Genomic DNA, 288,358 nt, shown 5'->3' with positions numbered 1-288,358 from the left:
GTGCAATTCCTGGGTTGTAGGGTAGCTCTATTTTTAACATCCTAAGGAAACTCCATACTATTTTTCAGATTGGCTTGGATGGCAGCAGTAATATTTTGAAAGAAACCTTTTTTTTTTTCTTTCTGAGCAGTAGATCTCAACAATAGGCTTAAAATATTCAGTAAACCATATTGTAAACAGATGTGCTACCATTCAGGCTTTGTTGCTCCATTTACAAAGCACAAGTAGAGTAGAGTTAGCACAACTTTTGAGGGCATTTTTAATTTCCTTTAAGAATTCTTCCTTTGCACTCACAGCTCAGCTAACTGCTTGGCGCAAAAGGCCTAGCTTTTGGTCTGTCTAGTCTTTTGACATGCCTCCCTCACAGAGCTATGTGACTCTTCTTTTCACTTGAACACTTAAAGATCCTTGTAGGGTTGTTAACTGGCCTCATTTCAGTAGGTTGTGTCTCAGGGAATAAGGAGGCTTGAGGAGGAGATAGATGGAACAGCCAGTAGGTGGAGCAGTCAGAACACATAGAACATTGACCATCAAATTCTCTGTCTTACACAGGTGCAATTTGTGGTACCCCAAAACAATTGCAAATAGTAATAGTAAAGATTACTGATGAAAGAGCACCATAATAAGTATAATAATAATAATGAAAAAGCTTGAAATATTGTGAGAATTACCAAAATATGACACAAAGACACAAAGTGAGCCAATGCTCTTAGAAAATGATGCTGATAGACTTGCTCAATGCAGGGTTGCTACAAACTTCCAATTTGTAAAAAATGCAAAATATGCAAAGCACAATCAAGTGAAGCAAAATAAAACAAGGCATGCCTATACAAAAATCAATTCCAATAGCCAAAAATCATTTTTAAAAAATCTTAAATGAAATTCGGACAGATAATTCCAAATAATGAAATATTTAGTAATAAATATAAAAAAGAAGTGTAAGAATCTTCACTGAAAATTAGAAAACAATGCTGAGAAAAATGAAAGAAAATCTAAAGAAATGGAGAAAAATATTGTGTTGTGGATTAGAAGGCAGTACTCTTGAGAAATTAATTCCCCTGAAGCACCCAGGTGATGCAGTCAGTTAAGTGTCCTAACTCTTGGTTTTGGCTTGGTTGTGATCTTGGGGTCATGAGGTCGAGTTTGGCTTTGGGATCAGGGCTCAGTGTGGAGTCACCTTGAGGTTCTCTCTCCCTTTCCCTCTGCCTCTGCCACTCATGTGGGCTCTCTCCCTCTCCCTCTCTTTCAGATAAATAAGTATTAAAAAAAGAAATATATTACCTCTAAATTTATCCATCACTGCAATATAATTCCAGTCAAAAGCTCCACAACCAACTTTTTAGCATTTGACAAATTGAATCTTACATTTGTTTGGAAAAGCAAGGGACACAGAATAGCCAAACGATTTTGAAAAAGAAGAATCAAGGTGTAGGATTCATATTACTAGCATTAAGAATCATTTTCAATCTACAGTAGTTAAAACAGTGTTGTTCCAGCATAACACTAGATAGAATAATGAAACAGAATATAGAACTGCCTATATATCTTTTTGATATAAATACCAAAAAGATTCAAAGAAAGTCTTCAGCAGTCATTAAATATTGTTGGTAATTCTATACAGTTATGGGAAATAATGAACCTTGACCCTACATTAGACTAGAGACAAAAAATTAATATAAGATGGATCATAAGTATAATTATAAAAGATAAAAATTTGGAGGGTATGTGCTATGGTGAGTGCTGTGAAGTGTGTAAACCTGGCGATTCGCAGACCTGTACCCCTGGGGATAAAAATATATGTTTATAAAAAATAAAATTAAAAAAAATAAATAAATAAAATAAAATTAAATTAAATTTAAAAAAAGTAAAAATAAATAAATAAATAAATAAAAGATAAAAATTTGAAGTTTCTAAAAGAAAAAATGTATAATATGTTTATGACCAGAAGTTAAGCAAATATTTCTCTCATGGAAAACAAAATTCCCTAGAAATAAAGAAAAAAAATCACAAATTCAAATTTATGTAAATTGAAAACCTACATTCATCAAAGATGCATTTTATATGATTTTCTTTTCTTTCCTTTCATAGCATATTGGTGGTGGTTACTATTGTTGTTACCGTTGTTGTCCTTCTTTTATTTTCTTTAGTGTTTGTCTTAGCTTATAATATGCATTTACAGCTAATCCAATCCACTTTCCAATAACTGTATACCCACACATCATGGATCATGTAATAATTGCAAAATAATCCTGATTATTTCTTCCTGTCCCTTGTATAATTACTGTCATTCATTTCAATTAGGTATAAGTATACATAGCCATATTTATCCGTAAGATATATACCTAAGCATATATAATTAAATACATTCTTGGTGTTATTATTTTGAACAAATGGTTGTCTGTTAATCAAGAATAAGAAAAATTTATTTTATCTTCCTACTCCTTCTTTGATATTTTTTCTTTGTGTAGATCTGCATTTCTAATCTGTATTATTTTCCTTTTCACTAAAGGAGTTCGTTTATATCATGGGGGCAAGATGGTGGAAAAGTAGGAGACCCTGTTTCAGTTTGTCCCCTAAGTGAGCTAATTATCTACCAGAACACTCTGAACACCCATGAAATCAGCCTGAGATGTAGGATTATACACTTCTGGATCTCCATGGGGGCAGAAGACTCCACTGAAGAGGTTAAGCATACTGGAAATGATTGGACTGATATCTCAGGATAAACAGTTGATATCTCAGGATAAACAGAAGAGGAAGGGAGCCACCAGAAGTAACTCATTGGAAAGGAATACCCCAATATGAGAGTGTCCTATGATTGGGGACGAGGATTAACTTGGAGTATGGTTAAAAGCACTCAAAAAGAGCCAAAGATCTTAAGGGGCAACTGGCAGAATAGGGCAATCATGCACATAGGCCTAAGCCCATGGACCCAGGATGGCCATGGCCAGCAACCACTGCTTGCACCAGCACTGGGCTAGGCACACTCCTGGCACACATGAGGGAGTCTGGTGTGGATGCCAGGCAGTGCTCTCTAGAACCAAAGCCTTTTGCACTCTGCACACACACTATGTGACCAGGGCCTCCCCTGAGAGAGGTCCATGGGAGCGCTAGCCAATGGTCTCTAGAACTGGCCCAGAGTCTGAACACTCCCAGCCCAGGCTTGAAAATCTCAGTGCACCATCTCTGGTTGGGATCTCTTGGGCGGTCTGGACCCCAGACAGCAGTTCCAGCAAAGGCAGCCATGGGAAGTGGGCTCCCTGGACCAATATAGCTCATGGTTTTAATGGTACCGGGGTGCAGAGACAAGCAGGCACGTTGGGCAACCCCTGAGATGGTGGCTGTGGGCGTGCACTGTCTGTGGGAGGTTGCATGGCTCAGTGGAGTTTGCAGAAGGGGAGTCTGTGTGCTCTGGACTACCCAGAGGGGAGCAAACTGAGGCTGCTCTCTGAGATGGAGGTCTTGGCACAGTTTGCTCTCCACTAAACCTCTGAAAAGCTGCAAAAAGCCATCAAAGAACAAAAACCTCCAGAGAACAAAAGCGTGAAAAACCTGTTTCCACAGAGCCCAGCCCCTTGATACAAAGCAGGAGGACTCAACCCAAGCGAGACTGACTGAAAAACAACACAGCAGTCCCCTACCCCAGAAAGCCAGCTGAATTAACAAGAGAACAACCACCACAGGGTCGCCATAAAACCTTAAAACCCCAATATCAGGGGAAAACGAGATATTAAGCTCCTGGTATTGCCCCAAAACCTGTGTATTTCATAGATACAACTTTTATTTTTAATTCTTTCTCACTATTCTTGTTCTTTTAAAAATTTTTAACCTATTTACCATTACAACGAGAGGTTCAATACAATATATTCCATAATAACCTTTTAACTTGAACTTTTTTCATACATATACCTGGGTTTTTCTTTTGCTTTACTATTTTTTTAATATACATATAGATATAAGCTTCAAGGTAATCCTCTTTTCCTAATCAATACTACCTCTATATATAAACCAGTTTTAATCTCCCTTTATCTCTGGAAACTTGAGTCCTTTAACAAAGATATCAAGATACACCCAGGAAGAATCAAAATAACATTCTCCACCCACACTGAAGATTTATAACCATCCTCCCATCTTTTCCTTCTGTCAGTGTTTCTGTGTATTTGTTTTGGTTCTGGTATTATATAAATCTTAAACTTGGAGTTCATTTTGGCTGGGTTCTTTTTTTTTCTTTATCATTTATTTTGTCGGTTTTTTTGTTTTTCTGTTTTTATTTGTATATCTTATAGATCTTACCTTGGGGGCCTATTCTGCCTGGGTCTTCTCTCTCTATCTATCTATCTCTATCTCTCTCTTTCTCTCTCACATTTTTTCTCTTTTCATTTGTCTTGCTGGTGACTTCTGATTGCTCAGAAGTGTTCCAGGGTGCACCTTGCCTGGATCATGGCTGATATATTCAGCTACATATCCCCTCAACCACCTCTCACCAAAATGACTAGGAGGAGGAATGCCCAATGGAGGAAAAATTCAGAGACCGTGCCCTCTCCATGAGAGCTATTTGATATGGACATAAACAGTATGTTGGAAAGGGAATTTAGGGTAACAATTATCTGGGCAATTGCTAGGTTGGAGAAAAGCATTAATGACAACATTAAGGTAGAGTAGGGTAGAAGTGAAAGCCACCCAGGAAGAAATTAAAAATGCTATCAATTAGATCCAATCTAATCTAAATTCCTTAACAGATAGGGTAACTGAGGCAGAAGATAGAATTAGTGTTCTAGAGGACAAACTGATAGAGAAGGAGGATCAGGAGGAGGCCTAGAACAAACAGCTTAGAAGCCATGTAAACAGAAATAGGGGGAAAAATGATGCCATGAAATGTTCCAACATCAGAATTATTGGGTTCCCTGAGGGGGAGGAAAAAGAGAGAAGACAAGAAGACATAGTTGAACAAATTCTCCATGAAAATTTTCCCAATCTGGGGAATGGAACCAGCATTCATGTCCTAGAGGCAGAAAGGTCTCTCCCCAAGATCAATGAATCTAGAAAGACCTTGAGACACTTTTATTGTGAAACTGATGAATCATAATTTTAGACAAGAGCTCTTGAAAGCAGCTAGGGGAAAGAGATTCCTTAGATACAAAGGAAGGTCCATCAGAATAATGTCAGACCTGTCCATAGAAACATGGCAAGCCAGAAAGAGCTGGAAAGACATATTAAAGGCACTAAATGAGAAGAACATGCAACCAAGAATACTTTACACAGCAAGGCTGACATTCAAAATGGATGGAGAGATAAAGAGCTTCCAAGACTGGCAAGGTTTAAAAGAATATGTGTCCACCAAGGTGGCACCAAAAGAAATATTAAGGGGGGTTCTATAAAAGAAGAAAGAACCCAAGAGTGTCATAGAACAGAAATTTACATAGACAATCTATAGAAATAAGGACTTCACAGGCAACATGATGTCAATAAAAACACCTTTCAATAAGCACTCTCAATGTGAATGGCCTAAATGCTCCCATAAAAGGGCAACAGGGTTGCAGATTGGACAAAAAGACAAGACCTGTCCATATGTTGTCTATAAGAGACCCATTTGAAATCTAAGGATACACAAAGCCTGAGAGAGAAGGGATGCAGAAAATTCTTCCATGCCAATGGGCCTCAAAAGAAAGCTGGGGTAGTGATTCTCATATCAGATTTTAAACTAAAGACTGTAGTCAGAGATAAAGAATAACACTACATCATTCTTAAAGGGTCTATCCACCAAGAAGATCTAACAATTGTAAATATTTATGCTCCCAATATGGGAGCAGCCAACTATATAAGACAACCGTTAATCAAGATAAGGAGTCATACTGATATGAATACATTAATATTAGGGGATATTAACATGTCACTCTCAATAATAGACAGATCACCAAGCAGAAAATCAATAAAGAAACAAGAGCATTGAATGACACATTGGACCAGATGGACCTCATAAATATATACAGAACATTCCACCCTAAAACAACAGAGTACTCATTCTTCTCGAGTGCACATGGAACTTTCTTAAGAATAGACCACATACTGGGTCAGAAATCAGGGCTCAACTGATATCAAAAGATTGAGATTATTCCCTGCATATTCTTAGACCACAATGCTTTGAAACTGGAACTCATTGACATTGTATCCTGCCACGTTGCTGAATTGTTGTATGAGTTCTAGTAGTTTGGGGGTGGAGTCTTTTGGGTTTTCCATATAAAGAATCATGTCATCTGCGAAGAGAGAGAGTTTGACTTCTTCATTGCCAATTTGGATACCTTTTATTTCTCTTTATTGTCTGATTGCTGTTGCTAGGACTTCTAATACTATGTTGAACAAGGGTGGTGAGAGTGGGCATCCTTGTAGTGTTCCTGATCTCAACGGGAAGGCTGCAAGCTTTTTCCCATTGAGGATGATATTTGCTGTGGGTTTTCATAGATAGATTTTATGAAGTTCAGGAATGTGCCCTCTATCCCTATACTTTGAAGTGTTTTAATCAGGAACGGATGCTGGATTTTGTCAAATGCTTTTTCTGCATCGATAGAGAGGACCATGTGGTTCTTCTCTCTTATTAATTTGTTCTATCACATTGATTGATTTGCGAATGTTGAACCATCCTTGTAGCCCAGGAATTAATCTCACCTGGTCATAGTGGATAATCTTTTTAATGTGCTGTTGGATCCTGTTTGCTAGGATCTTGTTGAAAATCTTAGCATCCATATTCATCAGTGATATTGGTCTGAAATTCTCCTTTTTGGTAGGGTCTTTGCCTGGTTTGGGGATCAAGGTAATGCTGGCTTCATAGAAAGAGTCTGGAAATTTTCCTTCTGCTTCAATTTTTTGAAACAGCTTCAGGAGAATAGGTGTTATTTCTTCTTTGAAAGTTTGGTAGAATTCCCCAGGGAATCCATCAGGTCCTGGGCTCTTGTTTTTTGGGAGGATTTTGATCACTGCTTCAATCTCTTTACTAGATATCAGTCTATTCAGGTTGTCAATTTCTTCCTGGTTCAATTTTGGGAGTTTATAGTTTTCCAGGAATGCATCCATTTCATCTAGGTTGCTTAGCTTATTGGCGTATAACTGTTGATAATAACTTCTGATGATTGTTTCTACTTCCTTGGTGTTAATTGTGATCTCTCCCTTTTCATTCATAATTTTATGAATTTGGGCTTTCTCTCTTTTCTTTTGGATTAGTGTGGCCAATGGTTTATCGATCTTATTGATTCTTTCAAAGAACCAGCTTCTAGTTTCATTGATACGTTCTACTGTATCTCTGGTTTCTACCTCATTGATCTCAGCTCTAATCTTGATTATTTCCCTTCTTATGTGTGAAGTTGGTTTGATTTGTTGTTGATTCTCCAGTTCTTTAAGGTGTAGAGACAGCTGGTGTGTTCTGGATTTTTCAATTTTTTTGAGGGAGGCTTGGATGGCTATGTATTTACCCCCTAGGACTGCCTTTGCTGTATCCCATAGGTGTTGGACCAAAGTGTCTTCATTCTCATTGGTTTCCATGAATTGTTTCAGTTCTTCTTTGATCTCCTGGTTGATCCAAGCATTCTTAAGCAAGGTGGTCTTTAGCTTCCAGGTGTTTGTGTTCCTTCTGAACTTTTCCTTGTGATTGAGCTCCAGTTTCAAAGCATTGTGATCTGAGAATGTGCAGGGAATAATCTCAGTCTTTTGGTATCGGTTGAGTCCTGATTTGTGACCCAGTATGTGGTCTATTCTTGAGAAGCTTCCATGTGCACTTGAGAAGAATGAGTATTCTATTGTTTTAGGGTGGAATGTTCTGTATGTATCTATGAGGTCCATCTGGTCCAATGTGTCATTCAATGCTCTTGTTTCTTTATTAATTTTCTTCTTCGATGATTTGTCTATTTCTGAGAGAGGCATGTTAAGATCTCCTACTATTAATGTATTCATACCAATATGACTGTTTATCTTGATTAACAGTTTTCTTATGTAATTGGCTGCTCCCATATTGTGTGCATAGATATTTAGAATTGTTAGATCATCTTGGTGGATAGTCCCTTTAAGAATTATGTAGTGTCCTTCTGTATCTCTGACTACAGTCTTTAGTTTAAAATCTAATTTGTCTGATATTAGAATTGCTACCCCAGCCTTCTTTTGAGGCCCATTGGCATGAAAGATGCTTCTCCATCCCTTCACTTTCAGACTGGAACTCAAACTCAAGAAAATGTTTGTAAGGAATTCAAACACTTGCGACCTAAGACCACCTTGCTTAAGAATGTCTGGATCAGGGGCACCTGGGTGGCTCAGTGAGTTAAAGCCTCTGCCTTTGGCTCAGGCCATGATCCCAGGTTCCTGGGATCAAGCACCGCCTTAGGATCTCTGCTCAGCAGGGGGCCTGCTCCCCCCCCCCACCGCCTGCTTCTCTGCTTACTTGTGATTTCTGTCTGTCAAATAAATAAATAAAATCTTAGAAAAAAAAAAGGAATGTCTGGATCAACCAGGAAATCAAAGAAGAACTTAAACAATTCATGGAAACAAATAAGAATGAAGACACTTTGGTCCAAAACCTATGATACTGGTGTAACAGCCTTTAGCAAATTGGTTGTAAGGTGTGAGGGAATGGGAAGCATTCCACAGTCCTACTATTATGTCTCAGTCTACTTGTGCACCTATATCTCTGGACTATGAACTTTGTAAGAGTTTCTCAGTTTTTTTTCTCTCCACCCTTAGGTGTGATAGGATGACTCCAGTTGGCTGGAATTGGATATTTCCCTCCTACCAGATCAGTTAGGCCATGATAATACTCCAGCAAGTGAAGCTTTGTTAACTAGTTTCCCTTGAAATCAGGACTTGTCAAGAAGAACAGAATGCTCTGGCATATTTCAAAAGCCTTCCTTCCTCCAAAGCACTGCCAGAGTAGGAGGGACTATTTCTCTGATAATTTGTGTGGGCACCTACTCAAGCTCCTGAAGATGAATTTCACAATATTGTGGGTCTCCTTTAGGACTGGTGCCCCTAGAATTTTACATTCCCAGAATTATCTACACTGAACTTTTAGCAATTTGTCAGTTAAGTTTTTCTAACCCCGCAGTGGTCCCCATGGTGGCTTCTACTTGACAGTCTCAGCTCTGGTAAGCTATGACTCCCTCTATTTGCCTCTTCTCTGTCTCTTCTTTGTTGGGGGCAGTAATTTGCCTTATGTCTTCCCATCTTTTATGGATCTAAGAGTTGTTAATTTTTCAGTCCATTCAGTTTTTACCTATAGTTAAGATGGAGTAGTGACTTCCAAGATGTTTACAGGTGGAAGAGGAAATCCTCCCCCTCTGTTTATGTAAGTCTAAAAGATAGAGAGGGGAAAGCATAACTCTTTTTTTTTTAAGATTTATTTACTTACTTGAGAAAGAGAGAGACAGAGAAAGATTGGGGGGAGGGCTGGAGGAGAGAGAGAATCCTCAAGCAGAGTCCTCACTGAGCATAGAGCCCAACACAGGGCTCCATCACAGGTCCCTGAGATCAACACCTGTGTGGAAATCAAGAATTCAATACTCGACTGACTGAGAGCCATTGGCACATCCCAAGGGAAAAGCATAACTCTTTATGGCTAAAATATGGTAGTAGAAATTATTTCCTATGTATGCTCAAGTGGTACAACCCTTTTAGTTATAACCTACATTGAGGTGGGAGAATGTTTAAAAATAAAATATTTAATAGTTACTTAGAGTCTTATTTCAAATCTTTTTCCTTTTTTAAAATATTTTATTTATTTATTTGAGAGAGAGTGTGAGAGAGAGAGAGTGAAGGAGCAGGGGGATGGGCAGAGGGAGAGGGAGAAGTAGACACCCCATTAAGAAGGAAGTTTGAGGGCGCCTGGGTGGCTCAGTTGGTTAAGCGACTGCCTTCGGCTCAGGTCATGATCCTGGAGTCCCAGGATCGAGTCCCACATCAGGCTCCCAGCTCCATGGGGAGTCTGCTTCTCCCTCTGACCTTCTCCTCGCTCATGCTCTCTCTCACTGCCTCTCTCTCAAATAAATAAATAAAATGTTTAAAAAAAAAAAAAAAGAAGGAAGCTTGACCTGGGGCTCCATCTGGAGACCCTGGGATGGCAACCTAGCTGAAGAAAGACAACCTACTGAGCCACCTAGGCTTGCCTTACATCTGCTTCTTTCTTAACAATAACAATATTTCATATTACATTAACAAATAATGTTCACTTAAATATTAACCACCTCTAATTATAATGGACTTCAACAGATACCAATACTAAATAATAATGGCAAAATAAACTAAATAAGTTTGGATTAGTTTCATTATCTAAATGAAAGAAAGCATCAAACTCAGAATTTATGTTTTGTCAAATCAAATTGAAACTAGACTAGAAGGGGGTCTGTTGCCTGTGCTCCATTCTATGCTCATCAGTAGCTGTTGAGAAGACAGAGGGCCATGGTCCGCCTCTTGGGGAATGCAGCACTACTGAGACTGCTTGCATGCCCCAAGTCCAGAGGGTTCTTCTGGACCAGGGAGTGGACCCTGGTTGCAGTGAAAGCAGATAGAGTGCAGCAGCAGATTGTTGGGGATGTCATCCTGTACTTGGAGTGGAGGGGGCTTCAAGCTAGTGGGAAGGAAGATGTTGAAGGCACCAGCAAGAGTCCTTGCTGAGCACTACCATGATCTGAAAAGGAAGCCCTTTTATCTAGCCCTCAGCAGTTACATGAGCTATGGCCCTATGGGGGCCATGGTCTGGGAAAGCCCCAAAGTGGTCTACTCCTCAAGGGCCATGACAAGACACACCAACTCTGCTGAGGCTGCTCCCAACAACATGAGGGAGGGGTTTTTGGGGGGGTACTTCAGCATCCACATCAGTGACTATGTCAAGGGGACCCGGAGGGAGATCCAGCTTTGGTTCCAGATCAGTGAGTTAGTGGACTCATTACTAGCAGAAGATGGCCACTAGAGCAGCATCCACCCAGTCTGAGCACTCAGGCTGCCCTCAGCCACCCTAGCAGCCACCCAGGATCACTTACCTCTGTCAACAAGTACTTGAGCCCAGACCCATGCTCTGTCCTTCTGTTCCAGACCACCATTCTGTACACCTTCTGTCCTACCTCAGCCCAGAGGGTTTGAGCAACCAACTTTATGTGGCTTTTAGTATCATAAGCCAGCAAAAATAGGACCAAATCCTTTCTATACCAAAGTGCCAGCCTTGGGGTGTCTCTAAAATTTTGTAGTGTGACCTCTCTTCCCCAAAGTAGGGGGAGGAAACAGTAACATTCACTGTGTTGTGCATGAGGGTGGATCACTTCTATTTTTTGCCATCTCTGAGGTAGGGATGAGGATATTATGCAAAGTTGTAAGAGTTTGAGAATAGAAATAAAGTTTATCCACACACACACACACACACACACACACACACACACACACACACACAACTAGACTCTATGGGTTTGGGTACTGTAGTAAGTACATTAATCTACAATTTCACTGTCCGTACTGTGGTTTACACTAAGTTTAGATGTTCTTTGAGTTCTGTTATTTTAAAAAGTGGAAAAACTCAAAGATCTCAAACCCTTGGTACAGCCTGAGTTGAAGAGTACAGAATTTTTCCTTAGACATTACATCTCTAAGCATTAGGTAGCAACAACTTTTCTTTTTGTATCACAAGAACTTCTTGAACTGGAATTTTCAGAGAAGTCATGCAAATATACTGTTCCAGAGAAGCTATGGAAGGGGATTACTCTGAAGAACTGTTTCATACTATATTGTTTAACATGGGTTGCACATTAGACTCATCATCTTTTCTTTCCCTTTCCTTTCTTCAGGAAGGAGGAAAAAATGGACCATATTTTTTGAGATCTTCTTTTTTTTGATGACTTCAAAAAATGCTAAAGCTAGGCTAGCATTTTGAGGATCAACTGTCTTTGAAGTTCAATTATTTAAGCAGACTTATGTTTTCTGTCACTAAGAGAACAATCTAAAGTGAGCCATTTGACTAGCTATCATTAACATAATCATTCTGGAAAACTAATTGGCACATGCTCAGATTCAAGGAAAAACTGCACTTGAAGGGTTTCTGTGACTTTTATTTTCTTCTTTTTTTTTTCCTTCTGTTCAGATGATTCACAGAAAGCGCCTTTGAAATTTAGATTGTGGAAACATAGCTGCATAACATAGCCTTCTTCACTCACCAGTACTTGAAGAGTAACATTCATTTTTACTGAAACTATAATATGTTGAAATAAGATTCATTTCAGATATTATTTTTCAAAATACCTGTTCAAGTTATTGAATGTTTTTCTAAAACTAGTGTAATTCCTTACTATACCTACTTTTCAACTATAGGTTTCTGACATGACTAGGCACAAACCTTGAAGGATATTACCCCTTAATAAGCATTGTAAAAATGAGATAAAATTACTTTTGTTATAGAGAAAAACAAATTTTTTCCAGTGAGTGTCTATTAACACACACATACAAAAACTACTTTCCTTGACAGATTTAGCAACTGATAATGTATTATTATTTAGTATCTAATTCTGGTAGACAAATTAAGAAAACAAAAAAGCCTTTGTCTTGTTCTATATCAATATAAATAAGGGTCCCTAATTTAAATGTAGATAGAATATTAGTCAAGTAAGTTAAGCTGTATCTGGAAGACAAATATAGTCAGATATGTAATTTGTAGGCACCTTGGTGGCTCAGTCGTTAAGCATCTGCCTTCAGCTCCGGTCATGGCCCCAGTGTCCTGGGATTAAGGCCCACACTGCTCGGCAGGAAGCCTGCATCTAGCTCTCCTATTCCCCCTGCTTGTGTTCCCTCTCTCTGTGTGTCTATCTCTGTCAAACAAATTTTAAAAAATCTTAAAAAAATAAAATATATAGTTTGACACTTATTAGTGTCCTATCTTCAGAAAGAGTTACTTTTACCTTTTTAAAACAAAACTGGTTTCTCAGAACAAATAATATTATATCTAAACCTGAAAATGTCAAATTCTGTTGGCTTCCATACCCACTCTGTGTACATACATAAACAAACACTCACATACTACTTATTTTTATCAAAAGCATTTTTTTCCAACTTATAAATAGGGAGAATTTTTCAAAAGGAAAGTAAAAACCTGAGCTGAGAACTTTAGATTTTTCCCCCTCATGCCCCAACCTACCCCCACAGCCAAACACCCACATTAACCTAACTGTGGTTGTAAACACTAGATAAACTGATTTCATATAAAAAATCAATAGCATATCAACCACCCTGATCAACACAAGTAGATCATTTTCTAAGCATTTACTTATCTCCTCAAATCATGTGATAAATAAAGCTTCTGAATTCCCACTTAGCAATTTAAGAAAAGCAGAGGGAGAATATCTGGCATCCTTTTATCTCCCTGTAGTAATCAGGCAGAATAACCCTCTCTAATAAAAAAAAGTCCATACCCTAACCCCAGAACATATAAATATGTAATCTTAATTGGCAAAAAAGATTTTAAAGACTTCAAGGACCCCAAGAGGGGGAGATCATTCTAGATTAATCAAATGGGCCCAATGTAATCACATGAGTCCTTAAAAGTAAAAGAGGAAGTTTGAATTCCCATTGTGGAAAATGGCAGAGGAGTAGCACACTGAAATGACATGAGATCCCAGGAGTTCAGCTAGATGGGTATCAAACCATTCCAAACACCTACAAACTCAACAGGAGATACAAGAGAAGAGCAGCAGTTCTAGGAACAGAAAGTCAACCACTTTCTGAAAGGCAGGACCTGTGGAGAAGTGCATCCAAAGCAACAGAAAGATAGACTGCCGGGGTAGGGCCAACTCCCAACAAGCAGCAAAGGAGTGGAGCACAAAATCAGAACTTTTAGAAGACTGTTCCACTGAAGGACATTACTCCAGGGGCTAAGCAGGGGTGGAGCCCTCATGGGGACAGTGTGGTCTCAGGTCCCGCAGGGTCACAGAAAGAGTGGGGGTGTCTCAGTGTGGCAGAACTGCCAAGTATTGGAGTGGGGATGTTGACTACAGAGACAGAGCTGAGAAGTGAGCTTTCAGATTGGGGTTACCTTAAACCATGATCCAAGGCCAGTGGGGCCACTGCTGTTCGAAAAGGGACCCCACAAGTGGCAGATCCAGGGAGACTCACCTTTCTCCTCTGGGAGGAGCAGTGCAGAAGGAATCTTCTCAGTTTTGAGACTCCAAATGGGGCCATGCACTAGAGATAGAAATGCTCGGTCACAGCCTGGGTGAGGTCAGAGTGTGGCCGGAGACCAGAGAGATGGGAGGGATTTACTGCTTTTCTCTGAGGGTGCATTGAGGAGTGGGGCCTCCAGCTCATGGCTCCTCTGGGCCAGAGATTGGGAGGCTGCCATTTTCATTCCTGTCCTCCAAAGCGGTACAGGGAACAAAAGCTCTGAGAGTGAACCAAAGCAGATTATGTAGCCTGGCCCCGGCAAGGCTGGGGCAATTCTGTCTTGGGCAAAGACATTTGAGAATCACAGCAACAGGCCCCTCCCGCAGAAGATCAGCAAGAACATCCAGCCAAGACCAAGCTCAATGATCAAGGAGAACAGTGCAACTCCAGAGCTAGGGGAAAGCAATGTATAGAATTCATGGCTTTTTCCCCATGATCCTTTAGTCTTGAAAAGTTAATTTTTTAAATTTTATTTTATTTCTTATTGTATTTTTTAACTTTCCTCTTTCCTCTTTTAAGGTTTTTTAACTAGTTTATCTTAACGATAACTTTCTTTAAAAAAAAATCTTTTTAAACCTTCATTCTTATAGTCAAATTTTATCCCTTATTTGTATTTAACATTATATTTTGTATACATATAGGTTCTTTTTCCTAAAAAAATTATGGGATAAAATTTCATATAACAGATCAAAATATACCCTAATCAAGCACATGGCTTTGTTCTGGTCTCCAGCCTGAGCATATTCCCTCCTTTTTTTTTTTTTTTCTTTTTCCAACCAACTTATCTTATCAATACTTTTTAAGAATTTTTTTTAATTTTTCATTTTTACAGTCATATTCCATCCCTTCATCATGTTTACCCTCATTTGTGTGTGTGTGTGTGTGTGTGTATGGTTGTCTTTCTTTAAAATTTTAGGAGGTAGTTTCTTCTAAGAGACCAAAATGCACACAAAATCAAGTGGGTGGCTCTGTTATATTCAACTATATATATAATTTTTATTTCTTTTTTTCCCCTTCTCTTCTCCCCCTTCTTTTGGATCTCTTCTGATTTGGTTAGTGTATACTTTTATGGGGTCTTTACCACCCTTTTAGGATTTTATTCTCACTCATATATTCTTATCTAAATAAAATTACAAGGCAGAAAACTCACCACAAAAAAAAAAAATAAAGAACAAGAGACAGTACCAATGGCTAAGGACCTAATCAATATGGACATTGGTAATATATCAGAACTAGAGTTCAGAATGACGATTCTCAAGGTGCTAGCCAGGCTTGAAAAAGGCATGGAAGATATTAGAGAAACCATCTGGAGAAATAAAAGCCCTTTCTGGAGAAATAAAAGCCCTTTCTGGAGAAATAAAAGAACTAAAATGTAAACAAGTTGAAATAAAAAAACTATTAATGAGGTACAATAAAAAATGGAGGCTCGTACTGCTAGGATAAATGAGGCAGAAGAGAGAATTAGTGATATAAAAGACCAAATGACAGAGAATAAAGAAGTTGGGCAAAAGAGACAAACAAGTACTGCACCATGAGGGGAGAATTCAAGAGATAAGTGATACCATAAGATGAAATAATATTAGAATAATTGGGATTCCAGAAGAAGAAAGAGAAAGGGGGGGCAGAAAGTATATTGGAGTGAATTATAGTAGGGAATTTCCCTAATATGGCAAAGGGAATAAGCATCAAAATCCAGGAGACACAGAGAACCTTGTCAAAATCAATAAGAAAATCTCCACACCCCGTCATCTAATAAAAAGGGTATTAGCCTTAATGACAAAGAAAAATCCTGAAAGTAGCTCAGGACAAGAAGTTTATAACATACAATGGTAGAAATATTAGATTGGCAGCAGACTTATCCACAGAGACCTGGCAGGCCAGAAAGAACTGGCATGATATATTCAGAGCATGAAATGAGAAAAATATGCAGCCAAGATAACTATATCCAGCTAGGCTATCATTGAAAGTAGAAGGAGAGATAAAAAAAAAAAGTCTCCAGGATAAACAAAAACTAAAAGAATTTGTAAATACCAAACCAGCCCTACAGGAAATATTGAATGAGGTACTCTAAGCAAAGAGAGCCTAAAAGTAGTAGATCAGAAAGGAACAGAGACAATATACAGTAAGAGTCACCTTACAGGCAATACAATGGCATTAAATTCATATCTCTCAAGAGTTACCCTGAATGTTAATGGGCTAAATGCCCCAATCAAAAGACACAGGGTATCAGAATGGATTAAAAACAATCAATACGCTGTCTACAAGAAACTCATTTTATAAACAAAGCCACCTCTGGATTTCAGGTGAGGGGGTGGAAAACAATTTACCATGCTAATGGACATCAAAAGAAAGCTGGGGTGGCAATCCTTGTATCAGACAAATTAGATTTTAAGCCAAAGACTAAAATAAGAGATGAGGAAGGACACTATATAATATTCAAAGGGTCTGTCCAACAAGAAGATCTAACAATTTTAAATATCTTGCCCCTCACATGGGAGAAGCCAAATATATAAACCAATGAATAACAAAATCAAAGAAACACATTGATAATAATACAATAGTAGCAGGGGACTTCAACACCCCCCTCACTGAAATGGAGAGATCATCCAAACAAAAGATCAACAAGGAAATAAAGGCCTTAAATGACACAATGGACCAGTTGGACATCACAGATATATTCAGAACATTCCATCCCAAAGCAACAGAATACACCTTCTTCTCTAGTACACATGGAACATTCTCCAGAATAGATCACATCCTGGGTCACAAATCAGGTCTGAACCAGTACCAAAAGACTGGGATCATTCCCTGCATATTGTCAGACCACAAAGTTCTGAAGCTAGAACTCAATCACAAGAGGAAAGTTGGAAAGAACCCAAATACATGGAGGCTAAAGAGCATCCTATTAAAGAATGAATGGATCAACCAGGAAATTAAAGAAGAAAAAATTCATGGAGACAAATGATAATGAAAACACAATTATTCAAAATCTGTGGGACACAGTAAAGGCGATCCTGAAAGGAAAGTATATAGTGATATAAGCATTTTGCAAGAAACAAGAATGGACTCAAGTACACAACCTAACCCCACACCTAAAGGAGCTGGAGATAGAACAGCAAGGAAAGCCTAAACCTAGCAGGAGAAGAGAAATCATAAAGATCAGAGCAGAAATCAATGAAATAGAAACCAAAAGAACAGTAGAACAAATCAATGAAACCAGGAGCTGGTTCCTTGAAAGAATTAATAAGATTGATAAACCCCAGGTGAGACTTATCAAAAAGAAAAGAGAAAGGACCCCCAAAAATAAAATCATGAATGATAGAGGAGAGATGACAACCAACAACAAAGAAATATAAGAACATATTATGAGCAACTACACACCAGCAAATTTGACAATCTGGAAGAAATGGATGCATTCCTAGAGACATATAAACTACCAAAACTGAACCAGGAAGAAATAGAAAACCTGAACAGACCTATAACCAGTAAGGAGATTGAAGCAGTCATCAAAAATCCCCCAAAAAGCAAGAGCCCAGGGCCACACGGCTTCCCAGGGGTATTCTACCAAACATTTGAAGAATTAATACCTATTCTCCTGAAACTCTTCCAAAATATAGAAATAGGATGAAAATTTCCAAACTAATTTTATGAGGCCAGCATTATCTTGATCCCCAAACCAGAGAAAGACTCCACCAAAAAAGAAAATTACAGACCAATATCCTTGATGAAAATGGATGCAAAAATTCTCACCAAAATACTAGCCAATAGGATCCAATAGTACACTAAAAGGATTATTCAGCACGACTAAGTGGGATTTATTCCTGGGCTGCAAGGTTGGTTCAACATCTGCAAATCAATCAATGTGATACAATACATTAATAAGAGAAAGAATAAGAACCATATGATACTCTTAATAGATGCTGAAAAAGCTTTCAACAAAGTACAGCATCCTTTCTTGATCAAAACTCTTCAAAGTGTAGGGAAAGAGGGTACTATACCTCAACATCATCAAAGCCATCTATGAAAAACTCACAGCAAATATCATTCTTTTTATTTTTTTAAAGATTTTATTTATTTATTTGACAGAGAGAGATCACAAGTAGACAGAGAGGCAGGCAGAGAGAGAGAGGGAAGCAGGCTTCTTGCTGAGCAGAGAGCCTGATGCGGGACTCGATCCCAGGACCCTGAGATCATGACCTGAGCCGAAGGCAGCGGCTTAACCCACTGAGCCACCCAGGCTCCCGCAAATATCATTCTTAATGGGGAAAAAAACTGAGAGCTTTTCTCCTAAGGTCAGGAACATGGCAGGGATGTCCACTATCACCACTGCTATTCAACATAATACTAGAAGTCCTAGCCTTAGCAATCAGACAATGAAAAGAAATAAAAGGCAACCAAATCGGCAAAGAAGTCAAACTCTCACTCCTTACAGATGATATGATACTTTATGTGGAAACCCCAAAAGACTCCACTCCAAAATTGCTAGAATTCATACAGGAATTCAGTAGAGTGTCAGAATATTAAATCAATGCACAGAAGTCAGTTGCATTTCTATACACCAACAAAAAGACAGAAGAAAAAGAAATTAAGGAGTCCATCCCATTTACAATTGCACCCAAAACTCATAAGATACCTAGGAATAAACCTAAACAAAGAGGCAAAGAATCTGTACTGAGAAAACTGTAAGTACTCATGAAAGAAACTGAGGAAGTCACAAAGAAATGGAAAAGTGTTCCATGCTCATGGATTGGAAGAAATAATATTTGTGAACATGTGTATGCTATCTAAAGCAATCTACACATTTAATCCAATCCCTATCAAAATACCATCATTTTTTTCAAGGAAATAGAACAAATAATCCTCAAATGCTCATGGAACCAGAAAAGATCTCGAATAGCCAGAGGAATGTTGAAAAAGAAAGCCAAAGTTAGTGGCATCACAATTCCAGACTTCAAGTTTTATTACAAAGCTGTCATCATCAGGACAGTATGGTACTGGCATAAAAACAGACACATAGGGGCGCCTGGGTGGCTCAGTGGGTTAAGCCGCTGCCTTCGGCTCAGGTCATGATCTCAGGGTACTGGGATCGAGTCCCGCATCGGGCTCTCTGCTCAGCGGGGAGCCTGCTTCCCTCTCTCTCTGCCTGCCTCTCTGTCTACTTGTGATCTCTCTCTGTCAAATAAATAAATAAAATCTTAAAAAAAAAAAAAACAGACACATAGATCAATGGAACAGAAGAGAGAGCCCAGAAATAGACCCTCAAATCTATGGTCAACTCATCTTCGACAAAGCAGGAAAGAATGTCCAATGGAAAAATGACAGTGTCTTCAACAAATGGTGTTGGGAAAATTGGACAGCCACATGCAGACAAATGAAACTGGATCATTTCCTTACACCATACACAAAAATAGACTCAGAATTGATGATAGACCTCAATGTGAGACAGGAATCCATCCAAATCCTTGAGGAAAACACAGGCAGCAACCTCTTTGACCTCAGTGCAACAACTTCTTCCTAGGAACATTGCCCAAGGCAAGGGAAGCAAGGGCAAAAATGAACTATTGGGACTTCATCAAGACAGAAGCTTTTGCACAACAAAGGAAACAGTCAAGACCATAAGACAACTGACAGAATGGGAGAAGATATTTGCAAATGACATATCAGGGCTAGTATCCAAAATCTATAAGGAACTTACCAATCTCAACACCCAGAGAACGAATAATCCAATCAAGAAATGGGAGGAAGACATGAACAGACATTTCTGCAAAGAAGACATTCAGATGGCCAACAGACACATGAAAAATTGCTCCACATCACTTGGCATCAGGGAAGTACAAATCAAAACTACAATGAGATACCACCTCATACCAGTCAGAATGGCTAAAATAAACAAGTCAAGAAACGACAGATACTGGTGAGGATGAGGAGAAAGGGGAACCCTCCTACATTGTTGGTGGGAATGCAAGCTGGTGCAGCCACTCTGGGAAACAGAATGGAGGTTTCTCAAAAAGTTGAAAATAGAGGTACCCTATGACCCAGCAATCACACTACTGGGTATTTACCCTAAAGATACAAATGTAGTGATCTGAAGGGCACGTGCACCCAAGTGTTTATAGCAGCAATGTCCACAAGAGCCAAACTATGGAAAGAACCTAGATGTCCAATGTCCATCGACAGATGAATGGATAAAGAAGTGAGATACACACACACACACACACACACACACACACACACACACATATATATATATATATATATATATATATATATATATATATATATATATAATGGAATACTATGCAGCCATCCAAAGAAATGAAATCTTGCCATTTGCAATGACATGGATGGAACTAGAGGGTATTATGCTGAGCGAAATAAGTCCATCAGAGAAAGACAATTTTCATAGGATCTCACTGATATGAGGAATTTGAGAGGCAGAGTGCGGGGTTTGGGTGGTAGGGAAGGAAGAAATGAAACAAGATGGGATGGGGAGGGAGACAAACAGTAGGAGACTCTTAATCTTACAAAATATACTGAAGGTTGCTGGGGGAGGGGGGTGTGGAGAGGGTGGTTTGGTTATGGACATATGGGAGGGTATGTGATATGGTGAGTGCTGTGCAGTGTATAATCCTGATCATTCACAGACCTTACCCCTGGGGTAAATAATACATTATATGTTAATAAAAATAATCAATAAAAAATTAAAGGAGGAAGTTTGAAGACTGGGTCAGAGAAATGAGACAATGAAAGCAGGGGAAGAAGAGATGTGAAATGTGATGGACTTTTACTATTATTAGTATGCTGAAAATGAAGGAAGAGGGTCATATGTCAAGGAATATGGGCAGTCTCCAGAATCTTGGAACAACCTTTATCAGATAATGAACAAGGACAAGAGGGTCTCAGTTCTAACAATTGCATGGAATTGAATTCTGCCAACAACCTTTATAAACAGGAAAATTGATTCCCCCTTAGAGTCACCAATAAGGAATGCAGCCCCATTGACATAGATTTCAGCCTGAAGAGACCTGTGTGAGACTTAGGGGCTACAGAACTGTAAGGTTATAAATCGTGTTGTTTTTAGTCTATAAGTTTGTGGCAGCAAGAGAAAGCTAATACATTCTCTTTACAAACATTTTCTGCAGAAGACTTTCATTGGAGTGAATTTATTTTAAAATAAAAAAAGAACTGAGTTTCTACTAAAAATACTTAAATATTCCTATGATTTTGGAATGTTCTGGAATGATACATCTCTTTAGAAAATGATTTATTTCTTTTTTCAACAAATGAAATTCAGTTTATCCTATAGCCTACATCATCCTAGATTTGAAATATGGTTTCACCTCTCACCCTTGTTTATTGGGATACCCTGCAATTCCAAAAAGTAGACAAAATGAACTAACTACTCCTGTTTCTGTGTCACTTTAACTAGATGCTCTATGTGCAAGACCAAACAGTAATCCTTTAGATTTATTTTTATATTCAGACTTTCCTTTCACAATCTTTGCCAAATTACAGTGGTAACAGCAGTTACTTTTTCAAAAGTAACAGGGTGCCTGAAACATTGATTATGAAGTGATTCTCAAATTCCCAGTGCTCACACATTGTTCTCATAAGACTTCAAGCATTGTAAAATAACTATAATATTCATTCATCATCAAGGGAAGGTTCTATTTTTTCCCTTTAAAAAAAATGACAGCCTACCATTTCTTTGTTTCAGCAACAATGACTCAGGGTGTAAAGCAATATGATTTTGAGTCAGTCTAAGCAGTCACTTTCTTTTTTTTTTGGAAAAAAAAATCTAAGAAGAAACCCAAGTTAAGAAAAGATGTAAAAGGATTTCAGTTAGCTGTTTTATGCTGCATCACTGATTGAGAACTTGTTCCAGCTGAGAATGGACCTTTTAATATCTTGACTTAAGTCAAATGAAAACACGAAGTATCAGTATAATTTTTCTTTTTTTGAATGTTCACATTTCTTTTTTAACTCATATTATTTATATTAACTTTATAACTAAACTTTTGGTTATCTGACCTTCTAACTTGAATTAATTTGCTTTTCTGTCTCCTAAAGCAGAGAGCTTACTGAATAACAAGGAAAATGTCCTCAATAGAAATGCTTGTTAAATTGAATACTGCCCTCAAAGAGTTATAATCCAGGAGAAGAAAACCTTGGATTAAAAGACAGCACTTCACGATGATAAAACTCAGAGAGAGGTGTTGAACAAACTTAAAATACAGATACAACTAATCCAGGGTACTGTTAATTTGAGAGGGTTTCTTGATAAATCTGGATTGACAGACCATCACTCTAAGCAGAAGAAAAAAGAAAAGAAAAGAAAAAAAGAAGCATGTCAAAAGATCCAGGAGACAATCCAGTACTTTGTTGAAGACTATCATAGTATAGTTTTATACATCTGGAGGGCAAAGACAGCAACCAGGTAGAAAATCTTGGAATACTAAATTGTTTGCATTATATCTGAAAAATAAAATTGGTCTTTCTAAACAGTGGAAGAGAGGTAGAAAGGGGATCTAACATTTATTCAGCAGTTATTATAAGCCAGACACTGATATTTATATATGTTATCCTTTTAAATTCTAACAGCAGCCCAGGAAATAATATTATCCCTATTTTATTGCAAAATAAAACAAGATTCACAGAAATTGAAGTCATGTGAGCAGTAAGCAGCAGGATTTAAACCTGGGACAACCTGATTACAATGTATCTATACATTTTCTTCAATTTTGGGAGATTGGAACTTCCCTTTACACTTAACAATATTGTTTGTAAAATAGCATGAAAGATGACTTAACTTATTTTCCACATAAACTTATATAACACTGAAATTCTTAATTCCCTTTTAGCAGTCTCTCTTAAAACCAAGTAACAAGATTTTGTTTTATATTCACCTTGATGCAATTTTTAAATGTAACTATTTTAATATCCTATTTTTAAGAGACATTGAAACTGCACATGGAAAGACATAGGCAGGCATTGCATTGAGATATTCTGTATAATTGATACTAATCTTCCATTTTGGGAAAGTTCCTTTTTACTAAGTATGTTTTCATCAGTGGTAGAGTTTTCTTAATTGGATAGAACTCCAGATCTAATTATTTCATTTAATTATCTTATGAAAGGAAGTAATGAGCTCCACAAATTTGTTTTCAGATTTGAACTGCATATATAGTTATATTAGAGGCTGGACAAAATAACCACTAACGCTCTAAGATTCTGATCTATACATCATTACACATGAACATGTTTAAAATTCCTAACTAGTTAAAAACTTGAAAATGAAAAAGGGAAAATAGTTTTGATCATTCTAAGCTATCAGAGTACTAAAATAAAAACAAAATATTTAATAGTCATTACTATTGAAACTATGATAATTTAGACATTTGTGCACTCTGCAGCAGAGAGTTTACAATGTGAACTTTCCTGGAAATCTACAGTCTGTACCTTAGAAAACATTCTCAGCCATTGATGCATGAAATCAAAGTCTAGACCTAAAGAGATAAAGAGCTACATAGGCAAAATGTATATATTATGATGTTGATAGCAGCATAACGTGTAATAATTTTTTAAAACTGCAGATACAAGTGACCAAAATAAAGGAATGGTCAATATATTTTATCCACACAATATATATTATATTTTACAGTCGTAAAAATTGCATTTAAAAATATTTATATTACTTGAGATGAGTATATTAGAAAAAATACATAATAAATTTAAGACAAACCATAAAAATGAGTTGAAAATTTTCTTAAAATATTAATATGAATTCACTCAGAAATGATGGCTTATGGTGATTTTTAAAGTTTTTTTAATAATTTTTGGAGTATTCTGAGATGAACAGACATTACTTTTACCCAAGCAAAAAATTTATTGTCATTTAAGCAAACCACTTTTCCTGTAAGACTTATAGACACAAAGAATTTAGTTTATTGATTTTCTTCCTTCTCTCCTATATAGCATCCCTATGATTTCTATTAGGCCTCTGAAATTACTACTTGTTATTCTCAATCAATGAAATAATTCAAGTTGGGTTTGGAAGCATTCCTTTCCAATTTGGTATGATGGTTAATTTTATGAGTCAACTTGACAGGCCATGGGGCAAGGGAATAGAAAACGAGAAGTGGAAAAAATTAGTTACAAAAATCATGTGACCAGTTACAGACAGAACTGTAATTATTACGAGTATTTCCTAATTACTTTGTTATAAATACATTTGGGTGTATTTGTATTCTTTTTGCTTTTTGATTTTTTTCTCTTAATCCTTTATTATGTAACTTAAGATTTATTGATTTTTATATCATAACATTTAAATATTGTTACTTTTTCATAATAGTATTTAAGTTATGGGACGTCAAGAAAAGTAAACATCCCTCAAGGACTTTACCTCCTCCTCTGAGGAAGGGTAAGTAAGTTTTCAGTTGTATACGGGAAAATTGTATCATGTTAGGTAGAACTGTGACCTTGTTATTGTCTTTGTTTGGAGATTAGGTATAGCTTAAGGAGATGAATATGGGTGTTAAATTGACAAGGAGTGGACTTCTAATGGGTAATTTTATTTGTCATCTTCACTTGTCATGTAATGTTCAGATTAAATATTATTTCTGGGTGCATCTGAGGGCATTTCGGGATTAGATTAGTATATGAATTAGTGGGCTCTGTAAATTGTCATCTCTAATGTGGTTGGGCATCATCCAATCCCTAGAGGTTCTGAATAGAACAAAAGGCAGAAGAAAAAGGAATTCTTCCCATTTTTTTCTGCCTCATTGAGCTGGAGCATTTCATCTCTTATCCCCAACTTCCCCTGGCCCCTACTAGGAATTTATACCATTGGCTTGCCTTGTTTTCAGGCCTTTTGACTAAGGCTGAACATTATCAGCTTCCTTGGGTATCCAGGCTGCCTACAGTGGACTGCGTGGTTTCTCAGCTTCCATAGTCACATGAGCAAATTCCTTAAATCCTATTGGCTCTGTTTTCTCTGGATTCAATATGACTAATATGTTTAGCTTTGAGGTAATACAATTTTTTTTTGCATGTCACTTTAAAAATCATCTCTCAAAGTTTAATTTACATACAACAAATTTTACAAATTATAAGTGTCCAATTTGATGTTTTGTCAAAATGTATGTCATTTTATTTGTGCTTGCTCTTTTTTATGTGCCAAGTTTAAAGTTAGCGTGTAGATAACAAACTCCCCCATCATCACACATATAACATTGCAGTCCTCAAAATCCCATATTAGAAATAATTTCTGTTTCTCTCTCTCTTCTATTCACTTCTCAACTTCCTTGAAATGGTTAAGAATCCCACTGGTGTTCCCAATATTGTTAAAAAGTGCAAATCCTGTTTTTTCCTTAGTCATGACTACAGATGTAACTTGATAAACCCACTCTCCATGTTGAAGCTGAAAATCTCCAGATGCCATCACAAGTTAGTTACTTTGAACAGAACCAATGTTGGGTAGCAACCTGAAAACCTGGGAGCCTATTGTAAGTCTAAGTGGCATAGATAGCCAGTGATATTTCCCCAGAGGTAGCATAGCCACATTATAATTAATAAAACAGATCTGTTATATTCAGTTGTTTTGAGGTTCTATGATGTCAGCCCCCATCTAAATGGTATCCTCATAACCAGTCTCCAACTCTCACAAAATGTGTCTGAGTGGTCAAGCATGGAGGGGTGGTAAGACAAACTGGAAAGTGAGAAGCCAAAGTTAGAAACCAGAAGTCATTATGAAAATAGATGTTTCTTTGGAATTTCAGAAATATTTAGGAAAGGCTGGGGCTTACACAGAGTACTGAATGGGAATTGAAGCAATTTTACTGAGATAGCAAGAGGGAGACTTGAAAAATGGGCCCTTTACAGCCTGACAATTTGTGAAAAGGCCTGGAGCAGAGGTTATATAAGTATTTTGCTGAGACTTTCAAAAATAAAACCAGGGAGATTGAAAGTATAACATACAATAAGATTGAACAACAATAACAAAAATAAACTGGTTAGAAACTTTAAAGAGAAATATAGTTTGCATAGAAAAATCTCTAAAAAGAATTGGATTCAGCACAACAGGACAAAGTTATAAGGTTTCCTGAGTATACAAGGTATATCAGGAGGAAAAAAAGAATGTTTGGGGGGTGCATTATGACCAATAAAACATAATTATTTTTGAAGCTGAAGCCTTAAAGAACTTTTATTTAGAAAGATTTTTATTATAAAATATGGTTAAATGTAATATTTTTGAGAGTCCCTTTAACTCCTATTTTCTGAAACCTTGAACCTCTTTAGGCATCACCTTGTAATCTATGCTATTGTTCAGGAATAAGCCTAAATTACTTCTTCTATTAACTAGGAATAATAATGTTTGTCACATAGGAATTTAATGAGGATTAAGAGTTTTAATGCATATAAAATCCTTAACACAGTGCCTGAGAGATGAAGTGCTACAGAAATGTGATCCTTTGCTGTTGTTAATCTTTTTGTGATTATTATTAGTGCTCTCCTTTACCAGCAAAAGTCTCCTTAGAAATTTATATTAGGATATTCATTATCTATGGGTGGTGTCAGGGAAGAAGACCTTTCTCTGCCCTTTGAGGTTCTTCTAGTGGGATTTAGCATCAAATTGACATGAGAGAGATTAATAGAAGAAAATCAAATTTAATAGAAGTAAATATGGGGAATCCACACAGACATGAAAATTCCAAATATAATGAGGCAACATGAAGATCATATGTGCTAAGGAGTGAAGTAGGGGACTGAGAACACAAAGGGGAGGGAAAGTGAAAGGAGATGTTTGTAGAACAAAGATTGCCCTGTTGAACAGATAAGCCACTTGGGTAACAGGGAGCTTCTTTTTTTTAACTCTGTTAATAGCTCTCTTCCTGATACAAGGAGGGAGTTGAGAGGGAGGTAAAGAGCTTTTCCTGAATCTGTTGAGTTTTGATTGCTTTTAACTCAAAAATAATGTTCATGCCAAAGTGGCCCATCTTGGAGCAGTCAGCCCTAGGCTCCTATGGTGGCAAAGAGTCAAATTAAAGGACAAAGCAAAGCATTGCCTGGTGCAATAAATGGAAATCCCCTCTCTCCCTCCCTCCTTTGTCTTCTATTCTTTTATCAAGATAAGATCTCTGGATGGAGAGGAGAAGGGAGTTGAGGGAAACTGGAAGGGAGGTGAACCATGAGAGACTATGGACTCTGAAAAACAATCTTAGGGTTCTGAAAGGGCGGGGGGTGGGAGGTTGGGGGAACCAGGTGGTGGGTATTAGAGAGGGCATGGATTGCATGGAGCACTGGGTGTGGTGCAAAAACAATGAATACAGTTACGCTGAAAATAAAAAAAAAAAAAAGATAAGATCTCTGGATCTTATGGTGGTATCCTAGAATGTTAGATCTGGGATGACATTTAAAAAGAATCTAGGACAAGGGCAATGCCTTAATAATCAGGTTTGGCTCCAGAGTGTCTGAGTGGCTGGTCTAAAGTCAGTTAATAACAGATTTGCAAGAGAGGAAAAACAAATCCCAATGTTATGAGTGGACTATGAAACTGTTTAACCAAATGACAAGATAAAAGTACTAGAATTCAAGGACACCTATAGGTTTGAGAAAATATTGGTGCCTACAAATAAAATTGTAGCCTCTAGGTGCCTTACTTTCTTGACACAAGAAATTCTCATTCCCACACCTGAAGCTACAAAGAATAGGAAATCCTACATATAAAATCAATCTTGCCAACATTTTATAAATCATCGCCCTTCTTCTCTCTACTCTGTTTTTTTCCAAGTCGTCAGGCATATATTGATATCAGTACTTAAATAAGTACTTAAATAAGTACATCAGTACTTAAATAAGCCCCATTATATATAAAGAATATTTTTATCTCAATTTTCAGGAGGCTGATTACTATAACACTTTTTGTTAAAATATTGGAATGCATGTCCATCTCAGTCTTACTCTACTGATGATCAACTAAATTATTTGAATCAGATGAGTTTTTAAAGTATTTTAAAGTAAGTATTGACATTTAAAAAACTCAATATACTATTGGTTAATAAGAATTACAAATGTATATTGGGGTGCCTGGGTGACTCAGTTGGTTAAGTGTCTGCCTTCAGCTCAGGTCATGATCCCAGAGCCCTGGGATCAAGTCCCACATGAGGCTCCCTGCTCATTGGGAAATATGCTTCTCTCGTTCTTCCTCTGCGCCTCCCCCCACATGTGTGCATGCTCTCTCTCATGCTCTCTCTCCCCTCCGCATGCACACACATGCAAAAATAAATAAAATCTTTAAAAAAAAGAATTACAAATGTATAAATTATTTGATGTTTTAAAATAATTCAGTTTCTTCCTGCATTGCATGTTCTTGATGTTAATTTTTATGAGGTCACAGAGTGATCTCTCATGACATTTTGACTTGATTTAGCAGGGAGGAAGTGACAAAGAGGCTTTTTGAAAGCTTTGTTTCTATAGAAACAGTTTCTCCCACTTCAGACCCAAGATAAATGGAGAATATAAGAGGTATTAATATTTATATTCATAAATCCCAAGTTGAATGTTTCTCCTTCCACTCACTCTTCTTCCAATGATTTTAGGGCATATGTTCTACAAAATGAGCTTGCCTCAAACCGAAGCCTGAAGGCTTAAGAGGAAAATAATTCACTGCATGGAGAAAAGAGCCCGATGAAAATATGGCATATGAATAAATGACATTTTAAAATATATCTAAACTTTATATTGTATTGGTATAGAGTATTTTTTAATACTGACAACTAACTACTGAAAATGATACCTTAGAATGTGATTTGGCTTACCAAGTTCTTAAAAGAGACTTTGGAACAGTGTTCCTGAAAAGCCCCTTCCCAAATAATGCTGCAGATAACAAAGGTGACTGGATGAGTCATCATATGTAGTAAGTGGCTATAAGGGTTTTTGGAAATAGTGGTAATTGCTTGGTGGTGGCAGTGAACCAGAGCCCAGATCATTAAAATTTTTCATGTATTTTACACTCAAAATATTGAAAAGGACAGAGTAAAAATACAAATCATCGAGGTATGCATGAACCAATGCTCACATGCACACATGCAGACATGCATGTGCACATGCACACACACACACACACACACACATAACCATAAAACTAAAACCTTTTTCAGATCTTCCACACCTTAGTATCAGGAACCAAAATCAATATATACAGAGATATCAATAAATGAATAATATGGAATCTTAATATAATAACTTTTATCTACAGTTTTCTAAGACAGATACATGTTTTCGTTAAGGAGAGAATGTAGGGGTGGGAAAACTTCCCTTCTTCCATTCTGGGTTCTTTGGTCAGATAATTAAATTGACATAAGAGAGATTAACAAGAGAAAAGCCAATGTCATATATGTGCATGAAAGACATGAACCCCAAAGGCAGACAGGTAATTGAGGTTTATATGTCAGCCTGAATTAAGGAGCAGGATAGGGACCTGGGACTTTAAAGGGGAGAAGGGCAACTTACAGATGTTTGTTAATCAAATGCTTGCCATGATATATAGGTAAGTCTTTCAGATAAAAAATTATCTTTGGTAGTAGCTCTTGTAGAGGTATAAGCCCTCTATCTACCTTCTTATAGGCAGCTAAGGGAGAGGCAAAAGGCTTTTCCTGAGTCTGCTGGGTCTTAATTGCCTTCAGCTCAAAACAATATCCATGCCCAAGTGGCACATTTTGGGACAGCATATGCTGCTCTACCTCAAGAGTGTAGTATTTACTTTTTACCTTCAACCAGATCTTTCTTAGCAAATGAAACAGAACAAAGATTATATCCTCACTGCATTTTCAAGGTAGCCTAACTGCCGTAAAGAAGGAAAAGTCAATAACTTAGCAAAACCGCAATTTATTGTTCACTGAAACAATAGCCCAATACATGTAATTATGAATGCTCATGAAAGTAGCAAACATATTTTATATTCAGATCAATGTGACAATTTAAACAAAGTGTTACAAAGAGAAAGGGTGGTTGTCAGACACAACAGTATTTTCCTGTATAATACTTGCATGGCAAGATATGAAGCTCAACTTCTGAAATTATGAAATCCTACTTATATGGCAATCATAAGACTTGTCAGAGTATAAGCCTGGACATTTGGAACTGAATTAAGTAATTGGTCTTTGATTTAGTTTCAAAAATTCAAAACAAAACAACATATGAAATCGTGTTTGGAGATATTGGCTCTCTTGTCAAACAGATCCAGCTCCCTACTGCTGCCCTTTATATATTACATAGCATGTCACACATGCTTGTCCAGCTTCATTCAGCTCATATTATTTCACACAAAATATTATAAGAATTTCCTTCTTTTCTGACTACATGACACCTTCCCATTCTCCTGAATACTTTCTTCTTCTTTTGTAGCAGCATTATCTAGCAATGAGGCCTTCTGAACATGTTTAATGGCTCAAACAATGCTGCTTTAGAACTAAAGGTTGTGTGTGGAGGGATGCTACCTCTTCATTGTCCTCTGAGCTGATAAGGTTACCTCCACTTGGGTGAGACTATTGACATTAACACATTATTTCTTACTTTTCATCAAAGATTCAGGGGAAGTCTGTGACTCTGACAAATACCAACATACAGGATGAAAAACAAGTGGTGCTTTTTTCTGTTAGGCTTTATGCATGAACACTATCTGCATGTTTCATACTGGTTCCATGACATCTTTTCAACTTCACAGGTTCACTGGTATATTCAAGAAGGTCCTACTGGAGGCTTTCTGTTTAGGACCAGCTTTAGGAATAACAATAATAATTTAAGCTTTTTGAATTCTTAAAAGAAGGATCATTTCTCATTATTGTCTCTAAATTTTCCCTTAAACTCACAAAATACATTCAGCATTTTCTTGGACCCACATTAATCTTGTGTTCAACCCAATTCTCCAAAGCCAAAAGTATGCATGGTCCTCAGAAGTGTGAAGTAGACACGTGAGGTAAAACCATAACAACAAAAACAACACAATTGTTTGCCTGGCACCTTTGATGAGTACAGAACTACCTGGTGTAGCACTCACTTGATTCATACTCCTGTTTCGTATACTTCAAACAATTATCTTGACATTGACAGAGTTCTCAATGTCCCTGCTTGGAAGAACTTCTCTCCTCTGACTCCCTCCAGCTACTGTGGGTTTTTTCGTTGAGTTCTCCTCTACTTTCCCCACAGATGAGGTAGAAGCTGAGTCATGGCAACATTGCTTGGCACTGAATTTACTGTATTGAGTCTAAACTTGAAAAGGTTCACTTTGAAGACATCCTCTGAACTAATCAGTAGGATTCCGATTCAGCATGTAAAACTTAGTTTGTAAATAAGTTACATCTTTCTTTCAGACAGATGATCTATGGAAAATTCAGTAATCGCTGTTTTTCCCCTGTGAATCCCTGTGGTAAAGAGCAGCTACTCATCCTCAAGGATCTTATCAATATATAGGGTAAATGCTAAGCTGTAATACCAAGTCCAGCAGAACTCTCAAAGGCCCTTATGCAGACTTTGTTTCAAGGATTTCAAAAAGGCTTAAGAATATTTGTTGCTTGGGGCACCTGGGTGGCTCAGTGGGTTAAGCCTCTGCCTTTGGCTCGGGTCATGATCCCAGGGTCCTGGGATCGAGCCCCAAATCAGGCTCTCTGCTCAGCGGGGAGCCTGCTTCCTCCTCTCTCTCTCTCTCTCTGCCTGCCTTTCTGCCTACTTGTGATCTCTCTCTGTCAAATAAATAAATAAAATCTTTTAAAAAAAAGAATATTTGTTGCTTGTGTTTCCTTTCATTTTTTTTCACTTGAGATGTTAATACCAGGCTGGTATATTAATTTCAGCTCATGAAGAAGGTTCAAAAGGTAGAAGATATGTTTGGCAACAATTTTGCAATATCCACTCAAGTATAAAAACCAGCAAAAAGGGGCGCCTGGGTGGCTCAGTGGGTTAAAGCCTCTGCCTTCGGCTCGGGTCATGATCCCAGGATCCTCGGATCGAGCCCCACATCGGGCTCTCTGCTCGACAGGGAGCCTGCTTCCCCCTCTCTCTGTGCCTGCCTCTCTGCCTACTTGTGATCTCTGTCTGTCAAATAAATAAATAAATCTTTAAAAAAAAACAGCAAAAAATTATATGTTGTAGTAAGTGAAAAGAAGGCAGGACACTGTATGTTTTTTATAGATATTGCATGCATGTGCAGATAAATAAGGTAGTCAGGGTAGTCTTATCTGAAGAGGTTGTTGTGATCTGATGTTTGACTTAGAAGGAACAACACATGCATAGTGCTGGGCAAGCTGTATATTTCAAACAGAGGGAACAGTAAATATAAGAATATTGATATGGAAAAGGACTTGCCCTGTTCGGGAATAAATGTGAGTAATGTGCTTGAAGCATATTGAACAAGAAGAAATGTTTTGGGAGATGTATGCTGGAACCAGGTAAATTATGAAATATTTTATACTTCATTCTGAGTTAAATGAGAAGCCATTCAATGTTTTATTAAGGGAATGGCATATCCAATATTTATTTCAAACATCACTATATGAGAGAATTAATGGAGTGTGAGCAAATGTAGAAACAGGAATATTATTTTAGTATTCCAAGTATTAGACAATGGCATCCAGAACAAGGGAGTTTTCAGTGAAGATGGAGATAAGTGGATGGATTTGAAATACATTTTGGAGATAAAATTCATAAGACTTGGTGATAAATGTGGGAGGCAAGAAGTAAGGGATGAGGACAAATGAAGGATAATACCTTTTTTTTTGGTTTGGTTTGGTTCTTGTATCTTGCATTGAGTTAAATTTTGGTGCAGATTAATATTATTTTGGAAAATAAGAAAGATGTTTGGGGAGAAGTGGGTATCTAACATTCTATTTAAGCAACTTTGGTATCACTGGTATCTCTCCGTGTGTCCAAATGTCCTCCTTTTAAGGACACCAGTCAAATTGGATTGGGGCCACCCCAATGGCCGCATTTTACCTGAATCATTCTTTGGAGGCCCTTCTCCAAATACAGTCACATACTGAGGTACTGGGGCTTAGGGCTTTAACATATAAATTTGGCAGGACATAATTAAGCCCATAATATGTAAGAACCATGTTTTTATAATTTATAATATATTATATTATATATATGTTAAAATTATATACTTATATATACAAATATAAATATATATTTATAATATTTTATAATTTCCAAATTATAGCGTGATAGTTTTACTGGCGCCACAAATAAATATTTGACATGTTCATTCTCCATTTTCTATTTTAAAAATATGCTTCAATAGACCAACTATTTCAAACTTCACATGGCACGTTTTTTTCAGATATATGCAAAGAGAAATTTGATGTTAGTTTCAGGTGGAGCTCTCTGGGAAGTAGATGCTAGGATGGAGTTAAGAGCAAAAACATTTATTGTAGAGTAACAGATAGAGTAAGAAAAGGGAGGAAGTAGGATTAGACACAAGGAGCTGTCAGAACATGATTGTGAAGGGAATATAATTTGTCACCCCAAAATATGCCTCTTTGGCATAAGGATTATTTTAAGCTGGTTATTTTTAAGACAGCATACATGGGAGAAGCTCTGAGAACCAAGTCAAAGTTACTCTTTTGTAAGGAATATTTACATTTATAAGGGAAATCTTCATTTGTAAGGGTATCTCCTTCTCTGTACCAAGAAGGGGAGGCTGACTCTAAATCTAGAAACTCTTATCAATGCAGAAGGCAATGGCTTAAATCTGCATGATAACCTTACCCTTGATTAGTATGCTTTTCCTGATAACCTCCCATCACTGGTCTCCCTTCTTTCCCCCAACATCTTTTGTCCTTAGCTGGAGATGTTATTTAAGGTGGTAGCTTGGGTCATTTGGGGGAGTTACTCAGTTTTCCTGGGTCTCTTCCATGTATACAGGAGGTAACCATGTTATTAAACTTCCACTTGTTTTCCTCTTATTAATCTTTTATTATGGAGGGGGTGGTCTCAGCCAATAATCTACAAGGCTAGAGAGAAAATTATTTTTCTTCCCCCACAATTCTGACCTGACAGAATTTCTAACAAGCCAACTGGGAGCTCCAGACATAGATTACTCAATAAGGAGATCCTCACTGGGAGGCTGTATAGGCCCTTGGACCACCACCCCTCCATTACTGCCCTAGGAGATCATAACTTTGGTTACAAGTTAACATGGATGTTGGTGAAGCTAATTAGCTGGGGGGGGTGTCAACTAACCACAATCCTTGGAGCTAGGCAGTAAATTCCTATCTGATGAAGAATATGAATGGTATATATCCAGATCTGTCACAGAGTTTAAGTCACAAACATTTAGCAGACACATAAAAAAGGAAGGAAAGATAAATCAATTCAAATATCTATTATATTTGTATAATATACAAATAGTATATTCAAATATACCATTAATAATAGTAATAACTATCATTTTTGACCATCACTGGTATGTGCCAGACACTATTTAGCACTTCATAGCATTTTCTAATTTTTCCCCATCTTCCTCAACACAAAGAAGATAAAAAATTATAAATATATTAAATGAATTGTTTTACTTTTGATGATTTTAGTTTTCATATTTGGGCACCAAGAAACATTAATTACAAACTGCATTGTTCAGAAAGGAATACCAAATTTTTATTACAGCATATGCTGATGTAAAAAGATTCAATTACTATGAGAGTCATTTGTTTAGAATAATATTCTAACATAAAAGTAGTATAAAATTCCAAATAGAAATTAAGTCTTGCCATTTAATAATCTTCCCAAACCAAATTTTTTAAAAGATAAGCATGCCTAGATGCATATGCAAGTCTTTGTGTTAGGTTATAAACATTTTCCTTTTGCATCTATTGATCATTGAGCTTTTACAGATTTTCAAATAAACTAAAAATAAAACTTTACAGTTTGTAAGGAGAGTGGGTATTTGCAACTCATATAGAGGTTAAGTTTCCATTTTTAACTTTTTCATTTTCAGTTCAAGTCACTTTATTTCTTGAGGTAAATATACAATAAAAAGAGCAATTATGTGAAAAAAATGTATTCACAGGCTAAGGAATTAGATCCATGTCCATTAAACTGAGAGCTATCTGTAAAAGTCATTGAATTAACAGTGCAAAACATATATACTGAAAAGGATACCATCTATAAAGCTGATCATCAACTTAAGCAGTTATATTTTGAAACTTCATAGGCCTGTTTTGTATCCTTAAAAATAACTCAAAGTTAAAAAAAAAACTCAAAGTTAGATAATTTAGATCTAGATTCCATCTCAATAAAAAAAATTAAAAATGGTAAACTTTGTTAAATATGATTATGCAACGAAAAAAACAAAAGTGGGAAAAAGTAGATTTCTGCCAAAATTTAAATTTACATCCAACATTGATTAGTATTTCCAAAATATTTTATCTTGGTTTAGAAACTTAACTTCCCCTTTTATCAAATGATTACTTTAAAGAAATTAATTTAACAATGGATAATTGTTAAAATAAGTCCTTCATTTTTAGAAAAATTTGCTTTATATGGTATAGTATCTCCCTTTTATTTCCCTCTCTTTCATTAAGTTGTAGCTGTGGTAAGTCTTGTCAGTTAAAGAGCAGTATATTCCCTGGCAATTTATCTTCAGCTATCTTTTTAATTAGTCTCTAGAGTAAAATTTCCAGAATGTTCATATGCCTCTCCAAACACAACAAATATTAAGCACAACTCTGTTCCATATATAGTATTTTTTAGCATATTAGTTCTGTGCTATGAAATTTTCTCGAAACACAAATTAAATATATTTTGCAGCTCCAATCTTTGAAAACAGTATTTTGTCTTAACTCTGCTAGTTCCCAAAGCATCTTTAAACAGGAAATATTTAAAGCCTTTTTTATCTGCTTTCCATATTATAATCTAGGTAATATATCTCAAATTAAAACTTTTCAAATACAAAAACCTCCAACCTCCTCAAGAGCCCCCTCCACAACATAAACACTTATATATTACACTGGACCCTGGTAACCTACAATACAGTAAAATGTATATTCCTTAGCATGGCATGCATGGTCTCCAAAGAATGGTCCCTCCTTTTCTTTTCAGACTTAATCTCTCAACACTTCTATCTCATAATTTAATGACTAGCAAAAATAATGTTAACTCCTCTTTTCAAGTTTGCCATCTCTACTCACCTTCCTTACTATTTTCTATGGACAAGTGTCCTTTTTCTCTCTGTTGCATTCTATGCATGTCTCTATAATTTCACTCATCTCATTTTATTGTGATTATTGATCCCTGCATAAGAGTTTTCTTCAATAGGGCCTATGTTGTAGACATCTTTGCATCACAAATTTCAAGCTCTGACAATTCACTTATGTGATATTTTCCTCCAAATTCACAGTAACCACAATAATATTGTGAAGTGCTCATGTATATTTTTCTACATATACACAGCCTGGTACACAGATAATCATAACAGAGTACTCAGAATTTACAATGAGTGAGAGCATAGTGAATATATCAAGTTGAGTCACTTTCTCTTTTATATTTCCTTCACATAAGGCAATTTTCTCCTAATATGGGGGGGCAGTAGTGAGGGAAATGGGGAGTAGACAGAGAGAGAGAGAGAGAGAGAGAGAGAACTGACTTTAATGAAAAGGAATAGAAAAATTTGTACCTTTCCCCCTCATTAACATCTTTCTGGTGGCTGACGTTGTACGTACAATGTATTTACTCCTGTTTTTCTAATGCTGGCCCTTGCCTATCAGAGCTTCTTAGAATTTCTATTAAAGAGCAATTCTATTTACTTTCTGTAGTAGCAACCTAATATATCTTATCTTGTCAGGTGCTGGGCATGGAATAGGTTGTATTTCCAAACACATAACTGTTGAATTCTGACTTCTTAGAAATCTTCCTCTAATGTGTTAAATCTTCCCTGTTGTATTTTTGCTTACACCTTTGTATTCTAGCTAGACCCTCATTTAGATTTCTTCTAGTAGGCTTGTTTTTTCTGTGCTAAAGCTTCTCTTGATTTTGGTAACTTAGAGAAAATACCATAAAGCTATATTTATATTTTTTTTCATTTATAAAATTTCCTATTTGCATTATAACTGTTTGAGTCTATTACTTTGTGACTGATGATAATAGATTGGTGAGAAACACTGAATCAGTTAGTTTTGCTACATGAATAACTAACTCAAAGCCAGTGGTTTAAAATAACTTTATTATTAGAATTCCCTGGGATCACCTGGTTTATGTTAGACTCAGCTGGTTGGCTCTATAGTTGGACTCTGTTATGTATCTGTAGTTAACTAGTACTCTCTATTTTGAGAGCCAAGAAGCTTAGTTGCAAAACTCAGTTCCATATACCTTGAATCCACGAACTTTGAGCAACCCTGTCTAATTCAACCTTACCCCATCTAATTGAAGATTCTATCAGTTTGGGTCCTCTGAGAAGCAGACAATTCAATGGTATTGGACACATAAAAGATTTATTAAGAGAAATACTTCTGAAAGATAGTAAAGAATGGGAACAGGACTACATGGGGAAAAACTTGCAACTGCAGTGCAGGTCTGCCCCTGTGAAAGAGGAGAAAGAAGGAAGGAGAATGTGGTAGAAAGACCCTCAGACTGCAAGGCTGCTTTGAGAAAGTCTTGTCCAGATGGATGAGCAGTCCCAGAACATAGATGCCCATTAGAAAATTTCCATGTTGGGCAGGGATAATTTGGCTCTTGTATACTTACTGTGTTCAGTCTCTCACTGGGACTGGCCTGAAAACAGTATACCATTGAAAGAATGCAAAGGTATATCCAAAAGGTGTGTTAGCTGGAGGCTCTCACCCAATTACTCTTCCCCTTACAAGTCCTCTTTCAAAGGGAAATTTGAGTGGCATGTTAATGCTACTCATGCTACTATAACCCTTTCCAGAAAATGGATATTAGAATTTCTTGATTTATAAATCAAAACTAGACTAATGGATTCATTGTATATTATCTAGAGTGTAAACTTATACTTCTTGATTAATAGAACCATAAGAGAATGAGAATAACATATTTTTTCTTGGGGAATTACTTAATGCATTTCTTTATTATATGTGTCCTTGATTGGTAACTTAAAAATCAACCATCTATAATAGCCAACATGATACTGAAGAATAACAATGTTAGAAGACTGGCAATACCAACTTTAAGACCTACTATAAAGCTGCAGTAATCAAGATAATGTGGTATTAGAAGAATAGACAAATAAATCAATGAAACAGAACAGAGATCCCAAAACTAGACCCACAGATACAGTCAACTGATCTCTGACAAAAGAGCAAAAGCAATTCTATGGAGAGAGGATGATCTTTTCAACAAATAGTACTGAAGTAACTGGACATACACATGCAAAAATTAAATATAGACAAAGACCTTATACCTTTCAGAAGAATTAACTCAGGTTGTATCACAGACCTCAATGTAAAGTGCAAAAAAATTATAGAACTTTTAGATATAGCATAAGAGATAATCTAGGTGATCTTGGGTTTGGTGAGTAGTTTTTAGAAACAACACTGAAAGCATGGTCCATAGAAGAAAAAAATTGACAAACTGAACCTCACTGAAATTAAAATGTTCTGCTCTGTGAGACACTGTTAAGAGAATGAAAAGACCAGCTACTGACTTGGAGAAACTGTTTGCAAAGCATATATCTGATAAAGGATTTGTATCCAAACTAAGTAGTGAACTCTTAAAACTCAGCAATAAGCAGACAAACAATCCAGTTATAAATAAAAGGTATGGACAGACACTTCAGCAAAGAAGTTAAACAGAAAATATACACATGCAAATATACTCAACATTATATATTAGGGAATCACAAATTAAAAATGAGATAACACTTCACACCTATTAGAATGGCTAAAATTAAAAAAAAAAAAACACCTGATGATACTAAATGCTGGTGAAGATGTGGAGCAACAGAAACTCTCATCCACTGTTGGTAGAAATGCAAAATGGTATAGCCACTTTAGAAGTCAGTTTGGCAATTTCTTTATAAAACTAAAAAAAAAGATTACAAGTCAATCCAATAACCATACTCCTAGGTATTTATAAAAATGTGTTCTAAGCTTATATCCACACAAAACCTCCTACATGGATGTGTACTATAGCCTTATTCATAATTACCACAAACTGGAAGCAATAAAGATGTCCCTCAATAGGTGCATTAATAAAACTGTGGTATATCCATATAGTGAAATATTATTAAGCACAAAAAAGAGAGGAGCTATCAAGCCATAAAAAGACATAGAGGAAACTTAAAGGTTATTCCTAAGTACAAGATGTCAGTGTAAAAAGGATACATACTGAATGATTTCAACTATATATTTTCAAAACGATAATACTGTAGAGTAAAAAAATAAAAAATCAGTGGTTTCCAGGGGAAGGGATAAATAGGTGAAGCATTGGTGTTATAATGAAACTATTCTATGATGGAACTTTACTGTGAGATACTGTAATGGTGGACACATGACATTATACACTTGTTGAAATCTATAGACTTGTATAATGCAAGGGGTGAACCCTAATGTAAACTATGTTTCTTTAATTTAATAATATATCAATATTGATTCATCAGTTTTAACAAATGCACCACACTAATTCAAGAGACGTCAATAATAGTGGAAAATGGGAGAGAGGGGTTTTTTTTTAATTCTTCTTACTAACTGTTCAATCTTTCTGTGAACACAAAACTGCTGAAAAAAAACCTTAAAGTCCATTCATTTAAAAAAGATCATCATGTTGTAGTGATCTTTGTTTCTCCTTTGACAGATTTTAGAAAGACATAAACTGCCTACCTACTTCTGCCTCTTGGTAGTTCCATATTTTGGCCATTTCTCTGAACCTTAGTTTTCTCATAAGTGAAATAGTGTTAACAATATCAAATGAATAATACAGTGAGGATACCTGGCTGGAGGAGCACATTCATGGGATCTTCAATATATGTCACTTTCTTCCTTGTTTTCCAAATACTCTTTCTCCTATTACTAAATGGGAGCAGCCTGACCCAAACATCCTTTGCTTGTTTTCTCCATGCACCATGTTTATTCAAACACTCACTCCCCTTCCCCATCATCACTTAAATTTTTCTATTTATTTTACTGTTTCCTGTTTCTTCAGATCCCAGATGGTTCACAATAAGGAAGGGTGATTTGTTCCGCATTTAAAAAAAAAATTGTTTTGTTGAATTGTTGAGGTAGTGACTGTATCCTAACTTCAGCACCATGAGAAGTCCTAAAAATAATCATGAATAAAACATAACTCCTGCCTTTAAGTAACTCACAGAAAGAGGAGATGCATGTGAAGAAATGATACTTGACACAGTTATCAACAACTCCGTTCATTTTAGATACTTATTTCAGGCTATACTGAAGAAGGAGATGTGGTCCCAGCATAAGAATGCTGACAATTAGGCTGGGAGAAGTTGTCCTTTAAAGGGAGGTAGGGGATTGAAGAAATTGGGGCTTAGTAGCACTACATAATACTCCACTTAGTTTTAAATCATATTATTTGAAAGCAAATACCATTCCTCTCTAAAATCCTATTTTCTGGTGGCACTGCAAAGTGTAATTATCAAACATTTCCATCAGTGGATATCAGGAGGAAGAAATTATTCAAGTACATTAAACACTAAAGAAAATTTGGGTTTTTAATCATTTCATGTTGTTTCTAAGAACCGCATTTTGGTCATACTGCTCTACAAAATTAATATTCCTAGAGGTTATTTGAGTTTTATCTTTCTCTTGTATGGATACATTTGGAATATAGACTCCAAAGAAAAGTTAATGATTTTGTTTTGTTTCACCTTTCCCAAATTAAGATGTTACTTATAATCAAACTGTATGACATTACAACTTGTGAGGCTAAAATTCCCTTTAATCTAGCTCTCCTTTTTACTAATATTACCAGTGAATTGTTTGTTTCCACCATTATTTTAATTCCTTTTATCCATGAAAGTGGAAAGTCACAGAACATTTCATACATTAATGATACTTGTAGAGTTTGGAAGTAAAATGACCTTCGGGAGCAATTAATTTATTTACCTGCATTTTAAATATTCTAAATATAATTTTTATAACACTTATGTTCATTAATTTCATTAATTAATTAACAGAATACATATCATAAGGTAATAACAATTCTAGGTAGTCCCAAGTTCCTGAAGTCCTCCTCAGAAAAGTCATGGGTAGAATTGGATATGTGTGACATTAGCACTTCTTCTGGGTAATACAATATAAAATTAGATTATACACATGTAGATCTTACACCCCTAATTATTCCAGTCCTCATTTTTAATATAATAAAATGTTTTCATGTTGTTTTGTATTATTCCAAAGTCAAAGAGGCCAGAAAAAAATCCACAAATTCCATGTAATTAAATCTCCCTTCCAGAGGTACTTATTAAACATCAACTTGGCATTCATGACTTTAAAACTCCTAAAAGATATCCCAGAATTAAAATCACCATGACAATATTTCCAGCTGCATACTTTTTTCCAAAGCAATACTTTTGGTCATCTTTATGTTCATTGAATTTTTGTTTCTCACTATTTCTTAAATCCTTTGTGGTTTAAATAGTAGTTTTATATACAGTAACTTATTTCAATATAGAGACTCTTAAAAAGAACAATACAGTAAATGCCATTATTAGGTATTAGGCCAGAATTTGGACAAATATTACTCTTACACTAAATATGGGTATGCTTATAAAACAACTGCACTGCAAAGACTAAAATTTTTACAATAACAATGGATACTCACTAGTTGGTACAAAGAAGAATGATCTATTGTAACGAATAAAATGAACGATTTTACAGTGGAATTTGGATTTCCTGCAACGAGTATATCCACAATAAAATATGGAAATTACTTGGGGCACCTGGGTGGCTCAGTGGTTAAGCCTCTGCCTTCAGCTCAGGTCATGATCTCAGGGTCCTGGGATCGAGTCCCACATCGGGCTCTCCGCTCTGCAGGGAGCCTGCTTCCTCCTCTCTCTCTCTCTCTCTGCTTGCCTGTCTGCCCACTTGTGATCTCTGTCAGATAAATAAAAAATCTTTAAAAAAAATATGGAAATTACTTTATCAGTAATAGTAGTAAATGTTGGTTGGAGAAGAAAGCAACTGTGTCCCAAATGCCTCAGGAGAACATTAGTAGCATCATTAAAAATGCCAGATATTCACTCTTCTATTAGTACCATATATTTGAAATTCACTGTGATCTCGAAGTTTCCAAATATTTAAATTATACCTAGTAATTACCATAATAAGACTTGTCTTGGCCCTGGGGATAGTCCCATTTTCATTATCAAAGCATAATCATTCTATTAATAATAATTGACTAAAATACAAATAGTCAACAGGGGAAGATATTGGCCTAATTGATTTTGAGGATCAACAAACTGAACTTGGCAATTTGATAAAAAAAACACACAAACAAAAAAGTAATTTCCAGCTGGGAAGGCCTTGTGACATCAGGTAATAAACTCCATTTCAGGGTACAGAACACTGTTGGGTGACCTGATGTTTAAGACTGTCAGTATATATAGTCCATCTAACTGCCTTTTATTTTTATTTATTTATTTATTTAGTTAGTTAGTTAGTTAGTTAGTTGACAGAGAGATAGCACAAGTAGAGAAAGTGGCAGGCAGAGGGAGAGAGAGAAGCAGGCTCTCCGCTATGCAGGGAGCCCGACCCGACCTGGGGCTCCATCGCAGGACCCTGGGAGCATGACCTGAGCTGAAGGCAGCCGCCCAACCAACTGAGCCACCCAGGCTCCCCTAACTGCCTTTAAAAAATAACATCTCCTTTAGTGAAAATGATGTTTGCTACTGAATTGAAAGCCATTAAACATGCAAGTGTCATACTATGTAAGAGTGGTGTTTTAAAAGTTTTCCATTGGGTTTGTTTTGTTTTCTCTCACTGTTTTCCGTGAGAAAACACGGAAAACAGTTATTTAATTATTGGTCACCGATTTTCAAAATCTATCATTCCTGCTTTCTTTGTTCTCAGGTTCCTTTCCCTTTATTTTCCTACATTATCTCTGGTTTTATATATTTTTTTAAAGATTTTATTTATTCATTTGACAGAGATCTCAAGTAGGTGGAGAGGCAGGCAGAGGCGGGGGTGGGGGAGGAAGCAGGCTCCCCACCAAGCAGAGAGCCCTATGTGGGGCTCGTTCCCAGGACCCTGGGATCATGACCTGAGCAGAAGGCAGAGGCTTTACCCCACTGAACCACCCAGGTGCCCCTCTCTGGTTTTATATTTAAATCCATTATATTTCAAGGAACTAACTGAAGTCAAACAAGAAATTTTAAAACAAAAACAAAAAACACTTCATCAAGTAGTAACTCCTGGGCTGGGCAGTTCTCACTCTCAGAATGAAGCAGAGGTGCCATGAGAGAGAAAGCAATCCAAGGGCTGTCAGGTTTCTTGATTAACCAGCCCAGTTCTAGTTTTAGCTTAATGGGCATCCCCACAGTAATTCTTTCTGCTGACCTAAACTGAGTCAATTCCTGTTGTTTGCATGAGTCATCATTAATTCTTCTCCTTCTTACTCCACATCTAGTTTATATACTTCAAATTATTTATAAATTCTGAAATGATCTTACAGCATCAAAGTGACCACCGTGGTCCAAGCACCATCATCTCTCTGGATTATAACATAGCCTCCTTGTTGCCCTGCTTTTGCCTTTGCTCCATTGAAGTCTATTCTCCAGCAGCAGCCAGAGAAATCTTTATAAATGCATGACAAATGATGTCATTTCTCTGTTCAAGAGTCTACTTAGAGTAAAAGTAAAAATGCTTTAAAAGGCTTACACAGGATGACCTGCCTCACCCTGCCTCTTGGCTTCTGTGATCTTATCCACCATCTGTCGATGCCTATCCAACTCCATTCCAGTGCTCTAGCCTTGCTCTTCCTGGAATCTCACCATACATGTTTCTCCCTCAGTTGTTTGCACCTGTTTCCTTTGCCTAGCAATCTCTTTCCCTAGATACCTAAGTGGCTCCCTCTCTCACTTCCTAACATTTTGAGAGGTTTCCTTCCCCAGTACTTCCTGTTCTTTTCATCCTGTCATTTTTATAGCAATTATGACAATCTGTTTTAGCACATGTGAATTATTATGCTTATGGTCTGTCATTTCCCACTAGACTAGAAGCTCCATGATGGACAGTGATATTTTTCTTACCGGATCCCCAGTAAAATAGTAATGGGTACACTCAATAAATACTTGTTGGATTAACTGATTAATACATAACAATTAGATATCATAATTTTATAATTAGAATCATAGAATTTCATACAGAAGGAATGCATGATAATTGGAAAGGGATAGGAAAAGATAATATACACCAACTGGGAATATGAATAAACAGGTGGGGAAAATTAATTAAAAATAAAGTATGCATTTACATTTTCACAATGACAACTAAACTTTGCCATCATTTGTCTAGAGATCCAGTGCAAATATCCGGAATAAAGAGCAAAATATGTGAGAATTAAAAGGAAATGACATTTCATAATGATGATTAACTTAATATGTGATAGGTTATTTTTTGTTTTTATGAGTTTTTTAATATAAATGTAGGAAATAAAAAATATGAAATGGAGGGAGCAATGGAAATATACAATAGATAAAATGTTCATTATTAATCAAATTTTTGTCTTAATTTTACCACCCACTACTTTTTAATTCTTAATTTAATTTCAACTCTTTAATGTATATTTTAAGTTGTAAGTAAGTTTCACAGAAATAATGACTAAGGAAATATACACCACAATGTTAGTACATTGTTGACAGAAAATAAGTATTTGGACAAAAAAGATAGTGCTTTTCAAAGAATTTTCTTAGAACAAGCACCGTCTTACCACTGAAAATTAAAACCTGATCTAGGTGAACTGATATACTCTTTCTGTGTCTGATTTCTAAGACCCTAATGTTTTTAGTACTTTTATGCTTTTGTTGTAAAACAGTTGATCCACAGGAGTGTATATTAAGAGACTTAATCTCAGGAAACAGACTGAGGGTTGCTGGAGGGGAGGGGGTGAGAGGGATAGGGTGGCTGGGTGATGGACACTGGGGAGGGTATGTGCTATGGTGAGTGCTGTGAATTGTGTAAGATTGATGATTCACCGACCTGTACCCCTGAAACAAATAATATATTATATATGAATTTAAAAAACACATTCTACCATATAGCTTAAGATAAATACAGTGATCACAAGAGATATCATCACACTGTTATTTGTATATTTTCCAGGTATTGAGAAGAAATCACAGAAATCCATTCTACCCTCCCTCCTTCCTTCTTTATTTAACAAGTACTTTTTAGGTGATTTTAATGTATCAGTATCAGTACAGTGGGAACAAAAATTCAAAATCCCTGCCCTTTAAGACAGACCAACCAGACTTCTTTCCTTTTTTATTCCTTCTCTCCCTTCTTTTCTGTCTTTCTCCTTAAATTATGTAAGTAATACAGGAGTGCACCATTCCTCCTCCTTCCTTCCCCCCTCCCTCCCTTCCTTCTTTCTAGAGATAATACAGCAATATACATGTAAAAGATCCAAATGTGATACAAAGTGCAAAGAGTGAAATATAAGTATCTCTTTGTCCTCCTTCTTGTATTCTACTATTTAGAGAAACATATTTGTCCTGAGATGGGTGACCATTTGTCCATTTAAATTTCCTTTACTTAAACATGGATACACAGACACCCATCTATATTTTGTTCCTTACACGAGGATTTATAAACTTTTTATTCCCCTAACAATATATACTTCATTTTCTTAAAAATAACTACAAAGCATTACATAGAGAAGGTGTAACCCAATTTATTTAACCACTCTCTTATGATGACTGTTTTAAATTTACTTGTTTATTTAGGCTATACAGTCAATGCTCCAAGGAATATCTTGCATACTAATTACTGGACACATGTGTAGGGTTTCCATAAAATAATTTCTGAGAACTGGAATTTGTTTTTTTAAAAAAAAGTATTGGCTTTTCACATTTTGATAGATACCAATAAATTACCTTCCAAAAATGGTTAACAAATTTAGTCCAATGAGAATGTATTCATGTACCCATTTTCTCACATTCACACTAACATCTGTTATTGATCTTATTATGATTAAGAAAAAATTATACTTTGCAGTTTTCTAATTTGCTCTCTGACAATTTTTTTATAACTTTGTGCATATTTTCATATGTTCACTGGTCATTTATATTTTGTACTTTCCGACTTGCCCTCATATGTTTTGTTAACAATTGACTTCTGCCACTTTTTATAGAATATGTAGAAACTCCAGTTTTTAAAATATTTGTCTTCATTTACAAAATGAGTTACAATTTTTTCCTACATTGTAACTCTCAATTTGACATGATATATACTAAAAGATCTAAATATTTTTATTTATGACTCCTCTGGTATTTAAGGAGGCCTTTCTCAAAGTGACATTTAGTGTTTTCAACTATTATATTTTTTTTATCATGTAGCTCACTATTCCATCTAGAATTTATTTCTGTGTTGAACTGAAATAGGTGTAAATTAATTGTATTTACTAATGGACAGCTAATTGCACTAGCAAGCATTTATTGATTTAGAAGACAGTTTATTCTTCACCACTGCTTAGAAATATACCATTTTGTTCCAGACCACAGGCACTTCCATGATTAGAGGTTGCTACTTTTTAGCCTTGGAAATTTATATTTGTAGAGCTCTAAAATGTGATTTTCATCATTATCTAAACTTGTTTTTCTAGATTTATTTCACAATTTGCATGATGACCACTTTACCTAATTTAAGTTTAATCTGGACAAATCTAGTTAATACAGAGATGCACATTTTTTTCCATTTAGAATATGTCTGGTTTAAAAATCACAACACTGTTTATTTTAGGCACTATTTATTTTAGTTAAATCTGCATGGCAATATGTTGGTTTGATGATTCTTTTTATAGAGCACTAAATATTTCAGGATCAAAAACAGCTTCACACTTAACTCTGAAACATTACTCTGCAAATAGTGCAAAGGCTTTTGCCCGAAACATGTAACGTCTACCTTGAAAATGACTGTTTTTCAAATTAACCCTGCTTTAGTTGTTTTAGAATGAACTAAAATTAACTTTTTTCTTCAAGAAAGATTAAATTTATATTGACTAAGGCAATTATGACTGAACATCTGACTATTAACATATGGAAATATTCTCCACATATGTGAATTTTGTAGGTTTTTAGTATTTTTTCAAATATTAATAGACACTTAAGATACTTTTTCTACATGATTTTAACTATTTCCTTTACTTCTACTAGTAAAATCTGAAAACAAGTGTTCCCAAAGTACATAAATATCCTTATGTGTATGAGGAAAACTTACATAGTTGATATGGTAAGACAATTATAAATGTAGAAACAGGGTCTTTAGTTGTATTATCACTTTTTTTTTCTTATTCTAAAACATAAGATTCTCTTGGTATCTACCAAGAATTAGTAGGGATTTACTCTACAAGGAGATTATAGTGTATTATATGTTATGATACTACATGTTTTATAAAATAGTACATATCGTGTAATTCTAATTCTCACTCCTTAGCAACAAGAAGATATAAGGAGTGCATTGGATTAGGTATTATAATCTCACATATTAAACAGTCAACCTCTCTGTTTCTAATTTATCACAAAAAGGAAACAGGGTAACACTTATTTTTCCAAATATGGAATTTAAATGTCAGTCAACTGGAAATTTAAAATAAAACATTTTTCGTCTTCCTGTGCTTCCTTATTTTAAAATAATATTTCTTTCTAAAACTGCAAATAAAATGTGTTTATTCTGGTAAATTCAGATAATAGAGATATACATAGAATATAACTTTCATACTACTTCTATGCATGTCATACATATACATGTGCATATAGTTGTTTTTTTTTTTTAACCAGGAGACTATTAAATTTATATTATCTGTAAGCCAATATAGTTCATTCTTTTATCCCTCACATTTGTGACCATGTTATCTTACAATGACAAAAGGAACTTCGAACATACTAGTAATATTATAGATTTTAAAATAGGGAGATTATCCTAGATTATTCATGTGGGCCTAATATAATAACATGAGCCTTTAAAAGCAGAGACATTCCTCTGGCTTGGAGGCAGAAGAGAGATGAGAATGACAGGAAAGTTAAAGAGATTCCAAGTATGAGAAGAAATTAACATGTCTTTGCAATCTTTGATAAGAGTCCAGCCAGCTAACACCTTGATTTCAGCCTTGAGTAATTTGGAGCCAAGAAACCAGTGGAACTAACCTAGACTTCTGAACCACAGAATTGTGAGATAATAAATTTGCATTGTCACAATATTATTCATAGTTATTTTAATACTATTATATCATTCTATTCATATATTATATTATGAAATTATACTAAGCTCTCTATTTTATACTTATATTTAAATAATTTAATGTAAAGCACTTATCTATAGAATAAGATAAACCAAAAAAACCCATTAAACTTAAGCCTTTAATTCAACATGCATGTTCTGAAGGAACGTTCTGTCTCAGAGGAAGAAGGACAGATTTTTATTTTTACTATAACTTTAACAAGAGGGTTAGTCAAATATCAGCTAGTTTGGGAATAATTACTTCAAATTGGTTCTCGGAAGAGGAAGGAATCAATCTCGTGAATTGCAGATGAAGGCTGGGAAATTTAAATTTTATCAATAAGTATGGGGAGGAATAGGTATAAAAGTATGTGAGGGCCACAGAGGAAAATTTTCAATCCTTTGTGGGTGGGTCTCTTATTTACATTCCACTGTCAAACAATACGAAGTTCTGAGACCATTTTGTACATGTTTAAAGCTTATCTCTATGAAGAGCAAACTTTTTGTATTTAAATATTTGTGATAGAAAGCTTCCAAAATGGTAACACCAACTTCCTAAAGGATTTTTTTTTCTTTTTTTTTGAACTCTTTTAAAATTTTTTAATTTTTTATTTCTTTTCAGTGTAACAGTATTCATTGTTTTTGCACTGCACCAAGTGCTCCATGCAATCCGTGCCCTAATATCCACCACCTGGCTCCCCCAACCTCCCACCCCCCGCCCCTTCAAAACCCTCAGATTGTTTAAATCAAATTTATTGACTGAATTTCAATAATGACCTACAACAATATTCTCTAAGGGACAGGACTATTTATTTATGGGTTAAAATGGAAATAAAGATCTATGTTTCAGGAATTTGTGTAGATGGATTTTATTTTTTTTAATTTTTAAAAGATTTTATTTATATGAGAGGGAGAGAGCACATGCACACAAGTGGCAGAGGGGCAGAGGGAGAGGGAAAAGCCCACTCTTGGCAGAGCAGGGAGCCCAATGCAGGCCCTCTATCCTAGGACCCTAGGATCATGTCCCGAGCCAAAAGTAGACACTCAACCAAGTGAGCCACCCAGGCACCCCATTTTAAATTATTTTTAATGTTTATTTTTTTTGAAATTTAAATTATTTTATTTTTAATCCTAATTCAATTTTTTTCATCTTTTAAAACTTTAATTTTTGTGCTTTGTATTTCTGTCTACCTGTACTATCTACCACCACCTGTTTCTTATTTGTCTACTTCTCCTTTCTTATAATTATTGTATATAACATTGTAAACATTATGTACCACATACAACATTATAAATATACTATCAAAATTGGAGGGCATAAGTTATCGCTGAGCAAAATCCTCTTACCACTTTCTCCCCATTCTCCCACTTTGAAGGTAATTCTTCATAACATTCTCCTAAAACATTCTCTTATGAATAAAAGGGGCTGAGCTTTTGAAATTTATCTCAAATAACTCCTCCTCGGAGCAACCTTCACTGACCATTGTCTATAAAGTTGCACTTCCCAACACACACGCCTACCTCTATCACATTCTGTATATTTCCTTTACAGTAACTGGCATAATATGAAATCATCATATTTTTGCTTTACAGTCACTAATCACTAATCATTAGTCAAAATGCTTGTCTGTCTGTCCTCTTTACTCTGCTTCCCAGTATTCAGACACCTCCCTGATGCATAGTGGATATTCATTAAACACTGACTGAATGATTAGATGCATGGATGGATGGATGAGTCCTTGTTGTATGACTTTTACTTACAGACTTTTCCTTCATTATTTACCTGTTTTCTCACATTGTGGAAAATGAGAATGCCAGATTAGTGAACCCTAAGAAAATGACCAATGATGAATACAAACTAGAGGATCTGAACTCCTTAGAGTAATTTCATGAAAGAACTAACTAAAATTGTGCTAAAACTTGAAAAAAAAATATTAAGAATAACATACAAGATTTTACAATCATTTTCAGAGCAAGACTCACAACAATAAAAATCACAGTTTAATTTATTGGGAGTGCATAAGGCAATGTTATGAAGTGACAAAAAAATAGAAAGTCCCAGCTTCTACTTTGTTTCATTTTTTAAAATATTTTATTTATTTAGTCGAGAGAGAGAGAGAGGGAGAGAGAGAACACAAGCAGGGTGAGGGTTAGAGGGAGAAGAGGCTCTCCGTTGAGCAGGGAGCCTGATGTGGGGGCTCTATCCCAGGACTTCAGGGTCATGAACAGAGCCAAAGGCAGACACTTAACTGACTGAGCCACCAAGGCACTCCTCAATTTTTTTTTCTTTCTGTCAGACTGAAAGCATTAGACTGGAAGGAATAGAGCAAATGCTGACATGAAAAAAAATTGAACCTTGAAAAAAGAGGAAACAGGAAAAGAACATCATATCAGATGAGTTGTGGTACAAAGCTGAAGGTGGGGTCTTGGCATGGGATCCCCTAAAAGTCAACTTTAACACAAGGATATGGGTGCAGGTAATTGATTTGAAAGATTAGGGAAGCACAGAAGGGATGGGTAAGGTGGGGAAGGGAGAAAGGCAATCAAAAGCATATCAATGAGTGGTTTATACCATACTGTCTACATGTCTGTCAGACCATCTGGGGTCAGGATCAAAGCATCAGCAACTTTTAAAGTTTCCCAGGTCATTCCAATATGCAGCCAAGTTTGAGAGCCAGTGTTAAAATCCTTATTATGTAAAGTGTGTTTCTTAGAGCAGCAGCAGCAACAGCAGCAGATGGGAAATACTGAGACTGTAGAATCTTGGGTCCAGCCCAGACCTGCATAATCAGAATCTGATTTTTTTTAAAGATTTTATTTATTCATTTGACAGAGAGAGATCACAAGTAGACAGAGAGGCAGGCAGAGAGAGAGAGGGAAGCAGGCTTCTTGCTGAGCAGAGAGCCCGATGCGGGACTCGATCCCAGGACCCTGAGATCATGACCTGAGCCGAAGGCAGCGGCTTAACCCACTGAGCCACCCAGGAGCCCCAGAATCTGATTTTTAACAGGATCCCCAGTTATTCATATGAACATTGAAATTTGAGAAACATTCATTATTGCGCACTGGAATCACTTGCGGAGCTTTAAAAGTACCAATATCCCAAGCCAAAAGGCACCAACTCCAATACTGATTTATATGGTCTGGGGTGCAACTTAGGCATCTGGTTTTTACAGTCTCACCCAGCTGATTCAATTAAGCAACAAGGTTTGCTAATCACTGCTGTAGATAATTTCTGCTGGAGTTATATTTTAAATATGTTTATAGATTTTCCCTGTAGTACCTCACTGCCTAGCTCCTATTAAACTTATTATGCTAATGTCACAGGTTATAATTTTATGTTTTACTTTCTTGGTCATCTCTGGATGTTGTTCCTTTCTATTTTATTCACTCTACTTCCTCATTTGATACTTCTGAGACTACATTTACAACTGATTCAGAGTTTTCCATCTTAGCTGCTATTAGAAAAATGTGGAAAGCTTTTTAAAAAAAGTATTTATGTCCAGATGGTACACTAGAGATTCTGATTTAATGATTTCTGGTTGCCTCTGTTATGTTTTTTTTACTTGAAAACTCTGCTGAAGATTTCAATGTGCACTTAGGTTTGAGGCCCTCTGAGCTTATGTATATTATCTGGAACTTTGAAAGACAAGCAGAAAAAAGAAAATAATCATGGAACATCTATTAAATGCCTTCCTGTGGAAGTTTCTTAATAGTTTGGTCAGTGCATTTTCATTTTATTGTTTAGCACTGTAAGGTTAAATTGTTATAGTGCTCAACAGATAATTGGTAGAAAACTGGGGAATAAAAAAAAAAAAAACCTCAAAAATCTATTAATTGTTACAAAACCCCTGAGTTAGATATTTTTCTATATGGCTGAGTGAAAATCACTGGGAATTTATGGTGATTAAAATAAAATGGATCAACTTATCATTAGTAATGGTTTCCTAGTTAAGGACCAAAGCCATTCACACTTGCCCCATACTGCTCCATCATGTGTGTCCTACCAAAACATATATAACCCAAAGGTATCAAATGCTACAGTAGTTCTAAATTTAAGCACTATTGAATTTCCTGGATTTTCATGAAGACACTTCTCATCGTGGGACAAAAGGCAGATTCCTTGCTCTGGAAAGTTCCACTTTATTAATTTTTTCAATTTTCTAAATAAAAAGTGATTTTTATTTTCTGGTATTCAAAGAAATTTCACTTATTTTCACTTATTATTTTATTATATTTTATATTTATATATTTATATTTATATAATAAAATTATATTTTATTATTATTTATTCACTTATTATTTATTATATCATTAATAATTTTCACTATATTTCACTATATATTATTCATTATATATTTTCACTATATTTCACTATATATTATTCATTTATTAAATAGGCACAATGGCTACTTAATTGGTTGTGATGAGATAAATTATTCATAGGCCATACTTTCTTGATCTATAGGAGATGCTCAACATTATCAGTACTTAATAGCTTCTAAGTAGCATCTAATAAGGGTCAGTGCTTTGTTTACTATTAATGATAATAGTGAACATGGTATTCATATAATGCTTATTATACACATCCAAAATTTATTTGTGTGATGAAATGAGTCTAGAATTCCCCAAAGTGAGAAGTGTGAAAACCTGGTCCCCCAAAATATTAACTAACTTCAGTCTCAAATAGATTCTGTGATCAAAAGTGTTTGGAAAACATTAGGCTGAACAACTTTCAATAGATTTCTCTTTGAAAGACTACTCAGATCTTTGGTATGGTCTTATTAAATTAGAATATCCCAGAGGGTTATAGTACATGATACAGCATTTCACAAACTTAAGTGGGCATTTTGAACATCTTTTATATTATGGAGTTTGTACTCTCTGGAGCACATTATGGACATGGCTATTAATGAAACCATTAATGTTTACTACATCAAGTTAGTCAAGCTCTTGAACAACTGACTTCTCTGAAATATGGTTTAATGTTATATGTTCAGATTCTCTCATACTTGATAGTATGAAAGATTCCTATGGCATATAATGTTCACCTTTGCTATAAAATGTTATTATAGTCAGTGTATACTTTATCATACAATGTTTTTAGATACATTTCTATTGAGAATTTCTAGGACTATATGTCTGGAAATACTTATAATTCCCCTGAATAAATGGTATACTTTCCCACACTAATTGTGAGAACTAGGTCAGTATGTCACATTTGGCTTTCCTTGCCCAAAAGTCAAAAGTCAAATTTCATGTACATTCACAGCAAACTTAAAAAGCTGTAATTTGGGGGGATATTTTAATTACTCCTTTCCTTGGACCAAATATTCAGAGACTATTCTGTATTCTTATTGCATATGGGTTTTGCTTGAAGCCCCCTCAAACAACTTCAGAGAAATGTGGCGTAGAAGTAAACTTTATAAATGAAATTCACTGTCTCTTATCCATTTTTCATGCTTCTTCTAGGCTATCTGTAATTATGCCCAAGCTTCAGTCACTCTGTGGTTTTCATTCTGATACTCAGCAGGAACCATTTATTTTCTCCTCAGGAAACCTTGCCATTTGAGTAGGAAAATGCCTCCTTTCCAGGCAAAGCTATCAGAAAAACATCCCTTTCTTTCTCTCTCAACCGTCTTTGCATGAAAGAAATTTCTAGTGGCAGAAAGTCCTCCATATCAAAATGATTAAAAAGCAAATTATAATTACAAGCTTCTGCCTTTATTACTTTGATAAACATTTATAGAATTTATATGATCTTTTCTCAGGTTAACTGTAGTTTCCATCTATGATCTCTTGAGATTTCCTGTTGCACATCACCCCTGCCTTGGTTTTTAAGGATTGGATCAGTCATCTCTTTGCCCTCAGATCTATTCTTGTCCTACCTCTGCTTTATCCTGCCTAATCAGATATCAACCATTGAAGACTACATTTCCCAGGTTCCTTTGCCAAAAGAATTCCTGTTAGATTCGACCCATAAGAGGTACCCGCAGGAGATTGGCAGGAAGGAGAAAGAAGACCAAGTATATCCACCCCCTCCCTCTGAATAAGCAGTATTTCCATGAGGTTGCTGCTTCTGCAACATGTTTCTTCTGTGATTCCTGCTTTCAAAGACAGGTTCTTCATTCATGGTCTCCATTTATACCTCTCTGCCCCAGTTATGTTACTTTAACACCACTTCTTACCTTACCTTCTTTCTTATTTAATTTTTCCCAGCTTTATTGAGATATAATTAACATTATATTGTATAAGTTTAAGTTATACAAAACAATGATTTTATGTATCTATATATTACAAAATTATTATCTTGATAAGGTTAGTTAAGAAATCCATTACCTCAGTTACTTCCTTTTCTTCTTTTTTGTGGTGAGAACTTTTAAGATCTACTCTCTTAGTAACTTTCAAGTACACACTAGCATACTGTTAACTATGGTCAACATGCTGTACAGTACATCCTCAGGACTAACTCACCTTATAAATGAAAGTTTGCACCCTGTGCCTATTTTCACCCATTTCCCTCATCCCAACCCCAAGGCAGCAACCACAAATCTATTCCTTTTCTATGAGTTTTCTCTTACATTCTACTCATAAGATAGCGTACAGTATTTGTCTTTTTCTTTTTCTTCTCTTTCATTTAGCATAATGTCTTTAAATTTTATTCATGTCATCACAATGGCAAGATTTCCTTCCTTGTAGGGCAGAATAATATTCTATTACATATCTGTATCTATATCTATCTATATCTATATTGGTATCTATATCTATAGATAGATATATCTATATCTATCCCACATTTTCTTTATATTTCATCTCTTTACATGTAGATTATTTCCATGTCTGGGCTATTGTAAATATTTCTATAATAAACATGTTGGTGATGTGGGTGCAGATATCTTTTCAAGGCAGTGATTTCATTTTCTTTGGGTATATACCCAGAAGTGGAATTGTGGGATCAAATGGTAGTTCTATTTTTTTTTAATTTTGTGAGGATCCTTCATACTGTTTTCCATAGTAGCTGCACGAATTTACAGATCCACCAACAGTGTACCAGGGTTCCTTTTTTCCTCATCCTCACCAGCACTTCTTATCTCTTGCCTTTTTGATAATAGTCATTCTAACAGTTGTCAAGTGAGATCTCACTGAAATTTTGGCTTGCATTTCCCCGATGATTAATAGTGATGTTGACCACTTTCTCAAGTACCTGCTAGCCATTTATGTCTTCTTTGGGGGGGGGTCTATTTAGGTCTTTAGCACATGTTTTAATTGACTTATTTCATGTTTTTGCTCTACAGTTGTATGATCTCTTTCTTTCATTTATATACATGTTTTAAGTTTTTATTTAAATTCCAGTTAGTTAACATATGGTGTAATATCAGTTTCAGATGTGCAAGATAGTGATTCAGGGGCACCTGGTTGGCTCAAATGGTTAAGCATCTGCCTTTGGCTCAGGTCATGATCCCAGGGTCCTGGGATTGAGCCCTGAATCAGGCTCCCTGCTCAGTGGGGAGTCTGCTTCTCCCTCTCCCTCTGTCTGCCGCTCTGCCTACTTGTGCTCTCCCTCTCTCTGTCAAATAAATAAATAAAATCTAAAAAAGAGAGAGAGAGAGTCTGTTTCTTGGCTTGCCTCTCTCTCTCTCTTTTGTCCCCTTTGCTCATTTGTTTGTTTCTTAAATTCCACATATGAGAGAAATCATACGCTGTTTTTCTCTGAGTTATTTCACTTAGCATGGTACTCTATAGCTCCATCTATATCATTGCAAATGGCAAGTTTTCTTTTTATGGCTGAGTAATATTCCATTGTATATATATACCACTTCTTCTTTATCCCTTCATCAGTTGATGGGCACTAGGGATATGGAAATTTCCATAATTAGGCTATTGTAGACAATGCTGCTATAAACATCAGGGTGCATGTATCCCTTTGAATTAGTATTTTTGAACTCTTTGGGATGAATACCAAATAGTTCAATTGCTGGATCAGAAGGTAGTTCTAGTTTTAACTCTGAGGAACCTTCATATTGTTTTCCACAGTGGCTGCCCCATTGTGCATTCCCACCAACAGTGTAGGGGCGTTCCCCTTTCCCCACATCCTTGTGAATACCTGCTCTTTCTTGTGTTATTGATTTTAGCCATCCTGACAGGTGTGAAGTGATATCTCATTGCAGTTTTCATTTTTATTTCCTTATATATTTTAGAGAACAGCTCCTTATCAAATATGTGGTTTACAAATACTTTTTCCCTTTCTGTACATTGCCTTTGCATTTTGTTGATCATTTCTTTTGCTGTGAAGAAACTGTTTAGCTTGGTAAGTCCCCTTTGTTGTTTTTTGCTTTTTGTCGCTTGTGCTTTTGGTGTCATATCCAAAAAATCATTTCCAAGACCAATGTCAAGGAGATTTTCCCCTATGTTTACTTGTGGTTTTATGGTTTCAGGTTTGACATTTAAGTCCTTAATCAATTCTGAATTATTTTCTAAGGGACTTGTTTCAATTATCTTCCAACCCTAGGAAGGGAAAGAACTTCCCAATACTGGAAATCTCTGGGTTACTTCAGGTTCTTGGCTTACAGTTTCATTTTTTCCAACATGTTTAAATATTTTCTACTGAACGATTTGGTGAGGGCTTTATTTTCCTTCCTGAAATCTGACTGATACGAGGATTTAAATATTATTTTAATTATTCTGAGTTTTACTATATCCTTAAGAAACAATATATTCAGATTTTTGGATAAAAATTTTAAGCACTATATATTTTTAAAGGTTCTCATGAAGTGGTGACATACTTATATTGATCTATTATTCTATTTATCTATACATCTATAAACATTAACACATTGCAACTTTGGAGTTTGGTTGTACTAGTATCTGTACACACAAGACGTATTTAGTAACAAATTCTAACAACTCCTTTTGCACATACTTAAGATTTGTGCTAATTTTATATTCAGTATGGAAGGAACATATGTTCAATACAAATTCTATATCAAAATAGTGGGTGTGTCTTTTGCATTGCATTGTTTTCCAGAATTAATAAGAGTAGAAAGATGCAAATATTGCATGCAGTAACAGCTAAGTATGGCCAGTAATAGTTTGGCATTATGGTTAAGAATTATTGCTGAAATATACCATTTATAATGTTTGCTGCTGATGTATAAATAATTTTGTTGTACCGGTGCTGGGAATTAGTTTTATTTCCCATGCTACATGCACGTTTTCCATTTCATTTGAATAAACACTGAAGTATGCAATGCTCTCACCAGTTATAATTTTCATTTATCTTATGCAAGAATGAACGTCACTACTTGGCTATGAAGCTGGTTTGACTTGCAAGGTTTTACTTCTTTTTCCTTCTGAACTAACATGTTCACAATAGAATAGGGCAGATCAGGGAGAGTATAGGCTTAAAATTTAGTTTCACTGGAAGAATGAAAAGGGATCCTCTGAGTAGTTAGAGAGTATCTTTGATTTTTCTCAGCATGATGATTGGTACAGAATCTATTTTGGAGTTTCTTTTTAATCAAAAAGGACTTAAGGTAGATATAGATAAAATTATAGTATTAAGAGAAACTTCCATAGAGAGGAAAGCATTAGAACATAGGTTTTCACAATGTTATTAAATGTACTTATGCCATGTAAGTAGTGGGACCCATCCATATTAGCCAGAGGAATTTTTATCTTCTTAATTTCGAGTTTCAATCAATGGCTTTATTTTTATTTGTTTTCAAAATATTAGCTATAGTTAGTAAAAAAGGTGTGGGGAAGCAAAAATGTGTCTCTTTGTCAGGTGGATTATTCAAGGCTGATTATTTTTAAGAAACAGAAGCCTTGGGACTAATCTTTGACCTTTCTCCCAAATTCCTAAAATAATTTAGATAGAGGACCTGCTTCAGGAAGGAAGCTGCTATCACCATAGGTAAATGCAGTATAATATAAAACAGGTGGTAGACATGGAGGAATTTAGCAAAGTCTACTTATTAAAATTCATCTCTGTGTCCTATCATTTCTGTATGGCCCAGCACGTATTGTTTGCCAAATATTTACTCTCTTCATCTTCCTGTGAATTGCCTTCTGTCCTTCTGAAACTCCAGACCTCTACGCCCATATCCTTAGCTCTGGATGGCATACAAGCTTCAGCTGCTTGGCTGCCTGTAGGCCTCGTATTCTTAAGAAGCCACCATCCATACATAATTATAATTGATTTCCTTCTGTTAATCTGTCTTATGTCAGTTTGATTCTTAGGCCAGCTAAAAGAATCTTGAAAGAGAGAGAAAAATGTTTCTTTCCCAACAAAGGCTATAAATAACACTGGTAACCCTTGGGAAAATAGGGACAAGAGTGAGAAGTAAGGCAGATGACTTTTAAACTCTACTCAATGCAAATTTATTGGGTTTTCTTAATTTACTTGTTAGTATGGAAATAAGTCACCATCTCTCACCTGTCCTCAAGATTTTACAGTCTACCTTGGGAAGAAATTCTCAAAATAACTTTTTAGGGTATAAATAAACAAAGTATACTGCAATAAGGACATTTCCAGTTTTGTAAAATATTACCTTTAGAAAATGAACTTATTTTTTCTTAAATAAAGTGATGTTTGTCTTGGTCTTGGTACAAAAATAAAATCACTGGGGGATGCAGATTATTTCCAGAACCCTGAAATACTGAAGACTATTCAATTAGCATACATCTGGCTGTCCCTGACTTGCTTGCTTATACTTTTGACTAAAATAGTTACAAGAATACAGGAAAAAAGAGAGAGAGAGAGAAAGGAATTAGGTGGTTAATTACATGAATCTAGAAAAAATACTAACATCAAAGGCTGTGAAGCAAATATACCAGTGGTTTTTTTTTTAAGATTTTATTTATTTATTTGACAGACAGAAATCACAAGTAGGCAGAGAAGTAGGCAGAGAGAGAGAAGAGGAAGCAGGCTCCCTGCTGAGCAGAGAGCCCGATGTAGGGCTCGATCCCAGGACCCTGGGATCATGATCTGAGCCAGGGGCAGAGGTTTTAACCCACTGATCCACCCAGGCGCCCCTATACCAGTGTTAAAAAGAAGACATTACAGAGCTACATCAGTTTCTTCCCATCCACTGTTTTCTTTGGCATCAGTGAAAATCAGAACACTATGTAGTTATTTATCTAACAAAAGCTAATATTTGAGGCATCATGAGCTGGTTCATTTTGGTGCACCTATATTCATCATCAGTTCAGGAAACTGGATCATGGACATGAACTGGTGATGACTGAAGAGGAGCGAAATTTGTCACCCCAAAATATGCCTCTTAGTATAAGGTTTATCTTGGGCTGGTTGAAGATTTTATTTATTTTTTTGACAGACAGAGATCACAAGTAGGCAGAGAGGCAGGCAGAGAGAGAGGGGGAAGCGGGCTCCCTGCTGAGCAGAGAGCCCTATGTAGGCCCAGGACCCTGGGATCATGACCTGAGGCAAAGGCAGAGGCTTTAACCCACTAAGCCACCCAGGCGCCCCTGGGCTGGTTATTTTTAAGAAAGAGCAGACACAGGACAAGCTCTGAAAAACAAGTAGAAGTTATGCTTTTGTAGGAGACATTTATATGTATAAGGGAAACCTCCACTTGTAAGGTGTCTCCTTCTCTGTATCAGGAAGACTAGGATGACTCTAAATCTCTAGAAACTCTAGTCAATGAAGAAAGCATGGACGTAAATCTTCATAACAACCTCACCTTTGTTTACTGTGATCTGATAACCTCCTATAAGTGGTCTCTCCATCAACACCTTCTTTTGTCTTGCTGAAGATTGTATTTAAGGTGGTACTAAAGCCCATTTGAGGGATTTAGTTTTCATGGGTATCTCCCATATACTCAGGAGGTATATATGTTATTAAGCTACTGTTTGCTTTTATCCTGTTAATCTTTTATTCCAGGGTTCTCAGCCAAGAACCTAGAAGGGTAGAGAAAAAATTATTCTTCCTTCCTATATACGATAAACATTCTGGGAAGTGTCATTTTTCACAGATGAAGTACTAATGGAGGAGTATAATTAGGAAAAATTCTAGTAGTAGTAGTATTCTGCAAGACTCTGGAGTATCCAGAATTTGGAAAGAATTAAACTTCAAATCTTTGCTCCCCATTCTCAATGAATAACTGCTAGGTATTTTTAACTGAAAGGTTAATTTGTCTTTAAATTTGTATCTGAAATGAAGGTGCTTTCAGTTCCTCAACTGAAAAAAAAAAAATGAAGGTTCAGTCCTATGGAGAAGACACCTTTTTCTGCTGCCTTGAAGAAAGAATATATCTTTGCTATGCTTTGGGGGTTGTTTTGCTTTGTTTTGATTTATAAACGACAGGGGAAAAATTTAAAAACAACTGCTGGATGTTTTTAAAAAATTGTAAAGGAACATGACCTCTAAAAATCTAAAACTAAATATCATTAAGCATTAACAAAATTAGATGAAACCACATGACTTGTATATAAGGGGAAAATATAACATCACAACATGCTTATGTTTAATCCTTTAAGTTTTTCTACCTTGAAGAAACCATTTTTTCCTCCACATAACTAATGTTTTTTCCATTTTAATTATATTCAACATTGGTACACGGTAGCCTTTTTGACATTTAGTGATAATGAAAAAAGTCTTCTAATCATTAAGAAAACATTCTTCTATTTTCCTCTACAATAATCTGGTTTTAGGCTTCTTTTCTTCTTCTTTTTTAAATTTCTTTTCAGCATAACAGTATTCATTGTTTTTGCACCACACCCAGTGCTCCATGCAATATGTGCCCTCTATAATACCCACCACCTGGTTCCCCCAACCTCCCACCCCCCACCCCTTCAAAACCCTCAGGTTGTTTTTCAGTGTCCATAGTCTCTCATGGTTCACCTCCCCTTCCAATTTCCCTCAACTCCCTTCTCCTCTCCATCTCCCCATGTCCTCCATGTCATTTGTTATGCTCCACAAATAAGTGAAACCATATGATGATTGGCTCTCTCTGCTTGACTTATTTCACTCAGCATAATCTCTTCCAGTCCCGTTCACGTTGCTACAAAAGTTGGGTATTCATCCTTTCTGATGGAGGCATAATACTCCATTGTGTATATGGACCACATCTTCCTTATCCATTCATCCGTTGAAGGGCATCTTGGTTCTTTCCATAGTTTGGCGACCGTGGCCATTGCTGCTATGAACATTGGGGTCCAGATGGCCCTTCTTTTCACTACATCTGTATCTTTGGGGTAAATACCCAGTAGTGCAATTGCAGGGTCATAGGGAAGCTCTATTTTTAATTTCTTGAGGAATCTCCACACTGTTTTCCAGAGTGGCTGCACCAACTTGCATTCCCACCAACAGTGTAAGAGGGTTGCCCTTTCTCCACATCCTCTCCAACACCCGTTGTTTCCTGTCTTGCTAATTTTGGCCATTCTAACTGGTGTAAGGTGGTATCTCAATGTGGTTTTAATTTGAATCTCCCTGATGGCTAGTGGTGATGAACATTTTTTCATGTGTCTGATAGCCAGTTGTATGTCTTCATTGGAGAAGTGTCTGCTCATGTCTTTTGCCCTTTTTTGGACATGATTATCTGTTTTGTGTGTGTTGAGTTTGAGGAGTTCTTTATAGATCCTGGATATCAGCCTTTTGTCTGTACTGTCATTTGAGAATATCTTCTCCCATTCCGTGAGTTGCCTCTTTGTTTCGTTGACTGTTTCCTTTGCTGTGCAGAAGCTTTTGATCTTGATGAAGTCCCAAAAAATCATTTTTGCTTTTGTTTCCTTTGCCTTTGGAAACATATCTTGAAAGAAGTTGCTGTGGCTGATACAGAAGAGGATACTGCCTATGTTCTCCTCCAGGATTCTGATGGATTCCTGTCTCACATTGAGGTCTTTTATCCATTTTGAGTTTATCTTTGTGTACAGTGTAAGAGAATGGTCAAGTTTCATTCTTCTACATATAGCTGTCCAATTTTCCCAGAACCATTTATTGAAGAGACTGTCTTATTTTTAGGATTCTTAATCTTAATCTCTATATCTGAAGAAAAAGAAAAACAATCCCCTGTATTCTGTGGTTTAAAAAATTAAATTTGTACTTATATACCTAGTGTTGGGGAGGAAATTTTTCTTTTTTTCTTTTTAAACATTTATTTATTAATTTTAGAGAGAAAGAGAGGTGGGGGAGTGCAGAAGAGGGAGAAAGAGAATCTTAAGCAGACTACCTGCTGAGCTCTTTGCTAAGTAGCTTTCATTTAAAATAATCAATATGCCAAAGTGGTATATTTTGGGGCAGCCTATTCTTGGTCCCTAAAATAGTTAACCCATTAAATTGACAGGGTCATAAAAACACATTCTGAAATGGATGTTAACACAAAATATCACATCTGAAACTTCCTCCATGGACAAATAGGTCAAAAACGAAACCTCAAAAATTACAGGTGAGTAGTGATAGCAGTTTTGGATATAAATACATGGAATAAATATGGTTAGAGAATCAAGTATAAAAGGGATGCTTGGGTAGCTCAGGTCATGATCTCAGGGTCATGAGATCAAGCCCCATGTCAGGCTCTACAGTGGGTGTGCAGCCTGCTTATTATGGAACACTACATCAAAAACTAATGATGTACTCTATGGTGACTAACACAACCCAATAATAATAAAAAAAGATTCACTCTCTATCTCTCCCTCTTCTCCTCCCTTCTCATTCACATGCACACTCTCTCTTCTTTCTTTCAAAAAAAAAAACCTGATTACAAACGAGCAAAAACAAAAATCTTAGAAGGAAAAAGTTGAACAGTGATAAAGGTATATTATAGTGAACTGGTTAAGGTTGAAAGTTAAATTATTGAAGAATGGACTTTGGTTAGGTGTAGCAGAGAAACAGATGTATTGAATTTCTATCATGTGTTAGGGGAAGACAGATTTTCAAATAACATTTGAACACATGTCTTACCATTTAAGTTCCTTAATATATATTTTGGATTAAATAAGCACATAACCAAAAAAGAAAGACAAAAAATGGCAAGGAATGACTGAACCAAAGAGTATAAATAATTATTGAAATAAGGCTAATAAATTATAAGGAATAAAAATATGACAAATTGAATTCCTCTATCCAAATTAAAAGTACTATTAGTCATTTAAAGAACAAAATCATAATACATTGTAACAAGAAAACACATATATACATACACAGAGATATTTCAAAATAAAAGGATAGATGGGAGTTATGCACTTGAAAAAGCAAAAAGCAAACAGTCATAGCAGTATCAAAATCAAAACACAATAAATTTTGGTCAGCATTTAAGAAGAAAACAGTGATATTTTTCTATCATTTAACAGCCTGCTTCAGAATGATGGCATTACATTAACAAATTCTTGAGCACAGATTAATGTTTAAAAAATTAAAAACAACAAAAAAAAGGAACCATGGGAATCAGTCTCAGATACACATTTTAAGGGATGTATAACATATCTCTGAGCATTTAACATATTGAGAATTTTTTTTATTTTGTTCAGTTAGCCAACATATAGTACATCATTAGTTTTTGATGTAGCATTCAACGATTTATTAGTTGTCTATAACACCCAGTGCTCATCACCACATGTGCCCTCCTTAATATTCACTACCTAGCTACCTCATCCCCTTGCCCCTTTCCTTCTGAAATCAATAACATTTTTTAAAATGACACTAAGATTTCTTGGGATTATAATAAGTCTATTTAGAAAATTGAAACTGAAGAAAATAAAGCATTTTAAGCTTTGTTCAAACATTTACAAAAATACGTCATATAAATTATAAATTGTAGAAGCCATAATCCCTACATACAATACTTATTTTTAAAGATTTATTTATTTGTTTGAAAGAGAGTGAGCACAGGAGGGAGGGAGAGAGAGAGAGAGTCCTAAGCAGACTGCAGTGAGCACAGAGCCTGATGTAGGGTTCAATCTCTTGACACTGAGATCATGACCTAAGATGAAATCAAGACTGGGACACTTAACTGACTATGCCACCCAAGCACCCTAAACACAATTCTTTAAAATTTAAGATTAATAACAGCTTAAAATAGCAATTCATGATAAAAATATGGAAAATTGGAAAACAGAGCACTTTTCTGCATTTAGTAAAAAAGTAATGAGAATACAAAATTCTACAAAATAATTTTTTTTCATTTCCAAACTTTTTTTTAAAGATTTTACTTATTCACTTGAGAGAGAGAGAGAACAAGTTGGGGGGAGAAGCAGAAGGAGAAGGAGAAGCAGACCTACTGCTTAGCAGCTAACCTGACACGGGGCTTGATCCTAAGACCTGAAGATCATGACCTGATACAAAGGCAGATGCTTAACCATCTGATCCACCTAGGCACTCCTCATTTGTAAACCTTTAATAAGAATAGTAATAAACAACTAAATGAGCAAAACAAAATTACACCTAAATTAAACAAATAAACAAATATACGACATTCCAAAAGAAAGGAAAGCAAAGATGCAGGAACTTACTGCTCTTGTTTCTTATTATAGAAACTAATAAGCCATAAAATATGAGGTTGTATCTACTCAATTAAAATTCTCAAATATGGTTGCTTTGAATGGTTAATTGAATTAATCTAAAATCTAAATAAAAAATAAAAGAAATCAATCACAAATACATTTAGAAATCAGAAAGCAGTATAAACATGTTTACAATTATATTATTGTGAACAGATTTTAACATTCATAAAAATTGATCATTTTCTAGAAATCATGGAATTAGTTAAAAGAAGAGGTAGAAAACTTGAAGAAGATCACCTCAGAAGAGATGGACAAATGATTAACTATCATTTCTAAAACTAATTGTTGAATGGATTTTGGGGTGAATATTTTGAAGTTTCATAGAAAAAAATAATTGCCTTACTTTAATAATAGTTAAGAAACAAAGAGAAAGATGAAATATATCTAATTTTGTATTTTATAAAATTGAGAAATCTGAGAATCATAAAACATATTAAAAGAACTACTGACCAAACATATTTATAAACATAGATTTTTTAATAGTCTTAGTAAATTACTCTAAGTGTAAAAGAAATCATCATCTAATATGATGAAGATAGTACTTTAGGAATAAAAAATATTGTCTAATACAGTTTAAAATTTTAATGTGATAATAGATTTCCTAGAAATATTCCCACTAGATATAAAAAACTTCATTTGAGGAAATCCATCCCCTAATATCTATTTTTTGGTCATGCAAAAATATTTTACTAGGCATTCTGGAAAAATGTTTCATGTTAAAACAAGTTTGTAAATATACATACAGTGGAGTAATATGGAGGGCATATCTTGATCCCTTGTTTACATCTGGCGTCTGCCTTTCTTTCTTCTTTAACCAACTATGTAACCCTTGGTAGACTAATTGTAATAGTGCTGGCATCAGTGAACGTTTCAATATGAAGCACAAAACGCAAGTGGGTCTACTTAAAACTCTTTTCTGTACGTATATCCAGATTCAGCAATCAAATAATGCAAATCTACATATGTCAGTGGTCCTTTTCATACTGCACAGAAATATTGAATCCAACTAAATAGAAATAAATTGAAAAAGAAATAAGAAAATGATAGCCCTTGATGATATAAATTTTGCTCATGGATGCAGACAAGCTACAAGCTACAGACAATTTCTCCTATAAACTAACTGATAACAGAAATCCATTCTCTAGAAAATTTGAGTACAATTTGTAATTATTTAAAACATTTTAAAGCTCTAGGTATTAATGAGAACATATTTCTCTGTCACATAACATCACAGACACTTTTAAAGTTTAATTTGCATCATGAATCTCCAGGAAGGCTGACCAAATTTATTTAATGGATGGAATGTACTTTTCTTTCTTTTTTTTTTTTTGTGAACACATGCTAGATAACACTACCTCATACCCTAAAACAGGCAAACATTTTGCTTGATCTGTTTCTCTTTACACTTATTTTTCTATTTCTTTGCTCAGAATAGCTAGTCTCATCCATAATGTATGAGTATCTGTATTATTGCATTCTGAAACTGTGTCTTTGTTGAAGATATGGTGAAGAAGAAAAAATTGAACCTAAATGTCAATTTTACAAGCGGTTACTAACCTTCTTGCCTTATTGATTTTTATTTAGCATACTCCAGGGTTTTAGTTGCCGAGCTATGAGGCAGTATAATCTACTACTTTGGACCTTAAAAGGTAAAAATACTTCTAAACATAATCATGGATATCCATGTTAAAGCACTGGTTGATATTATACTGAAAATCAAAAAAGATGGCAAAGATGAATGCTATTACCAATTTTAGAAAATGTTAAGGAAAAGTTTTGATCTAAATATTTAAGTAGTAATGAAAAAACATGAACAATGTACTAAAAATAACATAATTTTCCTTTTTGGAAAATTTTGGCTTGAAATTCTAAAATAATCTCTGGAAATAACTGGTAAATAATGAGAATGCCATAAAGTGAATAGGTATTAGATAAACAGAAAATACTAGAAGTGATATATGTTTACAGTTATTAAAATTATTTCCTAAATGTTTTTGGTTAGAGTAGCAACAAATCCAGAACTATAATGAATATTTAATAATATGTGAAATAATACTTGAAGACAAAAAATGTTTAAAAATGTTTTAGAACCAATAAAAATGATATATGTGGAAAGCAATACCATATTTCTGAGTATGATTATATTTACATATATGCATATATACTCTTATAAATTATATGTATAATCTACAGTTGTGACTGGAAAGTAAACTTCAATAGATTTTTATTATTGTCATTAATTTGAAATTTGGCCACATGATTCTGAAGCTCACCTTCATGGGAATACATGGGGGAAGAGAGGTAACACTTTGCAAATGAAGACTTTGTTCCCTTTTCTGGTATAAATCTGATGAATTATAATATTCAAATGTGTGATAATCTGTAGGCTGTTTGGAAAAGAGAAGTACAGATATAATTATTTCAAAAATGTTAAGGTCTGATGAAGATAATATAAAGAAGTAATGAAGAAGAAATGGACTAGACCACAACTATCACATGTTAGTTTTTCCTGAAATAGATGCTGGAAGTGTTTAAGGTGAAAGATGTTTGTCACAGATAAGTATCTGTGAAGGAAAGGGGGAGGAAACGAGATAGGACACAGCATCAAGTCAGATTGCAGTGGAGGCCTGACCATCCTCAGCCATCCCAGAAGGAAGCTCTGGAGTGAAGACTGCTGACAGTTTTCCTCAGTTGGGCCTAAAGGGACAGGACTTTACACCAGACTTGGGCTGCCCAGTTAAAAGCAGTGCTTTAGTTAAGGCAGCTCTCAGTGACAAAAACAGACACTGATGCGTGGCTGCTGACCAAACTCCCAGAAGCTGGGCAACAAGTGCTTTTTTCTTTCTTTTTTTTTAAATTTAATTTTATTTTTTTAGTGTTCCAAGATTCATTGTTTATGCACCACACCAGAGAAGCAAGTACTTTCTTTAAAACGGGGCTGGGTGGTGCCTCGACAATGTTGCTGACTCCACTCCTTTCATTCATAACTAAAACCTTTCTCTCTGATTTTATTTATTTTGTTTTAAAGATGTTATTTATTTCTTTGACAAAGAAAGAGAGCTAGAGCACAATCAAGGGAAGCTGAAGAGGGAGAGGGAGAAGCAGGCTCCCCACCAAGCAGGGAGAGTTCATGCAGATGCTTAATTGACTGAGCTACCCAGACACCACTTTCTCCTTGATTTTAGAGATATCTAGTAATATCTATAACATCAAAAGAAATGACAAGGAAAAGGATTAACAGATAAATATAACTAGGAATATCTTCTAATTTCATTGTCAGCAATATGGAAATAGTCTCTGTTCCAAAACATTCAGAAATTCTGCATTTCTGAAAGGACTGAGACCTAGTTAGAATATTAGAGGGTACCATGCATTCAACATGTGGATTTGCTGAGTTTTTTTGTAATCCCTAAAGAAAGGAAATCATCTTGGGGTCCATAGGAATTGCAACTGAAAGCGGTAAATAAAACCAGGATTTTCAGACAACACATTCAGTAAGAAATAGATCAAAAATGTCTTTGCTCTGTCACAAGGAAATGGCAAGAAGCTTGTCTGCCTTTGCTTGTCTCAGAATGCAGGTAGATGAGGGGCTAGTTATTTTCCCATTAGAATTAAAATCATAAGCCTACCCACAACAAAGTTCATAATTCAATTTTTCACTATTTAAATGAATAAAGAACCCCCAATCCAACCATAAATTTAAAAAAGAAAGAAAGAAAATAAAGTGATTCCAGGCTGATGATACTGCTGAGGCACCAGGAAAAAGCAAACACAAATCTTTTCAGAGCAACCCACTCTCAGCTCAAGTATCTAAAATTAAAAAGCAAGTATTAATTTTTTTAACATAGGTAAAACTCAAGAACACAGTATTACATGAAAAACACATTGTAGAAAATTGTAGAAATAATTTGCATACAGATTGAAGAGAAGCAAATCAATTGTTCAGGGATAAAACTCAGTCATGCCTAGGATTCTGTGTTACAAATTCTGAATGGTGGTTTACTTCAAGGAGGGAAGAAGGAGAGAGAAATAAATAAGGTTGGAGAAGAATATTCAGGAGTTTCAAGTCTAACATATTTTATTTCTTTAAAAAAATCTGTAGCAAATATGGTAAAGTAAGGCTGTGCTTTGGTTTGAATCTTATTCCTTTTATTGTTTTGACTAGTTGATAGAAAATATACCTCTCAGTGATAGAAAAATTCTTGTCTAATTTTCTTCAAAATTGTCTCTGCTTCCCTTTTCTGGAGTTTCAATTAAGTGGATAGAAAGGATTGATAGGTAAATGATGAAAAGTCCTTTGAGTGGTGCATGAAAATTTTAAGTGCTATAATTGTAGTAGTTATTATTATACTTATTACTTTTTAATTTCATTAACTATTCTGTCCTATCAATAGGTTTCTTTTTTTTAATTTTTCTTTTTAAATTTATTTGACAGACAGAGAACACAAGTAGACAGAGAGGCAGGCAGAGAGAGAAGAAGGAAAGCAGGCTCCCTGCTGAGCAGAGAGCCCGATATGGGGCTTGATCCCAGGACCCTGGGATCATGACCCGAGCCTAAAGCAGAGGCTTTAACCCACTGAGCCACCCAGGCACCCCAAAAGGTTTCTTTAATTTACTTTCCAACACTTAGACTGAACTGACTGCTCCAAATAAATTCTAGTTTTATATAAGGATTTTATTATTTTTTCACACAAAAGTTTACATTTTTACTGTTATTATTCAAATATGTCAGTCAGTCTTTTTCTCTGGCTTTTTGTTTGTTTTTAGGCTTGTAAAAACCTTCTCCATCAAAATGTGATAAACACCTTTATTCTGTTAGTGATTCAAGGAATACAGGCACTATCATTCTTTTAATGCCACCCATTCCCATTCTTGAATTCTTCACTTAAATCCTATTTTGGCTAGGTGGAATATACCTTTGAGTAATGATGCTATAAGAGTCATCACATTCTGAACCACAACATGTTTGAAAATTTGTCTTTCTCATTTGCAGAACAATCTAAATAATTGTAGAATGTTTGGATCACAATGTTTGCCTTCAAGTCTGTATGCATGGCCATTATTATTATATCTGTATCAGTGCATATATGTCAAATATGAAATATTAATATAATAGAGAGAAATGCCCCTGAACTGGAGAAAAATTAAGCTTTCCAGTTGAAACTACTCTGCAAGTTCTAAGTTGAAAGAAAATCTTACAAACTTTCATATAGTGAGTAGATAACTTACAAAGATGTATCAGGAGCATAGTTATAACAAATTCAATATCAAAAAGTAAAATTAAAAGCCAAATGCATCAAATATGACAAAAATATATTTTGATATAAAAAAGATGATATGCAAATCAAATATAAGAGCCATAGGCTTTTATGTGACAAAGGACACAATTGTAAAGTATACAGGAAAACATTCTTCTAGAAATAAAAGGAAAACTTGACAAATCTGTTATGGTTATGGTCCTTGTTTACACTCCTTATAAAACTTGATCTATCAAGTATACAAAATGTAAGCAAAGACATAAAGATATGAATGCAATAAACAAAGTCAACTGAAGATTTATTCATTTAGTAAAAATATATTGAGCACCTACTCTGAGAAATGGGGAAAAAAGTTCAGTAACTAAAACTGAAAAGGTTGGTACCCTCATTATGCCTATATTCAAAATGCAGAGACAGAAAATAAAATTTAAAAAAAGACATTTAAAGTTTGTCATAATATCTGTGATAAAACTATTAAAGATGAGTCCATGGAGAGTAACACAACCCCATCTGGCATGGGGGGAAACAAGGAATTAGGGGGAGGATAGCCTTTAGTTCTCAGCGTCTTCAGAGATCACCTCAGCTACAGAAAGCTGCCTTGCCCAATGCACACCCTTCTCAAGGGGCTCCCACTTCCTAAGACAGACCAAGATAGGATGTAAAGCCCAACCACTTCACCTCAGCGGAAGATAACTCTGAGGAGTGGTTATATTCTCCCAAGCACCACATAGGACTAGCTAAGCTGTCAGACTTTTATCAGAGCACCATATCTCCCCCTGCTTGAGCCTGCTTTTTTCTGCTTCCTACAGGTGATAATCCCAAGGACGTCCCATAATAAAGACACTGTACAGTAAACTCTGTTCAGAGTCTGTATTCAAGAGACACAACCTGTGGGGTAGACAGGAAATAGAGAGTATATATAGACCTTACTAGGCTACTGTAACAAGTTTGGTTTTACTGAAATTTCATTACAATTCAAAGGAGACTGGGGCACCTGGATGGCTCAGTTGGTTAAGCATCTGCCTTTGGCTCAGGTTATGATCCCAGGGTCTTGGGAATAAGCCCACATTGGGCTACCTGCTCAAAGAGGAGTCTGCTTCTCCCTCTCCTACTGCCCCTCACCTGTTTGTGTGCTTTCTAAGAAATAAATAAATAAATAAATAAAATCTTAGAAAGAATTTAAATGAGATCTTTAAGCATAGTGTTCACATATCCAAGAAATAGTTACTAATATTGACATACACATGGCTATAAACTTTAATAATTTCCAAAAATTATATATAATGCATACCACATTCTCTTACTTTAATCAAATCATCTGCTGGTGCTTGGGTGAATGGCAAACCACCACTAGAATACAACCAAGGACCCCATGGCATCCAATGATCTCTACCTGCCTCCACAGTATTTTTTAATTTCTTAAACTTTTCACACTCATGAAGTTACTCCTGATCTACAAGCGCTCTTAACTTTGGATGAGTGAGTGCAAACTTCGTGAAATTTGTTGATTCTTATTTAGGCACCTATTCAAGAAGAATTTGTTTTGTGCTTTGTCATGTTTCAGATACCTTCATAGAGGCTGGGGATCCAGTGAAGAAAATGACTGTCTTGACCTGACTGTCTAGGAAAGTGAATGAGAATTTTTTTTTAATTTAATTTTTTTTTTTTAGTGTAACAGTATTCATTGTTTTTGCACCACACCCAGTGCTCCATGCAGTATGTGCCCTCCCCAATACCCGCCACCTGGTTCCCCCAACCTCCCACCCCCGCCCCTTCAAAACCCTCAGGTTGTTTTTCAGTGTCCATAGTCTCTCATGGTTCACCTCCCCTTCCAATTTCCCTCAACTCCCTTCTCTCCATCTCCCCTTGTCCTCCATGTTATTTGTTATGCTCCACAAATAAGTGAAACCATATGATGATTGGCTCTCTCTGCTTGACTTATTTCACTCAGCATAATCCCTTCCAGTCCCGTTCATGTTGCTACAAAAGTTGGGTATTCATCCTTTCTGGTGGAGGCATAATACTCCATACTGTATATGGACCACATCTTCCTTATCCATTCATCCATTGAAGGGCATCTTGGTTCTTTCCACAGTTTGGCGTGACCATGGCTATTGCTGCTATGAACTTTGGGGTCCAGATGGCCCTTCTTTTCACTACATCTGTATCTTTGGGGTAAATACCCAGTAGTGCAATTGCAGGGTCATAGGGAAGTTCTATTTTTAATTTCTTGAGGAATCTCCACACTGTTTTCCAAAGTGGCTGCACCAACTTGCATTCCCACCAACAGTGTAAGAGGGTTGCCCTTTCTCCACACCCCTCCAACACATGTTGTTTCCTGTCTTGCTAATTTTGGCCATTCTAACTGGTGAAAGGTGATATCTCAATGTCGTTTTAATTTGAATCTCCCTGATGGCTAGTGGTGATGAACATTTTTTCATGTGTCTGATAGCCATTTGTATGTCTTCATTGGAGAAGTGTCTGTTCATATCTTCTGCCCATTTTTTGATATGATTATCTGTTTTGTGTGTGTTGAGTTTGAGAAGTTCTTTATAGATCCTGGATATCAACCTTTTGTCTGTACTGTCATTTGCAAATATCTTCTCCCATTCCGTGGGTTGCCTCTTTGTTTTGTTGACTGTTTCCTTTGCTGTACAGAAGCTTTTGATCTTGATGAAGTCCCAAAAGTTTATTTTTGCTTTTGTTTCCTTTGCCTTTGGAGACATATCTTGAAAGAAGTTGCTGTGGCTGATATCGAAGATGTTACTGCCTATGTTCTCCTCCAGGATTCTGATGGATTCCTGTCTCACATTGAGGTCTTTTATCCATTTCGAGTTTATCTTTGTGTACAGTGTAAGAGAATGGTCGAGTTTCATTCTTCTACATATAGCTGTCCAATTTTCCCAGCACCATTTATTGAAGAGACTGTCTTTTATCCACTGTATATTTTTTCCTGCTTTGTCGAAGATTATTTGACCATAGAGTTGAGGGTCCATATCTGGGCTCTCTACTCTGTTCCATTCATCTATGTGTCTGTTTTTATGCCAGTACCATGCTGTCTTGGTGATCACAGCTTTATAGTAAAGCTTGAAATCAGGTAACATGATGCCGCCAGTTTTTTTGTTTGTTTTTTGTTTTGTTTTGTTTTTCAACATTTCCTTAGTGATTCGGGATGTGAATGAGAAATATTATCTAAAATTATCTCTCTCTGTCCCTGCCTCCTTCCCTACTCCTCCCTTCAATCTTCTCTCCTTTCCTCTCTTGCAGCAAATCTGTATCTGAAATTCCATTCAATTCAACAAATATTTATTGACCACATCTGAAGTACTAGGAGGGAATGACCTGTATGTTGAAAATAGAACAGTGGTGGTGTGCCTTCAGAAAGAGGTATTTACTCTGAAAATTCCATAAGGTTTCTTACAGCTGACCTGTAGAATCTTTCCATAGGTCCAGTGGATTTTCTGTTTGCTGTTTCTAGAGGAAGCTGAGCTATGTTGATTTTGCTCTTGTTATGACTGCTTCACTGGGAGGAAATACCTCTGACCCTGATGTGACCACATGCTTTCAGAGGAATACCTAAAGCAGACACTTTTTTTTTTTTTTAATGCTGGCTTGCTGAGAACCTGTGTGTGTGTGTGTGTGTGTGTGTGTGTGTGTGTGCCCATCAACTTTATGGTAAGCCCTTAGACTTCTGAAAAATGGGATATTCATAGGTTCTGTTAGAATCTCCTGCACTAATTCTCAGGCTTTGAAATCAGAAATAAAATGTTTATATAACCATTAGGATATAAAGAAAAAGCAAGCAAAACCCAATAAGTTGCTCTAGGGTGATTCAAAATAGAAATCCTAGTTATTTTCAAATATCTTTTCAATGGTTTCCCTCCTTAGGAAGTCTTTGATGATTCCATAAATACACTGAAATGTCCTTCTTTAGAATCTTCATGGTTCTTTATGAATTAGATGGGATATTCTCACAAATCTAGAAACTTTGATCATGTTAATTGTTGAAATTAGGTAATATCCTATGCATGGCATAGATGATAGATATGAATTTTAGTCCTTGATGCCATAAGATAGTCAACATTTGCACCCACAAATTTACATAGGCATAGTCTAATTTTCTTAAGAAAAGAGGGATAAGGACCATGGTTGCTAAGTTTTTCTATGCAATGGCATTACCTGGACATCTTTAAAAATACTGACAATTGGCTCCCACCTCCAGACCTTCTGATTTAACTTACCTGGGGTGTGACCTGGGCATACCTCATGAAAATCACTGAATTAAGATCATAACCCTCCTTCTGAAAATCAATGGTAAAGATATTTAAATATGCCTGATAAGTCGGGGTGATACCCTTCAAAATCCCATTGTGAAAAGGGACAATGCTCGCTCTTAAAAAGAGATTTATGACAAAATAGGAGCCTAGGTATCTGAGCTATTTTTGGTGTGGATGCCAACTGGCGAAACCTTTCCAGATCCTTTCCTTGCATAGATTCCTTTGTGCATTATATGAACTCCATGAAAAATTCCTGAATGCCTTTAGAAGATTCAAAACACACACACAGAACAGATAATCATATCAAAAAAATGGGCAGAAGATATGAACAGACACTTCTCCAATGAAGACATACAAATGGCTATCAGACACATGAAAAAATGTTCATCATCACTAGCCATCAGGGAGATTCAAATTAAAACGACATTGAGATATCACCTTACACCAGTTAGAATGGCCAAAATTAGCAAGACAGGAAACAACATGTGTTGGAGGGGTGTGGAGAAAGGGCAACCCTCTTACACTGTTGGTGGGAATGCAAGTTGGTGCAGCCTCTTTGGAGAACAGTGTGGAGATTCCTCAAGAAATTAAAAATAGAGCTTCCCTATGACCCTGCAATTGCACTACTGGGTATTTACCCCAAAGATACAGATGTAGTGAAAAGAAGGGCCATCTGGACCCAAAGTTCATAGCAGCAATGGCCACGGTTGCCAAACTGTGGAAAGAACCAAGATGCCCTTCAACAGACGAATGGATAAGGAAGATGTGGTCCATATACAGTATGGAGTATTATGCCTCCATCAGAAAGGATGAATACCCAACTTTTGTAGCAACATGGATGGAACTGAAAGAGATTATGCTGAGTGAAAGAAGTCAAGCAGAGAGAGCCAATTATCATATGGTTTCACTTATTTGTGGAACATAACAAATAGCATGGAGGACATGGGGAGTTAGGAGAAGGGAGTTGGGGGTAATTGGAAGGGGAGGTGAACAATGAGAGACTGTGGACTCTGAAAAACAATCTGAAGGGTTTGAAGAGGTGAAGGGGTTGAGGTTGGGGGAACCAGGTGGTGGGTATTAGAGAGGGCACGGATTGCATGGAGCACTGGGTGTGGTACAAAAACAATGAATACGGTTATGTTGAAATAAATTTTAAAAAATGATTTAAAAAAAGATTCAAAATGATATTAAAATGAAAGGACTATGTAAATCAGGACCCTCTCAGTATTTTTGTGGGGTCCTGTAGGTTGAGCATAATTAAGTGTGCTCTATTGTAACTTATCAAATCAGTTCCATTGTGGAAAATTATCAAAGATATGCCCTAGTGACAAATGGGAGGCATAGCTTGGTCAGAATGTTATCTCCACTTCTACACTGATTGGAAACTGTAACTGTCCAAGACCCACATTCATGCAAGGACACAGACAACTAGACTTACAGGGGAAAGCCTTAGGAGGTCAGTCTCTGTAGAAGGCATCCTCACCCCCTGGCACACGTTAGGCAGGTAGAAGCAGGTGCCTGAAAGAAGGTGGGCAAATGTAAGCAAACTTCGGGATCTTTTGCAATATTAAATAAGGGATAACCTTGTAAAAGGCTGAATTTCTTGCAAAACTGGCATGTCAGTACTTGGCCAATTTATTCTGGCTATTTAATACTGATTTGACTTTAATAGGTAGTCAGATTTGTTAGGTAATAAACCTACATTTTATACTTGTCATTCCATGCTAGAGTCTTTGTCTTAATCATCTACCATCCTCAGTATTTGTAAACCAAAATTTAAAAGGATTTAAGAGTGCCAACCCTGGAACTTGACATCTTAGATTCTAATCTTGACTCTCTCTCTCTTTTTTTAAGATTTTATTTATTTATTTATTTATTTATTTATTTATTTATTTATTTATTTAAAAGGGGAGAGAGAGAGCTAGTAGAGCACACAGCAGAAGGATGGAGAAGCAGACTTCCCATGAGCAGGATGCAGGGATCATGACCTGAACTGAAGGCAGACACTTAACTGACTGAACGACCCAGAAGCCCCTTGACTCAGTCTCTTCAAAAAAAAGTGTGATTTGAAGTTCCTTAATCTGACTATAAAATAAGAAGCTTAGCAGTACATGACAAATAGGGATGTTGTTAGATTTGATGGAAGTATTTTAGATAATGCATTTTGTATTTATCACGATACATACTAAATTAATAGTTACATTTACAGTATCATTTACTTTATTCTTACATTTCCTGCAATGGACAGTATAATGTTTTATATATGATGGGTATTTAATAAGCATATCTTTGATTAGAACTATATTCTGATATCACTAATCTGAGAGATTTATGTATGACTCTCTAGGTCTGGGAAGGCATGTATTCTGAAAGGAGAATCTTTTCAAACACAGACATTTTTATTCTAAGACAGAATTTTTCTAGAAATATTTGAAACTGCATGATAGAAGAGCATCTGTTAGATAGAAAATGCTCAGATTTGTAGCCAAAAACCATACAGCAGCTTCAAAATGTTCTGAAAACTTACTGCCCCTCACATTTGGAACTAAGCTGACCAGTAGGCTGAGACAATATATTTATAAGTACTTCCAATATAAGCATACTGGTATCCCTTGCACCTTAAGTAGATTTTTTCCCTCTTAGTCTTTGATAGTTTGGAGGGAAAAGCAAATAACTTCACAGTTCCATTTTATAGTTTTATTGCCTAGGTATTTCATTCGACTTCTTCAGGCTCAGCTTCCAAAAATTCATTAATCTAAATCAGCCTTAGGCTTCACTTATCTCCAATCCCCCCAAATCATGTTCAGACCGATGGCATAAAGCAGTGATCTCACTTTAAATTTACTTAACCTTCCATTTCAGAAGTTACAATGTGATTTTTTTGGTCTGCTCAAGCAATCACAAATTTTAAGTTTCTTTGAGTTTGTTCTTCAGTGGAAGCCTTCAGGATGCACTTAGAAAAATCCATTATGAGCAAGAGTGGCAAGCAAATAGGACACTCTTCCTCAGTGTCTGTGTGTTGATATCCTGGGGCTTACCCACCTTGCTGAACCATTCATGACATTCAAATTTTCAAAATTACTCATCACCAGGAATGTAGCTTCCATTCTCTTTTAGCTTATATTTTTTCTTTTAAATGGGCCCATAGGTGACTCTCATGAATTTTTATCAACTCATACATCAGTTATAATTCCTCTATTTCTTAGACATTTCTCAATCTGAATGTAGTTGATTAATAAGTGAGTTAAATTGCATTAAATAATTTTATCCTAAAAGGCTTAAACTTTATGAAAAAGAATCATGAAGCATTTAAAAAGGACATATACACTAAAAATATTTCTGTGCAGTAAAATATGAATTTCTATTTTTCTTTGTGTATAGTAGAAAAAGATACTAGTTATTCCAGTGGCAAAAAAGGTCAAATAATGTGACTCAAAATAGTTTTCTAATCTAACTGTAAATTCTCTTATACAAGGGAATAGTAAAAATGTGTCCTCTGGAACACTACAAACAAGGTTAAATATACCTCTTTGTGAAAAGAATTATTTTGTACAGATGGGATGTTGGTTTGGCCTGTAAAAAATATATACATTTATTAGGTGTTTCTTATCATCTCTTCTCTTTAAAACACTTTGAGGGGAAGCATCTGAAATGGAAAATTTTGTCTTTGTCAATGTTGTACAACAAAATTCTCCTGTTCTATATTTATTTGGATTAGGCAGCCAGAAATTTATGTATGTCTACCTATGTATTCTTGCTATTAACAAGTACAAGAATCAGGTTTTAATATCTTTTGGAAGACTTCCAGTGAAAAAAAATTAAAGTTTATCTACAGCCAATATAGAATGGTAATTAATTGCACAAATTCATAACCGGAAATCAAAAGATGATGATAATCTTCAGATAGAATGGAATTAATACAATAATATATCAACTATACTTCAATTTAAAATTTTTTTAAAAAGAGAATGGAAATCCTAAGACTGTGCCTACTGCTATAGAATAAAACTAGTAGGAGAAAGCAGTTGGAAGCTCAACCAGCCATGATGACATAAACTGAAGAAGGAGGAAGCAAGCTTTTTCATGCCAACTTTTTCATTCTTTACCATTACTGTTTTTCCCTTAGGAGACTGCTTTCCTGGGAACTGCTACTAAAAAAGCAATGTGCTATTGTAGAGAAGCAATGGCTCTGATCTGAGTCCTAACTGCCACATTCTGGTCATGTCATGCACACGTTACTCATTTGCAAAATTATATAATTGCACCAGTCCAATATACCTCAGTAAATTGTTATAGCAATCAAGTGATATGTAATATATGCAGATTCCTTAAATTACAAATCCCTATGAACGTGAGTAATTCTTACTCTGCAAAGAGTTTTTCCTGATATCGAATCTTAGTACTTTGGACCTTTTAAGTTCAAGGAAATAATTAAGCATTGAGCAAACATACTAGGGTATTGTGACTGTTTTGTAAGTGCATTTATCATGACCCCCAACTTTAGTTAGCTTCTCTACAACCCTTTGTGGGTTTGGCTGTGTTATTTGTTTTGGTAAGTGTGATGTGAGTGAACATGACAAAAGCAGAGTCTTCAAATGTTCTTTTACATTTGGTCTGGCTCTCTTGATCTTCTGCCATCACCATAAAAAGAGCCTGCCCCCCTAGCCCTGATAGTCTGTTGGTCTCTGAAGAATTCGGGGTATGCACAGCAGACCCAAACCTAAGCTGAGGTCTGGAATCAAGCTTAAATGAAACCAGCCTAAATCAGCTGAATGCCAAACAACTCACAGATGTTTAAGTGGGAAAAGAAATGATGCTTGTTAAAAGCCACAGAGTGTGGGGCACCTGGGTGGCTCAGTGGGTTAAGCATCCAACTCTTGATTTCGGCTCAGGTCATGATCTCAGTGTCGAGAGATCAAGACCTGCCTGGGCTCCCCACTGGGCCTGGAGCCTACTTAAGATTCTCTTTCTCCCTCTCACTCTGCCACCCCCCCACCACTTGCAGCTTGTGTATGTGCGAACTTTCTCTCTCTCTCTCTCTCTCTCTCTCTCTATATATATATATATATATATATATATATAGTAGGATGGCTTCTTAAGCAAAATTATGTCGAGTACAGTTTAATCTGGGGTTGCCACGTTATAAAGTCAATACATAAAAAATCCAAATGAGTCACACTTTTAGAGATTTAAAAAATCATTAAACATTTCAGTTTCTTTTTTAAAAATCTTTTATTTATTTATTTGAGAGAGACCATGAGCTGGGGGAGGGGCAGAGGGAGAGGGAGAAGCAGACTCTCCACTGAGCCGGGAGTCCGAAGCAGAACTCCATCCCAAGACCCTGGAATCACTACCTGAAAGAAGGCAGACACTTAATTGACTGAGCCATCCAGGCATCCTGACATTTGCTTTTTAATTTGCAATTCCACTTCTATGTATTTATCTGAATAAAATGAAAACAATGTGAAGAGTTATATGCACCTCTATGTTCACTGCAGCATTATCTAAAATAGCCAAGATATGGAATCAACCTTAAGTGCCCATTGATAGATGAATGTATAAATACACACACACACACACACACACACACATGCACACACACACACAGAGGAATATTACTTAGTCACAAAAAAGAATGAAATCTTGCCATTTGTGACAAAATGCATGGACCTAGAGGGCATTATGCTAAGAGAAATAAATCAGAGAAAGACAAATACTTTATGATTTTACTTATATGTGGAATCCCCCACCCCAAAAAACAAATGAATAAATAAAGCAAAACAGAAACAGATTCAAAGGTTCAGGAAAAAAAAAAAAAAACTGTTGGTTACCAGGTGGAGAGGGGTTTGGGGGGGGGGGTAGATCAGGCAAAACAGGTGAGGGGGATTAAGAGGTGCAAATTTCCTGTTGCAAAATAATTAAGCCATGGGGATGTAATGTAAAGTTTAGGGAATATAGTCAATAGTATTGCAATATTTTGTATGGTGATGGATGGTAACTAGACTTATTATGGGGATGATTTCATAGTATATAAAGATATCAAATCACTATGATGTATGCTTGAAACCAATAGGATATAGTTTGTCAATTATACTTCAATGAAAAAAAAAAGAGGGAGGCCTTAATCTGACTGGAGCCAAGGTCAATCAAGCTCAGTCAAGAAAAGATGACCCCCTCCCCCAGACACACTTTATTTGCATGAATGAGATACAAATGCTTATTATTATAATCCACTTTTTGGGTTAGTTTGCCTTATAGCACTTTTTTAATATTGCAAATATATCATTTTTTAAAGTTTCTATTTAAATTCCCATTGGTTAGCATATAGTGTAATATCAGTTTCAGGTGTACAATTTAGTGATATAACACTTCCGTACAATACCAGGTGCTTCAGAGTAGTATTTTAAAAAATGGCTGATCGATAGAAGCATAATTCCTAGACTGAAATTGTATAAATCTGAAGGAATCTGATGGATTTCAATTGTTAACCTATTGAATGAGTTATAAATTTGTCCATAGTGGCAACGTGCCATGTGCTGGTGTGAAGCTTGTACCTAAGTTTCAAGGAGCAGGACATGTTTCAGAAACAGTATATTTCTGTTTTAGGCTTTTTAAATTTTTTTTTTTAAGATTTTATTTATTTATTTGACAGAGAGAAATCACAAGTAGGCAGAGAGGCAGACAGAGAGAGAGGAGGAAGCAGGCTCCCTGCTGAGCAGAAAGCCCGATGCGGGGCTCGAACCCAGGACCTGGGATCATGACCTGAGCTGAAGGCAGCGGCTTAACCCACTGAGCCACCCAGGCGCCCCTAGGCTTTTTAAATTTTGTCATCTTTCCTTACTATTATGACTCCTTGGTCTTTCTAGTGGAATAATTTGCTTTTTGGTGACAAAATTTTTTTATAAGATACAGGACAATATTGTGTATGAAGAAATAGGCATCATAGAGCCATAATTGCTATGTTGAATGTTCTTAGAACAACTCAAAAAATATTAATTGAAGCTACTACATAATATCAATTTCATGGAGTTAAGGGGCTAAGGTAAAACAGACATATTTATTAAACTAAATAACTCAAATGTACTTCAGCACTCGCAACACAAACATAATTTCAGAAATGGAGAGGTTTTTCCAAAAGCCTAAAAATAAAATTAAGAAAAAGATCAATATATTTCTGTATAATATATAATCAACATAAAGACATGTTAAAAATACCTGCTGCCTTTCCTAAAATCTAGCTGTTATTTTTAATATATCTTTATATTAACACTGTAACTCTGAAACAAAGTAATATTAATAGAAGCTGATGTTTTATTTAAATTAAGTGAAATATGTAAGTTTAATAGACTTTACAATTTTGTTAATAGCAAAGTTAGGATAATAATCTAAGTCAGATAGGAAATAGACTCTAATGGGTTTTTCTGTGCAAACTATAACATTATAAATATTTCCATTTGTTGTCCTTATTTACCTTTTAAATGTTAGTATAAAATAAATGTACTAACCATGTTCTCTAAAGTTATAAACAGATGTCCCTTTGCTAATCTGGGAACAGATTGTAACTTCTGCTTAACTAATTCCCGAATTGTAATCAAGTTGCAAATTCTGTATTGATACACAGAGAAAACACCCCTCCTCCAAACTGATAGTTTTGCTTTTGGGAATAACTTTTCAACATTGGCAATTAAGTATAAAATTAGCTGAACCACGCAGATTTATTACTTTGATACATTTATCAAGCATTTTCTGAAATTTGAGAGCGCTATATCAAAAACACACATCTGGCTAGGAACTATAAGTAAAAAATTAGTATCGATAAGTAGTAATAAAAACACACATGATTTTTATGTATGTACAGCCAATTTGGGATAATACTGCTATAGAAAACCTGGCACAGAAATTGACTAACTTTGACAAGTATCCAAAAATCTTATTTTAAAAATTAGTAAAGAAGATAGTTAAAAAGTTTTCTTTTAAAACATAAGTTTAAAAAAGTTCAATTTTAATAGAACTTTATATGGATATTGTTTTTAATGAATTTAAGATATTACATTCCTTTTGTCCAATTTTTGTCTAATTATTTGAATTCAAGTATATATATGGCCAGACTTTTTTCCAACATTTAATTCCTCAAAGGCTGATCTAAAATAAATCATGTGGTTGGACTTAGTGAATTTTCTGGTAATAAGTGTGTCTAAATCCCTGGAGCTGAAACTTAACTCCATTGTAGGGATGCAAATGGATGCAGTCTCTATGTAAGACCTGTCCACACATGAAGTGCAGGAGAGGCTTTCAAAACACCATTTCAACTGAGAGTTACAGTAACAAGCCTTGATCTATACAACGTCACTGAAATGAAGTTTAACTAAATCATTATAGGAAAAGTGAATAAAACAGGGTAATACTTTCATTTAGTGATAAGTACAATATACTTTTATTCTATCTTATGTAAGAAGAGTTTTGTTTTTTTGTTTGTTTGTTTTTGTAAAACATTTGGTTGGTTGTTTCTTAACATATCAAACCAAACAGCTATGGAGAAAACTTGCAGTATTAATGTTTGTTCCATTTTTTCCCTGCTCATACAGATTTGTGAAATTTCCTTCTACTTAGACAACAAAATCAAGTTGCTGTAAGAAAAATTAAGATTGCCACAAAAATGTTCAGTTTTTATCCTAGATCACAGACAGTAATTCTATAAACTTGGATCACAGATGATAATTTTGGAAGCCAAACTTTCATTTTTAAGACAGGGACTTGCTTGGATAAAAGTCACTTGACAATCAAAAGCCTGGTATTTGAAAAACCTAGAGTTGATGCCACTTCAAAAGACTCATTAATCTTTAGGAAGAGACTGGAGGAGAGTCCCTGAGTTCTAAAAGAGGGGAATAGTTGGGACGCCTGGGTGGCTCAGTTGGTTAAGCCGCTGCCTTCAGCTCGGGTCATGATCCCAGCGTCCTGGGATCGAGTCCCCCATCAGGCTCCTTGTTCTGTGGGGAGCCTGCTTCTCCCTCTGCCTCTGCCTGCCACTCTGTCTGCCTGTGCTCTCTCTCTCTCTCTCTGACGAATAAATAAATAAAATCTTTAAAAAAAAGAAAAAAAGAGGGGAATAGTTGTTGCAACAAAACCGTGTAGGACCGCAGGAGCTGGTAAGGAAGAAACCAGACAGAGAGAAGGAGGGGTAGGAGAGAGGGTTAGGTGCAGAAAGACTAGGGAGCACTATTGTTTCTATCACCAGAAAGCTGCAAAAAGGTGAACTGGTGCTTATACACTATTTATGTTGTCATGGGCCCTTGAGTGAGACTCAGGTAGAACGAGTGGTGACATTCACTGTTTTTTATCACTGTTTATCACACTCCATGATAGCTTTCGGCATCACTTGAAGATTTGGTTGCTGAAATCAGAGGTACTCATGACTGATTCACTTGTTCAGCCCTATTTCATCTGCATATACAAACAAATCTCTTTGGGTAACAAGTCATAGTTGCAAGGCTTCCAAAACAGAGGGTGGGATCCTGAATATCCAAACAGGGCACAGTGGCAATGGTTATGATTGTTTGTATGGGAAACCGTTTCTAAATTTTCCAGCCCTCATATTTGTAAGAACCCAAAGCAGTGGGTAAAATTTACTACCATTCCATTTGTAGCTACTTGTTTTATGTGCTACCATACAAGTGAATGATTCATGTGATTATCAGGCAGCATCAAGGTACTCATCTGTAATAGATTGTTTTCAGGTGGAAACATTATTATTGAAAGATGAGTAAGAGTTTTCTGGTTTTGAGCCAGAATACTGGTTTAGATGGGTATATCTAACAGAACAAAGAATGATATTTAAAGCATCCACATACTAAAAAACATAACTAGTCTCTACGAATGAATTGAGGGATTAATGATGAGGACCTGAGGAAGGGCTACTGGAGAAATGGGGAATTTCTACATCATCAAGGTGCTTGTATCACTTTATTGGATTTTATGGGATGCCATTGAGGAATTTTAAGAGGTGAGTGCAATGATAAGATTTGCATTTTTTTTTAAAGATTTTATTTATTTATTTGACAGAGAGAGATCACAAGTAGGCAGAGAGGCAGGCAGAGAGAGAGGAAGGGAAGCAGGCTCCCCGCTGAGCAGAGAGCCCGACGCGGGACTCGATCCCAGGACCCTGAGATCATGACCTGAGCCGAAGGCAGCGGCTTAACCCACTGAGCCACCCAGGTGCCCCAAGATTTGCATTTTAGAAAGATCCCAAAATCAAGGATGTTTAGACAGAAGGAAAACCATTGAAATGTTATAGCCCTTGATTTTTGCTTGAATTTAAAGTAGAACAGAGATATGTGATCCTTTTGGAGATATGTCTAAGTTATCACTGAGAGAATTCTGTAGTCAATCCTTTTAATATTTTGCAATAATTTATTTTTTACACTTTTTATTAGTATCATTTTTTTTTCATTACCAATTTTTTGGCCTCCTCTTTGTGAACCTTTAATTCTTCTGAAACATAAAGTGTCAGGTTTTCCATTTTAGTACATACCCACCCATATGCTGACAGGTCTGAGGAGAAGAAAATAATATTAAGTAAGAGGCCAATAAAGGAGTGGTCTGCTAGCTGCTTTTAATTTATAATTGCCTAAGTGATAATAAGTGGGAAATAGTGAAATAGGAACACAAGCTCAGCTACTCTAGCCAGGGATAAACAGGTTTTGGTTTTGTAGAAAATATATGGTGGTATTCATTTTTTAGCCTGAAGGAATTGTAAATTTCATCTTGGACCACAATCAGAAAATAGCCTTTTCCTACCAAAGGATTTTAAAAATTCCCTCAGATGGCACAGCACATGAAAACTGCTTTTTGTCTGGTGAAGCAGTGAATACAGCACATGTACATAGGACACCAAGTTCTTAAGATAGAAAAAAAAAAAACATTTACAGAGTCACAAAGACACAAATAACAGTAGTAATTGCTTGTGAGAAGAGGGCAGAATTAATGAAACAGAATATCCTCAAAGAAGAGTCAACAGAACATAAGAACAGAGCATAAAAAACAAGGAATCAAGACTGTATCATAAAAAATCTCAACCTTTAGACTACCTGGGTGGTTCAGTCAGTTAAGTGTCTGGCTCCTGATTTTGGCTCAGGATCTCAGGTTCCTGGGATCTAGCCTTGCATTGTGCTTGGCACTCAGAGTGGAATCCACTTGGGATTCTCACTCTCCCTCTCTCTCTGCCCCTCCCCTAGCTCATACTCTCTATCTTGCTCTAAAATAAATAAATAAAATCTACAAAAAACCTAAACTTTTAATTACACTAGGTCAAGGACATTTAGTTGCTCCTTAGTGAGGGGTAATAGTGAACATCAATGAAAACTTGAATGGAAAGTATTCCCTCTTGCTATTTCTAGGTAAGGCCAGATTAAGCTTTTCTCTTTAATGGAAGTTTTGTTAGTCCCAACAAATTCTTTGTTGTCTTTTTATAAATCTCTTAGTTAAACATGCCATCTAAATATTGTCCTAAATAGATAGCTGGATTGGGGGTTCCTTTTTGACTTTTAGTAAAGATTTTGATTCCCAAGGAGAAAGCATGGTAAATCATATTACTCAGAAATTTTTTTTTATTTAGTTCATATTACACTTAAATTATATGACCTTCTGGGGCACCTGGGTGGCTCAGCAGGTTAAAGCCTCTGCCTTCGGCTCAGGTCATGACCTCGGGGTCCTGGGATCGAGCCCCACATCTGGCTCTCTGCTCCACGGGGAGCCTGCTTCTCCTCCTCTCTCTCTGGTTGCCTCTCTGCCTACTTGTGATCTCTGTCTGTCAAATAAATAAATAAAATCTAAAAAAAAATTATATGACCTTTCTATAGGATGAAATTTTTACCCACAATTTAAAGAGAAAAGTGAACTTCACTTCTTTTTTCTTTTTTTTTTAAATTACGTTGTTAGTCACCATATAGTACATCATTAGTTTTTGATGTAGTGTTCCATGATTCATTGTTTGGGCACAGATTGCATGGAGCACTGGGTGTTATACACAAACAGAAAAAAATGAAGTTCAGAAAGAGGTATGCATCTTAATCAAAACTACATATCCAGTAAGTGGTAGAGACTGGAAATAAATATAAAACAGGCTAATTTTAGATCACATTTTTCAATACTAATTTTATCTAGTTATGCATCCTATTTGTGAATGTTCTCTTAAAGTCCTTACTCAATTGCAATTGGTATTGGTGTGGGAAAAAGATACATAAAGGTAAAAGTAAGATTAGATACATCAGTTAACTTATGCATTCAACAAATACTTAGTGCCCACTGTATACCAGTTTCAGTCTAAAAGACTGTCCTTGAGATTGTCCTCAAATGAACACTGGATCCTGTGTAAGACTTGGCATTTTCCAAAAACAGTGGGTGGGAATATCAATATCAAGCATATGAAATGCAGTTTTATGTGAGAATGAGATTTAGTGTTGAAGAGATATGCTGAATTACACTGGGTTTCTTAGAAACTAAAGTTCACAGATTTTGATGACATAATAGATGTAGCCTTTTCTACATTTTCTTTAATGAATATGTTCTCCTTTCAGAGAAAGAATAAATATAGAGGTGCTTTATAAGCCTGTGGTTTTGAAATGTCAATGTTTTCCTGTTCTCTGTTATTCCAAGGTGATATATTTTTAGAGTAATCTTCTTGAATACTTCTTTGGACCAAATTCATTACTAAATCAATCAATAAAAAATGTTTCAATACCTATCTATGATGACATCATGAAAGAAGCCCAATTTTCTGAACTAATGAAATAGCATACTTAGGGGTTGCCAAAATTCTTAAATTTTCTTTCAATATATTATTTAAGTTTTAATTTAAATTCCAGTTAGTTAACATACAGTGTAATATCAGTTTGGGGCATATCAGTAATATCAATTCAAAACTTTCTATACATCACCCAGTGCCCGTCACAAGTGCCCTCCTTAATACCCATCACCTACTTCACCCATCCCCTCACCCACTTGCCCTCTGGTAACCACCAGCTTGTTCTCCATCATTAAGAGTCTGTTTCTTGATTTGCCTCCCTTTCTCTTTCTCTTTTCCTTTGTGCATTTGCTTTGTTTCTTAAATTCCACATATGAGTGAAATCATATGGTATTTGTCTTTCTTTGGGTGAGTTACTTCACTTAGCATACTACTCTCTAGCTCCATCTATATTGTGGCAAAAGGCAAGATTTCATCCTTTTCTATGACTTAGGGATATTCCATTACACACACACACACACACCACTTCTTCTTTACCCTTTCATCAGGTGATGGACACTTTGGCTGTTTCCATAATTTAGTTATTGTTGATAATGCTGTTATAAACATCAGGGTGCATGTATCCTTTTGAATTAGTATTTTTATATTCTTTGGGTAAATACCTAGTAGTGTGTTTGCTGGATCATAGGGCAGCTCTAATTTTAAATTTCTTGAGGAAACTTAATATGCTTTTCCAGAATGGCTGCACCAGTTTGCATTCCTATCAACAGTGCAAGAGAGGTCCCCTTTCTCCACATCTTTCTGAATACTTGGTGCTCCTTGTGTTGTTGATTATAGCCATTCTGACAGGTGTGAGGTGATATCTCATCGTGGTTCTGATTTGTATATCCCTGATTATCCGTGAAGTTGAGCATCTTTTCGTGTGTCTGTATGTTTTCTTGGGGGAAAAATGTCTATTCATGGTTTTTGCCCATTTTTTTAACTGAACTACTCATTTTTGGGGGTGTTCAGTTTTAGTTCTTTATAAATTTTGGATAAAAACTATTTATCAGATATGTCATTTGCAAATAGCTTCTCCCATTCTGTAGAATGCCTTTTAGGTTTTTTTTTATATTTATTTATTTGACAGAGAGAGATCACAAGTAGGCAGAGAGGCAGGCAGAGAGAGAGAGAGAGGAGGAAGCAGGCTCCCCGCTGAGCAGAGAGCCCGATGTGGGGCTCGATCCCAGGACCCTGGGATCATGACCTGAACCGAAGGCAGAGGCTTTAACCCACTGAGCCATCCAGGCGCCCCAGCCTTTTAGTTTTGTTGATTGTTTCCTATGCTGTGCAGAAGCTTTTTATTTGGTGTCATCCCAATGGTTTATTTTTTATTTTGTTTCCCTTGCCTCAGGAGATTTATCTAGAAAAAAGTTGCTACAGCTTCTGTCAAAGAGTCTATGGTCTTCTCTAGGATTTTGATGGTTTCCTGTCTCACATTTAGGTCTTTCATCTATTTTGAATTTATTTTTGTGTATGGTGTAAGAAAGTGGTCCAGTTTCATTCTTTTTAATGTTGCTGTCCAGTTTTGCCAGCACCATTTGTTGAAGAGATGCTCTTTTTCTCATTGCATAGTCTTTCTTGCTTTATTGAAGATTAATTGGTGTATAGGTATGAATTCATTCCTGGGTTTCTATTCTGTTCCATTGATCTGTGTCTATTTTTGTGCCAGCACCATAGTGTTTTGATCCCTACAGCTTTGAAATATAACTTCAAGTCTAGAACTGTGATCCAGCTTTGCTTTTCTTTTTTTTTTTTTAAGACTTTATTTATTTGTCAGAGAGAGAGAGTACACACAAGCAGGCAGAGAGGCAGGCAGAGAGAGAGGAGGAAGCAGGCTCCCTGCCAAGCAAGGAGCCTGATGCGGGACCTGATCCCAGGACCCCAGGGTCATGACCTGAGCCGAAGGCAGCAGCTTAACCAACTGAACCACCCAGGCGTCCCCAGCTTTGCTTTTCTTTTCAAGGTTGCTTTGGCTATTCAGGGTCTTTTGTGGTTCCATACGAATTTTAGGACTGTTTGTTCTAGCTCTGTAAAATATGCTGTTGGTATTTTGATACAAATTGCCTTAAATGTGTGGACTTCTTTGGGTAGTGTGGATATTTTAACAATATTTGTTCTTCTGATTGATGAGCATGGAATGTTCTCTTATCAGTTTTAGCAGTTTTTTGGTGGAGTCTTTCAAGTTTTCTACATAGAGTATGATGTCTTCTGCAAATAGTGAAAATTTTACTTCTTCTTTGATGATTTGGATGCCTAATACTACTTTTTGTTGTCTGACTGCTTTGTCTAGGACTTCTAGTCCTATGTTAAATAAATATGGTGAGAGTGGACATCACTCTTTTGTTCCTGACCATCCAGGAAAAGCTCTCAGTTTTTCCCCATTGAGGATGATATTAACTGTGTGTTTTTCACAGATGGCCTTTATGATGTTGAAGTACATTCCCTCTAAACATACTTTGTAGAGTGTTTTATCATGCTATATTACAAACCTGTGATCACCAAGACAGCATGGTATTGGCACAAAACAAACACATATATCAATGGAACAGAATAGACTCCAGAAATGGACCGTCAACTCTGTGGTCAACTAATCTTTGACAAAGCAGAAAAAGTATCCAATGAAAAAAGACAGTCCCTTCAATGAATAGTGCTTGAAAAATTGGACAGCCACATGCAGAGAACAAAGCTGGACCATTCTCTTACACTATACACAAAGATAAACTCAAAATGGGTGAAAGACCTCAATGTGAGACAGGAATCCATCAAAATCCTAGAGGAGAACATAAGTGATAACCTCTTTGATATTGGTCACAGCAACTTCTTTCAATACACATCTCCAAAGGCAAGGGAAACGAAAGCAAAAATGAACTTTGGGACTTCATTAAGATGTAAAGCTTCTGCATAGAAAAGGAAACAGGCAACAAAACTAGAGGCAACCCATGGAATGGGAGAAGATATTTGTAATGACACTACAGATAAAGGGCTGATATCTAAGTTCTATAAAGAAATTCTCAAACTCAATACTTAAAAAACAAATAATCCAATTAAGAAATTGGCATAAGACATGAATAGACACTTCTCCAAAAAGACATACAAATGGCTAACAACACATGGAAAAATGTTCAACATCACTAGCAATCAGGGAAATACAAATCAAAACCACAGTGAGATACCACCTCATGCCAGTTATAAAGGCAAAAATTAACAAGGAAGGAAACAACGAATATTGGAAAGGATGTGGAGAAAGGGGAACTGACTTACACTGTTGGTGGGAATGTAAGCTGGTACAGCCACTATGGAAAACAGTATGGATGTTCCTCAAAAAGTTAAAAATAGAGCTACCCTATGACACAGTAATTGTGCTACCAGGTATTTATCCCAAAGATACAGATGTAGTGAACATAAGGGGCATATGCACCCCAGTGTTCACAGCAGCAATGCTCACAATGGCCAAGCTGTGGAAGGAACCAAGATGCCCTTTAACAAATGAATGGATAAAGAAGATGTGGTACATATATATAATGGAATATTACTCCTCAGAAAGGATCAGAAAGGATGAATACCCACCATTCACATCAACATGGATGGAACTGGAGGGGATTATGCTAAGTTAAGTAAATTAAGCAGAGAAAGACAATTTTCATATAGTTTTACTCATATGTGGAACAATAAGGAATAGCACAGAAGACCATAGGGGAAGGGAGGGAAAACTAAAGGGGGGGGATACATAAAAGAGGGAGACAAACCATGAGAGACTATGCACTCTGGGGAAAAAAAAACCTGAGGGTTTCAGAGGGGAGGAGAGTAGGGGGAAGGGGTAACCAGGTGATGGGTATTAAGGAGGGCATGTGTTGTGATGAGCAGTGGGTGTTATATGCAACTAATGAATCAAGCACTACATCAAAAACTAATATACAGTGGCTAACTGAAGATAATAAAAAAAAAGAATTGACTCAATATTTATTTGTAGTAAGTCAATTCTGTTTTATTAAAGCTTATACAATGCAAGTTTTGAGTCATATTTAAAAAACCCTGCAATAATCTTGCAAAGAACACACATAAATCTTCCATCTAAATTCTACATTACAATTTTCTCTATGTGCTCTGCCACATATCTATCCATCCTCCTATCAGTCTGTCAGTTCTTATTTTTATGATACACTTCCAGTGATTTTGCAGATATCAGTAGACCTTATTTTTAAACTCTTGAGCATGTATACTATTAACTTGAGGTCAATATTTTTTATGTCCTTTTCCTTACAACTTAATTCAGATGTAATTTATCTCTAATAATTTTTACATATTTTGAGCACACAATTGTTGAGATTTGACATATGTATATATATGTGGTAACCCATTACTGCAATGAAGAAAATAAAAATTCCCTTCACCCACAAAATTTCCTTCATGTTACTTTGAAATCCATTATCCTTCCACCTTCTAGACAACTGATGATCTTTTTTTTCAATATAGATTATTTTGCAATTTCTAGGATCTTTTTTTTCAATGTAGATTATTTTGCAATTTCTAGAATAATATATGAATGGAACCATAAAATACTGACCATTTGTCTATCTACCTTCATTTAAAATAACATTATGGAGATTCATCCATGTTGTTATTTTGTTGATAGTTTGTTCCTTTTTATTGCATAGTGTGCCTAAAGTGTGCTGTTAAGTCATATTTAGGTGTCTATAAATTTTATTTAAAAAATTTGTAGAAATTGGCGCACCTGGGTGGTGCACCTGTTTAAGCATCCAACTCTTGGTTTTGGCTCAGGTCATGGTATCAGGGTCATGAGACTGAGCCCTGTGGCAGGCTCCATACTGAGGGGAGACTCTGCTTGTGATTCTCTCTCCCTCCCCTTCTATTCCTCCCCCCCCGCATGTGTGCTCCCTCTCTCTCTAAAATAAATCCTTTTTAAAAAACAAACAAAAAAAAAAACAAAAAGCCTTGCAGGACTTCATCCAAAGTAGATGTATCATTTTACACTCCTAGTAATAGTGTAAAGTTCTGGTTGCTCCACATTCTCAACAGCATTTGGTATTGCTAGTATTTTTCATTTTAGTTACTTTGGTAGGTTTCTGGTGGTGTCTTATTTAAAATTAATTTGAATTTCTCTAATAATTTCCAAAATAATCTATATTAATAGTGAACATCTGTTCAATTGGATATTGGTCATTCATATAGCATTTTTTGTGAAGTGTCAGTTCAGATCTTTTGTTTATATTTTAATTGAATTATTTGTGTCTTTGCTATTGATTTATAGGAATTCTACATATATTCTGGCTACCAGTGAGATAACAGATATTTGCTGGGTGACTATTATCATGTAATTTGTAAGTTGTCTATTCACTTCATTAACAGCCTTTTGATGAGTAAAATTTTTAATTTTCTAATAAAAAACTCAAATTTCTGATTTACTTTTTCAAATTTTATGTTTATTCCTTTCTGTGTTCTAAGAAGCCACTGTCAATACCTAAGTCAGGAAAATATTCTATATGTCTCCTATGTGTCCTCCTAAAAATTTTTATAATTTTAACTTTAACATTTGGGTCTATGGTCCATCTCAAATTAATTTAGTGGCATGATGTATGGGAGGGCCCATGGTTGTTGTTTTTTTTTTTTTACATATTGATATTCAGGTGTTCCAAGATGTATTTTGCTATTTATTTCACAACCAGATGCTTTGTGCATTTTGTCAAAAAAATGATGTAACCATATGCATGTGGGTCTTTCTCTGGTCTCTATTCTCTTTCACTGATACATTTCTAGCCTTTTATCAGTATCACACTGTTTTGATTATTGTATTTTATAAAGTCTTGAAGCCAAGTAGTGTAAGTCCTACAAATATTTTATGATTAGTTTGGATATTGTCCTAAGATTTCAAATTTCAACCATTTTTTAGAAGTATTTAAGAGAGCCATTAACACTTAAAAGATTTCTAAAAATATAACTCTTTATAAGTTATATGTTAGATCTTAAAATCAAAAGACCTGAGAAGAGTATGTGGCCAGAGTTTTTTTTTTTGTTTGTTTTTTCATTTTTATTTGTTTTAAAGAAAATAGAGTTTGGGGTTGGAACAGTAGTCCAGACAACAAATGAGAAGACAGAGGGGGAAGGGATGGATTTGTCTCCCACTGAGAGCAAAGGACATGGATTTTTTTTTTTTTTTGCTCCTCCTGGAAAAGGGACTATAGAAAGAAATTAACAGAATTTACTTTGAAAAATTTAGGATACAATCAAAGCTATTTTAGGGCCCAAAAGGAAAACATTCTAGCTGCCTCTTCATTAAGATAATGTTTTGCCCAACAGATGGGGAATTTTTTTCCCATGATAATAGCAAGTATTCATAGGGATGTGGAGAAACAGGCTCTTTTAGGCACTGTTGGAGAGATAGCAAATGAATGATTTTGGGAAGACTTAATAGTATGTTTCAAAAATATTAAAATACTATCATTTGACCCAAAAATCATTCTTTTGAAAGGATTTTAACTAAAGAAGCACGCATACATGTACATAAATATGTACACACAGATATTTTCATCATTTTAATATTGATAATAATGAGAGAGAGAGAGAGAGCGCCACTGTTATGGGTTGAATTGTGTACCCCCGAAATATATGTTGAAGCTCTAACCCCCAGTACCTTAGAATGTGATTTTATTTGGAAATAGGATCATTGTAGTTTAGTTAAGACAAGTCATACACCAGTAGGATTGGCCTCTATGCCAATATAACCTGTGTCCTTATAAGAGAGAACATTTTATGAACACTGGCATACAAGGAGAAGATGGCCATAAGACTGACATCATTCATCTACAAGCCAAAGAATACCAAGGATTGCCAGCAAACACCAGAAGTTTGAAGAGGCAAGGAAGGATTCACCCGTAGAGCTCTCATAAAGAGCATGGCCCTGCAGACACTTAGATTCCACATTTCTAACCTACAGACTGAGAGGCAGTAAATTTCTGTTGCTTAAAAAATTCCAAAAAGGAATAATCAGTGCTTTTATATATTATAATGCTAAATTTCACAGATGTCATCTCTGACATTCTCGAGATGACTAACCTCACTGTTTAAATCATTTAATTTCTGTTTTCTTCCCTGCCTTCTTCTCCTAAGTCTATTACAAATTCCATCCTTATTTTTTTTTAAATAAGCATCCAGCAATGCCATTGTTCCAAATACACATCCTTTTTTTTCTTAATAGGAATTCTATTCTTTTATTTTTTTATCAACACTTTCTCAAATCTTAATGATTTTCTTTAATCACTATATAGTTATTTTATATGTCTGCTCAACCTGGTTCTTTTGTGCTATACAGTATTAGTTAATTTACTTTGGTTTCCAATCTGCTGTATTCTATGGAGAACAAAGTTAAAAACTACACTGCTGAATATTTGGGAAATAGTGCATGAAAATAAGGTAGGTAATTCATAACACTGATTTTGTAGAAATACAACGAAAAGAGAAATTAGCATTCAGGTTATCTCTGATATGTTGATAGCAGGATTTCATGGAATCTTCTGTTCTACCATGTCTTAGGTATGGTTAAGTTGTCAGGCAAATATATCATAAACAATGACATTTTCATTTGTCAGCCACTTCCATTTTTGTCCCTCGGATGGAGATAAATAGGAATTCATTTTTTCTATCATGAATTTCACTCAATATAGCTAGATGCCAATATAATTAATTCACTTATTTTCTTATTATCCAGAAATCACTGAGCTTTAAAAAGTTGGATTGAAATGAGATTGCCATAATTCCATAACTTTTTCTTCATATAATATAAAGTAGATTGTTTATATTTTCAAGAGTGAAAAATGAGAAGCAATAAGAATGTTTATATTTTCTTTTTTTTTTTTTAAAGATTTTATTTATTTATTTGACAAAGAGAGATCACAAGCAGGCAGAGAGGCAGGCAGAGAGACAGGAGGAAGCAGGCTCCCCGCTGAGCAGAGAGCCCGATGCGGGACTCGATCCCAGGACTCCGAGATCATGACCTGAGCTGAAGGCAGCGGCTTAACCCACTGAGCCACCCAGGCGCCCGAATGTTTATATTTTCAATAGTGAAAAATGAGAAGCAAAAAAATGAGTTTAAGGATATACTTCTTTTATCCTCTCCCAACATCATCATTTATGTGATGGTTTATTAAGAATATCTGGAATTTGGAATTATCATCATTGTTATCTGTTAGAATTAGCAGATTTATCATCCTTTCCAACTGTTTTTTTTTTCCAGTTTCACTGTTTCTGGTAAGCTATAACTGAACACAAAGTCTACTGTAAACACACACACATATACATACACACACAGATAGCAATATAGTTAGCTAAGGAAACCAACTTTTCTAGAATTAAGGAAGACACACAGAACAGCAGTTAAGCAGTTAAGTTATTGCAGCTTCCCCTGGCTCCTAGAATCCCTAAAGAAAGCATTTCATTCTGTGGGATAATGTCCACCAAGGGGTATGCTCTACTTAGAGCAGCTATTTCTTGCTGTCTCATTTAGAAATAAATGAAGAAAATAACCATGATATGAAATATTAACAGACTTTTGGGACCTGGGACCTTACTTTTCTCCAGCCAAACTTAGCATCAGCAAGCCCACATTCCTTAGGAAGCAGGAAGACAGCAAAATGTCCAGATGTGTAGTCATACTGTCCAGTGAAATATCAGGTAATATTGTCCAGAAGGTAAAACAATGTATCTTTAGGATTCCAATATTCCAGAAATGCATTTCCACCCCCAAATATTTAACAGCAATTTCATAGGATATTTCCCCATTGAATTTTGGGGTGACATCAAAACATGAAAGTTTGAGAAAATATAGTATTTTATAGGAAGGGGAAAATCTTGATTGAGATCTCAAAATTAATATTGGCATCATGCACTACACTCCGTAACAAAAGGTATATTAAGCAGCAGAAAAGCAGCTGAAGAAATTTGAGAATGATTTCTTATAAAAAAGCCTCATTTGTTGTTCCCACTTTGAATAATTATCTAAGTAAAAGTAGTAAGATATAAATAATATCTATCTTTAAATCATATATTGTGGTTGGTTTAGACAGACAAATGGATAAGGAAGATGTGGTCCATATACACTATGGAGTATTATGCCTCCATCAGAAAGGATGAATACCCAACTTTTGTAGCAACATGGACGGGACTGGAAGAGATTATGCTGAGTGAAATAAGTCAAGCAGAGAGAGTCAATTATCATATGGTTTCATTTATTTGTGGAGCATAACAAATAACATGGAGGACATGGGGAGATGGAGAGGAGAAGGGAGTTGAGGGAAATTGGAAGGGGAGGTGAACCATGAGAGACTATGGACTCTGAAAAACAATCTAAGGGTTTTGAAGGGGCGGGGGGGTGGGAGTTTGGGGGAACCAGGTGGTGGGTATTAGAGAGGGCACAGATTGCATGGAGCACTGGGTGTGGTGCAAAAACAATGAATACTGTTACACTGAAAAGAAATAAAAAATTTTTTAAAAAGTAGAAAAAAAAGAATACTAAAAGATGAGTTATTTTAACCACCACCTATCTTGGTTTTGCACAGACTTTAGCTTATTTTTTATCATAAGGTGATACTTGTGCCTGGGCATGAGGCAAATTTTTCCAGTTTAAAAATGAAGAAAGATAACCAAAATGAGATTATAAAAAATGGAATGCTGATTTCTTATATGCATTATTAAATTAATTAATGAATTTATCAGAAAATTTGAAGTGGGAAAACAGGCTAACTTTCTGTGGAAATGACCATTTTACCTATGAAGACTAAATACTGTTTCAATAGACATTTTCAGCAAGTCTTTCATAATATGTAGAAATTGAATATTCAGTCATTAACTTATTCATTAATTTTTCAATGGCATTTTACACAGGAGGAATTTTTATGTTCAAAGGAATCCTGTGATGATTTTCCTCTAATCTGTGAATCATTTTATATAAAGTGAAATCCTTATCACCTTTTCTTAAAATGAGGGTATAACTGATATTTCTATGAATGAAGTGCTAATTGAACATAAAATCTGTATGAAGTCGTGGTGTTTTGTTTTGTTTGTTTGTTTGTTTTTTCAGTGCCAAAAATAAATTATAGAACCAAATCCCCAAAAAAATAAAAAAAATTTTTTTGATACTTCTCTCTTCAAGAGTGGACCATAATTCCCCTCTTCTGGAGTATGGCTCACTAACTATTATAATGACAAGCAACTTCACAAGTGTTTGTGATTTCCAAGTGTAGGTTATTTTTTTAAAGGCTTCCATTTTGAGTTCTCTCTCTCTTTCTCTTCCTCTTTCTCTCTCACTTGCTCTCTATTTCTGATCAATTACCCTGGAAGAAGCAAGCTGCTATTTATGAGAAACACTATAGATAGATAAAGTGGCGAGGAACTGAGGCATCCTGCCAACTGTCAGTGAGAAACTAAGGCCTGCCAGCAACCAGGTAAGTGAGCTATTCCCTAGCCTTCTTCAAGCTTTAAGATTGCTACTACCTGGCTAACAAATTAACTACAACCTCATAGACAATGAGCCAGAAACACCTACCTAAACCAATCCTTCAAGAATTGTGTGATAGGTGCGCCTGGGTGGCTCAGTAGTTTGGGCCGCTGCCTTCGGCTCAGGTCATGGTCTCGGGGTCCTAGGATCGAGTCCTGCATTGGGCTCTCTGCTCAGCAGGGAGCCTACTTACTTCTCACTCTCTCTGCCTGCCTCTCTGCCTACTTGTGATCTCTCTCTGTCAAAGAAATAAATGAAATATTAAAAAAAAAGAATTGTGTGATAAATATTGGTGTTAAATTTTGGAATAAGTTACTATGCAAAAATAACTAATATGTGTGTGTGTGTATACAGATATAGATATAGATATATATGTATGTAGGGAATAGGGAAAGAGGAGAGAGACAGACATAGAGACAGAGGGAGAGAAAGAGAGGACATTTTTGGCAAGTAAAATTTATATATTGATGAAAAGGAAGATATATTTTCGACAGGGAAGATTCTATAAATACAGTATGTAATAACACATATGCTTGTTTTAAGACAGCAGGTCAGAGACCATTGTGGAAACAAATAGTGTGGCTATTACATAAATATCCCTAATGACAAACTCACAATTATATAATAAAATGGTTCCATATGGTTAACAATGAAAGATGTTTCACAGCTGAAACATCCAGATGGAAAAGGTGAAATTAACATAATTATAATACTTCCAGCATTAGAAAGCATATAATTCAATCTTCTAATTTTTTTTAATTAGGAAAAGAGATTAGAGAGCATGATTCCCTCTCTAAGTAATTCACTCTTTAAGCTTAGATTAGATAATTCTCTCAAACTCACTCAAAATACAATTTTAGACTATTTTTAGATTAACCTTTGAATAGAAACCAAGAACATTTCCATATTAAAGGATATAGTAACAAATACCTTGGGTATAAGATCCACCCAAAATAGTTAACATTTACTGTTTTATATTTTTAACAAAGCTAGATTTAGATCATGATATAAAAGTCAGTACTTCATCTAGGTGGAATAAGAATCTTCTAAAAATATTTACTATAATTTTATGAGAATAAGCTTGATTATGTAGTAAGGGTGTAAACTTCAGTAAAATTATAATGGGAAAACAAACATAAATAGGCCAAATTATTGCTATCTTCTTATTCTTTAATGTTCCTAAAGTTCTACGTGCTGTTTCTCTACTTTGCACCTCAACTTTATAATGACCTTGTTACCAAAATTAGTAATTCTCCCAAGGGTTTCTGATGATGAAGAGAAAGACAAAAGCCTGGGGATATAATTATACTTGAATTTATGTTCTGAGTCTGAATTACAGAAGACTTCAGCATGCTTGTTTAAAAAAATTATAATCTTGAAAATCTTTGTGGGCTGCTAATGTAATATATGTATATACACAAATAATCTTGCTTGGATTGAAACACCCAAACTGCCACTGGCGATGGAGTATAATAAGATCTGCAGATATAAGATTTAATACTGTCACAGTAATACATCCATGGCAAAGTAGAAATTCTGTCTTATTAACAGAATTTTTGGTTCCTTCTGTACCTTGACATTGTGTAAGGCTTTTCTCTTCATTAAAGTCTACATGATGACTTTCTAACACCATACACAAAAGAAAATCATAATGGATTAAAGACCTAAATGTGAGACCTAAAACCATAAAAATCCTAATAGAGAGTATAAGCAGTAATTTCTTTGGCATTGGCCATAGCAATATTTTTCTAGGTATGTCTCCTAAGGCAAAGGAAACAAAAGCAAAAATAAGCTATTGAGACTATATCAAAATAAAAGCTTTTGCATAGTGAAGGAACCTGTCAAGAAAACAAAAAGACAACCTACTGAATGAGAGAAGGTATTTTTAAATGATATATCTGATAAGAGATTCATATCCAAAATATATATAAAGAACTTACACAACACCCAAAATCTGATAATCTGGTTAAAAACGTACAGAAGACCTCAATTTTTCCAAAGAAAACATTCAGTGGGTCAACAAACACATGGAAATATGCTCAATATCACTAATCATCATGGAAATGTAAATCAAAACCATAAAGAACTAACACCTCACACCTGTCAGAATGGCTAAAATCAGCAACACAAGAAATAACAAGTATCAGTGAGGATGTAGAGAAGAAGGAACACTTGTGCACACTTGGTGGGAATCCAAGTTGGTATAGCCACTATGGATAACAGTATGGAAGTTCCTCAAAAAATCAAAAAATAGAAATACTGTGTGATCCAGTAATTCCACTACTGGGTATTTACCCAAAGAAAGCAAAACTCTAATTTGAAAAGATACATGGACCCTTATATTTATTGCAGCATTATTTTACAATAGGCAATTCATGGAAACAACCTAAATACCCACTGAAAGATGAATGGATAAAGATGATGTGAAACACACACACACATACACGAATATTATGCAGCCATAAAAAAGGATAAACTCTTGACATTTGTAAACATGGGTGGACCTACCTAGAGGGTATAATGCTAGCAGAAGTAAATCAGATTGAGAAAGACAGAAACCACAAGATTTCATTCATATGTTCAATCTTAAAAACAAAACAAGTGAATAAAAAACCAAAGGCAGAATCTGACCTATAAATGCAGAGAACAAACTGATGGTTGCCAAAGAGAAAAGGGACGGGGGGTGGAATGCACAAATTGAGTGAAGGGAATTGGGAGATACTTGCTACCCATTATAGAATAAGCAAGTCATCGGAATAAAAATTACAGCCCAGGGTATATCATCAGTATATTGTGATAGTGTCATATGGTGACAAGTGGTAGCTACTCTTGTGGAAAGCATAACATAGATGTTGAATCACTAAGTTGTATATCTAGAACTAATTAACATTGTGTCCTAACTATACCCAAATAAAAAGATTAAAATGAAATAACATTTATGAAATTATAAATTTATATATTAAATACATCAAAACCTATAATGCCAAAAAAGTCTATATAATGTTTAAACTATAAGGCTTTAAATGATTAAATATACACTACTATATCATATCACTTTGTATAAATATATAATTAAGGAGTTAACAGGTATTCTGTATTTGAAATTCCATAAAGAGAAACCTAAATTTTTATCCTGATAGTTATTGTTACAACTAAATCTCTATATTTGTCAAATCATAATTTCGATGGACACTAAGTATTCCAAAATAGACTTTCTGGTCTATCATGTCATTATGAGTTCAGCACATTTCTATTAATAAACTAGAACCCAGATCAATGGAAGAGAATAGAGAGCTCAGAAATGGACCCTCAACTCAATGGTCAACAAATCTTCAATAAAAGAGGAAAGAATGTCCAATGGGGGAAGAAAAAAAAAAGTCTCTTCAAATGGTGTTGGGAGAATTGGACAGCCACATGCAAAAGAATGAAACTGGACCATTTCCTTACACCACACACAAAAATTGACTCAAAATGGAAATGGATGAAAGACCTCAATGTGAGACAGGAATCCATCAAAATCCTAGAGGAGAACGCAGACAGCAACCTCTTTGACCTCAGCCGCAGCAACTTCTTCCCAGGAACATTGCCAAAGGCAAGGGAAGCAAGGGCAAAAAACGAACTATTGGGACTTCATCAAGATAAAAAGCTTTTCTCTGCTTAGCAGGGAGCCTGCTTCCTCCTCTCTCTCTCTGCCTGCTTCTCTGCCTACTTGTGATCTCTGTCAAATAAATAAAATCTTAAAAATAAAAGATAAAAAGCTTTTGCACAGCAAAGGGAACAGTTAACAAAACCAAAAGACAACTGACAGAGTAGAAGATCTTTGCAAGCAACATATCCGATAAAGGGCTAGTATCCACCCAATCTATAAAGAACTTATCAATCTCAACACCCAAAGAACAAATAATCCAATCAAGAAATGGGCAGAAGACATGAACAGATATTTCTGCAAAGAAGATATCCAGATGGGGACGCCTAGGTGGCTCAGTTGGTTAAACGGCTGCCTTCGGCTCACGTCATGATCCCAGCGTCCTGGGATCGAGTCCCGCATCGGGCTCCTTGCTCAGCGGGGAGCCTGCTTCTCCCTCTGCCTCTGCCTACCACTCTGTCTGCCTGTGCTCATGCTCGCTCCCTCTCTCTCTCTCTCTTTCTAACAAATCAATAAATAAAATCTTTAAAAAAAAAAAAAAGAAGATATCCAGATGGCCAACAGATACATGAAAAAGTGCTCAACATCACTCACCATCAGGGAAATACAAATCAAAACCACAGTGAGATACCACCTCATGCCAGTCAGAATGGCTAAAATTAACCAGTCAGGAAATGACAGATGTTGGTGAGGATGTAGAGAAAGGGGGACCTTCCTACACTGTTGGCAGGAATGCAAGCTGGTGCAGCCACTCTGAAAAACGGTATGGAGTTTCCTCAAAAATTTGAGGAGTTACCCTATGACCCAGCAGTTGCACTACTGGGTATCTACCCTAAAGATACAAATGTAGGGTTCTGAAGGGACACATGCACCTGAATGTTTATAGCAGCAATGTCCACAATAGCCAAACTATGGAAAGACCATCAACAGATGAATAGATAAAGAAGAAGTGGTATATATGTACAATGGAATACTATACAGATATCAAAATAATGAAATCTTGCCATTTACAATGATGTGGATGGACCTAGTGGGTATTATGCTAAGTGAAATAAGTCAATCAGAGAAAGACAATTATCATATGATCTCTCTGATACGAGTAATTTAAGATGCAGGGTGGGGGGTTGTGGGGGTAAGAGAGGGAAAAAAAGGAAACAAGATGGCACCAGGGAGAGAAACAAACCATGAGACTCAATCTCAGGAAACAATCTGAGAGTCACTGGGGGGTGGGTGGAGGAACAGAGTGGCTGGGTGATAGATACTGGGGAGGGTATATGCTATAGTGAGTGCTGTGAATTGTGTAACAGTGATGTGACAGACCTGTACTAGAACAATCTTAGAATCTAGACTAACAATCTAGACCTGTACTCCTGAAGCAAACAATATATTATATGTTAATTAAAAAATAATAAAAAATAAATACCTAAATATTTTTTTAAATCCTTAAAAAATTAATTATATTTACTAATGACAGTGAAGCATGGAGCCAGTATTAGTGACTACAGAGAATTACAACAGACTTAACAAATTTAGACCAAGGGGAATTTTACTATGTATGTACCTATTTGTTATCCTCTTATAGAGGAAATAATTTTATTTGCAAGACAATTAACTTGATAAGTATGTAGAAATTTGTGAATGTGAGGAACTCTCTTGAAAATTCTTTTTCACTTTCTATTCATTCTTTCATAGTTAATTTCCCTAAATGCTCCTTTTGTTTCTTTATGTGGCTTTTAGTTACTTTCCTTCTTATCATTTGGGCTATGAGTATCTTATAAAAGATGTTGGTGCATCTCTCCTAAAGGATGAGAAAATCTTACCAAAGTCACACTCATAAACTCTAGTACTCTTTCCATTTCTAACTTATTGTATTAGTTTGCTTTCTATATATTGGGTTTGATTCTTCATGTTGCTGCCTCAAATGGCCGTTCTACCTGGATCCTCATTATAGTTTTATTCCTGATACTGTTTGTACATTCATTCATACATTTATTCAGGACATGTTATTATTTTTACTTAATTAACACTTACTGATTTCTATGATGTGCCAGATGCAGTACAAATCAAGAAGACCAATAAATGAGCAGTGCAGAGACAATCATTACCTTTATGGCACTTAAGCAAGAAAGAGTCATTCTACAAAACTAATTAATTTAAATGGTAATATGTGCTATGAAGGAAAACAGCAGAAAAAAAAAAGATTGCAATGTTGGGATAATAATCAAGGTCTACAAAGGAAGAAAAACCTTCACTATAAAAACGGTATTTAGGTAAATAGAATTTTAAGTAGCAGGAATTAGCCACAGGAAGGAAGTAAAAAAAAAAAAGTAACAAATCTAAGCAAAGGAAGTAACACATTAGAAAGCACTGGAAGACACAAACCTGTTGGAGAAACTGAAAATTCATAATGTGTCTGCAGTATAGTGAGGAAGGGAGAAAGTAGAAAGAGATGAGGCTGAGAAATTGGGCAATAGTCAGTGATTTTATGCTATATTATGGATTTTAGATTTTATTCTACATGCATTTAGTTGATGGAAAGCTAGAGCAGTGTAAAATTAGGTAATCAGTAATCCTTAGATTTCTTTCATGGTTTGCTTTAAAGTGTGATCTCAGTTCTAATGAGGATGTTATTAAATGTAAAACTAGCTAAGTGGTTCTCAGGATCCAAGCTTGAGTCAGTTGTTTTGGTACTCATTTGTTAGAGAATAAAGGTCACATATTTATTCAATAAGCTTTAAACATGTAAGCACTGTGAATTGTGTAAGACTGATGAATCATAGACCTGTACCCTGAAACAAATAATTCATTATATATTAATAAACTTTTAAAAATAAATTAAAAAATGCTTATAGCAAGGTTGATATAAATATTTCAGTGATTTTATTGGTAGTTACCACTTACAACAATATCATAAATTAAATAACTGTGAGTGAGGGTTTTTAAAAGTATACGAGGTTTGCACAGAAAACTATTTAGCATTAAAAATATATAAATAGGGGTGCCTGGGTGGCTCAGTGGGTTAAAGCCTCTGCCTTCAGCTTCAGTCATGGTCCCAGGGTCCTGGGATCAAGCCCTGCATAGGGCTCTCTGCTGGGCAAGGAGCCTGCTTTCCACCCCCCGCCCCACCTGCCTCTCTGTCTACTTGTGATCTCTGTCTGTCAAATAAATGAATGCAATCTTTATATAGATAGATAGATAGATAGATAGATGATAACATCATGCTTAATAGTGAAAAACTTAAAGCTTTACCACTAAGATCAGATAGACACAAGCAAGTATGGGATATTCCAACTCTACTCCTTTTAAAATTATACTGAAAGTTCTAGCTAATGTAATAAGAAAAAAAAATAAAAGGTATATGGATTGGAAAGGAAGAGATAAAATTGTGTTTTTTTTTTTTCAAAACAACACCATCTATCTCAAAAATATGAAATAGTAAACTTCCAGAACTAAGAGATGATTATAACCAGGTTTCAAGACACAAATATGCAAAAGTCAATTCATTTCTTTTCTATCAGGAATAACCCAGTAGAATTTGAAATTTAAAGCACATCACCATTTATGTTAGTACTCAAAAAAGAGAAATTCTCAGCTTTAAATCTAACAAAAATGTATAAGTTCTATATGAAGAAAATTACAAAGCAAATAAATGAAATCAAAGAATTAAATAAATTGAGAGACATTCCATGTTCATGGATAGTAAGACTCAATATTGTCAAGATACCAGTTTTTCTAAGCTTAGTATATAAATTCAATAGAATCCAATGAAAATCCCGGCCAGTTATTTTGTGGCTATCAGAAAACTCACCCTAAAGTTTATATAGAGAGGCAAAAGACTCAGAATAGTCAACACAATATACATAGAGAACAAAGCTGAAGGACTGACTTCAAGACTTATACAACTACAGTAATCAAGGTAGCATATTACTGACAAAGGATACACATATAGATCAGTGGAACAGAAAAGAGAGCTCAAAAACAGACCCACATACATACAGTCAATTGATCTTTGACAAAGCAACAAAGGCAATACAATGGCAATACAAAGGCAATACAATACAAAAAAACTAAATACAGTTTTTTTCAAAAAATTGTTTTGGAAAAATTGGACATGTACATGTAAACAAAGTAAGTCCAGACACAGACTTTATACCCACCACAAAAATGGACTCAAAGTGGGTTACAGACCTAAGTGTAAAATGCAAATCTATAAAAGTCCTACAAAGTAACACAGGAGAAAACTCCAGACTAACACTGGAGTCCAATGTTGACTTTCCAGATACAAGAACAAAGAAAATCCATAAAAGAAATAATTGATAAGCTGGACTTAAAATTAAAACCTTGTGCTCTGGGACAGACTATATCAAAAGAAGCAGAAGACAAGCCACAGAATGGAACAAAATACTTCTAAAGGAATATCTGACAAAAAACTGCTATCCAAAATATAGACAGAATATTTAAAATTCAACAATAAGAAAACATCTCAATTAAATAATGGGCCAACTCAACCTTAACAGACACCTCATCAAAGAAGATATACAAATGGCAAATAAGCATATGAGCAGATGCTCCATAACATATGTCATCAGGGAAATGCAAATTAAAACAATAAAATACCACTACATACCTATAAGAATAGCCAAAATCCAAAACACCGACAACACCACATGCTATCCAGGATATAGGTCCAACAACAGGAACTCTTATTTCACTGTGGGTGGGAATGCAAAATGGCACAGTTATTTTAGAAGACAGGTGGTTTCTTACAAAACAAAACATACTTTTACCCCATGATTCATTGATCATGCTCCTTGGTACCCCAAAATTTGAAAACGTATGACCACACAAAAACCTGCAAATAGATATTTATATCAGCTTGCCAAAACTTGCAAGTACCCCAGATGTACTTCAGAAGCTGAATGTTTAAATAAGCTCTGATACATAAAAACAATGGGATATTATGCACTGATAAAAGAAAATGAGCTAAAAGACTCTCAAAAAATAACTGTTAGAATGAATCAACGAATACAGCAAAGTTGCAGGATGAGATACAAGATGAATATATAGAAATTCATTGTGTTTCTGTACACTAGCAACAAAACATCTGAAAAATAAACAATCCACCCACAATAGCACAAAAAAAAATTTGGAAATAAATTTAACCGAATTTGTGACTTATCTGTTCACTGAAAACTATAAGGCTTTAATAAATTGAAAATAATACAAACAAATGGAAAGATACCCCATGTTCATGGATCAGAAAAATTATTTATTTTTAATTTACATACTACCCAATGCCATCTGTGGTTTAAATGAAAGCCCCCAATAAAATTCCAATGGCATTTTTCACAAAAATAGAAAAAAAATTCCTAAAATTTGTGTGGAGCCACTGAAGACCCCAGTTACCAAAGGAGTCCTAAGAAAGAACAAAGCCATAGGCAGCACACTTCTGATTTTAAGCTATATTACAGGGCACCTGGGTGGCTCAGTCAGTTAAGCATCTGCCTTCAACCCAGGTCATAAGCCCAAGGTCATGGGATCAAGTCCACATATCAGCCTACTTGATCAGCAAAGAATCTGGTTCTCCCTCTGCCCCGCCCCCACTTGTACTCTCTCTCTCTCTCTCCTCTTTCTCTCTCTCCCTCAAATACATAAAATCTTTAAAAAACCTATATTACAAGGCTATATTAAACAAAACAGTGTGGTATTGGCATAAAAATACATATGCATGGAACATAATAATCAAGAGTCCAAAAATAAACTTTCACATACTCTGTCCACCAATATGTGACAAGGAGGTCAAGAATACTCAATGGGGAAATTATAGTTTCTTCATTAAGTGGTATTGTAAAACTGGATAACAACATGACAAAGAATGAAACTGGACCCCTAGCCCACACCACTCAAAAAATTAACTTGACCTGGATTACAGCCTTAAATCTAATACCTGAAACAGTAAAATTCCTAGAAGACAATATAAAGGAAAAGATCCTTGACATCACTCTTGGCATTATTTCCTTATATGTCAATAAAACACAAGAAACAATCAAATAAATGAAAAGGCAACTTAAAGAAGTGAGAAAATATTTACAAATGATATATCTGATAAAGAATTAATATCTGAAATATATTTAAAAACTCATACAACTCAAGAGCAAACATAAATAAATAACCTGAATGAAAAATGAACAAAGGACCTGGATAGACATATTTCCAAAAAAGACACAGAAATGGCCAATAGGTACATAAAAATGTGCTCAACATTACTGATCATCAAGGAATTGTAAATCAAAACCACAGTGAGCTATCTCCTCACACATGTTAGAAAGGCTATTGTCAAAAAGACAAGAGATAAGTGCTGGTGAGTATGTGGAGAAAGGGGAACCTTTGTGCACTGTTGGTAAGAATGTAAATGGTAGAGCCACTATGAAAAACACTATAGTGCTTCTTCAAAAAATTAAAATTAGAACTACCTTATGATCTAGGAATCTCGCTTTTGATCATATATCCAAAGGAAATAAAAACAAGATCTTAAAGAATATATGCACTCCATGTTTATTGCAGACTTATTCATAGTAGTCAAGATATGGATACAATCTAATTGTTTATCAATAGATAAATGGATTAAAGAAGGTGTGCTTTATATTTACAAAAGACTATTACTACACTAAAAGGAAGAAATAATTCGTGACATTTGCAAAAACATGGATGAACTTTGAGGGAATTATGCTAAATGAAATTAGTCAGACAAAGACAAATGCTGTGTGATATCACATATGTGGAATCCAAAAAACTTGAACTCAGAGAGCAGAGTGGTGGTTACAGGGGCTGAGGAATGGGGGAAATGAAGAGATATTGATCAAAGGGTACAGACTTCTAGTTATAAGATTTTTTAGTCCCACATACCTAATGTACAGTATAGTGATTATAGCTAATAATACTCTATTATATACTTGAAAATTGCTAATGGAGTAGATCTGAAATGTTCTCACCACAAAAAAAAAGGTAATTTTGTGATGGGTTAGAGGAATTAGCTAAATCTATAGTAGTCATCATTTTGCAATATATAGCTTATCAGTAGGTTATATACCTTAAACTTACAGAATGTAATTTGTTAATTATATCTCAATAAAGCTAGAAAAAAATAAAGAAAAGATTAAATAAAAAAAAGAAATGAACTTTCAAGACATGAAAAAACGTAGAGAAACATTAAATGTATATTATAAGCAGAAGAAACCAATCTGAAAAGGCTAAAAAGGGAAAACTATGAAGACAGTAAAAAAAAAAAAAAAAATCAGTGGTTTCCAGGTTGCAGAGGGTGAGGGAGAAATAGGCAGAGCACAGAGGACTTTTAGGCATTAAAATACTTTATGATATCATAATGATGGGTGCAAGTTATTGTATAATCGTCCAAACCCTACAGAATGTACAATACCAAGAGTAAACCATAATACAAATTATGGGCTCTGGGTGAATATGATGTGTCAATGTAGGTTCATCTTATGTAACAAATGCACCATTCTGGTGGGGGATATTTATAATGGGGGAGGCTGTGCATGTGTAGAGACAGGAAGTATATGGGATATCTCTGGACCTACCCTTCAATTTTGCTGGGACCCTCAGACTTCTTCAAAAAAAGTCTTAATAAAAAAATAAGTCAATGGAAGGATATATCATGTTTATAAACTGGAAGAATCTATATTGTAAACATGTTAATTTTGACAAATTCATGTATGTTTTCAATGAAATCCCAACTAAATTTGTAAGGAATTTTTTTGGTTAAAATTTAAAAGCTGATTCTTCATTTAATTAATCAACTAACTAATTAATTAATTAATTTGAGGTGGGGAGGGGCAGAGGGAGAGGGAGAGAATCTTAAGCAGCTTCTGCCCAGTGCAGATAGAGCCCAATCTCACCACACTGAGATCATCACCTGAGATGAAATCAAGAGTCAGACACTTAAATGAGTTGCCCAGTCACCCCAAAAGCCGATTATTACTTTTATATAGAAATGCAAGGGATGATGGGGTGCCTGGGTGGCTCAGTGGGTTAAGCCTCTCCCTTCAGCTCAGGTCATGATCTCTAGGTCCAGGGATCGAGCCCCACATCAGGCTCTCTGCTCAGCAGGGAGCCTGCTTTTCCCTCTCTCTCTGCCTGCCTCTCTGCCTACTTGTGATCTGTCAAAATCTTAAAAAAATAAAAAATTTAAAAATAAATGCAAGGGATGAAGGCTAACCAAAAAAAAAAAAAAAAAGATCTAAGTGAAGGATAATATAGGAGGAGTCATTTTGAAGGACATCAAGGATTATTACAAAGCCTCTATAATTAATACAGAATGCTTTTTGTCCAAGAATAAAATGTAGGTCAATGGAATAGTACAGTGTCAAGAAACAAACCTGCATATATATGTGAACATATGTTAATGACAAAAAATTATGCAGATTATGGAGAAAATGCTATTTATCTTTTTTTGTTTGTTTTAAAATAAGTGACACTATGTTAGTTGAATAGCCATATAGAAAAAAAAAAACTTGATCCTTATATCACTTTTTCCACAAAGAGTAATATCTGATGGATTATAAATCTGAATAGGGAAGATAAAACAACAAATTTTTCAGGAAAAAAACTGCCTAATTTTTAGGAATGAAACTGATGTTGAATACTCAAAAAATATTCAGCATCACAGCATATTTTATCCTTGCTGCCTATTATCAGGAGGAATTTAGTAGTTTGGATTTTTTCTAAAAACTACTTTGTAACCCTCTCTAATGTTTTGTAAGTCAACTTTGGTATCCTACAATGATTATTGAACTTATTTGTAAATATGTAAATGTTTTCTTAAAGTTTAGGTGTCTTTTACTCAAATTGGGAAATCTTTCATTAGAGTGTTCAATGAATGCAACACAAAGGAGTTCCAGTTCATATTTTGAAGCTATAAGCATAATGAAAAATTGAAAAAAAAAAGCTTAGAAACTTTGTGGCATTGATTCCTACTAAATCAAGTAGGAACTGAACAAATAAAATAATGAAAGTGCAAAGGTCCATGAGAGCATCTGAAATCCTGCAATGCTGTTGAGAAATATCTCCACATGTGGAATGAATCCTTTGATCAACCATCTATTTTTAACTGGTTACATTTATATTCTGTACTGCAGTAAAAGGAAACCAAAGAAGTTTTTAGTATCTAAATCTGAAAGCCTTCAAAATAATTCTAAAAAGACATAAATTATTTGACATCTCTTTGTTAAATTATTTTTTAAGAAAGACTTTCTAAATTGAGGCAAAAGCTAACTGTGCAGATACTGGGGCAGAAATGCATATATATTTAACTATAAAAACAGAACTGTGAATATCCTGGGTATAGCAGAATTTCCTCTGAGTTTAATAGATACAGTGGCACCTATAGTTATAATATTTTCTTGATGAGAATATTAAGAACTACAGGAAATACTCAAAAGTACAAAATATTTTAAATTCTGACTATAAAATGCAATTTTAAAGAATATGATAATCTTTGCTAAGTAATGAGTTAAGTTAAATTCATTGAATACCTAGATCACCTTCCAATAAAATAATAAAACATTAAGTACTGAACATAGGCTTATCTATTTTTGTGTTATTACAAAGAAACAAAGATAAACTTGGTATGTTAGCAATACATGTTTTGTGCTTTATTGAAAGACTGCAGATGAAGAAATACTTTCCTAAAGTATAAAATGCATTAATAAACTTACCAATCTAAAGAATTCTGATTTAACAGTTCACAATTGTTTACTACTTAGTTTTCACTAGAAATTAAGGTTTCTAAGGGTTAAAAATTCTAATAAATGCAATCAAGGCTGCTGAAAATAATAAGGGAAACAACTCTGTATGCAAATGAAGATACACATTTTTGCTAAGAAGATATATGAGAAATAAAAATACATTTTCGTTGAGAAAAAAAGAAAATAATTTTGTTCTAAAGTAAGTCTAGTTATTTAAGGAGGAAAAACTTAGGATAAGTTCTCAATGTAAAAAAAAAGCTTTGGAAGATTTATGGAAAAGGAATCTTTGAAAAGGAATTTTCTGTGTTATCAGTACTAGCCAAGATTAGGATACATTTAATTAAGCAAATGAGCTTTAATATCCAAAGTACGCTGATACAAAATTAAAATTTTGTTTTCTCTTTGTTGAAAGGACAACTCCCCCCCAACTACTCATATGCTCTTTTTTTAATTTAAATTCAGTTAGCCAACATATTGTACATCATTAGTTTCAAAGGTAGAGTTCAATAATACATCAGTTGCATCTAGCACCCAGTGCTCAACACATAGCATGCTTAACACCCATCATCCAATTACCACACCATCCCACCCACCGTTCCTCCAGCAACTCTGTTTGTTTCCTATAGTTAGAGTTTCTCATGTTTTTTCTCCCTCTCTGATGAATTTCCATTAGTTTTCCCTCCCTTCCCTTATGTTCCCCTGAGATCATCAAGACAGTAGTACTGCCACAAAAACACAGATCTATGGAACAGAATGAACAGCCCAGAAATGAACCCACAACTCTATGGTCAACTAATCTTTGACAAAGCAGGAAAGAATACACAATAGAAAAAGAACAGTCTCTTCAACAAATGGTGTTGAGAAAATTGAACAACCACATGTAAAAGAATGAAACAGGGGTGCCTGGGTGGTGCAATCATTAAGCATCTGTCCTTGGCTCAGGTCATGATCTCAGGGTCCTGGGATCAAGCCCCACATTGGGCTCCCTGCTCATAGGGGAGTCTACTTCTCCCTCTCCCTCCCATGCTTATGTTTCCTCTCTCACTTTCTCTCTCTGTCAAGTAAAGAAATAAAATCTTTAAAAAAAAAAGAATGAAATGACCATTTTCTTACAAATAAATTCAAAATGGATGCAAGACCTCAATGTGAGACAGGAATCCATCAAAATCCTAGAGGAGAATACAGGGAGCAACCTCTTTGACCTTGGCTGTAGCAACTTCTTGCTAGACACTTCTCCAAAGGCAAGGAAAACAAAAACAAAAATGAATTAGAGAAAAAGCTTCTGCATAGCAAAGGAAACAGTCAACAAAACTAAAAGGCAAATATTTGCAAATGACATATTAGATAAAGCACTAGTATCCAAGATCTACAAAGAACTTAGCAAACTCAAAACCACAAAACCAAATAATCTAGTTTAAAAAATGGGCAGAAGACAAACAGCATTTCTCCAAAGAAGACATACAAATGGCCAACAGACAAATGAAAAAATGTTCCACATCACTTAGCATCAGGGAAATACAAATCAAAACCACAATGAAATACCACCTCACACCAGTCAGAATGGCTAAAATTAATAAGTCAGGAAACAAATGCTGGCAAGGATGTGGAGAAAGGGGAACCTTTCAAACTGTTGGTGGGAATACAAGCTGTATAGCCACTCTTAAACACAATAGGGACGTTACTCAATAAGTTAAAAATAGAGCTACCCTACGACCCAGCAATTGTACTACAAGGTATTTAGCCATCAATATTCACAATAGCCAAACTATGATAAGAGCTGAGATGTTCATTGACAGATGTCCATCGACAGATGAATAGATAAATAAGTGGTATGTGTGTGTATGTATATGTATCTATATACATATATATGTACTTAATATATATGTATATGTATCTTTATATGTACTTAATATATATGTGTATGTATACATACACATATATATTAAGTACATATAAAAATATATAATATATTATATATATAATGGAATATTACTCAGCCATCAGAAAGGATGAATACTTATCATCAGATTGACATGGATGGAACTGGAGGGTATTATGCTGAGTTAAATAAGTCAATCAGAAAAAAGGTATCATATGGTTTGACTCATATGTGGTATATAAGAAACAGTGCAGAGGTCTGCTCTTAATAAGCAATTATAAACTAAAGTTCAATACTTTTAAAGTAATCTGCCTTTAAAAAAGGTAACAAGAACTCCAGGTTTTGCCAAAATACATTCCTTTGTTTGTCAGGTCTTTGTTACTTAAAAAAATCTGAATTTTAATATTAAAAGAGGTAAATTTTCATAATTGTGTAAACTTCTGTATTTGCCTCTGAAATCTTTTAATGTCACTTTGGTTAAATGGACAATTAAAAATTATTTCATAAAGATTTGTAATCCTATGGAATCAAATGTTCAAACTCTTGATATTTTTTACAAACTTCCCCAAACTAAATTCTAAAAAGTCTTCTGACCATAGTACAACTGAAATTTTCCGAAAAGTCCTTGGAACACTATAAAAGATTTGTTTTTCTTATTTAATTAATTAGGTGTATTTGTTATGTTAAACCATATGGGAAGAATTGCCAAATAAGTGATACTAAACCCTCTTAGATTATATTTTCATAAATTTATGTTATAAAATAAGTGATCTAAAAATATGAAACTCCTAAGATATCTGGTATGTACTGGTATGTTATTATCTTGAAACGTTGTGTGTCACAAAAGAACCAAATTTCTTTCTCAACTACATTAAAATGAACTCTCATCAGATCTTTAACCCTGGACATTTTTAAGTGTTTTATTATTTACAGAAAGTCATATTTTACCCAGATGCTTTTACAAAAGCTTCCTGTAATGTATTTTGTCCTCAAGGAGTACAAGTTTCTAATAAACTTAGTATCATAAAACTTAACTGGGGAGGAGACAAGATGGTGTGGAAGAGGAGGAGGCACCATTTCAACCTGTACCCTAAAGTGAGCTAATTACCTACAAAAGAACTCCGATCACCCATGAAATCAGCCTGAGATCAGAATTATACACGTCTGGATCTCTACGGGGGCAGAAGATGCCAGTGGGCAGGTAAAGCGGAGTGGGAACATCATACCGATATCGGAAGATAAACAAAAGGGGGAGGGAGCCACCAGAGGTGACCCATTGGAAAGTAATACCCCAATATAAGAGTGCCCTGTGTCTGCGGACCATAATTAACTTGGAGTCTGGTTGAAAGCACTCGAAAAGAGCAAAAGATCACGAAGTGGGGGAATTGTGGGAATTGGGACAGTTAGGGACAGGGGCTTAAGTCCCTGGACCCAGGACAGCCACGTCTGGCACTGAGCCAGAGAGAGTACAGTGGAGAAACCAGGTTTTGGTCCCTGAACCAGCAGCGCACCTGAGGACACATGGGGTCTGGCTCCATGAGGGGCTGGGAGCCTCGCCAGCCAGCAGAAGCACAGCCTTTTTGCACTCTCCACGCGAGCGCCCTGCCGTGCTATCAGAGCCTGAGATGCGTGCGCCCCACACCCTCCCCTGAGAGAGGTGCGTGAAGGCGCCAGCCCGGTGCTCTCAGACCCAGAAAGAACAGGCACTCCCAGCCCGGGGCCAGCAGGAAAATCTCCCTGTGATCACTGCTTGGAACCTCGCTGGTGGTCCCGAGCAGCCCAGACAGCCGCCACTGTCCTGGTTTCAGGTACAAGCAGGAGTTCCTGTGTCCCCAGGGACTGCAACTGGGAACTTGCTCTGCCAGAAGCCAAGGGGGGAACTTATGTGCTCTGAAGCACCCAGGGGGGAGCAGACTGAGGCTTCTCTTTGAGAAGGAGGTCAGGGTGCAGTTTGCTTTCCTCTAAACCTCCAAAAACCATCAAAAGCTGTCAAGTGGAGAGAAAACAAACAAACAAATAAAAACCTCCAGAGAATAAAAGCCTGAAAAACCGGTTTCCTTAGAGCCCACCCCCTTGAGGGGGGTGGGAGGACTTAACTCAGGGAACACTGCCTGAAAACCCATGTGGCAGGCCCCTCCCCCAGAAAACCAACCAGGAAAAAAAAAAAAGACGACAAGAGAACAACCACCACTACTTCATAGATACAACTTTTATTTTTAATTTGTTCCCACTATTCTGGTTCATATATTTTTTTATTTTACATACATAATTTTTTAACCTACATACCATCATGGTGAGATGTCCAGTTCATCAAATTCTATAATAACCTTTTAACCTGAACCTTTTGATACATATATCCATGCTTTCTTTTCCTTTTCTATTTTTAATTTTTTTTTAAATTTTAGTTTAGTTTAGTTTATTCTTTTTTTTATTTTTATTTTTTAACATTAAAATAGAGTTAAACATTCCCCAATCAATGCTACCCCTATAGGTAAACCAATTTTTAGTACCCCCTTATCTTAGGAAAGTTGAGTCCTTTAACAAAGATATCAAGATACATCCAGAAAGAATCAAAATAACCTTCCTCGCCCACACTGAGAATTTATAACCACTCTCCCATCTTTCTCTTCTGCCAGTGTTTCTGTGTATTTGTGTTTGTCCTGATAGCATAAAATCTTATACTTGGGGTTCTTTTTGATGAGGTTCTTTTTTGTTTGCTTTTATATATACATATATATATTTTTTTTCTCTTGTCATATACTTTTATCAGTCTTTTTGTTAGTCTGTTTTTGTTTGTATATTTCATAAATCATACCATGGGGCCCATTTGGGCTGAGCCTTTTCTTTTATCCTCCCTTTTTTTCCTGTCTCTCTCTCTCTCTCTCTCTTTTTTTCTTTTTCTTTTCTTTTTTCTCTCATTTAGGAGGGGACTCCTGATTGCTCAGAAGTGTTCCAGGGTGCACCTTGACTGCACCATGCTTGATACATCAAGCTACATCTGTTCAGCCATCTCTCACCAAAATGACTAGGAGGAGGAATGCCCAACAGAAGAAAAATTCAGAGGATGGGCCTCCTACAACAGAGCTAATGGCTATTGACATAGATATTATGTCGGAAAGGGAATTCAGGCTAACAATTATCCAGGCAATAGCTAGGTTGGAGAAAGCCATGGTTGACCAAATGGAATTGATTAGGGCATAACTGAAAGCCACGAGGGATGATGTTAACAATATTAGGGCAGAACTGAAAGCCACCAGGGATGATGTTCACAAATTTCTCAATGAGTTCCAATCTAATCTAAATTCTCTAAAAGCTAGGGTAACTGAGTGAGAAGATAGAATTAGTGATCTGGAGGACAAACAGATAGAGAGAAAGGATCAGGAGGAAGCCTGGAACAAACAGCTTAGAAGCCATGAAAACAGAATCAGGGAAATAAATGATGCCATGAAACATTCCAACATAAGAATTATTGGAATCCCTGAAGGGGAGGAGAAAGAAAGGAGTCTAGAAGATATAGTGGAACAAGTTCTCCATGAAAATTTTCCCAATCTCGCCAATGGAACCATCGTTCATGTACTAGAGGCAGAACGGTTCCCCCCAAAATTATAGATTCTCGAAAGTCCTCGAGAAACCTAAGAGTAAGAATGAAAAATTATAATTGTAGGCAGGCCCTCTTGAAGGCAGCTAGGACAAAGAAGCTTCTTATGTACAGAGGAAAGCCCATCAGAATAACGTCAGACCTGTCCACAGAAACCTGGCAAGCCAGAAAGGACTGGCAAGATCTATTCAGGACACTAAATGAGAAGAACATGCAGCCAAGAATACTTTATCCAACAAGACTGACATTCAAAATGGATGGAGAGATAGAGTTTCCAAGACCAGCAAGGCTTAAAAGAGTATGCAACCACCCAGCCAACACTGTAGGAAATATTAAGGGGGGGGGGGGTCTATAAAAGAGGAAAAATCCTAAGAATATCATTGAACAGAAATATAGAGATAATCTACAGAAAGAAAGACTTCAAAGGTAACACGATGTCAATAAAAACATATCTATCAATAATCACTCTCAACGTGAATGGCCTAAATGTGCCCATAAAATGACACAGGGTTGCAGATTGGATAAAACGACAGGACTCATCCATATTTCGTCTACAAGAGACCCATTTTGAACCTAAAGATACATCCAGACTGAAAGTGAAGGGATGCAGAAGCATCTTTCATGCCAATGGGCCTCAAAAGAAGGCGGGGGTAGCGATTCTCATATCAAATAAATTAGATTTTAAACTAAGGACTGTAGTCAGAGATACAGAAGGACACTACATCATTCTTTTTTTTTAAGATTTTATTTATTTATTTGACAGACAGAAATCACAAGTAGGCAGAGAGGCAGGCAGAGAGAGAGGAGGAAGCAGGCTCCCCACTGAGCAGAGAGCCCAATGCGGGGCTCGATCCCAGGACCCTGGGATCACGACCTGAGCCGAAGGCAGAGGCTTTAACCCACTGAGCCACCCAGGCGCCCCTACTCTACATCATTCTTAAAGGGACTATCCACCAAGATGATCTAACAATTGTAAATATCTATGCATACAATACGGGAGCAGCCAATTACATAAGAAAACTGTTAATCAAGAAAAAGAGTCATATTGATATGATTACATTAATAGTAGGAGATCTTAACATGCCTCTCTCAGAAATAGACAGATCATCAAAGCAGTAAATCAATAAAGAAACAAGAGTATTGAATGACACATTGGACCAGATGGACCTCATAGATATATACAGAACATTCCACCCTAAAACAACAGAATACTCATTCTTCTCAAGTGCACATGGAAGCTTCTCAAGAATAGACCACATACTGGGTCACAAATCAGGACTCAACTGATACCAAAAGACTGAGATTATTCCCTGCATATTCTCAGATCACAATGCTTTGAAACTGGAGCTCAATCACAAGGAAAAGTTTGGAAGGAACTCAAACACCTGGAAGCTAAAGACCACCTTACTTAAGAATGCTTGGATCAACCAGGAGATCAAAGAAGAACTGAAACAATTCATGGAAACCAATGAGAATGAAGACACTTCAGTCCACAACCTATGGGATACAGCAAAGGCGGTCTTAAGGGGGAAATACATAGCCATCCAAGCCTCCCTCAAAAAAATTGAAAAATCCAGAATACACCAGCTGTCTCTACACCTTAAAGAACTGGAGAATCAACAACAAATCAAACCAACTTCACACATAAGAAGGGAAATAATCAAGATTAGAGCTGAGATCAATGAGGTAGAAACCAGAGATACAGTAGAATGTATCAATGAAACTAGAAGCTGGTTCTTTGAAAGAATCAATAAGATCGATAAACCATTGGCCACACTAATCTAAAAGAAAAGAGAGAAAGCTCAAATTAATGAAAAGGGAGAGATCACAACTAACACCAAGGACATAGAAACAATCATCAGAAGTTATTATCAACAGTTATATGCCAATAAGTTAAGCAACCTAGATGAAATGAAATGGATGCATTCCTGGAAAACTATAAACTCCCAAAATTGAACCAGAAAAAAACAGACAACCTGAACAGCCCGATATCTAGTCACGAGATTGAAGCAGTGATCAAAAACCTCCCAAAAAACAAGAGTCCAGGACCTGATGGATTCCCTGGGGAATTCTACGAAACATTCAAAGAAGAAATGACACCTATTCTCCTGAAGCTGTTTCAAAAAACTGAAGCAGAAGGAAAACTTCCAGACTCCCTCTATGAAGCCAGCATTACCCTGATCCGCAAATCAGGCAAAGACCCTAGCAAAAAGGAGAATTTCAGACCAATATCACTGATGAATGTGGATGCTATATTCTCAACAAGATCCTAGCAAACAGGATCCAACAGCACATTAAAAAGATTATCCAACATGTCCAGGTGGGATTCATCCCTGGGTTACAAGGATGGTTCAACATTCGCAAATAAATCAATGTGATAGAACAAATCAATAAGAGAAGAGAGAAGAAACACATGGTCCTCTCAATTGATGCAGAAAACGCATTTGACAAAATCCAGCATCTGTTCATGATTACAACGCTTCAAAGTATAGGGATAGAGGGAACATTCCTGAACTTCATCAAATCTATCTATGAAAGACCCACAGCAAATATCATCCTCAATGGTAAAAAGCTCACAGCCTTCCCATTGAAATCAGGAACATGACAAGGATGCCCACTCTGACCACTCTTGTTCAACATTGTATTAGAAATCCTAGCAACAGCAAACAGAGAACAAAGAGAAATAAAAGGTATCCAAATTGGCAATGAAGAAGTCAAACTCTCTCTCTTCACAGATGACATGATTCTTTATATGGAAAATGCAAAGGACTCCACCCCCAAACTACTAGAACTCATACAGCAATTCAGTAACGTGGCAATGTACAGAAATGTCAATGAAATCAGTGGCTTTCTTATACACTAACAATGGAAATTCAGAAAGGGAAAATAGAGAATCAATTCCATTTACTATAGCACCAAGAACCATAAGATACCTCGGAATAAACCTAACCAAAGAGGTAAAGGATCTGTACTCGAGGAAGTACAGAACACTCATGAAAGAAATTGAAGAAGACACAAAAAGATGGAAGACCATTCCATGCTCTTACATCAGAAGAATAAACATCGTTAAAATGTCTATACTGCCTAGAGCAATCTATACTTTTAATGCCATTCCGATCAAAATTCCACCAGTATTTTTCAAAGAGCTGGAGCAAATAATCCAAAAATTTGTATGGAATCAGAAGAGACCCCGAATCGCTAAGGAAATGTTGAAAAACAAAAATACAACTGGGGGTATCACGTTACCTAATTTCAAGCTTTACTACAAAGCTGTGATCACCAAGACAGCATGGTACTGGCATAAAAACAGACACATAGACCAGTGGAACAGAGTAGAGAGTCCAGATATGGACTCTTAACTCTATGGGCAAATAATCTTCGACAAAGCAGGAAAAAATATACAGTGGATAAAAGACAGTCTTCAATAAATGGTGCTGGGAAAACTGTATAGCTATATGTAGAAGAATGAAACTCGACCATTCTCTTACACTGTACACAAAGATAAACTTGAAATGGATAAAAGACCTCAACGTGAGACAGGAATCCATCAGAATCCTAGAGGAGAACATAGGCAGTAACCTCTTCGATATCAGCCACTGCAACTTCTTTCAAGATATGTCTCCAAAGGCAAAGGAAACAAAAGCAAAAATGAACTTTTGGGACTTCATCAAGATCAAAAGCTTCTGCACAGCAAAGGAAACAGTCAACAAAACGTAGAGGCAACCCACGGAATGGGAGAAGATATTCGCAAATGACAGCACAGACAAAAGGTTGATATCCAGGATCTATAAAGAACTTCTCAAACTCAACACACACAAAACAGATAATCATATCAAAAAATGGGCAGAAGATATAAACAGACGCTTCTCCAATGAAGACATACAAATGGCTATCAGACATGAAAAAATGTTCATCATCACTAGCCATTAGGGAGATTCAAATTAAAACCACATTGAGATACCACCTTATACCAGTTAGAATGGCCAAAATTAGCAAGACAGGAAACAATGTGTGTTGGAGAGGATGTGGAGAAAGGGCAACCCTCTTACACTGTTGGTGGGAATGCAAGTTGGTGCAGCCACTTTGGAAAACAGTGTGGAGATTCCTCAAGAAATTAAAAATAGAGCTTCCCTATGACCCTGCAATTGCACTACTAGGTATTTACCCCAAAGATACAGATGTAGTGAAAAGAAGGGCCATCTGTACCCCAATGTTTATAGCAGCAATGGCCACAGTCGCCAAACTGTGGAAAGAACCAATATGCCCTTCAACGGACGAATGTATAAGGAAGATGTGGTCCATATACATAATGGAGTATTATGCCTCCATCAGAAAGGATGAATACCCAACTTTTGTAGCAACATGGACGGGACTGGAAGAGATTATGCTGAGTGAAATAAGTCAAGCAGAGAGAGTCAATTATCATATGGCTTCACTTATTTGTGGAGCATAACAAATAGCATGAGGACAAGGAGAGATGGAGAGGAGAAGGGAGTTGAGGGAAATTGGAAGGAGAGGTGAACCATGAGAGACTATGGACTCTGAAAAACAATCTGAGGGGTTTGAAGGGGCGGGGGATGGGAGTTTGGGGGAACCAGGTGGTGGGTATTAGAGAGGGCACGGATTGCATGGAGCACTGGGTGTGGTTCAAAAACAATGAATACTGTTATGCTGAAAAGAAATTTAAAAAATAAATAAAATAAAATAAAACTTAACTGGGTAAAAATTTCTAAAACTAATGGAGGACCTAATTTCAAGTGGATCAAGATTTAATATTAAACTAAATGAACTAAGGAGGGCAAATATAATTTTTATAAAAAACATAGATGACTTTTAAAAAACGTTTTGTTTTTCCAGATTTAAGAACCCTTTTCTCATAAGCTAACTGACTTATCAATTTAATACACTGTATCTCTTTGAACAAATTGAAGATCCTCTTTCCCCCCTACTTGATCCCTCCAGAATTCAGAAAATCTATTTTATTTTCATGGCAATACTTCCTGTAACAGGACACATTTAGAAACATTGTTATGTTACCACACTTTGACTGTAATGTGTAGGGGCCATTTGGGCCTAAACTGTATTTAGAGTCAAAAAGCAAGCTAAGCCGAGGAGATTCAAGAAAAGCTCTTTACCTCCCCCCACCCACTAAATGCCTAAAAAAAAATAGATAGAGGACCTGCTGTAGAAAGTTTGCTATCACCATAGATAACTATATCATTATAGGAACTACCTATGGTAGACAGGGAGGAATGTGGTAAGGCCTATTGGATCAAAGTCCTCCTTGTCCTTTTCTATCTGAGCAGCTTAACAAACATTTGCTTACCAAACATTACTCTTTTTAATCTTCCTGTGAATTGTATTCCTTCCCTTTACAGTTCCAGACCTGTACCTCCTTCTCCTTAGTTCAAAAAATATATATACCTCTTTTTACCTGTCTTTGGGATTTCCATGTCTGTATGGATTCCCTGTATGAACAAAAATTAAACTTGATTTTTTCCTGTTAATCTATCTCATGTCAATTTGATTCTTATTTGAGCTACAAGGACCTTGAAGGGTAGAGGAAATTCTTCTTCCTTGACTAAAGAGAGAATTGCAGAGACTCAGTTATTAACAGACAGCTTTAGGATACTAACATTGACTTAATGGATGCACCGAAGACCCTTGGAAATCTCAGCCTGATATCTTGCTTAATTTCCAGAAGCCTTACCAGGGGAGTAAATAAGGTCATTTCCTGCAGGTTCAGAACCTCAAGACATTTTAAGGACTTGAAGAGGAGAGAAATTCACTCAAATCTATAGGCATTGCAGGTCAGGTCAAATGGTAAGTACCTGATTTGGTTTGGCCTTGAGAGGCTATTAAAAGTTCAATCTAGAGGTTTCTTATTAAAAATTCCAGCAAAGCCAGGAGGAGTCAAGATGGTGGAGAAGTAGCAGGCTGAGACTACTTCGGGTAGCGGGAGATCAGCTAAATAGCTTATCTAAAGATTGCAAACACCTACAAATCCAACGGGAGATTGAAGAGAAGAAGAACAGCAATTCTAGAAACAGAAAATCAACCACTATCTGAAAGGTAGGACTGGCGGAAAAGTGAATCCAAAGCGACGGGAAGATAGACCGCAGGGGGAGGGGCCGGCTCCCGGCGAGCGGCGGAGCAACGGAGCAAAATCAGGACTTTTAAAAGTCTGTTCCGCTGAGGGACATCGCTCCAGAGGCTTAACTGGAAGCCCAGGCGGGGTCAGCGCGGCCTCAGGTCCCGCAGGGTCGCAGAAGGATCGGGGGTGTCTGAGTGTCGCAGAGCTTACCGGTATTAGAACGGGGAAGCCGGCTGCAGAGACAGAGCCGAGGAGTGACTCTCAGCTCGGGGTTGCCTTGAACCGGTCGCAGGCTCGGTCAGCTCAGAGGGCGGCCGGAGGCCAGGGTGACGGGAGTCATTGGGCACTGTTCTCTGAGGGCGCACTGAGGAGTGGGGCCCCGGGCTCTCAGCTCCTCTGGGCCGGACACCGGGAGGCCGCCATCTTCATTCCCATCCTCCAGGAACTCTACGGAAAGCGCTCAGGGAACAAAAGCTCCCGAAAGCAAACCCGAGCGGATTACTCAGCTACTCAGCGTGGCCCGGGTAAGGGCGGTGCAACTCCGCCTGGGGCAAAGACGCTTGAGAATCACTACAACAGGCCCCTCCACCAGAAGATCAACGGGAAACCCAGCCAGGACCAAGTTCACCTACCAAGGAGTGTAGTTTCAATACCAAGGAAAGCTGAGAAATTCCAGAGGAGGAGAAAGCAAAGCACGGAACACATGGCTTTCTCCCCATGATTCTTTAGCCTTGCAGTTAATTTAATTTTTTTTTTCTTTTTCAATTTTTTTTCTTTTTCTCTTCTTCTGCTAAATTTTTTAACTTTTACCGTTTTCTTTTTTAACGTTTTTTAAATAGTTTATCTAATATGTATATATATTTTTTCCTCTTTTTATATTTTTTCTTTATCGGCTTTCTTTTTTTAAATAGTTTCTTTTTTTTTTTCTTTTTGAACCCCTTTTTATCCCCTTTCTCCCCCCTCACAATTTGGGATCTCTTCTGATTTGGCTAAAGCATATTTTCCTGGGGTTGTTGCCACCCTTTTAGTATTTTACTTGCTCCTTCATAAACTCTTATCTGGACAAAATGACAAGGCGGAAAAATTCACAACAAAAAAAAGAACAAGAGGCAGTACCAAAGGCTAGGGACCTAATCAATAGACATTGGTAATATGTCAGATATAGAGTTCAGAATGACGATTCTCAAGGCTCTAGCCGGGCTTGAAAAAGGCATGGAAGATATTAAAGCAACCCTCTCGGGAGATATAAAAGCCCTTTCTGGAGAAATAAAAGAACTAAAATCTAACCAAGTTGAAATCAAAAAAGCTATTAATGAGGTGCAATCAAAAATGGAGGCTCTCACTGCTAGGATAAATGAGGCAGAAGAAAGAATTAGCGATATAGAAGACCAAATGACAGAGAATAAAGAAGCTGAGCAAAAGAGGGACAAACAGCTACTGGACCACGAGGGGAGAATTGGAGAAATAAGTGACACCATAAGACGAAACAACATTAGAATAATTGGGATTCCAGAAGAAGAGAAAACAGAGAGGGGAGCAGAAGGTATGTTGGAGAGAATTATTGGAGAGAATTTCCCCAATATGGCAAAGGGTACAAGCATCGAAATTCAGGAGGTTCAGAGAACCCCCCTCAAAATCAATAAGAATAGGTCCACACCCCGTCACCTAATAGTAAAATTGACAAGTCTTAGTGACAAAGAAAAGATCCTGAAAGCAGCCCGTGATAAGAAGTCTGTAACGTACAATGGTAAAAATATTAGATTGGCAGCAGACTTATCCACAGAGACCTGGCAGGCCAGAAAAAGCTGGCATGATATATTCAGAGTACTAAATGAGAAAAACATGCAGCCAAGAATACTATATCCAGCTAGGCTATCATTGAAAATAGAAGGAGAGATTAAAAGCTTCCAGGACAAACAAAAACTGAAAGAATTTGCAAACACCAAACCAGCTCTACAGGAAATATTGAAAGGGGTCCTCTAAGCAAAGAGAGACCCTAAAAGTAGTAGATCAGAAAGAAACAGAGACAATATACAATAACAGTCACCTTACAGGCAATACAATGGCACTAAATTCATATCTCTCAATACTTACCCTGAATGTTAATGGGCTAAAAGCCCCAATCAAAAGACACAGGGTATCAGAATGGATAAAAAAAACAAAACCCATCTATATGTTGCCTACAAGAAACTCATCTTAAACCCGAAGACACCTCCAGATTTAAAGCGAGGGGGTGGAAAAGAATTTACCATGCAAATGGACATCAGAAGAAAGCAGGAGTGGCAATCCTTATATCAGATCAATTAGATTTTAAGCCAAAGACTATAATAAGAGATGAGGAAGGACACTATATCATACTCAAAGGAACTGTCCAACAAGAAGATCTAACAATTTTAAATATCTATGCCCCTAACGTGGGAGCAGCCAACTATATAAACCAATTAATAACAAAATCAAAGAAACACATCGACAAGAATACAATAATAGTAGGGGATTTTAACACTCCCCTCACTGAAATGGACAGATCATCCAAGCAAAAGATCAACAAGGAAATCAAGGCCTTAAATGACACACTGGACCAGATGGACATCACAGATATATTCAGAACATTTCATCCCAAAGCAACAGAATACACATTCTTCTCTAGTGCACATGGAACATTCTCCAGAATAGATCACATTCTTGGTCCTAAATCAAGTCTCAACCGGTATCAAAAGATTGGGATCATTCCCTGCATATTTTCAGACCACAATGCTCTAAAGCTAGAACTCAATCACAAGAGGAAATTTGGAAAGAACCCAAATACATGGAGACTAAACAGCATCCTTCTAAAGAATGAATGGGTCAACCAGGAAATTAAAGAAGAATTGAAAAAATTTATGGAAACAAATGATAATGAAAACACAACGGTTCAGAATCTGGGGGACACAACAAAGGCAATCCTGAGAGGAAAATATATAGCGGTACAAGCCTTTCTCAAGGAACAAGAAAGATCTCAGGTACACAACCTAACCCTACACCTAAAGGAGCTGGAGAAAGAACAAGAAAGAAACCCTAAACCCAGCAGGAGAAGAGAAATCATAAAGATCAGAGCAGAAATCAATGAAATAGAAACCAAAAAAACAATAGAACAACGAAACTAGGAGCTGGTTCTTTGAAAGAATTAATAAGATTGATAAACCCCTGGCCAGACTTCTCAAAAAGAAAAGAGAAAGGACCCAAATAAATAAAATCATGAATGAAAGAGGAGAGATCCAAACGAACACCAAAGAAATACAGACAATTATAAGAACATACTATGAGCAACTCTACGCCAACAAATTTGACAATCTGGAAGAAATGGATGCATTCCTAGAGACATGTAAACTACCACAACTGAACCAGGAAGAAATAGAAAGCCTGAACAGACCCATAACCAGTAAGGAGATTGAAACAGTCATCAAAAATCTCCAAACAAACAAAAGCCCAGGGCCAGACGGCTTCCCGGGAGAATTCTACCAAACATTTAAAGAAGAACTAATTCCTATTCTCCTGAAACTGTTCCAAAAAATATAAATAGAAGGAAAACTTCCAAACTCATTTTATGAGGCCAGCATCACCTTGATCCCAAAACCAGACAAGGATCCCATCAAAAAAGAGAACTACAGACCAATATCCTTGATGAACACAGCTGCAAAAATTATCGCCAAAATACTAGCCAGTAGGATTCAACAGTACATTAAAAGGATTATTCACCACGACCAAGTGGGATTTATTCCAGGGCTGCAAGGTTGGTTCAACATCCGCAAATCAATCAATGTGATACAACACATTAATAAAAGAAAGAACGAGAACCATATGATACTCTCCATAGATGCTGAAAAAGTATTGACAAAGTACAGCATCCCTTCCTGATCAAAACTCTTCAAAGTGTAGGGATAGAGGGTACATACCTCAATATTATCAAAGCCATCTATGAAAAACCCACCGCAAATATCATTCTCAATGGAGAAAAACTGAAAGCTTTTCCGCTAAGGTCAGGAACATGGCAGGGATGTCCGTTATCACCACTGCTATTCAACATAGTACTAGAAGTCATAGATTCAGCAATCAGACAACAAAAGGAAATTAAAGGCATCCAAATTGGCAAAGAAGAAGTCAAACTATCACTCTTTGCAGATGATATGATACTCTATGTGGAAAACCCAAAAGACTCCACTCCAAAACTGCTAGAACTTGTACAGGAATTCAGTAAAGTGTCAGGATATAAAATCAATGCACAGAAATCAGTTGCATTTCTCTACACCAACAAGAAGACAGAAGAAAGAGAAATTAAGGAGTCCATCCAATTTACAATTGCACCCAAAACTATAAGATACCCAGGAATAAACCTAACCAAAGAGACTAAGAATCTATACTCAGAAAAATATAAAGTACTCATGAAAGAAATTGAGGAAGACACAAAGAAATGGAAAAATGTTCCATGCTCCTGGATTGGAAGAATAAATATTGTGAAAATGTCTATGCTACCTAAAGCAATCTACACATTTAATGCAATTCCTATCAAAGTACCATCCATTTTTTTCAAAGAAATGGAACAAATAATCCTAAAATTTATATGGAACCAGAAAAGACCTCAAATAGCCAAAGGAATATTGAAAAAGAAGGCCAAAGTTGGTGGCATCACAATTCCGGACTTCAAGCTCTATTACAAAGCTGTCATCATCAAGACAGCATGGTACTGGCACAAAAACAGACACATAGATCAATGGAACAGAATAGAGAGCCCAGAAATGGACCCTCAACTCTATGGTCAACTCATCTTCGACAAAGCAGGAAAGAATGTCCAATGGAAAAAAGACAGCCTCTTCAATAAATGGTGTTGGGAAAATTGGACAGCCACATGCAGAAAAATGAAATTGGATCATTTCCTTACACCACACACGAAAATAGACTCAAAATGGATGAAGGATCTCAATGTGAGAAAGGAATCCATCAAAATCCTCGAGGAGAACACAGGCAGCAACCTCTTCAACCTCAGCCACAGCAACATCTTCCTAGGAACATCACCAAAGGCAAGGGAAGCAAGGGCAAAAATGAACTTTTGGGATTTTATCAAGATCAAAAGCTTTTGTACAGCAATGGAAACAGTGAACAAAACCAAAAGACAACTGACAGAATGGGAGAAGATATTTGCAAATGACATATCAGATAAAGGGCTAGTGTCCAAAATCTATAAAGAACTTAGCAAACTCAACACCCAAAGAACAAAGAATCCAATCAAGAAATGGGCAGAGGACATGAACAGACATTTCTGCAATGAAGACATCCAGATGGCCAACAGACACATGAAAAAGTGCTCCATATCACTCGGCATCAGGGAAATACAAATCAAAACCACCATGAGATATCACCTCACACCAGTCAGAATGGCTACAATTAACAAGTCAGGAAATGACAGATGCTGGCGAGGATGCGGAGAAAGGGGAACCCTCCTACACTGTTGGTGGGAATGCAAGCTGGTGCAACCACTCTGGAAAACAGCATGGAGGTTCCTCAAAATGTTGAAAATAGAACTACCCTATGACCCAGCAATTGCACTGCTGGGTATTTACCCTCAAGATACAAACGTAGTGATCCGAAGGGGCACGTGCACCGGAATGTTTATAGCAGCAATGTCTACAATAGCCAAACTATGGAAAGAACCTAGATGTCCATCTACAGACGAATGGATAAAGAAGATGTGGTATATATACACAATGGAATACTATGCAGCCATCAAAAGAAATGAAATCTTGCCATTTGTGACGACGTGGATGGAACTAGAGGTTATCATGCTTAGCGAAATAAGTCAATCGGAGAAAGACAACTATCATATGATCTCCCTGATATGAGGGAGAGGAGATGCAACATGGGGGGTTGATGGGGTAGGAGAAGAGTAAATGAAACAAGATGGGATTGGGAGGGAGACAAACCATAAGTGACTCTTAATCTCACAAAACAAACTGAGGGTTGATGGGGGGAGGGGGTTGGGAGAGGGGGGTGGGGTTATGGATATTGGGGAGGGTATGTGCTATGGTGAGTGCTGTGAAGTGTGTAAACCTGGCGATTCGCAGACCTGTACCCCTGGGGATAAAAATATATGTTTATAAAGCTGTAAAAAAAAAAGAAGAAGAAAAAAGAAAGGATGAATCCCCAAGTTTTGTAGCAACATGGACGGGACTGGAAGAGATTATGCTGAGTGAAATAAGTCAAACAGAGAGAGTCAATTATCATATGGTTTCACTTATTTGTGGAGCATAACAAATAGCATGGAGGACAAGGGGAGATGGAGAGGAGAAGGGAGTTGAGGGAAATTGGAAGGGGAGGTGAACCATGAGAGACTATGGACTCTGAAAAACGATCTGAGAATTTTGAAGGGGTTGGGGGTGGGAGGTTGGGTGCACCAGGTGGTGGGTATTGTAGAGGGCACGGATTGCATGGCGCACTGGGTGTGGTGCAAAAATAATGAATACTGTTATGCTGAAAAAATAAAAAAATTTAAAAAAATAAAATAAATAAAATAAAAAAATTCCAGCAAAGAATATTTTAAAAGCCTATATGATTAATCACTATTCTTGCTACACTTAGGTAAATAATCAGGCCAACTTTATTAAAACTACTCTTATTTTATAAACAAATTGTCTTAATTTAGCTATCTTTGGTAAAAATGAGGGTGATTATAGAGAGAAAAATTATGTTTCAGTAACACTTCTTTGTAAATATTAGTTTCTAATACAACTCATTATAAACTGGACTAGATCCTCATTTCTTCTTCTTTCCTCCAATGCTCAGCTACAACTGTTGCAGAATATCTTTTCCTTTAGTGCTCACAGTTATTGGTTATGTTGCTTCAAAGAATGAAGAGGTAGACCAGACAAAGAGTGGTGGGAAGCAAAGCATATTTTACTGAGCAACAGTACTAGCTCCCCAAGAGAAAGGAGACCTGAGAGGGTTGCAACTGGAATTTCTAAGTCTAGGGTGTTTTATACGCTCTTTGGTGCAGGTTGTTTCAGTCTGATTAACCCTCCATATGCCTGTCACCCAATCAGGTTTTTGTCCACAGTATCATCTACATATTAGGTAGTTGTTCATATAGGAAAGTGTGGAGGATTCCTTCCAGGGTGGCATAAAATCCTTTTAAGGGTGGTTTCCTCTTAAGGTTGGGGACCCCTGTCCCTGCCTTCATTTCTTTCAACTATCCTCCATTAAAAAATCTCCAAACTAAAATTTTTAATTTTTATCCCACTTTTCTGACTTAAAATCGTTTGAGAATACTTCCCTTTTTCCTGAAAACATGCAAACTAAGTATGAATCACCTGATGTAAGTTTCAGAGAAATCACAATGGTTCACATATAAACAATGATTAGACCTGTTGCTCTATGGGCCATGCAGAGATCACCAGAGACATTTCAACTACAAACCAAGAAGATCTATCAGATTTCCACTGCCCCCTTTCATTCTGTTGGAAGAGACTACAAGCATAGCATCTGGAAATCATGACTGGCTGGCCTAAATACTCAGAAGTTGATTTGTAATTTAATCTAAATGTTACCCATTGTTCTTCTTTTGTCCCTATAGAAATGTCCCTTATTTAATATTTTATTACTTAAATCATAGGCCTAACTTTGAAAGCACAGCTGAATTACTGCCTCCTGAAATGAGTTTAACTGAACTGACCTACTATAAGGATTAAGAGACTGGTTCAACAAATGGAACAATCTACCTGCTCAACTTTAAATGTGTGTGAAACTTCAAAAGAAATTTCAGAAGAGAGGACTATAGGGGTCAAGGGAAGGCCACTCCAAAATGTACCACTTTGGCCTATTGTTTATCTTAAATAAAAGTGCTTGAGAAATAGTTCAAGAAAGACACTCTGTTACTCCTCTGTCCCAATGAAAATGGGAAATAAATCTCCCATGTGAAAGTATATACCTATACCTACACCTATACCTATACCAAGAAGTTAAAAGATATCCTTATCATCAGAGATAGGAAATCTAGAGCAAAGAAGGCTATATAAACAATGCTGGTTATTTTTTGCTAACCTCCCACCCCAGCTAAATTCTACTTAGAATTTCTTACTAATTGAAGCTCTTAAAGTTAAGTTTCTTTGTCTTGTCACTCCCTCACAGATTTATTGTCTCTTTGTCTGTAAAGTATAAAAACTGCTTGACTTGGTCATTTCTTTGGGTGTCAGTTTCATTATTGGACCTCCATTGTACATATACTGAAACATTGTTTTTTGTTTCTCCTATTAACTTTTCTAATTTCAATTTAATCCGTATTCCAGCTGGAAGACCTTGAAGGATAGAAGAAGATTTTTTTTTCTTTCCCTATAAGTATTACCTATTGTTAATATTTACTGTAATTCATGGCCTCTTCTAGTTGAAAACTAATGACCACACTGTATTTAGAAAACCTGAATTAGTAATTGAACGCTTCAACTGTGATTCCAACCTACTCAACCTCCACATGTCCCTACAGTGTTGAAATTAATGCTTTTACTATGGTCTTATAGGTCATTCTGTCCTGTTTGACTGACTTGACAGCTGTTATGTTTGGACCATATATTCCAATATGGCCCCACAATAAGCTACCTGGGAACTGTCACCAACACCAATTCTAAACCATTAAAAATGTTGTTCTTTATGTATTATACCTACCATAGTCTGTACTCTCACTACATTAGACAAGATGGACTGACTTATTTGATAACTAGAGCTTTTCAGTGTCTTCTATGCTAAGTACCAAAACTAGCATTGGTGGAAACTCTAAATAAGGCTTAAGTCTTCATAAGTCCAACCCTATCTTCTGAAAAGAACTATATATTACAAACATTCATAGACAGAGGGGTCAGGGTCTGGTTAAATGTTCTTAGTCCTGGGGAGGAGTCAAGATGGTGGAGGAGTAGCAGCCTGAGATGACAGCAGGTAGCAGGAGATCAGCTAGATAGTTTATCAAACCATTCTGAACATCTACAAATCCAACAGGAGATTGAAGAGAAGAAGAGCAGCAATTCTAGAAACAGCAAATCGACCACTTTCTGAAAGCTAGGACCTGTGGAGGGGTGAATCCAAAGTGATAGGAAGATAGACCCCGGGGGGAGGGGCTGGCTCCCAGCAAGTGGTGGAGCAATGGAGCACAAAATCAGAACTTTTAAAAGTCAGCTCCACTGAGGGATATTGCTCCAGAGGCTAAGCAGGGATGGAGCCCTCATGGGGACAGCATGATCTCAGGTCCCACAGGGTCACAGAAGGATCGGGGTGTCTGAGTATCACAGAGCTCACGGGTATTAGAGAGGGGAAGCCAGCTACAGAGATGAAGCCAAGGAGTGAGCTTTCAACTCAGGGTTACCTTAAACTGTGATCCATGGCACAGGGAGGCCACTGCTGTGTGAGCAGGGACCCCACAAGTGACAGATCTGGGGAGACCCCATGGAAGAGCAGCAGCGATCTGCTGTGTTGGAGACTCCAAATGGGGCTGTATGCCAGAGACAGAGATGCTCAGTCACAGGCTGGGTGAACTCAGCCCATAGCCAGAGGCCAGGAGACAGGAATGATTGAGCGCTTTTCTATGAGGGCACACTGAGGAGTGGAGCCCCGAGCCCTTGGCTCCTCCTGGCAAGAGACTGAGAGGCCGCCACTTTCATTCCCATCCTCCATAACTCTCTGGAAAGCATTCAGGGAACAAAAACTCCTAAGAGTGAACCAGAGCAGATTACGTAGCCAGGACCCTGGCAAGGGCGGAGCAATTCTGCCTCGGGCAAAGACACTTGAAAATCATGGCAACAGGCCCCTCACCCAGAAGATCAGCAAGAAATCCAGCCAAGACCAAGCTCACTTATCAAGGAGAACAGCAGAATTCCAGATGAGGAGAAAGCAAAGCATGGAATTCATGACTTTCTCCCTACGATTCCTTAGTCTTGCAAAGTTAACTTTTTTTATTTTATTTTTTCTTATTCTAATTTTTTAACTTTTACTCTTTCCTCTCTTAACATTTTTTAACTAGTTTATCTTAACAATACCTTTCATTAAAAAAAAATCTTTTTGAACCTTCATTATTATAGTAAAATTTTATCCTTCCTTGTATCTAACTTTATCTTTTGTATATACACAGGGGTTTTTCTTCTAAAAAATTTTGGGATACAACTTCTTCAAATAGATCAAAATATACCCTAAATCTAGCACAGAACTTTGTACTAGAGCTTCTTTTTACACCGTTTCTTCCCCCCACGACTTGGGGTCTCTTCTGATTTGGTAAACTCACAATTTTCTGGGGTCTTTGCCACCCTTTTAGTATTTAATTCTCTCCTTCAAAAATTCTTATCTGGATAAAATGACAAGGCAGAAAAATTCACGACAAAAGAAAGAAACAAGAGGCAGTACTGAATACTAGGGACCTAATCAATACAGACATCGGTAATATATCAGATCTAGAGTTCAGAATAACAATTATCAAGCTGCTAGCTGGTCTCAAAAAAAGGCATGGAAGATACTGGAGAAACCCTGTCTGGAGAAATAAAAGCCCTTTTTGGAGAAATAAAATAACTAAAATCTAAACAAGCAGAAATCAAAAAAGCTGTTAATGAGATACAATGAAAAATGGAGGCTCTTACTGCTAGGATAAATGAGACAGAAGAGAGAATTAGTGATATAGAAGACCGAATGACAGAGAATAAAGAAGCAGAGCAAAAGAGAGACAAACAACTACTGGACCATGAGGGGAGAATTTCCCTAATATGGCAAAGGGAACAAGCATCAAAACCCAAGAGGCACAGGGAACCCCCCTCAAAATAAACAAGAATAGTTCCACATGCCGTCATCTAATAGTAAAACTTACTAGTCTTAGTGACAAAGAGAAAATCCTGAAAGCAGCCCAGGACAAAAAGTCTGTAATATACGATGGTAAAAATATTAGATTGGCAACAGACTTATCCACAGAAACCTGGCAAGCCAGAAAGAATGGGGATGATATATTCAGAGCACTAAACGAGAAAAATATGCAGCCAAGAATACTATTTCCAGCTAGGCTATCATTGAAAATAGAAGGAGAGATAAAAAGCTTCCAGGACAAACAAAAACTAAAAGAATTTGTAAACACCAAACCAACTCTACAGGAAATATTGAAAGAGGTCCTCTAAGCAAAGAGAGAGCCTAAAAGTAGTAGACTAGAAAGGAACAAAGACAATATACAGTAACAGTCACCTTACGTGAACTCATATCTCTCAATAGTTACCCTGAATGTAAATGGATGAAATGCCCCAACCTAACGACACAGGGTATCAGAATGGATAAAAAAAATAAAACCCATTGATATGCTGCCTACAAGAAACTCATTTTAGACCCAAAGACACCTCCAGATTTAAAGTGAGGGGGTGGAAAACAATTTACCATGCTAAGGGACATCAAAAGATAGCTGGAGTGGCAATCCTTGTATCAGATAAACTAGATTTTAAGCCAAAGATTATAATAAGAGATGAGGAAGGATACTCTATCATACTCAAAAGGTCTGTCCAGCAAGAAGATCTAACAATTTTAAATATCTATGGCCCTAACATGGGAGCAGCCAACTATATAAACCAATTAATAACAAAATCATAGAAACACATAGACAATGATACAATAATAGTTGGGGACTGTAACACCCCCCTCACTGAAATGGACAGATCATACAAACAAAAGATCAACAAGGAAATAAAGGCCTTAAATAACACACTGGACCAGATGGACATCATAGATATTTTCAGAACATTCCATCCCAAAGCAACAGAGTACACATTCTTCTCTAGCGCACATGGAACATCCTCCAGAATAGATCACATCCTGGGTCACAAATGAGGTCTCAACCAGTACCAAAGATGGGATCATTCCCTGCATATTTTCGGACCACAATTCTCTGAAGCTAGAACTCAATCACAAGAGGAAAGTTGGAAAGAACTCAAATACATGGAGGCTAAAGAGCATCCTACTAAAGAATGAATGGGACAACAGAACCAGGAAGAAATGGAAAATCTGAACAGACCCATAACCAGTAGGTAGATTGAAGCAGTCATCAAAAATCTCCCAACAAACATGAGCTCAGAGTCAGAGAGCTTCCCAGCGGAATTCTACCCAACATTTAAAGAATTAATTCCTATGCTCGCTTCGGCAGCACATATACTAAAGAATTAATTCCTATTCTCCTGAAACTGTTCCAAAAAAATAGAAATGGAAGGAAAACTTCCAAACTCATTTTATGAGGCCAGCATTACCTTGACCCCAAAACCAGACAAAGATCCCATCAAAAAAGAAAATGACAGACCAATATCCTTGATGAACACTGATGTGAAAATTCTCTCCAAAATATTAGCCAATAGGATCTAAGAGTACATTAAAAGGATTATTCACCATGACCAAGTGGGATTTATTCCAGGGCTGCAAGGTTGGTTCAACATGCAAATCAATCACTGTGATACAATACATTAATGAAAGAAAGAACAAGAATCATATGATACTCTCAACAGTGCTGAAAAAGCATTTGACAAAGTACAGCATCCTTTCTTGATCAAAACTCTTCAAAGTGTAGGGAAAGAGGGTACATACCTCAATATCCTCAAAGCCATCTATGAAAAACCCACAGCGAGTATTGTTCTCAAGGGGGAAAAACTGAGAGCTTTTTCCCTAAGGTCAGGAACACGGCAGGGCTGTCCACTATCACCACTGCTATTCAACATAATACTAGAAGTCCCAGCCTCAGCAATCAGACAACAAAAATAATTTAAAGGCATCCATATTGGCAAGGAAGAAGTCAAACTATCATTCCCTGCAGATGATATGATACTTTATGTGGAAAACCAAAAAGACTCCACTCCAAATCTGCTAGAACTTGTACAGGAATTCAGTAAAGTGTAAGGATATAAAATCAATGCACACAAGTCAATTGCATTTCTATATACCAACAACAAGACAGAAGAAAGAGAAATTAAGGAGTCCATCCCATTTACAATTGCACCCAAAACCGTAAGACACTTAGGAATAAACCTAACCAAAGAGGCAAAGAATCTGTACTCAAAAACCATAAAGTACTCATGAAAGAAATAGAGGAAGACACAAAGAAATGGGAAAATGTTCCATGCTCATGGATTGGAAGAACAAATATTTTGAAAATGTCTATGCTACCTAAAGCAATCTACACATTTAATGCAATTCCTATCAAAGTACCATCCATTTTTTTCAAAGAAATGGAACAAATAATCCTAAAATTTATGTGGAACCAGAAAAGACCTCCAATAGCCAGACAAATGTTGAAAAAGAAAGCCAAAGTTGGTGGCTTTAGAGAGGGGAAGCTCTTTTACAAAGCTGACATCATCAAGACAGTATGGTACTGGCACAAAAACAGACATATAGATCAATGGAAAAGAATAAAAACCCAGAAATAGACCCTCAACTCTATGGTCAACAAATCTTTGACAAAGCAGGAAAGAATGTCCAATGGAAAAAAGTCAGTCTCTTCAACAAATAGTGTTAGGAAAATTGGACAGACACAGGCAAAAAAAAATGAAACTGGACCATTTCCTTTCACCACACATGAAAATAGACTCAAAATGGATAAAGGACCTCAATGTGAGAAGGGGATCCATCAAAATACTTGAGGAGGGGGCGCCTGGGTGGCTCAGTGGGTTAAAGCCTCTGCCTTCAGCTCAGGTCATGATCCCGGGGTCCTGGGATCGAGCCCCGTATCGGGCTCTCTGCTTAGCGGGGAGCCTGCTTCCCTTCCTCTCTCTGGCTGCTTCTCTGCCTACCTGTGATCTCTGTCTGTCAAATAAATAAATAAAATCTTTAAAAAAAAAAAAATACTTGAGGAGAATACAGGCAGCAACCTCTTTGACCTCAGCGGCAGCAACTTCTTCCTAGGAACATCACCAAAGGCAAGGGAAGCAAGGGCAAAAATGAACTATTGGGACTTCATCAAGATAAAAATCTTTGGTACAACAAAGGAAACAGTCAACAAAACCAAAAGACAACTGACAGAGTAGGAGAAGATATCTGCAAACAACATCAGATAAAGGGCTAGTATCTACCCAATCTATAAAGAACTTATCAATCTCAACACATAAGAACAAATAATCCAATCAAGAAATGGGCAGAAGACATGAACAGACATTTCTGCAATGAAGACATCCAGATGGCCAACAGGCACATGAAAAAGTGCTCCACATCACTCAGCATCAGGGAAATACAAATCAAAACCACAATGAGATATCACCTCACACCAGTCAGAATGGCTAAATTAACAAGTCAGGGAATGACAGATGCCGGCGAGGATGTAGAGAAAGGGGGACCCTGCTACACTGTTGGTGGAAATGCAAACGAGTGCAAGCACTCTGGAAAACAGCATGGAGGTTCCTCAAGAAGTTGAAAATAGAGCTACCCTATGACCCAGCAATCGCTCTACTGGGTATTTAACCTAAAGATACAAATGTAGTGATCTGAATGGGCACATGCACCAGAATGTTTATAGCAGCAATGTCCACAATAGCCAAACTATGAAAAGAACCTAGATGTCCATCAGCAGATGAATGGATAAAGAAGTGGTATATATATACAATGGAATACTATGCAGCCATCAAAAGAAATGAAATCTTGCCATTTGCGACAACATGGATGGAACTAGAGGGTATTACGCTTAGCAAAACAAGTCAATCAGAGAACGACAATTATCATATGATCTCCCTGATATGAGGAAGCTGAGAGGCAATGTGGGGTGTTTGGGGGGTAGGGAAGGAATAAATGAAACAAGATGGTATTGGGAGGGAGACAAACCATAAGAGACTCTTAATCTCCCAAAACAAACTGAGGGTTGCCAGGGGAAGGGGGAGGAAGGAGAGGGTGGATGGGTTATGGACATTGGGGAAGGTATGTGCGATGGTGAGTGCTGTGAAGTGTCAACCTGGCGATTCACAGACCTGTACCGCTGGCGCTAATAATGCATCATATGTTAATTAAAAAATTTTAAAAAATGTTCTTAGTCCTAAACCTGGTATTTTATAATCTTAGATTGACAGTTTTTTTTTTAATTTGACACAGGGAAAACAAGGGAGAAAGACACAGAGCAAACACAAGCAGGGAGAACTGCAGGCTTCCTGTGGAGCAGGGAGCCCCATGTGGGGCTCAATCCCAGGGCCCTGGGATCATGACTCCAGCTGAAGGCAGCCACTTAACTGACTGAGTCACCCAGGTGCCCCAGATTGACAGTTGTTGATCAGCTACTAATAATGGCCTCTTGGCCATCTTCGGGAAACAAACATCTTTAGGCCCTAAGATAAAGATTCTAGGTCAGCAGGGGTACAGTCAAGTCATTCATAAAAGAATCAACAATTCCAAATGAAAAACTTCTTCATTAAATAAAGATCACCAGTGTTTCCTGGAGGTTTTCAGATACTACCAATGTTTCACCCCACTCTATCCCTATAGAACACTCTCATTTATCCTGAATGTTCAACTTGCTAGGTATAAAACCTTTCCTGGACCTTGTGGCCTGGTGGGAAGGATATCCCTGTGGAAGACTCTGCCTTTCATCTTTGGTATGTGACAAAATGAGTTAATACCTCCAACCATGACAATGAGAGGACACCCTGTCTCTCATCATTAATCCAAGGGAGGAGAGACAAAGGGCTTTTATGAGTTTCCTATTTATCTTAACTTCTTTTTCCCTATTATCAAGGTTGTTAGTATTCTCCAATTTTTTTAAATTAAAGAAATAAAGATTCTGGAAATCAACAATTCAGTTCTATGGTTAAGAGAAATTCTGTGTCAGATGCCCTATTGTGTTTCATTAATAATAGTAATTTAACAAGTTTAAGGAATGATTAATCCATCTGATTGTAAATGTGACTCTTTATTCAAATTACTGAGATTTATCTTCTGTCAGGGTTCAAAACCAAGAATGATTCTGTAATAGCCTATTATTTTATTAGCATATGTATTTAGTTCACTGTTAAATATAATAGGCTTAAGAATTTTTATTTTATTTTTGTATGCTGAAATTTGACAACTCTAATGGATATTTCAAGGGAACACTCAGTCCTTGGTAAAACTTTTATTAGTTTACTTATAGCTTTGAGTAATAATTTCAGTTTTGTACCTAGGACACTGTAATTATAGGATATTGGTGTACTTGAAAGCCATAGGAAAGCAGTTTTTTTCCCTTTCTACAAGTGTATCTAAAAGAGAGAAATAAATATTACATGTGAGTTATTTAAATAAATGTGAAATTTCCTTTGATAACAACATCAGTCTTCAAAAACAAAACAAAAAAAACCTTACTCATTGATTGAAAGTCTTTGCCACCTCTATTGACCTTAAATGACAATAACAAAGTTATTAAGTTTCTTTTAGAATATTAAAAAATAAACAGTTTGGAATCTGATTTATTTTGCCTAAAACACTTAATTTTTTTGAATATTGCTGCTGTCATATAATCTGTTTCAACAAAATTTTTGTTGAAATTTCTATTAAAAGCAAATTCTTACTTGCATGGAGTTTCTGAAAGTCATTCGGATCGAAAGCAGTATTTTCTGCATTCATATGGCAGGTTTTAAAAAAAAATTTGGCTTTGTGGTGTGATTTCTTAGAACAACTGCTATGCAAAACACTTTCAATTTATTGAGGCTTAAAATACTATACAGGAGGAAGGCTAAAACAACTAATGAACTTGAAAAGTCAATACAGGTAACCCCTGCCTTTCAAAAGTTCATGGTGTGTCACTTTGCTTTTACTAAAGACTTGCATTAGTATCTGTTTTTGCTAACTGAAAGAAATCTAAAGAGGATTTTTGTTTTTATGAAGAACCACAAAAAGTGAAAATAGCATTCTGAATTTGTTTTGCAGTGAGCTATTGGAAGAGGCAGCAGTACACCTAAGTGGTGGAAGTGGCTCCACAGAGTTCTTTCCTGGGGTATACTCAGTATACATCTAGCCACCCCAGCTTTGAACTGTATGGGATTTGTGCTTTATCTTGATTTATTTTGAACATAAGTTATCAAAAAACCCGAAGAGAGGTTATTTTTTGGACTGGAAATGCTCAAAATTTCTTACGTATAAATTAAAGTAATTGTTTTTTTGCTTTAGGTCATTTTGGCTTACAAAAGGTTTCATAGGAATTCCTTACTTCCAGATAGCTGGGAAAACCTGTACACTAAATTAGAAAGAAAAATGAAGAAAATAAAATCAAAATGGAGAGCACTGAAAACAACATTCATGTCATGCTCTTTAGGGTAGAGTACAACATGATAGCTTATGGTTTGTGAAATAAAGTGATTAAACTGAGGATATATAATTTCTAAATTTTAAAGCAAGGAAAAAACAAAGTATTTCCAATTTCTTTAGGATTGCCTTTAACTTCATTTGGTTTTGAACCATGTTTTAAACATCTTATCAAGTGGCTCCTGAGTGGCTCAGTCAGTTAAGCAGCTGCCTTCAGCTCAGGTCATGATCTCAGGGTCCTGAGATCCAGCACCACATGGGGCTCCCTACTCAATGGGCAACCTGCTTCTCCCTCTCCACCACTTGTGCTCTCTTGTTTGTTCTCTCTCTCTTAAATAAATAAAATCTAAATAAATATCTTATCAAAGTGCAGTATAAGCAGTTTCAATAAGACAGTCATCAATACTGTGCACTAAAACTTCACTAGGTGACTGATGTCAGCCTTCTGTGACCTCAGGGAGAAACCAAGAGCAAGAAGAACTAGAAAGCCAGTTAAATGGAGGCATGTAGGCAATATTTTTGAACAGTCAGATGTGAGAGAAACATACTGTATTAGGACAACCTAATGGTCTATCTCATGTCTATGTGGAAATCAGTAAATAAGCCTTACAGAGCAAATTATACCTATGATATACCTTGGAGAAGTGTTTTCAGGCATGTATATCCCTTCCCCTTTTTGCACATAATTCCCTATAAATGGACAAACTTCAAAGCAGTTCTTTCAGAGCAATATGAAATACTGTCTCCTCAGTTTTTTTTTTTAATCAGTGGGGTTTTTTAAAAATATTTTATTTATTTATTCAACAGAGAGAGAGATCACAAGTAGGCAGAGAGGCAGGCAGAGAGAGAGAGAGGGGAGGGGAAGCAGGCTTCCTGCTGAGCAGAGAGCCCGATGCGGGGCTCGATCCCAGGACCCTGGGATCATGACCTGAGCCGAAGGCAGAGGCTTAACCCACTGAGCCACCCAGGCGCCCCTTAATCAGCGGTTTTAATCCTCAGTAAGACCATTAAGCATTTACTAACCTATTTTGACATTGCCTTTTTTAGTCAACAATTTGGGAACCATAGAGGGACCCCAGAAGAGATGCCACATTCTTCTCTGAACTCCATGAGAAACTGGAAACGTGGTCCCAGCACCAGCCGCTTGGGTTCACCTGACTTGGATGGAGCCAAGGTAACTGGGTAAACCCTTTCTGGGAACCCTACCTCCCTATGTGGTAGAAAGTCCAGAGCCTTATTTGTTGTTTACTTTTTCCTGTGAAGTCAGGAAATGATAGTATTCTGTGTATGACACAGATTTCAGGTCTTATCTTCGTTGGCTCCATTCTGTGTAGAGTACAGGTTGCACGTCTATTGGAGGAATGAATCCTCATTCCAGAAATTTAAAAATTTTTAAATTTTTCACAGTATTGCCAATTTGAATGCTCAGTACTACAATTGCATAGATGATATTCTGAATGAATTGGAAGACAAGAGACATTAGCTCCTCTCATCAAAGAGTGGTGGAGGTTAACCTCATGCCATGTAGCAGTCCCATAGGGATTCTCATTTGTGATACAAATTATTTAGTTGCTCTGACAGGGAATGCATATGACAGCTGGATACTCAGCTTTCTGAGCCCTTTTGATACAGCTAGGCTCAACCAAGAGATAACTGAGACACAAAGTAAATACTATCAACCAACACCAGGATGACACCTGGAGGAATGGTATCCCTCTCATCAACACATGGACAACTAAAATCCCTTAGGTAGTGCTGAACACCCAAACCCACTAGGATGGGAGATCAACCATCACAATGGGAGAAATGGGATGGAGAACCACCTTTCTAGACTCTAGCTGCATTCATTCATCCTTAACACACATGGATCATACATTTTCAAGTTCATTAAAAAATGGAAAATTATACTAGCGATAATTTTAACACTCAAGTGGCCTAAATGAGGATCCTTTGAAGTACCTAATTAGTTTATCTGCCCATCTAACTCAAAAGAGCCAGCTATTCAACTGAACAACCAAGTGGGAGGCATAGTTTGACTGGTATTTGGAAGCTTCTAAGAGAACACTGACAAGATGCTATCTATGTAACTAACTATTAAGAAACTTTCTGAAAACTGACAAAATTGAGCTCAAAATGAACAACTCCTGAAGTAATTCTAAATGCTTCATCTCCTACTTATTCTTTAAATGAGCTTCTAGGGAACTAGGCATTAAAATCAAAGCCCCATCTCCTCACCATGCTAAGGCAATTAGGGCTCCATCGTCAAGAGTTGGCCAGACTGAAGGTGATATTCAGAGTCTGGTAGCAATTTTTTAAGGCCTTCTCCCCTAAGTTGAAATTAGAACTATGTACTCAGAGGGGAAGAAGCAAAACAGATGGATAAATCAATCTAGAATGTCCTTTAATTTGCAACCCAAGTCTTTGAAGGATTAAAAGCAACTGCCCTTACCTTACAAATCTTTGCAAAACTAGTAATACGGCCCCAGAAATAATTCAAAGTTCTTCAATCTGTCCTTTTCACCAATCTTCAGAACTCCCCTATTTATCTCAAAAGCCTTATAACCTCTTTGGGAACTCTTATCTAGAGCATTTCTTATTCCTAAAACTGAAAGGGAAAACAAAGAAAAAGAAACCTTTAAAAAAAATGCAAATGGCTTTAGAAGCTCCCTTGCCCAAAATCTAGCCCAAAGTTTCCTTAAGGTTACTTGTCAAGGATAAATACAAATCTAAAGTGTCCTCTCCACAAATGTTAACCGAAGAAGGATTTAGCCATCTGAACAGGTGACTTTAAATTATTCTATCTGCCAGAAAGGCAGTCTGGATCCAACTCTTGTTTTATAAACTAGAGAGTTCTGCCTTACCATTCTGGTCTTATGGCTGGAAATTTTAAACCATGATTATAAGGTTTTTGTTTGTGTCTGTCAGCACATATTATAGGTATGTGGTATTTTCTATTGTCATATGGTTTTACTAAAATTAATTTGTTAATGAGCTCTATTTAACTGCCTTAAAAAATTAAGCACTTATATGAATCTCAAAATACAATAGCACTAACCCAAATTAGTTCCAAGTTCACATGATCTAAGATTAATCCTTAACAAAGCTAACTGAAATGTGTTAGTTTAATTAAAAGAAATGGGGTTTTAGAACTGTCAGCATTAGAACTAATACTTTTGTTCTACCTAGGTTTACTAAAGTCAAATAAACTCAGGTTACACCTGTTACATTATTTGTCAACAAGAACAACAACTTAAAGATGATGGTTAGCTGACATTTTCATGACTAAACATAATTAAGAACAAGTGAATTAAACAGAGAATTAAATTTTATGAATTTTTAGCAATATTGGTGTCCATCCAAATCTTTTCTTTTTGGTTACTTAAAACCTTAGAGTTTTGCTAAGATAAGTAACATGATGGATAGTCATTAAATATCTAGATCCATTTCCAAATAAGAAAAAATACTGAAGTATAGTTATCAAACATAGGCTTAATCTACTTTTGGCTTCCTACTACAGAGAAATTAAAAATACTTGTGCCAGTTAATTAACACACTTTGTTCTCTATTGAAGGACTGTACTGTGAAGAATCATAGTTTCTAAAAATTATGAAATATAATCATGAATTTTCAATCTAACAAATCCTAATGTAACTGTTCACAATTACTTACTATTCAATTTCACTAAAAATTACAGTTCCTAAAGAGTTAAGCATTCTACTAAAGGTAATTGACACTACTGGAAAATAATAAGGGAAATAATCATATGCAAGGAAGGTCAAATATGTGTGCTTGCTTAAAAAGGGGGGTATGAAGAATGGGAATACGCTTTAGATCTAGAGGGTAAAACACTAAGTGAAATAAGTCAGAGAAAGACAAACACCATATGATTTTACTCATATGTGGAATTTAAGAAAGAAAACATATGAACAAATTAAAAAGAAAAATAAAAGGTTAGTTAACTGGGAGAAGAGTCAAGATGGCTGAGAGGAGTAGACTGAGATGACATCAGGTCGCAAGAGATCAGCTAGATAGTTATCAAACCATTCTGAACATCTACAAATGCAACAGTAGATCAGACAGAAGAAGAACAGCAATTCTAGAAACAAAATTGACCACTTTCTGAAAGGTAGGACATATGGAGAAGTGAATATGAAGTGAAGGGAAGATAGACCGTGAGGGAAGGGGCCGGCTCCCGTCAAGCAGTGGAGCAATGGAGCACAAAATCAGAACTTTTAAAAAGTCTGCTCCACTGAGGGACATCACTCCAGAGGCCAAGCAAGGGTGGAGTGCTTGCAGGGAAAATGCGATCTCGACCATGGGGTCACAGAAGGATTGGGGGTGTCTCAGTGTAGCAGAGCTTGCAGGTATTGGAGCGGGGAAGCCAGCTACAGAGACAGAGCTGAGCAGTGAGCTTTCAGCTCCAGGTTACCTTAAACCGTGATCCACAGCACAGTGAGGCCACTGCTCTTTGAGCAGGGACCCCACAAGTGGCAGATTCAGGGTAACCCACCTTCCTTCTCTGGAGGCAGGAATCTGCTGGGTTTGGAGACTCCAAACAGGGCTGTGTGCCAGAGACAGAAAGGCTTGTTCACAGGCCAGGTGAGCTCAGAGCGTAGCTGGAGACTAGGGAGACAGAAGTGATGGAGTGCTTTTCTCCAATGGCACACTGAGGAGTGGGGCCCTGAGCTCTGGGCTCCTCCAGGCTGGAGATTGGGAGGCCGTCATTTTCATTCTGGTCCCCCAGAGCTCTCCAGAAAGCATTCAGGGAACAAAAGCTCCTGAGAGTGAACCCAAGCAGATTATTTAGCCCGGCCTCCGGCAAGGGCGGCAAAATTCCGGCTCAGGCAAAGACATTTCAGAATCTCTACAACAGGCCCCTCCCCCAGAAAGATCAGCAAGAACATCCATCCAAAACCAAGCTCAGCAATCAAGGAGAACAGTGGAATTCCAGAGGAGGGGAAAGCAAAGCATGGAATTCATGGCTTTCTAGCCATGATTCTTTAGTCTTGCAAAGTTAATTAATTTTTTTAAATTTTTTTTCTTATTCTATATTTTTTAACTTTTCCTCTTTCCTCTTTTAATGTTTTTTATCTATACTTATTTTTATACCTTTTTAAAACATTTTTAACAATACCTTTCTAAAACAATTCTTTTTAAACCTTCATTATTATAGAAATATTTTATCCTTCATTGTATCTAACTTTATTTTTTGTATACCATGGTTTTTTCTTCTAAAATATATTTGGGATACAATTTCTTCTAATAGATCAAAATATACCATAAAACTAGCACAGGGCTTTATTCTAGTCTGCAGTCTGAGCAAATCCCCTCCACTTTCTTTTTCTTTCTTTTTCCAAACAACTTATCAACTCCTTTCTTAGACTTTTTAAAAAAATTTTCATCTTTAAAGTCATATTCCATCCTTTCATAGTCTTTACCCTTATTTATATATATATGTTTTTCTTTCTTTAAATCTTGGAAGGTAGTTTCTTCTAAGAGACCAAAATACACCCAAAATCAAGTAGGTGGCTCTGTTCAATTCACTAGTCATATATATATATATATATATATTTTTTTTTTTTTTAATTTCTTTTTTCCTCCTTTTTCTCCCCCCAGTTTTGGATCTCTTTTGATTTGGTTAGTGTACATTTTTCTGGGGTCTTTGCCACTCTTTTAGTATTTTATTCTCTCATTATTATATTCTTCTCTGGATAAAATGACAAGGCAGAAAAACTAATCACAAAAAAAAAAAAAAAAGAACAAGAGTCAGTACCAAAGGCTAGGGACATAATCAATATGGACATTGGTAAAATGTCAGATCTAGAGTTCAGAATGATGATCTTCACAGTACTAGCTGGGCTCAAAAAAGGCATGGAAGATATTGGAGAAACCCTGTCTGGAGAAATAAAAGCCCTTTTTGGAGAAATAAAAGAACTAAAATCTAGCCAAGTTGAAACCAAAAATCTATTAATGAGGTATAATTTTAAAAAATGGACACTCTTACTGCTAGGATAAATGAGGCAGAAGAGAGAATTAGTGATATAGAAGACCAAATGATGGAGAATAAAGAAGCTGAGTAAAAGAGAGAAAATTACTGGAACATGAAGGGAGAATTTGAGAGATAAGTGATACCACAAGACGAAACAATATTAGAATAATTGGGATCCCGGGAGAAGAAAGGGGGGCAGAAGGTATATTGGAGCAAATTACATAAGAGGATTTCCCTAATATGGCAAAGGGAACAAGCATCAAAATCCAGAAGGCACAAACAACCCCCCTCAAAATAAATAAAAATAGGTCCACACCCTGTCATCTAATAGTAAAACTTACTAATCTTAGTGACAAAGAAAATCCTGAAAACAGCACAGGACAAGAAGTCTGTAACATACATGGTAGAAATATTAGATTGGCAGCAGACTTATCCACAGAGACCTGCCAGGCCAGAAAGAACTGGCATGATATATTCAGAGCACTAAATTAGAAAAACACGCAGCCAAGAATACTCTATCCAGCTAGGCTGTCATTGAAAATAGGAGAGATTGAAAAGCTTCCAGGACAAACAAAAATTAAGAGTTTTTAAACACCAAACCAGCCCTACAGGAAATATTGAAAGGGGGGTTTTCTAAGCAAAGAGAGAGCCTAAAAGTAGTAGACCAGAAAGGAACAGAGACAATATACACTAACAATCACCTGACAGGCAATACAATGGCACTAAATTCATATCTTTCAATAGTTACCCTGAATGTAAATGGGCTAAATGGCCCAATCAAAAGACACAGGTATCAGAATGGATTAAAAAAAAAAAAAAAAAAGACCCATTGATATGCTGTCTACAAGAAATTCATTTTAGACCCAAAGACACCTCCAGATTTAAAGTGAGGGGGTGGAAAACAATTTACCATACTAAGGGACATCAAAAGAAAGCTGGGGTGGCAATCCTTATATCAGATAAACTAGATTTTAAGCCAAAGACAATAATAAGAGATGAGAAAGGACACTCTATCATACTTAAAGGCTCTGTCCAACAAGAAGATCTAACAATTTTAAATATCTATGCCCCTAACATGGGAGCAGCCAACTATATAAACCAATTAATAACAAAATCAAAGAAACACATAGACAATGATACAATAATAGTAGGGGACTTTACCAGCCCCCTCACTGAAATGGACAGATCATACAAACAAAAGATCAACAAGGAAATAAAGGCCTTAAATGACACACTGGACCAGATGGACATCACAGATATATTCAGAACATTCCATCCCAAAGCAGCAGAATACACATTTTTCTCTAGTGCACATGGAACATCCTCCAGAATAGATCACATCCTGGGTCACAAATCAGGTCTCAACTGGTACCAAAAGATTGGGACCATCCCCTGCATATTTTCAGACCACAATGCTCTGAAGCTAGAACTCAATCACAAGAGGAAAGTTGGAAAGAACTCAAATACATGGAAGCTAAAGAGCATTGTGCTAGAGAATGAGTGAGTCAACCAGGAAATTAAAGAAGAATTGAAAAGATTCATGGAAACAAATGATAATGAAAACACAATGGTTCGAAATCTGTGGGACACTGCAAAGGCAGTCCTGAGAGGAAAGTATGTAGTGATACAAGCCTTCTCAATAAATAAAAAAGGTCTCAAGTACACATCCTAACCCTACACGAAAAGCTGCTGGAGAAAGAACAACAAAGAAAGCCTAAACCCAGCAGGAGAAGAGAAATCATAAAGATCAGAGCAGAAATCAATGAAATAGAAACCAAAAGAACAGTAGAACAAATCAAAGAAACTAGGAGCTGGTATGTGCTATGGTGAGTTCTATGAAGTTTGTAAGCCTGATGATTCATAGACCTGTACACCTAGGGCAAATACTACATTATATGTTAATTTAAAAAATACTAAAAATAAACAAATAAATTAATTAAATAAATAAAATAAATTTTTAAAAAGCTGAATTAACTCTAGAGAACAAACTGATGGTTATCAGTAGGGAGATGGGTGGGTTACAGAGGTGATAAGGGATTAAGCAGAACATTTATGATGAACACTGAATAATGCATAGAATTGTTGAATCTCTATCTTGTACACCAGATAACTAACATAACACTGTATGTTAATTATATTGCGATTTAAAAATAAATATTTTTTTAAAAGAATGGTAATATATTTTTATTGAGAGTAAAGAAAACAATTTTGTCCTAAAATGAGACTGGTTATAGAGTTTTCTCTAAACAAGAAAACTTGGGAAAAAATCTAAATGTAAAAAAGTTGCAGAAAGTTTGTGAGAAAGGAATCTTTGGAAAAGGACTTTTTGCATGGTCAGGACTGATTAAGACTATAATAAGTAAGTTTTAATATCAAAAGTAGAGTCATGTAAGATTGGAATTTGGTTTTGTTCTCTGCTAAAATGATACATTTTTCTTAGATTATCGGTCTAGTTTTCATAAGAAATTGTAAACAAATGTTTTTCTTTGACTTTAATGTAACCTACTTAGAAACATAAAGTATCTATGTTTTGTTTTTAAATCTTTGATTTCTTAATTTTCTTAATGTTTCAAAGAGCTAAGTTTGCTAACAACTATGTAACCCATATTTGCCTTTAGAATCTCTACCATCTTGGTTAAATAGATAGTTATTAACCATGCAATTATCTGTAATTTTATTTAGGCATGTGCTATTAAATTTTTTAATATTTAAAAAATCTTTTTGACAAACTTTCCAATCTTCAAATTCTAAATAAAGTCTTTTAACAAATTAAGCTTGTTTACTTGGGAACTACATGGGAAGCACTGTCAGATAAGTCATGATAAAACTTTTTAGGTTATACTGTATGGGTAAATGCTATTACTATAACTGCTCCAGAAATTATATGAAATTCCTTAAGTTCTGATATGTCCTAGTATAATGTCATCATTTGAATTCTAATTACTGAGGCATTATATGTCATGTTAATAATATCTGTGTAAACTGCATTACAATGAACTCTCATTGCATCTTTAACCCTGGTCATTTCTTAGTTTGTCATTTACAGTTATTGTTTGACTCTGAACCTCTTGCAAATATGTTTCAGCTTTAAGGAGAATAATGGAAAGGACTTTTGACACATAAGGATTTCTGATACTCTTAAGGTCATTAAGGTTAAACTAAGTAAGAATTTCTGAAACTAGTGGGAACACTTGACTTAAACACAGCAAGAGTTAGTAACATGGGACTTAACTGACTGAGCCACACAGGCGTCCCTATGACCATACAGTTTGAAGGAACTAAGGTTGACTTCATGGAGCCAAGAAAGCCCCTTGGAAAAAATCAGACTTCTACCTTGCTTACAATGTTCTTGAGAGCCTCACCAGGTAAGCAAGGAAGGCCACTTCCTGGCAGACTTAGTAACCTCAGAATATTTGGGAGATCTTGAGAAGGGAGGAAGTAAGCCAAATCTATAGGTGTTTTAGAGTCCATAGTCTCTCATGGTTCACCTCTTAAGTCTAATGACAAGTATTTGGCTTGGCTTCTTAACTTCTGAGGGCTATTAAAAGTTTAATCTGATAATCCCTGTTATAAATTCCAGCAAAGGTGATTTTAAAAAGAAGCTATATGGTCAATCACTATTCTTACTGCACTTATGTAAGTAATCAGGTGAAGTATTTTGAAACTGGACTTATTTTTAAACAAATTAGTCTCAATTCAGGTATCTCTGGTAGAAAGAAGGGTGATTTTACAGGGAAACATTATTCTTCAGTAATATATCTATTTCTGATTAACTTTCTCTGAATGTTTATTTTTTGCCTACAAAATGGGTCTGGGTCCTGAATTCTTCTGATTTCCTTGGATACCTGGCTATGACTCTCCAAATTAAGGTTTCCAACTTAGTCTCATTCCTTTTTCTTCATTTTTAAAATTTGCACTTGTAAAAAAGTTTTTATTTTAGGAACACCTGAGAGGCTCAGTCAGTTAAGTGTCTTCCTGCAGCTCAGGTCGTGACCCCAGTGTCCTGGGATGAAGCCCCGCATTGGGCTCCCTACTCTGTAGGGAGCCTGCTTCTCCCTCTCCTATTCCCCCTGCTTGTGCACTCTCTGTCTGTCAAAAAAAAATGAATAAAATCTTTTTAAAAAGTTTTTATTTTAATTCCAGTTAGTTAACATAGAGTGTTATATTAGTTTCAAGTGTACAATTTAGTGATTCAACTCTTCTGTTCATCACCCTGTGCTCATCACAGTAAATGCCCTCCTTATTCCCCATCACCTATTTAACCCATCCACTCCCCTCATTCTTTTGACTTGGAATCACTAAAAGCAATAACTGTCCTTTTTTCCCTGAAGCCCTGCAAACTGAAGCTACACAAGTTGAGGTCAATTTCAGAGAAATTGCCACAACAGCCCATGTATACATGGTCTCCATGGTTATTGCTGTTTGGGCCACTCAGAAAAAAACAAAAACAAAAACACTCAAACAGCAGATTAGGAAAATCTGTCAGATTGCCATTGTCTGCCCTCACTCCATCTGAAGATACTTCGACCCTGACATTTAGTGATCTCACTTGCAGTACTCAGAATGCAGACACTAGGTTTCTAATTTGCTCCAATTTAGCTTGTGTTTTTCTTTTGTTTCCATAAGAAATGCCTCTTATTAATTTCCTGAACTTTGAGAGCCAAGTTGACGGACAATCTGCTAAAATGAGACAACTGTTTAACTGAACTGACCTTTTCTCAAGACTAAGACGGTTCATGAGATATGGAGCAGACTTATTACCTAAGGTCCAGCTACTAGGGAACAGTGTTGATCTGTGATATTTTACTTAACACACAAAATTTTGTCAAAAGGGTAGAATGTTAATTTGTAACCATACCACAAGGACTTTTCAAGGAAAACTTATTCCAGTTATGTGATGGATTAGGATGGATAATTCAGTTATGGCAGATTAAGTCAGAGGATTCCATTATGCTGGGAATAACCTAATCAAACCAACTACCTGCCTAAAGTGACCCAACACCCAGTATCAGGGAAATATTTAGTTAAATGATTTAGTTCTGAAACTCTTGGCTTAAATATATTCTAAAATTTCTAGCTATGATATTAGCCTTTTTACTGTTAACATAATGTCTATATGAATTGTTAGCCTTTTGTATGTCACAGTCTACACAGACCGACACTAAGCTATTAACAGTAAAACAGGTAGATGCTATAAATAATGTATAATTCTCTACAAAAGGTTGATAATTTATACCTAGACACAGTGGAACATCTCAGGCTATAAAAATCCTCAGCTTGAGCAAATTTAGAAGTTTAGAGATGGTTACCCTTTTTAGGACATGCTTGCCTCACATATATCAGAACAACTAGGAATGAGCCTTCCTAGTGCTATGGGACAAAGAGTTACTTGGTTAACATTGTCTCCCATAGGTTACAATATGACCCAAAGAAGGAAATGTGCACTAAAACTGCAGTAGGTTACTGATGTCAGCCTCTTATGTCCTCTCAAGTGACTGCAGAAAGAAACTCAAGATGAGAAAAACCAGAAAACCAGTTAAGTGGAAGCATGCAGTCAATATTTTTGAACAATTGGTTATGATAGAAACATAATGTATTAAGATGACCTAATGGTCTTTCACATGTCTATGTGGAAATCAATACACCTCAGTTTTTACAACAAAACAAATCATACTTTGAAATGTTCAGTAATACCTTGGAGACCTGTTCCCAAGCATGCATACCTCCTCCCCCTTTCCAATATAATCCCCTGTGAACTCAACTTCAGAGCAGTTCTTTCAGAGCAATCTGAAATACTGTCCCCCAGACTATTAGTCCTCAGTAACACAACAAATAAAGCATTTACTAACCTTCTTTGAGGTTGGCTTTTTTTTTTCCATCAACAATACCTAATTGAAAATGTAATTCATTCAATTCAGGAAATTATTGGGTTTGTTGCTCACAAAATATGGAAACACATAATCATAATTGCATAGTTTAAGGTCATAAAAGGCATCTGGTCTCAATCTCCAGTATATAAAGTGATTGAATGTGTTCATTGAAGAGTTGTGTTCCTTATTGTCTTGGAAGTATCACTTTTTTTGTAATCAAAGATAAATAATATTTCCTTTTTTCTGTACAAGCAGTAAATATTTTATTAAAGGCTTTGTAAGAGAAATACATTATTTTCTTTATAATCACTTGTATTAAGGATATTTTGTAAAGATCACTTGTGAAATTCTTATTTAAATAAATAGCTTCTTCCTGATGCCAAGTAATTTAAATACTTGAAATAAGTTAAAACTTTTAAAAAAATTTTTTAAAAAGATTTTATTTATTTGACAGATACAGCGAGAGAAGGAACACAAGCAGGCGGCAGGGGTAAGAGAGGAAGAAGCAGGCTTCCTGCCAAGCAGGGAGCCCAACACGGAGTTTGATGACTGAGCCACCCAGGTGCCCCAATTTAAAACGTTTTAAAACAACTGATTTATTCCTATATCAATAAAATAAATGATATACTCTTCCAATTTTCTTAAAATAATAGAATAAGTACTCTAAAATCTGTGTTTTGTTTGCCACAGGCAAAATAGACCAGTTTTAATGAAAAATATAATAAATCCAAATAGGTAATTTGGGTAATTCTGACCATAAAACAGGAAAAAACAAAACAGAAAAAGCAAATAAACAGACAATCAGGGGCGCCTGGGTGGCTCAGTGGGTTAAGCCGCTGCCTTCGGCTCAGGTCATGATCTCAGGGTCCTGGGATCGAGTCCTGCATCGGGCTCTCTGCTCAGCAGGGAGCCTGCTTCCCTTCCTCTCTCTCTGCCTGCCTCTCTACCTACTTGTGATCTCTGTCTGTCAAATAAATAAATAAAATCTTAAAAAAAAAAACCCAATCACACTTTTTCTTAATATTTTTTTTCATTCTGGCAGTATATGAAGTATAATCATAAAGACAGGATATGTATATATGTACATACACACTTTTTCTTAGTATTTTTTTCATTCTGACAGTATATGAAGTATAATCATAAAGACAGGATATGTATATATGTACATACATATGTATATAGATATACACCAATGTTTTTATATAAAATAAGTTCAGTACTTCAAAGAGACAATCTTTGAAGGCTCTGTATGCCTTCTAAAGAAAAAAAATATTTTGAACAAAGGAGTTAATTCCTTGGAAATATCCTATAAATCAGTGGCATGTGCTGGCTTTGTCATTCACATTTTCAAGAGGTAAAGTTTTGTATAACCTTAGTTTATTTCTATGAATCAGATTCATTTCAAGAAATGAGAGTTAATAATCATTGAGCACCTTCCAAAGAATGTATCACTGGCTCTTTTCAGTATGTCCAAAAGAGGAATTTCACAAAAATTTTGAGACTAGAATTTCTGTTGAACTGAGGGGAAAGTTCTGCATGGTGATCATTTTAAAGCATTTGTATATAAAGTTTTTACATAATTGTTTAAAAATGAAATAAATGAACAAAATAATTCCTACTATACTACAAATGTATTGTAATCTTTGAAGCTGATTATTTTTTAAATGAACCATACTTCATATTTTAATGCTGAATAATAAATAGTTCCATTTCTATCAGTAAGTGATTATCATTCCACATAACTAATATGATTTCTTACAATTAATTAAGAGTAGCTTTTAAAGAAGATTTTACTTTTTTTCAGTAAATAAGAGAATCAATCTACTTAATTATTTTATTGATGATAATGGCATTCAACTCACCATTTTAAAATACAGATTCTTGGGACGCCTGGGTGGCTCAGTTGGTTAAGCAGCTGCCTTCGGCTCAGGTCATGATCCCAGCATCCTGGGATCAAGTCCCGCATCGGGCTCCTTGCTTGGCGAGGAGCCTGCTTCTCCCTCTGCCTCTGCCTGCCATTCTGTCTGCCTGTGCTCGCTCGCTCTCCTCTCTCTCTGACAAATAAATAAAATCTTTAAAAAAAATATAAAAAAATAAAATACAGATTCTTAAAGATCAATTTAAAAATACCTTATTACTTTAAGAATATCCCAAATATCTAAAATTTTGAGTAACTGCTGCTGAGGGGTAATGACCATTCAATGGTCATGACATTCTGGAAGCAAAATATTATTCAGGGACATATGAGTACAGATTCTAATAGTTTTCCCACATAAAAAAATGTCCCCTTGTTTATGCTGAATTCCAGCCAATACTGGAAAAGCCCAGCACTTATTAACATACATTTCGTTTTCAACATGTGAGTCCTCCCTGAATAGAGATTGACATACTAAATATAAAAAGGCAACTTAAAAATAATAATTGAGTTTACCAGGTCCGGTGAAACACTATTTTTCACAATCTTGTGGCTGTAAACTCTGTGTTGTCTCAGGTCCCCTGAAAGCCAAAAACAGCTTTGCTAAGTATCCTGCATCTGTGGCCATCTTATTTCGAGTAAACTCAGAATCCTTGGTAAAATAAATCCGAAATTTATGCTAATGTTACAGAATAAGTATGTATTTATAATTTTCATGTTAATCTAGTTTTCTACTCCAACTATTTGGTGTTTTATACTATAGGGTGAGGATAACCTTCCAGTGTTGCTTCTCATTAAGGGGTTGAGGTAAAGGTTAGAAAGGATTAATTTCTTTAAAGTGTGAGAAGTGATTAAAAGGAATTTTCTGGTGCCTCAGACTTCTCCAGTCCTTCCATTCACACTGAATTCTCTGCAGCTGTACATCCTTCAGTACCTCATCTACACAATTTATCAGAAAGAGTGGTTGATACACCCAATAGAAACATTAGTTCACAATCCCAAACAACAGAACACCTGCAGAGTAAAATTATATTGAAAGAAAAATAAACTGCAAAATGGGTACAGATGGATAAAACTTTCTAAATAAGCAAGATAAATGTAGTAAAATAAATAAGGCAATAGATTAGCAATATGAGAGAATAACAACTTATAATAAAAGAACACAGGTAAAATGTTGATGTGAAAATATATTTCACAAGATGAGTGATAGAATGTACACAGCTTAAGAAACATCTGTCTATTTAAAAACCAGGGTGGAGGGGGGTGGAGGGTTGGGTGAGCTTGGTGGTTGGTATTAAGGAGGGCATGTATTGCATGGAGCACTGGGTGTGGTGTGGTGCATAAACAAAAAATCTTGGAAACTGAAAAAATAAAATAAAATTTAAAAAAATTAAAAATAAATAAATAAAAAATAAAAACAAGGGTGAGAAACTTCCATGATAGTAAAGAAGTATTAAAGAACAAAATTTATAAAAGAAAGGTTAAAAAAAAAAGGAAGATAAAGTGGAAATTCCAAAATCCAATAATAGGAAAGATAATAGGAATAATTGATAAAAACAAAAAAGGGGCGCTTGCATAGCTCACTTGGTCTCAGGGTCATGAAATCAAGCTTCATAAGGTGCTCCATGCTTAGCGTGGAGTCTGCTTGAGAGTCTCTTCTTCTTCCTCTGCCCCTCCCCCTTCCTCGTTTTCTCTCTCTCTAAAATAAATAAATAAATCTTTAAGAAAAACAAAAAAATGGAGAAATAAATGTATTTGAAAAAAAAAGATTGGAAAAAAAGAGTGAATATATGTTTCATAAAATATAATTCTGAAATAAATGTATAGGCTTGAGAAAAAATGATCTCAGACTGAAAAAAATCCATTAAGTGATAAAAGTTATAAAGGAAAAAATCTACTAAAATTTAAGAATACCCAAGACAAAGAAAAATTTATGAAGAATTTTTAGTGAGAAAGAATAGATTGTACACCCATTAAACTCAACTAAAGGGCTTTAAACATAAAACAGGGGTCTGTGTGGTACATGCTGGATGACTAGTTTGTGCAAGCATGCTCAGCATACCTGTGTTAATCACTGCCTTGAAAATCTGGAAATCTTGTCTTCCCTCAATATTTTCATCAAGCAGATTGTGAAGCACCAGGTGTTTTTCAGTGTTCAAGGTCAGGGGCTCTGGAGGTGGCCAACCCAGAAGGCATCCCTTTTAAAAAACAGTATTTAGGTGGTGAATGTTGATCTCCTTGGAAACACAGGCTATGCAAGGTGGTAAAAGGATGCTGATAGTTGCTATGGTATAAAAGTTTGCTGCATATAAATCCCAATAGCAGATGCTTTGTCTAGTCTGCTGCTCCTGGATTCACTGTATGTAAGTTTCCCCAATAAACCTAGGTCTTGAGCATTGCCTCCTGGTCTTTTCTTTGGCTTCACCAGATTATCACACACCCTAGGCTTAGAGTCTGTGGCAGTGCAACTGTATAGAGTTGATTTTTAGTGATTTGGAGAATGGAGAATTTGAACCTGAAATCTGTAATTTTCAGTGACATTATCATTAAAATATGAGATCATAATTAAAATATTTTTAGGAATTACAAGACCACAGAAAATTTGCCACCAAAAAGTCCACCTAAAACAAAAGAGATTTTTAATTATTCAAATAAGAAGGAAAATTAATTACTCAAATAAGAACAGATTTTTAATTATTCAAATAATAAGGTTATACGGCAAGACATAGGGAAGTAATTTTGAACAAACTTCTTAATGAAATGGCTGTTTTAAACATAAAGAAATACAAATGTACATCCATACCGAGAGAAGACAATATATTCATAAAAAGCCTTACAATCTATAAAATATTAACACGTTATCAGTATGAGAGATGGGTAAGACCCCAGGAAATAAGAAGGTGATAAAATTCTTAGTTTTTAAGGAGCATTACATAGATATTTTTAAGGTATGTTATTTAAAAGACAAACCCATAGAGAACAGAAAGTTTGTATATATAAAGATAGAATAAAGACATTATAACATATTACTAACCCAAAAAGCTGGTGAATGAATACCTACAATCACCTTCAAGAATAAAAACTTGCCAGAAAAATATAACACTCATGACTATGTATTATAGTGGATACCAGGTGGTGCCACAAGATCCTTCATCTTCAGGACTGAACCACTCATTCTCCAGCTTTTGGGAATATTAGTAGCTAGTAGCTTGCAGGTGAGTCCACTTGCTTATTTTTGTCCTCAACTAAGGAGTGTTGTCTTATCATGTCACACCCACATCCAATGACTGGTCAGTTCAGAAATATAAAGGCCAGGTTTCCTTTCCCAACTTGGGACTCTTCTGCAGGATCTGTCCTAACCTTAGAGCTTCTTGTGGAATTGGCCAAGTCCTTTGTTGTGACTTCATCACAGAACATATTGTCTCTTTGCTAAATACTACTTACTTCAGCCCTCCACAAGTGCTATTAAGAATAATTCCTGGAGCGCCTGGGTGGCTCAGTGGGTTAAGCCGCTGCCTTTGGCTCAGGTCATGATCTCGGGGTCCTGGGATTGAGTCCCACATTGGGCTCTCTGCTCAGCAGGGAGCCTGCTTCTCTCTCTTTCTCTCTCTCTCTCTCTCTGCCTGCCTCTCTACTAAAAAGACAAAACAAAACAACAAAAACAAACAAACAAACAAAAAGAATAATTCCTGAGGGGCACCTGGGTGGCTCAGTGGGTTAAAGCCTCTGCCTTTGGCTCAGGTCATGATCCCAGGATCCTGGGATCAAGCCCTGCATCGGGCTCTCTGCTCAGCAGGGAGCCTGCTTCCCTTCCTTTCTCTCTGCTTGCCTCTCTGCCTACTTGTGATCTCTGTCTGTCAAATAAATAAATAAAATCTTAAAAAAAAAGAATAATTCCTGAATGGTAAACTCCCATCTCAGAGTCTCCTCTCAAAGGACTCTTAACTGCAACACTGGGTGCATAGATTGTTGCCAAAAAGCAGATGCTAAGGTGATTCTTCAAAAGTGATCATTTGCGGCTCAGTTAGCAATGAGAACTCCCTGACTGGTGGAACATGGAGCCCTGATAACACCTGGCACCTGGTGGCATTCCAATGGTAAAACTTTCAGCCATGATGACCTAGAATGGTGTACCATGGAAAGGCATACACTAGCAGGGGTAATGTATCAGGTATATGATAAGTAAAGAAGAGCTAGTCATTTTAAGAAAAATGGAATTAGAGGGCTCTTGGGGGGGCAATAATGCTTGAAAGAGATAAAATGAAAGGCTGAGAGTAAGTAATCATAGTTGCAGGACAAGTGTGAAACTAAAGAAGCCTCATTCGCAGCACTAAAATGTATTAAATTCCCTGCTAGAAGAGGAAAGAACAAGTTGAGGACCAAGCCTAGGGCCAAGAGTAGCAAAGCTTAAGATTTATTTGACTTCCCAACCCAAGCAGGTCTGCTATGTCAGGGTCAGTCCCTTATTGGTTAGAGTTTGATGATGAGTATGATATGGGAGACATCTAAACTCCTGCAATTGAAAAATCTTGAATGTACCTAATCCCATGAATCCATTGGGCATTCAGAAGAAACACACTCTGTCCTATTGAAATCCACCACTTACCCTTTTTCTGAAGATGATACAGAGGTTTCTACTTTATAAGAAAATGCTATCTCCTTCAGGATATCTTTCTACCACTCACCCTGGTTACTAGATCAAAAACTGGAGTGAAGTTCCATTATTGCCTGGCCAGAGAAATGTATGACTTTCTGAGAAAAGAAGGAGATGCTATTCAAAGGAAGTTGCATGGCTGTATGTTCAAGCCACTATATACCAACAAGAGTCAGAAAAGTATTTCTTGAACTGGATTCTGAATGTGCTGGATGGAGGGGATAGGAGGGCTAGACATAAACATGAATAAGAAAGAACATATTCCCAGAGTACAGAATTTAACACCCTAGAGAGGACCCTGGAAAAGGTACTGACTTGCTGCTAACATGACTCTTACAAGTCTGGAGAAGTTGACTTGGGCCACAACAAGTGAAGTAGAAATGTTAGGGCTGACATGGAAGAGAGTGAAAGAAGCTAAGAAAAGTCTATGAGAAGAGGACATCCTAGGGGCGCCTGGGTGGCTCAGTGGGTTAAAGCCTCTGCCTTTGGCTCAGGTCATGATCCTGGAGTCCTGGGATCGAGCCCCATGTCGGGCTCTCTGCTCCACAGGGAGTCTGCTTTCTCCTCTCTCTCTCTGCCTGCCTCTCTGCCTCCTTGTGATCTCTGTCTGTCGAATAAATAAATAGAATCTTAAAAAAAAAAAAAGAGGACATCCTAGAGCGGTATGTTATATAAAGATGGAAAATCACCAGATAATTTTGTACATGAAATCTGAGTTTTTATTGATACTTGGAGACCTGGTACATCATCATGCCATGCCTGTTGGAATAGGTGTATATAGAGATGAGGTAATATCTAGAATTCTGTCTCAGTAAGGCTTAGAAAGTTCATTGGGCTCAAGTGCCTACTCATTTGTTATTTCTTTATCCTCCAAATTTATAGTTTAAGTGGACATACTGGGGATTGGCATAAGTTCCATATATATATTTTTTCTTTCCCTGAACAGTAAGACCTAAGTGAGTTGTGAAGTGAGGTACCTTGGAAACATCCTCTACTACTCCCTGCTCCAATCCAGGCCTCTGTGGTAGTAAAATATAGATATATGCTTATATATCTGCATATAGATAAACATTCAGGGCGTATGCAAGTGATCTGTGTCAATTATATATACCTAAAGGTTGCAGTGGTTGTGGTCCCCATCATATTTCCATTAATTCACCAGTCTGGATGCTCAACATCTAGAAAAATTCTGGATGATGTGTTAGTGAAACAATAAATTCAACCAAGTATTAATCCCCATTACAGCTGTTGAAAAAGTCATGATATTCCTGCTAAAACAGATTGATACAGTCTTGATACATGTAGCTATTAATCTCAAGAATGGACTCTATTCCATGCCTGTCAGAAAGAGTTCACATTTACTTGGAATAGAGGCTTCTGTACCCTCTTTCATAAAATAGAGTAGAAGTGGATATTCTGGACATGCTGCAAAATATCCTTTAGTCCTCTATATCAATGATATCTCTTAATTGGACCAGGTTATCAAGAAGTGGAAAATACTTTGGAGGTGTTTATGAGGCATGAGCCCTCCAAAGGGTAGAAGATAAGCTTCATGAGGAGTCAAGTTCCTGGCTTATCAGTAAAGTCTGAGAGGGTCCATTGGTCTAGGGTATGTTGAGGCCTCTTCTCCAAAGAAGATATTATTTCACTACACATTTTACTACTAACAAAGTAGTACAGTGGCTGGTAGGCCACTTTGGGTTCTGGAACCAGTATATGCCATGCAAAGAGCAATCACAAGAGAAATGTAGTAGCAATATAAATATCAAACAAAATACACATACCGAACAAAATACATATAGAATGTTAATTGAGGTAAAGTGATTAACCTTATAATAATAAAAGGGTTAATCCATCAGAAAGGTACAATAATCAATAAATACATGTGCCTCCAATAACCCACTACCAAATAGATGAGGAAAAAGCTGGCAGAAATGAAAGAATAGATAATGCAGCAATAATTGAAACTTCAACACACCCATTCAATAATGTATGGGAATAACATGTAGAAGATATACAAGAAAATTCATAACTTGGATAACACTGTACTCCAGCTACAATGAAAAAACAGCTCCAGAACCTTCCACCAAACAAGGACAAAATATATATTCTTCTCAAGTGCAAAGAAACATTCTTCTAGATAGGTCATATACAAAGACACAAAATAAAGCTTAATAAATATAAAAGGATTGAAATCATACCAAGCATGTTATACAACCACAATACAATGAAAATAGATATCAGTAACAGATTTGAGAAACTCAAAAATATGTGGATACTGAGAATCACATTCCTAAAAAATGGGTTAAGAAAGAATCAAAACAGGAGTGCTGACTAGCTCAGTTGGTAGAGCATACAACTCTTGATCTCAGAGTCATCAGTTCAAGACTCACATTTGGTATAAAGCTGACTTTAAATAAATAAACAAGTAATAAATAACTATTAAAAGAGATATTATAAAATACTTTTAGATGAATGAAAATAAATCCACAACATACCAAACTTTATGGGATACAGCAATATTAATGCTTAGAGGGAAATTAATAGCTATAGATGACTACATTAAAAAGGAAGAAATATCTCAAATTAATAACCTAAAATTCTGCCTAAGACAATAGAAAAGAGAAGATGGCAGAGGAGTATCAGACTGAAATGACATCAGGTCCCAGGAGTTCAGCTAGATAGTTATCAAACGATTCTGAACACCTACAAACTCAACAGGAAATCAAAGAGAAGAAGAGTAGAAATTCTAGGGACAATCGAACACTTTCTAGAAGGTAGGACGTGCAGAGAAATGAATCTGAAGCCACAGGAAGATAGATTGAGTGGGGGGGGGCTGGCGCCCAGCAAGCGGTGGAGAAGAAAACAAAATCAGAACTTTAAGAAATCTGCTCTACTGAGGGACATCGCTCCACTGAGGGACATTGCTCAGATCCCATAGGGTCACAGAAAGAACAGGGGTGTCTGAGTGCAGCAGAGCTCTAAGGTATTGGATCAGGGAAGCCAGCAGCAGAGATGGAGACGAGGAATAAGCTCTCAGATTGAGGTTACCTTAAACCATGAGCCAAGGCACAGGTGGGCCACTGCTCTTCAAGCAGGGACCCCAAAAGTGGCAGATCCAGAGAGACTCCCCTCCTTCCACCTCCAGAAGGAGTGGTGCGTTAGCATGCTAGGAATCTGCTGGGTTTGGAGACTCCAAACGGGGCCATGCACCAGAGACAGAAATGCACAGACACAGTCTGGGTGAGTTCAGAGTGCAGCCCAGAGGGTGGCCGGAGACCAGGGAGATGGCAGGGATTGACAGCTTTTATCTGAGGGTGCACCAAGGAGTGGTGACCTGAGCTCTAAGCTACTCTGGGCCCGAGATTGCGAGGCCGCCATTTTCATTCCTGTCCTCCAGAGCTCTATGGAAAGCATTCAGGAAACAAAAGCTACTGAGAGCAAACCTGAGCACATTACTTAGCTTGGCTCATGCCAAGGGCAGTGCAATTCTGCCTCGGGCAAAGACATTTGAGACTCACTGTAACAGGCCCGTCCAGCAGAAGATCAGTAAGAACATCCAGCCAAGACCAAGTTCACTAATCAAGGAGAACTGTGGAGCTCCAGAGCTAGGGGAAAGCAATGCATAGAATTCATGGCTTTCTCCCCATTATCCTATAGTCTAGAAAAGTCAAATTTATTTTGATTTTATTGCTTATTCTATTTTTTAACTTTTCCTCTTTTAATGTTTTTTAAGTATTTTATCTTAACATTACCTTTTTTAAAAAAACCTTTTTAAATTTTCATTTATATTTCATCCCTTCATTGTATTTAACCTTAATTTTTTGGATAGATATGGTCCTTTTTCTTTGAAAATTTGGGATACAATTTCTTCTAATAGATCAAAATATACCCTAAACCCAGCACATGGCTTTGTTCTAGTCTCCAGCCTGATTACATTCTCTCCTCTTTTTTCTTTTTCCAACCAACTTATCTTATCAATTCCTTTTTTAGAATCTTTTACAATTTTCATCTTTACAGCCATATTCCATCCCTTCATCATGTTTACCATTGTTTTTGAATAGATATGTTTTCCTTTCTTTAAAATTTTGCGAGGTAGTTTCTTCTAAGAGGCCAGAATACATCCAAAATCAAGTGGGTGGCTCTGTTCTATTCACCAGTCTAATTATATCTATATCTATATTTATATATATAACTATATGTATACCTATATATATCTCTAAAACAATATCTATATCTATCTATATCTATATCGATATCTATATATTTTCCCCCTCTTTCTTTTTTCTTCTCACCCAGTTTTGGGTCTCTCTCTTCTGATTTGGTTAGCATACATTTTCCTGGGGTCTTTGAAACCTTTTAGTATTTTATTTTCTCATTCATATATTCTTATCTGGATAAAATGACAAGGCAGAAAAACTCACCACAAAAAAAAAAAAAAAAAAAAAAAAGAACAAGAGACAGTACTGACAGATAGGGACCTAATCAATATGGACATTGGTAATATGTCAGAACTACAGTTCAGAATGATGATTATCAAGGTGCTATCCAGGCTCAAAAAAAGAATGGGAAATATTAAAGAAACCATATCTAGAGAAATAAAAGCCCTTTCTGGAGAAATAAAAGAACTAAAATCTAGCCAAGCTGAAATCAAAAAAGCTATTAATGAGGTACAACAAAAAATGGAGGCTCTTACTGCTAGGATAAATGAGGCAGAAGAGAGAATTAGTTATATAGAAGACCAAATGATGGAGAATAAAGAAGCTGAGTAAAAGAGAGACAAACAACTACTGGACCACAAGGGGAGAATTTGAGAGATAAGTGATACCACAAGACAAAACAATATTAGAATAATCGGGATCCCAGAAGAAAAAGAAAGGGAGAGGGGGGCAGAAGGTATATTGGAGCAAATTACATAAGGGAATTTCCCTAATATGGCAAAGGGAACAAGCATCAAAATCCAGAAGGCACAAACAACCCCCCTCAAAATAAATAAAAATAGGTCCACACCCTGTCATCTAATAGTAAAACTTACTAATCTTAGTGACAAAGAAAATCCTGAAAACAGCACAGGACAAGAAGTCTGTAACATACATGGTAGAAATATTAGATTGGCAGCAGACTTATCCACAGAGACCTGCCAGGCCAGAAAGAACTGGCATGATATATTCAGAGCACTAAATTAGAAAAACACGCAGCCAAGAATACTCTATCCAGCTAGGCTGTCATTGAAAATAGGAGAGATTGAAAAGCTTCCAGGACAAACAAAAATTAAGAGTTTTTAAACACCAAACCAGCCCTACAGGAAATATTGAAAGGGGGGTTTTCTAAGCAAAGAGAGAGCCTAAAAGTAGTAGACCAGAAAGGAACAGAGACAATATACACTAACAATCACCTGACAGGCAATACAATGGCACTAAATTCATATCTTTCAATAGTTACCCTGAATGTAAATGGGCTAAATGGCCCAATCAAAAGACACAGGTATCAGAATGGATTAAAAAAAAAAAAAAAAGACCCATTGATATGCTGTCTACAAGAAATTCATTTTAGACCCAAAGACACCTCCAGATTTAAAGTGAGGGGTTGGAAAACAATTTACCATACTAAGGGACATCAAAAGAAAGCTGGGGTGGCAATCCTTATATCAGATAAACTAGATTTTAAGCCAAAGACAATAATAAGAGATGAGAAAGGACACTCTATCATACTTAAAGGCTCTGTCCAACAAGAAGATCTAACAATTTTAAATATCTATGCCCCTAACATGGGAGCAGCCAACTATATAAACCAATTAATAACAAAATCAAAGAAACACATAGACAATGATACAATAATAGTAGGGGACTTTACCAGCCCCCTCACTGAAATGGACAGATCATACAAACAAAAGATCAACAAGGAAATAAAGGCCTTAAATGACACACTGGACCAGATGGACATCACAGATATATTCAGAACATTCCATCCCAAAGCAGCAGAATACACATTTTTCTCTAGTGCACATGGAACATCCTCCAGAATAGATCACATCCTGGGTCACAAATCAGGTCTCAACTGGTACCAAAAGATTGGGACCATCCCCTGCATATTTTCAGACCACAATGCTCTGAAGCTAGAACTCAATCACAAGAGGAAAGTTGGAAAGAACTCAAATACATGGAAGCTAAAGAGCATTGTGCTAGAGAATGAGTGAGTCAACCAGGAAATTAAAGAAGAATTGAAAAGATTCATGGAAACAAATGATAATGAAAACACAATGGTTCGAAATCTGTGGGACACTGCAAAGGCAGTCCTGAGAGGAAAGTATGTAGTGATACAAGCCTTCTCAATAAATAAAAAAGGTCTCAAGTACACATCCTAACCCTACACGAAAAGCTGCTGGAGAAAGAACAACAAAGAAAGCCTAAACCCAGCAGGAGAAGAGAAATCATAAAGATCAGAGCAGAAATCAATGAAATAGAAACCAAAAGAACAGTAGAACAAATCAAAGAAACTAGGCGCTGGCTTTTTGAATGAAATAATAAGATTGAGGGCGCCTGGGTGGCTCAGTGGATTAAGCCGCTGCCTTCGGCTCAGGTCATGATCTCAGGGTCCTGGGATCGAGTCCCGCATTGGGCTCTCTGCTCAGCAGGGTGCCTGCTTCCCTCTCTCTCTCTCTCTCTGCCTGCCTCTCCATCTACTTGTGATCTCTCTCTGTCAAATAAATAAATAAAATCTTTAAAAAAAAAAAGAAATAATAAGATTGATAAACCCTTGGCCAGACTTATTAAAAAGAAAAGAGAAACTATCCAAATAAATAAAATCATGAATGAAAGAGGAGAGATCACAGCAAACACCAAGGAAATATGAATAATCATAAGAACATATTATGAGCAGCTATACGCCAACAATTTCAACAATTTGGAAGAAATGGATGCATTCTTAGAGACCTGTGAGCTACTGAAACTGAACCAGGAAGAAATAGAAAACCTGAACAGACCCATAACTAGTAAGGAGATTGAAGCAGTCATCAAAAATCTCCCAACAAACAAGAGCTCAGGGCCAGATAGCTTCCCAGGGGAATTCTACCAAACATTTAAAGAATTAATACCTATTGTCCTGAAGCTGTTCAAAAAAATAGAAATGGAAGGAAAACACCCAAACTCATTATATGAGGTCAACATTACCTTAATCCCAAAATGAGACAAAGACCCCATCAAAAAGGAGAATTGCAAAAAATAATAATAATAATAAAGAATTAAGACCAATATCCTTGATGAACACAGATGCGAAAATTCTCACCAAAATACTAGCCAATAGGATCCAACAGTACCTTAAAAGGATTATTCACCACGACCAAGTGGGATTTATTCCAGGGCTGCAAGGTTGGTTCAATATCTACAAATCAATCAATGTGATACAACACATTAATAAAAGAAAGAACAAGAACCATATGGTACACTCAATAGATGCTGAAAAAGCATTTGACAAAGTACAGCATCCTTTCTTGATCAAAACTCTTCACACTGTAGGCATAGAGGGTCCATACCTCAATATCCTCAAAGCCATCTATGAAAAACCCACAGCGAATATTGTTCTCAAGGGGGAAAAACTGAGAGCTTTTCCCCTGAGGTCAGGAACATGGCAGGGATGTCCACTATCACCACTGCTATTCAACATAGTACCAGAAGCCCTAGCCTCAGCAATCAGACAACAAAAAGAAATAAAAGGCATCCAAATAGGCAAAGAAGAAGTCAAACTCTCACTCTTTGCAGATGATATGATACTTTATATGGGAAACCCAAAATACTCCACTCAAAACTGCTAGAACTCATACAGGAATTCAGTAAAGTGTCAGGATTTAAAATCCGTGCACAGAAATCAGTTGTATTTCTATACACCAATAGCAAGACAGAAGAAAGAGAAATTAAGGAGTCCATTCCATTTACAATTGCACCCCAAACCATAAGATACCTAGAATTAAGCCTAACCAAAGAGGCAAAGAACCTGTGCTCAGAAAACTATAAAGTACTCATCAAAGAAACTGAGGAAGACACAAATAAATGGAAAAATCTTCCCTGCTCATGGATTGGAAGAACAAATATTGTGAAAATGTCTATACTACCTAAAGCAATCTACACATTTAATGCAATCCCTATCAAAATACCATCATTTTTTTTTCCAAGAAATTGAACAAATAATCCTAAAATTCATATGGAACTAGAGAAGGCACCAAATACCTAGTGGAATGTTGAAAAAGAAAACCAAAGTTGGTGGCATCACAATTCCAGACTTCAAGCTCTATTACAAAGCTGTCATCATCAAGACCGGATGGTACTGGCACAAAAACAGACACATAGGTCCATGGAACAGAAGAGAGAGCCCAGAAATGGACCCTTAACTCTATGGTCAACTAATCTCCAACAAAGGAGGAAAGGATATCCAATGGAAAAAAGATAGTCTCTTCAACAAATGGTATTGGGAAATTTGACAGCCACATGCTGAAGAATACAACTGGACCATTTTCTTACACCACACACAAAAGTAGACTCAAAATGGATGAAAGACCTCAATGTGCAACAGGAATCCATCCAAATCCTTGAGGAGAACACAGACATTAACCTCTTCAACCTTTCTAGGAAGTAGCAACTTCTTCCTAGAAACATCGCCCAAGGCAAGGGAAGCAAGGGCAAAAATGAACTATTGGGACTTCATCAAGATCAAAAGCTTTGAAAAAAAAAAAAGATCAAAAGCTTTGGCACAGCAAAGGAAACAGTCAACAAAACCAAAAGACAACTGACAGAGGGGAAGAGATATTTGCAAATGCCATATCAGATAAAGAGCTAGTATCCAAAATCTTTAAGAACTTATCAAACTCAACACCCAAAGAACAAATAATCCAATATAGAAATAGGCAGAGGAGATGAACAAACATTTCTGCAAAGAACACATCCAGATGGCCAACAGACACATGAAAAAGTGCTCCACTTCATCAGCATCAGGGAAATACAAATCAAAACCACAATGAGATACCACCTCACACCAGTCAGAATGGCTAAAATAAACAAGTCATGAAATGACAGATGTTGGTGAGGATGTGGAGAAAGGGGTACCCTCCTACACTGTTGGTGGGAATGCAAGCTGGTGCAGCCACTCTGGAAAACAACATGGAGGTACCTCAAAAAGTTGAAAATAGAGCTACCCTAGGACCCAGCAATCGCACTACTGGGTATTTACACTAAAGATACAAATGTAGTTATCTGAAGGGGCACTGCACCCAAATGTTTATAGCAGCAATGTCCACAATAGGGAATCTATGGAAAGAGCCTAGATATCCATCAACAGATGAATGGATAAAGAAGAAGTGGTATAAATATACAATGGAATACTAAGCAGCCATCAAAAGAAATGAAATCTTGCCATTTGCAATGGCGTGGATGGAACTAGAGCATATTATGCTGAGCAAAATAAGTCAATCAGAGAAAGACAAGTTTCATATGATCTCCCTGATATGAGGAATTTGAGAGGCAAAGTGGGGGGCTTGGGGGGAAGGGAAGGAAAAAATGAAACAAGATGGGATAGGGAGGGAGACAAACCATAAGATACTCTTAATCTCCCAAAACAAACTGAGGGTTGGTGGGGGAAGGGGGGTAAGGAGAGGGTGGTTGGGTTATGGACATTGGGGAGAGTATGTGCTATGGTGAGTGCTGGGAAGTGTGTAAGCCTGATGATTCACAGACCTGTACCCCTAGGGCTGATAATACATATATGTTAAAAAAAATAAAAAATTAATGAGTTGCAAAAAATAAATAAAGGAGAATTAAGATCAATTCCTCACAAACTTTTTAAAAAAATATAAGTTTCCAACTTATTACATGAGGTCAGTATAACCCCAACACCAAAACAAGACAAAATTTCACCAGAAAATAAAATTATAGGCCAACATATCTTATAATTTTGGAGGCAAATATCTTCAACAAAATACCAGCAAACCAAATATAGAATCATATAGGGAGAATTATATACTATGACCAAGTACAACTTACCCTAGAATCCAGTGATGACTCAACATACAAAAATCAATTAAAGTTTAAAAAACTAATTGAAATAATACACTTTAATATAGAATTTTAAAAAATAAATAAATAAACAAGGGCACCTGGGTGGCTCAGTCAGTTAAGGGTCTGCCTTCAGCTCAGCTCATAATCCCAAGGTCCTGGAATAGGGACCTGTGTCAGGCTCCCTACTCAGCAGGGAGTCTGCTTCTCCCATCTCCTTCTGTCTCTAACTCTCCCCATGCTTGTGCTTGCTCACTCTCTCTTCCTTCTCTCTCAAATAAATAAAATCATTAAATAAACAAAACACACACACACAACAAAACAAACAAAAAATTTCCAAACACGTGATTATCTTTTTTTTAAAGTTTATTTATTTAAATAATCTCTATACTTATCATGGGGCTTAAACTCATGACCCTGAGATCAAGAGTTGGATGCTCTTCTTATTGAGCCAACCAGGCACTCCATGATTATCTTAATTGTTGCAGTAAAAGCATTTGACAAATTCCAAACCCCTTTCATGATTAAAACAAACAAACAAACAAACAAAAATTATTCAACAAATCAGGAATAGAAGGAAATTTCCTCATCCTTATAAAGGGCAAATATGAAATGCCCAGAGCTAGCATCACAGTTGATGATGCAACACTGAAAGTTTTCCCACTAAGAACAAGAACAAGAAAATTATGCTTACTGTTGCCACTTCCATTCAACATTATACTGGAGGTACAGATATCAATAAACTGATGAACTGTTAAGCAAAATGCCATATATGCACGCAATGAACTATTACTCAGCCATTAAAAGGAATGAAGTACTGAAACATGCTACCCCATAGATGAGCCTTCAAGATAGTATGCTAATTGAAAGAAGCCCATCACAATAGACCAGATATTGTATGATTTATTTTATATGAAATGTCTGGAACACCCAAAACTTTTTAGACAAAAAAAAAAATACACTAGTGGTTACTTAAGGCTTGGAGTGAGGGTGGGTCAATAGAAAAGTGATAGCTAAAGGGTACATTTTTTTAAATTTTTGCTAAGGTAAGAAACATATAAATATTTATCATGTTATCATTTTAAATGTACAGTACAGTATTGTTAACTATATGCACAATGTTTGCAACAGATCTCTAAAACTTTTTCAGCTTGCAAAAGTGAGTCACTATATCCACTGAAAAGCTGCTATCTTCCCCCTTCCCCCTGCTACAAACAAAACCTCTTCTAATTTCTGTCTCTAAGATTTTGATTAATTTAATTTCTTCAACTGACATGGGATAAAGAGGATGCTTCTATCAGCAAGGGAGGCTAAACAAAGTATGAGTTACTCAGAGGACTCCAAATCCTCCCAAGTAGTACCACCTTATTTTTCAGGATCTTATTTTTATCTCCATATCTTTCCCATAAAAAACTTGGTGAGGCTGTGAAATCAATCTATATTGTAGCTCAATAATAATAACAAAGCAGACATTGTAAATGATTTTTGCCTGTGCTAATCTGAAATCTTTTTTAAAAAATTATTTATTTGAGAGAGTGAGAATACACATGTGCATGAGTGGGGGGAGGGGCAGAGAGAGAGGGAGAGGGCAAGAATCTCAGGCAAACTCCGAGCCCAGCACAGAGCATGAGGCAGGGCTACATCTGACAATCCTGAGATCATGAACTGAACCAAAACAAACAGTTGGAGGCTTAACCCAACTAAGCCACCCAGGTGCTCTTAATCTGAAGTCTTTGAATTAAGAACTTTGGGGGACTAATGATAATGGTACCACAAGCAAGGAATTTAAAAACTGAATTTATAATGATCTTTCTTTAAGGTATTCATTATAGTTAAAATCAGCCAGTCTTCCCCCACTGTACTTGTATTTCTTCAACTTTTCATCACAGAAACCCTGTGGTCTGTCAAAATTAGTGGATAAGAGAGAACTGGCACTCAAACTGTTAGGCTATGTAGCATTCACTTTAAACATGGCAAAAATTCCAAGTAAACAGATATAAGTTAAAAATAGCAGGTACCATGGCCTTTTTGAAATAAAAAATATTTATTTTTTCTGTTTTGTCTGGCTAACAGCCCCATGTGTCATCCAATTATCTTTCAATCTCCAGATAAAGGACCATTAAATCAGCTGGAGAATGGGGAATGGGATTCTTTTGAACACCAGAAAGCTGGGGTTAGGAATATTGCTCAGGGAAAGTTCACTAATTTTTTTTCCTTAAGGAAAGTATGTTCCTTTTCTTATACTGAATTTGATTCAAGAACCAAAGTTAATTAAAAAAATTTAAACAAAAGTATTTCAGTTATTGGTGAAAGTTATTCCTATTTGGTGATTCAAGACTTGAGTCAAAGGGGGCAGTTTGATAGCAAGAACTGATCTTACCTTGCACAATCCATGTCACCAGCCTCTGTGCTCCTCTTGTTAGAGACCCTGGAACCAAGATAAATTATGCTGAAAATTGCTGCATCTGCTTCTGCCCTAAACTGCCACTTTACATCTGATAAGAATTTGTACTTTGAGAAAATTAAATTGGAAAGTTAACCTTTTGCTCTATGTGAGTGTGATTTTGCTTCCTACTAATCCATAACACATCTGATACTCTGATCCTAAAATTTAATGTATTATCCATTGAACTGCTTACTCAGAACTTTGTGCGTATTAACTTAAATCTGATTTTCATAAAATCTATTCACAATGAGTTCAAGCAAACATTGATAATTGTTTGTCTTTTGTAGAGAGCCAAGTGTCACTCTTTGCCGGACATTAACCTCAGGCCAGACCAATATAATTAGTTTTGGTAATTACTTACAGTTTTTCAGGAATAATTGAAATTATTGCATCCTTACTTCACTCTAGAATTAAGTTGATGGGTTCTTCTTGTGTGAGAACTTTGACCTTTAAGTCTACCTACTGACAGTACATTCCATAACTAACGAGATATATTTTTTAAGTCTTCCTTCTCTATAGAAAAAAGTAATAATCAAAATGCTCTGAAGCATACTTAACTCAAAGACACTTAAGTATATAACTCACACTGAGACCATTAGTTTTAAATATTTCTGGTCTTATAAGTTTTTACTTGTCTTCTGGGGCCTTTTCCCTCTTCCACACATGTGAACATTGGTTTAAGAAATGCATGGATAGTGGTGTTTAGTTCTAAGAGCCTCAAATTTTGTCAAGGTCTTTCAGTGTCAGTGAACATGCAGTTATACAAGCAACTAAAATGTCAATTTAAACTTCAAATAGTCTCTCCAACCAGTAAGTGAATAACCAGCATCTTACTATATATGTATTAGGATTATTTTTCCTGCATTTTTAGAATGGTATACAAAAGTATTTAATAAGATTGACATTAGTGTCAGACATAACTGAGTTTTCTAGCCTCTCCCACTTATTTATTAACTGTTTTTGCTTTGGGCTATTTAATCTTTAAGCCTCTGATTTTTCATTTGTATAATTGGAATAATGCCTCATATCCTATTTTATTGATTTAAGAAGATAAATATAACTTAGTAATCTAAACATCTAAGAAAACAATCATTCAAAAACAATTATGAGTGTCCCTTATAGAAAACAGCACAATATATTTGAAGGATGGTTTGCATTATTGTGAATGTTTGGAAATAGAATTATCTATAGGATTCTTATGTTGGTGATGTTATGATAAAATCTATACGATAAATCTATAGATAAAATCATCCAGATTATAAGAAACAATCACTTTAATGTCAAAGGATATATATGAGATATTATTTTTTCAATAATTTATATTCCTAAGTAATAAATGCTCTTAAATGTTTAACAGGAAGTGTGTGTATACACATATATATACATGCATATCTATCTATCATCTATCTGTCTATCATCTATCTATCCATCCATACAACTGTGTATAAAATTAGGCATTATTCTGAAGTTAAATATCTCAATTCCAAAGAAAATATTTTAATTTGGGAAAGATAAAATCCAGATATTCAGATGAAATTATGTCTTATTTTAATAATAATTATTAGTATCAGAAGGACTGGGGAACTAACTTCCAATAATCAACAGTGGAGCAATTGATTCTCTTTGAGAAAAGAAGATGTGTATTTTTTAAGTAAGCCAACTTGAAGCTGTTGTGTCTACTCAAAATACAAACAACATTGAAATAATTCATATACATTTGTTTATTGACTTCTAGACCATAATTATCATTACTGAAGTAGAAACAAGAAATCAGTCTATTATATATTATGGACAGCTTGCTTAGAAAATATAGGTGCATATTCAATGAAAATGTTATGTCATGTTTACTGTGACACTGATGTAAGGTCAACTCTAAGTTAACCTCTACATTTAATGTAATTTCACCTAAAAATTTCACAAGAAGTTTATGGAACTTGACTAATGGATTCTAAACTGCATAAATGTCCAAGAGTAGCCACAATTTGTTGAAGAAGAATAAATGAATGAGACTATCCTACTATAAGTAAGAATTATCATAATGTTATAGTAATTAAAACCATATGCCATTAGCACAGGGGTTGTAACATCCAATCAAAAGAACAGAATAAAATGCCTGGAAGCAGATCCAACAGCAATATGGAAACTCAAAATATGACAAAAGTCACATAAAAATTATTGGAAGAATTCTGGGTACTTCAAATGATTATGGTAAAAAAAAATGACTTTACTTGTTAGGGAATAATAGGGATTTACTTTCCACTCTGAACAAGAATAAACTCCAGAAGTATTAATGACTTAAGGAAAAATTTGATTTTAAAACTATTGAAAAGCACACAAGATTAGACAGCAGAAGATTTAGGGTAAATTTTTAACTGCAGTTAAGAACTACAATATCTTGGGGCACCTAGGTGGCCCAGTAGGTAAGTGGCTGCCTTCTGCTCAGGTCACAATCCCAGGGTCCTTGGATGGAGCCCCACATTGAGCCCCATAACAGGCGCCCTGCTCAGTGGAGAGCCTGCTTCTCTGCCTACTCCCTCTGCTTGTGCTCTCTCTCTCTCATTGTCAAATAAACAAATAAAATCTTGAAAAAAAGAACTGTAATACCTTATGAAATTTTAGTCAATAGGAAATCTTTAGACAGTAGAAAAATACATTTACTTTGCTTACCTAGGATTTTAATAAATTATGATTTGCAAAATTATAATTGTGAATTGAAAATCAATAACGACTATGTAGTGACAAACTGATGGAATGAAAAACAAGGTCTACAAATAAAATCAATTATATGGTCTCTGCCCATTAGCTGACATGTAAAAAAGTTTTACAACATATGCTGCAAATGATCTGCGGATATACTCATAGATTAAGGGGTAAGACTTACCCCCCCACCACACCCCAAATGAGATATCAACTTAATCTTAATATAGTGCTCAAAAGAAAGAGATATTTTTTAGGTGCAGTGAGTGAAAAAAAAATGTAGTGTCAAAAATTACCCATTCCTCTGAATATCTCGAATTGGTCTCAAGGCATCCTTTGCAAAGCCTATAGAATAGAATAGTTACAGTTGTGTGCAGCATTTTTAAATTCTCTTAGAGCATAGCTTAACTATAACTGAATTATTATTTTAAAACTTAATTTAGAAAGACAGTATGGAGAGCAGTCATGTTTCAAAATATCATGGGAAAAATGAGACGCCCACTTCTGCTGTAGTCAGTGACCAGTGTCCAGTCTTATTACAGATTTTTTTTTTCCCATACTGCTGCTTTCATGACTAGCAGAAACCTGTTCTATACTGGTCCATTTCACTAAGACTGTGACCTTGAAATGAGATCTCATGCTTACTGGCTTATTAACTCTTAAAGCAAACTCATTGAAATATTAGACTATACTTCTTATTGGTTCGAGTACTTAATCTTTCCTGATGAAGTAACTGTAATGAATATTTAAAAGATAAAAAACACCTATCAATAATTACAACCTAATTTTTTAACAAATAATTAAATGTAGCACAGTGAAGTTCAAGCAAAATGCTTATGCAATTCAAAGATGATATTTCAAAGTGTGCTCTCTTTCCTCTCACTATAAATAAAGAGCAAACTTCTCATGATGGTACATAATACTATTGTTATTCTGACCTAATGACTGTTCAGCTATAAACTAGTATCAGATGATGTAGTAATACAAGTAAATTTACTCACATGTCATGTTCACCTCAGAAGACATCAACTGCTTTTACTAACCAGAAGAAAGGATGAAAAAGAGTAGTAGCTTAATTGAAATTTGAATTATTTGATTGATATTCTGAAAGATGTAGCACTTTCATAGACAGGTGACCTAGTTTAAAGTAAAATAAGAAATACCAAACAATGGGCAAACAACTCTTTAAAAAAAAAAAGATTTTCTTTATTTATTTGAGGGGGGAGAGGCAGAAGGAGAGTCTTTTTTTTAATTATTTTGTTCAGTAAGCCAGAATATACTCCATCATCAGTCTTTGATGTAGTGTTTAACTATTCATTATCTGTGTATAACACACAGTGTTCATCACTTTTTAAGTATGTTTTTCTAGCATGGTACTGAGGTAGGTGATAAAGGGTAAACATATTTGTCCTATATCCATGTTATCAATGTCTTTAAAATCTATATATGAAATTAAAAATAATTTAAAACTCATGAAAACATATTATATCTTCTATATTAATTTTTACCTAAGCTATGATAGAGATATGTCCTTCCCAAATCTCAAACCCCTACTTCTTCCATTCTTCTTTACTTTGTTCAGTCCCAATGCCTTTTTATCACTTGCTTTCATGATCTAAAATCTTGAACTAGCTTTTTTCCCTTTTTATTTTTCCCAGACTTATTGATATATAATTTATACATAACATAGATTTTGATATGACTGGATTTCTCATCATTCACACTTTGACTAAAATTCCACTATATCAGAAAGTCCTTCTTTGACTACATTTCATAAAGTAGCAACCCATCAACAGTTTCTATTCTATCAAGTACTTGAAAATATATATTTAATCATCAATTATATAATATATAATTTATTTAATTTCTATATAATACACAATAATATATTCAAACCTACAAAAATTGCAAGAATAATAGAGGAACCCCTAGATATTCTATACCCAGATTCATAAATCATTTACATTTTTATTTGTTTTCTTATTATCTCTGTAAAAATACACATAAAGACAACTTATTTTTTCTGCACAACTTGAAGGCAATTTTGAAACATTTCCTTGTATTTATAAGTACTTTAATAGATTTTCCTAAGGGGGAAAAAAAAAGGTTTTCTCTTAGGCACTGATGGTATAGTTATGATAGGTGAAGGGGATTAAGAGTACCCTTATCATGATGAGCACTGAGTGATGTACAGAATTGTGAAATCATTATATTATACACCTAAAACTCATTTAATACTGTAAGTTAACTATACTGGAATTAAAATAAAATTTAAAAAATTAAATCGTTAAATACTATTTTAATGGTTTGATGGATATGGCTGATTTAGGAATTTTGTATGCACTTCATTAAAGTGTTGGTAGGTTGAAATTCGTCATGGTGAGAGTATTTAATCCATGGAAATGGATGAACACTAAAATTTAGGGCTTCTATCTTGGAATTCCCACTTAATATCACACTATTAATATTATCTAGCCCAGAGTCCATATTCAAATTTTGTGAAGTTCCCCAATATTGTCCTTCAGAGCTATTTATTTTTCTCTGTCCAAGTTCAATTCAGGATCTGCATTTATTACCATACATCTTTAGTTTTAATGTGGAATGTGTCTTCATCATTTCTGTGTGTTTCTTGACCTTGACATTTGGAAGAGTGTAGTTATTTTGTAGAATATACTCAGGGTTTGTCAAATGTTTCCTCATGATTGGGTTTGGTTGTGCACTTCTTGCAGGAATACCACAAACTTTTGTCTTTTTCAGTGCATCACTTAAGAGACACATGAGGGTGGTTTGTCCCCAAATCAATAATGGTAGCTTTAAACATTTGGTTAAGGTGATGTCTGCTGAGGTTTTCCCCTATAAGTTTAATATTTCCCTTCTTAAAATTAATAAGAAATTATGTGGCGCTACTTTGAGACTACATAAATATCCTCTTGCCCATTATTATTTTACGTTCAAGTTTCAGCGTTCATTAATGTTTTTGTAATTTTATATGCTTCCCATATTTATAATTAAAGAGCTATATTTAGTAAGACTGTCCATTTTCACTATTTTATTTACTTACTTATTCCTTAATTCATTTGAGTGTATATATCCATTACACGTTAACTTACTCAGCCTGTTATCAATTTCACAATCATAATTGTCACATATTTAACCCATTCCCCAAGACACGTGTCCTCTGGTAACCATCGGTTGTTCTCTATAATTAAGAGACTGTTTCAATAACTCAAGATGAGGAGGAGTCAAGATGGCGGAGAAGTAGCAGGCTGAGACTACTTCGGGTAGCGGGAGATCAGCTAAATAGCTTATCTAAAGATTGCAAACACCTACAAATCCAACGGGAGATTGAAGAGAAGAAGAACAGCAATTCCAGAAACAGAAAATCAACCACTTTCTGCAAGGTAGGACTGGCGGAGAAGTGAATCCAAAGCGACGGGAAGATAGACCGCGGGGGGAGGGGCCGGCTCCCGGCGAGCGGCGGAGCAACGGAGCAAAATCAGGACTTTTAAAAGTCTGTTCCGCTGAGGGACATCGCTCCAGAGGCTTAACTGGAAGCCCAGGCGGGGTCAGCGCGGCCTCAGGTCCTGCAGGGTCGCAGAAGGATCGGGGGTGTCTGAGTGTCGCAGAGCTTACCGGTATTAGAACAGGGAAGCCGGCTGCAGAGACAGAGCCGAGGAGTGACTCTCAGCTCGGGGTTGCCTTGAACCGGTCGCAGGCTCGGTCAGCTCGGAGCGCGGCCGGAGGCCAGGGTGGCGGGAGACATTGGGCGCTGTTCTCTGAGGGCGCACTGAGGAGTGGGGCCCCGGGCTCTCGGCTCCTCCGGGCCAGAGACCGGGAGGCCGCCATCTTCATTCCCATCCTCCGGAACTCTACGGAAAGCGCTCAGGGAACAAAAGCTCCCGAAAGCGAACCCGAGCGGATTACTCAGCGCGGCCCCGGGTAAGGGCGGTGCAACTCCGCCTGGGGCAAAGACGCTTGAGAATCACTACAACGGGCCCCTCCCCCAGAAGATCAACGGGAAACCCAGCCAGGACCAAGTTCACCTACCAAGGAGAGCGGCCGAATTCCAGAGGAGAAGAAAGCAAAGCACGGAACTCATGGCTTTCTCCCCATGATTTTTTAGCCTTGCAGTTAATTTAATTTTTTTTTTCTTTTTCAATTTTTTTTTCTTTTTCTCTTCTTCTGCTGAATTTTTTTTAACTCTTACCGTTTTCTTTTTTTAACGTTTTTTAAATCGTTTATCTAATATATATATTTTTTTCCTCTTTTTATATTTTTTCTTTATCGGCTTTCTTTTTTTTAATAGTTTCTTTTTTTTTTTCTTTCTTTCTTTCTGAACTCCTTTTTATCCCCTTTCTCCCCCCCTCAAAATTCGGGATTTTTCTGATTTGGCTAAAGCATATTTTCCTGGGGTTGTTGCCACCCTTTTAGAATTTTACTTGCTCCTTCATAAACTCTTATCTGGACAAAATGACAAGGCAGAAAAATTCACAACAAAAAAGAACAAGAGGCAGTACCAAAGGCTAGGGACCTAATCAATACAGACATTGGTAATATGTCAGATCTAGAGTTCAGAATGATGATTCTCAAGGTTCTAGCCGGGCTTGAAAAAGGCATGGAAGATATTAAAGCAACCCTCTCGGGAGATATAAAAGCCCTTTCTGGAGAAATAAAAGAACTAAAATCTAACCAAGTTGAAATCAAAAAAGCTATTAATGAGGTGCAATCAAAAATGGAGGCTCTCACTGCTAGGATAAATGAGGCAGAAGAAAGAATTAGCGATATAGGAGACCAAATGACAGAGAATAAAGAAGCTGAGCAAAAGAGGGACAAACAGCTACTGGACCACGAGGGGAGAATTCGAGAGATAAGTGACACCATAAGACGAAACAACATTAGAATAATTGGGATTCCAGAAGAAGAGGAAACAGAGAGGGGAGCAGAAGGTATATTGGAGAGAATTATTGGAGAGAATTTCCCCAATATGGCAAAGGGAACAAGCATCAAAATCCAGGAGGTTCAGAGAACCCCCCTCAAACTCAATAAGAATAGGTCCACACCCCGTCACCTAATAGTAAAATTGACAAGTCTTAGTGACAAAGAAAAGATTCTGAAAGCAGCCCAGGAAAAGAAGTCTGTAACGTACAATGGTAAAAATATTAGATTGGCAGCAGACTTATCTACAGAGACCTGGCAGGCCAGAAAGAGCTGGCATGATATATTCAGAGTACTAAATGAGAAAAACATGCAGCCAAGAATACTATATCCAGCTAGGCTATCATTGAAAATAGAAGGAGAGATTAAAAGCTTCCAGGACAAACAAAAACTGAAAGAATTTGCAAATACCAAACCAGCTCTACAGGAAATATTGAAAGGGGTCCTCTAAGCAAAGAGAGACCCTAAAAGTAGTAGATCAGAAAGAAACAGAGACAATATACAATAACAGTCACCTTACAGGCAATACAATGGCACTAAATTCATATCTCTCAATACTTACCCTGAATGTTAATGGGCTAAATGCCCCAATCAAAAGACACAGGGTATCAGAATAGATAAAAAAACAAAAACCATCTATATGTTGCCTACAAGAAACTCATCTTAAACCCGAAGACAACTCCAGGTTTAAAGTGAGGGGGTGGAAAAGAATTTACCATGCTAATGGACATAAGAAGAAAGCAGGAGTGGTAATCCTTATATCAGATCAATTAGATTTTAAGCCAAAGACTATAATAAGAGATGAGGAAGGACACTATATCATACTCAAAGGAACTGTCCAACAAGAAGATCTAACAATTTTAAATATCTATGCCCCTAACGTGGGAGCAGCCAACTATATAAACCAATTAATAACAAAATCAAAGAAACACATCGACAAGAATACAATAATAGTAGGGGATTTTAACACTCCCCTCACTGAAATGGACAGATCATCCAAGCAAAAGATCAACAAGGAAATCAAGGCCTTAAATGACACACTGGACCAGATGGACATCACAGATATATTCAGAACATTTCATCCCAAAGCAACAGAATACACATTCTTCTCTAGTGCACATGGAACATTCTCCAGAATAGATCACATTCTTGGTCCTAAATCAAGTCTCAACCGGTATCAAAAGATTGGGATCATTCCCTGCATATTTTCAGACCACAATGCTCTAAAGCTAGAACTCAATAACAAGAGGAAATTTGGAAAGAACCCAAATACATGGAGACTAAACAGCATCCTTCTAAAGAATGAATGGGTCAACCAGGAAATTAAAGAAGAATTGAAAAAATTTATGGAAACAAATGATAATGAAAACACAACGGTTCAGAATCTGGGGGACACAACAAAGGCAATCCTGAGAGGAAAATATATAGCGGTACAAGCCTTTCTCAAGAAACAAGAAAGATCTCAGGTACACAACCTAACCCTACACCTAAAGGAGCTGGAGAAAGAACAAGAAAGAAACCCTAAACCCAGCAGGAGAAGAGAAATCATAAAGATCAGAGCAGAAATCAATGAAATAGAAACCAAAAAAACAATAGAACAAATCAACGAAACTAGGAGCTGGTTCTTTGAAAGAATTAATAAGATTGATAAACCCCTGGCCAGACTTATCAATAAGAAAAGAGAAAGGACCCAAATAAATAAAATCATGAATGAAAGAGGAGAGATCACAACGAACACCAAAGAAATACAGACAATTATAAGAACATACTATGAGCAACTCTACGCCAACAAATTTGACAATCTGGAAGAAATGGATGCATTCCTAGAGACATATAAACTACCACAACTGAACCAGGAAGAAATAGAAAGCCTGAACAGACCCATAACCAGTAAGGAGATTGAAACAGTCATCAAAAATCTCCAAACAAACAAAAGCCCAGGGCCAGACGGCTTCCCGGGGGAATTCTACCAAACATTTAAAGAAGAACTAATTCCTATTCTCCTGAAACTGTTCCAAAAAATATAAATAGAAGGAAAACTTCCAAACTCATTTTATGAGGCCAGCATCACCTTGATCCCAAAACCAGACAAGGATCCCAACAAAAAAGAGAACTACAGACCAATATCCTTGATGAACACAGATGCAAAAATTCTCACCAAAATACTAGCCAATAGGATTCAACAGTACATGAAAAGGATTATTCACCACGACCAAGTGGGATTTATTCCAGGGCTGCAAGGCTGGTTCAACATCCGCAAATCAATCAATGTGATACAACACATTAATAAAAGAAAGAACAAGAACCATATGATACTCTCCATAGATGCTGAAAAAGCATTTGACAAAGTACAGCATCCCTTCCTGATCAAAACTCTTCAAAGTGTAGGGACAGAGGGCACATACCTCAATATTATCAAAGCCATCTATGAAAAACCCACCGCAAATATCATTCTCAATGGAGAAAAACTGAAAGCTTTTCCGCTAAGGTCAGGAACACGGCAGGGATGTCCGTTATCACCACTGCTATTCAACATAGTACTAGAAGTCCTAGCCTCAGCAATCAGACAACAAAAGGAAATTAAAGGCATCCAAATTGGCAAAGAAGAAGTCAAACTATCACTCTTTGCAGATGATATGATACTATATGTGGAAAACCCAAAAGACTCCACTCCAAAACTGCTAGAACTTGTACAGGAATTCAGTAAAATGTCAGGATATAAAATCAATGCACAGAAATCAGTTGCATTTCTCTACACCAACAACAAGACAGAAGAAAGAGAAATTAAGGAGTCCATCCCATTTACAATTGCACCCAAACTATAAGATACCTAGGAATAAACCTAACCAAAGAGACTAAGAATCTATACACAGAAAACTATAAAGTACTCATGAAAGAAATTGAGGAAGACACAAAGAAATGGAAAAATGTTCCAAACTCCTGGATTGGAAGAATAAATATTGTGAAAATGTCTATGCTACCTAAAGTAATCTACACATTTAATGCAATTCCTATCAAAGTACCATCCATTTTTTTCAAAGAAATGGAACAAATAATCCTAAAATTTATATGGAACCAGAAAAGACCTCGAATAGCCAAAGGAATATTGAAAAAGAAAGCCAAAGTTGGTGGCATCACAATTCCAGACTTCAAGCTCTATTACAAAGCTGTCATCATCAAGACAGCATGGTACTGGCACAAAAACAGACACATAGATCAATGGAACAGAATAGAGAGCCCAGAAATGGACCCTCAACTCTATGGTCAACTCATCTTCGACAAAGCAGGAAAGAATGTCCAATGGAACAAAGACAGCCTCTTCAATAAATGGTGTTGGGAAAATTGGACAGCCACATGCAGAAAAATGAAATTGGATCATTTCCTTACACCACACACGAAAATAGACTCAAAATGGATGAAGGATCTCAATGTGAGAAAGGAATCCATCAAAATCCTCGAGGAGAACACAGGCAGCAACCTCTTCGACGTCAGCCGCAGCAACATCTTCCTAGGAACATCACCAAAGGCAAGGGAAGCAAGGGCAAAAATGAACTTTTGGGATTTTATCAAGATCAAAAGCTTTTGCACAGCAAAGGAAACAGTGAACAAAACCAAAAGACAACTGACAGAATGGGAGAAGATATTTGCAAATGACATATCAGATAAAGGGCTAGTGTCCAAAATCTATAAAGAACTTAGCAAACTCAACACCCAAAGAACAAAGAATCCAATCAAGAAATGGGCAGAGGACATGAACAGACATTTCTGCAAAGAAGTCATCCAGATGGCCAACAGACACATGAAAAAGTGCTCCATATCACTCAGCATCAGGGAAATACAAATCAAAACCACCATGAGATATCACCTCACACCAGTCAGAATGGCTACAATTAACAAGTCAGGAAATGACAGATGCTGGCGAGGATGCGGAGAAAGGGGAACCCTCCTACACTGTTGGTGGGAATGCAAGCTGGTGCAACCACTCTGGAAAACAGCGTGGAGGTTCCTCAAAATGTTGAAAATAGAACTACCCTATGACCCTGCAATTGCACTGCTGGGTATTTACCCTCAAGGTACAAAGATAGTGATCCGAAGGGGCACATGCACCCGAATGTTTATAGCAGCAATGTCTACAATAGCCAAACTATGGAAAGAACCTAGATGTCCATCTACAGACGAATGGATAAAGAAGATGTGGTATATATACACAATGGAATACTATGCAGCCATCAAAAGAAATGAAATCTTGCCATTTGCGACGACGTGGATGGAACTAGAGGGTATCATGCTTAGCGAAATAAGTCAATCGGAGAAAGACAACTATCATATGATCTCCCTGATATGAGGGAGAGGAGATGCAACATGGGGGTTGAGGGGGTAGGAGAAGAGTAAATGAAACAAGATGGGATTGGGAGGGAGACAAACCATAAGTGACTCTTAATCTCACAAAACAAACTGAGTGTTGATGGGGGGAGGGGGTTGGGAGAGGGGGTGGGGTTATGGATATTGTGGAGGGTATGTGCTATGGTGAGTGTTGTGAAGTGTGTAAACCTGGCGATTCGCAGACCTGTACCCCTGGGGATAAAAATATATGTTTATAAAGCTGTAAAAAAAAAAAAAAAAAAGCAAGAAAGAAAGGATGAATACCCAAGTTTTGTAGCAACATGGATGGGACTGGAAGAGATTATGCTGAGTGAAATAAGTCAAACAGAGAGAGTCAATTATCACATGGTTTCACTTATTTGTGGAGCATAGCAAATAGCATGGAGGACAAGGGGAGATGGAGAGGAGAAGGGAGTTGAGGGAAATTGGAAGGGGAGGTGAACCATGAGAGACTATGGACTCTGAAAAACGATCTGAGAATTTTGAAGGGGTGGGCGGTGGGAGGTTGGGGGCACCAGGTGGTGGGTATTGTAGAGGGCACAGATTGCATGGAGCACTGGGTGTGGTGCAAAAATAATGAATACTGTTATGCTGAAAAAATAAAAAAATTAAAAAAAATAAAAATAAAAAAAAAGAGACTGTTTCTTGATTAGTCTCTCTGTCTCTCTCTTATTTTTTCCCCTTTACCTCCTTGTTATGTTTCTTAAATTCTACATATGAATAAAATCATATGGTTTTTATCTTTCTCTGACTGACTTACTTTGTTTCTTATTATAATATCTAGCTCCATCCATGTCATTGCATAAGTTTCATTATTTTTTATGTGTGAATGATATTCCAGTGTATAAATATATGACATCTTTTTTATCCATTCATCAATTGATGGACTCTTGGGCTGCTTCCATATCTTGCCTATTGTAAATAATGCCGCTATAAACATACAAGTGCATGTAACCCTTTGAATTAGTGTTCTTCTATTCTTTGAGTAACTAGTATGATTGCAGGATTGTAAGTTCTTTTTCTAACTTTTTGAAGAAACTCCAAACTGTTTTCCACACTGGCTATACCATTTTGCATTCCCACCAACAGTGCATGAGTGTTACTTATTCTCCACATCCTCACCAACATATATTGTGTCCTGTGTTGTTGATTTTAGCCATTCTGACTGGTGTGAGGTTATATCTCATTGTAGTTTTGATCTGTATTTTCCCAATGGTCAGTGATGACGAGCATTTTTCATGTGTCTGTTGGCGATCTGTATGTCTTCTTTGGAGTAAGAAGACTTATGGCTTCTGTGCATTTTTAAATTGTATTATTTGTTTTTTGGGTGTTGAATTGTATAATTCTTTATGTATTTTGGATGCTGACTCATTATGAGAAATGTTATTTGCAAATAGCTTTTCCCATTCCAGTTTGTTGGAACTTTCAGTTGTGTTGAGTGTTTCTTTTGCTGTGCAGAAGACTTTTATTTTGATGTAGTCCCAGTGGTTTATTTTTGCTTTTGTTTCCCTTGCCTCAGGAGCCATACCTATAAAGAAGTTGCTAAGGCTAATGTCAAAGAGATTACTACCTGTATTCTCTAGGATTTTGATGGTTTCGGGTCTCACATTTAGGGTTTTTCCACTTTGAATTTATTTTTGTGTATGGTGTAGGAAACTGGTTCAGTTTTGTTCTTGTGCATGTTGCTGTCCAGTTTTGCCAACATCATTTGTTGAAAAGACTTTTTCCCATTGCATATTCTTTGTGCTTTGTCAAAGATTAATTGACTATATAGCTGTATGTTTATTTCTGGATTTTCTTTTCTGTTCTATTCATCTACGTATCTATTTTTGTGTCAGTACCATACTGTTTTGATTACTACAGCTTTTTAAAATACCTTGAAATCCATAATTGTGATGCCTTCAGCTTTGCTTTTCTTTTTCAGGATTGCTTTGGCTATTCGGGGTCTTCTGCAGCTTCATACATTTTAGGATTGTTCATTCCAATTCCAGATAAATGCTGGCAATACTTTGATAGGGATTGCATTAAATGTGTAGACTACATTGGATACTATGGACATTTTAATAATATTTGTTCTTCCAATCCATGAATATGGAATGTTTTTCCATTTCTTTATATTGCCTTTAGTTTTTTTCATCAGTTTTATAGTTTTCAGAGTGCAGGTATTTTGCCTTTTTGTTTAGGCATATTCCTCAGTATCTTATTTTTGGTATACTTCTAAATGGGATAGATTCCTTTATTTTTCTTTCTGGTGCTTCATTATTGGTGTATAGAACTGCAACAGATTTCTGTATGTAGATTTTATATCTTGTGATATTACTCAAGTCACTTATCAGTTCTTTTTTGGTGGAGTCTTCAGGGTTTTCTATATATAGTGTCATGTCACCTGTAAATAGTGAAAATTTTACTTCTTCCTTACTGATTCAGATGCCTTTTATTTCTTTTTTTTTTTTTTGTCTGATTGCTGTGTCTAGACTTCCAGTACTATACTGAATAAAAATAGTTGGAGAGGACATCCTTGTCTTAATTCCTAAACTTAGGGGAAAAGCTCTCAATGTTTCCCCAGTAAGGGAGAAGTTAGCTGTGGCTTTTTCCTAAATGGCCTTTATTATGTTGAAGTATGTTCCCTCTAATCCTCTTTTTTTGAGGGTTTTTATTATGAATGGGTGTTGTACTTCGTCAAATGCTTTTTCTGCATCTACTAAAAGGATCATATGGTTTTTTATCCTTTCACATATTGATGTGATGTATCACATTAATAGATTTGTGAATATTGCAATACCCTTGCATTCCTGGAGCAAATCCCACTTGATTGTGGTGAATGATTTTTTTAATACATTGTTGGATAAGGTTAGCTAATATTTTGCTCAGGATTTTACATCTATTTTCATCAGAGGTACTGGCCTATAGTTCTCTATTTTGTGGTGTCTTTATCTGGCTTTGGGCTCAGGGTCATGCTGGACCCATAGAATGAATTTGGAAGTTTTCCTTCCTCTTCTTTTTTTTGGAATAGTTTGAGAATACATGTTAACTCTTCCACTACTATGATATTAGCTACAGTATTTTTGTAGAGGTTCCTTATCAAGTTGAAGAATGTACCCTATATGTATATTTTTAAGAGAATTTATGAATAGTATTTAAAGTTGTCAAATACATTTTCTGCATTAATCGATACTATCATGAAATTATTCCTCTTTTTCCTGTTATGGAAGATTACATTAATTGATTTTCAAATATTGAACCCAGTCTTAGACATCTCTGAAATAAAACCATGTCAGTCATGTTGCATCTTTTTTTTTTACATTTCTGATTATATTTGATAATATTTTTATGGTCTTTTTGTATTGATATTTGTGAGGGATTTATTGGCACATAGATATCTTTTTTTATATACCTTACATCTGCTTTCAATATCAGGTTAAAAATAGCTTCATAAAATTTGTTGAGAATTACTCTTTCCTCTTGTACTTTGTGGAAATGATTGTGTAGAATTGGTGATAAATTTTTAAAAATTTAAACCTTGAAACATAATTAACATATAACATTGTGTAAGTCTAAAATGTACAATGTGTTGGTTTGGTCCATTTACATTTGCAATATGGTTACCATAATAGTGTTAACATCACTTCTATCATGTCACATAATTATGATTTCTTTTATGTGGTGAGAAGGTATGATCTAGTCTCTTAGCAGCTTTGAAATGTATAATACAGTATTATTAACAATAACCATTATACTGTGCATTAGATCTCCAGAATTTATTCATCTACTATTTGAAAGTTTGTACCTTTAAATAGCATCTCCCTAAGTCCCTTCCTTTCCCCCCATAACTGCCATTTGCTATTTTTATGAGTTTGGTTTTTAGATTCCACATAAGAGTGATAACAGACAGTATTTGTATTTCTCCTTATGAGTTATCTCACTAAGCACAATGTCCTCAATGATGACAATTTTTTAGATGTTTGTAGAATTCTCCAGTAAAACCATCTTCTCTTGACGATCTCATTTTTGTTTATGATTTAATAATCCAATTGTCTTAATAGTTACACATTTATTCCAATTATCTACTTCATATTGAGTGACTTTTGTAATTTGTACCTTTTGAAGAATTGATCCATTCATTTATGTTGTCAAATTTATGCCTATAGATTTGTTTATATCTCACTATCTTCTTGATGTATTCAGGGTGTGTAGAGATATCCCCCATTTCATTCCTAACATTGGTAAAATATGTCTTTCTTTGTTTCTTTGTCAATCTAGCTGAAGTTTTATAAACTCTTTGGTATGTTAAAAATATTAGCTTTTTATTTCATTTCATTAATTTCTGTTGGTACTTTTCTTCTGCTTGGTTTGAGTTTAACACTCCCTTAGCTGGGAGTTTATATTACTGATTTTACGTTCCCTAGTCTCCAATATAAATATTTAGTGTTATAAATGTCCTTCTCAGTGCAGCATTAACCATGTCTAAAGAATTTTGGTATGTAGTATTGTACTTTTCATTCAGTTCAGTGTATTTTTTTTATTTCACTTAAGACTTCCTTTAGATTGTTTAGAAGTGTGCTGTTTATTGTTCAAATATTTCAAATTTTTCTTATCTTTCTGTTATTTCTTGTTTGACTATTGTGGCCATAAAACAAACTCTGTATCATTTCTATTTAATTTTATTGAAGTCTGTGTAAAGTTCCAATATATCTTCTATTTTGGTATATGTATCATGGATGCTTGTAAAGAATGGCAATTTGTTGTTGCAGGGTGGGATATTCTATAAATGTCAATGATCTCTTTTTAGTTGATGGTGTTGTGTTCTTCTATATCATCATTGCTGATTTTATGTCTAGTTAATCTCTCTGTTGTTGACACAGGGTTGTTGAAATCCCTAACTATAACTTCAGATTTGTCAGTTTGTGCATTTTGTTCTGTTGTTGTTTTGACTTATATATTTTGCAGTTCTGTTGTTTGGTGCATATACATACAGAATTGCTGTCTTAGTAGGTTGAACTTTATATTATTATGTAAATTCACCTTGCCAGTTTCTGTCTTTTAAGGGCATATTAGACTACTTATATTTAATACAATTGTTGATATATAGGGCTTAAATAGTCATTTTAATTTTTATTTAATTTGTTTTCTCCTTTTCCCTTCCAAATTTTTATTTAGAGTTTTATTTTGAATCTTCCATGGTTCTTTCAAGATTTTATTTATTTATTATTTTAGAGAGAAAACATGCACACAAGTGGAAGGAGGGCCAGAGGGAGTGGGAGAGTGAGAGAATTTCAAGCACACTCCATGTTGAGCACAGAGCCTGATGCAGCACTTAATCTATGACTGAGCTTAATGGACTGAGCACCCAGGTGACCCTAACTCACCTATTTTTTTTAATGTTCATATATTTGTATAGCTTTTGTGTGTGCATGATTGCTATAGATATCACATTATTTATATACTGTTCATTGGTCTCCAGATGTTGACATTTTGCTTGAGTGAAGTGTAGAAACTAAAACTATTCCTGGGTAGTCTCCTGCTTCTGGAAAGATTCAGTAGATACATTATTCCATTTTCTTCCCATTAAATACAGCTAAAATCCCTAGACATTACATATAAAACAACATAAGAAAACACTGACAGTTGAAAAGAAAGCAGACTGGCTAGGAACTTTAGGGTCTCTCTGGATTGAACTGTTGTTTCCCCCAAATATCTATTTTGAAGGTTTAACCCCCAATATGACTTGATCCAGTGATGGGGGCTTTATGGAGATTAAGATTAAATGAGGTCATAAAGATGGGGTCCTAATACAGTCCTAATAGGACTGTAGCTTTATTAAAAAGGAAGATCTCTATCAATCTCTCTTTGCGAAGTGAAGATGTAGCAGGATGGTGGCTTCATGCAAGCCAGGAAGAGAGATCTCATAAGAAACTGACCATACTGGTCCCTAATCTCACACTCCAGCCTTCAGAACTGTGAGAAAATAAATGTCTGTTGCTTAAGCCACCCAGTCCATAGTATTTTTTATGGTAGCCTAAACCAACTAATCTAGGGCCTGAGTAGCAATATGGTGAAAGAAATCTTGGAACATCAGGAAGCAAGAAGAGAAAGAGCAAAAATATGATTGAATATAATAAAATAAACTTTCCTTTTCCTCTTGAGTTTTCCAAATTATGTTTGTGGGTGAAGCAAAAATTATAACAGAGTCAATTGTGGTTCTCATTATATGTAGGGGAAATATTCGACAATGATATTATAAATGAAAAAGAGTAAAATGATGTATTGTAATCTTCATTTTTAAAATAACAGCTTTATTAAGGTATGACTCACATACCGTATGCTAGAGAAATATAATTAAATATAAAATCTGCCAACCCAAAAGGCTTCTCCACAAAAGTAGAAGAGAGAGAAAACTGTTTTATTATTGGATAAGTGTTAAACTAGAATGTGATGCACATTACAGGCAATCTGCTAAAGTGATTGCAAAGACAGAGAGAAATTTAATCCCATTACATGCCCAAGCAGATACATCCAGGTGCATACAGTTTCTCATGAAAAATGATTATTATTCCCCTAAGTAAAAGAACATGACATCATCATTTATCACACATTATTTATCCTAAGTTCACCTTATAATTAGGATACCCACCTGTGTTTGTTAATTGCTTTTAAAAAGGAAAATAAATTACTCATATCTTTATGATAGGAGGTATATTTGTAACTTGGAGACTGGCTCCAGCTAAAGTTAGATTCTTATCCTCCCACAGGAACTAGAAGATATGGGTGCTATCTTTTGTAATTATTACATTTCAAAGAGATGGCTGCCAGGTTTTGAGAAAAAAATATGGAAGAGAGAAGATTCACAATTACATTTTTTTTCTTTTCTATAAGTGTTCTAAAAGAGGGTATAGATAATCTTTTTCTTCTTGTTCCAAGAGAAATTAAAGTTTATTTTCCTTATTTTTAATTTGGATTTGTCATATACATCTAATTCACCTATTTAAAGTGTAGAGTTTGATAGTTTTTAGTATATTCATGTAGATTAACAATTACCACAATCAGTTTAGATCATTTCATCCTCTAAAAGAAACCAGTTCCCCATTAGCAGTCACTCTCCATTTCTGTGACACTCCCCTTGTCAGACCTAGGTAACCACCAATCTACTTTCTGCTGCTATAGATTTATATATTACAGATATTTTATATAAAAAATAATACATCTTATGATATTTTATGACTTGTTTCTTTCATTTAGCATATGTTTTCAAGGTTCATTCTGGTTGTAACATATGTCACTACTTCAATCCTTTCATAGATGAATAATATTTTATGGTAGAAATATGCACCATTTTGTATATCTATTATCAGTTGATGGCAATTTGGGTTATTTCCACATTTTGACTATTATGAATTATGCTGCTATGAATGTTCATGTACAAATTTTTATGACAATACCTTTTCATTTTTCTTGGATATATACCTAAGAATATATTTCTGGTTCATACAATGGCTCTATATTTATCTTTCTGAGGAACTGCCAAACTGTTTTCCAAAGTGGCTGCACCATTTTATATTTCCATCTGCAATATATAAAATTTCCAATTTTCCCACACCCTTTTAAACACTTATTATCTACCTTTTTTATTTTGGCCATCCTAGAGGATTAGAAGTTCTATTTTATTGTGGTTTTGATTTGAATTTCTCTGGTGATTAATGTTAAGCATCTTTCCATTTACTTATTGGCCATTTGTATATCTTCCTTGGAATACTGACCAAAAACTGCCCACAATGGTCAAAGACAGACACTACAGATGACTGGACTGAAGGGAAAGTGGCCAGGACACAACAGCAGAGCACATGCAGCCCACATAGGAGACAACCCTGAAGCACCAGGTTCTGGTGAACAGGGGATACTTCACTGCAGGGCACTACAGGACCTCTTTTTCACAAGGCCATACATTCAAGAGCAGGGGATAAAAGTGACTTTCCTAAAACAGTGAAACAGACACAAAGATTTAGAAAAAGTGAGGAGACAGAGTAATATATCCCAAAAGAACAGGACAAAACTACATCAAGATACATAAGCAAAACAGAGGTAAGTAATATCCCTGATAGAGAATTTAAAGTAGTGAATGAACATAAAGATACTCACTGGACTTGAGAAAAAAGTGGAGGACATCAATGAGACCCTTAACAAGAAATTTTAAAAAAATAATAATCAGAGAATAAGAACACAATAAATGTAAATAAAAATATACTAGATGGAAAAAAATAGTAGACTAGAAGAAGGAAAAGGATGAATTAGCAAACTGGAAGACAGAGTAATAGGAAGTAATCAAGCTGAGCAGGTAAGAGGAAAAAAAATGTGCAACATGGGGATAGATTTAGGGAGCTCAGTGACTCCATCAAGTGTAGTAACTTTTACATTATAGAAATCCCAGAAGGAGAAAAGAGGGAGAATGGGGGCAGAAAATTTTTCTGAAGAAATAATAGCTAAAACTTCCTTAATCCAGGGAAGGAAACAGAAACCCATATCTAGGAGACACAGACAGCTTCCAACAAAATCAACCCAAGTAGGTACACACCAATTAAACTGGCAAAAAGTAGTAATAAAAAGAGAATTTTATGAACAGTAAGAGATAAAAAGAGTTACATATAAGAGAAATACCAAAAGGCCATCAGCTGATTTTTTAGCAGAAACTTTGAAGTCCAGAAGAATGTGACATGATGTATTCAAAGTGCTGAAAGGAAAAAACCTGCAGCCAATACTCTATCCAGCAAGCCTATCATTCAGAATAGAAGAGATAGAGTTTCCCAAACAAAAACTAAAGGCATTCATGACCACTAAACCAGCCTTGCAGGAAATGTTAAAGAGGACACTTTGAGGGAAAAGGAAAGACCATAAGTAAGAGTAAGAAAAGTAGAAAGCACAAATGCAGTACAAATAAGTGTATTTGTGAAAATCAGTCAAGGGACTCACAAAATAAAAGGATGCAAAGTATTACACCATATACCTAAAACATGGGGAGGAGAGGAGTAAAGAATGGATTGAAACTTAAGCGACCATCAATTTAATATAGACTGCAATTTGCAGAAGATGTTATATAGAAACCTAATGGTAGCCACAAATCAAAAAGCAGTAATAGGTATGCAAAAAAAGAAAGAGAAAGGAATCCAAGTATATCACTAAGGAAAGCCAACAATACATGAAAGGGAGAGCCACAAAAGAAAGGATCACAGGATAACTACAAAAATATAAAACAAGTACAAAATGGTAATAAATACATAGCTATTAATAATTACTTTGAATGCAAAGCTTTTAAACATGCCAATCAAAAGACACAGGGTGACAAATGCACAAAAAACAAGACCAATCTTTATGCTGCCTACAAGAGACTCATTTCAGACCTAAAGATACATGCAGATTGAATGTGAGGGGATGGAGAAACATTTATCATGCAAATGGCTATAAAAAGAAAGCCAAGATAGCAATACTTATATTGGACTAAATAGACTTTAAAATATAGACTGTACCAGGAGACAAAGAAAGACACTATATAATAATAAAGGGGCCAATATAACAAGAAGAAACACCAATTGCAAATAATTATGTACCCAATATGGGAACACTCAAATACAAAAAGCAGGAAGTAATAAACATAAAGGAACTAATTGATAGTAATACAATAATAGTAGGGGACTTAAATACCACACTTAAACCAGTGGACATCGTCCAAACAAAAAATCAACAAAAAAAGAGTTGCTTTGAATGAATCAGTGGAACAGATGTTCTGATGTTCTAAATTGTTCTGATCATTTAGAACATTTAGAACAGATGTTCTAAATTGTTCTGATCATTCCATCCTAAAACAGCAGATACACATTCTTATTAGGTGCACACTTAATATTCTCCAGAATAGATCGCTGATAGGCCACAAAACAATTCTCAACAAATTAAAAGAGATCAAAATCATACCTTACATCTTTTCTGACCACAACACTATGAAACTAGAAATCAGCCACAGGAAAAAAAAAAAATGGACAGAGCATAAGTACATGGAGGCTAAATAACATGCTACTAAACAACAAATGGGTCAACCAAGAAATCAAACAAAAAAATCAAAAATTACATGGAGAGAAGTGAAAATGACAATGGTCCAAAGTCTTTGGGATAGAACAAAAGTAGTTCTAAGAGGGAAGTCTATAACAATACAAGTCTAATTCAAGAAGCAAGAAAAATATCATATAGATAGCCTAATCTTACACCTAAGGGAGCTAGAAAACAACAAAAACAAACAAAACCTAAAGCCAACAGGAGAGGAATAATAAAAATTAGAGCAGAAAACAATGATATGGAAGCTAAAAAACAAAACAAAACAAAACAAAAAAACAATGGAACAGGTCAATGAAACCTGAAGCTGGTTCTTTGAAAAGATCCACAAAATTGAAACCTCTAGCAAGACTCATCAAAAAAAGAGAGGACTCAAATAACAAAATCAGAAATTAAAGAAGAGAAATAACAACCACCACCATAGAAATAGAAAGGATTTTAAGGGAATATTATGAGAAATCGTATGCCAAAAATTGGACTACCTAGGAGAAATGAATAAATTCCTAGAAACATATAATTTCCCCAAAACTGAGTTAGGAAGAAATAAGAAATTTGAACAGACTGATTACCAGTAATGAAATTGAGTCAGTAATCAAAAAGCTCCCAACAAACAGAAGTCCAGTACCAGAGGCTACACAAGTGAGTTCTAACAAATATTTGAAGAAGAGTTAATGCCTATTCTACTCAACTTATTCCAAAAAATAGAAGAGGAAGGAAAGATTTTAAATTCATTCTATTCAGCATTTCTCTGATCCCAAACCGAGATAAAGACAACACACACACACACACACACACACACACACACACACACACACACACAAGATAGAGAACTAGAGGCCAATATCTCTCATGAATATAGATGCAAAAGTCTTCGACAAAATATTAGCAAACTGAATCCAACAATATATTTAAAAAAATTCACCATGATCAAGTGGGATTTATTCCAGAGATGTCAGAGTGGTTCAATATTCACCAATCAACATGATACATCACATCAACAAAAGAAAGCATAAAAACTATATGATTATTTCAATAGATTCAGAAAAAGCATTTAGCAAAGTACAATATCCATTAATGATATAAAAACCCCCAATGAAGCAGATTTAGAGGCAACATACCTCAGCATAATAAAGGCTTTATATGAAAAATCCACAGCTAACATCTGTGGGTGGAAAAATGGAGAGATTTTCCCTTAAGATCAGGAACAAGACCAAGAATATCCATTCTCTCCAATTTTACTCAACACTGTACTAGAAGTCCTAGCCACAGCAATCAGACAACAAAAAGTAATAAAAGACATTCCAATAGGTAAGGAAGAAATAAAACTTTCACTATTTGCGGATGACATAATACTATATAGAGAAAACTCTAAAGACCCCACCAAAAAACTACTGCAACTGATAAATGAACTCCATAGTCATAGGAAACAAAATCATGGTACACAAATCCATTGCACTTTTCCCTGTTTTTGGAATTTAACTTTTTTTTTTCTTTTCCCAAGTTTTTATTTCAATTCCAGCTAGTTGACATTAGTTTCAGGTGTAGAATTTAGTGAAAAAAAAAATCACATACATACAACACCTGGTGCTCATCGCAAGTGCTTCCTCAATACCCATCACCTGTTTTAACCCATTCCACTCCCCCATCAACCTCCCCTTCAATAACGATCAGTTTGTTCTCTGTAGTTAGGAGTCTGTTTCTTGGTTTGCCTCTCTTTTTCTCCCCACTATGTTCATTAGTTTTGTTTCTTAAATTCCAGATATGAGTGAAATCATATAGTATTTGTATTTCTCTTACTGACTTATTTCACTTGGCATAATACTTTCTAGCTCAATCCACATCATTACAAATGGGAAGATTTCATTCTTTTTTATTGTTGAGTCATATTTCAGTGTGTGTGTGCATGTGTATACTGCATCTTCTTTATCCATTAATCAGTCAATGGGTATTTGGGTTCTGTCCATAATTCAGCTAGTGTTGATAAAACTGCTATAAACATGGGGGTGCATGTATCCCTTTGAATCAGTACTTTTATCTTTAGGGTAAATACCTAGTAGTGAAATTGCTGGATTGTAGCACCCATTGCATTTCAAAACGCTAAGAATGAAAGAACAGAAAAAGAAATTAAGGTAAAAATCCTATTTGCAATTGCACCAAAAATAATAAAATCTAGGAATAAATTTAACCAAAGAAGTGAAATACCTGTACTGTGAAAACTATAAAACACTTATGAAAGAAATTAAAGATGACACAAAGAAATGGAAAGACATTCCATGCTGATGGATTGGAAGAACAGACATTGTTAAAATGTTTATACTAGCTAAAGATATCTACACATTTAACACAATCCCTATGAAAATACCAACAACATTTGGTATTTGGTCCAAAAAACTGGACAGCTACATGCAAAACAATGAAATTGGACTGCTTTCAACAACAGCTTTCAACCACTTTCAACAACAGCATTGTTGTTGTTTTCAACCGCTTTCAACAACAGCATTGTTCACAGAACTAGAACAAATAAACCTAAAATTTATACAGAACTACAAGAGATCTTGATTAGACAAAGAAATCTTGAAAAAGAAGAACAAAACTGGAGGTATCACAATTCCAGACTTCAAGTTATATTACAAAGCTATAGTAATCAAAACAGTATGGTGCTGGCACATAGATCAAAAACAGACACATAGATCAATAGAACTGAAAGTCCAGAAATACACTCACAATCACATGGTCAATTAATTTTCAATAAAGGAAGCAAAAATACGCTGTAGGAGAAAGATAATCTCCTCAACAAACGGTTTTGGGAAAACTGGACAGCTACATGCAAAACAATGAAATTGGACCGCTTTCTTACACCATATACAAAAATAATGTCAAAATTGATTAAGGACCTAAATGTGAGATTTGAAGACATAAAAATTCTGTAAGAGAGAACATACAGTAATCTCTCTGACATTGGCCATGAAAACATCTTTCTAGGTATGTCTCCTTAGGCAAGGGAAATAAAAGCAAAAATAAACTATTGGGACTACATCAAAAATAAAAACTTCTGCACAGCAAAGGAAACCATCAACATACTAAAGGACAACCTACTGAATGGGATGAGATATTTGCAAAGGACATATCTTATAAAGGGTTAGTATCCAAAATATATAAAGAACTTATAAAACTCAACACCATAAAAATAAATAATCCAATTTAAAAATGGACAGGGGACATAAGCAGACATTTTCCCAAAGAAGACATCCAGATGGCCAACAGACACATGAAAAGATGCTCAACATCACTTATCAACAGGGAAATGCAAATCAAAACCACAATGAGATAGCATGTCTCACCTATCAGAATGGTTAAAATCAAAAACTCAGGAAACAACATGGGTTGGTGAGGATACAGAGACAGAGTTACCCTCATGCACTATTGGTTGGAACGCAATAGAGTACAACCATTATGGAAGACAGATGGAGGTTCCTCAAAAAATTAAAGATAGAACTACCTTCTGATCCAGTAATTGCTCTACTGGGTATACACCTAAAAAATATGAAAACACCAATTCAAAGGGATATATGCACCCTTACGTTTTAATTTTTTGCATCATTATTTTATTGCAGCATTATTTACAATACCTAAGTACCTAAGTTATGGTAGCAGACCAAGTGTCCACTGATAGATGAACGGTTAAAGGAGATGTCATTCATATATATATAATATATATGTTATATATATTATATATATAGCATATGAATATTATTCAGCCATAAAAATGAATGAAATATTACCATTTGCAAAAACATGGATGGACCTAGTGAGTATAATGCTAAGCCAGATATGCCAGTTAGAAAAATAAATACCATATGATTTCACTCATATGTGGAATTTAAGAAACCAAACAAATGAACAAAGGGAAAAAGAGAAGAGAAAGAAATAAAAAAACATACTCTTAACTCTAGAGAACAAACAGATGGTTAATAGAGGGGAGGTTGGTTGGGGGAATGGTTGAAATAGATGAAGGGGGTTAAGAGTACCACTTATCTTGATGAGCACTGAGTAATAATATATGGACCTGTTGATTCATTGTTTCATACACCTTAAACTAATAAAATACTGTATGTTAACCACACTGGAATTCAAACAAACAACTGACTATTTAAAAAATCTGTGTACAGGGGCGCCTGGGTGGCTCAGTGGATTAAGCCGCTGCCTTTGGCTCAGGTCATGATCTCGGGGTCCTGGGATCGAGTCCCGCATGGGGCTCTCTTCTCAGCAGGGAGCCTGCTTCCCTTCCTCTCTCTCTGCCTACTTGTGATCTCTCTCTGTAAAATAAATAAATAAAATCTTTAAAAAAAATCTGTGTACATATTTATAATAGTTATTTTAAGGTCCAGTGTGATAACTGAACTCCTGCCTCATCTCAAATTTCATTTTGGCTATTATTTTGGAAATGGCTCATTTCTTTGTATACCTATTAAGTAGCCCCCCCCCCCCACCAATGTGGAGCTTGAACTCATGACCCTGAGATGACCCTGAGATCACAACCGGAGGTAAGATCAAGAATTGGTCACTTAACTGGCCAAGCCATCCAGGCCCCTGTTCTGTGTATTTTATATTTTGTATTTTGACAGTCTGGATTTTGGTCTCTCTCTCTTTTTTTTATGTTCAGTTAGCCAACATATAGTACATCATTAGTTTTTGATGTAGTCTTCAATGATTCATTAGTTGTGTGTAACACCCAGGGCTCATCACCACACATGCCATCCTTAATACCCATCACCTGGTTACCCCATCCGCCCATCCCCTCCCTTCTATAACCCTCTGTTTGTTTCCCAGATTTTGGTTTCTTCTATAAAAGATTACCAATATTTATTCTTACAATCAATTAACTTACCAGTAGATCCGTTTGAAGCATTGAATGATTGCTTTTAAACTTTAGTATAGGATGTCTAGTGTAACTGTTTCTCTAGGGCTTTAGTAATCCAATTCCTAAGGCCTGGCTTTTCTAGAGCAGTCAATGAATATGGCCAGTGTCATTACATTCCCTATAATCCAGCATGACAGAACTTCTGGGCCTTCTAGCACTGTGTGATTTAGTGAATAGCAATGTATTTCCAGTAATTTCATGACTTTCTAACAATTTGTCATGGCTGGGCCTCATGGAGTCTCCACTTTGGAAGTCTAACTCAGGATTTTCTCAAAGACTAGAATGGATTTATATATAAATTTCTGGAACTTGTTCTCTGTGTTTCTCTCTTCTAGTATTTAACACATAAATATTAGCTGCCCAAACAGTCATGAACTCTGATCTCTCTCGTCAAGGTTGAATGTGACACTGTGTTCAGGTTAGGTTCCACCTTTCCTCACCACAATCTGAAAATTGCCCCACATGAGAAATCCATAAAGATTGTAAATCTCACAGTTGTACCAAAGTTAGAAAATAATTGCCTCATATATTTTGGCCAGTTTTATATTTGTTTATAGTCAAAAGTATTGCCCAGTATCAATTGCTCAATGATGGTCAATTTGAAGACTTATCACTTAGTTTAATGTTCTTCATGGCACTTAGCCCTGACATGGTCTTATTTATTTTTTATATTGTTTTTTATATCCAACCTTTAGAGATTAGAGCAGTTTCTGTCATATCATAAACACCCAGTAGTCAAATTCTGATGCATTAATTAATAAATGAAGAAAGTTATCTGTATTAATTTACATACCTCTCTCAGAGACATCACATCTTTCTTCAAAGGAGTGACTGTGGGGGTATAGCTCAGTGGTAGAGCATTTGACTGCAAAGGAGTGACTGTGGTTTAATTTTTCTCATTATTATCAGTGCCAAGCACAGTGACTGGCCTATAGGCAATGTTTATTTTTCATTTTCTCTGTTTCCCTCTCTCTTTTCTCTCTGCATATGTGTGTGTGTGTGTGTGTGTGTGTGTGTGTGTGTGTGTGTGTATATATATATATATATATATATATATATATAAAGAAAAAGGAAAAACTTCATTACAAAGGAACCAAGTGATATGCTTCATCCTGAACGTGAAGACAGAGAAGTCAAAACTGAATGAGGAAAAAAACAAAAATGAATTAGAATTTTTTAATAACCAAACATAGCTGAAGAAAAGATAATTCAGTGTCCACAATATTTTCTTCAGTGTCCATTTATAAAGAGGATTAGAATAATAGCAATTAAATAATCTCAAAACAATTTACATCTATACAAAAATAAAATCAACTGATTTATGTATATTTATGTAAAGATAATTTATATACAAATTGAGAATTTTTAGTAGTTTTAGGTTTACAGAAAAATTAAGCATAAAGTACAGTTTCCATTTACTGCCACCTCCCCTCAACATAATTTACCCTATTATTTACTTATTATAATGTTGTCACACATTTGTTAAAATTAATGAACAAATATTCATATATTTCTGTTAACTAAATTCCATAGTTTACATTAGGGTTCACTCTTTGTGCAGTGACAGGTGTCCATTGTTACTACACCATATAGAATATATTCACTGCTCTAAAAATCCAGTGTTCCACCTATTTATCCCTCCCTCCTTCCCTTGTCCCATGGCAACCAGAGATATTTTTACTTATCTCCATAGTTTTGGCTTTTCCAGCATGTCATATAGTTGGAATCGCACATTATGTAACCTTTTCAGAGTGGCTTCTTTCACTTAGCCACATGCAGTTAAGGTCCCTCTTTTCTCTTTTCATGGCTTAATAGCTCATTTCTTTTTATCACTGAATAATATGCCATTGTATAGACATATCATAGGGTTTTTTAAAAATCCATTCACCAATTGAAGGAGATCTCTGTTGCTTTCAAGTGTTGGCAAAGATAAATAAAACTGCTATAAATACTTCTGTGAAGGTTTTTGTGTAGACACAAGTTTTCACTCCATTTGAGTAAAGAGCAAGGAGTGTAATTGCTGGATCATATGGTAAGAATATATTTAGTTTTGTAAGGAATTCTCAAACTTCCTTCCAAAGTAGCTGTAACATTTTGCATTCCCACCAGCAACAAAAGAGTTTCTGTTGCTCTCCATCTTTGCCTGCTTTGGTATTGTAAGTGTTTTTACTTTAGCCATTCTAATTAAGTGTGTTGAGGTAGCTTGTTGTTGTTTTAATTGGCAAGTCCTTAAGGACATATGATGTTGAGCATCTTTTCATATGCTTATATTCCATCTGTGTATCTTTTCTTGTGAGGTGTCTGTTCAGATCTTTTGCCCGTTTTTTAATTGGGTAATTTATTTTCTTGTTTAGTTTTAAGTGTTCATTCATTGTATATTCTGGATAAAAGTACTTTTTTAGATATGTGATTTGCAAACATTTTCTTCTAGTTTGGAGCTGTCTTTTTGTTTTCTTAACTGTGTCTTTTGCAGAACGGAATTTTTCAATTTTAATGAAGTCCCCAACTTTTAAATCTTTTCCTTTCATGGATCTAGCTTTTGGTGGTGTATCTAAAAACTCATCACCAAATCCAAAGTCAAAACTATATATTTTTTAAAGATTTTATTTATTTATTTGACAGAGAGAGAGATCACAAATAGGCAGAGACAGACGGGGGGTGGGGGGAAGCAGGCTCCCTGCTGAGCAGAAAGTCCAAGTCCGATGTGGGACTAGATCCCAGGACCCTGGGATCATGACCTGAGCTGAAGGCAGAGGCTTACCCCACAGAGCCACCCAGGTGCCCAAAACTATATATATTTTTAAAGATTTTATTTATTTATTTGACAGAGAGAGATCCCACATAGGCAGAGAGGCAGGCTGAGAGAGAGGAGGAAGCAGGCTCCCTGCTGAGCAGAGAGCCTAATGTGGGGCTCGATCCCAGGACCCTGGGATCATGACCCAAGCCGAAGGCAGAGGTTTTAACCCCATGAGCCACCCAGGCGCCCCAAAACTATATTTTCAAAGAGCACTTTTGTCGTGTTCATTGTTTTCAATCAAAAACTGGCTTTTGCCCTCAAAATCTTATGGAATATTTTCAAAGATTTCAACATCTCTTAAAATACATTAAGAGTCAGATTTATTTCCTAAATGCTGAATTTAAGGTAATAATACTAAATAATTTACGTTTTCTATATATTTAAATAATCAAGAATGTCTTTATTTTTCTTATTTGAAACAATGAGACCAAATGCAATAAAACTACACAAATGCACTATAAACACTTCTCCAATGCTAGAAGATATTGACAGAAGTTCTAATGTTTCTAAGTTGACCCTCTATTACAAGATTTTAAATTAATTAAATTTGAATAGCATATATTTAACATAAAAAGTTGCATTTTTGAATTGATACTGAAATTTACTCTCACGTGGTCTTCATTTTTAGTGTTATGACTAATCCTGTAAGAAAAAATAAATTAATAGAGTAGTTTGAGATTAAATAACTTCACATATATTTCCCCTCTTTGGAATCCCAGTCTCACATTTATACCATTAGCAAGTACTTTCTTCTTCACAGTCCATAAGGGGATTTATAAATTACAAATGAAATACTTTAATGCCTGCTGAAGGACAGCTATTTCAAGTATGTAAAAGGTACAGCAGGCTGGCAAGAAAATTTTACATGAGGATACTTTGACATCATAGTAAAAAAAAAAAACTCTGAAGTTTGAGGAATATATGTTTAATTGTTTAAGATAAGATGTCCTCAGAATAGAGGTCATGATCACTCTAATACAGTGTTGAAACATTTGGTTTTGTATACAAGTGCTTAATTTATCACTCTGGCAAAATTTATAGAAGTGTCATGTTTCTCTCACTTCCATGAAGAGAGTATTATTTTTTTAAAAATCTCAATAATAGGGGCACCTGGGTGGCTCAGTGGTTTAAAGCCTCTGCCTTCGGCTCAGGTCATGATCCCAGGGTTCTGGGATCGAGCCCCACATCCGGCTCTCTGCTAGGCAGGGAGCCTGCTTCCCTTCCTCTCTCTCTGTCTCCCTCTCTGCCTACTTGTGATCTCTCTCTCTCTGTCAAATAAATAAATAAAATCTTTAAAAAAATCTCAATAATATTCACCTCAAATGGTAAAAGATGTTTAGGTATATATACTCCACAGGCATTCACTATGCTACGACTTTACATATGCACTGTTTTTCTGCTTTTGCTCAGATATAGGGTTAGAAGCCTAGAAAGTTAATTTTGGAAACATTAACTTACCAAGATTATAGATTGGCTAGTATTTAACATTATAACAGTCTATTTTCATTATACAGATCAGTGGATATAGAAAACTTCAGAGAAAAGGAGAATGATTAAATACAATTCAGTTCCTCTCTGAAGTGCAAAGACCTGACATCCAAGTGTCTTACACATACCCAAAGCCTGCATATTACTGCTCACTCCCCTGCACCACATGCAGGAGTAAAGATTGGCATAGGAATTATCTATTGGAATTTTTTCCCCCAAAATGATTCCTTTATTTCCTATCAGAGAAATTGTATATATGGTAGTTGTAAGTTCAAATATTCTCAAATTTCCTGATTCAGCTGAATCTCAGGACGTGATTTTGCTTTGCTTTAAAATCAGATAATTTTGCTTTGGATAGATCCTGATTACCTGTTTCTGATGACTTTCAGAACTCAATCTGCTTTAGTACTTGTTCCAAGTGCAGGTTTTGAAATTACCTATTATCTTGGTTGCCTTAGCATACAGAAAGCATGTCATACTCTTTTGGGGGTTCCAGTAAACCATGCAAAGTCTATGGCCTTTCTACCAAAGTTCTGAAGGTTGACATATCAGAATCAGAGTAGAGTATCACTCTACTCCATGCATCTGTCAGGAAAGATTCCACTGTTCATCGTATGAAGGCCCCATCCTTTTCAGAAAGAGTAAATTTCGATTGCCAAGATTTGCACAGGGCTACCTGTCCTATTCCATAGAAAAATGTCTAATTGTGAATCTGCTTGTCTAATTCTGCTATGGAACAGAATCCTGAATTCTGGCAGAGTACAAGCACAGTGATACTAAATTATGAAATAATTGTATAACTCACTACCTACCTTAAGACTTTTTTAAAAATATTCTAGAAAAGATTTTCTCCTTTATCTGTGTTTTCGCATTAAACTTGGAAAACTTCTTTCCACAGCATTGATTCTCAAATATAATCAACAGCTCTTAGAAGTTGTGGCATTTTATATCACTGAAATAAATAAATGTGTAAGTGAATGAATAAATAATTTTGGGTTATGTCATAAAGTAACATGAGCTACTTACTAATTTTGAATTTATATCTGATGGATCTTCAGGTTAATTTTTTTTACCTTCCATGTGAGCCGAAGTTCAGCTAGCACCTTTGTCATCAATAATAGCAATATTCTCATACTTTTCTATGCTTTTGTCTGTGCTCATGTGCCTTGACTTCCCCACAGGTATCATTCCTTTTACTAAATAATATTTCAGTCAATTTTGAGTTTAAGTTACTTTTCTACTATGATCTATAAAATTATATTCCCCATCTATACTCCAGTCCTCTTCAATTTCTCTATGTTATTCAGCTGTATACATCTTCTTTGAGACTTAGTAATACTCTTTGGTGATCAAAAGCAAATAAGTGTAGTTGCCAAATATTACTTTAATGTATATAATCAGTTATTGCACTTGGCTTAATAATTCTCACTTAGTCTGGTGATAAGGTCAAAGCAATTCACATAGTTCTGATAATCTACATATATATAATTCTTGCATATTATATGTAAAATTTATTAATACAAACATATTTTCAGTCAATCCTTATTATTCATGGATTCATATGTCCATTGTCCATTCATTAAATTTGTCCATTCATTAAAATTGAAGTGTAGCCTCAAAGTCAATACTTACAGATCTCATGGGCATTTGTGGACATGTGCAGAGCAGTGAAAAATTTTAATCAGTCTCTGTGCATCTTCCTAGCTATAACTGAACAAGGTAATACTCTGCCTCATTTTAGCTCTCATACTATAAACAATGTCCTTACTACAGTCTATTCAGTGCCACCTTTCCTTATTTTGTGCCTTTTTTTTTTTTTGGTGGTTGTTGTTGTTTAAAATGGCCTCCAAGCATAATGTTAAAGTATTGTCCAGTGTTCCTAAGTGCAAGAAAGCTGTGTTGTGCCTTATGTATAAAATAAGTATGTTACATAAGGTTTGTTCAAACGTGAGTTATGTTTATTGTGAGTTCAATGTTAATGAATCATGAATAGATTGTTGAAAAGGTATCTTATATAAACACACATAAAATATAATTATTGATTGGGTGATGAAAATGCTGTGAGAAGAGGCTTGCAGGAACCAAACTCTGTATCTTGAATGGAGACAATAGTTCAGTATTCACTAATTCAGCATTTGTAGAGAACTTATAGAACAAAACTACCATGAATAATGAGAAACGACTGTATATGCAGGGAGAATGAGACAAGTACTTCTGTCTCAGTTCATTATCAGTTGCTATGGATTCACCAGGGGAAAACAAAGCAAATCTACTTTTTACCTACACACTGAAAAGGGGAAAGGAAATCTTTAGAAATTTGAACTTTCCTTAAAGGTACCTACGGCCACTCTTTATGACACCAATGAATAGGGTTTAGATTTTAGAATTATTATGAGAATATTAATCTTTTCAACCCAGTGATGGAGGAGGACACTAGGTTTTAAGTTTAAGAAGTTGAAGGACTCAAGCTTGTATGCAACTTCCATGATATACACAGAAAGAGGACTGTGGAGAAAGGAGTCTATGCCCAGTTTACACACAAGAACCTAGGATGTGGCCAGGTCTCTACAACAATGGGCAGATAACTTCAATTTGGATGCTAAATATAGGTGAATTCAAAAAAGTGATTCATATGGTCTACTATGACAAGGGCATAGTGCAGCTACCTATCATTAATGGCCTTCTTGCCATTAAGTAGATAGCTAATGAAGGCTTGGACAAATCATCTAGAGGGGGGACCACAGTAGCTTGAACATGAAAGACAGTTCTTCCTCCATGTTTTTAACTTTTCTTTTATTATTTACATACTGGTCAAGCCCTCCAGGACTTGTATATGGCAACAGTGGGTTCTGGACTAACTTGGTCTTAAAAATAAAAATATATAACATGTATTGCCGTAGAAAATTGTAGAGCAAAATTATACTCGTGTGTACCTGTGTTTCCATTTGCCATTTATTCCTTGCTTTTTTTATTAAAGATTTTATTTATTTGATAGAGAGATCACAAGTAGGCAGAGGCAGGTAGAGAGGGGGGGGGAAGCAGGCTCCCTGCTGAGCAGAGAACCCGATGTGGGGCTCGATCCCAGGACCCTGAGATCATGACCTGAGCTGAAGGCAGAGGTTTAACCCACTGAGCACCCAGATGCCCTATTTCTTGCTTTTTAAAAAAGATTTTATTTTTAAGTAATCTCTACACACAAGATAAAGATTGCATGTTCTACCAACTGAGCCAGCTAGGCACCCTAGTTCCTTGTTTTTCAAGCTTATTTTAGTGATTTGTCCTTTGGTCTCATCAACTTTTAAAGGCAATAAACTGAAAGCTTCTCTTGTTGAAAATAAAGAGAATGAGAGCATCTAACTGAGCCTTGTTAATAATCTTAGCTCTTGAGTGAAGTCTACATTCTTAGAGTTCTACATAGAGCAGTTTAAAATGAGATCTTATCACTTTAAGTAGATCTTATCACTACCAGTGCAAAATATAATGGTGATGTGTGTTTCTTGTGATTTTCCCCCCACTCTTCAATTAGGACCAAGCCATTTCTTGGATAATTCATTTTCTCTCATATGATTTTGCTCAATTTTTTTAGTGACAGATGCTGCAGTTTTAGTTAGTAAACTCTACTCTTTGGGTATGAATGATTAGTATAGTTTCTTACACTTATCCTACAACTTAAGAAAAATAAACTCTTTGGCTCCTATTAAATCTACTAAAATAGAATTATAATGCATTTCTTATTTTTAAAAAAATTATCTGTTTAGTAATTACTAAATACAAAGTACTGGAGCATATAGGATCATTTCTTTTTATAGGAGAAGTATTTTATTTCCATAAAATATTTTATTTTCTATATGGGAAATATTTTATTTTATATTAATTCAGATTATTTTAGATATACAAAAAATATTATGTTGATAGTTTGCTCCAAACTGAATTATCTCTATTCATTTTATTTTTAAGTAAATCTGAACTAATAACTAATTCTAACAAGAAAAAACAGATCTTTAAGAATATTGAAAAAAATCAGAGTAGTGATAATATTGAAAAAATATAAAACATGCTTTATTCTAGTACAAATCACTAAAACAATAAACTTATTCTGTATTCCTTCATGCCTTTGAAGTTCATAAACCTGACACACACATACACACAAACACACACACATTATGATTCTAAAGAAAGCAAAATTTTTAACAAAAATTTGTTTTTTCATTTCAATATATTCATCCAAATGACAGCACTAATTATCATTACAGACTAATTTATTTACCAAAATTCTTCTAAAATAGGTGGGCCTGTGTCTCCTTTACAGGTATTTTTAAAAATGTTAGAAGTAAGAACGTACAGAAATTAGTCAACATTAGAATTGTAATTTCCCCAGAAAACTTTTTATTTCCTAAGTATTCAAGAACTGTTTTTTTAAGCAGTTATTTAAGATACCTTCATTAAACATAGGAAATAAGACACTAATCATTCAATAGGTAAGTTTCACAGATACTTTCCTCTTTGCTTTACTTTAAATATACCTTAAGTTATCTTAAGGAATATCAGAAGTGATGTGTTACAACAGATTTCCTTAGTTTAATTATTTCATTCTTTGTCAATATGCATCATTCTATTTTAAAATATAATTTAATCCTTTTTTAATGCTAGTAGTGAGCATTTAATGTAAGGATAACCTTAAAACATCCAGTGTAGCCACTTAATTTTAATTCCTCTACTTACGGGAACATAGGCAATAGGACATCCATCAAAGCTAAGACAAGCCAAACCACAGGATTTAATGCCAATTCTCCAGAGATTCATTTTTCTTGGTAACTTAAGATAAACTTATTGTGCTTTTCTGTTGGGAAACAAGCAAGTCTTATACTAAGCAATCCATCAAGCTAATCAAAGCCCATATTGTAATAAAATTTTATTCTTTTGGTGAGGGGAAAATATTTTTAAATATTTTGCTTAAGTAAATTTTTTACATACCTACAAACTATATTGAATCTAAGATACATTAACAATGTGATGGATAAACTTAATCTCTGTAAGCCAGGTCTAAACATTTTACTTATTCCCTTAGTGTTTTAAGATGATGGTAATTAGTAAGAATATATATATATATATATATATATATATATATATATATATGTGTGTGTGTGTGTGTGTGTGTGTGTGTGTTACTTAAAACAGTAATAACTGATATTGAAAGCAAATTTACATTTATGTAAGCAATCACATCTAAAAATTTAAATAAGCCTCTTTTTTATGAAAAGTGTCAATAAAACCATATTTCACCTCTATTGATTTACATATTAAGAGAAACTTTAGAAATAAATGACTTTTGAATGGATATACCCGGGAAAAGCTCAACTGATCTAAAGTACAATTTACTTGTTATGCATATAAATAGTCTGGAAGGAAAAAGTAGATATTTGTGGTGACTTACAAATTATTATACAAAAATATTTGTTTAAAAATCTATTTTGTTTGGAGGAGGAGTCAAGATGGCGGAGAAGTAGCAGGCTGAGACTACTTCAGGTAGCGGGAGATCAGCTAAATAGCTTATCTAAAGATTGCAAACACCTACAAATCCAACGGGAGATTGAAGAGAAGAAGAACAGCAATTCTAGAAACAGAAAATCAACCACTATCTGAAAGGTAGGACTGGCGGAGAAGTGAATCCAAAGCGACTGGAAGATAGACCGCGGGGGGAGGGGCCGGCTCCCGGCGAGAGGCAGAGCAACGGAGCGCAAAATCGGGACTTTTAAAAGTCTGTTCCGCTGAGGGACATCGCTCCAGAGGCTTAAGCGGGGTGAAGCCCAGGCGGGGTCAGCGCAGCCTCAGGTCCCGCAGGGTCACAGAAGGATCGGGGGTGTCTGAGTGTCGCAGAGCTTACTGGTATTAGAACGGGGAAGCCGGCTACAGAGACAGAGCCGAGAAGTGAGCTCTAAGCTCGGGGTTACCTTGAACCAGTCGCAGGCTCGGTCAGCTCGGAGCGCGGCCGGAGGCCAGGGTGACGGGAGTCCTTGGGCGCTGTTCTCTGAGGGCGCACTGAGGAGTGGGGCCCCGGGCTCTCGGCTCCTCCAGGCCAGAGACCGAGAGGCCGCCATCTTCATTCCCGTCTTCCAGAACTCTACGGAAAGCGCTCAGGGAACAAAAGCTCCCGAAAGCAAACCCAGCAAACCCGAGCAGATTACTCAGCCCAGCCCCGGGTAAGGGCGGTGGAACTCCTCCTGGGGCAAAGATGCTTGAGAATCACTACAACAGGCCCCTCGCCCAGAAGATCAACGAGAAACCCAACCAGGACCAAGTTCACCTACCAAGGAGTGCAGTATCAATACCAAGGAGAGTGGCAGAATTCCAGAGGAGAAGAAAGCAAAGCACGGAACTCATGGCTTTCTCCCCATGATTCTTTAGCCTTGCAATTAATTTAATTTTTTTTTCTTTTTCAATTTTTTTTTCTCTTCTTCTGCTAAATTTTTTTAACTTTTACTGTTTTCTTTTTTAACGTTTTTTAAATAGTTTATCTAATATATATATATTTTTTCCTTTTTATATTTTTTCTTTATCAGCTTTCTTTTTTTAATAGTTTCTTTTTTTTTTCTTTCTTTCTGACCCCCTTTTTATCCCCTTTCTCCCCCCTCACGATTTGGGATCTCTTCTGATTTGGCTAAAGCATATTTTCCTGGGGTTGTTGCCACCCTTTTAGTATTTTACTTGCTCCTTCATATATTCTTATCTGGACAAAATGACAAGGCGGAAAAATTCACAACAAAAAAAAGAACAAGAAGCAGTACCAAAGGCTAGGGACCTAATACAGACATTGGTAATATGTCAGATATAGAGTTCAGAATGACAATTCTCAAGGTTCTAGCCGGGCTTGAAAAAGGCATGGAAGATATTAAAGCAACCCTCTCGGGAGATATAAAAGCCCTTTCTGGAGAAATAAAAGAACTAAAATCTAACCAAGTTGAAATGAAAAAAGCTATTAATGAGGTGCAATCAAAAATGGAGGCTCTCACTGCTAGGATAAATGAGGCAGAAGAAAGAATTAGTGATATAGAAGACCAAATGACAGAGAATAAAGAACCTGAGCAAAAGAGGGACAAACAGCTACTGGACCACGAGGGGAGAATTCGAGAGATAAGTGACACCATAAGATGAAACAACATTAGAATAATTGGGATTGCAGAAGAAGAGGAAACCGAGAGGGGAGCAGAAGGTATGTTGGAGAGAATTATTGGAGAGAATTTCCCCAATATGGCAAAGGGAAGAAGCATCAAAATCCAGGAGGTTCAGAGAACCCCCCTCAAAATCAATAAGAATAGGTCCAAACCCCGTCACCTAATAGTAAAATTTACAACTCTTAGTGACAAAGAAAAGATCCTGAAAGCAGCCCGGGAAAAGAAGTCTGTAACGTACAATGGTAAAAATATTAGATTGGCAGCAGACTTATCCACAGAGTCCTGGCAGGCCAGAAAGAGCTGGCATGATATATTCAGAGTACTAAATGAGAAAAACATGCAGCCAAGAATACTATATCCAGCTAGGTTATCATTGAAAATAGAAGGAGAGATTAAAAGCTTCCAGGACAAACAAAAACTGAAAGAGTTTGCAAACACCAAACCAGTTCTATGGGAAATATTTGAAGGGGTCCTCTAAGCAAAGAGAGAGCCTAAAAGTAGTAGATCAGAAAGGAACAGAGACAATATACAATAACAGTCACCTTATATGCATTACAATGGCACTAAATTCATATCTCTCAATAGTTACCCTGAATGTTAATGGGCTAAATGCCCCAATCAAAAGACACAGGGTATCAGAATGGATAAAAAAACAAAACCCATCTATATGTTGCCTACAAGAAACTCATCTTAAACCCGAAGACACCTCCAGATTTAAAGTGAGGGGGTGGAAAAGAATTTACCATGCTAATGGACATCAGAAGAAAGCAGGAGTGGCAATCCTTATATCAGATCAATTAGATTTTAAGCCAAAGACTATAATAAGAGATGAGGAAAGACGCTATATCATACTCAAAGGATCTGTCCAACAAGAAGATCTAACAATTTTAAATATCTATGCCCCTAATGTGGGAGCAGCCAACTATATAAACCAATTAATAACAAAATCAAAGAAACACATCGACAATAATACAATAATAGTAGGGGACTTTAACACTCCCCTCACTGAAATGGACAGATCATCCAAGCAAAAGATCAACAAGGAAATAAAGGCCTTAAATGACACACTGGACCAGATGGACATCACAGATATATTCAGAACATTTCATCCCAAAGCAACAGAAAACTCATTCTTCTCTAATGCACATGGAACATTTTCCAGAATAGATCACATCCTTGGTCCTAAATCAGGTCTCAAACAGTATCAAAAGATTGGGATCATTCCCTGCATATTTTCAGACCACAATTCTCTGAAGCTAGAACTCAATCACAAGAGGAAATTTGGAAAGAACCCAAATACATGGAGACTAAACAGCATCCTTCTAAAGAATGAATGGGTCAACCAGGAAATTAAAGAAGAATTGAAAAAATTCATGGAAACAAGTGATAATGAAAACACAACGGTTCAAAATCTGTGGGACACAACAAAGGCAGTCCTGAGAGGAAAATATATAGCAGTACCAGATTTTCTCAAAAAACAAGAAAGGTCTCAGTTACACAACCTAAACCTACACCTAAAGGAGCTGGAGAAAGAACAAGAAAGAAACCCTAAACCCAGCAGGAGAAGAGAAATCATAAAGATCAGAGCAGAAATCAATGAAATAGAAACCAAAAAAACAATAGAACAAATCAACGAAACTAGGAGCTGGTTCTTTGAAAGAAATAATAAGATTGATAAACCCCTGGCCAGACTTATCAAAAAGAAAAGAGAAAGGACCCAAATAAATAAAATCATGAATGAAAGAGGAGAGGTCCAAACGAACACCAAAGAAATACAATTATAAGAACATACTATGAGCAACTCTATGCCAACAAATTTGACAATCTGGAAGAAATGGATGCATTCCTAGAGACATATAAACTACCACAACTGAACCAGGAAGAAATGGAAAGCCTGAACAGACCAATAACCAGTAAGGAGATTGAAACAGTCATCAAAAATCTCCAAACAAACAAAAGCCCAGGGCCAAATGGCTTCCCGGGGGAATTCTACCAAACATTTAAAGAAGAACTAATTCCTATTCTCCTGAAACTGTTCCAAAAAATATAAATAGAAGGAAAACTTCCAAACTCATTTTATGAGGCCAGCATCACCTTGATCCCAAAACCAGACAAGGATCCCATCAAAAAAGAGAACTAGAGACCAATATCTTTGATGAACACAGATGCAAAAATTCTCACCAAAATACTAGCCAATAGGATTCAACAGTACATGAAAAGGATTATTCACCACGACCAAGTGGGATTTATTCCAGGGCTGCAAGGCTGGTTCAACATCCGCAAATCAATCAATGTGATACAACACATTAATAAAAGAAAGAACAAGAACCATATGATACTCTCCATAGATGCTGAAAAAGCATTTGACAAAGTACAGCATCCCTTCCTGATCAAAACTCTTCAAAGTGTAGGGATAGACGGTACATACCTCAATATTATCAAAGCCATCTATGAAAAACCCACCGCAAATATCATTCTCAATGGAGAAAAACTGAAAGCTTTTCCGCTAAGGTCAGGAACACGGCAGGGATGTCCGTTATCACCACTGCTATTCAACATAGTACTAGAAGTCCTAGCCTCAGCAATCAGACAACAAAAGGAAATTAAAGGCATCCAAATCGGCAAAGAAGAAGTCAAACTATCACTCTTTGTAGATGATATGATACTATATGTGGAAAACCCAAAAGACTCCACTCCAAAACTGCTAGAACTTGTACAGGAATTCAGTAAAGTGTCAGGATATAAAATCAATGCACAGAAATCAGTTGCATTTCTCTACACCAACAACAAGACAGAAGAAAGAGAAATTAAGGAGTCCATCCCATTTACAATTGCACCCAAAACTATAAGATACCTAGGAATAAACCTAACCAAAGAGACTAAGAATCTATACACAGAAAACTATAAAGTACTCATGAAAGAAATTGAGGAAGACACAAAGAAATGGAAAAATGTTCCAAGCTCCTGGATTGGAAGAATAAATATTGTGAAAATATCTATGCTACCTAAAGTAATCTACACATTTAATGCAATTCCTATCAAAGTACCATCCATTTTTTTCAAAGAAATGGAACAAATAATCCTAAAATTTATATGGAACCAGAAAAGACCTCGAATAGCCAAAGGAATATTGAAAAAGAAGGCCAAAGTTGGTGGCATCACAATTTCGGACTTCAAGCTCTATTACAAAGCTGTCATCATCAAGACAGCATGGTACTGGCACAAAACAGACACATAGATCAATGGAACAGAATAGAGAGCCCAGAAATAGACCCTCAACTCTATGGTCAACTCATCTTCGACAAAGCAGGAAAGAATGTCCAATGGAAAAAAGACAGCCTCTTCAATAAATGGTGTTGGGAAAATTGGATAGCCACATGCAGAAAAATGAAATTGGATCATTTCCTTACACCACACATGAAAATAGACTCAAAATGGATCAAGGATCTCAATGTGAGAAAGGAATCCATCAAAATCCTCGAGGAGAATACAGGCAGCAACCTCTTCGACCTCAGCCGCAGCAACATCTTCCTAGGAACATCACCAAAGGCAAGGGAAGCAAGGGCAAAAATGAACTATTGGGATTTTATCAAGATCAAAAGCTTTTGCACAGCAAAGGAAACAGTGAACAAAACCAAAAGACAACTGACAGAATGGGAGAAGATATTTGCAAATGACATATCAGATAAAGGGCTAGTGTCCAAAATCTATAAAGAACTTAGCAAACTCAACACCCAAAGAACAAAGAATCCAATCAAGAAATGGGCAGAGGACATGAACAGACATTTCTGCAAAGAAGACATCCAGATGCCCAACAGACACATGAAAAAGTGCTCCATATCACTCGGCATTAGGGAAATACAAATCAAAACCACCATGAGATATCACCTCACACCAGTCAGAATGGCTAAAATTAACAAGTCAGGAAATGACAGATGCTGGCGAGGATGCAGAGAAAGGGGAACCCTCCTACACTGTTGGTGGGAATGCTAGCTGGTGCAACCACTCTGGAAAACAGCATGGAGGTTCCTCAAAATGTTGAAAATAGAACTACCCTATGACCCTGCAATTGCACTGCTGGGTATTTACCCTAAAGATACAAACGTAGTGATTCGAAGGGGCACATGCACCCAAATGTTTATAGCAGCAATGTCTACAATAGCCAAACTATGGAACGAACCTAGATGTCCATCAACGATGAATGGATAAAGAAGATGTGGTATATATACACAATGGAATACTATGCAGCCATCAAAAGAAATGAAATCTTGCCATTTGCGATGACATGGATGGAACTAGAGGGTATCATGCTTAGCGAAATAAGTCAATCGGAGAAAGACAACTATCATATGATCTCCCTGATATGAGGGAGAGGAGATGCAACAATGGGGGTTAAGGTGGTAGGAGAAGAGTAAATGAAACAAGATGGGATTGGGAGGGAGAGAAACCATAAGTGACTCTTAATCTCACAAAACAAACTGAGGGTTGATGGGGGGAGTGGGGTTGGGAGAGGGGGGGTGGGGTTATGGATATTGGGGAGGGTATGTTCTATGGTGAGTGCTGTGAAGTGTGTAAACCTGGCGATTCGCAGACCTGTACCCCTGGGGATAAAAATATATGTTTATAAAAAATAAAATTTAAAAAAAAATCTATTTTGTTTGTTCTTTCTCCTTTTTATTTAAATTTATTGATTGCAGAGTGTCTGAGAAGGTATTATGACCTATCCATAAAGGATGGAAAATCAATTTTTAAACAATGTAATTAAGTGAAATTAATATATTTTATTAATATTTCTTAATAGTTGTTCTCTAATATTATTTTTATTTGTACCAATAAAAAATGCTCATTTACATGAATTTACTTATAAATCTATATGCTGTTTGAACAACACAAAAAAACCTTCAAAGATAAACATGGAAACTAAATAGTCAACTATAATACTATATTTTAAATAATTCTGAATGTATGTGTTTACCTATTATGTCTATGAGTATATAATATATATACATGCATATATATGTGTGTATATATATATATATATATATATATAATATTCTGAATGTGTGTGTGTATAGTCTTGTTCATGAAATAAATTGCTTAAATAAATGCCTTAATGAGTTCAACTGTGTTAAAACTATAACTACACATAAAATTAGCAATAATTTCATCAAAATAATTTTGTACTTATTTTGTGACTGTGCCAGGGCAATATAGCTGCACAGAATAGTTGGAATTTCATTTGTGAAATGGCCACCTCTTTGAACAAATTTGTTTTATGTAGCACTCTCAGGAGTAGGTAAATGCTGTTGCATGGGTTAAGATGCTAAACTAATTACTTTCAACAGATTGCGAAAAAAACTTGCTTTGCTTCCCAGAATTGCATTTTAAAGGTACCCAAAGGACTTTCCTTTGAGAAATCAAAAACCCTGCTCCCAAAGACCTCCCAATCACTGATGCCTCTGAACCCGATGTCATTATCAAACATACTTACATAAATTTTATATACTTTTATAAAAATATATTTGACCATTGGGAAATGCCAGTTAAGCAATATATCATTTTAAATCTGCAGAACAACCTCTGTAGACTCTTTAAAATATTATAGATAATTAAATTGGTCAGTTGTCAGAAACATATAAAATAAAGTTTCCATAATGACAGTCAAACAGTTAAAGCTGTTCAAAAATGAAATAGGATTTTTGGAGATAATAAAGCAGTAATCACCTGGTTACTTGTATTCAAGCAGAACTTGGATGGTCTTCTACCAAGGATCTACAGACTGAATATTAAATAGTATCATTTCCAATTATATGATTCTATAATTATATAGTAAGACGGATTTTAAACAGAACTAACTTTTCTTGATTAAAGAAAAATCCTGAGCTTTGAAATAGGTGTTAGTGTTTATTATAGTGCTAAGGAGGCACACTAAAATCATTATTACTGTCCTTACTTTGGGAAGGAAGTTTTCTCTATTGCTTTTGGGACTGTGGTTTATTCTCATCTTTCAAAAAAGAATTAAAAATTTACTTGAAAAAATATTCATTCCTATTTCTCGCAAGTTTCCCTCTTGCCAATATGAACTACAACCCATGTTTCCTGTCCTATTTTCACCCCATGATCCACATTGTTTTTGAAAGAGTTTTGATTAAGATGAGCATTGATCCTTAGACTAGGTCATATCTTTATTCAGCAGTATTTTGCTGGTTAGTTTGACCAGTGTCTGGGGAAATATTATGTTAGATGAGTTTGGATTTGAGAAGATAAACAAAAGAGTTACTTGAGGCAGTGACATGTTAACTTTTTGAGTTAACTAACTGTGTTAGAGTTAACTAACTGTGTTTGAGTTAACTAACTGTGGCCACTATATTTGAGCAGATGGAAGTGTCAACCACCTAAAGGCAAAATCAACCATGGCCAGAGTTGTTGGAATTCAAACACAAACTGATAAACAAGAAAGAAAGGACAATGAGTAATTTACTCATTACCTTTTGTAATAGATAGTTTATTTTGTATACAGCTTTATTTGTGTGTCTAGTTTAGCCTTTCCCTGCATGTCAATTGAATATTATTCTTTTTTTTTTTAAATGGTGCCAGTATATTTGCTCCACACAGGGTTTCCAAAACCTCCATCTTTTTTTTTTTTTTAAAGATTGTATTTATTTATTTGACAGAGAGAGATCACAAGCAGGCAGAGAGGCAGGCAGAGAGAGAGGAGGAAGCAGGATCCCTGCTGAGCAGAGAGCCTGATGCGGGACTCGATCCCAGGAAACCTGAGATCACGACCTGAGCCAAAGGCAGTGGCTTAACCCACTGAGCCACCCAATTGAATATTATTCTTTTTCCACTTTGATTTACATGCACAAGTCTGTAATTAATATAAAAGTATAAAAATGAATCATGGATCCAAAATACACTCCGTGAAGAAAAGAAAAAGAAAAATATGTATACTGAATCTTTATAATCAGCTACTGCAACCAAGTCTTACAGTTAACGAGAGGCATTGAATAAAAATCAGCCAATGGGCCTGGTGAGAAATGCATGGTCTTATCTCATCTATCATTGGCTTGTTGCTCATGCAGTGTTTTTAAAGATTTTATTTATTTATTTGACAGAGAGAAATCACAAGTAGGCAGAGAGGCAGGCAGAGAGAGAGGAGGAAGCAGGCTCCCTGCTGAGCAGAAAGCCCGATGCGGGGCTCGAACCCAGGACCTGGGATCATGACCTGAGCCGAAGGCAGCGGCTTAACCCACTGAGCCACCCAGGCGCCCCGCTCATGCAGTGTTTTAAGGAGAATAGGCAGTAAGGTACTACAGGATTGGAAGAATTGGTATGAGAATGTAGAGCTCATATTTTTTTTTCTTTATAATAAAAAAATACAAAAGGTTAAAATGGAGAAAATGGAGGACTGATCATTTTGATGGTTACTCTTTTCAACAATTTAGTGACACATCTGCTGAATAAGAACGTCTTAGGGTAAGGCCCAGGAATCTGTGTTTTAAGAAGCTCTCCAGGTGATTCTGATGCATAGCCAAGTTTGAGAATCACTATGAAGATGACCAGACAATGCTTCATAGGAGTTCAGCCTTCCAGGTAGCTGAGGCACAATAACTAAAATCAAACTGAAAATTTCTATACTTTAGGTCTCAACTGGCTTTTCCATGATAATCTCCATATTGTTCCAGAATCTACATACTATATAAGAAGCAATAATGAAATTAATGCTTCACCCTCATTCCAAAACAGTAAACCTCCTTTTAGCCACCTTCATGCATTTCCCCTCACTCACTCTCTCCCTGACTCCAGCAACCACTGATTTGTTCTCCGTTTCTGAGTTAAGTTTATTTTTTAGATTCTGCATATAAGTAAGATCATACAATATTTTCTTTTCTGTCTGACTTAGCATAATGTTCTGAAGGTTGCTAAGAGAGTAGATGTTGAAAGGTCTCATCACACACGCAAAATTGTAACTGTAAGGTGATGAATGTGTTCACTTATTGTGATAATCATATTGCAATACATACATATATCAAATCACTATATTGTACACCTCAAACTTACACAGTGTTATATGGCAATTATGTTTTAATAAAGCTAAGGAAAAAAGAGTGAGCCTCCATAGTGTATGAGAGAACTGGGTTAACTTTGCAGTTTGCCATCACCGTAACTACTTTGAAACAGTTCTTGACTATATATTGACCAAGGTTGTATTTTAGATTTCATACCATTTAAGGTACAGATTTAAATAATTAATCTCCATATGATTAGAACTTGGAGTCATTCCTGAAGGATCAAACATCTAGTTGTCACTTGTGAAAAGCCAGCTAAGACAAAAAGATCCAAATGATGGCCATGATAGGGGACCCATTCATTTTTATCTTCCACGTTGTTGTTTTTTTCTTTGTACATTTAACTTGATTTATGAATGGAGTTAACTCAGTACTTGTCATTAAGTACTACAGAAAACAAGCACACAAAATAGTCTGAGTACTTTTTATTTAAAAATGTGTATACATTAATACATTAACTACTCTTTTTGTACCATATCTTTAGTTGGTAATGCAACATATTTTTTCCAATTCTGTGTACAATATGTATTTATAATATTTTCTGTGTACTATATATCATTCTATCAGATTTAGCCAAGTATAGAGGCTTATAATTGTTTTTTAAGCTTGTTTGAAAGTGATAATCTCTTTGCATCCGTTTTTTTCCCAGAAGTGTCCATATACTTCTTTCAGTCTGTAAACAAAACGACCAAAATCATTTTTGAACATCATTCTAAGTGAATCTGGCAGCTAACTGCAAGTGTGACTGGGACAAAAGGATAACACACAAAGAGTAGATCATTACACAACAAAAATCAGAGTGAGTAAAATCAGTGTGGAATTTGCATTTGCATGTAAGTGCAAAAAATGTGATTCATTCTTACTTTTTTTTTTAATCCTCATGAAAGGCATTCTAGAAATTATTGGTTACTTATTACAAAGCATAAAGTCCTGCATGGAAAAGATTCTTTAGAATTACCTGGAAGCTGATTTTTGGGTTTCTCATGATCACTTTATCCTGACCTCTGAACATGCTTCTTTTTTTATTATTAAATCTAAGGTACTTTTGTTCATCAGCCTGATTTTTTTTAATTGAATAAATTTGACGTGTAACATTGTGAAGTTAAATGTGCACTGTGTGTTATTTTGATACACTTATGTATTATGATTGTTGACATAGCAGAATATTGTTTTCTATATTCATTATACTGTGCAATAGATTCCTATGGCTTATTTACTTCTTGTTACAAGTTTATATCCTTAAAAATCCTCATTCTTATACACCCTCATCCCCTAGTAACCACCATTTGGTCTTTGTTTTTTATAGGTTTAATAACTTTTTTAGATTCCACCTATAAGTGATATCCTACAGTATTTGCTTTTCTCTGACTTATCTCACTTAGCATAATGAGCTCAAGGTCCATCCATGCCATGTTATTGCAAATGGATGGATATCCTCATTTCTCGTGGCTGAATAATATTCCATTATGTATATGTATTACATCTTTTTTTATCCATTCATCCCTTGATGAACATTTTGAGTTTCCATATTTTTGTTATTGTGAATAATGTTGCAATCAACATGGGAGGGCAAATATCTCATCAAAATCCTGTTTTCATTTCCTTTCGGTATATATACAGAAATAGAATTGCTAGATTGTATGGTAGATCTCTTTTTAATTTTTTTGAGGAACCTCCATATAAGCCTTATTTTGACATCTGTTTCTGCTCTTCTGGCCCCAGAGTGACTTATGTAGCTCAGTTTGTTTTGGATCTGAGTGCTGCATTAATGCTATGGGTACTCCAGTTAAATTCTAGCTATGGGGTAGACATCACACTTGTTCTTTTAGGCATGTCACTTTTCTTGATTCTTAGAGTAGAAAAGGGGAAATCAAACAGAGAAGTCTGTTCCCTATTTATTACAGATTGCTTTCCCTTTAGCCTACTTGACTTCAGAGTTCAGCATTCCTGCCTTCCGGCCATTTATTTATTTTACTCTTCTGGGAAATAAAAATAAAATTTTTAAAAACCTCACATAGCTCTTTACTATCCTCTGCATACATTGTTACTATTATAAAAAAGAAAGAAGTAATAAAATAAGTAATAAATATATGCATGCGTGTGTGTGTGTGTGTGTATGTGTGTGTGTGTGTATTTACTTGTTTTAAACCTCTAACACAAGAAGCAAATTCTATTTACTATGGTCTTTATGAAATTGGACAACTTTGCTTATGGTGCAAATTTAACAAACTATGCTTGAAACACTAATAGTATAAATGACTTATAAGTGAAATTGAATATGTATTGTGCACAAATGAAGTAGATTTTTCCTGGATAATCAATGGGCTGACTAAGCAAGTAATGAGGGCACTGGCAAAGCAGAGGTAAAAATAATAAAACAATAGGATATTATCAGGTATTTGACATACTTTAAAGTTCCAGTTTAGTCACAAATTCAAAGGTTAGACATTTTTGGATATTTGTAAATTTATTTTATGGTTTAATTTCTTAAAACCTCATAGTGGCATGTTGGCAGAAAGGAGTTGAGAGGAGTTGGCAAATGATAGCATTTTAGTGCTTATAGCCTCAAACCTATTAATCCACCTCTGAACAAAATCTGACAACTTTATTCTGATCTAACTCTCTATATTCCATGAACTTATTTTCCAGAGAAAACAAAATCAGATAAATAGGTAATATAAAGCCAGGAAATAAAAATGGAAATTTCTACTTCTTGAAAAAGCTAGGTAAGGATGATACAAAGGTATTTTGTCATTACAGACTACTATTTTTTTAAGAGTTTACACCAGTATGTGAATTCTTTGCTTAACTTCTTGTCATGTTTGTGGAATTCTTAGTTTAGTTCATAGCTCTGATGTTATAAATTTATAAACAGAAAGCTCCTAAAGTCTGAGAAAGGTCATTTCATTTATGTAATACAAATTTCAATAGAGGGATAATGGTGATAATTAGCTAAAGTTTATTGATTTACTTCTATGGGCTAAATTATAGCACTAAACATTTTGCTATGGAATCTTATTTGATCTTCAAAGTAGTTCTATATGCTCATGAACAAATTGGTATAAAGAATTTTTATAATGCGTACAGTAAAGAAGGATTGCAACTGAGATTTTTACCAGGTACACTGTCCTCACAACCCAAGAATTTCAAGTATGGGATTTAAAAGAAAATCTAGTTAAACATTGTATATTCAACATGTTAACAAAAACAAACTTGCTCTGTCATTTTACCCATCATTAATATCATATGGGAGATTCTCCCAGATATTGCCCTCCTTTTCTCGGAATGAAAGATGACATAAGTCCAGAAATAACTTTAGGAAATTACTTCTATATTATCCTATAATACCTAATTCAAATGCTACCATGTTGACAAATTTGTTTTCAAAGGTGACTGTAATGATAAATATCTTATCCTACGTGTTCTTCTTCTTTTTTTTAAGATTTTATTTATTTATTTGACAGAGATAGATCACAAGTAGGCAGAGAGGCAGGCAGAGAGAGAGAGAGAGGGAAGCAGGCTCCCTGCTGAGCAGAGAGCCCGATGTGGGACTCGATCCCAGGAAACCTGAGATCACGACCTGAGCCAAAGGCAGTGGCTTAACCCACTGAGCCACCCAGGCGCCCCTCCTACGTGTTCTTCTTAAAATTTGAAGTTGACACTCTTTCATTAGGAAGTGGAATGTGTTTTCCTCCCCATGAACATAGGCTGACTATTATAACTTCGTTGATCAATAAAATTTGGGAAAAATGATAATACATGACTCATAAAGGATCTCCTATCTGTCTCTCTCTCTTTGTCTCTCTCTCTCTCCATCCCTTCTTCCCTCTATGCCTTGGAAACACTGAACCAATATACTGATATGTAAGAATTTCAGCTACCCTGAAATCTCCATGCTACACAGATTAGGAGAAATCACAGAGTGATAAAGATAGCTGAAGAATCCTGACTGTTCCAGTCATGCCAAACCAGACACTAAACATGAGAATGAAGAAGCTTTCAAGATGGCTCTAGGCACAGCCACTGTCTGACTGTGACTTTCTGACAGACACTGAAAAAAAAAAAAAAAAAAAAAAAAACAAGAACACCAAGTTTAGCTTCTCTTGAATTCTAGATAATTATTGCTCTAAAACAATTTTTTTATTGAGTATTATGCAACAGGAATAGCCCCTTTCACAAATCCTGTTTTTTTCACTCAGATAGGATTTTTCCTGTATTGGTTTCCTAAAGAAGACAATGCAAGTCTGGAATGCATATGTAGACCCATGTCATGAGATGGACATGTAATGTTGGTGGAGAAAAAACAGAATTGATTAAAAATTTAAACCTCAGAAAGTTACTCTCACTGCACTAAGCTTAAACAAGCATAATGATTAATGCTTGTATGGCATTGCGTGAAGAAGCTTGATGAGATGATTTTAGAGAAAGGTTAGACTCTGGGGGACTGACCAGGATTACTGTAGAAGAGAATGGATAAGGAAAATGCCCGGGAAAAATCCAGAAAATCTGTTATATCAATTCTTCTTGGTACAAAGACAGAGTTACTTTTGTTGTTGTTGTTTAGAAAATAAAAGAACTAGTATTGACCTAAGAATGGAATGAGAAGTGTAAGTAGAAATAATCACAAAGCCTGAGTCTTCTGGTAATTTATAACGCATAATAATAGGTTAATATTAACTGAGGAGATCATGTACAGATGAGGAAATTGAAGTCCACAGATACTAACTAAATTGCTTGAGGTGATGCAGGATCTCACCCCATCTTAACTTTCTGGGTCCTGACTCATAGCCCTGGAGCTATCTTTGAGAGACTAACTTAGGTTGCCTTTCTGAGTTAGCCTGAATCAGGAATAGAACTTTAGGAGTGGGTCAAGCCAAAGTTTTGAGGGTGAGCTTAACTCTAGAAGCCAAAGTAATGATGTAATGCCTAATCTGGAAGGAAAGGAGAGAATCATTTATGAAAGACTGAACTAAGATTTAGAAACTAGACTGGAGTAGAAATAGGGTATAATCCAGGGAGGAGGGTGACATTACAATTTCAGGCATTTTCCAAGCTCATGGATATGGTAAAATAAATATATAGCATTATGGTATATCAGCTAGATGAAGGATATCAACCACAGAACTAGGGGGAGAGATGAGACTGGAGTCCAACTGTTCCAAATTAGAAGAAATAATTATGGATGATCTTAAATCTGAGAAAAATAATGTGGACTTCTGTTTGCAAATCCTTGTGGCCAACTCTTTTTGCTTTGTATTTTATTATTTTTCATGGGCACGTGTTAAAATTATTTGCCATGCACAGCTCATCTTTGGGTGATAAGATGAAGAAATACATAAGAGTATCACATAAAGAAATAACTGGATAAACCTAAAGAAAATAAATATTAAAGTTTAGAATATACCTATATCATATAACCCAGCAATTTCACTCTTGAGCATTTATCCCACTGTAATGAAAATATATATCCACATAAAAACCTGTACATGATTGTTTATATCAGCTTATTTGTAATGACCCAAAACTAGAAACAATGAAAACGTCTACAAAAGGTGAATGGTTAACAAACTGCAATCTATCCTTACCATGGAATACTACTCAGCTATAAAAATAAATGAACTATATTCATAGCAGCAATGGCCACAGTCGCCAAACTGTGGAAAGAACCAAGATGCCCTTCAATGGATGAATGGATAAAGAAGATATGGTCCATATATACAATGGAGTATTATGCCTCCATCAGAAAGGATGAATACCCAACTTTTGTATCAACATGGACAAGACAGGAAGAGATTATGCTGAGTGAAATAAGTCAAGCAGAGAGAGTCAATTATCACATGGTCTCACTTACTTGTGGAGCATAAGAAATAACATGGAAGACACTGGGAGAAGGAAAGGAGAAGTGAGTTGGGGGAAATTGGAGGGGTAGACAAACCATAAGAGACTAGATTCTGAGAAACAAACAGAAACAAATATTGCATGGAGCACTGGGTGTGGTACATAAACAATGAATTTTGGAACACTGAAAAAAGTAAAATTAAATTAAATTAAAAAAAAAAGAAATATGAAAAAAATGAAATATGGATACATAATAAGTTGGATGGATCTCAAAGGTGTTATGCTGCATGAAAAAGGACAACCTCAAAAGGTCATATACCACAAGATTCACATATAACATTCTAGAAATGATAAAATTACAGAGATGGAAAACAGATCAATGGTTGTCAGGGGTTAGGAATAGTGGAGGGAAGAGTGGTGGGTGTGTCTATAAAGGGACAAAAAGAGGGAGATCATTGTGGTGATTCAACGGTTTTGTACCTTAATTGTGGTGATAGTTGGACAAATCTACACATATAACAAAATGGGACAGAACACACACATTGTACTAATGTCAATTTCCCGGTTTTAATTTTGTATAAGAGTTATGTAGGATGTAAACATTAGAGGAAACTGGGTGGAAGGTACATGGGACCATTTGCAGCTTCCTGTGACTTTACAATTAAATTAAGACAAAGTAAAAAAAAAAAAAATTAGAATCATTTGTGATCCCTTCTCGGCCTTTTGGTTAAGATCAAGTGTAGAAGCATTTGTGAAAGACAGCACATGTGTTATGTAAAAGAAGAAGTCTTTAGTGAAAAAATTTCTTCAGAGTACCAAAAGTCATGCATACAAGTCAGGGTGATTGTGTGTGAGTGAGAGAGAGAGAGAGAAAGTGGGTACAGCTATTTTCTACTACACTATCTTAGAAGATTTATCAATAGCAGGTGATATAACTAGCTGGATCTAAACTTAACAGATGAAGCAGGAACAAGTAAATAGCCAGAATACAAATGCCATGATGAATCCTGATACACAGTAAAATTAACCTTGTAAGTGTTGCCAAAACAAGGATTCAACTTTCATGACCCTGAATGGAGGGGGGGGACTACACAGGATAAGCAATACTTTGTTTTTAAAACGTTGGTTTTCAAGGCCTCAAGTCTATTCAGTGTGGGAGGGACTGCTCATGAATGGAGAGAAATGGAAGTGGGATTATGGATAAAGAAGTAAATAAAACGAGATTAGAAAAAAAGGACAGCATGCAAGAAAAGATGATGTTTGTAAAAGAGTGAAATATATGCTTAGTCAACTGTGAAACTATGATCCAAAAGAAAAAGGGGGGGGGGAGTAAGCTTTCAGCAGAAATATATCATCTTTTCCTTATTTCTAAAGAAATCTAACTACGATGAAGAAAAACCAATATCTTTCAGTTATCAGAATTCAGAGATGTACTCAATACCGTGAGGATTTCCTTACATCTTGGGGCCTTCCTTAAAGAAAGTAAAAAGGACATTTGCCAGGACAGAGTAGTATAATAAAGCAATTTTTTCTAATAAGTAAACCTGCAGTTAATTTATTCAAAATACCCCAAAAGAAAAACCTAACAAAATAAATCAGCAATTTTACTGCTTTTTCTGTCACTGGAACAGGGAAAGCAAATGGAAAATGGCCTTATGGAACAAATTTGTTTCATCGGGTTCCTTTTGTAAACACAATTCTATTGCTCTGTTCATTATCTACATTCAAATCCAAACACATCAGTCTATCCTTTATATAGCCTTTGTCTTTGTGACATCAAAACCCTACTCAGTATGTTTGAAAAACAATCACTACAACAATGTGAGGGTCAGAAAGATCATATGGTCATTTCCCTGAATGTATAAATGTGTATTCACGTGCATGTGACCTTTACCAGAGTTTTAAATTTGACCTTCCAAACCCAATATATTTTCTATTTGCATTTGATGTCGTGTAATACCTACCAAGTATCTCATAGATAATCTGTAACTTTTGTGAATATAATGTCAAATTATTTTTTCTAATATACTGTTAATTTAAGCTTACATTCTTCTTTGACTAACATTGCATCAAAAGCATCAATTCGAAAAGAGCTTGCTCACTTGTTACCTCTGTTGAAATAGAAGATTGAAAATTCCAATGGGTCAAAATCTTTTATGATTTTAGGATTTTCTTTTTCCATCACTGCCTTTTCTCCCTGAAGCAGCCGAGGAAATAAAAGTGCTCTTCAATCAATTTATCAATAAAAACACAGAGGTGACTTAGGAAGCAAAGATGATCACAATAATGTTTCAACTAGGAATCCTCAAACACTGTACATAGATCACTGTAAGGGTAAATGATCCCTGCCAATGTTACATGTTATGTTCAGATGAACAGTTAGGTGTAAGTAGATGAACATGTTCAGTTTTAATTATAGTACTTCTATGAGGAAAAATTAAACATTTCTATCTAAAGACTATTTTGGGGGGCACCTGGGTGAATCAGTTGTGTCCTACTCTTAGTTTAGATCTTGATCTGTGTGGTGAGTTCAAGCCCCACATTAAAAAGTTAAAAAAATAAAGATTATTTATGTTTCATTAAGTTAATGATGTTCATTAGTTCAACTGTAGTCTTTTCCTTCTATTAATTTTGTATTTACTATTTTTCTTTCACTCTTTTAATTTATATTTCACTTTCTAGTCCACACCCCACCAATAGACAGCATCTATACATATACTTGAATAGTCATGTATCCTAAGGTGAATATATAGGTTTATTGCTTTACCCAACAATATTTAATGTTGCTGAATATATACTTATTTCACTGCTAACCATTGCATAGTGTGCATTCTCATCTTACTTTCCCTTCCTCTATAAATGGACACTTAGTTTTCATGATGCTTTATTACTACAATCAATGCAGTAATGAACATACACATAATATGTTCCTATATTGACTTTTGCTTTAATTTCTCTTGGATATATTTCAGATGGGATTAATATAATGTGTTGCATGACCATGTACCTCACTTTATCCAGAACTGTCCATTTATGCCAATTATCCAAGTATAATTATGAAATGTCACAGTTTGTGTGAAAAATTATAAAATCATCCCAGTGTGTGCATATGTAACTAAGTACCTTTAAAAAAAATGCTCTCCAGATTATCTCTAAAATTTTGCACTCCTTTCCTGAAGAATATGTAGGTTCCTATTTCGGCATATTCTATTAAGATTTAGCATTAGATGTCTTTCACATTTTGGGGACTCTAATAGCTATAAATGGTCCCTCCTTACCATTTTAATTTTCCATTTTTTTTCTAATTGCCAGTAAGATTTGATTGCACTTTTATTTAGTAAATTTTAAGCTTTTTAGGATTTTCTGTTTGTGAGTTAACTTCTTACTTGCTCGTGCACATTTTATATTGGATATTCTTTTTTATAGCTTACATATTTATCACCGTTCAGTTTTAGATATTTATATTCTGTTTCTCAATCTGTTACACATCTGTAAACATTACATACAACATCCTTTGTTGAATAAAAAAATCTAATTTTGCATGCATTCAATCAGTTTTATCAAAATTTTGACTGTTTTCTTTCTTGGAATATTATTTAAGAAGTTCACTCCCCATCCCAAGGTCACATAGTAATTCCGACAATTTAGTTTATTGGTTTAATATTTTTACACTTTATATTCAGATCTTTAATCCATTTAAAGTACAGTTTTAAATGATGGTAAGAGGTAGAGGTAAAATAATTATTTTTCTCTACATATTGACCCAACTAATTTCCAAAACCAACTGACAAACACTGGAACATTTCCAGACAATTTCTGATGGCCTGGTTATAATATATTCATTTTCTATATGTACATAACACTGGTTTTGAGCTTCCTATTGTAGCCTATTGCTTTACCTGGGAATTATCTGGGCATGCCCCAATATCATATTGTTTTGTTTGTTTTGTATTTTGTTATGACTTTGTAGATTGTTGTAGTATATGTTGTGGAAAGCCTCTATTTTAGGAAATTTATTTTTTTTCTTTTAAATTTTCTTCCATAAAAAATATTTATGTGTACCTAGTGTTTGATGTAAATACTATAATAGGTATTTTAAATGCATCAAAGCTCTATGTCTTAGTGTACATGTGGAGTGGAAGATGATCTGGTATGGGACAACTTTGCTAAACTCTTGTTAGTGCCAAGAGCTTGCCTATTGATCTTGTTCAATTTTCTACAAAACCACATTATCTGATAATGTAATAGGATTTTTTCTTTATCTTTTAATCCTTATAATTCTGTTCCTTATTTCTTGCATTGGTTAGTACCTCCACTTTTATATCAAATAGAAGTGACAGCAGGAATTCTTAATGTTTGAAATCTTAGAGATTAGGTTTAAAGATTTTTGTTGTTCCTTTATTTGTGTCAATCTGATTTTTTTAAATATGTAGTTGAGTTTTTGATATCTATTTTGATACTATGTATCAATGATACAATACATAGTATTTTGATACTATGATAGCTTTTATTGTGGTAAGAAAATTTCTTTTTGATCCTAGTTGTCATTTAAGAAAGGGAACATTGAGGTCTTTGTTGTCAATTAAAATAATAAATATTTATCTACTGGTTTGAGCATATTAATCTTATGTTAACCTTCTTTATCTTTCTATATTTGTATTAGTTTCTGAGAAAAAATAATTTAAAATTTCAACAATAAATGTTGATATATCCATTTCTCTTCATATTTTATCAGTTGTTGCTTTGCACAATTTTAGGCTATATAATTGTTTGCGTACATATTCATAATTACTTTACCTTCTTTTTATTTTTTTTAAGATTTTATTTATTTATTTTGAGAGAGAGAGAAAGAGCAAAAGTGGGGGAGATGGGGGGAGAAGCAGAAGTAGAGGGAGAAGTAGGCTCACCGCTAAGCAGGACCCTGAGATCATGACCTGAGCTGAAGGCAGACACTTAACCAACTGAGCCACCCAGGTGCCACAGCAAGCAACCATCTTAGCTTGGAAATAACACACATGGCTTCCACTCACATTTTGTTGGCTAGACTTAGTCACACCATCTTGCCTAGCTGCAACGGGACTGAGAATTGTAAACTCTAACAGGACTGGGACAGAGAAAATAACTGGATATGGGAGAGAGCCAGCAGTGTCTCCCACAAGTGAAAAATAGCACTTCATGTTCAGTATAGCTAATTGTAAATGGAATCCTAGAATGGAATTTTAACAGCCTTGAAATATCAACAAAATTTATCTGTGTCATCCATCTTTAAAGGAAATGGTAACATAAAATTAAGGCCCAAAAAGATGTTAAGCAAAAAGTCAGTACCCTGAGTGTCACCCAGACATAAAGAGTGCACACACAAAAATATGCTAAAATACAATCATATTACTATCTTTTTATTTTTTTTTAAGATTTTATTTATTTATTTGTTTTGAGAGAGAGCTAGAGTGAGAATACACAAGCAGGAGAAGTGGCAGGCAGAGCAGGCAGAAGGAGAAGCAGGCTGCCCACTGAGCAAGGAGACCAATGCCGGACTCAGTCTCATATAGTTGCTTTACCTTCTTTATCTCTGCTTTCTTTACACCATTTTCCAAATCTTCCTTCATTTATATAACTCTTCTCAAGATTCAATTCCACAGGTACCCAACAATGCCAGATCCAGAGGATTCGAATGTGTACATCAGATCAATGATCAGTTTTACCCATTATACCAAAACTAATTCAATTCCCACTAAACCATCTGCTTCTCAGTTTTCAAAATTGCATTGCTGTTTTATTCTCTTCTATGCTATACTTGGTTTGTGTTTGTTTGTTTGTTTTTGTCTTTGAAAAAAAGCTTCTACTATTTTTTTAAGCATGTTAGAAGGAAGAATCATATACATTGTTCAATGTTATTTGTTTTTGTCAGTTCAGGCGGCTATAACAAAGTACCATAGACTGGGTGTCTTTTAAACAACAGAAATTCAGTTCTCCCATTTATGGTGGCTGGAAGTCTGAGATCAGGGTGTCAGCAGGGTTGAATTCTGGTGACAGCCCTCTTCCCAGTTGCAGACTACCATTGTCTTGTGTCTTTACAAGGCAGAAAGAGGGCTAGGTTGAACTTCGGTCTCTTTTTATAAGGGCACTAAAACCATTCACCATCATGAGCTAATTAATTGCCTGCCAAAAGCCTATCTCCAAATACCATCATATTGGGATTTGAGTTTCAACATGAGTTTGGAGTGGGGGGAGACATAAACATTCAGTCCACAGAGCTATTTTACCAGGAAGTTGCCATGGTTGTTTTTTCCAGAACTTCTCCTACCAACTTTAATTTTTTCTTTCTTTCCTGGACCCTAAAGTCAGTTAAGTGTCTGCCTTCTGCTCAGGTCATGATCCCAGAGTCCTGGGGTTGAGCTCTGTGTCAGGCTCCTTGCTCAGCAGGGAGCCTGTTTCTCCTTCTCCCTCTGCCCCTTCCCCTGCTAGTGCTCACTCGCTCGCTCGCTCTCTTTCTCAAATAAATAAATAAAATCTTTTTAAAAATGCAAAAACAAAACAAAACAAAATCTAAATTTCATTCTCTCTCTCTCTCTCTCTCTCTCTCTCTCTATATATATATATATATATATATATATATATCTTACTTTTTTTTTTAGTCCCTATTTTTATCCCTGCCTTTCATGCCTCCTGAAAGATATCCTTGAGCCATTCTTCCACTTCATGATGTAATTTTGGAAGTCTTTCCTTGTTATTCTCATTGCTAATTATCTTGGAAAATTATAGTTTTGGACATAAAAACTGTTGTGAGAATATCTATCTCCCATTGTATGCAGTATTTTAAGATTTTATAGGTGCCAGGATAAGTTTTCTTTGCTCTAACAAATTTTGTTTTGATTACAAAACAAAAAAAAGTCAATACTTATTATTTAGTCTATACTAAATTATTTAGTCTATACTGTGAAATCTCGACTGAGATTTCACAAAATATTCACACTTCACCAATATTTTAATAATTAATCCACATACCATCCCCATTCCCTGGTATATCTATTAGATTTACTAAGCTCTTATACATGTTTTTTGAACTATATATTGTGACTGATTAATTTCTCTAGTGAACCTTGAATAAATGATCCATTGGTTGAAATCATGCAGATTTACACTACTTCTAAGTATTAACTTTGCCATAGGTTTTGTTATTTCTTTTCTCTAAAACAAACTTGAGTGTTTGTTTCTTTTATCCTGAAAATAAAATTTAGAAATACTTTGCTATTTTCTGAAATTGATTCCATTGTGGCTTTAATTGAAATTGCTTAAATCTATACATTAATTTGGAAATAAAGTTTGTCATTTCCATATTCATATGCCTATCCAAAAATAATATTCTCTTTCTTTGCATTTTGTGTGTTCAAATGATATTGATACCTCAACACATATTTATATTCCCTTAATTCAGGTCAGTTATATTTCTTTTTAAAAGCTCTTAGTTAGGGGCGCCTGGGTGGCTCAGTGGGTTAAGCCTCTGCCTTTGGCTCAGGTCATGGTCAGGGTCCTGGGATCGAGCCCTGCATCGGTCTCTCTGCTCAGCAGGGAGCCTGCTTCCCTTCCTCTCTCTCTTTGCCTGCTTCTCTGCCTACTTGTGATCTCTGTCTGTCAAATAAACAAACAAAATCTTAAAAAAAAAAGCTCTTAGTTAAATTCCAATGAGTTAATATATAGTGTAATATTAGTTTCAGGGGTACAATATAGTAATTCAACACTTCCATACAACAGCAGGTGCTCATTACAGCAACTGCACTCCTTAATATCTATCACCTATTTTATCCATCCTCCCAACCACCTCCTCTCTAGTAACCATCCATTTGTTCTCTATAGTTAAGAGTCCATTCCTTGCTTTGCTGTTTTCTCTCTCTCTTTTTCCCTTTGCACATTTGTTTTGTTTCTTAAATTCCATACATGAGTGAAATCATATAGTATTTGTCTTTCTCTGACTGACTTATTTTGCCTAGCATAATACTCCCTAGTTCCATCCCTGCCATTGCAAAGGGCAAGATTTCATTCATTTTATGGCTGAGTAATGTTCCAGTGTGTGTGTGATTGATTGATTGATTGATTTTTACTCCTGGGTTTCTCTTTTGCAGATTTTTGCTACTGATAATTTAGGCATCAGTACAGCTACAGCTTTCCTTTGAGATAGTTATCATGTAATAAGACAGAAATCAATGTTAGTTAGTCATACACAAATTTGTTATTTCTTTGCATAATTAGTGTGAAGGATCCTTGATTTCATTAGATATACTATTATGAGAAAAAGAGATAATTATAATCTCATGGGCAATAAAACAATAAAGATGTAACTTTGATTAGTTCTCTTAGTAAACTGACAAGCAATCGGTTTTTGAGGAAGCAATCATGTCTGTGCTTAAAAAAGGTAATATAGCTCTTGAAAATAAAGTAGCTGTGAAGATTCTTAAACATGACTTTTTTGTGGACACATGTTTTCATTTCTCTTGGGTAAATGAAATTGCTCAATCATAATATAGGTGATGTTTAGCTTTATGACAAATTGCCAGACTGATTTTTAAATTGACATATCATTTTATCCTTCCACCAAAAATATATGAGATTAGGAAAGTTGCTCTAAATCCTTGCTAGCATTTGGAAGTGACAGTCTTTTTATTTTAGCTATTCTAGTGTATGTGTAATAGAAAATTCTATTAGACAGTGCTAACCTAGATGCTATTTTCTTACACCAGGTTAATAGGTTGAAAATTAGGTGTATGTTTGGAATTTTAAAGATTTTATTTATTTATTTGACAGAGAGAGAGATCACAAGTAGGCAGAGAGGCAGTCAGAGAGAGAGGAGGAAGCAGGCTCCCTGCCAAGCAGAGAGCCCGATGCGGGCCTCGATCCCAGGACCCTGGGACCATGACCTGAGCCGAAGGCAGAGGCTTTAACCCACTGAGCCACCCAGGCGCCCAGTGTTTGGAATTTTAAATTAATGTAGATATATTTGTTCTTATAGTTAAAATGAAGGAAAGATTTAACAAAAAATTAAACTAGATACACATTTAAAATAATCTGATATGTATATTAACTTGTAATTCCTAGAAATATGTGTTATTAGATTTTTCTCAAACTTCAAATATGTACGTTATTTTACTTTTTTTGAAAGGTCATTTTCATTTATTTATTAATAACCTATATTGCTTTAGAAAGAGTTCATAAAAAAGAAAGAAAACAACACTAATGAAAATAACAGAAAAATAGTAATGAGTAAGCTCAAAGGAAATTAATAAAAACTCAATGGAAAGAATACAAATGTTGCCCATAAAGGGTTTACATAGTTCTGTAATGATCAAGTTTAAATGTGGCCCATTTAACTGTCAGTCATAATGAGAAGGGAGACAACTTCAGGTACATAATTTTCATTAGAAAGGAGTATTTAGGTTCCCCCAGGAGTATTTATGTTCCAAAAGGTATTTCTCACAATGAGAGACTATGGACTCTGAAAAACAATCTGAAGGGTTTGAAGAGGTGGGGGGGGTGGGAGGTTGGGGGAACCAGGTGGTGGGTATTACAGAGGGCACAGATTGCATGGAGCACTGGGTGTGGTACAGAAACAATGAATACTGTTATGCTGAAAATAAATTTTAAAAAATGATTAAAAAAAAGGGATTTCTCCAAAGGATCCACCAAGTGATAAAGGAAACAAACTTTCAGTAAGTGGATGTAGATTGCTAAGGTAAACTTCTCTCCCAGACCATTTCCTACACACTTCCCTCAGCCCTTCACCTTGTTTTCTAATATTATATACTCATGTAAGCTGCCTTACATTCCTCCTGAAGAAGGCAGAGAATGAACAACTTTTTAAGTAATTATTGAATTTATTTATTATACACATTTCTTCAATATAGATTGTGTTTAAAGGTATTTGACCCTTTCCCAGTAGGCCCCAGACTGTTGTGTTTTTGTTTCATTTTACCTGCTTGCTATAGCTGATTTCTCTAATAATCTCTACCCCTTTGCTGTTTCTAAGCTACTAGAAATTTAGGAATAAGATAGTCAAGTTTGTCAGACTATGTACAAAATAAGAGCAAATAGACTGATTAAAAACAAACCAAACATGAGATAGTTTAAATTAAAAAATGCATAAAATGCATTCATTGTTGGAGAGCATCTATTTTTGTCCACTCTGGGTTTTGTTATTCTGTTATTTTTTTTTTACTTACTTCCTAGTATTCAGCTTTAATTGCTAGTTTCCAGAACAGTGTGGTGGTTCTGAAATATTAAACATTATCTGTACTGTTAATTTACAAATGTGGAAACAATATGGAACTAAATTTTAAAAACATGCTTGTAATCTATAAGAAATTTTAAAAAGTGTAAAGGAACTATAACTAGCAAAAGAAATTATTTTCATTTATTCTTTTATTTTTTATTAAGTTTTTAATTTTAATTTTTTATTATCATTATGTTCAGTTAGCCAGCATACAGTACATCATTAGTTTTTGATGCAGTGTGCAGTGATTCATTAGTTGCATATAACACCAGTGCTCATCACAACACATGCCATCTTTAATTTAGAAAAAAAAGAAAAAAGAAAAAAAAATCTTTTTCACAGTGTTCCCATGCAAAAGTACACAGCTCTAGGAGAAAGGGAAAAAAAATTGGAAAGACTAAAACTATTCTCTTTTTCATTTTTTAAAGTTTTAATTTTAATTCTAGTTAGTTAACATTCAGTGCTATATTAGTTTCAAGTGTACAACATAGTAATAGACTAAAATAATTCTTAACTTAATTAACTATCCCTGAACAGTTACTTGTCACAAGTTGTCGCAATTTAAATGCAAACCAATAACTATAACACTATTTGGATAATCTGTTAAACTATGCAAATGAAATTATTCTGATCTGTTGTGACATTTTTAAAAAGTCTATCTCATTCTTACCTATGAGTATTTAAATTCAGTCCAAAAGAATGGGGAGAATTTTTTTTATATCAGATTCTAAAAAAGATGAAATATTCTATGTTTCACCAAATCAGAATCTTCCATAGTGTACAGAAACCATTATACTCTCTTATTTGAAAATGTAAGTTTTTTTCACTGTTTAAAGAAATTGAATATGAGTCATCTTCAGATGCTTCATCGTCTACAGGCATTTGAGTTGCTAACACTCAGAACTGTGAAATATCCTAAGCTCCCAAGGGAGTTGCTCCCACTTTGTATGCTATTTTAGATAGGACTTTTCTTTAATTACGTTCATTTCTGTGTGTCACTATCCCTGAACAAAAGAAGAATGTCTGAAGATATTCTTGGGTTTCTCTTCTAGCCAGAATGTTCTGGGATGTCTGTGCCTGTTCCAGATATGTGATACTTCAAATACCCCTTCATTTCTGACCACTGTAAATATAGACTATGTTTTTCCCTCCTAGTCTTATTTTATACACAATATTTTTGTGCAATTACAAACAAATTTATAGATTAAGAGCACCATGGAGTTTTTAACAACAGCAACAAAAAAGACTTGGGGCACCTAAGTAGTTTAGCTGGTGAAGTGTGAGACTCTTGATCTTGGGGTTGTAGGTTTGAGCTCCATGTTGGGCATAGAGATAACTTAAAAAATAAAATCTTAAAAAAAAAAGCACAATAAGTCAACTACAAAATATGCAGGTAGAATGGAGGAGAGCTCAAAATAGTAATAAAAGAAATCATACAGTTTGTATAGTACGATTTTTTTTTTTTTGGTGAGCATTAGCAACTAATAAAATTATTTTGTTTTAAAAATTTTGAGTGATCTACTTACTTTCCAGTTAGGAGTTCATTCATGACAGTAATAAGAATGGACTCTATTTACTGCATGATATAGTTCAATATTACTATTTTTAGGAATTTCTCAATTATTTTAAATGACAAATTTGCTCTAAGCTTAATTAACATTTAATATAATATTTAAGTATAATGCTGAAATTTGGCAATAATTTACACTGTCTTACCATCATTGACCTTTATATTTTTAAATTACATTTCCTTCACAATGTGTCATAATTCCTTCATATTAGCAGATTAGCTTGGAAGAATGCTTAAATATTGGAATAATAATTTAAAATATTTTAAACACATAAAATATTCAAAACATGCAATTAGGGCACCTGGGTGGCTCAGTGGGTTAAAGCCTCTGCCTTTGGCTCAGGTCATGATCCCAGGATCCTGGGATTGAGCCCCACATCAGGCTCTCTCTCAGCAGGGAGCCTGCTTCCTCCTCTCTCTCTCTGCCTGCCTCTCTGCCTACTTGTGATCTCTGTCTGTCAAATAAATAAATAAAATATTTAAAAAAAATGCAGTTGGCTCTCCTTGGATGCTCCCAGTAACTCCATAAACCTAACTTCTAATCTTGACATGTATTTTACTTTAATTAATTGTTCAAAAACCTTTAAAAATTAAAAAAAGTCTTTTTCATCAAAATTTTGTTTAGCTAAATATGATACAAACGTAAAATTGTCACGAAGGTTTTTTTTAAAAGATTTTATTTATTTATTTGACAGACAGAGATCACAAGTAGGCAGAGAAGCAGGCAGAGAGATAGGAGGAAGCAGGCTCCCTGCTGAGCAGAGAGCCCGATGCGGGGCTCAATCCCAGGACCCTGGGATCATGACCTGAGCTGAAGGCAGAGGCTTTAATCCACTGAGCCACCCAGGTGCCCCATCACAAATTTTTCAAAACATATATTGTGTTACTAGAAATTAAAAATTGAGAATACATAGGGTGATAATTTTCTTATCAGCTCCAGCCATTCCCAGAGTGAAAATTGAATACCAAAATTTTACAGGAAAATGAAAAACCTGTGGCATATATCGAGGTGAGCCATCTATGCATATAATATCATACAGAGTATTCTCATTACTCTTAGAATGTTCTGTGTTCTTCCTGTTCATCTGCACCCCACCCCAACCACTGGCAACCACTGATCTTTTGATTGTTTCCAAAGTTTTGCCTCTTCCAGAATCATTTTGTTGGAATCATAATAATGTGCATTTATCTCTTCCATGTCTTTTCATCTCTTGATAGCTTATTTGTTTTTAGCACACAATAATATTCCATTGCCTCATTGTACTTTAGTTTATCCATTCACCTACCAAATACATGTTGGTTTCTTCCAAGTTTGGACAGCTATGTGCAAAGCTACTATAAACATTCTTGTGCAGTATTTTGTGTCAATATAACTTTTTAAAATTTTTGAGTAAATACTGAAGAGCGTATTCCTGGATGATATGGCAGAATATGCTTAGTGTTGTAAGAAATCTCTCAATTAATCTTCTGAAGTGGCTGTGCCACTTGGGATTCCTACCAGCAGTGTATTAGAATCCTGTTGCTCCACATCCTTGCCAGAAGATATATTTTTCATACCTTTGGAATGATTATCAAATCTAATTTTTGATACTTTCAAAAACTGCCACTATCTTTATAATCTATATTACTTGTTACTACAGTGATGAATATGCATCAATTTATTTTTCTTTAACTTTTAGTTTGGTAAGTGTCTTCACACAAAAAGAGAACAAATTTTTAAAAATTATTTTTTGCCCATAACGAAGTTTTTACCTACAAGAAGTGAGAAAATTGGGATGTGAAGTCATTATCAGCAATTTCAGAGAAAAATTCTAAAACTGTTTTCACATATAAGCCCTTCAAAATACTATTTAGCACACTTATATGTTAGAGAATCTCCTACATATGTAAGTTAAGTATTAAGTAAATGTAAAACATTTAAAGGGGAAATCACAATATAATATTATATAATTAATATTTTTTAAAGATTTTATTTATTTGACAGACAGAGATCACAAGTAGGTAGAAAGGCAGGCAGAGAGAGAGGAGGAAGCAGGCTCCCCACTGAGCAGAGAGCTCGATGCGGGGCTCAATCCCAGGACCCTGGGGATCATTACACGAGCCAAAGGCAGAGGCTTTAACCCACTGAGCCACCCAGCACCCCCAATATTATATAAATTAAAAACAAACATAAAGGAACTAAATGATGACAACACAACGATACTAGGGGACTTTAACACCCCACTTACATCAATGGACAGATCATCTTAACAGAATATCAACAAGGAAACAACGGCTTTGAATGACACACTCAACCAGATGGACTTAGCAGATATATTCAGGACATTCCATCCTAAAACAGCAGAATACACATTCTTTTCAAGCACACCTGGAACATTCTCCAGAATGGATCACATATTAGGTCACTGTTAAGCAGGCCTCGATGAATACAACAGGGTGTCATACCATGCACCTTTTCTGACCACAACAATATGGAACTAGAAGTCAACCACATGAAAAAAATCGGGACAGGCCAGAAATACATGGATGTTAAACAACATGCTACTAAACAATGAATGGGTGAAACAGGGAATAAAAGAAAAAATAAAAACATACATGGAAACAAATGAAAATGAAAACACATTGATCCAAAACTTTGGGATGTAGCAAAAGCAGTCCCAAACGGGAAGTATATAGCAATAGAGGCCTACCTCAAGAAGCAAGAAAAATCTCAAATAAACAACCTAACCTTATACCTTAAGGAACTACAAAAGGACAACAAATGAAGTCTAAAGCCAGCCAAAGGAAGGAAATAATCAAGATTAGGGCAGAAATAAGTGATACAGAAACTAAGTGATACGGAAACTAAAAAGACAGTGGAACAGATCAAAGAAACCAGGAGTTGGTTCTTTGACAAAAATGAATAAAACTGATAAACCTCTAGCCAGATTATCAAAAAGAAGAGATAAAGGACCCAAATAAATAAAATCACAAATGAGAGAGGAGAAATAACAACCAACACCACGTAAATATCAGCAATTATAAGTAACAATGGGAAGTTATGAAAAAGCTAAGTATTGAAGATTTCTGAATAAAGGTTTTACAATAAGCAGCAGCTAGCTGGGCTTTGGAACCCCAACAGTATAGGACTGGGAATTTCCCATGGTTTGTTGCTGTGTGAACTCATTTCACCACAAGGTTTGCTCAATATGTATGATATTTTTTGTTTGTGCTTTTTTTTTCTTTTTATCTGTTTGTTTTGCATTTGCTCTGTGTCAAAATTCTACATTTTGTGTAGTGTCAGGACAGTGTTTTAGAAATGAGAAGAAAAAGATCTCATATCTAGCAAATATAAATCTTTGCCCTCTATAAAACTTTAAAATTGAAAGAATATTTTGCACATATGGCCCTCACAACAACCCAGTGAGAGAAGACAAGAATGATTATCCCCATTTTATAGGAATGAAACTGAAACTCAGATTTTGTGAGTAGCTCAAATCCATCAGAACTAGAAATTAGAAGAAACTGGGTTCAAACCCTGATATATCTATGTGTAACCCAAACTTCCAACCTGCTTTCCATTATTCACCATTGTAATTAAAACATTTACTAAGTAAAAATAAAAAATTCATGTAAGTTAATGTTCTTATTTCATGTTCTTATTTATCAATAAAAACCAATTCTTTAGGAAGAAGAATTGAGATGGCAGAATAGTAGGTGGAACCTATGCTTGCCTCATCCCTCTCACACAGCTAGATAAATATAAAATCATTCTGAACACCCAGGAAATCAATCTGAGGACTGAGAGAACAAACTGTACAACTACAGGAAGAAGAGAGGCCACATCACAGAAAGTAGGAGGTGTGAAGATGTGATTTGAGTGGAAAAGAATCACTGGTGTTGGGGACAAGAAAGATCCCTGATCTGGGAGAGAAGAGAGAGAGAGAAAGCAGGGCACAGGGCATTTTATAAGAAAAATATTTCCCCAAAATCATTGACAAGGAAAATGACGGGGCTGATAATCACAAGATTTTACAAGCAGTGGAGCTCAATGTCTGAAGTTTTAGATGTTCGCACCATTGCCAGAATGGAGTCTGGTAGGCATAGAGTTATTTCTGTGGTGAAGGAGAGCAGAGACCCAGAAGCAAACAGTGTGGTCTGAGGATCCCTTGAGTTGCACTGGGAGAGACAGTTCCCCTTCCTGAAGTGCATTTGGGAGAGGCAGCACCATTCCTCTGGGGATATAAGAGCTGAAGGGTACCATTGAGCTGCCCCATTCATTAGCATAGGAACAGAGGCACCTACTGAAGGCACCTAACCTGGACACCAGTATTTGTTGTGTTTTACCATAAAGTCCAAGTCCTTGCACATTCATGTAACTGCCCTTCCAGGACAAACTGGCACTACCCAGAGCATGATGATACTCTCCCAAAGAGGATTCATGCAGATCCATGCTGCACTGGGTCCCTATAATTTGGAATTTTGTAACCAAGCCAGTGTGTCTGAGATAAAACACAAGAGCACAGCACTGCTGGATGATCAGACAGTTCAGACACAAACAGGGTGAAGGCAGGGTCTCAGGGATGCCTGGAACAAAGAAGGGGAGATTGTTAGCTCTTCTGTGAGGGTTTCCTAAACAATGGCAGGCACAAAATCCCCTATCAGGAACAAGAGAGCCAGCTGATGCACAGACTTTGGTGAGCAACACAGCACCCACACTGGAGGCTTGAGCCACTTACACCAAGACAAACTTCCCTACACTCTACAGGTTTTGTTTCATTCTGTGTTGTTTTTTTAACTAGGAGAAGAGTGCCTGAAACTCAGAACAGCAGCGGACTGCTCTCCCAGAAGACAATGACAAACCCCTGACACGCACCATACATATTGACCATAGACTGCTGGAAAGCTTCAGCTCTGGGGAAACGGGATGTAGCCTCTTTTAAGAAGCAGACCAAACACATATAGTTAAGACAGGCCATACAGTGGCCAAGGTTCAAACACTCCCCACTGGAAGAAAGGAGAAACTGCAGAGGACTGACCTGAGGAAAAGAGCAGCCAAAACACAGCAGCAGAGTGCACACAGCATACACCAGAAACAGTTCCTGAAGCACCAGGTCCTAGACAGGATATGACCTCATCTTCATAAAGTCATTACTCTCAGGAGCAGAATACATAACAGACTTTCCTAACACAGAGAAGAACACAGAAACCTAGATAAAATGGCAAGGTAGAGGAATTCATATGAAAAGAAAGAAAAAGAAGAGGTCACTGCCAGGGACCTAATCAAAACAGATATGAAAAATGTGTCTAAACCAGAATTTAAAGCAACAACCCTAAGGTTACAAGCTGGGCCAGAAAAAAGTACAGAAGACCCAGTGAGTCCCTTATCATAGAGGAAAAAGAGCAGAAAACTAGTCAGTCCAAAATAAAAAATTCTATAACCAAGATATAAAATGAACTGGATGTATTGGTAACAAGGATGAAAGAAATAGAGGAATAAATAAGTGATACATATGACAGAATTATGGAAAATAATGAAGCAAAAAAGAAGAGGGAAAGAAAAATATTGGATCACAAATTTTGACTTAGGGAACTTAGCAACTCTGTAAAGCATAATAACATTAATGTCATATGAGTCCCAGAAGAAGAGAGAGAAAAAGGAGCAGAAGGTTTATTTGAATAAATTATAGCTAAAAACTTCCCTAATCTGGGGAAGGACACAGACATCCAAGTCACATCAAAATCATCAAAAGCAGGCCAACAACAAAATATATCATGGTAAGATTTGCAAAAGAGAGAGATAAGGAAAAAACATTGAAGGTAATAAGGGAAATCCCTAACCCATAAGGGAAGACAGATAAGGTTAGCAGCAGGTCTCTCCACAGAAACTTGACAGGCCAGAAGAAACTGGTAGGATATATTTAATGTGAATGCCAAGGAAACTCTATCCAGCAAGGCTGTCATTCAGAATAGAAAAAGAAAGAAAGAGTTTCCAAGACAAAAACTAAAGGAGTTTTTGACTACCAAACTAGCCCAGCAAGAAATGTTAAAGGGGACTCTTTGAGTGGGAAAGACCAAAAGCAACCTAATAAAGGAAAAGAGAAAATCTCTAGAAACACTGACTTTACAGGGTATACTATGGCACTAAATTCATGTAGATCAGTTATCACTCTGAATGGAAATGGACTAAATGCTCCAATCAAAAGACATAGGGTATCATAATGCATAAAATAAGTCCTTTCTATATGCTGCACATAAGAGACTCATTTTAGACATAAAGACATCTGCAGAATGAAAGTGAGGAATAGAGAACCATTAATCATCTTAATGTCAAAAGAAATCTGGAGTAGCTGTACTTATATCAGATAAACTAGACTTTAAATCCGAGACTGTAACAAGAGATAGGGAGGGAACTATAATAAAGGTGTCTATCCAACAAGAAGATCTAATAATTGTAAATATTTATGCCTCCAACTTGGGAGTACCAAAATATATAAAATGCTTAATAATATATATAAAGAAGCTCACTGATAATTTAACGCCCCACTTACAGCAATGGACAGATCATCTAAGCAGAAAATCAATAAGGAAATAATGGCTTTGAATGACACACTGCACCAAATGGACTTAACAGATATATATAGAACATTCCCTCCTAAAGCATCAGAATACACATTCTTTCCAGGTGCGCATGTGACATTCTCCAGAATAGATCACATATTGGCTCACAAATCAACAACTTGTTGTTTTTGTACAACAAGTACAAAAAGACTGAGATCATACCATGCATATTTTCACACCACAACACTAAGAAACTTGAAGACAACCACAAAATTTGGAAAAAACATAAATCCATAAAGATTAAAGGACATCCAACTAAGTAAGGAATGAATGGGCAAACCATAAAATTAAAGTTAGAAATAAAGAAATACATGGAAGCAAATGAAAATAATAATATGACAGTCCAGAACCTTTGGTATACAGCAAAAGTGGTCCTAAGAAGGAAGTATATACATTACAGGCCTATCTCAGGAAGCAAGAAAAGTCTCAAATACACAACCTAATCTTACATTGAAAGGAGTTAGAAAAGGAAAAGAAAATAAAGCCCAAAGCAGGCAAAGAAGGGAAATAAGGATCACAGCAGAAATAAATGATATAGAAACGGAATAAAACAATTGAACAGATCATTGAAACTAGGAGTTACTTCTTTGAAAGAATTAATAAAACTGATAAATCCCTAGCCAGACTTCCCAAAAAGAAAAGAGAATGGTCCCAAATAAATAAAATCACAAATGAAAGAGGAGAGATAACAACCAACACCACAGTAAAACAAACAATTTTAAAACAGTATTATGAAAAATTATATGACAATTAACTGGGCAATCTGGAGAAAGGGATAAATTCCTAGAAACATATAAACTACCAAAAGAGAAATAAGAACTAGAACATTTGAACAGACCCATAACCAACAAACTGAATCAGTTATCAAAAATCCCCCAACAAACAGGGGCGCCTGGGTGGCTCAGTGGGTTAAGCCGCTGCCTTCGGCTCAGGTCATGATCCCAGGTCCTGGGTTCGAGCCCCGCATTGGGCTTTCTGCTCAGCAGGAAGCCTGCTTCCTCCTCTCTCTCTGCCTGCCTCTTTGCCTACTTGTGATTTCTCTCTGTCAAATAAATAAATAAAATCTTTAAAAAAAAAATCCCCCAACAAACAAATGTATACAGATAACTTCCCAAGGGAATACCACCAAATGTTTAAAGAACAGTTAATACTTATTCATCTCAAACATTTCCAAAAAATAAAAATGGAAGGAAAGCTTCCAAACTCATTAAGACACCAGCATCATCTTGATTCTAAAACCAGACAAAAATCCCACTAAAAAGGTAAATCACAGGTTAATATCCCTGATGAACATGGATGCAAAAATTCTTAACAAGATACAAGCAAACTGAATCCAACAATGCATTAAAAGAATTATTCACCAAGGTAAAGTGAGATTTATTCCTGGGCTGCAAGGGTGATTCAGTATTCACAAATCAATCAACATGATACACCACACTAATAAAAGAAAAGGTAAGAACCATATGATCCTCTCAATAGATGCAGAAAAAGAATTTGACAAAATGCAGCATCCATTTTTGATAAAACCCTCAACAAAGTAGTGATAGAGGGAGCATACTGCAACATGATAAAGGACATATATGAAAGACCCACAGCTAATATCATCCTCCTTGGGGAAAAACTGAGAGCTTTTCCTCAATAGTCAGCAATAAGACAGGGATGTCGTGTTTCACTGCTTTTATTTAACATAGTACTGAAAGTCCTAGCCTGAGCAATCAGACAAGAAGAAGAAATAAAAGGCATCCAAGTTGGCAAAGAAGAAGCCAAACTTTCACTATTTGCAGGTCATATGGTACTCTATGTAGAAAACCCAAAAGACTCCACCAAAAATTTGCTAGAACTGACACATGAATTCAGTAGTCACAGGATACAAAATCAATGTACAGAAATCTGTTGCATTTCTATATATCAATAATGAAGCAGTAGTAAGAGAAATCAGGGAATTGACCCCATTTACAACTGCCCCCCAAACCGCAAGATACCTAGGAATAAACCTAACCAAAGAAGTAAAAGATCTGTACTCTGAAAACTATAATACACTGACAAAAGAAATTGAAGATGACACAAAGAAATGGAAACACATTCCATGGTCATAGATTGGGAGAAAAAATACTGTTAAAATGTCTACAATACCCAAAGAAATCTACATATTTAATACTATCTCTATCAAAATACCACCAGCATTTTCACAGATCTACCACAAATCATCCTAAATTTTTATGGAATCAGAAAAGATCCTGAATAGCCAAAGCAACTTTAAAAAGAAAAGAGAAGCTGGAAGCATTACAATTCTGGATTTCAAGCTATATTACAAAGCTGTGGGCATCAAGACAGTATGGTACTGGCACAAAAACAGACACATAGATCAATGGAACAGAATAGAAAACCTAGAAATGAATCCACAACTGTATAGTCAACGAATCTTCAACAAAGCAGGATAGAATATCCAATAGAAAAAAGACAGTCTCTTCAACAAATGGTGCTAAGAAAATTGGACAGCCATATGCAAAAGAATAAAACAGGACCACTTTCTTACACCATACACAAAAATAAACTCAAAATGGATGAAAGACCTAAATGTGAGGCAGGAATACATCAAAATCCCAGAGGAGAACACAGGCAGCAACCTCTTTGACCTCAACCACAGCAACTTCTTACTAGACATGTCACCAGAGGCAAGGGAAACAAAACCAAAATGAACCATTGGGGCTTGTTCAAATAAAAAGCTTGTGCATAGCAGAGGAAATAATCAACAAAACTAAAAGGCAACCTACAGAACTGGAGAATCCATTTGCAAATGACATAGTTGATAAAGGGTTAGTATCCAAAATCTATAAAGTACTTATAAAACTCAATGCCCCCAAAATGAAAAATCCAGTTAAGAGATGGGCAGAAGACATGAATAGATATTTTTCCCAAGAGGACATGCAAATGGCCAACAGATACAAGAAAAGATGATCATCACTCATCATCATGGAAATACATCAAAGCCACAATGAAATATCACCTCACACCTGTCAGAATGGTGAAAATTAACAACAGAGGAAACAACAGATGTTGGTGGCAATGTGGAGATATGGGGAAAAAATATATATATATACACACACACACATCGTGTATATATATATAGTGTATAGATATTTAGTGTATTTATATGTATACACACTAAATAAAGAAGATGTGGTATATATATATAATGGAACATTACTCAGCCATAAAAGAGAATGAAATCTTTCTATTTACAATGACTTGGATGGAACTTGAGAGTATTATGCTAAGTGAAATAAGTCAGTCCAAGAAAGACAAATGTCATATCCTTTCACTCATATGTGGAATTTAAAAAACAAAATAGATAAACATAGAAGGGGAAGGAAAAAAAGAGAGATGAAAACAAACTTTAAGAGACTCTTTAGAGAACAAACTGAGGGTTGATGGAGAGAGGTGGGTGGGGAACTAGCTAAATGGGTGATGAGTAGTATTAAGGAGGGCACTTGTTTTGAGCACTGGGTGTTATATGTAAGTGATGAATCACTAAATCTTACTCCTGAAGTCAACATTACAGTATATGTTAACTAACTAGAATTCAAATAAAAACTTGAAACAGTCAAAGAAAAAAGAAATTAAAAAAAAAAGACAATCTTTAGAAGTGAGGTAAAATTTTATAGGTCTTTTTGGTAATACCATTTAGCTCTTAATATAGAACTATATATTATATTGTTGCTTTTTATTTTTTTAAGTTTTGTTTTATTTAAATTCCAGTTAATATATAGTGTAATATTAATGTCTGTTGTACAATTTAGTGATTCAATAATTACATGCAGCACCAGGTGCTCATCAAAACAAGTAGAATGCTTAATCCCCATTACCTCTTAAACCCATCCCCCTACCACCTCCCCTCTGGTAGCCATCAATTTTTTCTCTATAGTTAAGAGCCTGTGTTTTGGCTGGCTTCTCTTTTTTTTTTTCCACCTGTGTTCATCTGTTTTGTTTCTTAAATTCCACATATGAGTGAAATTATATAGTATTTGTCTTTTTCTGATTTATTTTCCTTACCATAATACTCTCTTGTTCCATCCATGTCATTTCAAAGGGAAAGATTTTGTTCTTATTTTATAGCTGAATAATATTCCATTGTATATATATATACACACCACATCTTTATTTAGCTGATGGTTATTTGAGCTGTTTCCATAATTTGGCTATTTTAATTTTCATTTTCATTTTCAGTGGTTTATTACTATTTATTTTTATTGGATTTTTTTTATTTACTTGACAGAGAGAGAGGAAATGAGCAGTGTGGAGGGGCAGAGGGAGAAGCAGGCTCCCCACTGAGCAGAGAGCCATATGTGGGGCTTAATCCCAGGACCCTGGGATCATGACCTGAGCCAAAGGCAGATGCTTAACTGACTAAGCCACCCAGACACCCCCATTTTCAGTGGTTTAAATTAAAATGTGATGAATATTCATTCATTGTCCAAGTTTTACCTAACTCTTATTGTGACACTTGTATTGAATAAACTATTCTTGTTGTCCTGGACAGAAATCATAATTGTATAAGGCTGACCATTTGCATCTATATTCCAAGATATTACTAAAATATCAGTAATTGCCTTATTAGATTTGATGACACTTTGGGTCTGAAGCAGACCAGGAAACAACAATAATTTATGCCACCTAGGTTTGGAACTGATTGAGAGATGGTCAAAGAAATGAGTTAACTGGATATAAAAATGTTAACTGTGTTAGTATCAGAGCTATTAAAGAATTGCACCTAAACTGGAGAGCAAAAAACTGGTCTTTACTGTTTAAGGCAGATTATCTATTATCAAAGCATTCTCTGAATAATTTACCTTTGCTTCTGGCATGCAGCCAGCTACTTTAAAGTCACTATCAATCTCAAATCACTTTAACCCAGTCAGATATTTATATAATTAAGAGATGAATTTTAATTACTGTGTGAGTTGGTCTATTTCATCCTTATTTATACAGTTTAGTCCTTTAGGGTATCAACCTAAAGGAAAGTATTCTAAGGTTTATTCATCTCTGTGGGTTCTATATTTCATATATATTTTTTTTCTAATATCTTCCTGGCTGAATGAGCCAAACAAACAAAATTCTCTGTTAAGCATCTCAACTCCTTAGCTGTTGATTTAGGAATCAGCAATTGCATTGAGAAGAAAAGTGACACCAGATACTGTGATCACTTGTCTTAGCTTTTCTTGTCATCTGAATGTAGCACTGAAAATGCTTATACTTTGGTAGCTTACCAGTATCTTCAAAATTTTAAAACTGCTTTGTCTAGTTTTTCTAGTAGTTCTCAGCTGGATGGCTAGTATGAGTCAAGCTATTTCACCACTGTCCTCAGATAAAGTTTTGACAAAATAATCTAGCTATCTTTATTTGGCAATATGACTATAGTGTGAATAAGTCCTATAGTCCTGCCACAACTATAGACCATGGTCCTTGAAGCAATGAGAAAAATATGATAAAATATGTGGTTTAAATGGCTCATCCTGATGACTATGTGGAAAATAGATTACATTGGAGATAAGTTGGAGTCAGTGTTCCAGTGAGTAAATTATTGCACAAAAGATGATGCATGTGAATTTGAGCAGTTGAAGTGGAGATAAAATGACAGGGACTTGTTTTTAGATGTCTTAAAAATAGAACCAGCTAGTGACTGGATAAGAGATGAGGTTTTCTGTCAGTCTTTACCTTGTGGACATAAAACAATCCTGAGCTTGAAAAACTGAGTATATGGTAATGTAGTTTTCCAAGCCAAGAAAATAAATAGGAAAATAGTCTTTTTTAGTGAAGATAATGTGTTGTTTTTGAGCTAGTTGATAATGATGTTAAGAGACTCTAAAAAGTAGGGAAACAGGGAGCAGAAAGACAAGTTAGCACAATGTATTATAATAGCCTATGCTCCAATTTTCTAATGACCCTTTCAAAGTGAAGTTCAATGTAATGCTGTAAATACTTATTAAGAAACTGTGTGCAAAATATTGTGCTAAATACCATGAGATACAATGCATTTTTTTTCAAAATATTCTAAAAATTAGTAGGTATGTTTAGGATTCTAAAAGTTTTCTGATTTCCAATTTAGTACTCTTTCCCCTGGACCATGAAATGTATGGATGGAAATTGATGTTATCATAGACACTAAAAATAAAATCAGCATTTGAGCAATGAAAAAATATGGGGGGAAATTTAGGGCCTGCTACGACAAAGAAAGAATTAATAGTGATAATTTTTGAACTAATATACATCATGAATATAGTATCAATGCAACAGAACTGTAGAGAGAAAAGAGATGGTATATTCTATGATTATTTGGCAACTTTTTAAGGTCCAAATAAATTTCTACATAGATATTAGTCACAGCAAAAGGGAAATTTATATAGAAAGCTCAGGAAACCCTGATTATCCTATAGAAGGTATGGTTTGGTAGACTATGTAGTGCTTATTTACCTCATTTGGGATGTGTCAATATCTATGCAGCTTATTTTGCATCTTTTGACAAATATATCAAAGTTTCATTTCAGTCAAGTAAAATCACCTGGACTTTTTCAAATAAATATCCCACAAATTAATTCTTAAATTATTTCTGCATGCAAACTTTAGGTTTCTGAACCTTAATGCAGGGCATGCAACATTTCCATATTAAATTTTAAGTGGTTGTTTTTTCACCAATGTGTTTACTTTTAAAGACAGTGAATGAAACATTATGCCTTTAAATGCTTGATCAACTCTGCAACCTGCCAGTCAATTAATTGACTCCTAAAACATTAATTAATTGACTCCTAAAACATGCCACAACTCTCAGCCTTGGTTTTTAGAAAAATAATTAGGAAGTCTTCAAAGATGAGACTGCATATAATAGAAGTTTTTTAAAATAGATATTGAAACAATAAATATAAGAAACAAAAATTATCACTGGGTATGAAAAGATAAATTTCTATCACATATTTGTAAAGCAATACCACATTTCTGGTGGGAGGTATGCCCTGGTGTGTTAATTGGTCTACATTTATCCCTATGCCCATATGCTCAGAAAATACCAATGAATGATGAAAGACTGTCTTTTGGATATTTTGTAACTTCACTAATTCTCTGGAGCATCTGGCTTGTACATTCTGTCAATCAAATATTAGAGTATTTACTGCCTACAAAAAAATGGACACATATTGGCATTTTAATTTTAAGCAATACTCTTAGTCTGCCACTGACTATGTGAATTGCTTCCAGAACTTCTGAATCATTATAATGATTTCTAGTGCCACTTTTTATAGTCATCTCAATTTTACATCATTCTAAAGTAACCTGGTCACAAATATTTACATGGGAGAATTAAGTGTAAAATAGCCATTTCATTTGAAGGAGCAGAAATTATAAGCATCAAGAAAATAGTGTTATGCACTCCACCTGTTATCTTAAAAAAGCTACTCTGGATTACATGAAATAGTCAGTGGTTGGATTCACATTTTCCCTTTTGTTGTTATGTAGTTTAACTCATAGTATGAGTTAAACTACATTTTGCTGTTCCCAACAGAAACATTGGGAAATGACACTAGTGAAGATTTATTTCTATCTTCTACCAGTTTTGACTGTATAGCTGCATGATTCTAGTTTTGCCTTTAGGGTCATTTTAGAGTCCAGTTGCCATACTTATATGGAGATTTATAATTATAGTTAAATAACATTGTCTGCTTAGAAAATAAAGAGAATTATTCTCCGGAGGTTAACACTAGAGATGGTGGTAGAAGATAATGGTAGAAATTAGAGTGAGAGAAATTATATCTCTACGTACAAATTGTTTAGCAATATGAATTCGAAAATAAAATGTAGTGCTATTTGACATGGTGAATACCCATCACCAGGAATTTTCTTTTTTTTTTTAAAGATTTTATTTATTTATTTGACAGAGATCACAAGTAGGCAGAGAGGCAGGCCGAGAGAGAGGAGGAAGCAGGCTCCCTGCTGAGCAGAGAGCCCGATGTGGGGCTCGATCCCAGGACCCTGAGATCATGACCTGAGCCGAAGGCAGAGGCTTTAACCCACTGAGCCACCCAGGTGCCCCATCACTGGGAATTTTCAAAGAGAAGTTGAACCATACTCTATTTTCACTCACTATTTTATTTTTATCACTTTGCATATTGCTTATCGCCTAGAATGGGTCCAAAAATATTTTTTTAATAAAAAAAAAGAAGACTAACTGAATGAGTGACTAACAATGAAGGAGTGGATTTGTAAAAGGGATTACTACAAGGATAAAAAAATGGCAAGAGACAAACTTCGTAAGGTCTCATATCATTGTGAGGTCTACAAGTCAACACATCGACTTTGCAGATCCATGTGTCAAATCGGGAAATAGGAATGTGAGCTCCAAAGCAATGATGCTTATACTGAAAGTTTCAACAAGTTAGTCCAGGACTGAGTTTAAAATATGGGGAATATGGGAAGAGAAATAGAATTGTATGACAAGTATAGAAATGCAACTGTCATAAAGGTGACAAAAATGAGATAACTTGCCCCACAGACTAACATTATTTTTACACTCTTTGTCAGCAACAAGATATCCAAGGCCATGCTGAGAAATGAAGCTTAAAGCAATACTAGAACAATGGCAGTGAAGCCAGTAGGGAATTTTCCCTTATAAAAAGATTACTTTGTTGGGCCTGGTTGAATAGTGCGTTCTCCCTCATACAGAAAATTAATTCTAACAGGGAACTAAAGTTTGAAGTAATTTTGAACACTAGAAATTGTCAGATGCTTGTTCCAGGTCCTCATTTGTCATAAAGGACTTCATCTTGGGACATGAACAAGAAGGAATCTCACCATTGCCTGTAGTGAACATTATATAAACTGTCACTCCTAAATCGCAGGTGTAGATAGACCTGAAAAATAACTGTGTGGGAAATCAACTCATAACAACCAATGTCACTTAGATAATCAGTCTAACACTCAAATGCTTCCTGTCTGAAGAGACCTAGCAACAAATTTGTTCATAACATGACTAAGAGTCTTGATGAATAACATTCACATGACAAATAAAATGAGACTCTCTTTTAAAACCATAATGAAATAAAGATGCATGTCCCATATTTGGCAAACATCAGTATTTCCAGTATCTTTTTTTCTCTATGAAACCACTGGCAGTCAACTAGCATTATGAGAATGCTCTATTATATTTGAAATTATTTTCCATAATCAAACAAATCACTTAGTCCCCTGTATATCTAAAAGAATTCCTAGTGCTTTGATCTATGTTTTCCAGATTTAAATTTTATTGTTTTTACACTATGGTCATCCAATGAGGATGCACGATATATTTTTAACTGTCATGATATATTTTTAATGTTCACAATAACCCTATTGTGATATCATTACTCTTATTTTGTGTATGAGGAAACAGGAAGAGAATGACTGCTTAAGATTAAGTTGATAATAAATGGTAGGAATTTCCATTTCTGATGAAGGATTAACAGAGATCAGCTTCACCTTCTTGCCTTAAACACATGAAAAATAGGCAAAATAAATACATCAATATTTTTCTTTTTTTCTTTTTTTTAAATTTTCAGCATAACAGTATTCCTTATTTTTGCACCACACCCAGTGCTCCATGCAATCCGTGCCCTCTCTAATACCCACCACCTGGTTCCCACAACCTCCCACCCCCCGCCACTTCAAACCCCTCAGATTGCTTTTCAGAGTCCATAGTCTCTCATGGTTCACCTCCCCTTCCAATTTCCCCCAACTCCCTTCTCAAGGCACTGTTCATCAGGCAAGGAAGGACACTGACCCCATTGAGATGGGAATAAAACACAGTGAGCCCTATGATTGCCCCAGATTAATGTCTTGAGACATTCCTGTCCAGAAAAGCAGAACACAGACAGAGCTCAGCAGACTCCATAAGGTGGGAAGATAGAGATCAAAGTCTGGGGAGAACAAGGCAGCTATATTTTATAGGAGAGTACAAGAGAAGAAAGAGCTTCTCAGAGAGAATTCCAGAGATTTGCATCAATTATTTGAGTCAAGTATTTTTAAATAAATACTCAAGTATTCACCTGAGTATCAATCAACACGTATGTATGAGGAAACTATTAGACATTAAGAAAAGTAGCATCCAAAACTATTACTGTTCATAATAATACCTGGTGCTCACACAGGACCTGGAATGATGCTTCATCCTACATGTGATATAGGAAAACCTCAGTATTTAAGGGATACTGGGTCAAGTACATAGGTCATGTCTCAGTATGTGTACACTAGTCTTCTAGGGCTCCCATAAAAAAAAAATCATAGACTGAATAGTATAAACAACATTTACTTCCTCATAGTTCTGGAGGCCAGAATTCCATGCTCAAGGTGATGCCAAATTCAGTCCCTGGGGAGAGCTCTCTTTCTGGCTTGTAGACTGCCACCTTTTCACTGTGTCCCACAATGACTTTTCCTGTGTGTGTGTGTGTGTGTGTGTGTGTGTCTAGAGGGAAATTGGGTGACTTTTTCTCTTCCTATAAGAACACTAATCCTACTGCATAAGACCCCACCCATATGACCGTATTTAACTTCAATTAGCTCCCTAAATGTCTTTTCTTCAAATACACTCATGTTGGGGCCTATGACTTCAGCATATATCGAATATGTGGGAAGACACAATTCAGTACATAACAGTGAAGAATATTTAACCCTAAACTGAGCAGTGCTCTGAACATGACTAGACATCTTGAAAGCAAAAACTGAAAGAACCAAACTGCTCCTAAGTAACTTAAATGAGCCTCAAAACAAAACTCAATAATATTCCTAGGGATACAGTAAATATGGGATCCAATAAGATGAAATTCACAACATCCGGTATCCAATAAAAAATCAGCAGGCGTACAGGAAATCATAGTTCATAATGAAGAAGTAAATTAATCAACACAATCTGATCTATTACTAAGTGACATCAGTGAAAATAGTGGAGAAGAGAACTTGAAAGGCCCATCCCTCCACAGAAACACAAAGAAATGAGTAAAAATGGTTAGAATCAACTTAGTTGGAAATCTGGAAAAACAGTCAAAGGTTTACAAACAACCAAGGAAATTCTTGGTTAAGAAATAGGTGACTGTGGGGCACCTGGGTGGCTCAGTGGGTTAAAGCCTCTGCCTTAGGCTCAGGTCATGATCCCAAGGTCCTGGGATCGAGCCCGCATCTGGCCTTCTGCTCCGCAGGGAGCCTGCTTCCTCCTCTCTCTCTCTGCCTACCTGCGATCTCTCTCTGTCAAATAAATAAATAAAATCTTTAAAAAAAAAAGAAATAGGTGACTGAAATATGATAAAAGAGCTCTCTGGTATCTCAGTCTATTCTTGTTCCATGCACCTCCCTGGCATAGTGGCAGTCTTATAGATGAAAGTCCACATTCCTAGTACATGTATCTGTTTCTGGAGGGAGCAGAGGGGACCTTATTTTCAAGGAATTGTATTTGGTTGTTATGATCTTTCTTGGAGGTTCCCTGAAGTATTTTTTTAAAGATTTTATTTATTTAGTTGACAGAGATCACAAGTAGGCAGAGAGGCAGGTGGGGGTGGGGGGAAGAAGGCTCCCTGCTGAGCAGAGAGTCCAATGTGGGGCTCGATCCCCGGACCCTGGGATCATGACCTGAGCTGAAGGCAGAGGCTTTAACCTACTGAGCCACCCAGGTGCTCTGGAAGTTCCCTGAAGTATTAGTGCAAAAAGCTTGCATTTGTTTCACCTAACTCAGAAATTTCTCAGAGTGGAAAATTGGCTACAAAGAAGATAGATCTCAAAAATGATGAATGGCAAACAAGCCACTACCCTCTGGAGCAAAAGATGATATTTGCATCAAACAACAGAACAATGAAAAGATAGGAGGAAAAGCTAGGGAGTGAGATAATTTAGGAAAAGAGAACTTAAAAAAATTATCATATAGTGGGGAGGGGCAAGACGGCAGAGAAATAGGAGACCCTGTTTCAACTGGTCCCCTAAAGTGAGCTAATTATCTACCAGAACACTATGAACACCCATGAAATCAACCTGAGATGTAGGATTATACACTTCTGGATCTCTACAGGGGCAGAAGACTCCAGTGGAGAGGTAAAGCAGAGTGGGAATCGGACTGATATTGGAGGATAAACAGAAGGGGGAGGGAGCCACCAGAAGCGACCCATTGGAAAGAAATACCCCAATATGAGAGTGCCCTGTGATTGGGGACCAGCATTAACTTGGAGTCTGGTTAAAAGCACTCAAAAAGAGCAAAAGATCTTAAGGGGCAAATGGTGGAATTGGGCAGTCACAGGCATGGCCCTAAGGCCAAGAACCCACCACTGGCAACCACCCATGCCAGAGAGAGAGCACCAGTGCTGGACTAGGAGCGCTCCTGGCATGCATGAGGGAGTCTGGTGTAGATGCCAGCTGGTGTTCTCTAGAATCACAGCCTTCTGCACTCTACACACACACTGCACGACAGGGACTGGAACCACACTCCCCACCCACCCCTGAGAGAGCTCCCTGTGGGTACTAGCCAATGGTCTCTAGGCCTGGCGCAGAGTCTGAACACTCCCAGCCTGGGCTTGAAAATCTCAGCGCACTCTCTCTGGTTGGGATCTCTCAGGCAGTCTGGACCCCAGACAGCAGTCCCTGCAAAGGCAGCCACTGGAAGTGGGCTTCCTGGACCAATATCGCTTGCAGTTTTAGTGGCACAGAGGTGCAGAGATAAGCGGGCACTTTGGGCAACACCTGAGATGGTAGCTGGGGGTGCGCATGGCCTGTGGGAGGTTGCAAGGCTCAGCGGAGTTTGCAGAGGGGGAGTCTGTGTGTTCTGGACCACCCAGAGGGGAGCAGACTGAGGCTGCTCTCTGAGATGGAAGTTTGGGTGCAGTTGGCTTTCCACTAACCCTCCAAAAAGCTGCTAGAGAAAAAAACCTCCAGAGAACAAAAGCGTGAAAAACCATTTCCAAAGGGCCCAGCCCCTTGAGAGAGAGCAGGAGAACTCAACCCAAGCAAGACTGACTGAAAAACAACTCAGCAGGCCCCTCCCCCAGAAAGCCAGCCAAAGAACAAGAGAACCACCACCACAGGGTCCCCATAAAACTGTAAAATCCCAATATCAGGGGAAAACAAGATATTAAGTTCCCAATATTGCCTTGAAACCTGTATATTTCATAGATACAACTTTTATTTTCAATTTGTTCTCACTATTCTTGTTCTTTTTAAAATTTTTAACATATTTACCATTGAAATGAGAGGTTCAATACAACATATTCCATAATAACCTTTTAACTTGAACTTTTTTCATACATATACCTGTGTTTTTCTTTTGCTTTTCTATTTTTTTCATATACATATAGATAAAATCTTCAAGGTAACCCTCTTTCCCTAATCAATATCTCCCCTATATAAAAATCATTTTTAATCTCCAAAGTTGAGTCCTTTAACAAAGATGTCAAGATACACCCAGAAAGAATCAAAATAACCCTCCTCACCCACATTGAGGATTTATAACCACCCTCCCATCTTTTTCTTCTGTCAGTGTTTCTGTGTATTTATTCGGGTTCTGGTATTATCTAAATCTTATACTTAGGGGTTCATTTTGGCTGGGTTCTTTTTTTTTTCCTTTGTCATTTACTTTTGTCAGTCTTTTTGTTTCTCCATTGTTTGCATACCTTACAAACCTTACCTTGGGGGCCCATTCTGGCTGGGTCTTCTTTTTTTTTTTCTGTCTCTCTCTTTCTCTCTCTCTCTTTTTTCTCTTTTCATTCATCTTGGCAGTGACTTCCAATTGCTCAGAAGCATTCCTGGGTGCACCTTGCCTGGATCATGGCTGATATATTCAGCTACATATCCCCTCAACCACCTCTCACCAAAATGACTAGGAGGAGGAACACTCAACAAAGGAAAATTCAGAGACTGTGCCCTCTCCATCAGAGCTACTGGATATGGACATAAACAGTATGCCAGAAAGGGAATTCAGGGTAACAATTATCATATAATATATAACATATATATAATATATATAATATAATATATATCATATATAATTATAACAATTATAATTAACATTATCCAGGCAATGGCTAGGTTGGAGAAAACCATTAATAACAGCATAGAATCCATTAGGGCAGAAATGAAAGCTGCCTGGGAAAAAGTTAAAAATGTCATCAATGAGATCCAATCTAATCCAAATTCTCTAACAGCTAGGGTAACCAAGGCAGAAGATAGAATTAGTGATCTAGAAAACAAACTGATAGAGAAAAGTGTAAGGAGGGGGCCTGGAATAAACAGCTTAGAAACCATGAAAACAGAATTAGGGGAATAAATGATGCCATGAAATATTCCAACATCAGAATTATTGGGATCACTGAGTGGGAGAGGAAAGAAAGAGGATGAGAAGATATCGTTGAACAAATTCTCCATGAAAATTTTCCCAATCTGGGGAATGGAACAAGTGTTCATGTCCTAGAGGCAGAAAGGTATCCCCACCCAAGATCATAGATTCTAAAATGACTTCAAGACACCTCATTGTGAAACTGATGAATCATAATTTTAGACAGGAGCTTTTGAGAGCAGCTAGGAGGAAGAGATTCCTTACCTACAGAGGAAGGTCCATCAGAATAATGTCAGACCTGTCCACAGAAACTCAGCAAGCCAGAAAGGGCTGGCAAGACATATTCAGGGCACTCAATGAGAAGAACATGCAACCACAAATTTTTTATCCAGCAAGGCTGACATTCAAAATGGATGGAGAGATAAAGAGCTTCCAAGACCAGCAAAGGTTTAAAAGAGTTGTGGCCACCAAGCCAGCACCAAAAGAAATATTAAGGGTGGGGGTTCTATAAAAGAAGAAAGAATCCAAGAGTGACATGGAACAGAAATTTACAGGGACAATCCATAGAAACAAGGACTTCACAGGCAACATGATTTCATTAAAAACGTATCTTTCAATAATCACTCTCAATATTAACATTCTAAACATTCCCATAAAATGGCACAGGGTTACAGATTACATAAGACGACAGGACTCACCCATATGTTGTCTAAAAGAGACCCATCTCGAACCTAAGGATACATCCAAACATAAAGTGAAGGGATGGAGAAGCATCTTTCATGCCAATGGGCCTCAAAAGAAAGCTGGGGTAACGATTTTCATATCAGATGAATTAGATTTTAAACTAAAGACTGTAGTCAGAGATAAAGAAGGACACTACATCATTCTTAAAGGGTCTATCCACCAAGATGATCTAATAATTGTAAATATTTAGGCCCTAATACGGGAGCAGCCAACTATATAAGAAAACTGTTAATCAAGATAAAGAGTTGTATTTATATGAATACATTAATAGTAGGGGATCCTAGGGCGCCTGGGTGGCTCAGTGGGTTAAGCCGCTGCCTTCGGCTCAGGTCATGATCTCAGGGTCCTGGGATCGAGTCCCACATCGGGCTCTCTGCTCAGCAAGAAGCCTGCTTCCCTCTCTCTCTCTCTCTGCCTGCCTCTCTGTCTACTTGTGATCTCTCTCTGTCAAATAAATAAATAAAATCTTTAAAAAAAATAGTAGGGGATCCTAACACACCACTTTCATTAACTGACAGATCATCCAAGCAGAAAATCAATAAAGAGACAAGAGCTTTGAATGACACATTGGACCAGATAGACCTCATAGGTATATACAGAACATTCCACCCTAAACCAACAGAATACTCATTCTTCTTGAGTGCACATGGAATTTTCCCCAGAATAGACCACATACTGGGTCACAAATCAGGGCTCAACAGATACCAAAAGATTTAGATTATTCCCTGCATATTCTGAGGTCACAATGCTTTGAAACTGGAACTCAACCACAAGAAAAAGTTTGGAAGGATTTCAAACTCTTGGAAGCTCAAGAACACCTTGCTTAAGAATGTTTGTTTCAGGGGCACCTGGGTGTCTCAGTGCTTAAGCCTCTGCCTTCAGCTCAGGTCATGATCTCAGGGTCCTGGGATCGAGTCCCACATCGGGCTCTCTGCTCTGCAGGGAGCCTGCTTCCTCCTCTCTCTCTCTGCCTGCCTCTCTGCCCACTTGTGATCTCTCTCTGTCAAATAAATAAAATCTTTTAAAAAAAAAAGAATGTTTGTTTCAAACAGGAAATCAAAGAACAATTTAAACAATTCATGCACACCAATGAGAATGAAGACACTTCGGCCCAAACCCATGGGATATGATAAAAGGCAGTCCTAAGGGGAAAATACATAGCCATCCAAGCCTCCCTCAAAAAAGTTGAAAAATCCAGCTCTCTTTACACCTTAAAGAGCTGGAGAATCAACAACAAATTAAGTCAACCCCACACACAAGAAGGGAAATAATCAAGATTAGAAAAGAGACCAATAAGATAGAAACTAGAGATATAGTAGAACACATCAACAAAACTAGAAGCTGGTTTTTTTAAAAAAATCAGTAAGATTGAAAAACCATTGGCCAAACTAATCCAAAAGATAAGAGAAAGGACCCAAATTAATAAAATTATGAATGAAAAGGGAGAGATCATGACTAGCACCAAGGAAATAGAAACAATCATCAGGAATTATTATCAACAGTAATATGCCAATAGATGAAATGGATACATTCCTGGAAAACTATAAACTTCCAAAACTGAAAGAAATACACAACCTGAATAGAACAATATCTTGTAATGAGATTGAAGCATTGATCAAAAAACCTCCCAAAAAACAAGAGCCCAAGACCTGACAGACTCCCTCAAGAATTCTACCAAACATTCAAAGAAAAATAATACCTATTCTCCTGAAGCTGTTTCAAAAAATAGAAACAGAAGGAAAACTTCCAGACTCTATGAAGCCAGCATTACCATGATCCCCAAACCAGGAAAAGACCCCACCAAAAGGAAAATTTCAGACCAATATCCCTGGTTAATATGGATGCTAAGATTTTTTTTTCTTTTCCACTTTCATCTTTTTTTTTTAATTATTTTTTTATTTTTTCAGCATAACAGTATTCATTATTTTTGCACCACACCCAGTGCTCCATGCAATCCGTGCCCTCTACAATACCCACCACCTGGTGCCCCCAACCTCCCACCCCCCACCCCTTCAAAATTCTCAGATCGTTTTTCAGAGTCCATAGTCTCTCATGGTTCACCTCCCCTTCCAATTTCCCTCAACTCCCTTCTCCTCTCCATCTCCCCTTGTCCTCCATGCTATTTGTTATGCTCCACAAATAAGTGAAACCATATGATAATTGACTCTCTCTGCTTGACTTATTTCACTCAGCATAATCTCTTCCAGTCCCGTCCATGTTGCTACAAAACTTGGGTATTCATCCTTTCTTTTTTCTTCTTCTTTTTTTTTTTTTACAGCTTTATAAACATATATTTTTATCCCCAGGGGTACAGGTCTGCGAATCGCCAGGTTTACACACTTCACAGCACTCACCATAGCACATACCCTCCCCAATATCCATAACCCCACCCCCCTCTCCCAATCCCCTCCCCCCATCAACCCTCAGTTTGTTTTGTGAGATTAAGAGTCACTTATGGTTTGTCTCCCTCCCAATCCCATCTTGTTTCATTTACTCTTCTCCTACCCCCTTAACCCCCATTCTTAAGAAGACCCTAGCTAATAGGATCCAACAGTACATTAAGAAGATAATCCACCATGACCAGGTGGGATTTATCCATGGGATGCAAGGGTGGTTCAACATTTGCAAATCAATCAATGTGATACACAAACCAATAAGGGAAGAGAGAAGAAACACATGGTCCTCTCAATTGATGCAGAAAAAGCATTTGATAAGATAGAGCATTCGTTCCTAATTAAAACAATTCAAAGTATAGGGATAGAGGGAACATTCCTCAACTTCATGAAATCTATGAAAACCCACAGCAAATATCATCCTTAATTGGGAAAAGCTGACAGCCTTCCCTCTGAGATCAGGAACATGACATGGATGCCCATTCTCGCCACTGTTGTTCAACATAGTACTAGAAGTCCTAGCAACAACAATCAGACAACAAAGAGAAATAAAAGATATTCAAATGGGCAAAGAAGAAGTCAAACTTTCTCCGTTCGAGGATGACATGATACTTTATATGGAAAACCCAAAAGACTTTACCCCCAAACTATTAGAACCCATAGAGCAATTCAGTAATGTGGTGGGATACAAAATCAATGCACAGAAATCATTTGCTTTCTTATACACTAACAATGAAAATATAGAAAGGGAAATGAACAAATTGATTCCATTTACTATAGCACCAAGAACCATAAGATACCTGTGAATAAACCTAACCAATGAGGTAAAGGATCTGTATTCAAGGAGCTACAGAACACTCATAAAAGAAATTGAAGAAGACACAAAAAGATGGAAGAGCATCCCATGATCATGGGTCAGAAGAATAAACATTGTTAAAATGTCTATACTGCCTAGAGCAATCTATACTTTCAATGCCATCCTGATCAAAATTCCACTGGCATTTTTCAAAGAGCTGGAGCCAATCCTAAAATTTGTATGGAATCAGAAGAGACCCCGAATTGCTAAGGAAATGTTGAAATAGAAAAAGAAAACTGGGGGAATTTCAAACTTTACTACAAAACTGTGATGACCAAGACAGCATGGTACTGGCACAAAAACAGACACACAGACTAGTGGAACAGAGTAGAGAGCCCAGATATGGACCCTCAATTCTGTGGTCAACTAATCTTCGACAACACAGGAAAAAATATACAGTGGGGAAAAAAAAGACAGTCATTTCAACAAATGGTGCTGGGAAAATTGGACAGGTATGGGTAGAAGAATGAAACTCGACTATTCTTTTACATCATACACAAAGATAAACTCGAAATGGATAAAAGACCTCAATGTGAGGCAGGAATCTATCAAAATCCTAGAGGAGAACATAGGCAGTAACCTCCTCAACATCTGCCACAGCAACTTCTTTCAAGTTATGTCTCCAAAGGCAAAGGAAGCAAAAGCGAAAATGAACTTTCAGGACTTCATCAAGATCAAAACCTTCTGTGCAGCAAAGAAAACAGTCAACAAAACAAAGAGGCAACCCACAGAATGGGAGAAGACATTCTCAAATGACACTACAGACAAAGGGCTGATATCCAAGATCTATAAAGAATTCCTCAAACTCAACACACACAAAACAGATAATCATGTCAAAAAATGGGCAGAAGACATGAACAGACACTTCTCCAAAGAAGACATACGAAAGGCTAACAGACACATGAAAAAATGTCCATCATCATTAGTCATCAGGGAGATTCAAATCAAAACTGCACTGAGAGGGGCGCCTGGGTGGCTCAGTGGGTTGAAGCTTCTGCCTTTGGCTCAGGTCATGATCCCAGGGTCCAGGGATTGAGCCCTGCATCAGGCTCTCTGCTCAGCAGGGAGCCTGCTTCCTCCTCTCTCTCTCTCTCTGCCTGCCTCTCTGCCTACTTGTAATCTCTGTCTGTCAAATATAGAAATAAATAAGATATTAAAAAAATAAAAAACCTCACTGAGATACCACCTTACACCAGTTAAAATGGCCAAAATCAATAAGACAGTAAACAACAAGTGTTGGAGAGGATGTGGAGAAAGGGGAACCCTCTTACACTGTTGGTGGGAATGCAAATTGGTGCAGCCACTTTGGAAAACAGTGTGGAGATTCCTTAAGAATTTAAAGATAGAGTTCCCTATGACCCTGAGATTGCACTACTGCATATTTACCTCAAAGATACAGATGTTGTGAAAAGAAGGGCCATCTGTACCCCAACGCTTATAGCAGCAATGATGGCCACAGTTGCCAAACTGTGGAATGAACCAAGATGCCCTTCAACAGACAAATGGATAAAGAAGATGTGGTCCATATATACAGTGGAGTATTATGCCTCCATCAGAGAGGATGAATACTGAACTTTTATATCAATATGGACAGGATTGGAAGAGATTATGCTGAGTGAAATAAGTGAAGCAGAAAGAGTCAAATATCATATGGTTTCACTTACTTGTGGAGCATAAGGAATAATATGGAGGAAATTGAGAGATGGAGAGAAGTGAATTAGGGGAACTCAGAGCAGGAGACAAACCATGAGAGACTGTGGACTCCAAGAAACAAACTAAGGGTTTTGGAGTGTAGGGGTGTGGGGAATTGGGTGAGCCTGGTGGTGGGTATTATGGAAGGCACATACTGCATGGAGCACTGGGTTGGTGCATAAACAATGAATTCTAAAACACTGAAAAGAAATGAAATAAATGGGGAAAAAAACCTACCATATATTAGATAGATTCTAGAAAGTGAAACACATGCACAGAGCAGGATACATGTTCAGAAAAGACCTGAGAGGACATTAAATTTTCATCTCTGGCTGATGATTAGACTCACTAAAAACGGGAAAAAGAGGCTAAGACAGTGTTGTAAATGGTCTGATTAAACACTGAAGGAATGTCCCCAAACAGAACCACTCAGCAAAAACAAAGACATGTTTTATTTCATTATTTTGCTCCAGTTGTTTATGGAAATCTATCAAACCACTGGATGAACATTAAGCTAAAAAGAGAAAGGGATTTAAGAGGTCACACACAACAGAGAATGCATTCCTAACTAAAAGAATTTGGATAAGTCTGTAAAAAAAATAATAATAAAATAACAGCTAAGGGGCACCTGGGTGGCTCAGTGGGTTAAAGCATCTGCCTTTAGCTCACATGTGATCCCGGGGTCCTGGGATCGAGCCCCTCATTGGGCTCTCTCCTCAGCAGGGAGCCTGCTTCCCCCATCCCTCTGCCTGCTTCTCTGCCTACTTGTGCTCTGTCTGTCAATTAAATAAATAAAATCTTTAAAAAAAAACAGCTAAAACCTGCAAAAAAAGAAAAGAAAAGAAAAGAAAGCAGCAGTAACAAACACGGGGAGGGAGAGAATCTGATCTCCAGAGATAACATGTTATAATATTCAAATTTTCCAGTTTCTAACACAAAAACTATGAGCCATGAAAAAAAAAAACACCTAGAAAGTCTGGACTAAACACAAAGGAAAAAATAAATTAATAGGAATTTTCCCTGAGGAAGCCAACACATTTGACTTACTACACAAAAACTTTGAATCAACAGTCTTATATTTATATATAAAGACAAAGAAAACAATGGGGAAAGAAATGGCGGAAATGAGGATTAAAAAGTCTCAACAAATACAGATTACTGATAATGAGAAACTATAAAGAGAACCAAATGGAAATACTGAGACTGCAAGCACAATAATTAAAATGAAAAAAAAAAAGAAAAAGTAATCTTAACTAGAGGTTTTCAATAGCAGAAATGAACAGACAGAAGACTCAGTGAAGTTAAATAGAAGTCAATTAAAAATATCCAGTCTTAAGAGCAAAATAGTGGATAGTGGGAATACCAGAAGGAGATAAGAAAGAGAAGGGGCAAGAATTTCCTGCTAGACACATCTCCAAAGGCAAGAGAAAACAAAGGCACTACTGGGACTTCATCAGTGTAAAAAGCTTTTGTACAGCAAAGGAAACAGCTGACAAAACCAAAAGACAACCTACAGAATGGGAGAAGATATTTGCAAATTACTTATCAGATAAGGGGCTATTATCCAAAAATCTATAAAGAACTTATCAAACTCAACACCCCAAAAACAAATAATCCAGTTAAGAAATGGGCAAAAGACATTAACAGACATTTCTGCAAAGAAAACATGCAAATAGCCAACAGACACATGAAAAAAATGTTCCACATCACTTGGCATCGGGGAAATACAAATCAAAACCACAGTGAGATACCACCTCACACCAGTCAGAATGGCTAAAATTAATAAGTCAGTAAATAACAAATGTTGGCAAGGATGCAGAGAAAGGGGTACTCTCTTACACTGTTGTTGGGAATGCAAGCTGGTACAGCCACTCTGGAACACAGAATGGAGGTTCCTCAAAAGTTAAAAATAGATTTGCCCTACAACCCAGCAATGGCACTACTAGGTATTTGCCCAAAGGATACGAATATAGTGATCAGAAGGGGCACCCGCACCCCAATGTTTATAGCAGCAATGTCCACAGTAGCCAAACTATCAAAAGAGCCCAGATGTCCATCAACAGATGAATGGATAAAGAAGAGGTGGTATAGGGAGGAGCAAGATGGCAGAGGAATAGGAGACCTAAATATCATCAGGTCCCAGGAATTCAGCTAGGTAGTTATCAAACCATTCTGAACACCTATAAACACGACAGGATATAGAAGAGCAGCAATTCCAGGAACAGAAAATTGACCATTTCCCAGAAGGTAGGATGTGCAGAGAAGTGAATCCGAGGTGATACACAGGAAGAGAGACTGCAGGGGGTGGGACACGCTCCCAGCAAGCAGTAGAACAGTGGAGCACAAAATCAGAACTTTTATAAGTCTGCTCCACTGAAGGACGTCACTCCAGAGGCTAAGCGGAGGGTAGAGCCCTTGCGGGTATAGTGTGGTCTCAGGACCTGCAGGGTTACAAAAAGATTGGGGGTGTCTGAGAGTGGCAGAATTCCCATGTATCAGAGAGGGGAAGCAGGCTGCAGAGACGGAGCTGAGGAGTGGGTTTTCAGCTCAGGATTACCTTAAACTGTGATCCAAGGCACAGTCATACCACTGCTCTTTGAGCAGGGACCCCACAAGTGGCAGATCCGGGGAGACCCCTCCTTCTTCCTCTGGGAGGAGTGGTGCGGGAGTGTGCTGCATGAATCTGCTGGGTTTGGAGGCTCCAAATAGGGCTGTGTGCCAGAGATAGAAATGCTCAGTCACAGGCTGGGTGAGCATGGAGCACAGCCAGAGACCAGGGAGAAGGGAGGGACTGATTGCTTTTCTCTGATACTGCACTGAGGAGTGGGGCCCTGAGCTCTCAGCTCCTGTGGGGCCAGAGATTGGGAGGCTACCATTTTCATTCCTGTCCTCCAAATCTGTATGGAAAGCATTCAAGGAACACAAGCTACCAAGAGCAAAACCAAGCAGATTACTTAGCCTGGCCTCTGGCAAGGGCGGTGCAATTCTGCCTCAGGCAAAACATTTGAGAACCACTGCAACAGGCCACTCCCCCAGAAGATCAACAAGAACATCCAGCCAAGACCAAGTTCATCTATCAATGAGAACTTCAAATCTTCAGAGCTACGGGAGTACAGCACATAGAATTCATGGATTTTTTTCCCCCATGATTCCTTCATCTTCTAAAGTTGAATTTATTTTATTTTTTTCTTAGTCTATATTTTTATTTTTCCTCTTTCCTATTTTAATGTTTTTAACTATTTTTTCTTATCAATATCTTTTTAAAAATCTTTTAAAATTTGCATTGTTATAGTTATATTCTATCCCTTCATTGTATTTAACCTTATTTATTGTATACACACAAGTTTTTCTTTCTTTAAAATTTTGGGATACACTTTCTTCTAATAGATCAAAATATACCCTAAATCTAGCACATGGTTTTGTCCTAGTCTCAAGCCTGATCAAATTCTTTCCTCCTCTTTTTTCTTTTTACAACCAACTTCTTATTAATTCCTTTTTTTTAAGATTATTTATTTATTTATTTGTCAGAGTGAGAGAGAGTGCACAGGCTGGCAGAGTGTCAGGCAGAGGCAGGGGGAGAAGCAGGAGCCTGATGTAGCACTCGATACTGGAATGCTGGGATCATGACCTGAGCCAAAGGTAGCCGTTTAACCAACTGAGTCACCCAGGTGTCCCATCAATTCCTTTTTTAGAATCATTTTTAATTTTCATCTTTATGGTCATATTCCATCTCTTCATCATGCTCACCCTTATTTGTGTGTGTGTGTGTGTGTGTGTGTGTGTGTGTGTGTGTGTGTATTTTTATTTCTTTAAAATTTTGGGAGGTAGTTTCATCTAACAGACCAAAACACACCCAAAATCAAGTGATCAAGTGTGTGGCTCTGTTCTATTCTGTTCTATTCACCAGTCTAATTCACCAGTCTAAAATATATATATTTATATATATATAAATATATATATATTTATATTTTCTATTTTATATTATATATATATATTTTTTTCCTCTCTTTTCTTTTCCCCCTGGTTTTGGGTCTCTTCTGATTTGGTTAGTGTATATTTTTCTAGGATTGTTGCCACCCTTTTAGTATTTTGTTCTCTCATTCATCTATGCTTATATGGTTAAAATCACAAAGCAGAAAAACTCACCACAAAAAAAAAAAAAAGAAGAAGAAGAAGAAGAAGAAGAACAAGAACAAGAGGCAGTATCAACAGCTAGGGACCTAATCAATACAGACATTAGTAATATGTCAGAACTAGAGTTCAGAATGACGATTATCAAGGTGGCAGCTGGGCTCAAAAAAAGCATAGAAGATGCTAGGGAATCCCTTTCTGGATAAATAAAATCCCTTTCTGGAGGAATAAAAGAACCAAAATCTAACAAAGTTGAAATCAATAAAGCTATTAATAAGGACCTAGTGGACTAAACTCTCCAAACAAAATACATACTGTGAATGGATAAAAAACAAGACCCACATATATTCCTACAAGAGACTCACTTTAGATGTAAGGACACATAGACTGAAAGTGAAGGGGGATGGAAAACAATATTCCATGTAAATGGAAACCAAAAGAAAGCTGGGGTAGGTATACTCACATCAAATGAAGTAGACATTAAAACAAAGACTGTAATAAAAGAAAGAGTGGCACTACATAATGATAAATGGGGTCAATACAGCAAGAAGATAAAACATTTATAAATACAGATGTACCTAATATAAGAGCATCAAATATATAAAACAAATATTAACAGACCTAAAGGGAGAAAATGACAGCAATACAGTAATATTCGAAGACTTGAACATTCAACTTACATGAATGGATAGATTATTCAGACAGAAAGCCAACAAGGAAACATTGGCCTTAAACAACACGTAAGACCACATGGACTTAACATATACAGAGAACATTCCATCCAAAAGCAACAGAATACAGAATCTTCTTAAGTGTGCATCACATTGCAACAACATAGATGTTTTTGAAATACCCTGAAGCATTTCAAGGTTGAAATACCTTGAAGATATTATGTTAAGTGAAATAACTCAGACAGAGAAAGATAAATAATGCACAATTTCACTCATATGTGGAACCAAAACAAAACAAATAAAACAAAATCCAGACTCATGGATACAGAGAACAAATTGGTGGTTGCCAGAGGGGAAAGGAGTTGGTGGGGGTTGTGGGATGTGTAAGGAGATTAAGAAATATAACCTTCCAGTTACAAAATAAATATGTCATGGCAGTGTAATGTACAGTATAGAAAATATAGTCAATAACATTGCATTAACTTTGTCAGGTGGCAGATGGTAACTAGACTTATTGTGATGACCATTTCACAACAGATACAAATGTCAAATTACTATATTTTATACCTGAACACACATAATATTATATGTTAATTATATCTCAAAAATTAAACAAATACTGTGAGACAGGTAATTTAGTTGAAATAATAAAGCTTCTCTTAATACACAAGGAGCACAAATGCACACACGCATACACACACACGCACAACATCTATCATCTAAATTGTTTACTAATCACCATGAAGCATGCATGCTCTTATATAAGTTTTAAAATACCACAGGGGACTTATAAAAATCTTGAATTATTTGTTTGGTTTCAAAAACAGAGGTTTTGTGCCAGAACACATGATATGTTTCCATTTTAGATCCCACACCAAAATTGCAAAGAGAATCATGATTCCTCAATCCAGAAAATTCTGGTTTTTAATTTCAAGAAAGCTGAGAAACACATAACTAGCAAACTAACATGAACATAAACATGATATTGAATGCAACAGATGATCCTGGATTCAATCCTGGATTGCAAAACAAATGCTATAAATTATGTGATAGGGACAATTTGTATAGCTCTTATATGGACTGTAAATTTGGTATTATATCAATTTGAAATTTTCTAACATTGTCATTGTGCTTTGGTTATACAATAGAACCTCCTAGAACTTAGAAAATGTACAGTGAATTGTTTAAGAATAAAGGATCATGATATTTGCAAGTTACTCTCAAGTAACGTGTTAGAGACTCAGAGAAATAATGCTTTCTACACACACACACACACACACACACACACACACACACACACACAGAGGGAGGAATTTGTTAAAAAAAAAACTAACTCACACCATCACACCATTATGTAGGCTGAGAAGTCCCATAATCTGCTGTCTGCAAGTTGGAGACCCAAGAAACCTGGTAGTGTTATTATAGCATGAGTCTGAAGGTCTATAAATGAGATGAGCCAGTAATGTAAATTCTAGTCCAAGGGCAGGAGAATAACCAATGTCCCAGCTCAAGTAGGCAGGCAGGAAGTAAAAGGGGTGAATTCCTCCTCCCTCTGCCTTTTTTTTTCTATTCAAACCCTCAGAAGATTGTATGGTGGCCACCCACATTTGGGAGAGCAATCTACTGAGTCTACCAGTTGAACAGCTAATCTCATCTGGAAATACCTTTACATACACAACTAGAAATAATGTTTAATCTGGGTACTCCTTGGCCTAGTCAAATCAATGCATAAAATTAACTATCACAAATGGTTAGCAAAAGTAATAATTATTTTACTATTATTATTATTATTAATAATAATATATGTGATAGAAATTATAGTATACCTAGTGAATAGTGTGAAGCTTCACCCAGGGCTTGTCTTATGATTTGAGACATTCTTCCCCCAGCTGCCAGGAATATGAACTGCCAATTCACACAGCTGTGTAGATCACAGAAAATTATACTTAACAGCAGGCAAATGCTTGTCCAAGATTAGATACTTCTCAGGAAACATCACTTGGCCAATGACTGGATAACATGGTGATAAAAATGGCCTAGCTTCCCTCCCTCAATTTATGACAGTGCTAATGGCCCAGCCAGTTCCACAACCCATTATAATATCACCTGAAACTTTGGCTGTAATGGCACTGTGGGTCACTTTGTCCCTCTACCCAGGCTTTCCCTCTCTACTTCCTCATTGAAGCATCTTCCTAACAGGGGTATCTGCCCCATGCATGCCCTAACAAATCTTGGGCCCATAATTATCATTATATTCGGCCTCTGGCGAACTATCTCTAAGACAATTAGTACCAATGTGGTCCTAGGAAGCGAACTCCAAGCAGAGATTGTAAGGATACGTTACTTGCTATTCAGCAGGCAAATGGATACAAACACTACTAGTAGGTAGAATATGGTTATTGTAGTTATCCCCTGACATGCTGTAAAAGTACAATTGTTAAAATCTTTACCAATGATGGACATAAATGGTGTATTGATATTCTACCTGATATCCCTGCTGCTTAAGAGATGTGAGGAAAAATTTCTATAAATATTATAGCATTGAGTGGCTGCTCCTATGCCCTAGAAAATAGATAATAATAGGCTTAGAGAGATGAATCATCAATTCAAGGAAAAATATGAAAATCAGAGGATATCTTTGACATTATTTAAGGATAGCTTAATTGATTGCAGACAAAGAAGAGATAGAACAGAGGACCAGGCTCTGGACTTGATTCTATGAGTCATGGAGCTTCAAAGGTTGAATTCTTAGTATCAGCAGGTTTGCTATACCAAGATCAGTTCCCTAAAAGGAAAGATGGGAATACCAAGTGAACCTACAAATAGAAATGAGTGGACCCCATTTCTTAATTTAAGAATATGCAAACACCTCAAATGCTTGCCTTCCTAGGCACTCCCCTAACCATGTCCTTTCCTGGAAATCATGATATAAGAATCAAATTCCAACATAACTTATCTAGAAATGTGCTTTTTTAAGAGATTTTATTTATTTATTTGACAGAGAGAGAGACAGCAAGAGAGGAAATACAAGCAGGGGGAGTGGGAGAGGGAGAAGCAGGATTCCTGCCAACTAGGGAGCCCAATGTAGGGCTGGACCCCAGGACCCTAGGATCAGGACCTGAGTAGAAGGCAGACCCTTAATGACTGAGCTACCCAGGTGCCCCTAGAAATGTGCTTGGTTTGTAAAGAGAAAAAAGTAAGTATATGTTGAAGGAGCTGGCATATATATACTGGAAAGAGCAAGAAGAATGTCTATGGACTACATGCCGAGGGTTTCAGATCAAGAGGGCAGAGCATAAGATTGGTTAAGGCACAATTTATAGATATGTAAACTCTCTCTCATGATACAGGATTTTAACTGCCTAACAAGGACTCCCAGTCAAGGTATTAACATGTTGCAGATGGCTTCTGGAATCTTGGAAAAAATGAAGGAACACAAAAAACAAAGTAGAAATTCCTGAAATGCTGTGATAGACAGTGGGTCTAGAGAGCAAAAGTTGGGGCGCCTGGGTGGCTCAGTGGGTTAAGGCCTCTGCCTTCGGCTCAGGTCATGATCCCAGGGTCCTGGGATCGAGCCCCGCATCGGGCTCTCTGCTCAGCAGGGAGCCTGCTTCCCTTCCTCTCTCTGCCTGCCTCTCTGCCTACCTGTGATCTCTGTCTGTCAAATAAATAAATGAAATCTTTAAAAAAGAGAGAGAGAGAGAGAGAGAGCAAAAGTTTCAGAGAAGAGGGCATGCTAGATAAATATCCTAATGCTGGAAAAACCACCAGGTGACTATACTCTAGGGGAAAGCCTGGAGTATAATCCATTTACTAAAGAGATAAAGAGTGTACCAGTATGGGGGCAAAGCCATTACTGAGAAGTTCAGTATTGGCTATTCTCTGTAAGGCAGGGATGACAGTAGAATGTTCTGTTACAAAACTAGGCCCCTGATAACAAGGGTGAAGGTAGGATTCCAAGATATTAGAGGCCAGGTTGAGGTTCTTATCTGTCACAGTTAGGCACAATTATAGCAATGAATAACAACGTCAAACTGGCTGCCAACAAAGCTAAGGAAATATTTAATAAACTATGACATTCCTAGTGTGAAGATACATAGCAACCAACAAGATTATCAGTAAACACCCACAATCAAAAGAAATCCAAGATGGATTATCAGGAGGCTAAGGAAAACTGCCCTTTCCAAAAGTCATAGTCCCTTGCAGTTTCTGGGACTGAACCAGTTCTCAGATTTGGTACTTACTGCTGATAGAGAGACTATGTCCCCATGTAAAATGAACTTATACCGCCTTAAGTGGATTTATTAGCAATTTCCCCAGTCCTTCCCTAATGCTACCTATGACCATGTAGTAAGGTCAAGCAGTGAGGAAAGGAAGATACCAAGATCTTTCAAGGATGGTTGGAAATAGGATGATACACAGGGGCCCAAATTGCTCCATCAGACAACTCTGTCTTTTAGCCTACCAAATCACCCAAGAACTCAATGGCTTAAGACAATAATCATTTATTACCTCATGGTTTCTCTGGCTTAAGAATTTATAGGAAGCTTAGGTGAGTGGTTTGGCTCAGGGTTTCCCCTGAGGTTTCAGTTAAGAGATTAGCAAGGGATGCAGTCATTTCAAGGCATAACTGGATCTGAAGGATCCCCTTCTAAGGTGAGTAACTCATATGACTGGCACATTGTTGTTCGGTGTTGCTGGAAGGCCTCAAATATTTCTCATACAGATCTATCCCAAGACTGCTTGAGTGTCCTTATGTAATACTTGGTGGCTTTACCCAGAGTGAGTGATCCAAGTGAGCAAGGTATGAATGTCTTTATGACCCAGGTTCAGAAGTCACACACCATCACTTCCACCACATTCTTTTTATTCAAAGCAATTCACTAAGTCCAATATTCAGAGAGGAACTATACTGTAACTTTTGAAAAAGCTTAAAATAATAAATGGACATTATTTTTTAAAATGTCACAGCCCATTTAGAATGGGGCATTATGGGAGCTAGATAATTAAAGGAGTCCATGGACCCCCTTGATAGTTATTTTCCCAGTTTTAAAATGTATAACTGAAATGAATTTACTTGATAGTTGGGAGAAATATTATATCAGTTCCTTGATATGTGAGGTAAGACATTTTATAGTGAGAATGGTGAAGTGAGAATCTCTAATATGATCAACCATATCAGACAATATGATTATTCAAAAATACCTCATTCTAGGGGAAAAAGTTAAAACTAGTGGCATACTCAAATACAACTTAATTAATAGACATAACCCCTACAAACACTGGGCTAATTATAAATTAAAGCAAATAGGAAACTTAATTTGTTCTACTGTTCTACTAATCTGTTCTACTAATCTGTTAGTACTAATCTGTTACTACTAAACTAATCTGTTCTACTAACATGGCATCTTTGCTAAAGAAAATTAGCACAGCCTCTGGTATGTGTTGTGGGCCCCTACTCTGGTGAATATGTTCTTTTCCATCCCTATCACAAAGGCACATCAGAAGCAGTTCATATTCAGTTGAGACTTGCATAAGTTTACATTATCAGCCTTGCCCTGGGTTTTAGGTAAACTGGGCTTCCTTAAGTAACACTATATAGATTAAAGGGACTTGGACCATTTAAGCATTCTGTAAATCACTGCATTAGTCCAATTTATCAGGTATCACTTACCCCAGGTATGCTTTTCCAAGGTCAAGTTCTGTAGAATAACATTTCTGGAAATCAAATAATCCTAATGTTCAGATAGTAGTGATGGTTGAGGATCTGCAGGCAGGAAAGGAATAGCCATAGTCGGTCTGAAAATCCTGGTTCCCAGAGGTTCAAGCATTTTTAGCAGATGGCACAATAAGAAACTCACTGAACATATAGCTATGATTCCTGCCTAAACACTTCTGGTTCTTTGGATAAAAGACAGTAGCCATGGTACTGGCAAGGGAAATCACCATGATAATCAGGAAGGGAAAGGATTGCTGCTACATCAGTGTGTGCAAGTAATAATACACTGAGTAGTACTCAGGTGATTTTTCTGGCAGTCTCCTGATGTTTCCCTGTCCAATTTTAAAAGTAAATAGACGGAGGAGACAAGATGGTATAGAAGTAGGAGGCACTGTTTCTACCTGTCCCCTAAAGTGAGCTGATTACCTACCAAAGAACTCTGATCAACCATGAAATCAGCCTGAGATTAGAATTATATCCTTCTGGATCTCTACGGGGGCAGAAGACGCCAGTGGACAGCGTTCCAGGGTGCACCTTGCCTGCACCACGGTTGATACATTCAGCTACATATCTGTTCAGCCATCTCTCACCAAAATGAGTAGGAGGAGGAATTCCCAACAGAAGAAAAATTCAGAGACTGGGCCCTCTCCATCAGAGCTACTGGATATAGACATAGACAGTATGTCAGAAAGGGAATTCAGGCTAACAATTATCCAGGCAATAGCTAAGGGAGAAAGCCTTTGATGACAAAATGGAATTGATTAGGGCAGAAGTAAAAGCCACCAGGGATGATGTTAACAATGCTCTCAATGAGTTCCAATCTAATCTAAATTCTCTAAAAGCTAGGGTAACTGAGGCAGAAGATAGAATTAGTGATCTGGAGGACAAACAGAGAAAAAGGATCAGGAGGAAGCCTGGAACAAACAGCTTAGAAGCCATGAAAACAGAATTAGGGAAATAAATGACGCAATGAAATGTTCCAGTGTCAGAATTATTGGAATCCCTGAGGGAGAGGAGAAAGAAAGAAAGAAAGAAAGAAGACTAGAAAATATAGTTGAACAAATTCTCCATGAAAATTTTCCCAGCCTGGCGAATGGAACTAGCACTCATGTACTAGAGGCAGAAAGGTCTTCCCCCAAGATCATAGACTCTAGAAAGACCTCGAGACAACTGATTGTGAAAATAATGAATCATAATTTTAGACAGCAGCTCTTGAAAGGAGCTAGGGGAAAGAAATCCCTTTCATACAGAGTAAAGCCCATCAGAATAACGTCAGACCTGTCCACAGAAACCTGGCAAGCCAGAAAGGGCTGGCAAAATATATTCAGGGCACTAAATGAGAAGAACATGCAGTCAAGAATACTTTAATTCAGCAAGACTGACATTCAAAATGGATGGAGAGATAAAGAGCTTCCAAGACCGGCAAGGTTTAAAAGAGTATGTGACCACAAAGCCGACACTGCAAGAAATATTAAGGGGGCATTCTATAAAAGAGGAAAAAAACCCAAGAGTATCACTGAACAGAAAGATATGGGGACTATAGAACAGAAACAAAGACTTCACAGGTAACACAATGTCAATAAAAACGTATCTCTCAATAATCATTCTCAATGTGAATGGCCTAAATGCGCCCATAAAAACAACACAGGATTAGGAGAAGGAAGTTGAGGGAAATTGGAAGGGGAGGTAAACCATGAGAGACTATGGACTCTGAAAAACAATCTCAGGGTTTTGAAGGGGCGGGGGGTGGGAGGTTGGGGGAGCCAGGTGGTGGGTATTATGGAGGGCACGTATTGCATGGAGCACTGGGTGTGGTACATAAACAATAAATTCTGTTACGCTGAAAAGAAAAAAAAAAACAAACACAGGGTTGCAGATTGGATAAAACGACAGGACCCATCCATATGTTGCTATAAGAGACCCATTTTGAACCTAAGGATACATCCAGACTGAGAGTGAAGGGATGGAGAAGCATCTTTCATGCCAATGGCCTCAAAAGAAAACTGGGGTAGCGATTCTCATATCTGATAAATTAGATTTTAAACTAAAGACTGTAGTCTGAGATACAGAAGGACACTACATAATTCTTTTCCTTTTAAGATTTTATTTATTTGACAGAGAGAGACAGAGAGAGAGAGGGAACACCAGCAGGGGAAGTGGGAGAGGGAGAAGCAGGCCTCCCGCCGAGCAGGGAGCCCAATGTGGGCCTCGATCCCAGGACCCTGGGGTCATGACCTGAGCTGAAGGCAGACACTTAATGACTGAGCCACGCAGGCTCCCTGTAACCAAACTTTCATAAATATATATATATTTTTTTAGTATAACTCCACAGTTTGAAGAACATAGCAACAGTATATGCAAATGTATAACCACTGCCCTGAACCTGACAAATTTTGAAGGACAGTGAAAAGTTTTTCTTTGGCTAGTTGATGAGTATTAGTATCAGTGCATAATATACAATCTATGCTAAAAATTATAGCAATTCAAATAATTCCAGTAAATTCAATGTCAATAAAATCTGCAAAAATTATATTGGGTTCAGAAGAAAGCTAAATTTGCTTTTCACCATTGGGAATAAAATGCAGGAGTCATAATTCTGAGACTAAGGTGATGGCAGCGACATAGTTTTACAATTTTTCCAAATCCTTCCATGAAAACACACAGAACAAAGACAGCAAAATCAAAACCCCAAGGTCAATATGTACAGCACCATGTGACGAGGTACACATCCCCACGAATTCCAAAATACAAGTTAATGTGGATAAACTACCAACAACTCTAAGACTTATATAGCATCAGAAGAGAAAGAAGAAAAATAAAATATCTGCCACATCTGACTAGAGAAGAGTCTGGAAACTACTGACAGCTACTTGCTGCAGCTGCAGAGTAAGGCAGGTCATTGTGACCATAGCTGTTGAAAATGGGAAGGATTTTATCTACTAAAGAGTAGCAGTAAGGGGTTCATGGCAGGAACACATGAGTTTAGGACATTCAAAACTCTCTTCCAGGGCAAAGCCCTACCGTGTGGTACAAGTTCTAGGAACAGATTCAAGTCAAGTGGAATAGAGGTGACAGACACCCAGGAAAAGAGAAAGTTCCGATAAAAGTTGAGGAGGAAAACAGGTCCTGGAGAACTCAAAGTGTATCTACCCTATTATTTGTTAAAGACAACAGAAGAAAAAGTTTAGTGTTATAAAACTAGAAAAGCTCTCTTGACTCACTCCCCCTTTCTAAAACCACTTTCATGTGGTAATGGCCAATAGAAAAGAATCACAGTCAAATCCCATCTGAAATTTTCAAAAGGAAAAAGTTATAAGGGAAAATGTAATATCCCTACAAAAAATAAAAGCATGGTAGAAAAACATGCTAACAAAAAAACTACAACATTACAAGACTTGCTTATAAAAGAGCATAAATCAAAATTAGAAAGGTGGCAAAATTAAGGAAAAAATTAACAATAAAACACAATATCCAAAACTTGAAATCAGCAATGAAGGATGCCTGCATGTTCTCTCAGTGGATGATTTCATCTTCTAGGGCCATGCATCTTGTCTGATTCACCATTTGTTACTGACCAGGTTTTGTAACTCTCAGGGTCCTGGGATTGAGCCCCACGCTGGGCTCCACACTCATCAGGGAGTCTGCTTGAGGATTCTCTCTTTCTCTCTTCTTCTGTCCCTCCCACTCACACTTTCTCTCTCTCTCTTTAAATCAACGCTGTTAAGGCTTATGACATCATCATCTTTAGCTCTCCGCTTTCTTTTTAAATTGAAGTCGCAATGGGAGCCAGGTGTTAAAAATGTGAAGGAGCTACCTCTCCAAAGGGAATATTGGCCATCCAGCTCAGGCCTGGGGAAGTCGGCTCATGGTCCCCTGGAGCCTCCTTCATTGAGCCCGGAGGCCTGGTGGCTTCGCCTCCGTGGGCGGGGCTGCTTCGGGGCCACCAGTTCAGGCTCCATGGTGCAGATGGGGTGGCTGGGAGTGGGGCGTCCCACTGGGATGGGCATCTTGCAGGACCACTTTTGCCCGGAGAGCAGATCCTGTCAGGACACTACATAATTCTTAAAGGGACTATCCACCATGAAAATCTAACAATTGTAAATATTTATGCCACCAATATGGGAGCAACCAAATACATAAGAAAACTGTTAATCAAGCTAAAGAGTCATATTGATATGAATACATTAATAGTAGGGTATCTTAACACACCACTCTGAGTAATAGGCAGATCATCCAAGCAGAAAATCAATAAAGAAATAGAAGCATTGAATGACACATTGGACAAGATGGACCTCATAGATATATATAGAACATTCCACCCTAAAACAACAGAATACTCATTCTTCTCAAGTGCACATGGAACTTTCTCCAGAATAGACGACATAATGGATCACAAATCAGGACTCAACCGATACCAAAAGACTGAGATTATTCCCTGCATATTCTCAGATCACAATGCTTTGGAACTGGAGCTCAACCACAAGGAAAAATTTGGAAGGAATTCAAACACCTGGAGGCTAAAGTTCACCTTGCTTAAAAATGCTTGGATCAGGGGCGCCTGGGTGGCTCAGTGGGTTGAGCCAGGTCATGATCCCAGGTCCTGGGTTTGAGCCCCGCATTGGGCTTTCTGCTCAGCGGGGAGCCTGCTTCCTCCTCTCTCTCTGCCTGCCTCTCTGCCTACTTGTGATTTCTCTCTGTCAAATAAATAAATAAAATCTAAAAAAAAAAAATGCTTGGATCAACCAGAAATCAAATAAGAACTTAGGCAATTCACAGAAACCAATGAGAATGAAGATACTTTGGTCCAAAACGTATGGGAAACAGCAAAGGTGGTCCTAAGTCGGAAACACATAGCCATCCAAGCCTCCCTCAAAATAAACTGAAAAATCCAGAATACACCAGCTGTCTCTACACCTTAAAGAACTGGAGAATCAACAACAAATTAAGCCAACCCCACACACAAGAAGGGAAATAATCAAGATTAGAAAAGAGATCAATGAGATAGAAACTATAGATATAGTGAAATGCATCAATGAAACTCAAAGCTGGTTTTTTGAAAGAATCAATAAAATTGATAAACCATTGGCCAAACTAATCCAAAAGAAAAGAGAGAATGCCAAAATTAATAAAATTATGAATGAAAAGGGAGAGATCACAACTAACACCAAGGAAATAGAAACAATCATCAGAAATTATTATCAACAGTTATATGCTAATAAGTTAAGCAACCAAATGAAATGGATGCATTCTTGGAAAACTATAAACTTCCAAAATTGAACCAGGAAGAAACAGGCAACCTGAATAGACCAGTATCTAGTAACAAGACTGAAGCAGTGATCAAAAACCTCCCAAAAAACAAGAGCCCAGGACCTGACAGATTCCCTGGGGAATTCTACCAAACTTTCAAAGAAGAAATAACACCTATTCTCCTGATGCTGTTTCAAAAAATTGAAGCAGAAGGAAAACTTCCAGAATATTTTTATGAATCCAGCATTACCCTGATCCCCAAACCAGGCAAATAACCCACCAAAAAGGAAAATTTCAGAACAATATCCCTGATGAATATAGATGCCAAGATTCTCAAGAAGACCCTAGCTAATAGGATCCAACAGTACATTAAAAAGATTATCCACCATGACCAGGTGGGATTCATCCCTGGGTTGCAAGGATGGTTCAACATTCACAAATCAATTAATGTGATACAACAAATCAATAAGAGAAGAGAGAAGAAACACATGGTCCTCTCAATTGATGCAGAAAAAGCATTTAAGAAAATCCAGCATCCGTTCCTGATTAAAACGCTTCAAAGTATAGGGATAGAGGGAGCATTCCTAAACTTCATAAAGTCTATCTATGAAAAACCCACAGCAAATATCATCCTAAATGGGAAAAAGCTCACAGCCTTCCCATGGAGATCAGGAACATGACAAGGATGCCCACTCTCACCACTCTTGTTCAACATAGTATTAGAAGTCCTAGCAACAGCAATTGGACATCAAAGAAAAATAAAAGGTATTCAAATTGGCAATGAAGAAGTCAAAGTCTTTCTATTCACAGATGACATGATACTTTAGATGGAAAACCCAAAACACTCCATCCCCAAACTACTAGAACTCATACAGCAATTCAGTAATGTGGCAGGATACAAAGTCAATGTACAGAAATCAGTTGCTTTCTTATATACTAACCATAAAAATATATAGAAACGGGAATTAGAGAGTCGATTCCATTTACTATAGCACCAAGAGCCATAAGATACCTGGGAGTAAACCTAACCAAAGAGGTAAAGGATCTGTACTCGAGGAACTACAGAACACTCATGAAAGAAATTGAAGAAGACACAAAAAGATGGAAGAGCATCCCATGCTCATGGATCGGAAGAATAAACATCATTAAAATGTCTATACTGCCTAGAACAATCTATACTTTCAATGCCATTCTGATCAAAATTCCACTGGCATTTTTCAAAGAGTTGGAGCAAACAATCCTAAAATTTGTATGGAATCAGAAGAGATCCCAAATTGCTAAGGAAATGTTGAAAAAGAAAAACAAAACTGGGGTATCACATTGCCTGATTTTAAGCTTTACTACAAAGCTGTGATCACCAAGACAGCATGGTACTGGCACAAAAACAGACACACAGACTAGTGGAACAGAGTAGAGAGCCGAGACATGGACCCTTTATAGTCAAATAATCTTCAACAAAGCAGGAAAAAATACACAGTGGAAAAAAGACAGTCTCTTCAATAAATGGTGCTGGGAAAATTGGACAGCTATATGTAGAAGAATGAAACTCGACCATTCTCTTACACCATACACAAAGATAAACTCGAAATGGATAAAAGACCTCAACGTGAGGCAGGAATCCATCAGCATCATAGAGGAGAACATAGGCAGTAACCTTTTCGATATCAGCAGAGATTAGCAAAACAAAGAGGCAACCCACAGAATGGGAGAAGATATTAGCAAATGACACTACAGACAAAGGGCTGATATCCAAGATCTATAAAGAACTCCTCAAACTCAACACACACAAAACAGATAATCATGTCAAAAAATGGGCAGATAACATGAACAGACACTTCTCCAATGAAGACATACAAATGGCTATCAGACACATGAAAAAATCTTCATCATCACTAGTCATCAAGGAGATTCAAATCAAAACATTATTGAGACACCACCTTACGCCAGTTAGAATGGCCAAAATTAACAAGACAGTAAACAACGTGTGTTGGAGAGGATGTGGAGAAAGGGAAACCCTCTTAGATGTTGGTGGGAATGCAAGTTGGTGCAGCCACTTTGGGAAACAGTGTGGAGATTCCTTAAGAAGTTAAAAATAGAGCTTTCCTATGATCCTGCAATTGCACTACTGGGTATTTACACCAAAGATACAGATGTAGTGAAAAGAAGGGCCATCTGTACCCCAGTGTTTATAGCAGCAATGGCCATGGTTGCCAAACTGTGGAAAGAACCAAGATGCCCTTCAACGGACAAATGGATAAGGAAGCTGTGGTCCATATACACTATGGAGTATTAGGCCTCCATCAGAAAGGATGAATACCCAACTTTTGTAGCAACATGGACGGGACTGGAAGAGATTATGCTGAGTGAAATAAGTCAAGCAGAGAGAGTCAATTATCATATGGTTTCACTTATTTGTGGAGCATAACAAATAACATGGAGGAAATGGGCAGACGGAGAGGAGAAGGGAGTTGGGGCAAATTGGAGGGGGAGACGAACCATGAGAGACTATGGACTCTGAAAAACATTCTGAGGGTTTTGAAGGGGCTGGGAGTGGGAGGTTGGGCAAGCCTGGTGGTGGTTATTATGGAGGGCACGTATTGCATGGAGCACTGGTGTGTTGCATAAATAATGAATTCTGGTACACTGAGAAGAAATTTTAAAAATAAAAAATTTTAAAAAAATAATAAAAGTAAATAGACAAGTACAGCAGGTAAGACCTGAAAATGGCATAATAACTAGTGGTTCACCTTACTCAAGGATAGTCTAGATTACCAAATGAGGCAAGTCTCCTCGTAGCAGTGAAAAGAAAATCTAGAACATGTGGAAGGGGAAGATGTATTAGTTATGGGCTCACGACCAACTACAGGAGTGATGGAGATAGCTCATCCCACTAACCTTCATCTTAAGAATCATATCTCCAGGAATTGTGACTATAGAATTTGTAAGGGCAATGCCTGGATGGAATAAATTTAAATTGAAAAACAGATGGATCTGTGCAATGCAAGGGTAAAGGGTAGACTGTAATAGATGCCCTCTGGTGCCCTACCCAGAGTTACATTGCTAGACTAATATACCATCACTGCTGTGAGTGTTGGCTTTAATTAATTTCTTATATATATAACCTTTGCCAGAGAATACCCCTCAACTGGTGGGGGCTAATCTTACATCTGGGAGGTTATGCCCTTCCTTAATCCCTCCCCCTTGCACATCAATAGTGATTAACTGATACAAGGATACACAAAGCTGACCTCTTTGTCTCAAGGCAGGAAAACCCTGTGGTATAATTTCTGTTCCAGAGCTCCCCTATTACCCCCACTTTAGTGGATCTGGTGAACTCCAGATTTTGGGTGAACCTGCATCTTTGATGGGCCTGGTTTTTAAATCTCTTTTGTAAGTTTTCCCTCAGGAAACTTCTCAGTAAAACACATGTACCTGAAGCCCTGCCTCAGTCTACTTCTGAGGAAAGCAAGATAAGACCAATGGCAATTGTTAGGCATTCAATATGTTTGTCTCTTCATTTGTTTGATTAGCAAAACACAAATGAATGAATGAATGAATGAATGAATGAATGAATTTAACATAACACTAAAATAGATAAAGGAATGAGTAGAAATGGCTTTTTAGCTCTAGAAAAATGCAGGTTGGAACAAGTTCATTAGGTAATATCCTCAGGAAAGGTATAAAGTTTTAAAAATCTTAATTACAGAGTCAGGGCAAGAAGTGGAATGACAAACTTGTGAGAGTCTAAGAACTTAAGGCCTGTTTAATTAGTGTTAAGTAAGGGGATAACACTCTTTATTCTTCAGTAGTGGACTGGGGCACTATGATTGCTTTATAAACAGGAATCATTAGGCAGGATAACCAAAGACATTTTAAATAATTTACAATATAGCCATAAATATTTGTTGAGTGCTTGATTAAATTATTAGGTTTAAAGCACCCGTATGTAAGTGATTTACATTTTCTTATTAATTTGGATTTTTTTTCTTTTATTTTTGTTCATTTTTTTTAGAATCTTTCAATTTTGGAAGTTGAAGGGACGCTCACAAAATCTAGCCTCTCATTTTACAGGTAGGGAAGAAAAACCTAGAAAGATAATTTACTATTTAAATTCTAAATCCATATAAATGTCCTATAATCCATTATCCTTCCATGCACATTACATTTGAATAATTCTCTCATATGATCTATATATAATTTTTTAACAAGTTCTTCAAATTACACATTTTTATCCATGGTCATCTGCAATTTAATACACTCTAAGAATTGTCACAGACTCTCTTTCAATAACAAGTATACTGGCCTTTTCATTCAGATCATTGAATTATATAACAATGTAATTTTAGCCAGTTGTTTCTCTCACTGAAGATTGGGCCAAAGGTAGTAACAGACATGGCTCTTCCTCAAAGACAGCAGATGCCTAGGATATGGCAGTATTTTGTTTCAGAATGGTAAGAAAATTGTTCACTGAATGTTTCATTCAAATTTTCTATGAGGCATAAAATCAGGGAATAAACAACTTTTAGAAATTTTCACTTATTTACCATCAGCCCTTTTGCATCTCTAGGTCTAAGTGATGGAATTATGCTAATTAACAAATTTATATTGTTTACCAAACACATGCTCTGAATTATCATTTAATCATTTAACAAATCATCATTTAATAAATTATCATTTAATAAATAATCTCTAGACCTCATTTCTTATGCTAATCTGTTGATCTATAGAGAGATTTAAACAAATTGATGTGTTTATTTGGAAGACAATAAGGTGTTTTTTTTTTCTCTTTTTAAATTCATTTTTGTTTCTTACATATATCAGGCACTCAGAAAATGATGCACAAATATTGTGCTATAAATGAAGGATGTAACATAGTTTACCATGCATAACATGTGACACAATCATATGAGCATATTCAAAGCAGTGAAGAGGATAGAGAAGCTGTCCTATACTGAAAACAGAAAAGAATTTTTTTTTAAAGAGAGAAAGAAAGAGAAAATAAAGAAAAAAAATAGATTACACATATTTCATAACAAATAATAGTATCATGTTAGGTGAACCTATTCATAGGTACATTAGTTAACTACACTGCATAATAAATTACCACAAACTCAGAGCTTAAATATAGTCATTTGTTTTCTCACAATTTCTACAGATCAGAAATTCATGTACTGCTTATCTCAGGGTCCCACAAGAGTTCAAAGATGTTGGTCAGGCTGTCTTTTCATTTGGTTCTTGGGTTCTTCTCTCAATCTCAGTCCTACAATTGGAATAATTCAGTCCTATCCTTATAGGGTTGAGTTTCCCATTTGCTTTTGACCTGAGCATTGCTCTCTAACACTTGGCTATGGCCTCCTTTACCTTCAAAGCAAATAACAGCTTATCAAATCCTTCTCATGCCTTCAAATTTCTCTGATTTCCTCCTTGCCACCAGCTGGAGGAGGTTTTACTTTTAAAGGGATTTAGGTGAGGCCTAACGCTAGAATCTCCATGTTTTAAAGACAACTGACTAGAATTAAATTTAAAAAAATCCTTTCACGAAAGTACTTAGACTAGGTTTTTTTTTAATTTAAATTCAATTAGCCAATGCATAGTACATCATTAGTTCTAGATGTAGTGTTCAATGATTCATCAGTTGTGTACAAAACCTAAAGCTACTGAACAACTTGGGGATGGGACTCTTGTGGGGACCATTTTTAGAATTCTGCCCATCACGTGAAACTCACTTTTCAGTAGGAAATATGTATTTGGATGTTGCTAGGTGCTATCTGTGTGTGTGTGTAGGTGAGAGCTGAATTATCAGTTGAAGATGAATAAGTGCAGCACACAGAAGGTCACAGAAGAGCAGCTTTCAAAGTCTTGTCAAAGGAACAAGCTGACAATACAGATCTAACTTAACATTTTTAAGGAAGGAGTAGGGGTTAAGTCAGGTGAGGTCTACCACTGTTTTTTCCCAACCCCCACAGATTGTCAACTATAAGTAAAACTCCTAGTGAAAAAGAGAGGAGTCCTGTGTTAGGAGTCACATAAACATGCACTGTAATTCTTTCTATCCTGTAGTCCTCTAATGGATGGTAAAAGAATTTTTTTTTGTAACAACTAATATGACTCAAATACTGGATAAGTTTAATTAGAAATAAAATTACTGGGATGATGAGTTAACACATTGGACTTAGTGATATAGTCTGAGTGTCACTCAAATATATCTTAACTCATTATAGTTTTACTCACAAACTAGACAGTATGGTGGCAAATAGTTCTAGTTGAAAGACCTTGAAAGCAATCATTATGGTTGAGTAACTTGTTTGTTCCACAATTCTGTGTGTTGCCACACACTCAAGAGTCCTTGTGAATGACATCTTCTGGATTTTCATAAAACCCAACTTCCATAATTACATATGGTGGCCTTGTAAATCAAGATTACAAAAAGAATGAAGGTGTTTTCTTGAAGATAATAGACAAAAATCAGCTCTAGAAAGCTGATGTGTGAGAATGATTTGATCTAGAAAATCATTAGTCTTGGTTAGAATACCGTAACTGATATTAGACACCATATTTCAGAACAGAAACAGAAGTTAAACTGTGAAGGTAAATGGGCATTCACTTAAGACAAATAGAGTTGGTAGAATCAACCAAAATTAATATACATGCCCAATGGACTTATGAAAAATTTAGTCATTTTTCTACCTTTCACTACATTGTATATTCACTCCCTCACTCTGGTCTTTGAAGTCTATGCTAGAGTCAAACCTCTTGCTAACATGACAATTCCTGTATTCATTATAGATTTCAAATAATAATAGAGAATAAAGCTAATGAAGGTTACTTCATTTAATAATCTCAATAGTATTATAAACCATAAGTTATGGGAAAAGCATTTACAATTCCAGGAATGAAGAAGATCACACTTGAGATAGATTTTGACCCTATTGGATTAGAATGATTTAAACTGTTAGAAAATTAAGGGTGTGGGGAATTATACACAGGAAAATTTTTAAAAACACCATAAATTACTCTAGTTTTGACAAATAAAAATATGTTTTGTTGTTATGCTTATAACAGGGTGGGGGTTGTGGGAAATGCCAACAGCATGTTGATTTAAATGCTGTTTTCTTTTATTTCTCTAGATGTTCAACTACTCCTTAATTCTGTTGAAGGACACATAATACAAATGTTTTAATAAATGTTTTGATTATACATAGGTAAATCAGAGATGATGTTTTGTATGTGATAACAATGAGTTGTCAGGTAAATCTTGTTAATTATCTTGAAGACTCCACTTTGTGACCATTTTTGTATGCTCAGTGAAATGCTAGAGGCTGAAACAAGAACCAAAAGTAGCAACTGGAGAAATAAGCCTAATATTAATAAGCCTAAATACCCAAGCCAACAGATTGAGTTAACACAGTTACTTCTGTCTTAAAGACCTGAAGGATTCTGGATAGAGAGGATAGAAAATCTAGGAAGACCCTTGAACCAGAAGCTGACAAGACTCTAAGATCTTAATCCTCAGATATTGTTCTCTAAATGAGAGTCATAGTGTGAAAATGATTATATACCATGTCTTTCAGAAAGGAGCAAGGTTCAAAAAGGAGTGTCCCTTGAGAAGAACAAACATTTTTTTAATTCCATTCATGGAAACCAATCTAAGTTTAGTGCAGTCTGTAAAAAAGAAGAGGACATATTTAATAATAGAGACAAGTGAATCAGTCTTCCCATCTGGTCAAAACCACCCTTTTGCTGGTCATTCAAACCCTATAAGACATGTAAAATATATTATGAAGATAGAGATACTTCCTGTAGTTACCATTTCCAGGTGGAAATCATCCAGTTAAACCCTACCAGCAATTGTGCATTTATTTGGAGATTAAGATGTAGAGGCTCCTGTGTTGGGTAAAATATTTATACATATATTAGACAAATAGTCTCTAGTGAAGACCCAGGCAACAGAGAGTCTGCTATTCTGCACAGCAATCTGTAGCAGCTCTCAAATGTGTTCTACATGAGAATAACATGGATAATTTGTCAGAAATACTGACAACCTGGAATTCTGTTTCATTATATAGGGACTGATACCAGATATTTGATCTAATCAAAGAAAAACTACTCTGATAATTCAAGTTGATATCAAAATTTATGAAAAATACCAAATAAAATTTTATCTTCATTACTTGCAAAGTAAACATTTCTGAGGCCCTTGAAGGCATCTTTCCCTTTTGAAAACTAAATGACTTTTTTTCTGCTTTTGGTTTCCTCTAAAATTAGGACTGAAGGCTGATCTTTCATGTGGAAGAAACAAGATGGCTTCTACAGTATATGTCACACCTAAAGCTAAGGATAGATAGATTTATTTAGGAAATGTGTGGGGTTCCTTGGCCAATGCACTTGGGAAGCAGTTATTCCTTACATAGTCTTAAGTTGGCTCTGTTGTTGTTGATGGTGACAGTGTTTGATATCTCCAAGGTTTCAGTAAGGTTTCACAGACTGCTAAATTTTACAGCTCTGCCTTGGGAAATAAAAGTCTGGACATATGTCCATGTATGGAGAAAAGCATGTGTCCATAGGAGTGGAGCAATAATAGACGAGGGAAAATCAGTATCAAGGCAAGAAGTGATTCCCCAATATAGAGAAGTAGGAGTCCAAAAAGTAACAATCCAAAATCAGGACTTCTTTGTGGAACATGCAAGAATAACTTTCTAGAATTCCTAGAATAACACTGCAAAAAGAATCTGGTAAATGTCCGAAACTCCAAAGTAAAGTCGCATGAGGGCTCACATTAGCATTGGGGTATTTTATGGATCTGTATTTCTAGAAGGCTGGAGAAGTCAGAAAAAGATGCATGAATTTGTATTGGGGTAATGCTAATCAGTGAAGTGGGAGATAAATTGTGTTAAGAAGTTTAATAAAAGTGTCACGACTTCAGTTTAGGATATCATCAATCCCCCCAAAGTTTGAACTTTTAAAAAATGCATTTGGTTTTTGGGATCACTACATACATATGACCTTATATCCCCTCAACCTAGCCATTGGTGACACATAGCACCAATAACTTCAAAGTTTGAGTGGTGACAATCCAGATCAATGATAGGTGTAAGAGTTTAACTGCTAATTCTTTTTCCAAACCAGAAGTATGCATTCTCTACCTTTACTGAAAAATTGACATGGCCCTTCCCCATAGGTCATTGAAAGAAAATATTTTTATTTTCAGAGAGGTCCTTCTTGAATAAATAGTTTCAGGAAAAACACAAAACCTTGCAGTAGAGAAGAGAAAAATGTTTAGCCAGCCAGATCAAGCCAAATTAGTATTTAAATAAACAGGAGGAAGGGGATGAAGATCACAGAATAAGAGGACCCTAAGTTCACCTTGTGCTACAGATACAACTAGATAACATTCAGAGTAGTGTAAATAACACAGAAGATGACCCATAGTCTGGCAGAACAAACTCCACAGTTAAGGTAGAGAAAAGGCCACAGTGAAGAGGGTAGGGAGGGCAGAGATGAGGTGAGGAGCTAAATGGACTATAGCCATCAATGCATGGGAGGGAGCCACAAACAGGAAGAAGGGAGAGAAACAGATTTTCACATGGGGGAGCCCAGACAGAGAAGATGAATCCCCAGAACACATGACTTAGAAAACTAGAGGGGCTGAGTTTCATGAGTTCTTATAAATGGCAAGACTTAAACCCTGGAATCTTAAAAATCAAAGTCCTTGGCTCTGGGAGAGCCCAGAGAACAACAGGAAGTTGAGTCCCAACACTTAAAGAGACAGCACTACAAACAGCTTATAGAGTTACAGCATAGAAGCAAGAGTTTGAGAAACATCTGGGGCACATGGGAGGGAACATTATCTATACATCTCACAGCATGTCCCACAGGGGCAGGGTTCATTGAGGGACTTCTCCAGGAACAAAGGAGCTGGCAGACATCATATTCTTCCCTAACCCTCCAACTAAACACATGACCTCCTGTGGGAAATGGCACAGTACCCACATTTATTCTCCTTAACTTAATTACACCAAGTCCCATCTCTTTGAGCTTTGGCAGACCTACCCTTCCTAGTCACCTTTGCCTCAGTTGCTGTGCTCTGTGTTCTCTCCCCTACAACACTGCCACAAATCTTGCCAACACCACACCTGCCAACCCACACATTATCTAAGGGTGCAGCTGTTAAAAGTTCATGCCCTGCCCACACAGCCAAGGTCCCAGAAGAGGTGGACTGAAGGAAAAAGCAGGCAGAACACAAGAGCAGGGTACACACAACACATATGGGGGACACCCCTGAAGTGACAGGCTTTGGTGAACAGGGGGCATTGTACTGCAGAGCACTACAGGACAGAGCAGGGGACATAGCTGACTTCCCTAACATGTGGAAACAGGCATAAAGATTTAGACAAAATGAGGAGACAGAGGGGTATGTCCCAAATGAAAGAACAGGACAAAACCACAGCAGGAGACTAAAATGAAACAGATATGTGCAATATGTCTGATAACAATTCAAAGTAATGGTCATAAAGATACTGAGCTTGAACATCAGTGAGACCCCCTGAAAGAGATGGGAAACATAAGAAAAGTACCGGTCAGAGATGAATAACACAATAAATGTAATTAAAAATATATTAAATGGAACAAATAGAAGACTAGAGGAAGCAGAGAAATGGATTAGTGACCTAGAAGACAGAGTAATGG

The 288,358-nt window shown here is 36.2% G+C and overlaps 2 long non-coding RNA genes across 2 annotated transcripts; one reads left to right on the top strand and one right to left on the bottom strand.

The window, feature by feature from the left end:
* Nucleotides 1-106,183: 106,183 nt before the first annotated feature.
* LOC125092336 (uncharacterized) lies at nt 106,184-268,629 on the bottom strand. The gene is made up of 4 exons (XR_007124878.1): nt 268,533-268,629; nt 171,005-171,052; nt 154,447-154,511; nt 106,184-106,267 (listed from the first exon to the last, which is right to left on the bottom strand). It is a non-coding gene; the product is annotated as an uncharacterized LOC125092336 (long non-coding RNA).
* LOC125092337 (uncharacterized) lies at nt 207,025-218,384 on the top strand. The gene is made up of 3 exons (XR_007124879.1): nt 207,025-207,194; nt 217,001-217,148; nt 218,274-218,384. It is a non-coding gene; the product is annotated as an uncharacterized LOC125092337 (long non-coding RNA).
* Nucleotides 268,630-288,358: the final 19,729 nt, after the last annotated feature.

This window comes from Lutra lutra, chromosome X (genome assembly GCF_902655055.1).
Source record: "Lutra lutra chromosome X, mLutLut1.2, whole genome shotgun sequence".
Taxonomy (NCBI): Eukaryota; Metazoa; Chordata; class Mammalia; order Carnivora; family Mustelidae; genus Lutra; species Lutra lutra.
This window is presented reverse-complemented; position numbering and strand designations above follow the sequence as displayed.